The following is a 207,247-nucleotide window of genomic DNA, read 5'->3' on the forward strand; positions in this document are numbered from 1 at the left end:
CATTTTCTTTATTAAGCGGGCGAAGTTCAGCCAAAGGGCTGCTCTGCCACCTCTCTGAGATATTCAGAAAACTCTATGTATTCTAATGGTGAAATCCAGGAGCGTATATTCTAGGCTAGCTAGGCTATCTGCGAAGCCTGATTTCCTATGAGTTGGCAACCTGATTTCCTATGAGTTGGCAACCTGATTTCCTATGAGTTGGCAACCTGATTTCCCGTGAGTTGGCAACCTGATTTCCTATGAGTTGGCAACCTGATTTCCTATGAGTTGGCAACCTGATTTCCTGTGAGTTGGCAACCTGATTTCCTATGAGTTGGCAACCTGATTTTTTATGAGTTGGCAATCTGATTTCTTAGGAGTTGGTAAACTTATTTCTATTCATAGCCTAGGACCATGTAACATAGTGACGTAGCCCAGACCTTGGTCTCAGTATGCGCCACTGGTGAAATCGTAGCATGAAAACATGGCTGATGGGTACAATGAAGCAGCAGAGTAAGTGGTTTGGTTTCTGTTTGATACCTGTTCATCGTGAAAAAGTAACCACGCAACCATTTTGGCCATAGCAACTGCCTGTTTCACCCTGAACGAGGAAATGCCGACCTTCTACGTTTCCGATTTGATAAATGTCCACGCGAAGGCCATGATAATATGTATAGTTTGTTCTTATGTAACGCTAGTACAGTGGGATCCATTAGTATTACCGTGCAAATTGTCCATGACTATTTACATTAATTTTTCTCTTACATCCTATGTGTTTTTAAGCGATGGATTTTTATGTGTGCTGGTGCAGAAGTTGTCAACAGCTTGTTTTGAATTTTATTTTAATTCTTGATGTTCTTATTGGGTAAAATAAATTGCACGAACATGGTGATGGACAATTTGCACGGTAATACTCAAGGATCCCACTGTACCTTTACTTTTAAAAGGAAAGTTGATGGGGAAATGTGGTAAAAATTTACACTGAGTAGATTTTTTAAAAGGGAGCAAAATTCCAGCTTTACAAAATTCCTCGAATTCTCTCGCAAAGGTTGCAAAAGGGTGTGGATTGAATACTCTCGCATGATAACGACCCGATTGCCATCTGTATTTCCGTCGATTAAACGAACAGATGTCGTACGTGAACGCCTGATGATAGGGCCAAACATGTCCAGGTGCTGTGCTACGCTACATAGAGTACTCTGCACTGTCAGTTTAACGAACTTCAGTGCGATAGGTTATCGAACAGGCGATCAGCACGCACGAACGCATCACTTATAAGCACTTTATGGTTTGAGGTGAGGTCAACTTCGTTCTCGGTTTCGTCTCTGTCTCGAAATGTTAGTCTGTGACAGTGGAGCAAACTTTTGAAACACGTTGAATATGTTGAACTCGGAGATTTGGTTTATAATTTTATCTAATAATAGATGTAAAAAGTGTAAATATGGCTAAATATTCAATCAAGGCCAAATTTATCTTAGCAGTTTATATTCTGTGACTTTGTTGTGTGAAAATGAAGTGGATCAGTAGTGTATGTTACACAGTTGTATGAAATTATTATTTTATAAATGAAGTGTTTATTTAAGATATGTACGTAGAATTAAATTAAATATAACGATTAAAGTAATCATTTCGTACAACTGTAAAACATATACACTATTGACTCACTCCATTATCACACAACAAAGTCACAGAATATAAACTGCTAAGTTAAATCTGGCCTTGATTGAACATTTAGCCATCTTTATAGTCTTAACAATAAGTAGGCTGATCATTTAACCTAAACCTTTTTTGTTGTTGTTTTTGTTCCTTGGCCTCAAATGTAGGTCTTTACGTTCAAAAACTGTTCTGGGACGAATACATGAATTTTGTAGTGGTTGTTTTTGACTATTTTAATCACAAGTACCCAGGCACGTAGCCAGCGGGAGGGCTAAGGGGACAAAAGCGACACCGAAATCCTTCAAATATCTAATTTAAATGTTATTTTAATGTTAATAACAGAAATAAAGTTATGAAAACAGTTAAAACATCGAAAAAGGTTTGGTGTATAATAGAGGAAAAAGGTTATATTTTTATATTATGGCATTTAATCCAAAGAATAAATGGATTCACAGCTTTCAAAACTTATGGTTTTCTTTGTGAGAGGTCATAGAATATAAACCTTATGAGTAAAATTTAGCACTAACTGATAAAACCTTTTTCTGAACTATTGTGAAAAAGTTATTAACAAAATACAATAACTATGATTTTCAATACACTAACTGTACAATACATAAGAAAGAAAATAGACAACAATTGTGTTAGATATTCACTGATACGGTGGATCTAGTAGAAAAGTCTCTCAATTTATGTAATAACAACAATAACTTTGGATTGAAATTGGTATATTTTTAATAACTTATAATATGTTATTATTGTAATATAATAATTATTATTGCCATTATTATTTGTACTATTCAAGTTTTATCTATGGCCTGACCCCCTCTACAAATATTTATGGTGACGCCCGTGCTGATCAGGGATGAGCCCCCCCCCCCAAATAAAGTTCTGACTACTGGTCTGTAAGTATCTATTTCAAAGATAAGTGTTTCTTGAGTGCCTAAACCAATGAAAATGACGAAAAATCTGTCGTAAATTTAGTGTCCAAGATAAACCATCTACTCAAGTGGCGTGCCGAAGGGGGGATTGGGGGTCTTAAAACACCACCACCCTTTGGTCCAGGATTCCTAAAAAAAGAACATCAAAGGCGGAAAATATGGTAAAAAATGAGAGCTGACTTCTGCAAAAAAAAAAAAAAAAAGTATACGTACGGCAGCCCCCCCCCCTATCAAAAATCCTGGACATGCCGCTGTTGTACCCTTTAGATCGGTTCATTAATATCTCCCTAAACATTGTCACGTTCTTGTTCTATTTTTACATTGTACTACCTGATAGTAACGATGAATGATTATTTAATGGCACAACAAGTCAGGACACGAACCCAGACCCTTATACGTGCATGTAGACCACATGCGAGTGAAATTTCTTTCACTGTACCACTTTCTTGTTAATTCTCTGTATGTTGCTGAAGTAGCTAGATACACATAAATTATGTACTTACATTTTCTTAGAAGCGGTTTACATGGCTCATCTTCTGCGTGGTGTATCGCCTGAAAAAAAATGTGAATTAGAAATATTAGAATCGTCTCCTTTCCAGTAGCATCTGTAAAATACACGTAGCCGGTTCATATATGTAGTTTCTTTCTTTTATGTAGCCATTCCATTTCTCTATTTCCATTTTATTGTCTTTTCTTCTCAACTTCCAAACAATATTTTGGAATTTACTTGTTCGCTCTCTGTCTGTTTTTTGTTTTTTTCATTTCTCTTCGATTTTCTATCTCCTCTTCTCCCTCTCTCACTCTCTACATCGCTCTTTATCTCTCTGTTCGTCTTTTATTTCTCTTTCTCCTCTCTCTCCTTGTACGTGTTTGTTTTTCTAACCGTCTCTCCATTTTTTGTTTCTCTGTTTCTCTATCTCTTTGCTTGTATCTCTTTTACCCTGTTTCCCGAGCTTACCTTGGTTCTCTTTTATTCTCTGGTTCCTTTTATTTCACTCGAATTTTATTTATTTATATTTTTCTCCTTTCTTTTATATCTCTCTGTCCTCTTGACCTTATTTTATTTCTCTTTCCTAATTCTCCTCCCCCGCCTCTCTCTCTCTCTCGTTTTCTCGAGCTTCTCATACATCTATTTTAATTTCCTACCTTCTGTTTCTCTCTGCTCTTTTTATTCTCTCTTCTCTCTCTGTGTATGTGTATGGGCATACATGCGTGTCTCAACCTTAATTTGTTTCCTTTCATTAAGTGCCGTTGATCACAACATAATGAAAGAGAACCGCGGTGATCTAGTTGGTTGCCATGCGGGAGACGCGGGGTGTGTGATCTAAGGCGGGAATTCTTCTGTCCTTCTCCCTTCATAAAGCGGCTCCAGGGCTCACCCAGCCTCAAATCAAAGGGTACCTGGGGACAACCCAGGGAGGTAAAGGGGGCCGGAGCAGGGTGCAGATAGCATCACCTCAAAAATGGCCGAGATCGAGAATGTGTGTGCCCCTATCCCCACATCCCCTACTGGTGCCTTGATGGCACGGTGCTATATGCACGGCGAACTTTACCTAACTTTTACAACATAAAAGAATTATAATCTGATATACGCTAAAGACAACTGTATTTTCAGATGTTGACCGACTACTGTATAGTGCAAGGCCAACTCAGAAAGGTGTCGAATGACTTACACGGAAAAACATTATATTTTACGTAACCTTAAAGTGTAAAAATAAATAAGTTTTATGGAATTATTCAACTGCTCTCTTGCAATTTATGAGAAAAAATCAAGGTTTCATTTGAAGAAGGAAAATAATTTTTAGGTCATTTTTGTAAATTTTTAGTTTTTTTAAATAATTTTAAGGCCATTCAATAGGTAATTTTAAGGCATTTTAGGTCGTCAATTTCCGAGCCCAAATTATAAACCAACACAACGCAATGGTGATGCATAATTGTCACTGTAAGTAAGAATGCATAAGTTAATATCAAAAGTAATAAAGTGAATAATATTAATATTTGTGTATATATGAAGGAGACACAGAGACTGAACACCCACATGTGCTTTTCAATTTGCAAAATTCCTCTCCTCCCCAGCACGTTTTTGCCCCGAACCTACCGCTCTCTCGTTGTCATGGAGACGGGTTTCGGATAGTGGAGCAACGCCCGGGACTTAGGACAACGACCCCCAGCGGATCGATGTGAAACAAGTCAAGTACAGCCCGACCACCGCGGATTCTGCTCACACAATTATTCGATATGATCTCCATACATATTTGTGTTTTTTGAGTGAATCGTTTTCACATCCTTGTTGCCCCAAGGAAAATCCCCATTCACATTGTTTTATTTTGGAAAGTGGTGGACAAACCACGTGATACCGCACCGTTCTAGAATGGAGATACGTTCTCAAGACCGCCACAAGCCGGTCACCGTGCCGAAGTGGTTAGCACATGGCGCTACGGTGCCAGGGGTCAAGGGATGTTTGTGAATGTCCATTCATCAATTTAATCATATCATCACTCATCCCCATCTTCGCAAATTAGCCAAAAGTGGCACAAAAAGCGAAGTAAAATAAAGCAAATCAAGACCCCACGAAAAAGGGAGAGCATGGAACCCCAGAATATTTTTTTTAAAAAAATCCCCCCATAAAATAAAAAATGAACAATATTTTTTTTAGAGAGAAACGTACTACATGTCTCTATTATTAGTTTCTTGACTGGTAATGAGTTAATTTTAGTGAGCAATTTAATGGACGACAGTGCAAAATTTTAATTTTACAACAACTCGTTCGGGAATATAGGAAATACTTTTGATTATTGCAGAACTGGCTCAATTTACAAAAAATATTTATTTATTCTGCATTGTTATTGAAAACACAAATTTCTGTGGGTTTTCACAATAAATCTCAATTAAAATTATCAATAAAAGACGGCATCTTATTTCGCCTAATGGCTTATCAGCACCTGTCAATCAGATTTGACAGCTGTCCGCCATTTTAGGCGAAATGGGATATCCAGTATCGCCCAAACCGGTTTGAAGGGAAATATTGCAAGTGAGGAAATTTTGACGGTAATCGAAGTAAACACTAAACAATTCGGAACATGTGCCGCTATGGGCCAAAGAGTCAGGTGTTGCTTCTAAAAAGAAGCATTGTCGTACAATCCACACAGCCGGGGACGTACACAAAGTAACATATTTACAAAAGGAGACATAACAGCAATGTAACAGCCAATAGCCTTGGAGGTATGCTATCGAACCTAACCTAACCTAACGATACGGTAGATATAGTTATCATAGCACAGTAACTTTCCACCACGTTTAGAAGTAAGAAAAAGCACTAACATTGTATCAGCAAATTCTTGACCTTGCAAGCAAGTAACACATCTTATCAATATGTCATGATCATGACACCTATGGTCCTGACATGGCCTCTCCTTTTTCTATTGGTAGCACCTGGTGTGTGAGATCAAGGAGAGCTAAGAATGAATTAGCATGAAACAGCACGTAGTTTTAATACATCAAGCAACGGGTTTTATCGAATAATTCAACCGCTCTCTTTTGCGAATAAAATTCAAGATTTCATTTTAAGAGTGATAATTATTTTTAGGCTATATTATTTTTAAAAAATGCTTATTTTACAATAATTTTAAGGTCATTTTTAAGGTTTGTTATTAACTTCCGAGCCATAATTATAAATCAACACAACGCAGTGTTGATTCTTAACTGTCACTGTAAGTAAGAATGCATAAGTTAATATCAAATGTAATTACGAAAATAAATGTATTATTTGGATTTTGGATTTCCTGTTGAGAAACCATAAAATTTTCCTCACTTAGAAATATTTCCCTTTCAACCAGTTTAGGCGAAATGGGATTTGGCGAAAGGGAATATCTGGTTTAGCCTAAAATGATGGCCAGCTCATAAATCACATTATATTCGTTACGTTGTGCTGATTATGCGAAAAGTGGACTATATGCAATAAACACTTGGTGGACATTTTCAAATAAAAATGATAGCCTATTGTCTGCTAGTAAAGACTTTAACATGGAGAAGTTCCTATCTACTTCCACTGAAATCATTGGAGCATATTGAACGCAAGCGATGTCTCCTGGATTTAATTCACAGATAGCTAGAAAAAAAAATTGACAAAACTTGGAAAAGAGGGTAGGAGCTATTGCTATAGTAGATATGCTTTGTTTCTTGGAAATGTTGTTTGGTTATGTGTAGGCATAAATATTCGGTAATAAGCGAAATCTAAAAAATATATCTTAAATGTTCAAAATGACTTAAAATTTGCTGAAAAAAATATCTGTTCCACGAAAATGACCAAAAAAAGGCTAAAACGAATCGCCTTTTTTCACTAATCAATTCATAATACACGGTTACACGTACTCGAACTTTGTCAACCTATTAAAAAGCTGGCTCCCGTGGCGGAGTGGTTAGCACATCGCGCTACGACACCAGGGGTCCCGGGTTCGAATCCTGGCATGAGCATGGTTATTTGTGAATGTCCATTCATCAATTTCATCATATCATCTCTCATCCCCATCTTCGCAATTTAGCCAAAAGTGGCACAAAAAGCGAAGACAAATAAAGTAAATTAATCAATGAAATCACCCTATTAAAAAGAAAATATACAAAATCATCTTATGCTTGGCCTTATTATTATTATACTTGTTAACGTCCGTGCCCCTCTCTCCCCCGAGACGCGAATCCTTCACTGGCATAAAACGTTCCATTCATCACACTATGACCGTAGGAGCTAACATAAGACAACATATGGGCAAGCGGTCCCTGGAACAAGATGGCAAGGTAGAATAAGAAATCGATTGATTGATTGGTTTTATTTTACTTCGCGTTTTTGTCACTTTTGGTTGATCGCGAAGATGAGGAAGTATGGTGCTAAGATGAAAGACATGAAGCGATAATTGCAAATGCATATGAACAGGTCACAACACATGTCGCACAGAGAGGATTATAGTGGTCATGGGTCCAGACGCCAGAGCCTCGCTAGTTTGCAAATGGAGTCCAGGATGTAACACGTAGAAGGGAGGATAACATTTGGGTGTCATTGAAAAAGGGTCACCTTTTACACTCCTCCGGAAATGTAGAAAGGAAATCGAATGGGAAGGAGTCGCGACAAATGCAGACAGCGACATAAGCGGACAAGAGGAAATTCCGCGACAAAAGCGGACAATGCTTCGCTATAGGGCCGCAGAGGAAAGAGCGAAACGTCACTCAAATTTTAACATGCGACATAAGCGGACAACATCTGCATGTGCCAATGTTGCAAACATATATTTATGTCAAGTGATTCCCATCACACTTTTCCTGGCTTTTGGACAGACAAAATGATTACCATTATACTGACAAACATTTTGGCGTGTTTAAAATCAGCTTTTTGCCTCGTCATATTCAACACAATATTGTTTCGTCAATAAAATAATGAACTATTTACAAATTCATCATAAAATGTTTCGTCACTTCAAAGTTTGTTTTTCACACATCTAGTTTTTGAATATAAGAAATTGCTTTCAAACATGATCTGATGTCGCCTGTTTGCAACAATTCTTCCAATCCTGTCATCCAGCTTAACGTACTTTCTCTTCCTCTTCTTGCCGTCCATGGTCAATTCCATTCTCATGTACATATAATTTGTGGCCTCAGCTTCTGTCTTCAAACACGGAACGACGTATTTTACTTTAGGTTTTGAAGGATAAAAATGGTTAATTTTGTTGTGCCAACCCTCTACAGCATTGGTAGTTCTGTGTCTCCTTTCATAACATGTCCAAAGCGATATAGGTATATCTGCATTTTCTACCCATTGATCGACAAAATAGTCAAAAAAAAATCATGAGATTCTCATTACACGGAGCTGTGGAGCGAATCTCGACGAAACCTTCTTCTACGTGTATAGATCTGTTCAAATTGCTTGCTGCAGCTCTTGAACGTTCCATCCATGAAAAATACCTTCGATTGCTTCAGACTTTCTCTACCTTTCTCGCCACTGAAAATTAAAAGCCTTTCATCCGAGGAGTCATCACTCAAAAGAAAGCTGCTGCCATCAGTCATTCTCAAACATTCATCGTCAAGAACAACTTCGTCGCGCGTTGTCGGTTCCTTCTGGTTACCTCTAGCAGCGCACCTGTTCCTCTGCAAGGTTCTCCTAATGTGGAGAGGTGATGGAATTTCAGTAACGAAGTCGTAACCTCTATTATGCACATCAACAATTTCTTCAGCACAGATTTGCGAGATGGGGGTGGATTCCTCCCGTGCTCTCTTCTTTGCCTGCAAATATATAATATATTCATTCATTCATTCATTCATTGTTTTCTGCCTAATTGGCAGGTTTTTCACTGCAATCTCCAGCTTTCCCTGTTCTCTGCCTTACGCTTCGTAATAGCATACGACCCAGTTAATTTAATATCATCCATAAGCTGATATCTCTTTCTTCCACGGACTTTTCTTCCTTCAACCATTCCCTCCAAGGCATCTCTTAGCAGGCACTTCCTTCTTAGACAGTGTCCTAACCAGTTTCTTTTCCTCTTCTTGATGGTCTCCAGTATTGATCTTTTTTCACCAACTCTTTTCAGTACGGCTTCGTTTCTTACCTTGTCCGTCCATTTTACACGCTCCATTTTTCGCCATGTCCACATTTCAAAAGCTTCGAGTCGTTTCTCTTCATTTCTTCTCAATGTCCAGGTTTCTGCACCATATAGTCTACACTCCACACAAAACATTTCACTAATCTCTTCCTTAGACCTATGTCCATGGGTCCACAAAAAACATTTTTTCTTCTATTGAAAGCTTCTTTTGCTATTGCGATTCTCATTTTCACTTCTTGGTTGCAGCTCATGTCACTGCTTATAGTGCATCCGAGGTACTTGAAGCTATCCACTTGCTGGATTCTTTCACTGTTTGCTCTCACATTAATATTCCTTGGTTTCCGTCCTATAACCATTGCCTTTGTCTTCTTTACATTAATCTTCATTCCATACTGCTCACAGCTGCTGTTTAACTCTTCTAACATACTATTTATGGTTATTTCATCCTCAGCGAATAATGCCATGTCATCAGCAAATCTTATGCAGTTTATTCTTCTTCCTCCCAATTTGACACCTCCTGTACCCTGGAAACAAGTTTTCACTATATCTTCTAAATAGATATTAAACAAAGTAGGCGATAGGCAGCATCCTTGTCGTACTCCTCTTCCAATTTCACAGCCTTCTGTCATTTCGTCTCCTGTTCTCACTTTAACTCGTTGATTCATGTATAAGTTGCTTAGAAGTCTTCTCTCTTTCCAATCTACACCAATTTTCTTCAGAATTTCTAAAAGTTTAACCCAATTCACTCTATCAAAGGCTTTCTCCAGGTCTACAAATACTACAAACACCTCCTTTCCTTTCTCTAAATATCTTTCCCCAATGGTCCTCAGTAAACCAATTGCATCCCTTGTACCTCTTCCTTTCCTGAAACCAAACTGTTCTTCCTCTAACTCGCCACTGACCTTCGAGTATAGGCGTCTGTTCAGAATTCTTAGAAGAATTTTTGCCGAGTGAGATATCAAGCTGATTGTCCTGTACTCAGAACATTTTCTGGCATTGCTTTTCTTCTGCAGAGGTATCAAAACAGTCTCCGTGAAATCTTGTGGCCAATCCCCTTTCTCATAGATTTCATTGCATAAGTGCAGTATTTCTCTTTTTCCATCTCCCAGGCATTTGATAAGTTCAACAGGAATTTCATCAGTGCCCGTTGCTTTCCCATTCCTCATTTCTTTGAGTGCTTGCTCAAATTCTTCATTCAGGATATAGTATCCTTTCTCATCATCAGGCACGTCGTCTTCATTTTCTACATTCAGACTGTCTGGGCGATTCTCTTTCTGGTAGAGCTCTTCAACGTACTTTCCCCACACATTCGATATTCCTTTTTTGTCTGTGATTTCACATCCTTCCTCGTCTTCTATCATCCACATTGTTTTCCATTTCTTCTTTTGGAAGCCCAAGCAGTTTACTTCACGATACATCAAGTCATACCTTCCTCTTTTTTCCAGTTCTTCAATTTCTTCACATTTTTGTTTCATCCATTGTTCTTTTGCCCTGTCAGTTTCTCTTCTTAGCTGGTTATTCAGTATCTTGTAATTATGTCTTCCCTCTTCTGTATTTACATTCTTCCATTTTCTCCGTTCCTCCATTTTTTCCAGCATACTTTCAGTAATCCATGGTTTCTTTGCACTTTTCCTTTCCCTGTAGCCTATTGTTTCATCCACTGCCTTCTGTAAGCAGCTTTTTATTCCATCCCACATCTCATCCTTATTGTTACAACTAGCTTTAAACTTATTATAGTTTCCTTGGAAATGTTCTGCAAATTTTTGTCTTTCGTCTTCTTCCCTTAGCTTCTCTAAGTGGGGTTTCTTGCTCACCTGGTTTTGGGTTATCTTCTTCAATGTAAGATTGATTTCTCCTATTAGCAAGATGTGGTCTGAATTAATGTCAGCTCCTGGCAATGTCTTCGCATTTTTCAAACACTTTCGAAATCTTTCTTGTACTAGTATGTAATCTATCTGGTATCTTTTACAATCTCTTGGACATATCCAGGTGTACCTCCTTCTCTTATGTTGCTGGAACAGTGTGTTTCCAACAATTAGGGAGTTTCTTTTACAGAAATTTACCAGGCTTTCCCCTCTCTCATTTCTCTCGCCTAATCCATATCTTCCTACTGTACTTCCATCCTGCCTTTCTCCTACTACAGCATTCCAATCACCCATTACGATAATGCACGATCCCAATATTATATATTATAATATAATATTACAAGGTACAGTTTTAAAAAAACAACTTGTAATTGTCAGAACAGACCATGATAAAAAACACAAATGATCCCGTCCTGAACAACAATTAATCTACTCTTTGAAAACTTGAAAATAAATCGATAAATACTGATTGTACAACGTACCTTGAAAATTTGTTTCTTGACATCCAATTGACCTTCTTCCGGCGGTCCACACTGATGATCGGTGGTTTCCAAAACGATATTACCAGAACTTTTCATTCTTCCTTTACAGTTCCGAGACTTTTCTTTCAGGCATGCCCAGGAAATAACTCCTTTTGTATTTTCACGATGTTTCCTATAAGCATATCCCATGTAATGTGCTGATAGCTTCCCCTTGTTAGTGTTGATAACTTCCATTGCAATAGAAGCTGTGTCTACAACTGACTGATCCTCGCGAATACGCGAGCAAGTTGTTTGTGACCTTGACATGTGCAGGTGTTATCCGCTTATGTCTTAGGTGAAAATTTGAGTATCGTCTGCGCTCTTCCCTCTCCCCCCTCCTCTGTCCGCTTTTGAGGAAGAATTTCCTCTGTCCGCATATGTCACTGTTCGCATTTGTCGTGAATTCAATGGGAAGCAAGTGGTAGGAAAACTTTTCCTCTTTTGAAATTCATCATTTCTGAAACAGAAATATTGATCCTAGTCCAATTGAGATCTTCGTATCACTTTCGGAATAGTTTTCTACAGAAACAATGCCTTGGGAGATTATGGTAGTTCTAGCCATTATACCATGAACAGGATGCCAGATGTCCTGGGGAGTGATTTATACACACACCACCTTACACATCCCAAAATTTCCTCAACACCCTTTAATTTTTTTTTACGAAGACGCAATATATGGTGATTTGGCTCTAAATAAAAAACCCTGAGTACAACTTACCCATCCCGCAGGAGGAAAATTATGGAAAATAACCCTGGTGCTAGGGTTGGCAACCCTGATGTACTTACAAGCCCCACGCGGATATCGCAACTGCAGGAGTAGCTACCGCAACAGCCAATAATATTGCATCTCTTACATGACTTAACAGCCTATTATAGTTACATCGGTTTCTACCGCACTTTGTTTCAGCCATGTGGTATAGATCGACCGCAAGGAAAAAAGCCTTGGGACGAAAAGTCCCCGCGCAACTTTCCCTTCTTCCCTCCACCTCGAGCCATAAGGAAGCATGGTCAACTCTCCCCCTCCCCCTACTCGCGGAAGTACGGTGCACAGGACTCGCGGGTCTGCGCAGGTTGTTTTGCTCGTGGTTCCACTATAGTCGAGACAGCCCTCGCCGAAAGCGTAGTGGTAACATCGTCATCTTGTGATAAAAAAAAAGTCCTGGAGCGCGTCAAGTATCTGAGCGCTCAGCGAGCAACGTGATCGCTCAGTTACTTGAAGGCACTCTCATCTTCAGGGTTTTCTACCCTGAAGATGAGAGTAACGTTAGCTCTCGAAAGCTTGGAATATTTTCCACAACTAACCTGGTCGATAGCCCGACAGAATCTATTCATCATTCGTCGCCAGGAAAGCATCAAGTCTTACTACAAAATATATCGTTTTTGTGTTTCGATCTCGTGAGGCAAAGAGGAAGAAGAAGAAAAGTATGTGAAGATGGCGGCTAATGAAAACCTACTGTGATTAACGACTTGCGATATAGCTTTACTAGAGAGGGAGTTCAAGTAACAGAAAGTAATTTAACTTAGCTTTACTAGAGAGGGAGTTCAAGTAACAGAAAGTAATTTAACTTTCCACTTTCTTAACTCTATTAAAATGAAGGTGTTGTTCACTCCAAATGTACTCAGTAGTTTTGAAAATTTGTGCAAAGTGCGTGAAAAAGAGTTTCTTTCGACAGTTTTGTCCACATCAACCATTCAATAATTAACAGCATATCAAAATCATTGAAATAATGTCCACTCGATGCAGCCATATTGATCAATATTACTCAAAGGCACTGATGTTTTGATCAATTGATGTTTTGATCAATATTACTCAAAGACACTGATGGTTTGATCAATATTACTCAAAGGCACTGATGTCTTGATCAATATTACTCAAGGGCACTGATATTTTGATCAATTGATGTTTTGATCAATATTACTCAGACACTGATGGTTTGATCAATATTACTCAAAGGCACTGATGTCTTGATCAATATTATTCAAAGGCACTGATGTCTTGATCAATATTACTCAAAGACACTGATGTATTTATCAATATTACTCAAAGGCACTGATGTTTTGATCAATATTATTCAAAGGCACTGATGTCTTGATCAATATTACTCAAAGGCACTGATGTATTTATCAATATTACTCAAAGGCACTGATGTTTTGATCAATATTATTCAAAGGCACTGATGTCTTGATCAATATTATTCAAAGGCACTGATGTCTTGATCAATATTACTCAAAGACACTGATGTATTTATCAATATTACTCAAAGGCACTGATGTTTTGATCAATATTATTCAAAGGCACTGATGTCTTGATCAATATTACTCAAAGACACTGATGTATTTATCAATATTACTCAAAGGCACTGATGTTTTGATCAATATTATTCAAAGGCACTGATGTCTTGATCAATATTACTCAAAGGCACTGATGTATTTATCAATATTACTCAAGGGCACTGATATTTTGATCAATTGATGTTTTGATCAATATTACTCAGACACTGATGGTTTGATCAATATTACTCAAAGGCACTGATGTCTTGATCAATATTATTCAAAGGCACTGATGTCTTGATCAATATTACTCAAAGACACTGATGTATTTATCAATATTACTCAAAGGCACTGATGTTTTGATCAATATTATTCAAAGGCACTGATGTCTTGATCAATATTACTCAAAGGCACTGATGTATTTATCAATATTACTCAAAGGCACTGATGTTTTGATCAATATTATTCAAAGGCACTGATGTCTTGATCAATATTATTCAAAGGCACTGATGTCTTGATCAATATTACTCAAAGACACTGATGTATTTATCAATATTACTCAAAGGCACTGATGTTTTGATCAATATTATTCAAAGGCACTGATGTCTTGATCAATATTACTCAAAGACACTGATGTATTTATCAATATTACTCAAAGGCACTGATGTTTTGATCAATATTATTCAAAGGCACTGATGTCTTGATCAATATTACTCAAAGGCACTGATGTATTTATCAATATTACTCAAGGGCACTGATATTTTGATCAATTGATGTTTTGATCAATATTACTCAGACACTGATGGTTTGATCAATATTACTCAAAGGCACTGATGTTTTGATCAATATTATTCAAAGGCACTGATGTCTTGATCAATATTATTCAAAGGCACTGATGTCTTGATCAATATTACTCAAGGGCACTGATATTTTGATCAATTGATGTTTTGATCAATATTACTCAGACACTGATGGTTTGATCAATATTACTCAAAGGCACTGATGTTTTGATCAATATTACTCGAAGGCACTGATGTCTTGATCAATATTACTCAAAGGCACTGATGTATTTATCAATATTACTCAAAGGCACTGATGTATTTATCAATATTACTCAAAGGCACTGATATTTTGATCAATATTACTCAAAGGCACTGATGTTTTGATAAATATTACTCAAAGACACTGATGTTTTGATCAATATTACTCAAAGGCACTGATATTTTGATCAATATTACTCAAAGGCACAGATGTTTTGATCAATATTACTCAAAGGCACTGATGTATTTATCAATATTACTCAAAGGCACTCATGTTTTGATCAATTGATGTTTTGATCAATATTACTCAAAGGCACTGATGTATTTATCAATATTACTCAAAGGCACTGATATTTTGATCAATATTACTCAAAGGCACTGATGTTTCGATCAATATTACTCAAAGGCACTGATGTTTTGATCAATTGATGTTTTGATCAATATTACTCAAAGGCACTGATATTTTGATCAATATTACTCAAAGGCACTGAAGTTTTGATCAATTGATATTTTGATCAATATTACTCAAAGGCACTGATGTATTTATCAATATTACTCAAAGGCACTGATGGTTTGATCAATGAGCACTGAGTAGACAGCTCAACGAGCGAAAATCTTGCTCAGCGAGGATCGCTCGGATACTCGACTCGACTATGTCAAGCCTCGTCTCGTCTCGTCTCGGTACAATCTTTCCGAGCCCCCTCCCCCTTCCTACTTCTTCTCTAGCGTGTACATGAATTTAAAAGTGCCATCAGAAAGTTTATCAACAAAGGATGACAACGACCCCTCAACATATGCAGAGAACGTCCCCCCCCCCCTACAACATTCGATGCGTTGATAGCTTCAAAGACATGCAACACACCTTTCGGTGCGCCTTCACACAAGAGAACATGCACCGCTGCTACAAGAAATTTCACTTGAAGCTAGGCTATCACACGTGTACCACATCACGCACACATGCGCTGGGGGCCATTTCCAGCACCTGCTGCCTTGTTGTCAACCCCCATCTACGTAATTAACAATCTTCCGAATTGCATACTATGTATCAATTATGGTCTGATTTCTGTGGATGGAATTTAAAGACTTTATCCTCTGGACAAAAACTTCCCCAGGATAACATCCTGCACAGCTGCTGTGACTTTACTTAAAGGTCAATGCACACACAACAATACAGCCTGCTCGTGCGAATTAAGGTGAACACCTTGCCTTGAGGAGAAAGTGATCCTATAACCTGGTGAAAATTTGAGCCGTCAAGCCCATGTACGCTTACGGGGGTGTCTTGGTCACGATTTTCTCAAGAATCGATTGACAATATAAAATACAAATTTTACCCGGACAGTGAGAAAGGATGTTTCTAAAGATCCATTTTTTTATACTTTAATTTACTGCATTAATGTCCCAAAAATTAATGAATTCATTTTGCTCTTGAAATATTATTCTCTTTTCCTTTTCTTGACATGGCAACCCTGCAGCGATCCCAGTCGGCTATCTAGAGCCTTGTTCACGAGTAATGAGCAAGGAGGAGGGAGGAGCAGACCAGAGGATAAGATATTATACCAGGCTGCCATTGGATGGGCGAGGGTGGGCGCTAGCCCCCTTCTGTCCACACAAATTTCGTACTCAAGAAAAGTAGTGAGTCAGAGAGAAATAATGAAAGATTTTGAGAAGAAAGGGAAATATGGAGATTGATTCGTTTCTTTAACATCGCTTTTCTGCCACATTTGCTTAATCGCAACGATGATAAAATGTAGGGACGGCGGCAAGGGTGGGCCATAGCCCTCCCTGTCAAAAATGTAAACACATATTTTGTGATAAAATTAAAATAAAATTGTGTAGATAATGAATAACATAATGGAGTGCTTTCTTGTTTGGACGTGTCATAATAATGTCAATATCAAAATACATTGTTTTAGACCTACATCAAGTTGTGGTCTACTCAAATTTTAGACAGTGATCTAGTGATCTATACCAACACCACACATTCCTCCATATGATGACATTGTTATAATTTTAACTAGACGTCGGATTTTAAGTTTTTAACCTATTTTTTCCTTTGCAGGTAAATGAGAAATAAAAAGTAACATCAACGTTTCATTAAAAAACGCAACAACTGATGAAGTTTTATGGTGCCTAAAATAACCTATTTTGCTTGTTAGAACCTATTTTAGGTTTTTGTGCCTAAATCAAACCTCTTTTTAGGTGTTTATATATTTCTTAAGCTTTTAGTTTTACATTGTTTTTTTTTTACATCACACCAGTAGCGGCTTCTGCCTATTCGCACGTGCACACCCAAAGAAATCTGTAATGCAAATCATTATTATTATACTTATTTATTAAACTCTATCTCCTTCGAATCATCAAGTGTTCCCACGCCGCTCCACCAAGAGAGATGGTGGGGAAGCCTGCGATGCGTGATATCAACCCGCGTAGACCAGGCCGCGATCGGGGATGAACACAATGGTAGTTTCGTTCGCTATGACGCTGTTGCAGCAGTCGCGTGGAGGACGCTGATTGGGTGTTTTGGCTTGAGCGCCGTGTGAGGGGAGGTTGCATCATTTAGGAAGACTGTGAACGTAGCGATCTGTGTGCGAGCGAATGTAGTGTTGCAAATCCATTCCATTGGAGATCGTGTGACGGAGTCGATGCAAACCATACATCATCCCAAATTGAGGGATTTTTTTTTTTTTTTAATGAAAGGGAAATGTCGATGGTGTATTGTCCCGACCATAACAGGGGAAGAAAAGGAAGATAGGGCAACTGAAACCAAAACGAGTGTTTTAAGCATGCCTTTGCTTCGTGCATCTTGGTCAAAATAAACGGCCTCTGTGTCGCAGTACCCGAATTATCAACCTTCGGGGAGGGAGCGTGCATCAAATAGTCAGCTGTTTTGCATTGTGTGGCTGTTACTGCGTTACAAAATTATTTAACGCTGTCAAAAGATCGTTCCTGTTTCAGTGCAAAGTGTTTGATTACATGATGAATAGGGAAACTGCACATAGCGAAAGCAGACTTAACGTTATTAAATTTTTGGAGGGAAGTTAGCTACAAAGCCTGTATCAACTGCAGTAATATATGGATACGGCGGAAGAGAAGGAAAATTGTGAAGTACGATTACGGAGCAGGGCAGTTTGAACTTAGTGACTACTGTTATTTGCTTTAACATTTATTATTCTCTTGATTTGCTTGGTTTGATCAGCCTGTCATTAGTAATAAACAACAGTTAGATAGATTACAACTGATTTCCTCCATGTGGTAGTTGGATCGGCTTCTTTGGTGTACGCCAATGTTATTATTCTCCTTGTTCATTAATATCAGCAGAGCGGGGGAGAAAGTGTTTACGAAATATTTTGCAAATCGACAATAGTATTGATATTGTAGATCGGTATTTCTATGTTTTGAGTGATTTTGTTAGGTTACCGAATGCTGAATTACATACTGCACAATAACATCGCTCTTCTCGTGATTGGCTGAAAAATTTACGAAATATTTGAAATTTGTAAAAAAAATCGTGTTAAAGAAAATCATGAAATATGTATAACTCTGTCATAGCCCCATTTTCAGTGAAAGGTGATCAAAACTTGGGTTGCCAATATATTAAGCTTCATTATGTACGCAAAAAAGGGGTGGGTGTGAGTATTTCACAGGGGTGGTATAACACTTTTGGACGATAGACTGAAGTGCACACCCATAGAGCCAGACCACGGGCCGCCACTGCATCACACAGAGGTATTTGTTCTGTTTGGTAATGAAAAAAATTCAATGACTAACTTGTTTGAATCATATTCTCTGCCGATTTTCCTCCCTCTAAGTCCATAATGCTTTTTGAAACTATAAACAAAACAAAATGTCTGTCGCCACTGTTGACTGCACAGTCCAAAGTGCAAACTTCTGATCCGCTTACTTTTGGTGCTTTCTAGCATTGAAATTTGCACCATTAACTAATCATCTGTTTAATAAAATTTTGAGCACATAAGATGATCCTCACAGATAAAAGACGGGGTTTTGTCTGAGGATAATGTGAAAAATATTGTTATGTATTGTGCAGGAAATTATACATAATTTATTTATCATATCGATAAGTAACTTTTGTTAACAGTACAAGTATTAGTATTACAATAATCAGTGGATAATTTTGAAAATAATGCATAGAAATGAAAATTTGGTTGCTATTTGATGGTTACATATATCTATTAAAATTTCTCACGGTTCCTTTGAAATATTGTTTTAAACAATTGTACCTAGTTAGTATTTTTCAGGATCTTTGAACCATTTTAAGATTTTCGGAACCTACTTCAGGATTATTTAGTCTAATGTAATATATTTAGAACCTATTTAAGTTTTTTTAGAATCTATTTTAGCATTTTTAGAACCTATTTTAGGATTTTTAGGACTTATTTTAGGATTTTTAGAGTCAATTTTAGGAACCTAAAAGTAATTTTTTAGAACCTAATAATCCGAGGTCTAGTTATAACGTAATATGACACTATAAGAATTAAAAGTGTTTTCGATTGAACATAGGTTTTGAAAAGTGGGATGGAGGAAAATCAAAAGTACGGAAGCACCCTTTTGCACCCCACCCCTCGCACCGGGTGTTCTACGTGGAAGAGAGCTTAACATTTGAATGGCTTCTGAACTCACTCCCTTATACACCAAATCAAGATAGAGCCGAGAAAAGATTTCTACATCACATTTCCAATTACTTACTTCCTTTTAATGTAAACCAGAGTTCTTAAAGGTTAACGTTCCTGATTTCGGTGCTAGCTGTTCCGGGTTCGATCCCCGCTAACTTTCGTAATTCCGGTGTTGACTCAGCATCGTGAGGACAAATGGGGAGGAACTACATCAAAATGGGAATTAGCGGATTTAAGTCCGGAATGCTGGAAAACTGTGGCAATAGGATACATTTTCGTAGAAAGTGTTGAAATTAAAACGTAAAAGATCAAATTCACGTTATTTTTGAGACTTAAAATAAGCAGAAGTTGAGTTTAGCATTTCATTTTGTTCGCTTAGCATCAGTTTCTGGTAACAATCAATATTTTCCTATGTCATCACACATGGGCACTTGCCCCCCAACCCTCCGGGATTTCTGGAAAGAGTAATTCGATTGGTGAAATTGTAGCGATATTTTACAACAAAAAATATTGCTTTCTGTGACTTACAGCAACTTTTATTTTTATTATTATTATTATTATTTGAAGTAGGGTTACACTTAAGCTTACAGTCTATTTTACACTGAATATATAATTATAACAGACAGCTTTTTGTCAGTATACAGTTATGCAAATGTATATGGATATACATAATATGGAAATTACAAATGTATGTATAATTTTTTTTAAAAAAAAATAGTTTATGTGACCCTGCCCCCTGAGGAAAAAATCCTGCGGGGGAACTTGTTATCACACCAATTTTTAGTTTAAATTCAAGATTTCATGATAAAACTGAATTATACAGTGCATTTGAATGTGTAGCATACTTTAATGAGCGTTACCGGTATACCAGCAAAAAAAGTCTACCCAGTTTGAAATGCGCCAATACAACAATGTGCTGCAGCCCTGCGCCTGCGCAGAACGAAAAGCTCTGCGTGGGAGGAGCCTTGTGTACAACGTCATGTGGAAGATGTGCAGCGAAGTGCGCTGTAGATTTCTGCACATGCGCAGAAGAACCAACAGCTGTAAGTGCGTGGAGCTTTCGAAAGATAGACTCGAATTGAAGTTAGGTGTTCAATATGGCCAGCGATGTTGGGAAACTAAGCGAATTCCATGGCTAAGTCCAGAGGGAATTGATTTCTGTGAATTAAATCTATGGTGGAAAGGGGTTTGAGAAGAATTTGTGTTTTTCGTCATGCAAAAGCACTTGCTATGTTTGTACAGTGTCTCTCAAAAGTTTTAGGACAACGACATTTTAAACTAGGCAACCCAATTTACACAAGGCGTTGGTGGGTTGCGTGTAGAGTTAGGCTCAATTTCAGGGTTGCCACATGCACATTAGATATTTGTGAAATACGCGAAAGAAATGAAAATAAGTATTATTGTATAAAATTATTAAAAATATCAATATTATATAGCAAATGACGAAATTATTATTAAAAGAAAAGAAACTAGGTTTTCTAGTATTTCATCGCTGATGAGCCTAAGGAAAAGATAAGAGGTTAGAGGAAACGAAAGGCGACAAAGGACAGAAGAAAGAGAAAGCGAAAGGAGAAGAGGAAAAGTAGAGGAGAGAAGAAAGAGAGGATAGACAAGGAGAGGAGAAGTAGTGAGAAGAAAGGAAAAAATCGAGGAGAGATGAGGAAAATAAAGCAAAGAAGAGAGGAGGAAACCGAGAGGAGAGGAGAGGAAGGGAGGAGACGACAAGAGAGGAGTGGAGAGTAGAGTAAAAGAGAGTAAAAGTGAAGAATGAAAAGAGGAGGAGAAGAGTGCAGTGGAGTCGGAAATCTAAGACAGGAAAGGAGATAACAGGAGTGGAGAAGAGTGGGATGGGATGGGGACAAGATGCGAGAAAAATAGAGAAGGTGATATGAGATAAAAGCAGAGGAGAAGGATGGGAGAGAAGAATAAGAAGGAGAAGAGAAAATAGAAGAGAATGGAAACGTAAGGAGAGAAGAGGTAGTTGGAGAAAATATCGTCTCGGCGTCAAGAATTAATGCATTGATCAAATTATCGACATGAAACACTCAACGTTTTGAAATATATTGGAGAATGTATTAGATCGGTGCCATATGCCTTTTGGCTGAGTTCAGAGCAAGATGAAATCTTTCACGTAAGATCATTGATTTTACCTGCGATTATACCACTAAAAACATGAATGTAATTTTAATATTTATAAGAATTATCCAATTTTTCTCGACTTCTCAGTTCGTTGAAATGAAGATGTTGTAATTTAATATTTCCCCTCCCCCCATCGTTAATTTCAAACTGAATCATTCCGTTTCACACAGCGTGGACAATGAACACAATGGGATATGCCTAAAACTTACGAAAATTTTCTGCCACCGGAGGGGTTTTGAACCTACGACCATCAGTTTGACAATCCTTAACGATAACCACCACCCCACAAGCTTTCGCTCCCAAAAACAGGTAGAAGGAGCTGACCAATGTGAAATGTAGATGCAACTCTCCTCTTACATGTAATGTGCAAAGAATACTTGTTTGTAACAAAGAAAAGTAAGGTAGAACGAGTCGGCGAAAAGATTTAACGAAGAAATATAAAGAGTTATTTCATTAATATTTGTCAATGTCTTTAAAACGGTACAGAGTTATCGTTAGAGTATCAAAATGCATGATCTTATACATGAAAATATCCCTTTGAACGTGTGTCAATTCATTTATTTGTTTTTTTATATATAAATTCTAGATGCAGAACAATGTAGCCACTATACACTGCTATTACAAATAATGTTACCATGCTCTTGTTTAATAGAAGGGGAAATATGTTTTATTTTTTAAAAAGAAAGAACACTTAGTATGGAGGATAGAACCTGGGACTGCAATCAATGCTTTCAAGAACTCTAACCAATATACTACGCCCTTCGTTTCCCTTAAAGCAACAATTCTTAATCATTCTCTCGCTTCAATATTGTAAACGTTATCCTGCAAAAGAAAAGTTCAATACTCTGATATAGCTCTGTACTTCTAGAATTACTTTAGACACATACATTTGAAATTTAACTCTGAATATCTTTCTGCGTATTAGTATATCTAAGCTTGTAAATAATTTATTTGTAATTTTATAACGGTTACATGAACATCTACGAAATAGTTTCTTCAGTGGCGTGGCGTGACATTTTCAAAAGTGTTACCGGCCAGGCCATCATACGTTATCATCTCCACCTTACCCCCCACCCAAAAAAATATGCCTTTGATCTAGATTTTTGTTCATTTCGTTCTATTTTTTTCAATCCGCTCAGTGATTTAGCCACAATCACTCCTAGAAAGAGCTACCACTCATGAGAGAGTTACCGCGAAAATCCAGTGAATAGTAGTCGAGCCTTGTCAACCATCTCAGTTTCATTGCAAAGAAGTGGAAAGGGGAAGAAGAACCACACATTCGGGTCAGTTTGACGTTTGTGCGGTGAGCAGACGACCGAATTCACCTCCTCCAGCGGTGGAAGAGAAGTCCAGATGTACGTGCTACTGTTGCCAACTTAGATTTTTTGGAGCAAGGTTTGTCCAAACCACGAATTGCATCAAGTACTTATACTGCTTTTCCGGATTCTCTGGAGTAGCGACGCGCAGAGGAAAAAGCTTTTGGGCGGGGCCAGACTGGGTGCGGAAGGGTGAGGGATGAAAGCAACGAAGTGCTGCGCGGTGTAACGGCCGTAAAGCAAAACGCTTTCTGCTGCCAATTTCTTCTTTTATTCTTAACAATGGCCAGTGTATTGTTTTACACAAAGAACAAATAATATTGCACGTTTATTTGTCTTTTGATGCTACGAAGAACAGAAAAAAATAAAACAAATTTAAACATACATTTTCAAAAAACATGCAAATAACCACAAACTATGAAACATCATGTATCAAAATGTGTTTTAAACAAGTCTGAAAAACATGTTTCAAACACTTTGTTTTAAACATTTGTAAAAATCAAAAAGCCATGTGTTTTAAACTTTTCAAACAAGTTGTTCTCGAACACATTCAACACTATGAGGCTCTCTCCTGAATGCAGAGTTCCCCTAGACTTGCGAGCTGACATGTTTACTACGGAACTACTGGACCGCGAATGAGCTCTCTCCCGCGGATGCCCCTCCCCTCCGCGCGTTCATTGGGCGAGGCGCACACAATTCGACATGCGCACAGAACGCGTTCGCGTTCTCTTACTCCAGAGAATCCGGGAAAGGAATATATATTTTCGTCTATTACGTCAACGGTCTCAGTTGTAGTTAAATCCAGTTTTGGTTTTGCAGTTTAGCTCTAGTTGCTTCAGAGAAATAGTATCCCCGTTTTAGGCTTTTCTGGAAATCCAATGTGACAACACTTGCTGATCCGGTAGGCTGGACCGGCTACTGGGCCCCTAAACAGGCATATGAATAACCCCGTAGCACACTTGCCTCTCAGTATTTACCCGTTCCTCCCTTGCATTGGCGCCCTTTCTTCTTTTTCTTTACATTACATGCACGCCACGCCTCTGAGTTTCTTATAACTTTGAATCTAGTAAATAGATACTTTCAAGTCTTCAAATTAATTTTAGACTATTAAATTTTAACAAGGGAATTATATGTGATCCGTTTTCAGTCATTCATTGCTGAAGTACACGTTTTAATTCTCTCTGGAATTTTCATTCTGAGATAAGTTTCTTTACTTGCTACATGTATGTGAACTACACTCTGTCCCACTTATCTCTGGAGCAGGTGAACGAAAACAAGTATCTGAGCAGCGATGAACACGTGAGAGGAACGAGATTGCGTGGAGGGAGGAAAGCCACCGCCGTTACCAGCCTTCCCACCAGCGTGCACTGTTTCGCCCTGTCCACTCGATCCCCCCTTCCCTCCTCTCCCCTTCTCTTCCGCTATGCGTGGCTTTGCTCCAGAGATGCTTGGACAGGGCACAGTTAATTGTTTTCGCAAAAAGTATCTCTTTTTTCCACACATTTCATTCTTGCTCACATGAAAAAATGTCAATTTGCATTCAGGAGTAGTTTCACAGTTAGAAACTATTTTGTCCTCGATGAGAAGTTTAGTATAAATAGGCATTTTGTTTATAATTTTGAAATTGAGGTCTAAGGTTGAAATCCTCATATTTAGGGCTTGAACTCGTAATCTAAGAGGTTTGAAGATCCGTTCTCTTCTGTGTGCGTGACCTTCTTTATTTCTTTCTCTATTCATTATTCATCCTCGTCGTCGCGATTAGCCAAAAGTAAAATAAGAAAAGTCCCCCTGCTTGACTGTGCGGTCTAAGGCGCTGTGCTTTGGACTCCGACTGCGGGACGTCATGGGTTCGAGTCCGCCTGTGTTCAGTCTTTGGGTTGGCCTGGGTATAGGACCGGTAGCAACCCACCATCGTGAGGAAATTGGGGAGCTACGAGTGAGTAGCGTAATTGGGTCTGGGAAATCTCCTATAACGACTGGGGGTTCGACGTGCTGACCTCACGTCACCCCATTACCGGTTGAAGAACTCCACACCTCTAGGTAGTACTGTGGGAGGGAGACTGAGTGAGAAGATAGGCCAAGGCCCTTTGAGGACTGTCGAGCCATGGGTTATTATTATTATTATTAAAATAAGAAAAAACAAGGGAATGAAGAAAAATATGTTTTTAGAATATTTATCTATAATAAAGCAACCATTCAGTTTTATTTCGTTTTTCGTGGATCTCTTGCCACTACTACGCTGTAATCCCAATAGGTATCTTACATGTTACAGGATAAAGCACGTATTACTATTCGAATACGTATTTAATAAGCTTTTTTTGTCAGGAATTATGACTTAAACTATTGCATGTTGAGCTAGTGCCCACCTAGCCGCCTCTGATGAAATCTATCATTCTTCAGATTCTTTTTAAAATTCGACTCTGGTCACTTGTAACTTGCTGGATGCAGACGTTGGGCATCGACGCACAGTGTTTTGCGATAAGAAGCGGCCTTGAATATAGCGTGAGTCACTTTGAACGCGAGCAAGCTACGCTACCAAGCTTGTCTGCCTTTGAAAACAAAGTCATTTTTTTCACCGTTTCCGAACGCGATTGCTATTGTAGAAGTATATATTCTCTCAAAAGAGCAAGAAAGGAAATTCGACCAATGTTCTCCCGTCGTTTTCTAAACATAGAATTATAATGAATTTTCAATGGCGCTCGCACAATTTGAACTGTTTTGTAATCTCTCTCTCTCTCTCTCTCTCTCTCTCTCTCTCTCTCTCTCTCTATATATATATATATATATATATATATATATATATATATATATATAAAATTAATTTTGGGTTTGGCCCCTTCCTCAAAGAAATCCTGGATACGTGCCTGGTCTACGTGAATGACAGAAAGGCAAGCAATATTTTTATTTATTTTTAACCCAATTAAAGGAATGTGTAAGAATTTAAAATAAATTAGAAAGAGCGGAACTACTGCTGCTCTACCTTAAAAATTGTTGTTCTTCGATGAAGAAAAATAAGAAGCATATAGTCCAGCACCTTACCACAGTGTCCCACGAGTATCTCTTGACAAACACTGTCAAATGTGATGTGATTTCATGAATAAAATTTTCCGCCTGTCTACGTATAACGTTTCTCACATTTGGCAGTTCGCAAACATTTTTTGCAAACGGTGTAATTATTTCGTGTTACCTTGCACAACAGCAAATACATTTCATAAGACTGTTCTGAACACGAGACTTGCGTCAGTAAACAAGCATTTCGTCTGTTACAGTATCACAGGAAGAGAGCATTGTTCTGCAATGTTCAAGCCTCTAGATATTTTCCATTCCCATTCATAATATCTAATCACAATAATAAGTTAGAAGAAATAACTCGTATTTTCACAACTACTAATATTCTCGTTTTTCATCATCACATCAAATTATTTCTCGAAGATAGCTGCTATTGATTGATTGATTTAGTTTTTGAAGTCCATTTTATGCGCATTAAGGCTAATCGGGACTGGACCTAGAGTTTAAAGTGGGATCCGAACCACTATGTGACTCCACCGAGAATCGAACCCGAGACCCCTTGATTACAAGGCATGCGGAAAGAATTTACAATATCGGACCCTTCTGTAATTTCTATGCTACGTCTTATACTCACGAAATAATTAGTCGCGATGATTTATCTCAGGTCAACATGTTGGGGTGAGGTGAAGAAATTGTTCATTAACGTATAGAAGTTGTAAAATAGGCTTTTCAATTCTCGCAATGATTCTCCGTATACAAGTATGGGAGACATATTTCTTGATATGAACAATTGACGTTCGCAATTAGTTACGCTGTCTACAGCGTTGGCACACTGTTGATTTCATACTTGAAGAGCATGGAAATGCGTCGAGGATGACGAAAAAGACGACAGTGACAGTGACAATCATGATGTAGAAGAACATGTGGAATGTGGACTGATTTGATTACAGGTAAGTTTGGCAACAGTGCATCGATCGTAAAATTGCAGGATACGAAAATGGCGTCTTCGATGATGAACGTTTGCCGTTAAAGTGCTACGAAAAAAAAGATTTTTTTATCGGTTCGTTTTCACAATTAGCGCAAAACCATTCACGGTTAGCCCCACTGACCATTCTCGGTAAGGTTAGGTTAGGCAAACATAGTTACAATTTGTGGTCGTAAAACCATGCAAGTGTAGACCCACATACCATTGACGGATAGCCCCACGAACCATTCACGGTGGTTAGGTTAGATTAGGTTAGGCAAGGCAAGCATAATTATAATTTGGGGTCATAGTAATAACAGGAATATATATTTCTGTTTTTTTTTAGTATTGGAAACACAAAATTTTCCCGTAAGTAATGTGCAATCGTGTCGAACGCGCACCACTCAATGTCGCTTGTTTTGCAATTTCTACACGTGACCCCCAAATTTTTACTTCAAATTCGTGATTAGGAGGCCTCGATTAGTGAGAATGCGAAATATTACAAAAATCGGGGAGAGGTGCAGTATTGTAAATTCGCTCAAACGACGCTACCACTGCACCATCGGGGAAGCTGATAGCTGCTATACTACAAGAAAGCAATTCAAAATTAAAGTAAAAGTTTAACTACATGTATACCCAACGACATATACAATATTGGAAGGACAGAATACTTAAAAATTGATGTTTCAACAGAAGGTAAAAGTGTGGTGTAGTGGCTAGTTTTCTCGATTGGGCTGCTAGCGGTCCTAGGATCGATCCTCCTTACGAAGTGTTCTCTTTTTTTTTATTTATTCTCATTTTATTAAACAACAGCATGGTGGCATTATTTGTAATAGCAGTGTATAGTGGCTACATTGTTCTGCTTCTGGATAAAGAAATTAGTTGACAAACATTCAAAGGGATATTTTCATGTATAAGATCATGAATTATGATACTCTAACGATAATTCTGTACTGTTTTAAAGACATTGACAAATATTAATGAAATAACTCTTTATTTTGATTTGATTTGATTTAGTATATTTTACTTCGCGTTTTGTGCCTCTTGGCTAATTTGCGAAGATGGGGATGAGTGATGAAATGATGAAATTGATGAATGGACATTCACAAACAACCAAGCCCGACCGGGATTCGAACCCGGGACCCTTGGCGTCGCAGCGCGATGTGCTAACCACTCGGCCACAGAGTCGGGCAAATAACTCTTTATATTTCTTCGTTAAATCTTTTCGCCGACTCGTTCTACCTTACTTTTCTTTGTTACAAACAAGTATTCTTTGCACATTACATTTCACATTGGTCAGCTCCTTCTACCTGTTTTTGGGAGCGAAAGCTTGTGGGGTAGTGGTTATCGTTAAGGATTGTCAAACTGATGGTCGTAGGTTCAAACCCCTCCGGTGGCAGAAAATTTTCGTAAGTTTTAGGCATATCCCATTGCGTTCATTGTCCACACCGTGTGTAACGGAATGATTCAATTTGGAATTAACGATGGGGGGAGGGGAAATATTAAATTACAACATCTTCATTTCAACGAACCGAGAAGTCGAGAAAAATTGGATAATTCTTATAAATATTAAAATTACATTCATGTTTTTAGTGGTATAATCGCAGGTAAAATCAATGATCTTACGTGAAAGATTTCATCTTGCTCTGAACTCAGCCAAAAGGCATATGGCACCGATCTAATACATTCTCCAATATATTACTCTACTCTCCACTCCTCTCGGTTTCCTCCTCTCTTCTTTGCTTTATTTTCCTCATCTCTCCTCGATTTTTTTCCTTTCTTCTCACTACTTCTCCTCTCCTTGTCTATCCTCTCTTTCTTCTCTTCTCTACTTTTCCTCTTCTCCTTTCGCTTTCTCTTTCTTCTCTCCTTTCTCGTCTTTCGTTTCCTCTAACCTCTTATCCTTTCCTTAGGCTCATCAGCGATGAAATACTAGAAAACCTAGTTTCTTTTCTTTTAGAAATAATTTCGTCATTTGCTATATAATATTGATATTTTTAATAATTTTATACAATAATACTTATTTTCATTTCTTTCGCGTATTTCACAAATATCTAATGTGCATGTGGCAACCCTGAAATTGAGCCTAACTCTACACGCAACCCACCAACGCCTTGTGTAAATTGGGTTGCCTAGTTTAAAATGTCGTTGTCCTAAAACTTTTGAGAGACACTGTACATGCACTTTCGCCTACACAGCGGAGAGAAGAGATAGCTTTATGGTCCCATTTCTCCACTGCTATTCCTGGAAGCAGTTCTTCAATGTCATCCTCGGCGTATAAGGGTAATGATTAGCTGGGAACGCCACCACCCTCCGAAAAAAAAAAAAAGAAAACTCCTTCACATGTCCTGGTGACCTGGCGTACAAAAATAACCGTTTCAAGGGCACACATACTGAGAGGAGCACGTGCGACGAGGGGGACCACATCGTGTGGAGGTTTCCTTTCCTCTGGGAGGCAAACACAACACGCACGTAAGGGAGAAATCCGTAACGTTTCTGGGAGACGCTGAAGAGACGGAAACTAGACAGTCTTTTTTTAAAAACTTGTAGCAACCGATGTCGCTTTGTTTTTTTGGACGATTGCCATTGTTTGTCCTTGATCTCATACAGGTTGTTGGATAGTGGGTAGAAACGGGATGTTTGTGTTTCGACTTTATTTTGCCCTTTAAATTCCCCAAAGGAAAACACCGATTTCTTTGAATGACCTAAACACGTTTGCTTAAACTTTCTGTTGCCCATGAAAGGAAAAAAAAATGATAGCTTTTACCAAACTTAGTGACCAATTTTTTGGGTTGCTTTATAGAATTGTGCACTATTACTAAAACATTTGGTTGTGGTGAACAATAATTTTGTCATCCATTTGCTTGTCAGAAACTGTTTTTTGGTTATTCCAAATAAACTGTTTTCTCTCTGTAGTGCAGAAATTGTAAAACATGCTATTTTTTGATCCAATTCATTTTTTCAAGCTTCATACATTCTGAATATTATTATTATTGTTAATAATAATAAATTTAATATATTGTCATTGTCCCGCACCGTGGCCGTGCGGTATAAGGTGTCAGTCTTTGGGCTTGGGCAACGGTTTGCTGGTTCGAGTCTTCTGATGAACGTTTAACAACCTTTCTCTTGAGATTTTGGCCAGAGTACGGGGTCCGCAACCACCCACCATTGTGAGGAAATTGGGAATGAGTAGCGTAATCCGATCATTGAAACATACAACGGCTGAGGGGTTCGTCGTACTGACCACACGTCAACCCGTAACTGGTTGGATGATCGCCCACCTCTGCTGAGGCATGTGGGAGTGAGGCCGGCATTAATTGTGATTCGGAATAAACTGGTTTTATATTGTACAGAATATATTTTGAATAATAATATTTTAAGAGATGGCAACATTGTTTCAGGACTTGAGATAGTCCCAAATTACAGCATAAGATACCATGAGGAGATACGTCATGTATCTGTATATTCCGAATGATTTCAAAGTGTGTGTTCACTTAGTGAAAGCTCGCACACATACAAAAGTACAATAGTTATGTCAAAGAAAACAAGTAATGTTATATTTTCTTTGTAGAATGAAGACACACAAAAAAATTTATATGAATTAACACATAGGAAAGGAACTATTTCTACTCAGAAATCCTATTGGTTGTTGGAATGGCAGCTGTGCAGAAATCTTGCGCATAGAAAAATAGTGCATGTGTTAAAAGCCATATCACTAAACGTAGCTGCTGTATTGAAGTTGTGGGGCCTTATAAATATGAGGTGTACGACAATGATCAATGTTTTCATGGGCAAAATAACACTAGAGCAAATATAGCAATGGAACTATTTCTCAGAAGTCACGTGGTCTTGTTGGGTCATCGTCTACTGACGTCACGATAAATGTTCTCCTTGTTAGATTAGGCTTGCTACGTTTAGTTATTTTACCGTAAATAATACCTTTTAGGTCAAGTGCCAAAAATGCAGTGTAGTTATGCTGAGACCTAAACCTAACAACGAAAGTTATCCATGCTGACGTCAGGAGCTCAATCGGTGTGCGATAAGTGAGGGCCGCTTTTATTTACATTGATGTCATTCTTACAGGAATCCCTGTCTTCTTAGCGCGGTGAAAACATAATCACCGGAATGTCCGTGTCCTACCCTGCAGTGAAAGTGAAACGTAAACTGGGATAAGAACTGTGTTGAGGTCAAGGTCGCGTTGCCCAACGTCTTCTCCTCTCCCTCTGGCAACAGAAAACAATCTGAGACACGGCACGTCCGTCCAATTGTTGCTCTCGATCAGCTTGCGGAATGTCTATTGCCCGCTGAAAGTGCCCGAACGAAGATAAGCTGCTGTGACTCATGGTGTCGCAAAACCAGGGTTGCCACTGTTGTTTTTTTGTATTGTTTTACCCCTAAATGTAATTAATAGAACCCGGAATTTTATGTAATTACCGTCTTTACTTTCTCATTTAAAAATAGTCCTGAAAAACAGGCTGCGTTTTATTCGCCGACACTCATATTTTGATTACATCAATATCTGGAAATTTTCTCTGTTCTGAGACGATTTCTCTCTTGCTTCCTTGCGGTGTGTGACGAAAAAGATTAAATGCATTCCTTCCTAGTTAGTTTAGGCGAGTTATTATTTCTAAAAGTAGACTTACATATTACTTTATATCTTAAATACGGTACATTAAATAGAGGGGTGCGGTGTGTCTTATACACCGGCAAATACTGTACATATTTTATCCTTTGTAGCCAAGCAAAAACTACAATTGTCGGCGAATTACAATGTTAGCAACCATATATGCTAATTTCATGTTACATATCTTGAGGTACATTACATATTTTCAGTTTATATTACATATTTTTACATAAAATGCGGAATTTGGGTCATCTTTCTCATTTTTCATTGAGTAAAGAGACAAACATTGAAACTGTGATTTCTCCAGAAATTAAAAAAAAATAATAATCTCTCGAAATGTATTTAATGGTTTACTATGCATCACATTAACATGGTATCTACTGAAACAGAAGCATTTTTATTTCTTTAAGAAATAATGCATTGTTGCATTAAATGTACATTTTTTTTGCCTTATAAACCACTTTGTACATTCAGTGAGAATATTCTTCAGCATATTCTAAAGCCATATTTCACCACGCTAACATTAGTTCAAGAAGGACCCGAACAGATGGCAATTAAAATAACCTACCAAATGTATAGAAGCAGAAAATATGAAACGGTTCAAAAACAAATTGAAAATACTATTATTAAATAAGGAATATTATAGCATTAGTGAATACTTAAACTGTAAATTTAATACATTTTGTAATTATATTTTTTTTTGTCTGAACTGTACTGGAGTGGAGTAAAATTCAAATTCATAGATATCTGAATCTCTCTCTCGTCAAAAGTATCTGGCCACACCCACACTGTACTCAAAACTATCGTCACTGACGTTATCAGTTTAACACTACAAATTTTATAATGTAATTTAGCTCATTACAATATTATTATCTCAAAAACTTCTTAAAATACAATAATATTGAGAAATTAATTTAGTAGGCTATAAGCCTAATTATATTTTTTACAGTCAGGAACCAAAAACAGAACATAAATGAGAACGAATACGCATATTAGATACTTAAATATACTTCCAGTGGCGTAGGCTGAGTCCAAAACCTGGACTAGCTCACTATGACACGTGGTTCTAGGCTATGGAGGAAGAGATGACTATGCTCACATAATCCCCCGGTGTTAGACACACCCACTTTCCTAGTTCTTGACGTCTTCAAGGAAGCCACATTGCTAGGGAGACAAATTTATGGTAAATAAAAACTGAGGAGAGCGGTAAATAAAATGTTAGATCAGCGGTATGTACCAGCGGTGGAAAAAAAATTGCCACACACTTTTTTATTATGAGAGGAAACAACATACAAAAGAGCTATAAATTGATAAACTACTTCATTTTTATATAGCTGTCCAACCAAAAAGAAAACATCAACACAAAATCAGTTCATTTCTAAATTGCATATCTCAAGTGATTTATTCATTGTATGTATTTAAAGGATATCCTTGCTGTCCAACAAATAAAATAATCACTACTGCACATACACAACTACATGTCGAAAATCAGATGATGATAAACAAAATTCATTCATGACTGAACACAAATGACACCATTGTTTCCCTTGATGTGCGGGAACAGACTAATATTATCGCTGCTACAGCTATCAAGTTCAATGAAACTGGAAGTTGAGTAGACATTCGGGGGAAGAAAGGAATGCAGCTTGACAGGGAGCGAAGTTTTCGAACCGAGATTATGGGTATGGGAAATCCCAATTTGCAGCGTCTTCCTGATGTGATCGAAGATAAAACGCTCTTCAGCTGCAAGTGGTAGGAACTTTAAGCAAAAGTTTCGTTACAAATCGACAGTTTGCGCGCACAAACTCGATTGCCGGTTTTTGCGTGTTTTCTACTTAATTTGATGATATTTCACGGCTATTTCGCGAAAAAGCGTTCATTTCGTAGAAAAGCACACATTTCGCATTACTTCGCGAATGAAACTCATGCATATTTCATCATTGGGGGTGTAGTTACGTGCAGAATGTTCAAAATTGCATCTTTTTTTTCACATTTAGCGATTTCGCGCATCGCGAAAATTCAATGTCCCTACACATTGCCATCCCAACGGAAGACAGGTTGCCAACTCCTAAGAATTCAGATTTCCAACTCCTAAGAATTCAGGTTTCCAACTCCTAAGAATTCAGGTTTCCAACTCCTAAGAATTGAGGTTACCAACTCCTAACAATTCAGGTTGCCAACTCCTAACAATTCAGGTTGCCAACTTCAGAATCACCATTATTTTCTTATTAAAATAAGTACATTTATTCACAGTTTCTAATGTTCCTAGTATATTTTTCTACCGTATTTTACTCTTTAGGCTTAAGGTTTCGCAGAGCTAGCCTAGAATATACATTTGGGTGTCTTCGTAAAGGGTCGCCCCACCCCCTTACACCCCATATTTCATACATATATCACTTCAGTTGCAATAATTTACCTTAATTATTATAAGGGCATTGCAGGAACACGATAACTTCAAACTGAAGCAATGTTTTGGGAGGGGGATATGCCTAGTTTGCCCTCCTGTAAAAAAAATCTTCCTTGCCCCTCCCTGGGAAAAAAACCTTGCGGAAGCCAATGTTATCAAGTGCTCAGGTTTCAGGTTTCATGTGGGGGAGGACTGGTCGACCTAGAAAGTGGGGAGCCCCCGTCCCTCTCCCAACCCTCTTCGACGCCACTGATCTACGTAATAAGTTATTGGCGGAATGGATGACAAAGAACAGCGCGGTGGTACGAATAAAGACACAAATGGGGAAAATCAATTGTGCGAGACAATGGGAACGTCTCGAACGAAATCTACATTTTCTTTATATATTAGATCTACCTTTAAGAAAAGAAATCTTGCATTTCTGCAGGCCGATGAGGCTCTGGCATCTAGACCTACAGCCAATAAATCCCCTGAAGGATTGTGTTTTGCCTTCAGCTCCCTTTACCGCCCCGTCTTTTGACATAGGTAAAGACATTTTATTCCTCAGAGACATGTCTTGCTTTTAGTTATGGTAAGGGTTGTTAGCCCCGTGTAATATGAACAGTACAATAACCAAAGTATTGACGCACCAAAAAAAGCAAGATTTCTTTTTTCTTTTTGTAGCAGGTATAGAACAATTCTCTCTGTGTGCATGGTTTGTGGATTCTGATATAAAAAAAAACTAAAAGTTCCCAAGTTTTACACTTGGTAGTGATATGTCACCTGAAAATCTGACATCAGTGGTTCTTGAACAATGTCACAAACTTGGTCTTGACATGAAAATATCATAGGTCAAGGTTACGATATGAGTGGCAGATTTAATGGTGAACAATCATGAATAAATCAACAATACCCAAAGGGAATATGTCCGCACTGTGCTAGTCACACAGCAAATTTAGCTCTATCTTCAGCCATGTCGAACTCAGCTGAGAAACTGTTTTGGTACAGTAAGTAAAGTTGTTTTTTTTTGTCAGAATAATACATGCAGTGGTGAAATACTAAAAACAATATATTGCATCATTTACCATGGTCTGCAGACAGTAAAAAAACACAATTTGTCAGTGTGTGAAACACGATTTCTAGAAAAACATGATTCACTTCGTGTTCAGTAATTATTATTATTAATAATTGTAATATTTAATAGGATAGTAATAGACACACTGTTATAATTAAATACTTGATGTTGGTGGGGGTATGCCATTGGCATTGGGCACCCCTGGCTGGACTTCCAAATTTTATTTCTGGATACGCCCCTGGGATGGTGTGCTCTTGTTTGGGTCCATGTTTCAAGTCCACTTCATGCACTGATAAACACTAATCTAGATTAGACCTACAGTTATAAAATAGGATCGGAACCACTGCCTCTGCCGGGGATCGAACCTTCATTAGAAGGCGATGAACATATCTCCCGCCATCGCGGAGGCACTTTACATCGCTTTCGTCCTTCAAGTCATACAACATTCATTCTCACTGTCGCGACTAACCCAGAGTACTAGAAAAGTGACGCACAGAAATGTGTCACTACTTCGATCCGCCAGGTTAATGTTGAAATTTTGATGAAAACACATAGTGTCTGTACGTCTGGCAACCATGAAATCGTATAGTTTGGCTACCTATCAACAACACTTTTCGTTCAACGTGTCACGGGCTAAATAATTCAATAATAACTAATTAATTAACTCAACTGACTCAACTGAGCTGAGCTTAGCACCGCAACAACGAAGAATCTCTCGCCTCACCTGCTGGGCGAATTAAACATTACATGAAATATAATACGGTCAGGATAAGTGCCTAACAGTCGGTGTTACCAAGAATAAACCTAGGAGGATTTGATTTTAAATACCTGAAATGACGTTACATAATACTACGGTGTTTCTGAATATACATATATATTAAAGCACAGATAAATACACATTACATCTTGCCCTCTTTCACTCGATCTCACATTCATACTCTCATTCCATGGCATATGGCGACAATATGACAATTACAAAGGTTAGATTATTTACTACTTTGACCATACTCTTGCTATGTCTTGGCTACATTGCCTATTACAATTTATCGTTTAGGATTTTAAGTATAAAGTGAATAATTGTTCCTTGTGCGAACCCCTTCTATCTTTTCTGAAGGTATAAATATATTGAATGAACTATTCTTTGCTGTTAACATAAACTCTCATCTTTAACATTTGATTACTCCGCCGGAAAACAGATGTCTAGGGATGCCATAGCACTGATTTAAGTTACGCAATGATTTGATTCACGCAGATTCGCGGTAGATAGTCGTCATCTTTCTCACACACGCACATGGTTGGATCTTACCTTAGCTGCATTCCCTCTGACCTGGGTTGGGTGAAAGTGGTCCTACAGTTCTGGAAGGCCTCCACACTCCCGTGTTGCACTTCACGGTTATCCTGGTTTCACTCGTTCACTTCGCAGGGACGTCCAGGACGGTACACGTACACTGTCGACTCCATACGACAACTTGCGCAATAATAGGTCAGTTCTTCGCGGTCACTCGTAAGTACAGATACGCGACTTGGGCGATGAGACGAACGTACGCGATGAGCCATTCGCGGTTTCACATGAATATCAAATGTTATTAACTTTCCCTACTTAGGACGTTGTTTCGGACGATTGACACAGGTGGACGTGTCTGGCGTTATTCTCACATAACCACACGTATGTGCACGGATGCGTTGACGGCAAGGGGAGGAGGATCCCCTGGTTCTATTCTGCTCTACTCCATGGCTCTGAAACACTCACTCGAGGAAAAACAAATCCAGACCTCGAGTCTGCTTGCAACTCGCAGCTCGGTCGCGCGTAGCTCACCTTCGGTGGCGTTTGTAGGCAAAACTGTGCAAAACTGTTTCAAATCATCCCTTTTATTCCAGATTTGAACGTAGTGACGCGCTACCCTCTATGATCAGGTGCTTGTTTATTGTTTCTGGTGCTTTGACCGTTGTCCTCCTATCCTGGTCAATGCTCACTCCGGTCCTTAACCTTTGGTAGCAGCCCCTCGCGCAGAGATTAGGCTAACTCTTCCTCCATTGTAGTCAGTCACGAAAAGCAGAGGCATCTCAGTAGGGTAGCTTCTCCCTTTCAATTCAGCGATGAATCTTTAATAATTCATAACTCCCGTAGTTCTGTTCTGATTAGGCTCAAATCTTGGAATCAGTACTTTCATGATGTGTTCCTCCGCTGGTTGAAATCTCATCAAATTCGGTTCATTGGTTTAGAAGTTGCATTTTTCTTGTTATTCCCATAAGAATGCATGTAAATCCGAATTCGGGCGGAAAACTGTGGTCGAGCAAGCTAGTGCTGGCTAAGGCAGTTCGCTAGACACCTGTATTCGCGACGGATATTAATATTACCAATTGCAATTAATTCCTACTAACGGGCAATTAGATTAATTACTTGTCACTCAATATTTGACCGTTATAACATTCCCCTCCTTTTAATTATGAATTTTTTTCAGAATGAACTTGCGAATGACAGGAAAAAATTCATACCACATATTAATGATATTTGTTAGTGATCGCACACTTAGGCGTCTGAATAGGGACTCGAACCCTGGACTGTATAACGTTTAACTCAACATTAGAATGAAGTTATACTTTCTGCAATTGTACTATAATTATGATAATATAAACGAATATGATAACGTATACAAGAATACAATATAAAGTACCTTTTAACATGGAAATCTCAACGTATATTACCACCTATATACTAACTTTGGATACACCCTGTAGTTTTATACATAATAAGTGGATACTGAATAATAAGCTAAATAAGATATAAGTAAATATTTGATTTGCAATTTGTTCCCTCTCACACATATGTTTGCATACTTCTTGCATTAATTATAAGAAAGGTCTACATTTTTTGCCTTTTAATATATAAAAAATAATCTCTAATTTTCCTATTGTTTACTTTACAATCGGGGTGGCTCTAGTGCAATATTTTCTTCAGTGTCTCCTTTGACATGAGCCGGACTGACAAAGGAGTCTTCTAGTCTCCCGTCGGGCCTTGAATATCGGTTGTCTGCTCCAGACATCGCTGTTCTTGCCTCAGTCTACTTCGTCCAGGTTGGTAATCCGGGGAGAGTGAGTCCAAGTTACGGCTAGTAGACGGTCTATTCCAATCAAGTAAATTAGCACCAGTCTGTGGGGATACGACTGTTCTAACCGCATTCACAGCACGATTCCTCTCAACTTGACTCGGGTTGTTTTGACCCCGGCAGTGTTGCCATCTCGCGTTTTCTCCATCTCTATCATCTCTGAAGTGTTGTTGTTGTGGACGGTGATTGCTGTACTGGCCTCGCTGGGGATAAGCTTCTCTATTGTTCCTCCCAGAGTTCTGTCTCCGACTATTGTTTGTTGCCAAGTTTACTTTCGGGAATCCCCCTTGCCTTCCTTCATACTTTCTTCTGTGATTCTTGTTTTCCCAGGATGCTCGTTTCTCTTGCTCCAGCGCGTCCAAATCGCAAAGAATCATCGACATCGTGTCCAGGTTGGAAAGTGCGTCTCCGGTTAGCTGACGTTGCACATAATGCGGAAACATTGCGCGTATTGCGGCTAACATTTCAACTGGCTCAATTCCGGGCTTCAGGGCGTGGAAATCACTCACTCGCTGCCAAAAGAACTGTTTATAGGTGATTTTCTGGCTCTCATCAAACCTGCGATTTCTAAGCAAAGTGATTTTTCGTTCTACTAGCTGGCGACCTTGAAATTGTTGCAGAAATGCTTGTTCAAACTCTTCAAAGCTTTTAAATAGTGGATTCCGCTGCTCGAGCCAGATCCTTGCACTCCCTTTGAGTAATTTTTGCATTAGCCTCAAGCAGTCTGGGCTATCGACACCGTACAACAAACAATCTCTCTTGAAGTCCCCTATGAAGATTGACGGTAAAGCCTCGTCGTGATCGGGGTTGTACGTTTGAAAATTATCTATGCCGACTTTTGAGAAGATTCCGCGAGTATTCGACTCCGGGTTGGACACACTGCGTGTCTCCTGCTGGGCGAAAGCGTTCAAGCTCGGCGAGCTCCCGCTCCGGCCGATGACGTCACGCGCTGCTTGGCAATCTAAGGAAGTTGGTGCTGATTGACAGGTCAGCTGGTTGGTCACGTCTGCTGCGACGAGCAAAGGAGTTGGGTTCACATCCCTGGACGTTGCCTCCAATCGGCGAATCTCTTCGTCCTCATTTCTTCTCCGTTGCGTGATTTGGAAATCCTTCAATTCACGTGTCTCCGCTTCCAGTCGTTCTAATCGGCTGGTTATGCCCGTCTGATTCTCGGTCGTTCTTGCGTCCAGCGTTCCAATAGTTTCTTGAACCTGACGTAACTCTACACGCAGATCTTTCTCCATTGTGACTACATTAATGTTTGTCTCTTCATGTCTCCTTTCGCATTCCTTCTCCGACTGAAGTACTTTCTCCTTCATTCGGTCATTTTCGGATAGCAGTACTTGGAAACGGCGGTCCCATCTTTCTTCCCACTCTTTTCTTCTTCTTTCTTCCATTTCTTCCTTCTGTTCTCGGCGTTCTTCCTTCCTTTCTTCCTGCTCTCTCCTTTCGGCAGCCTCTATCTTCCGCCTTTCTTCTTCTTCTCTCTTCCTCTTCTGATCTCTTTCTTCATCTCTGGCTTGGATATAGCTGATTAGCTGAGAGAACATGGCCTGCACGTCCATCTTCTCTGGAACTGGCAACCCTGTTACCGACTGATCTTTCCCTAGATCCTTATCAACGTTGCCGGCTGACGAAGCGCCTGCATCTGTAGAATTCTCAGCCCCTGGGCGGTCCATGGTATTGTTCGTTAACCTCTGGCGGAGACGAGTAGTTCTTTGCATGCCAATCTTCTTCTTCTTCTTCTCGTGGCTGGCTATCGCCGAAGGAAAAAGATATCGAAATTCTTTTCCTGGTTTCTGGTTTCAGATCCCGGGGATCGCACCCCTCACCTGCTTCCGTGTCATAACGCGTGTCCTTTTGTCCTTTATCGTCCGAAGTTAATAACGCCCATTGTTAATAAAATAATAAAATCCTCTAATAATTCTGCTATGGATAAATGCTATAGTCGCGACAAAGTATTTCACTATTACACCATAAAAAACACACAAATGGTTCTAGCTACACATCGATTGCATATTCAGTTAATTAAAATCACCGTACAAATTACACATTCTTACTTTAAATGAAAACGTCTTGATAGATTCTTATCAGGATTTTCAGTTACAGGTTGCAATTATTTAACTTTCAACAAAAAATCTTAGTTCCCCCTTAGCGTTAAATTCTGGTACCCTGTCGTAGACATTCGTAGGCTGAAAACTCTCTTTAACAACAAGTATTAAATCCCCTTGGGTAATAGACATAACTGATTGTTAACCATTACAATCAAACTTCATAAAAATTCACATTGAGTAGATAAGCAACTAATTAGAATACTCGTGACCTCCAGGTTCCTTACTAGCCTGCCTGTAACATCGTTCTACGAGCCTAATTCCTATTTGCTTCCTATTTGCCTACTCTTCTATTTGCCTATTCGTCGATTATTTGGGCCTACTCTTTACACCCCTACTTGTCTATTCACATACTCGTCGATTATTCGGCGTACTTTTTTACTTGCCTACTTATTTTATTTGCCTACTCGTCGCTTGTTCGGGCAACATTTTATATGCCTACATATTTATTTGCCTACTCGTCGCTTGTTCGGGCAACATTTTACTTGTCTACTTTTTTGCCTACTCGTCCCTGTTCGGGCGCCATATTTTGTCACGGGCTAAATAATTCAATAATAACTAATTAATTAACTCAACTGACTCAACTGAGCTGAGCTTAGCACCGCAACAACGAAGAATCTCTCGCCTCACCTGCTGGGCGAATTAAACATTACATGAAATATAATACGGTCAGGATAAGTGCCTAACAGTCGGTGTTACCAAGAATAAACCTAGGAGGATTTGATTTTAAATACCTGAAATGACGTTACATAATACTACGGTGTTTCTGAATATACATATATATTAAAGCACAGATAAATACACATTACATCTTGCCCTCTTTCACTCGATCTCACATTCATACTCTCATTCCATGGCATATGGCGACAATATGACAATTACAAAGGTTAGATTATTTACTACTTTGACCATACTCTTGCTATGTCTTGGCTACATTGCCTATTACAATTTATCGTTTAGGATTTTAAGTATAAAGTGAATAATTGTTCCTTGTGCGAACCCCTTCTATCTTTTCTGAAGGTATAAATATATTGAATGAACTATTCTTTGCTGTTAACATAAACTCTCATCTTTAACATTTGATTACTCCGCCGGAAAACAGATGTCTAGGGATGCCATAGCACTGATTTAAGTTACGCAATGATTTGATTCACGCAGATTCGCGGTAGATAGTCGTCATCTTTCTCACACACGCACATGGTTGGATCTTACCTTAGCTGCATTCCCTCTGACCTGGGTTGGGTGAAAGTGGTCCTACAGTTCTGGAAGGCCTCCACACTCCCGTGTTGCACTTCACGGTTATCCTGGTTTCACTCGTTCACTTCGCAGGGACGTCCAGGACGGTACACGTACACTGTCGACTCCATACGACAACTTGCGCAATAATAGGTCAGTTCTTCGCGGTCACTCGTAAGTACAGATACGCGACTTGGGCGATGAGACGAACGTACGCGATGAGCCATTCGCGGTTTCACATGAATATCAAATGTTATTAACTTTCCCTACTTAGGACGTTGTTTCGGACGATTGACACAGGTGGACGTGTCTGGCGTTATTCTCACATAACCACACGTATGTGCACGGATGCGTTGACGGCAAGGGGAGGAGGATCCCCTGGTTCTATTCTGCTCTACTCCATGGCTCTGAAACACTCACTCGAGGAAAAACAAATCCAGACCTCGAGTCTGCTTGCAACTCGCAGCTCGGTCGCGCGTAGCTCACCTTCGGTGGCGTTTGTAGGCAAAACTGTGCAAAACTGTTTCAAATCATCCCTTTTATTCCAGATTTGAACGTAGTGACGCGCTACCCTCTATGATCAGGTGCTTGTTTATTGTTTCTGGTGCTTTGACCGTTGTCCTCCTATCCTGGTCAATGCTCACTCCGGTCCTTAACCTTTGGTAGCAGCCCCTCGCGCAGAGATTAGGCTAACTCTTCCTCCATTGTAGTCAGTCACGAAAAGCAGAGGCATCTCAGTAGGGTAGCTTCTCCCTTTCAATTCAGCGATGAATCTTTAATAATTCATAACTCCCGTAGTTCTGTTCTGATTAGGCTCAAATCTTGGAATCAGTACTTTCATGATGTGTTCCTCCGCTGGTTGAAATCTCATCAAATTCGGTTCATTGGTTTAGAAGTTGCATTTTTCTTGTTATTCCCATAAGAATGCATGTAAATCCGAATTCGGGCGGAAAACTGTGGTCGAGCAAGCTAGTGCTGGCTAAGGCAGTTCGCTAGACACCTGTATTCGCGACGGATATTAATATTACCAATTGCAATTAATTCCTACTAACGGGCAATTAGATTAATTACTTGTCACTCAATATTTGACCGTTATAAACGTGTTTATTGTTCTCCTCAAAGCACCAGGAAGCAACACTGTGCTAGTTCGTAAAAGACGCAGAAAACAGAATACGTATATTTTTTTTCCAGCACGATCTTTTACAGTTGACTATCGTATGTACTTTTAGCATGTCTCACCCGTCTATTTGACATCATGTTCCTCTATTAGCGTACTAGATAGAGGTTCTTTAACCACCCTGGCTGTACTAACACTTCTACGCTTTGTTTATGTTATTTCGCGTCGCTTTTATACCACTTTGGGTACTCGCGACGATGATGAGTTATGTTATGATGAAATTGATCAATGCTCAAGTCCGGGATTTGAAACGGGGACCCATAAGTGTGAGCTGTGTTAACCACTACGCTACGGAGTTCGGCTACACTTTCACGATTATCACATTGTAATAATAGGTACTGATAATAAGCTTTTAGGAATCCTTCCTTTGGTTCACTGTCGCTCACACCATTATTGCCTTAGATAAAGTGGGTCCAAAATCTCTATCATGTTATCGGTTTAGTAAAGACTTTGCATAACTGTTTAATCAAATATACAATTGTTACAGACAGATATTCTTCAACTTCAGTGATGTTATCTCCGTTTCAGAATTATTACAGGAAATATAAACTATGATTGGCAATATTTATTTAAAAGTTTCTAAATTTATAAAAACATACAATGAAAAATATGATAATTTGAAAAATTATACGTAAAAATATTGTTACTATTAGTGTACATCGATATTTACATTGAAATTGTTTGGAAAGAGATATTGCATTGGTTAATGGAAATCCGGTGTCACCTGGTTAATGTTAATGGCGAGAATAGTAAAATTATAACACTTAAAATATTAGAATTCATGGGCTTCTAAAAATAGAACTTCTCCCTTTATTTCTGTACATGTAAGGCTTTCACTTACACCCTCATCCGCTTTGTCCAACCGAATCTATATTTTTGCAACGGGCATATCGCCCATTTAGAAAATTCCTGGATACCTTACTGCTCTGGTGAATACTTAATTCGTTTTGTAAACATCATAAGTTTTTTCGAAAGCTGAGGCAAAATTTGGATAATGGCGTTGATTATAATTATATGAAGCCAAATTTTCATTTAAAAGTAACCACGTGTTCATGAAATTACTGTTAATATAGTTCTTACATCCAAAAGAAAAGAGAGTATATTGTCTCCTTTTTAACAAATTGTAAACTTTTTTGATTCGGAAATTACTTGGCAGCGTCGATTATTGTATTTAAACAGTTAATACACAATGTACTCGTAATTTAATTATGGTTGTGTGGTATTAATACTATCATTGAAATATAATTGCATTAATTAATTCTAAGTACGAATTTATAATTTTTACGATATCATTCCTAGTTAGTGACATCTATTATGTTTTTTTTTTGGAAGCGTAGGAGGGTTGATTGGTTGGTTTATTTCTTCCGTCAGTTTAATTGCAACGGAGGTGGGAGGGAACAGTGGAGGGGGGGGGGGACATAACATGAAAGCAAGTGCATCGTTCCCTTATTCGCTGGAGACATTTTGGGAAAATCACAAAAAATCTCATATTTAGCGTATCCCCCTTTATATACGTCACTACCAGTAAAACACATATATATATATATATTTTTTTAATTTAGTAAGATTGAGAAGATTAATACGTTTTTTTAAAAATGGTGCCCGACCCTGTGGCCGAATGGTTAGCACATCGCGCTGCGACGCCAAGGGTCCCGGGTTCGAATCCCGGTCGGGCTTGGTTGTTTGTGAATGTCCATTCATCAATTTCATCATTTCATCACCCATCCCCATATTCGCAAATTAGCCAAGAGGCACAAAACGCGAAGTAAAATAAACTAAATCAATCAATCAATCTTAAAAATGGTTTTAGGTCTAGTTTCACCAACGATCCATACAGCACAAATCTCCAAGGGATATCCATTGGATATCCACGATGTCCCGATCAGATCCATCGATGTTATGGATATCCATTTGGACATCCCTCTGAATATCCATTGAACGTCCATGGGATACGCAGAACTAAAACAACCAATTCTAAATAACAAATATGTAGCCCATAGAAATAAAATTAGTGAATTGAATTATTGAAGCATTGTATTTTGGTATTAAAACAATTTTTGTTCGTTGTGATATAACGATATAATCATTCTTCATAATACTTACTCATTTCTTTTGGGAAGGGAACGTGTCCCCGTGCCCCTCCCGCTAAATCCGCTAATGACCCCACCCCTTGAAAATAGATGGACACGCCTGTGCTTTTTTCAGTTGCAAAACCCGAAGACTTGTTTCCATGATAATCTCTGTGTTTGTTAACTTGAGGTAATTCCCAATCTTTCATTTGTTTTTGGATTTCAATCCATTCAAAATGTTGTCTAAGCATTGTTTTCAATTATTATCGATGTGTGACTGTAAGTGATGATTGAGTATACTTTCTGCCACTTCAATATCCAAAATACTTTGGTAGCGTGGGAGTAGATGCTTCAATAATCATTCTACGAGCTCTTGCCCCACCTGGGCGTGTCCATTCATACTACTGACAGAAAATAGAGCAAACGACAATTTCATTTCAAGTTGAGCAATAAATATTTCCCATACGGAGCGGGCTGAAAGGTGGGGTAGTAAATCATAATGCTAATAGCTCCTTTAGGAACTATCAATTCATACATTTGAGATTTATTTCTAATTGGTTTCGCTTTTTTAGCGATGTTTTCTCCAGCACGCTGCACAGCGCAAGTAAGTGGGAAGCAACTGTTTTCATTTTACGCTGGCAGATGGCAGTGCGTGCGGCGGTAGTGGTGTAAATCGATAAGCTGGTCGCTGGGACTGGGTTCAGGAGCCTCGTTCAAGGACAAGGTTACAGCGTTGAAAATTCCCCGCTTGCGACCGTGCCTGTGCCGAGCCGGGCATCGTTTTGTGCACGTGCCGCACGTCTTTGCGCCAAGTCGAACCGCACACTGCCACCATTGCGCCTAGGTCAGCGAGCATCGACTGTGGTTGTCGGGCGGTGCGAGTAAACGCTCTGCACCAAATCGGTGGTGTTTTTCACACGAGGAAAGGGACTCCTGTGCGCAAACAGAACCGGACATCGTCGCCGAAACGGTGACAACGAGAGATCGTCGGGTGTCACCGGAAAATTTTCAGTGTCAGTTACTGTGTTTACTGTTTTGGGCTGTCGCCTCACGTGAAAACACAAGTACCCCCTCCCCCTTTTCGCGAATTCAGCGACTGTCAACTGTTACAGTGTGTGTGCGGTGGACAACCAGGCTGTTTCAAATGTGACACAAACACGACAGATTTTTGCAATCACTGTGTTGAGTGACAAGTGTGAGGGGTGACTGGGGGTCTTCTGATGCCCCGGTCCACAAGGCGTGTTATTCTCTGTGGACTCGTGTGTCAGTGAGAGGAAGTTGATAGTTAATACTAATAGTAATAATAAGAGTGTTTATAACGCACCGTGCCGGTTCGGACTCTTTTGACTGACATGGCCACCAAAGACTTCAGGATGCCGTCAACACCTATCGTCTCGTCGACATCATCGTCACCATCGTCGACGATGCCTCCTCCCCCACCTAAACTGAAGATCGAGCAGAAGGATCGAGGTCAGGAAGAGCCGTCAAGTTCCATACCAGATCTGGGTGAGTTCCACTTTCACTTTTCACTTTCAACCGCCCCACGTGCTTTCACTTTCATTATTAGTGGAGGAGCAGTGCTTGTGTTTACAATTTGGTATTGTGTTGTTTCAGTGCATGTATCTGTTTTGTTGCAGCTATCGTTGGTCGTGTGTTGTAACTTGTGACGTACTAATGATCAAGGTTAACGTTACACGTTCGCCCTCACTTTAGTTGTAAATGTCATGACAGTAATGAAAATTTCCTTTATTCGTTAATTCAATTGAGGCTCCCAGTTCACTTATATGTACTTCTCAACGTATCTGCACAGAAATTAAATAAGAAAATGTTTGTGGTCCTACCGAGTTTAGTTCTGTATCTATTATGGTACCATGAACAAGGTCATGCCCCCCCCTCTTTTCTTAGTTCTTCCTTTACATTATTTACTTTTGCATGTGTTTGTTACGGACTGAAAAATAACTTTGCACCATATATTGCATCTCGATTTTGCAAATATTTGTACCAAAGAAAAAGGAATTATGAATTTGTAGGAGCTTTATTGCATGCTTTAATGATTTCACAACGTTATCAGTTGTCTACCAACTACAAAAAAGCGACAGTGCTCACAAGAGATTAATTGTCGTGGGTTTGTTATCATGAGCACACCTTTATCGACAATGAGTACAACATTGTTGCTTCGTATTGTTAGCTGATTGTTGAGGCGATCTTGGAGATAGGATGGTACTACTGAGTAACAACTTTTTTTAAGTGGCAAGACAGTCTGCCAATTTTCTTAGCGTCATTGTGTCCTTTTTATTATTAGGTTGTGGGTGGACAGACACGTTTTGCGTACAAGCCTCGTTTCCTCAGGCAACACGGAATTCGTTATTGATTTCGGTTCCATGTGCGTACGACTCTAGGCGTTGTGCGTTATTCACGCATTGCGTGTTCCCGTCTCTTCTTCCCCGGGACTCCCAACATGGACTCTTCCCGGTTTCTAATCTTGAGGAGTTTGGCTCCGTGTCGTGTCTGCACAGTCGCCCAGTTCGCAGTTGAGGAGGTCGGTGCCTCGACTCGGGGGAAATGACCTACTCCGCTCTAGGTCATTGCCACAGCGCGGCGCTGCAGACCCTTTTTGCAAGAAGCCCTGGAGCGCCCTTTCCCTCTCGTCCAGCCCCTCCTTCCCCCTCCCGCCAGCACTGCAGCAGTCCTCCAAAGAATTTTTCGGGGGAAAGGGCTGAAAGCAGATGTAACGCACGCATCTACTCACGCAACGACATAGGGGAGGTTGTTGTGACCACACCTGTGAGTGACGCGTGGAACAAAAAGGGTAGGCAGCTGCGTCGGGACCAGGGAGACACACCAAACCAGATTTCCGTGGCTGGGAGCCCAGACAGAGCCTTGTGAAAAGCGGGTGAATAAAATGCCACCATTTTTTGATGCTTTGTTACCGATTGCCATTCATGTCCGCTGCCTAGGAGACTGCTGTAGCATCCAGTTGTGGACTCGTTACGTATTTCTGGGGCAGACTGACCGGTCCGCTACCTCCCCCTGTTTTTTCTTTAGAGAACTAATCAGCACACACTGAGACTGCAGTGTGCCTCCATTTTTAACAAAGAAACTACTGAAGCCGCTAGAACAAATATAATGGACTGAACAGTCCAATAAATTCCGACTTGGCAAACCAAACGGTAGTCTGAAGGATCCAATCTATGTCTATCCAGTGTATTCCATTATAAAGATAGGGCAGTAGTGGAGGCGATGTGATCATCACCACGCTCCGACAGCCTTTATCCTCATGGTCTCTCCCAGGTGCTCCTGTATGAGAGGTTGGGCGAGCAGGGGCATTGTCTGAAAATTTTCGAACCCGATTCTCCCAGATGACAGTCGCACACCATACCGACCGCGACTCACACATAACACTTTACCAAAGATGAATGTAATATACAGGAAGTTCCAGTACAAACCAGTTCAGCAAAGATATAAGCGGTACTGACGCGAGGTCAGCACTTCGAGTCCCGTCGATGCTGTTTTTTTGGTTTTCGAGAACGAAGTCCGGAACTTGTTTTCAAGTAGCTCCCAAATTGTCCTCGCGATGCGGAGTCGCACCTGAGATTTTAGAGCTTCTACTGGGGATCGAACCCGGGACCTCTCGCACCAGAGGCGAAAGCACTAAACCGCCCACCAAGAAAAGATGGTGCTAAACAACAGTCTAACAACCGCCAATGGTGTAAAATACATTAATTATATTTCCAAACAACAGCCTATGCCGTAACAAGATACCAATGATTGATCGAACCCAGGACCACTTGCACCAGAGGTAAGAGCACTAACCGTTCGGCTATGCGAGAACTTTTTATACAAGAATACGAAGATTGCGCCTTCTTGTAGTAGCGATAGCAGTAGCATAGAACACTTTAGTTATGTCTCCCGTAACATGTAGTGGCGAAAATAATAACCAATCACGCTCGAGCACATGACATTTTACGTTGCGCGAGGCAGTCGTGGGGGTGACTATAAGGGTAGATGGAATGAATGAAAACGTGGGAGTAAAACGGAGTAACATCCGATGAAACTTGGTCCGCGCATGCGCAGTAGCAACTTGGATCCGTGCTTCGCAAGAGGCGGGTCAACAACACGGTGGAATGTACAGTGAGGTGCATAAGTATTACTAGACACATTATCCATCACTGCTTTCATTGGTTTTCCTGTTACAACCAATAAGCATATAGCGCTGCGGTTATAGACTGATTGATTGTGTTTTGGCGCAATTCTTGAACCTCTTTCACGATCATGGAGTCTTTACTTTACCGAAGGAATTACCAAGTACTAAAAATTATACCAGCAAACTACTTGATTACCGCTTGTTGGATGATATGAGTAGACCCTATTCATGTGTACAGTCGCGGACAGTTTTGGGTTGTAACGATCCCATTGGATGTCAATGGGACTGTTACAAGCAGAAGTGTCCGTGACTGTACAACATCGAGACAATAATGAGCCGACATCCAATGGGATCGTTACAACCCAAAACTATCCGCGACTGTACGAATGTATAGGGTCTACTCATATTATACAACGCTAAGGGGCCCGGGTTAGAATCCCGGCCTGGGCATGGATGTTCTCTGTGAGTGTCTCTTCATCAATTTCATCATACTCAGGTACGCTAATCGAGACTCGACATACTGTTTAAAAGTAGGATCCTAACCGCTATGCCTGCACCGGTTTCGAACACAGGTCTCCTTGATTACAAAGCTACAGCGTCACCAGTACACCATTGGGAAGGCCCGCAGCGTCCACAAACAATTCATGTAAAATAAATCTATGAATGTATCCGAAGTATATAATATACATATTCTTAAAATAACAAACCAAGAATCCTATAAACATTGCATTTTTCTATTTATTTTAATATGAAATTTCTTGATAGGGCAAATGGTGGAATATATAATGTTTTATATTATTACAGAATAATTATATCTGTCCCCTAAATAATAATGACAATAATAATTAGCCTTAAAATTTATTATTATTATTACATATGAAACACTTCTTATTATATGATGAACAACATGCAAGGTAATATTCATACACTCCAGAAATGCTTGCGTTCAATTCCCAGGCAATCTAGACCGTTTTCAATTTCTCTACTCTCTCCTCTATTCGATGCGCGGAGCAGCCAATCAGAAATGACCTTCAACCATATTGTTTACCCGCTCGTGTGAGTGTTATTTATACACCCAAATATCGATTCAGTTCGGTTTCATACCTTGTAAACTTGACGTGGAGAAACTTCATAAAAATAATGTAACGCCGATTGCCCGAAAGAAATGCAGAACTTGACTAGCTGAATTAAATCAAATATAGCATCAATTTTGACTTAACATTTCCAAGTGCGCTGTATGAAGAAGCCTTACCTGTGCAACGAACCAATCACAGGAAAACACTATATTTTGCCCAACCAACATTTAGTTGATAATTTGGTAACCGTAACGAAAAACAGATGTCACCCTTCAATAAAGCTGATACTTTTTGGCTAAATTATTTGGTAATTCTAAAGAATGGGTTCGATTTGGTCAGATTTAAGGGGAGGAATGGTTCTGGTGAACTCTAATTTATTTGTTGCATATTTGAACGTAAACATTTTATCACCAGTGTCCGTTTTATTTTTATTTCAAATATTTTTTTATGTATAACAGTATAACAGTCATATAACTATAGTTTGGCGATCGAAACGGTGTTCTAGTAGGATATATTGTAAGCCCTTTCTAGGCCAGTGCAGGTGTTTTGTCATCGATTGTGGGTGGTGCAACCCCTTTAAGGTTGTTTGTGAGGGCCAAGGCCTGCCTATACTTTTCGTTGATGTAGTTTTGAATACCTCGACAAAAAAAAAACAGACTAGAAATCTAATGGCTTTTCAGTGGGATTTCAACAATGACAACATGAACGATTCACAGCAAAATATTGCTCTTTCTTACATTACAAGATATGTTGTAGATTGTACAGGGTGTCCAAAAAGTCACGCAACCGAGACATTGAACGTGCGTAACTTTTGTACAAGAAACGATAGAGACGTGAATCTTACACTGGGTATTACTTTGTCTATATGGATATTTTTTAAACATTAAACAAGAATATCATACTCTACATGAACGTTCAGTATGCGTAGAAAGTTACTAATGTGTAAGAAAGTTTTGTAAGAAGCAAAAAGGAACATGGATAAAAGACAGCTATGGAGTCGCTTGCAATAATTTTCTATGTACAGTCACGGACACTGCAGGCTTGTAATGAATACATTGACTTCAATGGACTCGTAACAAGCCGGCAGTGTCCGTGACTGTACATGGATAGTCTGTGGATATTTATCGAATTAAAGAAAGAACGATAAAATTCTAAGCATTTTATGCATTACAGACAATTCATAGCACATTCATAAAAAAGTGTTGTTTTTTTTTCGAAAATGCGAGGTGTACTGGCAACATTGGTCGTGTCAGATGGCAGTTCCAGGTGCAGCTGGTATCTGACTATGTTATTCAATTAATGCCCAGATGAAATAAAATATTTGAAGTTTATCGCACCTAAGACTAACTTTTTATGGGTCGAAGGAGAAGGTTGCATCCCCAACAGCCCCCCCCCCCTTTGGCATGCCTCTGATTTCCACATAAAGCTTCAGCCATACTTAGAGGCTTGTCAACACAGTCACGTAAACGATAAGAACTAGCAAACATTTCCTCTTGCGCATGCCTCATCTTGACACTTTTCAGCATTCGTCTACTCTCTCTCTCTCTCTCTCTCTCTCTCTCTCCCTCCCTCCCTCCTTCTCTCTCTCTCTCTCTCCCTCCCTCCTTCTCTCTCTCTCCCTCCTTTTGGAGGATAAAGGAAGATAACACATCCGAGAAAAGAATTAAGGCCAAAGTGCAGAACTGGAGGCAGACTGTCACACACTTTTGTCGACCTTGAAAATAAGGTCACTTCTGATTTTCTACTTTGATAGGCCTTATCGCAATGATGGAATGTCGCTTCGGAAATAAACTATGATAGTCTGGTCAATGTCATATTACCCGATACATGTATTTGCAGTTCGGTCGTCACATACTTAATCTGATGCGCGTGTGGGTCATGACTCTCAAATTGCACGAAACATGTTCGTACCTGTCAACGAGATTGTAGTACAGCTGGACCAAGGAGAGAAAAACCCTTCGACCTAAGCGAGCAGAGAGATGCTTGCCATGTAAGCGTTGCCAAAATGTGAAAAGTTCGTCAACACATTGTCTCTTTTACACTTTTATTCGGTCCCAAGAGCTAGAGGAGAAAACAAATGACTGTACACCTCAGTTCGCGGTGTGTAAGGAATGATTCTTTCGAAAGGTATACCCAAATGTCATCTAGGGATGACCAAATCTGGATACAATTTTATACGGATATCGGATATACAGATATCCGAATTATCAGATTATCCGAATGTGTGTGTGCATTATCCAGGCTATCCACATATTATTTTATTCGTCATTTTCGTATTTCACGTTACGTATTTTCTACAAATTATTAATCGAATATCCAGATTATCCATAGCATCCGAAACGGATATCGGATAATTTCAAATCCGCATATCCGTTATCGTGATTTTGTGTCCATCCCGAATGTCAAGCTCCCTTCCACGTAGTACACCACGGACTGCAATTTGCAAACTAGCGAGGCTTTGGCGTCTGGACTCATAGCCAGGAAAATTATGTGTGGAGCTCGAGTTGTTTCGTGCATAATTGTTTGTCATTTTCCCTTCATCCATTTCATTTTATTACCATTCATCCTCATCTTCGCGATTAGCCAAAAGTGGCAAAAAAGAGAAGTAAAATCAAATCAAACAATCCACGTCAGTTCCTGAGTATGCCGGGGGATTTCTCATTGTCTTATTGCCGTCCCAGATTCGAAACCAAAACTGCACCGTGCTTCAACTAGATTACATACAACAGATTGTTTAGTATACTTCAGAGATAATCTCCATCGAAAAGCAATTTTAAGTTATAACTTATTTATGAACGTATAGAACTAGGAATGTTGGGTGTTTTAATTCTTCGCCCACTCTCCTATCTTGTCCTTTATATCTTTTTTTATGGCTGTCAGAGCCGTAAAGGCTTTTAACAAAATTCTTGGCATGGGCCAGAATACTGAGAATTTCGTCAAGGCCAGCATGTTGGCCCCCTACGCTTCCCAAGGTAGGCTTCCATGAACAAAAGAACCAGCGTAGAAGGGACAAGGACACTGCCAGAACGAAGTATTAAGTACTATGAAAACAAACATCATCTGGTCTACCTAGAGCACAATAAAAGTACAAAGTGTAATTAGTTTGCTTCACCCTTTCCGTAATCTTTTTGATGATTTTTCCTGGAGTTTTCCAAATTGGAAAAAATGCGACCTATGCGAGTCAGACATTAGATTCCAGGTCATAGACTGCAGTGTAATAACAATAGCCCAACTTTCTGCAATTTTCAAACAGAGGCTTACTTAACCTTCAAGCCTTTCTAGATTTTCGCATTCTTTTGTATGTCATCACAATATTTCTTCGTGCTTGTATTTTGTGTTGCTTTACGTCGCTTTTCTTCCACTTTTGGCTAATCGCGACGATGGTAATGATCAGATGAAATTGATGAATGGGAACTCAACAAGATCATCTATGCCCAGGCGGGGACTCGAACCCGGGAACTTTGGTGGCGAGATCGAATGTCGACTCTTATTGCTCACTCCCTTTTATTCTTTATTTATTTCATTGCATTTTCTTTCATGTTTCCTATGTCGTTTTCTCCTATTCTCTCCCGTCCTTGTCTAAGCCGACCTCCATGGCGGAGTGGTTAACACAACGCCCTACGATCGCAGAGGTCCAGGCCCGGGCTTGGGTGTTCTGTGTGGGTGTCCCTTCATTAATTTCACCATTTATTCTCATGTTCGCGAGTAGTCAAAAGTGTTAGATGCGAGTAATCGAGGTGAAATAGGGTGTGTCTCCAGACACATCCAGATGCTAACAGTCACGAAAATTGATTGTTGTAAGAGCTCTAAACCTGCCCCTCCTAACCTATGCATTAAAACTACGCGGAATTATAATTGCAATTAATGCATATATGGTGAGGTTAAGAGGGCCAGTTTTAGAGCTTTTACAGCAATCAATTTCGTGACTGCTAGCAGCTGGATGTGTCTGGAGACAGACCCAGTAAAACAAGCCAAATCAATCAATAACCCTTGTCTTAAAACAATTCTGTTTACAATCTCTTGTAATGAAGTCGCAATTTTTCTTTGCAATGCATATACCACTTCAGAATACGACCATGTTTCCTTGTTATCACTGCAGTATTTCGTACATCACAATCAAAGACCGACCGCCCTTCGGTTTCTTCAACATGTCTCTACGACGAAGCGTGTATTTAAATTGACTTGGGTGTGAACATTCGCTGGCAAACTCCAAGAGACTATTCATCTTCCGAGAACAGAATCCCGTTGGCGCTGTCAGTCGACAATGCGCATTCCTCCCAGTAGTGACGTGTGAGCACTTCTCACACCAGAACTCGACCCCCGTCACTTTCCATGCAGAAACCTTTCCTTTTCTTCTTTTTCAACCTCGACGCGGAACGCGCTAATGCACACTCTGGAGAAGTCAAGGTCGTTTCATTTGCACCGCACTGGGAAAAAGGAATTACGTTCTTTCCAGGTTATTGCACTGGTAGCTTGTCCTTCCTGTTCTTTGCAGGGCGGGTCTGAGGAGGTGTTTCAGGACTCTTTGATTGGTTAAAAATGTGCTGCCACAACTAGCAGGACTATCCTTGAGCTGATGAACTATTAGAGGTTTTACAGCCGCTTCATATTTTTCGGGTAAAAATTGCCTTTCAGGCTCCAATACCCAGAGATCCAAGCGCTTCCACCTTCTTTTGTTTCCAGTCAGTGCATTGCCCTTCCTTCTTCCATTCGCGGAGGTGCCTCGAGGACATGGAGGCTCTTGACCCTCGCTCTACCCCTTTTTCTTCCCTCTCCTTTCCCTTTCTTCATGTTTACCTCACTTCCTATCAGCCACCTGCATCTTTTTCGGGGTCGGCCGTCGAAAACAACCTGGTAAAAATGATGGTTTTTACAGCGACCGGCTGCCGCTGAAAGTAAGAGTGACAACAGGTATCTGGAATGATTATGGCTCGCTCCAGTAATTCCCGACTGTATAGTCCCCTCATCAATTTAGTCTTTTCAAGGTCTGTGAAAAATCGTAGCTTGTCGTTGAAGGACATTTCATCTGTTGTTATTGTTTGCAAAGCGGCAGGGGCCGTTGTGTTTGAAGGCCCAGACTGTGCCTTATTCTTTGGACATTTTGATTGCCTTTTGGGCTCCCCCTCAATGCGTAACCTTGAGCAAGTTCTTTTCAAATATATACCTATATAAAACAGAGCTCGCAACAGTTTCCGAAAAATGTACCTAATACACCAACAATCTAGTATGGCGTATGGCAAGAATGAGGGTCAGGAATTTACAAAACATAAAATGTGGGCTAAGAGGAGCAAACAGCGGGCAGGGATATTACTGGGAGGTTATCCCACCGTAATAAATGTGTCAATGGCTGCTCAAGAGTATGCTATACCTTTTCCATGTGTCCTTCATAAAATTGCGTTTTATTGCTAGTTCATGTAATATGTATGAGTGAGTGTGAGAGGTTGGTTAATGGTTATGATGATCCGACGTTTAAGGCAAAGAGATTTTCCTTGGTATTCACTTCCAATTGAACGAACCGCGACCGATCTACGGGTAAATTTCCATTACCACTGTCGGGTAGAAATTTGAACGATAGAGGGCTTATACGTTTCATATTTTACCTCATTTTTTTGCCCTACTAGCGATTGTGAGGATGAAATGGACATTGGATAAAATTCGTGGGGGAGGGGGGGGTGAGGATGGGTACAAGGAAGGAAAGAGGGAATCGAACCTGCAACCTTCGGCGGCGAGATTGTGAGTCGACCACTCAACACCTCTCGGCCACCGAGGCAGTGGCCTGGTGAGAGTTCACAGCTCTGCTCATTTAACCATAACAAGTGAGTTAATTATCTTGGCGTGCTTCACACAGGAAGGCACAAAATCCTGTCTTACGGGAGACTGAAGATTTTTAATGCAAGTTTCTCATTCAGTTTTTATTTTCGATTTTCCTTACAGACAAAAGGATTAGAATTAGTTATGATCCATCTAATCAGATGACGCTTAGGTTTATGTTTTGTGTTGCGCCATCTATTATCGGCCCAGGTAGTAATTCAAGGTTTAATGTGTGATATGTCTCCGTAACTTGAATCGTCGCGCAGAGATGGTGCCATTAAAGGTTCTAGTTCGAGTCAGCTTCAGCACAGATATTTTTTCCTTCAAGACTTCCGACTTCCAATGAAAACATTGTTCAACTCCTTTCAATTGCTGACTTTGTTGAACGCTCTGTTTCAATGACAATTGAATCGGTTACGAATAACTTAAGTAACCAGGACACAGATAATGTTAATATTTTACATCATAAGTCACATACAATATTAATTGGGATTTGTGTTCATACGAGGTCTAACCAATGTGTATTATGTCTCCATATCCTATTTTACATAACGAAACTAGCAGTTCCGCATAATCAATACACATCCATATGGATATTCAGAAGTGGAGACCTTCAAAAGTAATCTACAAGATTGAAAACGCTATTCACCACCAAGGTCAGTGATACACGAACTACAGCCTTCGGGGATAAAGAAGTCTTGAGGCCAATCTTCGTATCTCTATTATGCCTTCATCTTTTGATAACAAGATTCTACGCGGCTGTCAGGAAATAATAAAAAGGAAAAGGTTTCTGATTGTGCAACGGCATATTTGTGTACAGCTTGCACAACACTTTTGAGGGTATCCTTGAAACAACAGTCCGGGCATTTCCTTATGTAAGCTGCAGTTAAGAATTCGAGGAAGAGAGAAGGATGAGTCGAGGTTGTTCCTAGAACGATGTGTCTCCACGGGGTCAATCAATGAAGGATTCTTACTTGCTCACTTACTTTCTTCTTTCTGTTCCTATTTTACTTTATTTGATTCTCTCCCTCTCTTTCCTTCTCTTTCACTGATTCCTTTTCTTCTTTTTATGTCACTCAATCTTTCTCTCTTCCCTCTAAACGTTGTCTTTCTTTTCCCTTTCTTTATTCTATTTCTCTTTCTTTCTTTCATCTATTCCTCTTTTCCTCATTTCTATTTCACTCCATTCATTTCATTCTATCTCCCTCTTTCTACAGCTCTATTTCTTTTCTCTCTATCTCTATATCTTCTCTTTCTCTAGCTCTATTTCTTCAGTTTCTCTCTTTCTCCAGCTCTATTTCTTCTTTCTCATTCTCTAGTTCTATATCTTCTCTTTCTCTAGCTCAGTTTCTTCTCTTTTCTCTCTCTTTCTCTAGTTCTATTTCTTCTCTATATCTAGCTCTAATCCTTCTCTTTATCTAGCTCTATTTTTTCTCTTTCTCTCTTTCGCGCACTCTTTCTGTCTCTTCCCCTCATTTCTTTATTTTTCTTTCCTCCCTTTGCTCTATTTCCTCTCTTTCCAATTCCTTTTCTCCCCTTCGTTTCTCCGTATTTCACTGCTTTATTTCCTTGCCTCTATATTTCTGTTTTCGTTTCCTTTTTTTACCCCCTTTCTTTTATAGTATCTTTCTCTCGATCTATTTCCTCTTTCTTTCCTTTTCTTCTCCTCTCTTCCTCACCTCTGTATTTCATTCACTTTCTCCCTTTTCCTCTGTGTTTAAATTTTATTTTATCTATTTCACTCCCTTCCTTTCACTGTAACCTATTTTAGTCGCGACTGTGTTTGCGTATTTTACATTGACTCACGAAAACGTTTAAAAAGACGGATCAGTCAGCGCTTTCAGATATCGCATGGGAGACGTGCTTTTTTTCCCCCACCCTGCCCGTCGCCAACCAGCCACGCCGGTGGAATTGTGGGAAACGGATAAGTCATATCAATGAGTCAAGTCGAGGACCTTGAACCAGACCCAGTTCCAATAGACGCTGACTCATTGCTAAGTGTCAACGCCTCACGTGAGGAAAAAAAAAAGCATTCATTTTCATTGCTACCTGCGCGAACCCATAGACGCAGAGCTGTGGAATTATCGTGATGTGCAAAGCTCAAATTTACATCTTCCTGCAGCTAATGCGCATGAAATTTGCACTACAGGAAGATCGGGGGAAAGGGGGGGGGGGCTGGACTCACTATCTCGCCGCCAACGGCGCTACTTACAGGTTCTGACTTGTGCGTGGGTGTTCCGCTGTAAAATGTATGAATTTCCGCACGGAAGCACGTAAGAGTCTGTACATGCCACGGTGTTCAAGTCAGTGTGGCCAACTTTTAATCAATGTGTACCTAGGAGCTAAGGGCGGCTGGAGCGTGGTGCTGATCGCCTCCACATTGGCCGAGAACTTCATCGTACCTTCCAAACCCTAGAACAGCCACATGCAAATATATTGTTGGAAAATCCTCATCTGATATGATCTACCCCTTCAACCGAACCACAATCTCCCGAACTGTACCGACTTAAAACAAAATCGTATACTATTTTCATTTCCCTTGCTCTCTCTTAGTCAATTTATCTCTTAAATTTTGAACAGGACAGACATACACAAACATCCATGGCTTGCGTAGGAATCGAAGGCGAAACCCATGATAAAGAGAAGAAATAGAGCTAGAGAAAGAGAAGAAATAGAGCTAGAGAAAAAGAAGAAATAGAGCTAGAGAAAGAGAAGAAATAGAGCTAGAGAAAGAGAAGAAATAGAGCTAGAGAAAGAGAAGAAATAGAGCTAGAGAAAAAGAAGAAATAGAGAAAGAGAAGAAATAGAGCTAGAGAAAGAGAAGAAATAGAGCTAGAGAAAAAGAAGAAATAGAGCTAGAGAAAGAGAAGAAATAGAGCTAGAGAAAGAGAAGAAATAGAGCTAGAGAAAGAGAAGAAATAGAGCTAGAGAAAAAGAAGAAATAGAGCTAGAGAAAGAGAAGAAATAGAGCTAGAGAAAGAGAAGAAATAGAGCTAGAGAAAAAGAAGAAATAGAGCTAGAGAAAGAGAAGAAATAGAGCTAGAGAAAGAGAAGAAATAGAGCTAGAGAAAGAGAAGAAATAGAGCTAGAGAAAGAGAAGAAATAGAGCTAGAGAAAGAGAAGAAATAGAGCTAGAGAAAGAGAAGAAATAGAGCTAGAGAAAAAGAAGAAATAGAGCTGGAGAAAGAGAAGAAATAGAGCTGGAGAAAGAGAAGAAATAGAGCTAGGGAAGAAAGAGAATGAAGAAATAGAGCTAGAGAGAGAAGAAATAGAGCTGGAGAAAGAGAAGAAATAGAGCTAAGAAAGAAAGAGAATGAAGAAATAGAGCTAGAGAAAGAAGAAATAGAGCTAGGAAAGAAAGAGAATGAAGAAATAGAGCTAGAGAGAGAAGAAATAGAGCTGGAGATAGAGAAGAAATAGAGCTAGGATAGAAAGAGAATGAAGAAATAGAGCTAGAGAGAGAAGAAATAGAGCTGGAGAAAGAGAAGAAATAGAGCTAAGATAGAAAGAGAATGAAGAAATAGAGCTAGAGAGAGAATAAATAGAGCTGGAGAAAGAAGAAATAGAGCTAAGAAAGAAAGAGAATGAAGAAATGGAGCTAGAGAAAGAAGAAATAGAGCTAGGAAAGAAAGAGAATGAAAAAAATGGAGCTAGAGAAAGAAGAAATAGAGCTAGAGCAAGAGAGAGGCAGAGAGGAAATAGAGCTAGGGAAAGAGAGAGCGACAGAGAAGAAAGAGAGCTGGAGAAAAATAGAGAAAAATATAAAAATAAGGCTAGAGAAGGAGAAGAAATAGAGATAGGAAGGAGAGAGAGAAAGAAGAAGAGGGGATAGGAAAGAAAGAGAATGAAGAAATAGAGCTAGAGAGAGAAGAATTAGAGCTGGAGATAGAGAAGAAATAGAGCTAGGATAGAAAGAGAATGAAGAAAGATGGAGGGAAAAAGATAAATAAAGCTAGAGAAAGAGAGAGAAAAAGAGAAGAAATATGGCTAGAGGAAGAGAGAGAAGGAAGGAGAAGAAACAGAGCTAGAGAAAAAATATATACGTATATAAACTGAACTCCGTGGCTCAGCAGTCCTGCCAGGCGGCTTTTTCATTGAGTGACACGTGAGATGAACGCATCGAGTCCCATCGCCGCTGTTTTCTGGGTTTAGAGATCAGAGTCCGCAACTATTGCTTCCCAATAGCTCCGCAATTGTCCTCACGACACTGAGTCAACGTTGAAACTTTTGTAACTCCCATCAGGGATCAAACCCAGTAACGCTAAGCATTTTGCTAATCTATATGTGTGTGTTAAAATAACCTTGTTGACGTTCGTTTGTTTCTAGGGGGAGAGATGATCGCTGTTTACTCGTATATTGACGTAGTGTTATATATATATCAAGATGCGTCTGAGAGGGGGAGGGGTGGTAAGGGTGAACCCTAATCCACACATGGTTTCGTAAGCCTGTTACGAAGTTGCTTAATGCGACATCAGCGTAACATCAGCGCTACGCCACACAATTAAAGACAAAACAGGTTGGTTTCGATTGGTGCAAATCGAGGGATTGGGGAGGGACAATCATGAAAGTCGCCGCACTTATGACTCGACACTGACAAACGTTCAAGGCGCGAGAAGGTCCCTGCAATGATTATGATGGAATAGAAAGCAAGGAAGGCGAGGGAGGGCACGATCGATTTGTATTCCACGTGTATCGTTTTTTGCCCCCCTTCCCCAACAACACGTGAATAATGTAGGGTCGAACTAAATAATTCTCCCCCTCCCTTCCTTACAAGCAGTATCATAAGTGGGGCAAAATGTTTCTTCTCGCATGTGTATGGTGATTGCCCTCAAGCGGACGTGATGTTTGTCTTCGGCTATGGTTGTTCCTCTTCTCGCATCTCCATCCGATTATTTACCGTCTTGTAATGAAAGGTTCCCGGGTTTGTATTCTCAAAAGAGGGCAAAATAAAAGTAAAAAAGTCACACGCATGCGCTCAAGCCCTTCCACCTGTTTGTAAGTGTGCGAGCCTTCAGTATTACAGCACCCCTAACGTGTTTGCCACCTAGCAATACGCAAGAGTTTAGCGGGTTGCTGAACTTTTAGGATATATTGTTCTGTTTAGGGATATGGTTCGAGGCACAATATTTATTTCATCGGGAAAAGTATCTTCATTGTTGTGAAATGTTTTGTGAGGGACAGCTCTTGGTTCCTACAGAATATCAATAAATACTTAATATATTATTATTTGTTGTATATACTATTTCTTGCCCTTATTTCTCGCTTACCCTTTCTCTCTGTCTTGCTTGCTTACTCTTTCTCTCTTTTCGCTTCCTCTTTCTCTCCCTCTCCATCTTTTGCTCGTTTACTCTTTTTCTCTTTCTTGCTCGCTTATTCTTTCTTTGTTTCTTCTTCTCTCTCTTGTTCGCTTACTGTTTCTTCCTTTCTCTTTACCTTCTTAGCTTACTTTACTTTCTCTCTTTTGCTGGCTTATTCTTCCTGTCTGTCTTGCCTGTTCGCTTACTTACTCATAATCTTTCTCTTTCTCTTATTCGCTTACTCTTTCTCTCTCTCTCTCTCTTTTGCTTGCTTACTTTTATTTCATTCTCTCTTGTTCGCTTATCTTTCCCTGTCTTGCTTGCTTACTCTTTTTTCATTCTCCCTCTTTTTCACTTAGTCTTTCTGTCTCTCACTCTCTCTCTCTTGCTTGTTTATTCTCCCTTTCTTTCTCTCTTTCTTGTTCGCTTACTATTTCAATCTCTCTTTCTTGCTTTCTCTCCTTTCCTCTCTTTCTCTCTCGCTCGCATACTCTTCGTTCTGTTTTCGTCTCTTGTTCGCTTGCTCTTATATCTTACGTACTTCCCCACCTATTACAGCCTTCTTACACCCTTCCTCATATCATATCATTCTTCTCTTTATTTATATTAGTTGTTTTCTATTTTCTCTACTATCACAGGAGTAAAAGAAAAAAATCAGCAGCAAAGCAAAACACGACGAGACGTTATTTCACACCCAACGTACGCATAGCGTGATCGCACCGAAACCTGGAGAGATCACGCCTTCCTCGTTTCGACGTCGGCGCATGCGCAGACGCTGGCACGTGCCCTTCCTCGTGGAGTCCGACATGCGACCGGCAAAAACCTTCCCCACCGCGTCTACGGCCCGCTTATAGTCGGTCACTTCCAGCGTTTCTACGTTCGAGGATATCGATCCAGTGACCTCGGCAAAGGGCAAACTGCGTGCCTCCCTCACGCGAACACCCTTGTACCTGTACAACCAACCCTCTCCATCCCCCTTACCCCCCCCTCGGGCTGCCGGCGTTATTGATTTCTGTTTTCACCCCTCCGTAACAGGGGCGGTAGACATAGTGGTGTCGACCTATTCCAGCCCCCGTATCCATGACAACGGGAGAGTTGCTTTTCACCAACAAAAGCGCGCCCTTCTGCCTTTAAAATAAACGGGGGTATTTCTCAACTGCGGAGATTTCAGTGAATTTAAAATGACCTGCGTGCTAATTTTGTCAACTTGATTCTTATGCGCCTTAACGGCAGGTAAAAGTATGTTGATGCGCTTTTGTTAGGGCCTACGTGACGTATTGCTCTTTTAAAGTAATGATGAGTCAAATGTGTACGTTTTGGAACTGTTGTGGGTTGAATTTCAATTTTGTACTCTATAATGTTCCTTATTTAATAATAGTTCCTCAATTTGTTTTTATACCTTTTCATGTTATTTTCTGCGTTTATATGATTTGGTAGATTAATGAATATTTAGATCGCCATCTGATTTGGTGTTTTAAGTCCACTTTATGCGCAGTAAGGCTAATCGGGACTGGACCTACAGTTTAAAGTGGAATCCGAACCACTTGTGCCTCCACCGGGTATCGAACCCGGGACCCCTTGATTACAAGGCATTGCGCCATGGGGAGGCCCCTTAGATCGCCATCTGTTGGGTCCTTTTTGAACTAATGTAATTCTGGGGAAGAATGGTTTTAGAAGTGGTTTATTTCAGGTGTTATATGTGCGTTCTATTACGCTTCGTGTTGTAATATTTCTTCTCCCATATAATAACATTTCATAAATGTACAATGAAGAAAAGTTAAAATTTTGCATTTCCTAAACAACGTTCTTCACGATGCTCCATGGTTTATACCTGCTAAAATTCTAATGGCTCGATTTTGTTTTCTAAATGCCTCTAACTTGCCGGTGAGTCCTCTTCAAAATTATATTTCATAATTCATTAGCGAATGAAACATTGCATAATATATCTGAATTAGTAAATTTGTATTAAGAGTTTGTTTTAATATTCGCAGTGTATATATTTTGGAATTGTCTCACTACCTGTCCCTCTATGGTCATCTCTATAATTTTCTCCTTATATTACTTATCTGCCACACCCTCTGTTTCTATTTTACTATCCTTTTTCGTTATGCATCTCTTCATATTCCGCATTCGTTTTTTCAACTCTCCCAGTTTATCGATATATCATGTTACTGTTAGTATTTATCTGTATTTCTTCATCTCGCCCTTGCTCCTGCACTCTTCTCTCGCACTCCCTCTCTTGTTCGCTTACTTTCTTCATCTCTCTCTTTCTTTCTTTTTCGCTTTCTTTCTTTTGTGTCTTGTACTCGTTTACTATTTCTCTCCCTCTCTGTATTTCTTGCTTATTTTTTTATTTCTATCTCCGTTCTTTCTTCCCCCTTGCTTGTTCGCTTACTCTTTCTTTCTGTGCTTCTTATCTTTCTTGCTCGCTTACTATATCTTTCTGTCTTTCTTCTTCCTTTACTCTCTCCCTCTTATTTGCTTTCTATTTCTCTCTCTTTTGTTCTCTTACTATTTCTTTCTCTCTCTCGCTTATCCTTTCTTTCTTTCTCTCTCCCTTGTTCTTTCTCTCTCTCTCGATTATTCTTTTTCTTTCTCTCTCCCTTATTCTATCTTTCTTTCTCTCTTATTCTTTCTTTCTCTATTTTATTTATTTCTATATCCATTGTTTTCTTTCTCCCCTCCTTTCCGTCTCTTGCTCGCTTAACTCTATCTTTTTACTCTCTCTCGCGCGCGCTTATGCTTTCATTTCCATGTTCACTTTCGCTCTCTCTATCTCGTTTCCTATCTTGTTTGCTTCTCTCTGTCTCTTCCTCACTCACTCTTTCTTGCTCTCCCTCTCAATTGCTCGCCATTCTCTCTTACTTACTTCCCCACTACTTGTTCCCTCTTACACATTTTCCCCACACCATATCATTTCTCTGCTTACATTACCTCCCCATTTGTTTTCTCCATCTCTCGCATTCTCCAACTTATTTCATCACTCTACCTCCTCTTCTCCCTTGTTCCCTTGCTCGATTTATCTGCTCAGCGTTACGCCATCGCATGTAGAAAAACTAGCTAGAATAACTTTCCGAGCAAGAGGTCAAAACATAAGATTCCGAAAGCTACAATCGCGGTGTAGAAACTTGTAACTGTTTGCATATCATTCGTCGACTCAATATTCTGAGTTACATCACGTTTCTCGAGTCTTGCGTCACTGCAGTGAAGTTTCCTTCTGACTGATGACTGCCGTGGACTGGTCACCTTGTCCCGGACTTTCACCCTTCTTCTCTTTCAATACTCAGTCAAGGTCGGCCACAGTTCTCCAGCTCAGTGGTGCCAACTGCAAATATTTGTCACTAGAGCCGGATGCATAGAATTTGTACTTTGTTTGTTTTTTCTGATTTTTGCGTTATTTTTTGGTGCAGAATTACCAAATGTTTAGTCACCATCGCCTTGTTGTTCTAAACGAGTATTTATCCTGTACACGAAATATAAGAATTGTACTGGATTTGACGCTCCGTTTGTTATCTCTTTGTCAATTTCTACAGTGAAGTCGCGACGATGAGGATAAAGGGATGAAATCGATAATTGGGCAAACACACAACCTTCCTTAACCAAAGCTAGAACCTGAGACCCGGGTACCGAACCCAGGTCTCCCGCGTGGCAGACGCCTTGCCGATTGGACCACAGCAGCGATCGTTCTTGTCAAGTAGCTCCCCAATTGTCCTCCCACCATTTTAGGGGCTCACACTGTGGATCGAACCCGGGACCGTTCACACCTAACGTGGGAGCCCTAGCTGGTTTTGAAACGCGTAATATTTAACTGATTTGTAATATTTATTATTTAAAATAAGCCAATTGATAATAGTCGTGATTATCATTATTACATAAATATGTAAAGAGGTACTATAATAATCAAGGGGACAAGGGTTCGATACGCAGTTGGTCCATATGGTAGTCCGGATCTCACTTTAAGCTGTATGTCCAGTCCCGATTAGCCAATCTGTGAGAAAAAGTGAACTTAAAACTCAAATAGACATGTAACATCACTCATTCATTACCTAGCGTATATCTAGAAAAATTACCTGCTAAAGTCAAAACATTTTTAAATGGAGTACATACAGTAAAACCTCGTTAATGCGGACCCCGATAAGACGGACTTCGCTTGATCCGGACAGGCAAAAGGCAAAAAGAAGAAAGCAGAATCCGTCTAGAAGTCAACAAGAGAACTTCCCAAAGAAAGGGCAGTCAACCACTGATGAAATTCTATTTCCAGCAGACTTTGTACTGTACTGTATAGTGTATTTAGGCCTATGCCCTTTAAATACACCATAATAAACGTGTCTTGTTGCTATAAACAGAGTTTTCATGCACTTTCTACTGTTCTTTTAGGTTATCTCAGTTAATCCGGACTTTCGTTAAAACGGTCAATTTATCCCCTCATTAGTCCGGTTTAACGAGGTTTTACTGTATTTATGGAATAATATAGTTTGCTAGGTAAGTAGCAGCGTGCATTTATATTTGCAGACACTCTCAGTTCAAACTATATCATTCAGTTGTAATCCTTACCTTCATGCACGTTATGTAGAAATAAACTTCATATTACAGAATAAACGTAAACAAGTACATTGTTTATTTAATTATATTGCGTTATAAGGGTTTTTGGGGGTCAGGGTCACCTGTACCCCCCTATGTATGTCCTTGGTTCCTTTGTAGGAAGTGGGCCGAAAATGTGTGGAAGTTTTCAACCCTTGACATAACAAATGCAAGAAACTTTGCCAGCATCCTCAAGCACACTGAGACGAAAAAAAAAAGTACTGATTTTTAATACTCATTGGATGATCGAACAAAGGTTTATTGAAGGACCACCGTTTATATTAACCCCCTCTCCCTCCCACCAAAGCCACCTGCATCCAAAGTATTCATCTTTCCTCACATGGAATCAATTTGCATGTAATTGCATTTAATGATTCTGGAGTCAATGGCCCACGTGGGCTTGCTTGAAACATGTTCTCGCTGGGAGCGAAGAATCCATAAATATGCATTTTCTGGTGGATTCTCGATCTCCAGGAGTTGGAAACACTGCTTCATAGCTTAGGCAGTCGTTAAACCTTGAGCAACATCGTACAGCACAAAGAAGCATAAACAAGCTTCTTTGCAGTACACGCTTGGTTCTTCAGGGAGAACGCGTTGACACAGGAAACTGCTGCAATGTACTAGATGGCATGTTGGTTCAAGAATTCCTAGCATTCACGTCTTAGCGCTTTATTTTAGTAGCTGACGACAACAGTGAGGTCAAATTTTGGGGTCTTTGTTCGAAAGAAATCTGAATTGCGTATGTTCAACAACACAGTAAAAAAGTAAAGGATTCTCCTGAGATGTGAAAGTATGAGCTCTACACATTCACGATCTTACCCATTGTGGTGGTGTTGTGATTAGCACCACACTCCAGTCACCCTCATACCACAGGGTTGTTCCCAGTCATGAGAATGTTTGTCACAGAGACGCGGCGTGTAAGGACTTATGCTTTCTGAGGACACCCAAATGCCAACCTCTCTCTTCCACACCATGTAGTGGTGTACGAAAGGGAGGTTGCCGGGTTTAACCCCCCCTTGAGCTTTTGAAATATTATGGAAAAGCTGTAGGAAAAAATTAAAAATTGCTAATTTATCAGTCAAAGATCTGCGACAGTAATAATAATAATAATAATAATAATAATAATAATAATAATTTGAATTATTATTCCCATGCAGCATGGAGTAAGGAACAACATTCTAAACACATGCGTCTTTAATAGTGAATGCCTAGAAAATAAACACGAATTCTTGAAAATTAAATATGAGGGCAACTATGATTTAAGATAAAAAAAGGTTGTTTTGTACATCAGCTGCAACAATGTTCAACGAACATGTATTTTTCTGTGAACAATGAGCTTTAACTAAATAAAGTTATTGGTTCGTTGTAATCTGCTAATGTAAACAAATGAATACACAATACAAGAATACACAATCACCAGTCCACTTTCCCATTGTTTACGCGGTACGTTTGAATTTCTGAATTCGAACTAAAATAAGCTTAAGTTGGTAAGAACGGCGAAACAAACCAGATGTGAATTATCGTGCCCGTGCATATAGATTTTGAGTGCGGTATTGGCGCGTTTCTCAAAAATCTTTACAGTGTAGTTTGGGATCCGTCTAAACAATCTAAGCGGCCGCAAAGTTCAATTTTGCATTTTTTTGGGGGGGGGGGCCAAAATTCGCGTAGTGACTCTCGCGAGAATTGTGAAAATTCTTTGCTTCGTCGCAGTGTGCCGACGTTATCCCGAACGTTCTTCCCGGTGCTGATTTTGCTTTCCCTTGTGAACTCTCAAGTGATGCTGAGTCTACATCCACTGAAGAAGTGCTTTGTGAATCACCTAGAAGTGATAAATGTGTCGGAATGTCTACAAACTTACTTTTGAACGCAAACATAGACTCAGTGGAATTTAACATGTATTGGTGAGTTCCATAGGTAAAGGTAAGGTAAATTTCCCTATATAGCACAGTGCCATGAAGGCACATGTAGTGGTGTGGTGGGGCCCCACACATTCTCGATCTAGGACATTTCGCGGGTGGTGTGATCAGCACGATGCTCCGGCATCCTTTATCCCCCAGGGTTGCTCTCAGGTACCCACTGATATGAGGCTGGGTGCAGGGACAAGGCTGGATAAATTCCAACCAATTCCGGGAATCGAACCCGGATCTCCCGTGAGATTGTCAGACTAGATCACCCCGGCTTCTTGGATGAGTTTCATATTTTGATTATTTCAATTAATTTAATTTATTATATTTACTTGTTTTTATGGATTTTCTTCAAACTTAAAATGTCTCACAAATAACCGTTGACTAGACAATTGTTTCGTAACAAAGAAACAAAAAATGCTCCTAGAATTTGTTAACAATCGAATGACTAGAAAGTATTGCTTTCATAAATATATTTCTGTAGACCTCTACTACTTAATAATAGTAATGATATTAGTAGTAACAGCAGCTGCGATAGTAGTATTATTACTAGAGAATTCCCTGACATTCGCTACAAGAGACGGCGGCAAGCGGCCCGGCGTCAGCGATTATCTTTCCCGGTGAACGGGGTCCACGACAGTCGTACGCTACAGTCTGTTTTTTACGCTCTCCCTGCCTTCGCTCTCTTTGCCTTTCTGTTGACGTTGCAGACTGACGCCAGTATAATCCTCCCTCGGAAGTTGTGTTGTGTCGTGTCGTGTCCGTGTGTTGAAGATTGTGGCTTAATATGGCACCACAAAAGTTTACATTACAACAAAGAATTTATCTTGTCGAGTGTTACCTCGAGGAATTGTGGAGAAGTGCGTTTTGCAACAGGGTCAGTTCTGAATAAAAAATTAGTATACAAAGACAATCCGCACACCATCCGTGAGTTAAAAGAGAGAGAGTATTGTACGAGGAATCGGGAGAATTATCTTGCACGTGTAAATGCCAATTTCCTTCAGAGATGCCAGGAATGTGTTGCAGCAGAGGGATATCATTTTTAACACCTTCTGTAGTCAAGGTTAGTACACAATATGAAAACTAGAATTTTAATAGCCGACTCTAGCGACTGTCGCGGACCCCGTTCACCGGGAAAGACTAGCGCTGACGCCGGGCCGCTTGCCGCCGAATCTTGTAGCGAATGTCAGTGAATGCTCTAATTAAACAAATTGCTTAATTAAAGTATAATAAAACAATGGTAATATGAATTTGGAGAAATTCATGAGTTCTATTGGGTTCCGCCGCAGGTTTCCTGGACCGAATTGAAATACTTTACAGATAAAAAGGCTCCTTACGGTCCAGAGCCTATTTACGCTTCCTTATTTTCTCTCCTGGACCGGAATTGAATTTATATAAAATTCCTGGGCTTTTAACAGCACTGGTGCTAACCACTCCGCCACCGAGGCCGGCTTGTTGATATTGCACATACTATTAGTACTCATAGACAACGAACGTATCGCAGATCTAACTCTTCTGAATTTGCTTTCGCAATCAGCATAAAATAGGCGTGTTTTGGTTAGCCCTCCCTGCAAAATTTGTTAATTGCAGGTTGTCATGTGCGACTTGATTCTCAGAAGCGACAGGTTCGCCGGAACGACACCAGATGTGGCATCGGTTCCCGGCATTTTGATAAGAAGTTAAAACCAAAAAAGAAGATATCATGTGCCCGGAGTTTGCATACGTTCCGGGAAAGGTACCCGTCACCGCACATGACGCTTTCCTGGAAAGAAGCGAACTCGGCGCGAAATGCATTCTGGGTAAAAAGGGTGGGAGAGACCTTGACCCACGCCGGATCAATTGACGTGCGTACGGGGGTCGGTCAAGGTCCCGGAGAATCGATGCCGGCACATGGACCGAAAGGGGATGCTGCGGGATCTCTCCAGGCATGCCCGGATGAGAGAGAGAAGAGAAAGTTGCGGAGGGTTATACAGGGAGGGGTTGGCGTCAGTGGTGCCAACCCTAGCATAATGGTGCTAAACCTAGCACAATTTTGAACTTCGTTGGCACCTATACTCTGTCCCCGGAATCTGTGAAGCAAGGCCGCGCATTCGCTTTTCCCCCTAAACGCAATCCCGTTCCCTCTCATGTGTTCATTGGTGGAGCCGTCTCGCGTCACTTACGTAGAGGCTTCTTTTCGTTCACTTGCTCCAGGGATTACTGATACAGAGTATAGCATCCTGTGAAAATCATCTGCAAACGCGCGTCCGTGTGAAACAGATGAATTCCAAGGAATATATTATAGAAAAATAATTACTTGAACTTATTTGTGCGGACATGTTTCAAACATATGTTGTTGTTTTTTTCAGCCACACCCTCGTCCAATCCTCTTTTAATATTTTGTTTATCCTTTTTTACTTAGGTCGAGGAAATTTTATTGAAGGAAATCTGTAAAAAGTTAGGGTCACAAATAAAACAAGCCTTTCCTAATCGTCGAATTTTCTCGAATTTTTTCAATCGCTATTTTGAACTCATTTCGTTATTAATTTGATAGGGGAGATTTCCAATATTGTTTAACTATAGTAAATACATCAATAACGGACGTTCCCAACTCCCCCCAAAATAGATGCTAACTAACTCTCTGGCCTTCTTAAATACAAAGGTTTATGGCTGCAGGAACACAAGCCTTCCCTCTGTCCGTATCTTTGGCAAGATCAATCCAATCTTTTCCATCCTTACCGATTTCATTATAGTTTTTATTTAATAATAATATAGATAATACTAATAGTACTACTACTGAAAATAATAGATTCCAGCACAATTCATTCGCATTTAGCATAATTTAAAAGTTTAATCAGCACTTTTCCTGATCGAGAGGTTGGCAACGCTGCTTGGAGTACGCAAGCGCGTTCCTCTGCAGAGAGAGATGAGAGGGGGTTGATAATGGCGAAGGGGTTGGGAGAGGGTTAAAATGGCATGGAAGGGTGCGGCGGGCCGGGATCGATAGGGGAAGAGAGACAGGGAAGGGGTTGGGGAAACTGGAATTCCTGCTCTCTCGACGTAGGGGCGGCCCTGTTTGGGCACGCGACGCCGACACGTGTGCGGCTAGGGTGGAGAAGAGCCGGTCGTTCAACTCGACAAAGATGGCGAGAATAACACTGCATGGCGCCGACCGTTTTCACAAGCAGGAGGAGTTGCTCCAGGCCTCGGGCCAAGCCGTTGAGAAACACACACGTCTTCATGTGTGCTCCGTATGATGTATAAGCGGCGACGCAGTGAAGCAATATGTATACAAAATAAACCGCCATTCTGCATTCACGTAAACAGAACCACGTGACTTCTGGAAATAGTTCCTTTCCTATATATTGGCCGCACCAGTGTGCGAATTAACGCAGAGGGGAGCGGGGTGGTCGGGTATTTCCCCCCACACACATAAAATTGTATTCCCGGCAAAATAAAATTATTTCCATCCCTACCAGGAATGTTCCCCCCTCAAAGTAATCAAATTGAAAGCACGTAGTATACCTTATCTTAACTATGTAAGAACAAACATCATTGATTGGTTGGTTCTAACCGCGAGGCAATAGTTTAGTTAACTGACTGCATACCCAAAAAAGTCCTGATTAGCCTATGTGTGCATAAAGTGAACTAAAAAAAAACTTCGCATGCCCCAATACAAAACTACCTCCCTCACAAATACGCCACTGAGTCACACCGTGCCTTTCTTTCTCTCTCGCTCTCTTCATCATATTTCCCTCTCTCTCTTTTGCCCCTATATCTTTCCATCTCCCTCTTTCTCTCTCTCTCTCCATCTTTCCATCTCTCTCTTTTTCCTCTTTCCATTTCTCACTCTATATATATATATATCTTTCCATTTCTCTCCTTTCATCTTTCCATTTCTCTCTCTCTCTCTCTCTCTCTCTATCTCTCTCTATCTATCTATCTATCTTTCTTTCCATCTCTCATTTTCCCTCTTTCCATTTCTCACTCTCTCTCTATATATATAACTTTCCTTATCTCTTCTTTCATCTTTCCATTTCTCTCTCTCTCTCTCTCTCTATCTATCTATCTCTCTCTCTCTCTCTCTCTATATATATATATATATATATATATATATATATTTCCATCTCTCATTTTCCCTCTTTCCATCTCTCTTTTTCCCTTTTTCCATCTCTCTCTCTATCTATCTTTCCATTTCTCTTTTTCCTTCTTTTCATCTCTCTCTCACTCTCTCTCCATCTTTCCATCTCTGTCTTTTCCCTCTTTCCATCTCTCTCTGTAAGTGTTTCTCTTTCTCCCTCCCTCTTTATATGTCTCTGTAACTCATAAAGTGCCCCCGCTAACCGATAAAGTGTCCTTGTAATCGAGGGGTCTCGGTTTCGATGCCCGGTGGAGGCACGAACTGTTTCGGATTCCACTTTAAATTGTAGGTCCAGTCCCTATTAGTCTATCTGTGCATAAAGTGGTTTTGAAACAAAAAACCAAACTCGTAAAGGTTTTTGATGACGTGTTTGTCAATTATATACAGCTTCTCTCTCTTGCCATATGATCAAGAATATCAGGTGTGATTCAATGTGACAGCTGTTGTTTTTAACCAATGCCCTACAGAATACTGCGTGGATGCCTTCAGACAACTAAGACTGAAATTAATAAACAATGCAGCATGTGATGTGAAGTTGCTACGTCATTGCGACACGAGGCTGAGAATGGAGCCGTTTAAAATGTCAGATGGCACCACTGTAGTTTATTTCATGCCTAATTCGTTCTTCCTTTCATTGAAATATCTTACAATATAATGCCTAGTTTAGTTCGGTTTAATTGACTTTATTACTTGTCAACCACATAATTGCTCCCAAAAGTATAAAATTTGTAATAATGATAATGATCAAATTAAAGATCACATGATTTAGTTTTCATATTGTAATGGTCTATTTATTTTCCTCACAGAGACGTAGAACAAGCAATCAATCCTTGATCCTTCTTCCTACATACACTAACCTATACAAAGTGTATATACTTTTCTCATTGATTATATGTACTCAGTTTGGGTGTTGGACCGTTTTATTTAGTGTTAACAGAACTATCAACTTTTGAGAAACATTGTTTTGGCAAATCTCTGAGATTCGATATGACTTTATTCAATAAGATATGTCATCAGTACGCTGATGGTATACCCCAAAATGTATTTTTCTTTCTTGGCCAGAAAATGTAGGATTTTACGTTTAAAAACTTTTTCAGGCCATTTATGAGAGGAACACGCGAGTGTTATATCGGCTGTCTTGCCTATTTTAATCATACAAGTGCCTATTTCGAAGATAACTGCTTTTGAGTGCCTATTTTGTATTTTTCGTTGCTTTTTTGCCTGCCTGTTTTGAGACTTTTTAGTGCCTATCAGTGGCGTGCTCTAGGGTGGTGGTGGGGGTTATACCCCCCTTTGGCCGGGTATTTCTAAAAAAGAACCTCTGAGGCAGGAAAAGATGGTAAAATGAGGGGCCCCCTTTCTAAAATCCTGGGCACGCCACTGGTGACTATCCTGTTTCCAATCCCTTATTCTCCCTTTCTTTTCAAATAACGATGTGACCACGAATAGCGTAAATAATATAGGACAATATGTAACAAGTTATTCTGAAATATTTTGATAATACACAGTAATTGTGAGAATTATATCATAATTACTATAATGATGAAACTTTTTTTTTTAATAGCACGGGCATTTTATTTCTAAAATCAAGTATAATAGGCATATAAGTGGGTGCCACTGAGTACTAATATTCTTCAAAACGTACACACGGACATTCAGCCCAATGCTAATAAACCAGCACCTATAATCTGGGAATACAAAGATTTGACGCCATTTTGTTGATGGGACTCGCTTGTTTACTATCACTTTCCCCAAGGAAGGTAAGTCATTCATAAAAGCGTCCACGCATGTGCGTAAAACTTGAATATCCGTCAAAATAACTCAATAGCTCGTCTGCGAAGAGCGCCGAGCAGCGACCGGCGAGGGAATCTCCATAAAAATGTCTGCACGGTCCTGCCACCTATCGAGCACCTCGCGAACTACGTCGTGACTTGAAAGGTTTCGCGAGACGGGCTCGCGGTGGCGCGCGAAACGTCGAATAAGGGAAGTGGAGGGGAATGAACGACACAGTAAACACGTGGAAAATGAAAGAGTGGTTCTGTTTCCGCAATAAGAAAGAAGAAGAGTCAATTACCGTCAGAGGTGGTTGAACGGACGGTCAGGGACCTGAACCTACGTTCCGGAAGCACGGTGTCTCCCTCTGTTGCTCGAGTGTTTCCCTGGCTTTCATTGTTGCCAGATACTTGCCATACACTTATCGCTGTTTTATTGATACGTTGATATTTTCAACACTTGTACGTAATAATAATAATACGTAATAATTACAGAATATATTTATATGTATAATGAATTAATTCCCTTATATAGATTTAATGATACTATAAATATTTAGTAATTTACTTAATTTATGCTATTACATATGCTGTTATATATATATATATATATATATATATATACACACACACACACACACACACACACACACACACACACACACACACACACACACACACACACACATATATATATATATAACAAAACAAACAAACAAAACAATTATTACACACCGGTGTGTCGGTTTATGCATGCGAAATGCATAAAATAAAATTTATGCATCTTCTCTTCTATGCGTAGTCGTCCAATTGGAAATAAGCAGTGTTATCATCACTGAAAATAAGTCGCAGACCACTTTATTGCCTAACAAAGTAGTATAAAAAAGGTAAAAAAAAAAGGTAAAGTGCTCCCCTGTGCTTAGCACAACGCCATGAAGGCGTATAGGGGGTGTGGGGGTAACGCCCCACACTTTCTTGATCCGGTCGTGAGTGGGGGTGATGTGATCAGCATCACGCCCCTGACCGCCTTTACCCCCCAGGGTTTCCCCCAGGTACCCATGTTATTCGACGCTGGGTGGGCGCAGCTTCCATCGTTAGAAAAGTTCCCGGATTTGAACCGGCCGGGGATCGAACCCGGGACCTTGAGCATGGTAGTCAGACGCGTTACCGACTGAGCCACCGCGGCCACAACAAAGTAGTATTGGTTTTGAAATTAAGATAGAGGGTGCAAAAGCAACTCGGATTCGATAATATAATCCTTTACCACACCAAATTTTCTCCGAGGCACTCGTTCAGTTTCTCAAGGATAGTGCTCTTTCTGGCCAACAGATGTCAGGCCAGTGCGAGATACTTGTCTGGAAAGCCTGTGGTGTCCGAATGTTATTCGTCGTGCTTCTTTTGCATTGAATATGTACGAAGTTATATCCAGTGGTTGGTAGTAGCGAGCTACTTGTAGCGAAGCTACAAAATTCCTGTAGCTTGTAGCGAAAATTTCGCTACATCTACATTTCTTCTCGGTGTTTTCAGGTAAATCTTGTGTGTGGCAACAGTGACAAAAGATTGTCAATATTGATGATCACTTGTGCACGATGTTCATAATGATTAACGCTATTATAAGATAGTAGCAAAAATGAGACGTGCAAAGTATTTAGGCAATAGTTAAATATTTGGTTTGGTTCTTGAGAAATGTCCTCAAACATTGCTGAAATTCACATCTTACGTCACTGAATTACACTCGGAGAACTAAATGCATCATATCGATTGATGGACCAGAATGCATCGATTAAAGCAGTAAAGTGTGTTTTGTGGCTTCTTCAAAGGATCAGATTCACATTTGATGCATTTGGGTGCATTTTTGTATGTCGTGAAAGAAACACCAAAGTGCATCATTTGATTCAAGTGAGGATTCCTTTCAGTCGAGATGCACTTCAATGCATCAGTTGATGTTCCTTGATGCACCTTCCTGCATCATCAAAAGAGATGCATTCTGGTGCATCAAAACGCATCAAGGTGCATCAAAACGCATCAAGGTGCATCAAAACGCATCAAGGTGCATCAAAACGTATCAACTGATGCATTGAAGTGCATCTCGACTGAAAGGAATCGTCACTTGAATCAAATGATGCACTTTGGTGTTCCTTTCACGGCATACAAATGTGCACCCAAATGCATCAAATGTGAATCTGATTCTTTGAAGAAGCCACAAAACACACTTTACTGCTTTAATCGATGCATTCTGGTGCATCAATCGATATGATGCATTTAGTTTTCTGTGTGTAGAAACGTCCTATGACTGGCCTGGCGTTACCAGAGATGAAGAAGTCTTAGTAAGTATAATTGGTAAAGTTTTCTTTTGAATATGCATATGGATGTTTATTGTTTTTATGAAAACGTAGCGAGTAGCGAACAGGAGTAGCGTAGTGAGATGCTGTTTGGTAAATGTAGCTGTAGCGAAGCTACTTTTAAAATGTGGCGTTCGTATCTCTGGTTATATCATTCATAATATGTACTGGTGGAGACCAATGTGAGAAAACTTTTTCGGATCTTGAACAACAAATTATCAATAGCAACATTAATATGATAAACAGAAATTGCATGAAACCAGTCGTATAAAGTAATGGTGCAATAAGATGCATTAAATTTCAATTCAAGTAGAGAGAAACATTCCAGTATTTCCCTTGATTCATCCTAACGTTTCATTTTCTCCTGATGCATTCGGATCAGAAGTTTCAATCTACGATGAACGTAATAATCAACAATTACAGGCATGGTCGTATGAATTGATGAATTTTCTTTTAGGTATGTCACTGTGCTCGTTTCAGAGGATGTGAAGGTCAAGGAATTTCACCATTCAACCCAATACAAGTACCCCTACTAAATACAGCAATTCATCTAGAAATGATTTAAATTAATTAAAATTTGTTGGTGCATCAGCACATATGACCATTTTTCACCCGTCCAATGTATGAGGAGGAATATTCAAGTATCAAACATCATTACCTGAGAGTTAAGAAAGGGATATAAAAAGCCCCTTGAGGAAGGTTAGAAGTGTAAGACTGCATGGAACAAACACAACAGATTGGAAAGGTAAGGATACACTAAAACAATCGTAAGTAGGGACTTTGTGAAAGATATATTATTTTATTTGTAATATATTTTTCACAAAGTCCCTATCCTTACCTTTTCAATCTGTTGTGTTTGTCCTATGCAGCCCTATGCAAATAAAAACGAAGAAGATAAAGAAATACAAAGAAGACTGCAATCTGCAAACAAAGCATATTATAGTATACTGGATGTAATGAAAAACAAAGATGTGCACAAGAATGTAAAGTTGGGATTGTGCAAAGCAATGGTGAAGCCAGTATTGATGCAAAACGTGGACACTAACACAAAGTAATGAAAACATATTAAATGCATGTGAGAGAAAAATATTGAGAAGGATTTTTGGACCAGTAAGAGATGGAAATAAATGAAGAATAACATACAACACGGAACTCTTATGAAAAGTACAAAGACAAAGATGTAGCATCAGACATTAAAATTAGGAAACTACAATGGGCAGGACATGTAATCCGAATGGACAAAACAAGGATTCTAAGGAAAGTCGTAGAGGGGAAGATATTTAAAAGCAGACCCGTTGGAAGGCCACGGAACAGATGGGAAGAAAGCATAGTAGATGCTGCAAGCATGAGCGTATATTCTGGGCTAGCTAGGCTATCTGCGAAGCCTGAAGTCTAGAGAATAAAATACAGGAGAAAAATCGATCAGAAATTGTAATTATTATTATTCATATCAGTGAAATGGTGATGCTGATTCTGAAGTTGGCAACCTGATTTCTTATGAGTTGGCAACCTGATTTCTTAGGAGTTGGAAACCTGATTTCTTATGAGTTGGCAACCTGATTTCTTATGAGTTGGAAACCTCATATCTTATGAGTTGGCAACCTGATTTCTTATGAGTTGGCAACCTGATTTCTTTGGAGTTGGCAACCTGATTTCTTTGGAGTTGGCAACCTGATTTCTTATGAGTTGGCAACCTGATTTCTTATGAGTTGGCAACCTGATTTCTTATGAGTTGGCAACCTGATTTCTTATGAGTTGGAAACCTGATATCGTATGAGTTGGCAACCTGATTTCTTATGAGTTGGCAACCTGATATCTTATGAGTTGGCAACCTGATTTCTTATGAATTGGCAACCTGATATCTTATGAGTTGGAAACCTGATTTCTTATTAGTTGGCAAACTGATTTCTTAGGAGTTCTATTCATAGTTTAGGACCACGTGACATAGTGAGATATTCCAGATCTTGGATTCGGTATACGCCACTGACTGCAAGATAAATCCTAGCAAGGAAGAAGGAAGACTGAGATAGGCCAAGGCCCAAGGTGGGCTGTAGCGCCATGGATGATGATGATGATGATGATGAAAAATATATTAAGGTGCGTGTTAAACGCATGTGCATTATTCACTAGAAGAGGTTGCTTTACGTAAACGCTCGCAGCCCGGAGAGCATAGGGCACGTGTTTAATAACGACCAGACATAATACTTTTTCGCTTGAATTTGGAGCAATGACTTCAAATTAGAACGTCCCAAAGGAGACCAAAAAAGAGAATGACTCCGATTTGTGAGATAAAAGGGTGACGAGCCTCATTTGTACACACGACAAGTAATATGTGGAGGAGTTATTGATTGCGAGTCCGCGAAAAACAAAAGAATGCGCTGTGACGCAAGCGAATCTCTCCTTCTCTCTCTGGGAGTCAACGAACTTTATGTGGAATTACAGAACGACGACTTGCGTTCGCAAAACAGGCGGAAAGTAAAAGTTTAATATATATGTCATAATAATCAGTGTTACGGTGGTAGATAAGTTTTTTGTGCGCCATCACGTTGCATTATAGGTGGATGACCGAACTATCCAACATGCGTTTCTATGACCTCCCGCTATTAGCTCAGTGCGTATAATGTTATCGTCATACTTACGGATGGTTGCGAAGAATGAGACGTTTCGAGACTTGACGAGACCGAGACGTACAGTGGGATGCATAAATATTACCAAGCAAATATTTTATTTTTTGTCTTTGTTTTTAACAATGAGAGCATCAAGAATTGAAACAAAACGCCAAAGAAGCTGCGAATGACCTCTGCACCACGTAAAGAGCAAGTCCTTATAAAAACACCCAGGATACAAGAGAAAAATTAGTGAAAATAGTCGTGGACAGTTTGCTGAGTAATTCTTATGCATCCCAATGCATACTTTTGAAGATTAGATTGTACAATGTGTGTGAGCATGTCCACAAATCTAATTCAAACAGATTTGGGTCATTGGTGATGCAGTCTTCTGGTGCGAAACTCCAGTCCAAAAACAATTTGGATCTTCAGAGGACCTTATCATCTGTATTTGCATGTTAAAGCATGTTAAATGTCCACAAACGTAATCCAATCAGATTTTTGTCCTCGGAGAACTTATTATCTGTAATGAACCTTCATCATAACCTGTTTTGCTAACCGGCGAGCCAGTTTTCTGGTACAGAACTCCAATCCAAAATCAATTGGGGTTGTCAAAGGACATTCTGTAGTTGTATTATTTTACGTCGCATTTTACCATTTTGGCTAATCGCGACGATGAGGATGAGTAAATGAAACTGATGAACTGTCGCAACACGTTCTGCAACCGAGCCAGCAGCTTATTTTCTGATATAGATTTCTAAGCAAAACAGTTTTAGCATTCATGAGGTCTACACAGATAATAAAGTTTGTGTGGAATAACTGAAAAGAATAGTTTATTGCAACTAAACATTTGTTTAAATAGGCAACAAACAAATGATTATTCACCAGAACCAAATTCTCTTTAGTAATCGTGCACATTTGCTTAGAGTTACCAAAGAATTTGGTCAAATTAACGAAATTTAGTTGATTGAATTATGCTATTTTACGTCGATTTTCTGCCACTTTATGCTAATGGCGATGATGAGGATGAGTTGACTGATGATACGATGAAATTGCTGAAGGGGCACTAACAAAGAACACCCATGCCGAGACTGGATTCGAACCCGGGACCCCTAGCGTCGTTAATGTACATGATAGTGGACAATTTTCTTACTATTATCGTTGCCGTACAACCCACTCACCCAATCCAGGAAAAGAATAGGTAATGCGTTCACCCTGCATATGCTCTTTATCTTAGCAAACTCCAATTTGCGATAGAAGATAAACAAGCATTGGTGTGATAACGCACGATGATACACTTTCAATGAAACACCATATTATAAAAGAGAAAGACAAATGCAACTGGTCTTAATCTCGTTCATTGACCCCGGTCATACATGTTAGGCAACGCGGCGCCCCCTTTTAGAAGCTATATCAGCTGGTAAAGAATTGGAACCCCCGTCCCTTCCCCGCCCGCCTTTTCAGTTCCAAGACTCGGGTCTATGCTTTCGTAAATTCTAGATTCCACGTTTCTTTCCCTTCTTCACAGTACCCTATTTATCTCACCGTTCCTTACGTAAACAGATAAGTGCATCTTTACTTCCTGAATCCATGATCCCCTTTCTTTTTTTTCTTTCTTTTTTTTTCGCGTTCTCCCTTCTCCCTTTCTCTCTCTCTTCGATAAGAGACTATCAGCTGCCGAAATTGTCGGGGTGAAAGTGGGTCGTGTGTGCTTTCTCCCCGGCAATCCTTTGTTTATCGTAATAACCGACTGCATTAGTCAAAAATGGCACCATTCCTTTCTGTGGTTGGTGGGAATCCATGTCGACGATCATTCTGGTTCATTGCAAATACTGATTTCCCCTTCCCTTCCCTCCTCCCTGTGGCTATCTTTATTTCCGGTTTTACAGTTCTAGGTCTCTGGTGCATAGAGAGAACACGCGGTAGAGATTATTGACCACCTAGTAGCAGGGAAAATAAACCGACAATGAAATTACCCCCCAGAAAAAGTAGTTTTCTATTCATTTATGAATGAGAAAATTAATTGCATTGCCCTATTTTCTTCAAGAAAACTAAGTCCCAAAGACTTCTGACTAGGATCCGAAAGTGAAAATCTGGTACTCTGATCCGGAACCTAAAAGTGGGTACCTGAATCCGAAACCGAAGATCAGGTACCCGAATCCGAAACTAAAAACCCAATCCCCGGATCCATTATATTAGCTGGAACCTGGATATTGCAGGATCTGAATCTGGCCATACCCAGTTCAGACCACCCTCCTAACCACCACTTTAGTACGCCCCTGAGCGCGAAATTATCTTGAAGCAGGTGAGCAAATGAGAGTGAAAAATTCGCGATTTGATTGAAAAAATAATAACAAAAAAATAAATAAAATGCATATGAAATTGTATTTGCGAATAAAGATGAGCAATTACAGCAAGAAACTGTTATTTGATATATACTCCTGTTCCACACGCAGTGGCGTGCCCAGGATTTTCGAGGGAGGAGTTATGTGTACATTTTTTAAGTAGTCAGACCTCATTTTGCCCAATTTTCCTGCCTTTGACTTTTTTTTAGAAATGCTGGATGCTGGACCAAAGGGGGAGTTATAACCCCCACCAACCCTCCCTTGGGCACGCCACTGTCCACACGAATAATTCTACAATTATCAGAAAGGCAAGCAACAATGAATTGTTTTTAAAAAAGTATAAGCAGTACAGCAATGTGTGTCTCTATATGCTCTTAATTAGTACAAAACGTGGAGAACATAATCATTTAGTGCAGGAAGCATGTAATGTGCCACACATATAGACGCCTCTAGAGAAAATAATGTACTTAATGGGGGAAAATGCTCATGAAACCACGCTTTGATGCGAGCAGTCCCTGTTTGATCCACGCTAGCCCCCCCCCTCCCAAAATGTCGATGTTGATCCAGCATCCTGAGGACTATTGGTCGAGCGCAATAAGTTGTCGATCTTCGAGCTCGTTATCGCAGTTCTCGGGTTCGAATGTAGGTCTGGGCATGAGTGTCCCTTCATCAAATCAACACTCATCCCCCATCGTTGCGGTTAGCCATAAATACAAAGACAGATAACAGCGATCCCACGTCACGCAATGAAAATCCGGTAGGCATACGCCCTCAAAGGTGTGTTGTATCACAGAGTTTTGTTTAACTGGGGAATATACACTTACCAACACTAAACCCATTCTGCGGGAAGCCATCAACACCTGACAACCCGTTGGGTGGGAATGAGAGAGGAAGATAACTTATACTTTTCTTTATACTTTATAAGAAAGTATGAGAAGAAAAGATTGAGTTATCTCCCTCCCTCATTCTCACAAATCCTTTACTACTCCTTCTAAATTAGGAAATTTCTATGCTGGACAGTTCAAAGAACTAGGCGAATCTATACCATTGTCATAGCATAGGTGGGGTTAAATATTCAGCACACTGTAAGCTTTAGAAGCGAAAATACAGGCAACAATCTGCACAAAAGATAAACACATACACTAACTAATATGTGACATAGCTTATGAAGAAGTGATAACTCCAAACACTGCCATCTGGTGGGAACAAAGGAAAATAGGCCATAATATAAACTAGAAACTGCTCAATCGAAGAAAACCTGCAAAACAGTGTACCTTTCAAAGCCTAAAGCGCACCTTGCAACAGATATAAACTAGAGATAAGCATTTCGAAAGCCACGGAACTCGTGAATTCTTTTCTGGCTCGAGAGAGGGGGAAAGTGTCTGGCCGACTCTTCCTGGATTACACTCTCGGTTGTGTCGAAAGCTTTGTTGTTGGCCACTCAAAAATAACATTTCACTTCCGAAGTCTGTGTACAATTTATACCAGGAAGGTGAGCGCAACGATTATTTTTGGTCATAGTGGGCTATGTGATATATAAAATGTGTGCAATTGAGCAACATCAATTGTTATTATTTAAATATATACTATTGTCGTTGTTAAGGATTAGATTGTGAATTTACAGCTTTCCTTTGTCAGTACCTGCAAAGATTTATGATCAGGGACCATGGACGTCCGAAGGATTTTATTCAGGGAGGGGCAAGCATGGTATTTTTTCCAGGAGGGCAAATAAGATATATTTTCCCCATAATAGTGATGCTCCCCGGAAAAACATCGCTTCAATTTGAAATTATCATGATACTTTAACGTCTTTATGTATAATTAACATAAATAACTGTGACTGGAATGAAATTATATGTGAAATATATATATTTTTTGGAAGACATTTATTTCGAGGTGCCTTCCCTTCCGGACGTCCATGCCAGGAATCTACCAACCTTTTGGTATTCAAAAAATAGTCCGTTTAATTCTTACATGATTTCTTTTGTGGGGCAGCTGTTTTATACAAAATTCACGCCGACCACGGTGGCTGAGTGGTTACGAGTACCACAGCTCTGCGATGTAAGGGGTCCCGGTTTCAAAATGTGGGTTGGGCATGTGTTTTTTGTGAGTGTACCTGCATCAATTTCATATCATCATTCATCCACGTCGTCGCGGTTAGCCCAAATAGGCAGAAAAGCGGCGCTAAATAACAAAAATCAAATTTATACAAATTTTAATTATCTGAACCAGACATGAGATAATTAAGGAATAATATAACCTTTTCATGTAATAATAATAGCAATAATATGTTAACATGTAAAGTTAACAATTGTTATTATTATTAATTGGCCTATTTAACCATATTATTAATTGAAATATTATATCCATATTATTAACAGAAATATTAATCTTATAACTATATTAGTCATAAACTGTGTTATTATTATTGCATGAGAGACAGTTTGGACTTTCCCGGAATCAAGTTCTAGATACGTACCTAGTTTTGTAACTTTTTACAAATCTGACACATACTTCTGTTACTGCGTGACTACGGTACTATGAAAGTTTAGTGAACCGTGCTTCCCCTCCCCCCAAAAAAAAGCAGGACACAGATTGGAAGTGTTGACAATCTTAATCATCTAAAGGATTACGTGACAAAAAAAGTCTTCGCATGCCACAGCCAGCTCCTAATAGTAGCCACTTTTCGCTCAGTGTGTGTGCCACGTGGTTCCTTTATATGGACAGAAAAGCGAGTGGTCGGGCGTTGACCCCTCCGCCGAACGAAACCATTGTACGCACGCCCGTGAGTGGCGAAAAAGGGCATAATAACCGTGTTGCCCAAGTTGTTGTGTAAATAGCACTTAATGGACTGCCCGTAATGCTGCTGTAACGCTTCATTGAGCATTGTTGTGGACTGGAAAGTTGCAGGGCATTGTTGTTCTATTTTATATTTGTAATTTAGTTCAGTTTAGGTCGCTTTTCCTATCTTCTTAGTGAAGGAAAAGGGGGAAATGAATGTATGGGAAATGCAATGGCAGGCTGACTACTCATCGGGAATTTCGGGAATTCTGCGTGAATTATTAGCTCCGGGAATTTTGCGTGAATTCTGCTTGAATTTTTCTCCGTAAACGTGAAAAATTGCAACTTTTATTAATCCAAATCCTATTGAATTTATACATGTTGATAAGTGCCGTGAGGTGAGATTTTCACAGTTGAGTTTAAATGTTTATCCAGGAAGGAAAATAATGTCGTGTAAAAAATAAAACAGAATTCTCTCGATCTGTTTACATTGTTACTGTCCTTTGTAGAGCAATCTGACAGACGGAAGATTATTGCAAGATAAGATTTCTTGAAGATGATTAAGTAAATTTGAGTGAAATTCTTACACAATTAACACTTTTTACAGGTTAGAATATATACCATAACATTTGTGTGAATTGTGTTTGTAGATGTACGTATTTCGAGCCTGAGTATGTGAAATGGCAAATGCAAACTAAGGACCTCAAATTAAATGTTTTAAATATACCGTTTAACTAAATTAAATTAGAATTTTTGGATGCATTGGAATCACACAGAAACTTCATACTGTTACTATATTTGTGTGTGCATATCAGTGGCGCAACCACAGTGTGGCAGGGGGCCTTGCCCCCCCCCCACCTTGAATGGAAATCAAACCTAAGGAGGGCAAGGGGGCAAACATTGATGGCCAAGGGCACCTGCAGAGGGGCAATTATCCCCATCGATTTCAAATTTTATGCAAATTAAAATACATTTCATAAAATTTTCTGTCTCGCTTCGCTCGCTCAGAGCCGTAGCTAGCGAGCGGCGGAAGTCGGTCCTGGCCGCCGAACAATCTAAATGATAAAAGTTGTAAAAGAGAGAATACCATGGCGCCTCGTTAATTTATTTGCGCTCTATTAAATCAATATTGTTTTTAGTTTGCAAAAAACTGGATTACAAATTTTCTTGTTCGCGTCACTCGCAATATGATTGTTTTCTGTAATGCATTGTAAATTACCAGAGAGAGAAATAAGACCTCTCTTAATGGATTTTCTCTTAAATGCATGAACAATTATTGGGAAGAAAACGAGCGTGCACATTTGAGAGACAATTTATATAATTTTTGCTGTTGGTTTGTTATGAGGTGGATGAATTGATTATGTAATGGATATAAATAATATACCTATATGCTGTATATATATATATATATATATATATATATATATATATATATATATATATATACATGTATGTATGTATGTATGTATGTATGTATGTATTAAACTTTGAATACGTACACAATTTGGTGTTGGCATTTATTTTCATATTTTACATCACTTCATTTTGAATATGTGTAAAAGATATGTTGTACATGAAAGTTATACATGTTATATGTACAAAAAGAATAATATTCGGAATGCATTTATCATGCATTTTCTTCCATTCAAAAATACAGTTTATGTACTTGTTTTCCATTATTAATGAATGTGAAATTGAACGTTTTTTTTAAAAAAAAATGTTTAAAATCATTTGTTCCAACACAAATGCTTTAACCCGACATCTACCCACTTTTTGCGTAATTTACGAGGATGATGACGTCTTTGACACTACTGCTACTACTAGTAATAATAATAATAATAATAATAATAGTCATAATAATGTTATTATTATTGTTGTTGTTGTTGTTATTATTATTATTGATACTTTTATCCTGGTACTTGCCTCCCCCCCCCAGAAAAATAGTTCGTGGTTGCGCCTCTGGTGTGTGGGTGTTGAGAGGCGGTAATACGCAAGGTTGAAATAGAGAAAACATCTGCTTGTGGCCTTGAATGTTTTGAAAATTTTCCTTGAAAACCGTGAATTATACTTGAATTTAACATGAGTAGCCACCCTGAATGGATAAACTGTAAGAGTGAAAAGTGGAAATTTGTTTAGAAGTTCACTTTATGCACTCATAGGCTAATCTGGACTGGACCTACAGTTTAAAGTGCGATCAGAACCAACATGTGTCTCCACCGTGGAAGGCGGGAGTCTTTGATTAGAAGGCGACGGCGTTATCACTACGCTATCGGTGAGGTCCGAGAGGAGACTTGCTATTTAGAAAAGATGAAAATAATTATTAGGAATTGGACGGTGATTTTCTAATACTTATTCCTCAATTATACCTGTTAGCCCTCCCCCCTCTCTCTCTGTGTGTCTTTCTTTCTATCTAATATCCATCTTTTCTTAGAGAAGGAAAGAGAGAGAGAGAGATAGGAAAATGTGAAGAGGGAGGGAGAAAGAGAATAATTCTTTCTATCTCTCTCTCTCCCTCATTCTCTACCGTTCTCTAGCACAAAGAAAGAAACAGAGAAAGATGTACATGTAGATAAGGAGAGAGAGAGAGAATTGCCTATATGTGGATAAAATGACATGTTAAACATATTTTTCGAGCATAATAAATCACGAAATGTAACAGTTTTTCTAGTTGCAGTGTTACACGTAAATTTCTGTGAAAACAGTGCAATAGTCGTAAACTTCCAATTATATATATTCGATAACATTCTGTCAGAAGTAGTACAGTAGACACCATTCATATATTCAAAGAGATCAATACTGTATATTGCAAGCTGTTATTTGAATATTATCGTCCTACAATTTTCCAACATATTTGATTTTTAATCGAAGGTCTCAGCACCCTACACCCCCTCCCAAAATCTGGCTGGCTATTTGATTAATTTATAGAGATTTTATCTTTGTTAAATGTGACAACAATTTTGTTCCTACACTGAAAATATTGATTTGTGATGTTTATATACATATGTATTTAAGAAAAAGCCCTTACTATATTTAGAAATTGTGACCAAATTATTTGGTAAGTCTAAACAAATGTACACGATTACTAGAAGAATTTGGTTGTGGTGAACAATTATTTGTTCACATATTTAAACAAATATTTGGTACATATGGTAATGTTTACATATACACATACATACACACACACACACACACAAACAAATAGAATTTTATTATCTACAGGAGGGAAGAGAGAGACTGAAGTTTAGAGCGAGACCTAAACAGTGCGACATCAGTTGGACCTTCCCTAAACAATAGGTCACGGGTTCGATACCAGGTGGAGACACATTGTGCCACTACAAAACCAACTTCAAATCCGGGTCATTTGAAAGTGCTTAAGTTTCGATTTTTGCAGGTTGTTATGCAATTACGTTAAAAAAAAAGCGGAATGGCAATTTGCGTGACATACCGAAATAGAAATACACTGGTGTTGAACATATCTGATACTTCAGGGGTATATTATTATTAGTTATGACTTATGAGTTTAATTTAGAGGTAGGTAAGGGATATGAGCCAATGTTGGATGGTGGTATAACCGTATAACACGAGCCAATTCCTTCAGTATTGCGTTGCATAAGTCTTGTACACTCATAGAAAATATTCCAACTTGTCATCAAGGCGTCCCTCTGCTTGGTGTTGTTTGATGTCCAATGGTGCTGTGCAGACACCAGAGATGGCGCTGTTTCTGAATTAACACCGAAACCATTGTTCTGTTACACCAAAATATTTGTAAGGCTACACTGTAAAAAGCTGACTGCAGAAATTGACGACCATTAATGTCCTACAATTGTAAACAAGTTAACATCGCCGTTTTGAAAACATTACCGGTCATTACATAGCCTCCCCCTCCCCTTTCCTATGCTATTTTAAAACATATATAGTCAAATTGTCTGTCTTTTATGTAATACTACCATCTCAATTAGGTCTTCTGATTTCGTAGTGGAAACGTCGTCACCTTGTAATCAAGTAGTTTCGGATTCTACTTTAATTCAAGTCCCGATTAGCCAATATGTGCATATGGTGGACTTAAAAATAAAATCTCAATGTGTCATCTCAATCAGAGATTTGTCCATAACGTTCCATCTGGGGGAACGTAAGTCCATATTTTGGGGGAGTAAATTTAGAGTGATAATGATCATGACTTGAGCTTTTGTGAAAATTGTTAGGAGTGTGTGACCTCAATATTTAAAGCAAAAAAAAAGAAGGAAATGTACTTTTATATTTTTTTTCTTTCATGATTACTATTGTCATTACGTGAGCAATTGTTTTCTTTTCTTCTTGTTTTCTTGTATTGAAATGGGTGTATATACTTCTATACATTCAAATTAAAGTTACAAATCAACCTAAAAAATAACCATTATACAGTCAAACCTCGTTAATCCGGACTAATGGGGAGGGATAAGTTAACCGGTTTAACGAAAGTCCGGATTAACTGAAGTAACCTAAAAGAACAGTAGAAAGTGCATTAAAACTCCGTTTATAGCAACAAAACATGTTTATTATGGTGTATTTAAAGGGCATAGGCCTAAATACACTAAACAGTACAGTACAAAGTCTGCGGGGAACAGAATTTCATCAGTGGTTGACTGCCTTTTCTTTGGGAAGTTCACTTGTTGACTTCTAGCCACATTTAAAATCTTACATTCTGCTTTTCTTGTCCTTTTGCCTGTACGGATTAACGAAGTTTTACTGTATATTATTTCACAATAGTTCCGTGCTACGTAAACCTATTAATCTACTGCAAATATCTAGACAATAGCGAAAGCAAACCTTACGAAGATTCACGTGAATGCTCTAGAAGGAATACTAATATAAGCACATGCAATTTTTCAGATTTTGGAATGTCATGGCGGTTTTTCGAATGGAGAGGAAATTCTGAAAACAGCTTCCCTGGCGTTTCACAGGTTCAGCCGAGCCTTTTCCATCTCCCCTGTTTTCTGGCGAAAATTTCCCATTCATGGGAATATCGCTGCTTCTGCAGTGTCGGAGGTGGGAATTCTTAACTGGAGGATGCTTGTGTGGATTAGCATGGAGAGAATATTGTAGGTGGGGTTTTTTATGCAAATTATGTTAACCTGGGGAATGCTAACTAACTCTCTACCATTCTTAAACCCGAGGGTTTATGGCTGCAGCAACACAAGCCTTCCATGTGTTCCTATCCTGGGCAAGATCAATCTAATCTTTTCCATCCTTAATGATTTGCTCTCAAAGTTATCTGTTCATCTTCGTCTTGGCCTACAGATCTCTTACCATCAGGTTTCCCAGCAAGAATCCTGTAAACTCCTCTTTCCTCTCCCATTCTTTCCACATGGCCTGCCCACCTAAGTCTTCTTGATTTTTATTATTCTAATAATATCTGGAGATGAATACACTCAGTTCTAAATTATGCTGAGGAATGCTTTTTGAGAATTTTCTTAACGGGGGTATAGCATCCTCCGCATTTACCCCGCATCGAGCATAGAGGAATATCACTTTTGCATGTGAATATTAGGCCACACAAAATAAGAGCATAGCTCCCTCCCCTCGAACAGGATCAGTGGAAAGCGAAAATTAGACCAGTAGAGATATCTTGTAATCCCGTCGCCTGCAAAGTCATTTGGCTGCCTCCTCCAGAGAGACCGACGTTTATTTGTGTTGTCAAAATCCTTACTTCATCTAAGGCGAAATTGGAAGGGGAAGGAGCTCCTACCTCAGTGGAAGACTGGCACTACGTCGCCGTGGAAACGCTGGTCGTTAGGGAGTTCTTGCGCCGAACCCCGCCTCGGTTGTTACCTCCTTTGCGTTCGTCGACCCTAGGTCGCTAAGTGGGGCAGGGAGAAGACTTTCATGGACGCTTGCTCGGGTCTGTGGCATTGGATGGGCTTTACTCTCTCGATCTCAAAAGTGAAAGTGGATCCGTGCCTTATGAAAAGCGTTTCGTTTCGTTCGGTGGCCCTCTTCTCCCGAGGACATTGTTGCGAAGGAGCGTACGGTAGCCAGCAAAAGTGCGTTGCGACTGCATTGTCTTGAGGTTACACTGTTTCGCTCCATTGGACAGTCCTTTATTTTCTAATTCTTGTCCATGGCCGTATGAGAGGGGTTCAACTTTCAACAACCCAAGCACACTAAAATGATAATGGTTATAGACAGTTTACAGTAATAGTAATAAGTTGTTGCTTGATGTTAATGACTATATTTGTAAAATAGTTACTTATTATAAACAGTTTATAATTAATCAATTAAATATTTCCTTTTAACAATCTCAATTAATCAACAAAATATTTCCTTTTGAACAATCTCAATTAATCAACAAAATATTTCCTTTTGAACAATCTCAATTAATCAACAAAATATTTCCTTTTGAACAACCTCAATCAATTAGAATTTCCTTTTGAAAAATCTCAGTTAATCATTAAAATATTTCCTTTTGAACAATCTAAATCAATAAAATATTTCTTTTTGAACAATCTAAATCAATAAAATATTTCCTTTTGAACAATCTGAATTAATCATAAAATATTTACTTTTGAACAGTGTCAATCAATAAAATACTTCCTTTTGAACAATCTTAATTAATCATTAAAATATTTCCTTTCGAACAATCTTAATTAATCATTAAAATATTTCCTTTCGAACAATCCCAATTAATCATAAAATATTCCCTTTTGAACAATCTCAATTAGTCAATGTCATATTTCCTTTTGAACAATCTCAATTAATCAATAAAATATATATTTTTGAACAATCTCAATTAATCAATTAAATATTTCCTTTTGAACAATCTCAATTAATCAATAAAATATATATTTTTGAACAATCTCAATTAATCAATTAAATATTTCATTTTGAACAATCTCAATTAATTAATAAAATATTTCCTTTTGAACAATCTGAATTAATTATAAAATATTTACTTTTGTGCAGTGTCAATGAATAAAATACTTCCTTTTGTACAATCTTAATTAATCATTAAAATATTTCCTTTTGAACAATCCCAATTAATCAATAAAATATTTACTTTTGAACAATCTCAATTAATCAATAAAATATTTACTTTTGAACAATCTCAATTAATTAATAAAAATATTTCTTTTTGAACAATCTCATTGTGATTGAGGGATTGAATTAGGTTATTTTGCGTCGCTTTTCTGCCTCTTTTGGCAATATAATATAAAGATAAGTGATGAAAGTGATGACATTGATGAAGGGACACAGCACACATGCCCTGCCCAGTACTCGAACCCGGGGCACCTGAATCTCATTGTCTTTATCAATGTGCAGCTAATATATTAACAATAAGTGATGAGTGCATTCATATTTCCATTTCCAACTTTTAAAAAAAGTATCAAAATATGTCTGAATTTTCATTTTTTAAGACTACATACAATATATATTTTTTCCGCAATAAATTCTGAAAGATGCTTACTGCTTAGACGATGAGAAAGAATGCAAAATATTTACTCAACCAATGCGAAGGTTTTGGACTCGTTAAAACCTCCCCTTGTCTTTGTCCCTACATGTTTATTCCTTGACTTCAATACAGGCCTGACGCCTGGAATTATCCCGAGTTTTTTCACGGACGGTATGTGCGGCTACGACGCCAGGGGTCCCGGGTTCGAATCCTGGCCTGTGCATGCGTATTTGTGAGTGTCCATTCATCAATTTCATCATATCTTCGCAAATTAGCCAAAAATGGCACAAAAAGCGAAGTAAAATAAAGCGTCATTCATTCGTGATATATGTGTATATTTGTGTATGTGTGTGTAGGCAGTTAAGTCTTTCCTGGAAACTACGCAAGAATATACACATTTATACACAGGGAAACCAAACATTCTCTGGAAAACTTCTATTGGATCCGAGGGCGGAAAATTCATCCAAATACCAGGAGGAAGTTATGAAATATTAAGTATAATTTTTGAGTTGATTCTGGGAAGTTCCCCAAATGGTGGAAAATGTTCATGAGCAGTGTGTGAATTAGTTCCCACTAACACTACAGGCGGCAGCACCAATGTAGTGTGTAAGGCCCCATTATGAAATTCCAACATGTTCTGTAGATACATAGATCGGAAATAAGAGAGTCCCCGATGTAAAGTGACCTGTCAGGTTTCCAGATTTTAAAATCTCGCTAAGCATGGCGTGTGTGTGGTGCAGGGTGCGAAATTCTGGGGGGACAGGGGGATTCAAACCCACCAACAATCTTGGCTTCAAAAATCCTCACGGCCAAAAAATTCCGGAGGGAGAGATTTTGTTACAGAGGTGAACAATTAGTTTTGACTTCAAGTATTGCATGCTCTCTCATTCAAGAGACCATTAACACACGGACACCAATAACAATATAAGCATGATAAAGGAGAAAATAACAATGCAGGACAAATATAACTATGAAATCTAGCTAATTGTTTTATATTAATATAAAGCAAAAACTAAAAAAAATACTTAAACATAACAAAGGTTCTTCAACTATTTTGTAATTTATTAATATCTGATATATATATAAAAGTATATATTTAATAATAATGAGGTTCTGTTTAGTTCTCATGGAGCACATCACGCGCATTAAACGGAGATCCAACTTTGAGCAGAGAGCCTGCTGTGTCTTTAAAAACCAATTCAGAAGGTAAATATCAACTCTCTGACGTCATATTTAACTGAAAAAGAGAAAGCTGCGTCCGAGATTACATACTCTTCTCCTCAGGCGGTTTCTCCGAAAGGACTCGCATTCTGCTCCGTCGTGTTAGATATATTATAGCCGAAGGAACAAGAATGTAAGCGAAGCCAACAATGTGTTTTCACTTTCATTCGAGTGAAAGTTTATTCGTCCCTTTTCTCGCCTATAACAACAAAACAGTTTCAATATTGCTTTGTTCATTTGCTATGATTCCATTCGGTTGATTGTTTTTTTAGTGTATTAACGAGCAATAGCTGAATCTTTTATGTAACTATCGTGTCCGTCTGTCGACTAACTCAGGTTGATTCATTGATTTCCCTTATTTGATTGTCTGATTTAGTTTATTTGATTGATTGGTTGATTTCTTTTATTTGATTTATTGATTGATTGTTTAGTTTATTTTACTTCGCATTTCTGCCACTGTTGGCTAATCGCGACGTTGAGGATGAGGGATGGGGATTCGAACCTTGGACCCTTGGACTAACTCAGACTGTTACAAAGGGAAATTTGGTGTAGTGATAGGTCAGCCAAATAATGGCCGGGTAGACAACAATAGATGCAAATATATATGAAGGGTCATTTATTTAAAATACATTTGTACGGTATGCTAACAGTGTGTCAACTTTATTCACCATTATTTTTCACATCCTGCCAATAAAGAAAAAAACTTTTTATTCACTTAATAATTTACTAAACCTATGATGATAAAAATTACATACACAGAGTTATATACATTATACCAGCGCAGTAGGGGCGGTTGGGTGCCAAAACTGAGAGGGCAAGGACAGTTTACTTTCTGTATATCAGTGTTTGGAAGTAACATGTAATAGTTACTTCTAACTGTAACTAGTTACTTCTTAAAAGTAAGTAACTGTATAACATAGTTACTTTCTTGCAATGAAAGTAACGTTGTAACAGTTACTTTGCCACACTGAAATCGTTAACTTTGAAGATTTTTCAGTAAGTTACTCACTCAACTCTGCTCCTTCTCACGCATTGGGGTTTAAGTTGATCGATTCGTATGTTCAAATTATATTCACATGTATGTGAAATGAAAATAATGCTCTTTATGTAGAATTTAGTCCAATTGTAGAGTTAGATAACAGGGCGACTGTTACGACACACAGAAATGATGAGGAGTATGATGCAAAAATGTCCTAAATTAACCAGTTTTTAATTTTTTCAAAATTTTAGAGGAAAATTTTACTCTGAAAGTGTCCAAAAATACACTAAAATTGTGCTAAAATGTTCTAAATTTACCAGATTTTCATTGTTCAAACATATGGGTGAAAATTTTTCTCTCAAAGTGTCCAAAAGCGCACTAAAAATTGTGCGAAAATTTCCTAAATTTACCATTTTTTTTATGGAGGGGGGGAGTTACTCTGAAAGTGCCCAAAAGCGCACAAAAAATGTGGGAAAATGTCTGAGATTGCCCCTTTTTAGTCAGTTAACAGGAGAACTGTCAAATTTTGAAATGTTTTGCACAAGTTTTTGATAGCCAAAGGAGTGATACGATGACCCTTCAACAATCGCTCACGCGTAAATATGGGACGAGATACCCAAGCGTTCAAAATCGAAAGAATAAAAAAGAGTAACGGTAAAAACCAGAAAACAACAATGGGATACGAAATGAAGAGAAAGTGAAGATGTGGAGAAGAAAGCGGGGACCTGTGGAATAACGGTTAGCCCTACTTCGATAAGATGAAAGGGAAAACTCGAGGATGATATGTTTTCTCCCAGTGTTACACGTTGGCGCAGAAAGATTAACACTTTCACTGGCCGTGTCTTGTTTTTCTGATTACACACCGCATCCCCAAATGCGCAGCTAACGGTAATAGAGGATTCATGGGAGTTGGTGACGAAAACAGTTATTGTTTTGTTTTTTTCTCACTCTCTCTCTCTCTATCCCCACGTCACAGGTTAGAGTTTCTAAGTAACTGTAGGTCCATAAAGTTCTGAAGATGACTAAATTGCAGGTACAATGCGTTCGAATACGTAAACGTCGTCTCATCTACTATTTAGGCTTCAAAAGCAGTTTTTATCAGAGCACAGACCTACGCAGGGTGGACAAAACTCATGATTTTTATTTTAAAAAAACATTTTTGTTGTTGTTTTTTTATTTAAATCGATTTCTTGGTTTTTTTTTTAGAAAACACGTTTAAAATTGCTTGCATGGTTTTTGGCCCCATACATATAGATATATGTTTTTTTATTTTTTTATAGAAAGGCTTTTTTCTAGTAAACGGCCCTGTAAAATATTTCAACAGTTTGATTAAGGCAAATAAAAAGTATACGTAAACATGCATTTTTCTTGTTTCTGATACTGTACTTACTATGGAAATGCTTGTTGAGTGTGTAAATGAAACTAATAATAATTTCAGTAATTTTTCTTCCAGTGAAAATAAAACATTATGGATGTACTATATAATTGTAATTTAAAATACTAACTTAAATATTTTTATATTCTTTGTAGCTGAATTTTGGAGATTTTTTAATGATAGTTTGAAAAAATATCAGCTGCCATGTTTATTTACAGTTTATTGATATTAACATTATATTTGGTTTAACATGATTAATATATTATATATATATATATATATTTTTTTACTTGCTTTATTTAACTTCGCTTTTTGTGCCACTTTTGGCTAATTTGTGAAGATGGGGATGAGTGATGATATGATGAAATTGATGAATGAACACTCACAAACATCCGTGCCTAGGCCGGGATTCGAACCCGGGACCCGTGGCGTCGTAGCGCGATGTTTTGTATATTTTTCTACACAAAATGTTTGCTATGTTCGCCCATAAATTTATTGAATTTTAAATCAAGAGAAATCCTGTGTTTACGTTTCCTTTCGTATGAGCTTCACACCATCAGTACATATATTTGATTTCCTTTATTTTCCTATCTTAGAACTTAATAGTCACCATTAAATTATTACGAGAGTAATATATTTTCACCACAAGTGTTTCTGCTATCTACAAAATCCTTATGTACATTATTCTAAAAAATATTAATTTAGTGATTTTTTTTTTAAAAAAATCACCTGATTTAAATCTTGATAATCATGGGCGTCGCCAGAAATGTTTGTAGGGGACGGGGGATCCGGCCAGTGATAAAATTTGAATAGTAATTATTATTATCAAAGTTATGATCATTATACATTAACGGCCGCTATAAACTAATGAAAACGAACCAGTTTTATTTAAAATCTTTGTAAACTGTGTAAACATGTATTATTTTGTTCAAATGGTAGAATATGAAAGCATAACGTGCTTCCTGTATGTACACTCAATATTTTCGATGTGATGCAGTTCTTACTTTGATCGTCGGCCTGTAATCAATGATTCCCAGGTTCGACACCCGTTGGAGGCACATTCCACTTTAAACTATAGGTCCAGTCCTGATTAGCCTACCTATGCATACGATGGACTCAAAAACCAAACTGAATAAATAATTGTAATAATAGAACAAACAACTTTAAGTAAATTTGATTCAATATTCTAGTGTTAATTCCTGCGGTCCGCAGAAATAAAAATAGAAATATTGAAGGGGATTGATTCATGGTAATTGAAACATTAGGAAGCAGCGTCAAGCAGAGGCGGGTCAAGATAAAATTTTCACTGGGGTGAGGTGGATTTTTTGCGCCCTCGGTTTCCACCCTCGTCCCCCTATTTTCCACGGCCCCCAATATATTTACGGTTTTAATTACGAAAAATAATAGCCTTATTATTTTAAAACACAGTAAACGTTACGGCCCTAGTGTCAAAGTACGTATATAAAAGCCTGTAAATGATTGACAGGAAAGAAACAGTTCGCAAACTATATCAAATCTTCCACAATAATACACCTCTCCCTAGGGGATACCTATGAGGTTATATTTGAAACCATATGGGAGAAACCCCTCATCCCCCCTACAAATACCCCCCCCCCCGCCCCCGAGTCCTGTTAGGGTTTACTTTCGTTGTCTCCTTTTGAAAAATCACTGGTGTCGAGAACTTTCGTTTTCACGCGAAAGAACACAAGACTTCACTTGCTTCGGTATACACTTAGCTCTGACACATTTACTTTTTTTTTTCTTCACCCGTCTCACTTTTCATGCCCGCCCTCATATTGAGGTCGGCGAGGACAATGAACTCTCTCCCGTTCCTGGATTCTGATCTCGATTCGTGCGCCTACCATAACTCTCGCTTCGGCCCGTGCGATCTGCGCATGCGCGCGTGCCACCTGGTCAGACGTGTGCTCATGTTTACGTCACTGCATGACTCTACCCCCGTCGAGATCGAGGCCGCTGTCCCACTCGTAGGTCGTTCACCTGAAACGAAAATGGCCGAAGTTTCCCGAAGCTTGCCGGACTGTTGCAGGCTGTCGAAAATTCTCTCTCCGTGATGTTCCACCAGATTTGAGGACTCAGAAAGGCATTTCTTTAGTGCTCAGTGGGAAATTATTTGATTTGAAAGTTTCTCTACCAGTTCGTCAACAGTAACTAAGCTAAAACCTAGTTTGAACTTGTGAAATCCCCATGTATGAACGGGCTCCTGGAATAGCTATTGATATTTATAGTAGTACACACTTTTTATATGATTTATTTGGTTTATTTAACTTCGCTTTCCTTCCACTTTTGGCTAATCGCGAAGATGAGGATGAGTGATGATATGATGAAATTGATGAACGGATACTCACAAAGAACAACCATGCTCAGGCCAGGATTTGAACCCACGACTCCTGGTGTCGTATTGCGCTGTGCTAACCACTCCACCACGGAGGTTGTCTTCAATTAATTTACACCACATAGAAACTATTTTAATGATTTTTAGCTTTCGTTTTTATTTCAATGTGGATGGAAAGGCTTGTGCCTTAACTTCACTATCCAAAACAATAAATAAATACATAAGCTACATATATGTATGTATAATCAGTCAAGACAAAAGTAATGTAAAATTAGAAATATCAGATAGACATGAAACAAATGAATAATCATGTTTTCTGTTTACATGAATTAATATAAAACAAGGATTGCACTTTTGGCTAATTTGCGAAAATGGGAATGAGTGATGATATGATGAAATTGATGAATGGACACTCACAAACATCCATGCCCAGGCCAGTATTCGGATCCGGGACCCCTGGTGTCGTAGCGCGATGTACTAACCACTCTGCCACGGGGGACGGCTATAGTACGAAGAATTAGTTAGGCCTTTGCATCGCTTAGCAATATTTGGCTGTTTTCCTCTCTATAGGCGAATCGCGACGATGATGAATGAGATGAAACTGATGAAGGAGACTCATAAAGGATCATTGATACTCAGACCAGATCTCGAACCCGGGATTTTCGGAGGCAAGATTGTGCACGAGACTCTAATACACTGACATGAATTTATCTTAAGTTATTCTTATGACATCTGTAGCAATAAAGAATAGCCATTTTGCCCAACATGGAGTGTCTATTAATAACCGAAATAGGCGATTATAGACACTATAGAATTTACGTATAATGATTGCATTACCTACTTCGCTTTTCTGCCACTTTTGGCTAATCGCGAAGATGAGGATGAAGATATGGAAGAGACACTCAGAAAGAATTCCCATGCCAAGGCAGGGATTGGAACCCGTGACCCCTGGCGTCGTAGCGCATTGTGCTAACCACTCTGCCACGTAGGTCGGCTGAAAGCACACAAATCTGATCATAGGAACAACATAGGTATTTAGTGAAATATCCGGACTCTACTTTGAATCCATGACCACAGCTCCAACGTATTTCGTTTCAGAATACGTGGCCTGTATGTGGGTATATAGTGACGTGTAAGTACTAGGATAATACAATAGAATGCCTTAATCCTGTACTTCACCACTTGTGCAACGAGCCTTTCCTGTTAATCATATTATCTGTCGTTCACCTCTCCTTTTGATAAAACGGCACCTTTTCAGTAATCCTTTGTCATCTTCCCAGCCGGCGATGTTCTTGTTTTCTTCGATCAATCTGCTCTCTCGACGTGTCATTGCCCCCCCGGGAGGTGAATATTCCCTATCGATTCTCAGTGTGTGAACGAATGCGAACTTGGAAAATACATGGTGGAAACTGAAGCTTCCGGACAATATTTTATGGATTGATCTCGAATGGGGTATGCTACTGAAAAGATTAACATGTTTCCTTATCGGTATTATTAATATTAAATTACAAGAAAGCAATAAACTTACAGACCCTTCTGTATTATCTTTCCTTATTTCTAATTCATTTTCTTCTTAACCTTTCATTCCATTTCCTTTCTTCTTTTTCTCGCCAGTCTCTTTGTTGTATATTCTTTCTTCTCATTCTCTTTATCCGTTATTTCCTTCTCATCTTTTCTGTTTCTTCGTTCATCTCAAAACCAGGCTATTTCCTCTCTTCCCTTTCCTTATTTCTCATTAATTTTCTTCTTTTTGCTTCATTCTCTTTATTTTCTTCTTTCGTCATTCTTTCTTGTTTTCTTCCTTCTCATTCTCTTTCCTCTTCATCAGGCTATTCCTTCTCTTTCCTCTTCTCGTTTCTTTTTATCTTGACTTTCTTTCTTTCTATTCTTCCTCGTTCCCTTTCTTGCGTTTCTTCCTTACTTCACTCATCTACCTTTTTCACCTCAAAATCAAGTTATTCCTAATTCTCTTGCCTTATTTCTGATTCATTTTTCTTGCTTATTTTTCTTATCTTTATTTTTCCTTTATCAGTCTTTTCCTTCTCTTCCTTATTCTAGGCCTCCCTATGGTGTGGTGGTAACGTCGTCGCCTTTGAAACAAGGGATCCCGGGTATTCGAATCTCACTTTAAGCTGTATGTTCAGTCCCGATTAGTCAATCTATGGACTTCAAACGCCGAACTTCTTCATTCCTTTCTCTTTTCTTCTTCATCTTGTCTTCTTCACTCTTCTCTGTTCTATTTTAACTTTCAGAACTAGGAGAGGCCGCATAGATATTATGCACACAGAAAACTAAATGCATCATATCTATGGATTCATCAGAATGCATGGATTGATGCACTAAAGTGTGTTTTATGACTTTTTCAGAGAATCAGATTCACATTTGATGCATTTGGGTGCATTTTTGTATGTCGTGAAAGAAACACCAAAGTGCGTCATTTGATTCAAGTGAGGATTTCTTTCAGTCGAGATGCACTTCAATGCATCAGTTGATGCGTTTTGATGCACTAGAATGCATCTTTTTTGATGATGAACTTAAATGTTTTGTGTCAGCTACATAAACTCTGTAGCTCAGACGAAACGTTTAAGTGCATCATCCAAAAAGATTCAGGAAGGTGCATCAAGGAACACCAAATGCATTGAAGTGCATCTCGACTGAAAGAAATCCTCACTTTTTGGTGTTTCTTTCACGATTCTGGTGCATCAATCGATATGATGCATTTAGTTTTCTGTTATAACACTATATTAAGCCTTGTTTCCATGATATGAAAAACTCAATATGCTGACCAAGGCAGAAATTTTATTTTATTATAAAACATAAACTAAACGTAACGTTTCAACCTTCTAGCAAGGTCTTCTTCAGACTCTGCACCAAATACAAATGTAAGAAGGTACAAACAGGACGATAAATTTCTACCTTGGTCAGCGTATTGAGTTTTTCATAGTTTTCTGTGTGTGGAGGGTCTGCTCTAGGAGCAGTTCTCAACAGGTGTATTTTTACAGAATTCGGAATGGAATTTCTTTCAGAAGAAAAGGAATTTTTTAAGTTTTTGCTGGCACAGTCCAGCGCCATCTTAAATAGGGACTGAAATACTGAAATTTTGTCCCATCTGGGACATCAGTGTTTTTCTCTTCTGTAGGATGGCGCCATCCTACAGACCCCCCTTTTTTAAAGCCTTTTGAGTAAAGCAGATCATCTGACGAGGTACCTGCAGAGTTGAATTTGCTCTGTCGCGTATGAGTCCGTAACTCATATCCTTGTTGCCTTGTTTTGAAGGATGTTGTTTTCCACCCAACCCAACACACTGACACAGTTCGTCATTTGCTTTCGGCTCGCGCTGCTAATAAGCGAAAGGTCAGGAGGGGCCCTTTCACTTACTTTCTCTCGGGGGAAATTCCTGTCTCGAGAGCTTTGGGTTGGTCGTTTCTTCTCTTTTATCTTCGAGCCCAACTGTTATGTGCTTTGCAATATGTCTTGACGTTCACAGGTAAACGCACTTGTGTTCGGGGCATCCTTCACGTACGCGCATTTTAATGTCTATCGGAACTCCGAATTACGTAATTGTATCGATGGTGATTCAAATTACATAATTGTATCGATGGTGAATGCTGAGCTATAGAAGTTTCAAGATATATCGATGAAGGGACTTTCCGTTGTTTGGTTCTTCTTGGACAGACAGACATATCGACCGAGATTATTTCTATCGCCTTAAAATAGTTCAGTCACGGAAACTGCTGGGTTGTAACGATACCATTGAAAATCAATGAGGTAGAAGTGTACATGACTGTACCTTCTTCATAGAGACAGAGACAAGAAAATGAGGGAGAAGGAGATAGAGCAAAAAAGAGAGAGATGATGAGAAAGGACAGAGATAATAAAGCGAAGGAAATACTAAAGAGAGAGAGAGAGAGAAAATGAAAGAAGAGAAACCTTAAGAGAGAGGAAGAAAGAAAGCAAAGAGTGTGTGTATGTTTGTGTGTGTGTGTGTGTGTGAGAGAGAGAGAGAGAGAGAGAGTAGAGAGCAGAAGAAACAAAGAAGAGGTGAGATTGAGAGAGAGAGAGAGAGAGAGAGAGTAGAGAGCAGAAGAAACAAAGAAGAGGTGAGATTGAGAGAGAGAGAGAGAGAGAAGAAACAGGCAAAGAGATAATAGAGTGAAAGAGAGATAATAAAGAGAAAGAGTAGAAAGCGAAAGATAGGGAGAATATAGAAGGCAAGGAGAGAGAGAGAAGGGTAGTGAGCTGGAGAAGGAGAAAAAGAAAGAAAGGAGAGGGAGGGAGTGGGGTAGAGAGAGAGAGAGAGAGAGAGATGAAAAAGAGGAGAGAATATAGAGCTAGAGAGACAAAAAAAGGAAGTTATTTTCCTTCGATTGTGGAGGAGAAAATTTCAGTTAAGGAATTTCAAAATACAAAAATTACAAAAGTACTGAAAAATTACCAGTAATCCAAAAAACGGCCAACTATACGAAGATGAAAATCAAGAAAATATGTTTCATGTTCTAACTAAAGGATAACGGAGTAACACTCTAATAAATGTGCAACTAACTCGCCTGTTACACCAAATCTGAGTATTTACACCATTGCTTGATGTTACTATGTATATATGCATTACACTTTGTACAGTGCGTAAAAAACATAAAATAGCTTTCCATCAACCCCCGAGCATTGGTAAGAATACAATTTGAATATGTATATTGTAATTTTGCCTGTAGTGTTGTATGGATGCGAAACTTGGTCCCTTACAAGAAAAGAGGAAGATATATAAGACCATTTGAAAATGAAATCCTTTGGATCTAAAAGGGATGAGGAGATAGGTGAGTGGAGAAGGTTGCATAGGGTAGAACTACACAATTTGTATTCCTATCGAGATATTATTAAAATCATTAAATCAAGAAGTCTTAGGTGGGTAGACCATGTGGCACGAATGGGAGAGGAAAGAAGAGTTTACAGGATTCGTGTTGGGTAACCTGATGGTAAGAAACCTGTAGGAAGGCCAAGACAAAGATGGAGGGATAACGTTGAGATGGACCTAAAGGGTATGGGTAAGTATGGAAAAGATTCAGGATAGGAACAGTTGGAAGGCTTCTGTTGCTTGGCCATAAACATTCAAGCTTAAGAATGCTACAGAGTTAGTTATTGTCGAACGCAATGTAAGGAAAACTGAAGTCATCTCGTAACAAAAGCAGCACGTAGTAGGTAGGCATGTGTTGCTGATTCTGCAGTAAACTCGCAATGCATACTTCTGATCCTAACACCTTCACAAAGCTTCACATTTCGTAATTTGTCAATGTAGGTCGCTTAGAGTGGATGGTTGTGTGCGTAGTGCGGTTTCAATTATGCGTGTGATTGCCTCGCTTGCGTCAGTACCGGGAAACGAACTGTGGTTCTCGAGAAACTCGATTTGCAGCCATCGTGTAGGCACCTGTGATTTTACATGCGATAACGACGATGTTTGCTTCTACAAGGCTGGTAAGAGGAGATTGTAAGGTTCTGTCTCGCTTCTTTTGTTTCAGAACTGGAGTTGCCTTAAATGGTAGGGTTTTATTGTCACATAATTTATAGGGGACCAATATATATTTATCCCATATATGGGCGCTTATTTAATATGCGAGAAGTAATTACGTATTATAAAAACAAGTAATTTTTATATTACATATTTTTCAAGCTTTACGTCATTCTTCTGTCTATCTCTAAAATGAGAGATGGATTGATTTGGTTTATTTTACTTCGCTTTTCTGCCACTTTTGACTAATTGCGATTATGAGGATGAGTGATATGATGAAAGTGACACTCTGGCCTGGGTGTTACGAATAGGTGTCGGCGAATTACGATGATGCAATTTTTGTTTGCCTACATAGTACATGCAAAGGAGATTGATTGATTGATTGATTTAGTTTATTTTACTTCGCGTTTTGTGCCTCTTGGCTAATTTGCGAAGATGGGGATGAGTGATGAAATGATGAAAGGACATTCACAAACAACCAAGCCCGACCGGGATTCGAACCCGGGACCCTTCGCAGCGCGATGTGATAACCACTCGGCCACAGGGTCGGGCTCATACAAAGGAGAAAAATATGTAATTACATAAAAATCAGGGCCCTACTTATTTCTGTCAGTTCCCCTGTGCGTAAGCCAGTGAATGACACACCTGGACACGTGCACCCTTTGAACAGTGTAGAAATCGAAAAACAAGACGTAGTTGAGTTTCTAAACGGCTGTGCGAAGCACTGCATCATTTCCTTTTTGTACGCATCTCCCTCCCCACCACCCTTTGCTTAAATTGAATAATGAATAATGGTGTCGGAAAAATGCAAAACAGAGAACCTCAGTGCAAGGCAAGACGAATAGTGTTTGTCTTTTAATTAACGAGGTCGACTTTCAAGTAGCCATATGCAATGCAGAGGTAGTTAAGAGTGCGACCATGGTAGCTCTCTCATTTAGAGTATGCGTTTTATGTAAATAAGGATCTAAAACAATCGACGTGTGTGGTCGTTGCCATCTGCTGTCGTCTCATTGTTATTTTGATTCAGTATATCACTTTTTCAATTCTTCCAAGATTCATCGTTGAAAAAGCACTAAGAAATTTGAGAAATTGTGTTGATAAATCTGTTGTGGGTTATTTTGATTTATTTTCATTGATTTCATTACTAGCGACTACTAAGCCTTCGTCCGCATTATATCAAGTTTACGTATTTTTTATTCTTATATGTTAGTTGTGTCATTGTTCTATTTATGTAGATCTGCAAAACACAACCATATCCAAATGTATAATACACACAGCACCATCTGTTGAGCACTCTTCTTACCGTAATAAGTAATTTCAAGCTTCTATAACCAGTACAAAAAGTTTAACACCCCCTTTCCGCCCTCTGGAGTTGAATTTCGGAAAATCCCCTCTTAGTAGGTGCTTACGTCATAAGAGGAAGACTTTATTTTAAAATTTCAGGTTTCTAAGTTCATGGGTTTGGGATCACGGCTTTATCTATTCATCTATTCAATAACACACTCCCAATGCTTCTATTGGATAAATGGACCGTCCTTTGAATGTGAAGTGCTCTTTGGATACAAGGCGGTTGGTCGGAGCGTGGTGCTGATCACCTACCAGACAACCACTGCCCCCCCCCCCCCTATGTGCCTTCGTGGCAGGCCGGGGGAAATCCTTACTTCTTTCCCATGTCAGGCAAAACTCAACACTATTAGAGTAGTCTTGGGTAAAACTAGATGTTATTTCTGAAGAGGCAAACCCGCAAAGCAATGCCAGCCACCACGGTGGCCTAACCTATTGAGCGTTCTCGCAACCGAACGTTCTGGATTTGAGTCCCCACCTCGTTGCTCAGGGATCGCGATCAGAAAAAGGAGATCGAACCCGGAATCCCTTGACCACAAGGTAATAGCGTTACCACCACGCCATTGAGGTCGCCCTAGCTGTTCCTATACGAGTGTCTAATTTCACCCAATCACCATTCATCCTCATCGTCGCCATTAGTATCCAAAGGAAGAAAAGCGACGTAAAATTAGAAGCATAACTCCCAGCCTAGAGTTAAGTCGCGGTGATCTACTCAGTAGGACGTCTGGCTACCGCGCGGGAGACTCGTGTTCGATTCCCGGGGTGGTTGATCTAAGGTCGGTCCCATAAAGCGGCTCTGCAGCTCACCCATCCTCAAATCAATGGGTACCTGGGGGCAACACCGGGTGTAAAGACGGCCGTAGCGTGGTGCTGATCACATCACTTCAAAAATTGCCGAGATCGAGAATGTGTGGGGCCCTACTCCCATATCCCCCTAAATGTGCCTTACCAGGCTAGTGTTTTTCCTCATTGACTGCTCTGCCACTTTCGCGACAATGAGAATGAATGATGATGGAACTGATGAATGGACATACAGAAAGAAAGGACTCGAACCAGGAACCAGGGATTCAGAATTTTTCGTCTGGCGACGTGTAGATTCGTGTCAAGAGGGCTGTAAATATATATTTAGAATTAAAAATGTCCATAAATTAGACCTTTGTGGAAAATGTTAGGGGGTGTTGGGGGGTGGATAAAATCACTGCCCGAAACACCCTGTGGGAACGTCAGTTCACCTCATAATCAAGGGCCCACGGGTTCGGTTCCGTTGCGGTGGTAACATGTAAACAATATAGATCCAGACGATCCAATTGGTCATCAAGTTTTGTAACCAGGTGGTGTGAACGAACCCCCCTTATCCTTTTAGTTGCACGGCTCAGTAATAGTAGGGAACCATGTGTGAAACATCGATTTCCCCAAAAGACCTACTTGAAAAGCGACAATTGTTTACATGAGCGCAGGCAGGCGGGGAGCTTTTCACTTCGTACCTGGCAGGTTCTAGTGAAAGTTCTCCCCATGAACGCCCCCGACGGACGAGTAAAAGTGAAGTTGTTGACCCCAGCGGCCGGGAACTGAGTTAGTAGGTCACGAGGGAAGCCTTGCGCTGTTGCGAGTCCCTACACCACTCGCGCTCTGGCAACGGAACGTACGCGCCAAAGATACGACGCGGCTCGGCTTGCTTGTGTGTGCGGTTGTTTTGCAAAATAGTAAAAAAAAGAAAATCTGCCTGGATGGGTCTCTGTGCTCGCGTGGTGAACATTTTGGAGTATACTCTGTAGCACACAGACTATACTTTGATTCTTCTGTGATCACAAGAATGGTGACAAGTTCCATTGTGTCTTCCGTTCGGAAAGGAACAGGACGTTGTGTGTTCTTGTAGCGCGCGTGTTTGTTATTTTTTTAAGAAGAAGAGGAAGAAAGTTTTCTAGGAAGTTTTTTTGTATCCCACTTTATCGGACCGTGTTGTGCCTATACTGTGCTCAAATTGGAAGTCTGTATTTTTGCCTGTAGAAGAAGGAGGAAGCTGTGATTGGTTGCGAGGACACAAGTGAGGTGACGGAAGGTGCTTTTTTGTGAACTTTTGGTGCTATCTTTGTGAGGACGCAAACAATAAAAAAAAATGACTGTAAAAGACTATTTGAATAAAACCGAGGCTGCAGGTGGCCTTGATTTGGACCCGTTTTTGTCCCAGGATAGTGAAAATCTTTTGGGTAGAGTCCTTGCAGGTAAGGGTAATTTTCTTACATTCTCTAAATTAAACTACAACCTGTTATATTAACTGAAGATTAGAATTTCAGATACCTTATGTACTTTGCTTGCTTTAATTTTTTTAGCAGGAAACAGAAAGAAAGCTTGTTGCATGTGATTTTTATAGAGAAATATACAAATTGGAAGTGAACCTACACTGAAAGATATGTTTACCGGGAATTGAACTAGGGAAGACTTGCGCAAATGGCTATGAAAACGGATTTGGATTAAAATTCTAAACTTGTAATGTAAGTGCCATCTATTGTGCGACATCGTAAGCAGAAACTTGCTGTTTTAGGTGGCTGTGAATTTTCAACATTCAGTTTGTCTTTATGAGCATGTTAAGTTTAATAACCACTAAATTTTCGAATTTTAACTTAACATTACTGCTTTATATGTCCCTGCGTAGACTCTACGATGCATTTGGCTACAGATCTCTGTCAACAATTCAACAGAACAATAATAACACACTGAGGAAGTCGCTAAGCTGTAATTGGTCTCAGTTTCAGTGGCGTGAGTTGCAAAAGTTTAGCGACAGTGTGTGAATCACAACTTTGTTAGCTCATGCAAATTTCCGAAGTCTGTTTTCGCCACAAGGGGGGGGGGAGGGGAAAGGACTGGTACGTAGGCTGCATTCCATTTTACCTTGGCTGTATCGCTTGATGTAACCCGGGTTACTCTGGTGGAGTAGACACTGCACCGCGCATGCGCTAGAGTAGCTTGTAGCCAATGAAATGCGTTGAGGTGGAGTAACTAACCCAGCCTAAAGGAGTACGAATTGAGTAATTACGAAAACTTTTTTTTTGCTCTTATCGAGAGTTTACGAAATTATAATCAATTGCATGTTCGTTACTTTTTGTATTGTGTAAGATTCTATTTATTTGTATTGATATGTGTGTTCGTTTGCATGTTCGTAATTTCAAAAGAAGGTGGCAGAAGAGAAAGACAAAGACAATTTATTAACAAATAAAATAAATGTTTATTGACACCTTTTTTTGCAGAAAATTCCTCTATAATTCGGCCAGCACTAAGTATAAAGTTTTTCTTTGTGATTTTTCGTTCAACAGAGTCACGTGTACTCCTCTTTCACATAGGGGGCTGAGGATTTCAAACGTTGGTACAAAATAACGTGTTTTTTTCTGGCACAAAAATGGAAGTGTGTTTGTGTGTTTGTATTTTCAGTAGGGTGGCAGTGGCTTCATAAGGGGTTGATCGAGGTAGCTTTCCCCCCCTCTACATTATATTTAATTACTTACTTTTTCGCGTTTCGTGCTCCTCTTCCTTAATTTTATGAGCGCTCAGGAAAGGGGAAAAGCCACGTCAGTACGCCTGGGCAAAATGCCTATTATAGCTTTATAGTGGCCATTTTTTTTCCTGTGGCAGTCTCTTGGCCACAGGAATTCTGATATTATGCATAAATGTAGTTACGAAATCTGTAACTTCAGTGAAATAGCAGCATAAGTGCCTGAGTATAAAAGGGATTTATTGCTGAGTTTTGTTTTCTATCAGAAACAAGACACCCCTTAAATATGAACATGGCGGAAACTGAAAGTGGCCCAACAATTATGTGTAAGACATCTAATTGGTTGTGCTATTTCTGGATTTGCAAAAAAGTAGCCAGTGTTAACCCGAGCCCACATATATTCCTGACATTATTAGAGAATAAATGATTGGATGGGTGTTCCTAAATGGGAATCAAAGTTTGATCATATCCGCTTAGTTGTAAGCAAAGGCATAGAGTGATGTATAGCTTCATCTACGCAATAGTTGCCCAACATACTTGTAACAAGTAAGTTGCACTACCGATACGATTCTATCTATATCGTTCTCAATAATAGCATTCCTATTTCCACAAATATTTCTCTCCAGCTGGAAGTACCCTGTTCGATTCTTGTGTCAATTGACACAAAGTCTCTAGTAACACATTAGAATGCATACACGCGTAATGATGCAGATTAGATGCATTAAAATACACAGAGAAATGCATTAGTTGCCGTCTCGTGCGATGCGCTTAAAATGCTGGATCCGGGTTCGAATCCTAGCATGGACAAGAGCGTTCTTTCCGAGTGTCTTACCCGGTGGAGGCACAAGTAGTTCGGATCCCACTTTAAACTGTAGGTCCAGTCCCGATTAGCCTTGCTGTGCATAAAGTGGACTTAAAACACCAACTCAAACCAACTCTTTCCGAGTGTCCCTTCGTCAATTTCGTCATATCATTCTTCGTGATTAGTCAAAAGTGGCACAAAAGCGAAGTAACATAAATCAAATCCAGCACTTAAATGCATAAATTGGGAAGATCCGATAGATCATTTCAAAGAAACCAAAATTACATACTTAACTGTGGCAAATAGAACACCATAAGCACAAATTTCATGCACAGCGCGCCCCGAGAGGGTTGATCAATGTGCAATGAAACAGGAAGGCTCTAAAATGCATAAGGCCGAAGGAATATCCCTTCTCCACCTCTTATGAAAGAACATGGATATGCTATTGTAAAGTACGTCGGAACAAATGGGTTCTGGGTTCGAGTCCCGTGAAGTTTTGTTCCTTTATCCATACAAGTCTTCAATTCGCAAGTGTTCCTTGAAATGAGGTAAAAGCTTCCGTCCCGTAAAGGCACATTTACGGAATGTGCCTGGTAGAGACATTTTGGAGGTGCTGTGATCAGCACCACGCTCCGACAGCCTTTACCCACAGGTACCCACTTATTTGAGGCTGCAGAGCCGCGTTATGCTGGGAGAAGACTGGAAAATTACGACCTTACGTCACCCACCCCGCGAATCGAATCCAGGCTCCCCGCGTTGCAATCAGACGCCCCCACCGCTCCTTCCTAACCCTTTTCTCCCTAAGTATCACTGTAAACATTGCCCAATATTTCCAATCCTGCCCCCGCGTTTGCCTTCCAAGACATTATCTCTCCCCCAGTCCTCTATCTGGTCACGGTGTCGAAAGAAAGTAAATCAACAATGCAAACGATAAAGAAGAAGTCGAATTTAGGACACGCTCGAGAGAGGGCAATGCACGGGGGTCCTCGTTCCACACTTTTACTGCTCGCAGATGCCCATACTAGTAGCCTCACCCAGGGTGCAAGCGCTATTCCACATCGGTTTCACTTTCAAAGTCCCCGTTTACTAGCATGGTTAAAAAACTGGGTCAACATGGCACCCTGGTAGAGGCTAGGGCATTGCTCTTCGGCCTTCCTTGGTCGGTGAAGTACTTTTTTCTTTTTTCAGATCACATTCGTTTTAGCAGGAGGTGGGGGGTGTGGAATATACATGTCAAAGCACAAAGCCTCCACCAGGGTTCGGGTCTGATTGCGTCAAAGCTGCTCCGAGTTCCATTGTATCAATGCTAACCGAAAGGAGGTCAAACGGGGCCTGGGTAGAGGCTAGTTCATTCACCCTGTGACGCGATACACTCGAGTCAGAATCTCGCTGCAGCGAATTGGGGCAAGAATGAAGGCAGGCTCCGTGCAAGAAGAACGCAACGACGGTGGGAAACGTTATGGCGGTTGCGTGCTTCTTGCCACTGAGATGGTTGTTGCGGACGACCTCGGTTATTCGCGTGCCGAGTCGGGTTCAACGATCTCGGCTGCAGAAAGTGGGTTATCCTTATAGCTAGTATAACACGTACCCTGTTCACTTTCGACTACTTCGATTGGGCAAGAAACTCGCACAAAAGGGGGAAAAGTGTGGCAGAACGAAAGGCGAAGGTCGTTTATTGATTTCCTCGAATAAAAGGGGGGGGGCAATAAGACACCGATGTATGCATATTCATATACAAAACTGAGGTGATGTGGTCCGCACCAATTCACTTTCATTTGGAGCCGTTGACACCTTCTGAAGACTTATTGTTTTTCACCGCCTCTCCATGTTTCTACATTAGTCGTGGCGATGAGGACTAATTGATTGGATGCACGTTTACCTACCCAGTGCCTGCCTGGTTTAGCAACGGAGTTTAATCCATCAGGTGTAGTTTCTCTGTCTGCATTATTGCCTCCCCTTGTCTTGCTATCCATCTAATTCCCTCCTCCGCTCCATTTTTTCAGTTCTCTCTCTCTCTCTCTCTCTCTGGCGAAAGAGAGGAGAATAAAAAGTAAGAGAGTGTATAAAAGGAACAAAGGGAAATAGAGAGAGAGGGGAGGGTTAAGAAACAGAGTATAAGAAAGGAAAATAGAGAAGAGGATATAGAAAAGAAATCAAGTGTATAAAGAAAGAAAGACTAAAGATATAGAAGAGAGAGAGAGAGAGAGTACAAAGAAAGAAGGGAAGATAGAGAGAGAGAGAGTACAAAGAAAGAAGGGAAGATAGAGAGAGAGAGCACAAAGAAAGATGGAGAGAGAGATTACAAAGAAAGAAGGGAAGAGAGAGAGAGAGAGTACAAAGAAAGAAGGGAAGAGAGAGAAAGAGAGAGTACAAAGAAAAAAGGGAAGAGAGAGATAGAGTACAAAGAAAGAAGGGAAGAGAGAGAGAGAGAGTACAAAGAAAGAAGGGAAGAGAGAGAGAGAGTACAAAAAAGAAGGGGGGAGAGAGAGAGTACAAATAAAGAAGGAGAGAGAGAGAGAGAGTACAAAGAAAGAAGGGAAGAGAGGGAGAGAGGTGAGGATATAGGAAGGAAAGAGTTCAAAACAGAGAAAGGAAAATATAGAGAGATGAGGTGGAGGATGCAGAAAAGAGTGCGCTAAGTCCATTTTATGCTCAAATATGCTCTGGACGTACCGTTTTAAAGTATGATCCAAACCAACAATGTGCCTACACCGAGAATCGATCCCAGAACCCTTAAATTACAGAGGTTACAGTTTGAAGTTCACTTTATGCTCAGATGGGCTAATCGGGACTGGACCTGATTGAAAAATCTCGCGTGTGTGGGCTAAAGATGGATATCTATACATCGTTACTGACTACTGTTCAGTTGGAAAATACACAAAATTGAACACCCTCCCCCTTCAGGTATTCTGTGAAGTCCGGAGTATTATACACACATTAGCAATACAGGATAATGTCTTCACTACATTGGTCCCGCGGAGATATGTTTCGAAGCGTTGACTACGTTAGTACATATGTTTGTTGGCTCGATCTGCTTCTAAAAACTTTCCCCTATACGTGATTTCTCTCTCGGCTTTCCCTCCAAGGCGCTTCGTTCCATAACATAACGGTAGTGAAAGTGAGTATGTCCTTTCACCCAGAGCTGTGAGGACAAAGAGGCAAATAAAATCGTTATCTAGATCTCTTGGTCTTTTGTTTCATTGACGGGAGGAATTGAAGCATATGTAGTACAGATTAAACAGTAGAAGACATCTTTCATATTGGCCAGGGGTCCCGGGTTCGAATCCAGCTCGGACCTGGTTATTTGTGAATGTCCATTCATAAATTTCATCACTCATCTCCATCTTCGCAAATTAGCCAAGAGGCACAAAACGCGAAGTAAAATAAAATCAAACAATCCAACAAACATCTTTCATTTCGTTCTTGGAGAAATTTGCAAGGAATATGCATAATATTTCTTTCTATTCCAGCTTTGTCTCCATGCCCTATAGAAAGTAAGGGCTGGTAGAAGAAATATAGGGGGGTACGTGGTTGGCGCAGAATAAAGTTGCACGTACATGGATACGAGATAAGTAATAAGCAACTTTATACTCAGATAATAAGGTTTGCAACTCTGAATACGTAGAGAATAGACCCGTCTATAGATTGTAATTTCAAAACCGCTTATGGATCTTTATATTAGCTCCAGAAAATCCGGATATATAGTTTTTCTCAATTTCTCTCCTCTTTCTTCTATCTTTCTTTTCTGTTTCTCCTTCCCCAATCCATCTTCGTGTCTCACTGTCTGCCCGTCTCATTCTTTCCTTTCTGTTTCTTTGTTTCTTTCTCTCTCCCCTTCTCTGCCATTCTTCCTCTCCTCCTCTCTTTCTTCCTCTTCTTGCTCTTTCCCTCCATCTATTTCTTACATTTCCCACATTTCTCTCTCTTTCTCTTGCCCTTCCATCTTTTTCTTTCTTTCTTTCTTTCCTGGTTTCCCTCTTTTGTCTCTTACATATTTCTTCTCTAGGTGAGTTGAGGCCAGTTGTGACAGCATTTATCAAAACCAAAATCTCCATATAGCGAGGCCACTCTTAAGTGAGTAAGCATCTTGCGTAGGTGAGTAGATCATACGTAACCTAACGCTAAACCCGAGAGCTTTGTTTGTCCAGAACCTCGTCGATTTCGCCAACGCATTTTCTCTTTCGCCTTCCAGACAGGCGACTGAGTCTTCGGCTCTTGCCTTGCGTAATATCCATCAGGATCGTATTCCTTCATCTGTTGATCGAGTGGTTTAACCGTGGTTTCTCAATCTCTTACGCACTTGCGAAGGCATACTGTGAAGTTTGAATACTCTTTTCGGGATTTTAACAGTTGGTCAATATTGTTTAAACTCTCATCTTCCCGTGGCGCCATGTGCTCCATAGAATTGTACATAATGTGCAGAGTTCTGTGGAGGAGTGATTAGCACAGCGCGTTACGGCGCCAGAGATTCCCGTGTTCGAATCCTGACCTGGGCATGAGTGTTGCTTCATCCCGAAAAGTGGCAGAAAAGCGAAGTAAGATAAAGCAAAGGAATCAATAGAATTGAAATGTTTGTACTATATTGTCAATCATTTTCTAAAGGAACAGCAAAAGCTGAAAGAGACAAGACTAAGAAAGCAAATGTAAGCAAACCCCAAAAGGGGGAGAGGGGTCCTTGTGTTTAAATGTCGCGATTATTGTAATAAAACCCTTAACTTAACTTCCAATGTAGACACAAAATTCTAAGTGTAACTGTGGTTTCATCTCGATTAAAAGTGCATATTTTACGATTATGGTTTCATAATCTTTGGCGCATTTTCGCTGAAAGGAAAACAATGGAAAGCGCCAGTTGTGGTTTCCATTTGAGAAACTAGCAGAGCGGGCAAACCATCGTTCTCTTATGAAAGTTTCACTGCAGGCAAAAAAAAAGAAGGGGAAAAGTTAACTCGAGTGAGAAACGTTGCAACATCTCCCCCCTTGAGTGCTGCAGGAAATAAGAAAAGTATAATATGCTCGCCAGCTGCTTTTATGTACCTCTGGGGTTACTCGCGACCATGAGGATGAAATGGTACAGCCGAGCCATACCGAGGGTTCGAAACTGGTACTTCTGACTTCGAAGCACATTACGCTGACCGCTCGTCCTGAAGCTTGTACTCAAAAGTCCAATTAAATCGCTGCTCGATTTATCTTTACACCTTTAATCAGAATCTCGCTACTGAAGTTCCCGTGTTCGAGTCCAGGCCAGCATGGATGATCGCCTGATCAATTTAATGTAATCATCACCCAACTTCATCGTCGCGATTAACCAAAAGTGGAAGAATAATAAAAACAAGTCTGACCAGAAGAACAGAGCTTAGAGTGAACGTCAGTAAGGGAAATTTATAATAATAATAATAATACCAAGAAATCTGTAGAAACTAATGAACCATTTGTATTACTGGAATTCAAAAATACCTTGAGCGCGTTTAACCATCGACGCACTGAATCTGTGTGTATGTAGACCCAAGCCAGATTGCACCTAAAAAGTAAAAGTACTCCCCTGTGCATAGCACCACGCCATGAAGGCGTATAGGTGGTGTGGGGGTAACGCCCCACACTTTCTTGATCCGGTCGTGAGTGGGGGTGATGTGATCAGCGGGTGATGTGATCAGCATCACGCCCCTGACCGCCTTTACCCCCCAGGGTTTCCCCCAGGTACCCATGTTATTCGACGCTGGGTGGGCGCCGGGGCCGCTTCCAACATTAGAAAAGTTCCCGGGGATCAATACCCGGGACCTTTAGCATGGTAGTCAGACGCGTTACCGACTGAGCCACCGCGGCCACCTATAAAATTATATTCTTGGTGTTGAAGTTAGTGAATAAGAGACCTTGGATTCGAATCCCCTCCACCTTATCGTGTACGAACGCTCAGTTCCCCATTTAGCCTTTCCCCCTAATGGCACATGTTCGGACATTGTTCCCCTAACCTCGTTACCTCTAGATGCGAACTCCTATCCTTCTTTCGTGTTTCCACACCGTCAAGGAATTCCAGCTGCATTCGTGGAATTGAGAAAGTGGTTACAAGAATGGGGAGACTCTTTTTTTCTTACCTAATCGGCTCAGCTATGCTGTTGAACGGACGAATGTCGTTTTGTGTGGAAAAATAGTCGCTGACATCAGTTTTCAGTGCATTCGGCCACCGGCTGGGCCTCAGAAAGCCAACAAACAGCGGCGATGGGACAAGCTGTGGCTTATAAGTATATACAGATATATTTATATATATATGTAGATAACGTATATCCCCCCCTAATACATCAGCTAAGCTCCGTCCCTTCTTTAAAAATCACCACTAATGCGTTTTTTTTCTCGTACAAGGGGTATGGTAGATCAATGGAGTAATATGAATCATGTGTGTGTTCCGATGAGTCAGTCGTGAAGATCGGTTGACTCAGATTCAAGACGCAAGCTTTTCAGTCTCTGCTGTAGTACATTTCAGCACTTGTACTTTGGTAGGCCTACTTGTCTCTTATTCTCTATATCAAATGTCTAGACAGCGAAAGCAAACGAGATTCATTTGAATGCTCTAAAACAGCTATAATTTCTCACAATTTGGAATATCGTAAAGGTATTTACGAAATGAGAAATAAGGCCCAAATAATATTTGATTTCACAGCCTAAAGGAGCAGCATAATCTTGCAAACTCACTTCTCCAATTTCTCTAATAGAAATGCAAGTTACGTTGCCTGGTCAGTTGATTGTAGGAACTCAAGAATTCAAATGTATTGTCACCGGTAGTCAAAGCTGTGGGTGAACCCGTGAGCTCAAGGAGAAGCGCTACCCCTACGCTATGTGGATATCAGATAAAGGATAGGCAAATGGTGAGGTGATAGCTACCCAGTGTGGCAGGGCGGGAGGGGGGAGTTCCAGTTCCGATTTGCTTTAGTATACTTCACACTATTCTTCCGCTTTTAGTCAAAAGGATGAATATGAATAGTGATGAGATGATAATCATAAATACACACGGACAGAACACACCACCAGCCCGACAGAGGAGTATACAGACGCCAGAGCATCGTTAGGCTGCTAAATGAAGTACAGGGAGTGCCACGTGGAAGAAAGGTTGAAAATTGATTGGGTGTCTTCAAAAAAGATAATTTCTACACCCCCAGTACCAAAAATTAGCATCCAGGGGAGAGGGAGAAGTCCCTCTCATCCCCTTCAAATACCACCCGGGCATTTTCGAACCACTATGAGCTTTCGTTAATAACCAGGTGACAACGTTAACACTACGTCGTTCAGGAGGCCGTTGAGATATGATGAACCGCCACCTTCTACTTCTCGTAACATGATGTTTAAAAATCGCTAAGTGTATAGTAGACTGGTGTACACCTCCCCTTGGTTATGTATCATCATTCCACACATCTCACGCTGACCACTTTCCCCAGAAGACGTGGAAAGGAGTGTCGAGTGATAACTTTCACTGGATACTTTCGCTGATGATCCGAGAGAAACTGAATCCAAACGTTCCCATCAGGCTATCTTGTCTCCCCTTTTTTCCCTTCCAAACGAGACCGACTCATTCGCCGAAGAGTTGTGAAAATCCGTCTTACGTCATCCCTGTGTGGAGGACCGAATGGTAATAGCAGTTTATAATTACTCAAGATAATGCTGAGCACAGGGGCAACCTCAAAACGGACAGGAGCAATGAACTAGCCTCTGCGCGGCTCTCCGTGACCTGATTCGACCAGCTCGTCTTAGCATACGGCGAACTGCCCGAGGTGGGAATTTTCCGAAGCCTGCGCGCGAGGCTAGTTGTCCGTGGTATTGGTGGCCCACATCCCGGGTACTGACTCCGCGAAGCCGGCGACAGGAGGCAATGTCCTATCCTCCACCAGAGGGCGATTGGCCTAGTTCTACAGCCAGGACCCGAGCATTGCGCGACTGTTGCCGAGGTTGTAGTTTCGCGAGACCCCGCTAGAGGCTTACGTTGTTGTCCTACTTCGACGCCAAGGTGAATGCCCGTCATGTAGGTCCATTACTCTTTACGGAAGTTCTCTCCATGAGGCTCTGACGTAGCGATGTACGTCATTTCCCGTGTGATATGGTTCCCTCCCCCCATTTCCCTTTCGTGTGCGAATATGCCTCGCTGCTTTTGAAATTGCAAAGCGTGTCTTTTTCTTTCCTGCCGACCGTGGAAACAATTAGCAGCACTTTACTTGAAAGAATGCACTGATAGATGTTAACTTTCATTGTTGCTCTGATAGATGGTAACTTTCATTGTTGCTGAGTACCTGAACAGCATATTTGTCGCTGCAAGATGATCCCAAAATATGCTTTTATGTTGAATTACTGCCAATTAGTATTTTAACAACTATATCACAGGAATGCATTTCGCAACTTACAAACTTGACAACAGAGGGGGACACTGTTTCATCCTCTTAATATTCCGTTTTAAGTATTCTACCGCAAATATTTTCCATCAATTTTTATTTAAAATAAACAAAGAAAATTTGATCCAAAAAAGTACATAAGCTTTCCTCTTCTATGCTCTATTCGTTCAGTAGGTAATCTCTATAACGTTATGCTCTGCAACAGGTTGAGAGAATAGAATACTATAATAGACAGACGATATATAGCACAAAGCTGACCTCGGCAGAGTGGTCGCTGACGTTGGGGTCTTGAGTACGAATCCCGGCTTAGTCAGGGATTTATTTTGTAAGTGTGCCTTTATCATTTTCATCGTCATGATTAGCCAAAAATCAAGTCATAAAATAACCACTTATTCTTTCAGAGAAGGTTCACAATGTTTGCATTAGATTTTCGTCTGTCCACTATACTACCTAGGCTGACCGACCAAAACTAATAAACTGTCTATGTAAACAGAACCATCGACTTAAAATTTACATTTTGATAACCAGTAGGTTTCTCTTTTCATGATGACTTACTTGGAATAACTAAAATGGAACGTTGGGGAAAGTTTTGCTCAAGGTAAACGAAGAACGATTTAGCTGTTTCTTATGCAACCTAAAATACCTAAAGGACGTACTGGTTGCATAACCTGCAGGATGCATTGTTTCTGTGTCCACAAGGGCGCGTAATGAACTTGTTAAATTTCGCTTTTTCGTGAATTTTTTTAACGGAAATTACTGAATAAATTACATTAGCAACTCTTAATCACAGCGCATGGAAAAAATAGTTAAACAAACACTGTTGAGTACATTGAACAAACAAAAATTGTTGCAGCTGCTCCGATAACGAATGAGAAGTTTGCGTTTCGTCTCGTCATCGTGGAGATAAACAGATAACAGCAATTAACAATTCGTAAAAGGGTATAAGAGTCATTGACCCAGCTCCACGATCGCAGCACGTGCTTTTCTGTGACATACCAGAGTGTGAGTGCGTCTGGTGCTGTTTACGGCGACCGAGGGTTGAAGAACATTCCGTTTTGGGGACAAATGGGACAAGAGGGTCACCGGTACCTGCCAGGTAAACAGATAATTTGCATTTTTTCCTTTCTTCTCTCAGCAGATCGACAGGAGAGAACTTGCTGTGTTGTGGACCTTTGGTTTTCTTGCCAACAATAAATATCAGTAATTGCTTAATGTGAAACAGTATTTCTCATCATGAGATTATGATAGCAGTGCTCGAAGTGATTAGGAACCCCGGGAGGATGATACCCCCCTTCTCCCTGGTAACCCCAGGCTCGACCAACCACCACCCAGCTAGCAACTGCCACTTCGAGCGCTACGATTTAGTGGCGAATCCGTACTTATTAAAAAGAAGAAAGACCATATTTTCAACAAGGAGTGCCTCAAGTGCTATTAGCTGTATATTGTAACATTACCTTCATATTTTCACTCTTTATATTCAGAATTGTTCGTATTTTACACCGCTTTTTCGCTTCTCTGGGTTAATCGCAAGGAAAATAATGAATTCAAAGTATGGAAGGGAAACACGCAATGAAACACTAGTGCCCTCTCTTTTTCACCAAAAAAGCTCGAGCAACCACATTCTAAATTGTATAAAATATCGCATTTTTCGGAATTCGAAATGCGGAACATAGAAAATTCCCTCGAGAGTGAAGTGATGAAACGTAGGATGGAACCATCATAATGCCTTTGGCAAGGGTTCGATCCGGGATCGTTGGCTTCGTAGCCCATACCACTGACCACCCCGCCACGGAAAGCGACTAACCTATATCCGGAGTGCAACAGCCCTTTGTCGGGCCAAGGCCTGTTGAGCGGCTTTTTAGATTGGCGGTCAGGGCATCGATCCCAACCTGTGCATTCGCGACGACTCTTGTGTTCAAGACGCTAATAAAACCCCTCAATTTCGATGATGCTATAGTATGAATTTCTTTCACCGTGAAAAATACTGTACTCTTGTATCATGCGATAGTCTAATAGTTTCACGCTACGTTCTCGTAATGTAGCTTCATGAGTAGGTGTTGGCTCTCTCGTTGACTTCATCGTTCATCCTAGTCATCGGGATTGTGCACAAAATAATCAAGTCCAGTATCTCCAAGATACAAACTATGCGCAAAAATCAAGCCAGTTCCTCAAAATACAAAAGTCTGCATGTCAGTTTCTCCAAAATACAAACTGTGCACAATTCCGTTTCTCCAAACTACAATCTGTGCGCAAATAATTTTCTCCAAAATACAAACTTTGCGCAAAAATGTTGCCAGTTCCTCCAAAATATAAATTATTAACAAAAATCAACCCCGTTTCTTCAAAATTGAAACTATGCTAAAAAATCTGGCCAGTTCCTCCAAAATATAAATTATTAACAGAAATCAACTCGTTTCTTCAAAATTGAAACTATGCTAAAAAATCTGGCCAGTTCCTCCAAAATATAAATTATTAACAGAAATCAACTCGTTTCTTCAAAATTGAAACTGTGCTAAAAAAAATCTGACCAGTTTCTCCAAAATACAAATTGTGTACAGAAACCAAATCAAGTTTCTCCAAAATACAAACCGTGAGCAAAAACTTGAGTTAGTTTCACCAAAGTACTAAATACGCACGAAAATTAAGTCAACTTCCCCAAAATTCAAACTGTGATCAAAAACAAGTTAGCTTCCTCCAAAATACAAATTTTGAACACAAATCCAGATCGGTCTCGCGGTTTGTGCTCGAAGGAAAAAAGCCCCCAGTGTATTGAATACGCGAGATGTGTTTTGGTACAAGGTCTACCCCTCCTTGCGTTCCACGGAAAATGTAATTTCGTCATAATGGCCATAGCTGTTCTCTCTATCTCTCTCTCTGTCCCAGAGACGTCAGTTAACTCGGAGCCTTTTTTCCCCTTTACGCAATCCCGAAAGTGGGCGTTTGGAGACGCGGGTCAACAAACTTCAAGTCGGTCAAGTCCCCAGTTCGATCCTGTCTCCATCTCTCGGCGGCTGCCTCAACTACGTCCTCCGCGAAAGTTACCTTCTCGCAGCATTCTGCCTTGACTTTTTCGCTTTCAAACTTTTTTTTTTACTGTACCCGTGATGCAACGCGACAACGCGCGTATGTATTTGCCAAGGTGTAGGCTGACGAGAGTTCACGCAATATGCCCCATTGAAGGTTTCCATGTCCTCGATTCGCTACGGTCAATGACCAAGAGTTTCCTTTCACTGCCACTAGAGGCCAGGCATGTCCTCTTTACTGTCCAGATTCTTGTTCCTATTGCATAGTTATGGAAACATGAACTTCGTAACGATGACTTTTCGTCATCGGATAAACAAGGCTTTTCGATATCTTATAAACAATGCACTTTCATTATTTCTGCTTATTTTGCGTTACTTTTTGGAATTCATTGCAACTTTTATCTTTAATGAACTGTAGATAAATTAATACTTCGACATTGATAATTTGGCAAGTGAATAATAGATGGCTCTGTATGTATGTGTAGTAATTTCCTTGAATTATTTTATATTGTATTGTAATAGTGAAGAGCAAATCACAAATTTTAGAGCATGTTAACGTATTTGTCGACATCTGTTCTTCTTTCCTTGCATTTTTTATATCTTTTCATGTTTTATTTTGTCTTTTTCTATCTTCTCTGGGTAGTTCTTTTACACTTTCTTCTTTTTATATATTCCCCTATCTTGCATTCTTTAGTTTTCCACCTCTCCTCATCATTTTGCATTACATATCGTAGTCTAGTAGTGATATAGTCTAGAATTGTTCTCTTTTCTGCTATCGTTCCTTTCTTTCTGGGTATTCTTGACCTCCCCCATGTATGTCGACCTCCGTGGCGGAGTGGTTAGCACAGCGCGCTACAACGTTAGGGGTCCCGTATAAGACGTGGGTGTTTGTCCTGAACAATATATGGAGAACAGATTAAAACTAATATGAGAAAGAATTGAACGAGAATGAAATGGGAAGACTACTGCTTAGGGGTTTAAAGTGTACCCGATAGTAGCACATAGTGGTTCAGATCCCATGTCAAACTATAGGTCCAGTCCCGATTAGCCTATCTGAGCATAAAGTGGACTAAAAAACAAACTCGTGTATTCTTTCTTCACCTCTCTGCTCCATACTGCATAAGGATATCTTATTCCGCCTCCATGCCCTATATGATGTAAGAAACCTTAGCAGTTAACTGAAATAACTGTGGTAAAAATTACCGATCAGCATTGGAAGTTTGAACTATTTCTTAATTTCTTGATTCTTTCTTACTGTTGCTGTGTTTTCATTACATTGCCATTGATTTTTATTGTTTCCCGTCTCCATTTCCGTTGTTGGCGACACGTGATAAGTTCCAAACAACCCCCCCTTCGGTGCTACGTCAGCTGTGAATGATCTTGACTGGAGAACAAACAGTTTCGATTTTCTTCCCCCCTTGGCAGACACACGAGACTCGTAAACCCAAGCGACAACGTGCCTCACGTTTTGCGCAGGTGGAATGTCACGTGTTTTCAAGGTTTTCGGAGTACTCGGAAATACAAGAGAGAAGTGCGTGGGCCAAGTAGAAGAAAGTTTCATACGCATGATTCGAAAAAAAAAAATATTACCTGTTCGTTCCGGTTCGGGTAAGCTCGATCTCTATCCCGAAAACATGTTTATTAGGTTTTTTTTCACTTTCGTTTCGGTCCAGACGGTATTGTAATGTAATGTATAGACTTATCAGGGAGTTGGATTATTTATTCAATGATATTCTGTCGGTTTGGTGTACGTGAGTGTGAAGACGTTGAGTGCGTATTTGATTTTCCAAGGAAAAATTCGTCCAGAAGAAGATTATATGTAAACACACACACACACACCCTTCGAAGTAGCACCAGTACCGATTTCCACCTTTTCCAATGTTTTGGTCATTTTGAAAACTCACTCTAGAGCTAGACCATGGGTTTTCGCAGAATTTTTCCGGTGCCGAGGGTCAAGTAAGGAAATATTCCCCAAAGCGTTGCTTCAGGTTTAAGTTTCCATGCTTCTGCAACCATTTATACCAGCCGCAGTTGTAATTGTAATAATGCAAATTAATATGAATGAAATAAAATTTTATGTGTGAAATACTTTTTTTTTGCCGAAATTCAAATTTTAAGGTGGAAAATGCCCCTTTGCCCCACCTCTGGATTGCCACCCTGTAGAGAGTATGAGACTTGCATGCGTTTTGAGTGCAATGCCTGGGACACAATTTGGCGAGAAAGTATTTACAATACATTCCTTGATTAGGTGATTTGCTTTATTTTACTTCGCTTCTTGTGCCACTCTTGGCTAATTTGCGAAGATTGGGATGAGGGATGACATGATGATATTGATGAATGGACACTAACAAACATCCAAGCCCAGGTCGGGATTCGAACCCGGGATCCCTGACGTCGTAGACATCGCTTGATTTACAAGTCGTCAGGTGGCCAATGGGTGGTGAGATAACCATGCTGTCTTAAATTTATAAATTTTGAGCTGAAATGGTGCGTAAACATTAGACACCTTTGAGAACTGACATGATGTTGTATTTCAGGGTAATCGGTCAACACGTTTCAAAGATGGAAAAAAATACAGATTTTTCCTACGTAGCGCGCGTTTCAAAGTTTGTAAATTGAAACGATTTAGCTTTTATATCGCAATTCGATCAGTTCTCACATTGTTCATCTGTATAATATTTTTTAAAAGAAACTGTTATTGTAATGTGTATGCAACTTCCGCGCTCTTAACAGTAACAGAAACTAGATTATTTTTATTATTATTATTATTATTATATGAAAGGCTTGAAGTTCATCGTCACAATTATCAAAATATAGTGTAAATGAAAATTTAGCATGTCAATGTACTCTGGAGTGTAGTAGTCTCGAATCGATTCGGCCGTTCCTGTTGCTGCTAGTGACATCTATCGGCGGACCCGTTGAACCAACCAAATGAAAATTTAGCACGTCGATAGAGGGCACCACAACAGATTGATTATTCTATTGAAACATGATCAAAGAAATCTTTTTGATAACATACTAATTTTTTCAGTGGGAATTGAATATTAAACTCCGCCCATTTTGGATGTCAGCCGTTAGTCTAAACTGTGATATTAACAACTTCATTTGTCTTCTATTGTCCATGTTTATCACATGAAGTTGATTGAGACTCGGGTACATAAGAGAACCTATGAATATGTATTGCAATCGACCTCTGTGGCTGAGTGGTAAGCACAGAGCGTTATGACGTCATGGAGTCCCGGGTTCGAATCCAGGCATGGTTGTTCTTTATGAATGTCTTCTTCATCAATTTCATATCATCACTCATCCTCATCTTCTCGATTAGCAAAGAGTGGTGGAAAAGCAAAATAAAATAAACAAAACGAATCAATGAAAGCATATGCGCTGCATTCTTGTTAGTGACATAATTTCTGGCAAAGCAAGGGACGTTGACGCTTGACTTATTTACGTGCTCTTGCTCTAATTTCTTTGCCATTTACCTCTATACTGTTACACCCTTAAGGAAACTTACTTCCTCGATTGTGCAATTAATTTCCGTTCTTGTGTCAGGATTCTCCCCCTCTCATTCTCGTCACGTGCATCCTCCCTTAAAACACAGCTTAATCCTCTTCTTCGAAAAAACAATAGCCGACTGCCATGTTTTCTAACCGAGAACATTCGGTCATGTGCAGAGGTTGGTGACATTGCTGTCGGGGACACGTGTTACACGTGAGTCCAGAACGAATCCGCACGAGTGGATGCCTCGTCTCCAACTGCTCAGTCCGTCCCCGCGTCTTCGAGTAGTCGGCATTAAGTGTGCTTTATCCTGGATGTCTGGCAACATGCCTTACGAAGATGCTACGTGGTTTGCAGGTATGTTAGGATACTCAGTGTTAGAAATCTGCAGGCCTGTCCTGAAATTCTCGCCATCGATTTGAAGGCACGGATACTTTTGACTGGTAACAGTCCCATGTACAGTCAAGGAAACCGTAAGTGTGAAAGGAAATCAAGTTTTGATCTGCATCCTTAATCAGTAGGCAACCTGCATTTTATTTCATAATAGCCTATTGCATATCCTCTAAGGATACAATTGCCGATGAAGTGTGTGTTGTAGGACAAGATACATGAAACCTTGCCAAACGGTTGAAGAATATGTTTTACATTACAGCAATTTCGTGTAATTGAACCAGATTAGTTTACACTTCATTTAGAGTGTAGTGTTTCAGTCAGACGTGCCACTCCTCCAGGTGGTTTATATTCCCTGTGCTCCCTTTTTTTTCTGTTTTCTAATGGCCGACTTCCGCTCTACAACGCCAGCGGTTCTGGGTTTGAATCGTGACGTGGGCATTCGTGTTTTTTGTGAGTGTTCCTTCATCAATTTCATCATAATTCATCTTGATCTTCGCGATTAGCAAAAAAAAGTGCCGGAAAAGCAAAGTAAAATAAACCAAATTATTGATTGAGTTGGTGTTGTAAGTCCACTTTATGCACAGTAAGGCTAATCTGGACTGGACCTACAGTTTAAAGTGGGATCCGATCGATCAAATCTGTTTCCTAATGAATAAGTATTCAGGAAATTATGACTAAAGTGTGGTAGAGTTATGAACCACTTCTCTCTGCAACGTGGAAGTGAAGGATTAGGCCCATATTTAAGTTACTATCCGGCATTCTTTGGGATGGTTGAGGATAGACAACTGTCGAGAACCACGCAAAATGTACAAATCAGGTTTTGAGTCTGAGACCTTCCGACGTGCGAAATCAGAGGTCTAAGGTTTAGGAAGTAAATTATCGATTTTCTGTGCTACATTTTGATCGTCACGATTTAACTAGACAAACGTATAATCGGCGTAAATTAGGAGTAAGTCCAATCCTATTTTATTATCTCACAAGAATTACCACGCGAAACTTGGGTTTCGGACACAAACGATGGGTTATTCTGACAAAAATGTATTTAGATTCATTCCTGTACCCTACATAAAAAAGGGTCTTGCATAAATCGCTTTTTTCTCTTGCAAATCCCCGCAACCGTACATACACACAGCGGGACCGAGGTCGTTGTCTCTAGGTTCTCCTGCCACCTGGCGGCCACATCGTGAACTCGTACGTGTTGGTTCAACGGGTCCGCCGATAGATGTCACTAGCAGCAACAGGCACGGCCGAATCGATTCGAGACTGCTACACTCCAGAGTACATTGACTTTGTTCATTGTAGTTATTCTGAAGGGAAGAGGAGGCGTGATGGATTTAAATATGAACTATCAAGAGTGCCAATTAGGGTTATCGGACAGAGGCAATCTCCATTAATGTAGTGCTGTGACCTTGTGTTCTAATCGAGTGTTGGGTGAACGCACCTCGCCGCCTTCTGTATTCGTGCTGTTTACCTTGCAACCTACCGAGTTTATAGCTGATATAAATAAGCAAATATGCGCGTAAAGTAATGGACGATTTATTTATTTTTGCTTTGCTTTTCTGCCACTTTTGGCTAATCGCGAAGATGAGGATGGGTGATAATATGGCAAAATTGATGAAGGGATTGAATATTCACAAATAACATCAATGCACAGGCAGTAATGGACGATAGAGAGCAAAATGAAAGCAGAGATTTTCAAACATGTGAGTTTATAACAAAGGCCTTTTTAACAGTCGAGAACGCCCCAAAATCATAATTTTCAATGTTATGATTTCTGATTCATTTATCGATTTTAAAAATGTGACACTGGAGGCAAATTACCAAGCCATGAAAAAAGAGAAAACTAAAAATGACGCAAAAGCACAAGAAATATATATTTTGACGCTAGGCTTATATTTTATACGATAACCGCATTCTAGTTGAATTTGTATTTCGTTAACGAATTTGAACATTTTCTGAATCGGTCGGCACATTTCATTTCAAGTCTCGCAATTTGCAATAGCTCTTTGAGTGGTCTTACGTTATTATATGAAACGTAAATAGAATTTTTGAAAGCGAGTGTGACGAATCTGTTGCATTGCTTAGTAATATGTGAAACAAAAAGTTATGTCTTTTCAATCGCAATCTTGATGCTCAAAGCATTATAGGGTATTCATGTTCATTGTTGGGATATTTTGTAGCCGTACATAACAAATACAATGAGCACACACACACATTCTTCTCAGTAGCGATTATACCAGTAGATTTTCAAACCCTAGAAAATCAACTTATTCTCAGGAACGTGTGGCATTTTCGAGAAAATACACGCAGACCTCGAAATGAAGGTACATGAATTGATAGTGAAATATATAATTTTCGTTTCTTTCAAATGATTGCGTCCGAACTTCTCAATTGAAGCATTTTAGTGCACAACAGGGAGCAGCGGCTGGAAAAAGTGACGCTTAATGCGACACAATACGACACGAAATACACAACTACACGACTCGACACTCTATGAAACTTCATCTGGAAAAAAGATTCAAAATCTTATATTCCTGTCATTTTTCAAAGCTGCTTCTGCATACTGTTGGAATGTGCTACCACCAGATGCTACATACAACAGCTTTAAAAGGGCAGTAACAAGAGTACTTCTTAATGAGCTTCAGTACACATGGCCGGATTCAGCATGCTTGCCTTGACATCGAAACCAAATAATGAGCAGATTTGAACCAGAGAATGAGTAAAATCGTTTTTATCTGTTCTGTATTGCTGGTTACTAAAATATTTAGTAGGGATAAATGTAACTATGTGTTATAGTATTATTCTGTTTTTGTATTTTTGTTTGTTTGATTGTCAAGTTTTGCGGGTTAAGTGGTAGAGTAGCAATTTCTAATTATAATCGTTAGCTCTGTATGTTGGCTCGACAAAATTACTTGTCATCATTTTTCATGAATTCCAACAGGACAAGTTATTTCTAACACCCACTTAACCAATGAAAAATGTGTATTTCGTCAACAATAATGTACAAGCAGAGATTGGATTTTGAGCCGAGTACGCCCTTGATATGAAACACTCGAACGACTACATTACCGAGTTCGGTTCTTGTGTCTCCGACCTATGTAATTAATCGCCATTAGACAAGTTTTTATCTCACGTGTTACCTTTATTTACCTAGGTGTCAATGACGCTGTATAAAATACACATAATTACCATTGTAATATCTCCGCGCCGCCTGATGAAAGTGATTGGGGACACAATCGCTTTTTCCTCGAGTGCGATGCCTTGGCGGCAAGTGGAGCATGTGACGTCACGGCTGTTTGCTAATTTTTGCATCTTACGATGTGTTTGCGGGGAGTTACAACACGGCGCATGGAGTCAACGACCAGGATTTAGGTCACATCCGCGGACTTTTCTCGAGTTCACCTACAGAGTGCAGCACCGTCGGCCGCAACAGCGAAAGTGGCGATGGCCTTGGAACGCTCGAGAGGTAAACGACCCGAAATGAGGTTGCGGGGGTTGCAGAACCTTCCAGGATATGTTGGGTGCGTCAGGTCGGTCGGCGTGTTGCAACCACGCGGGCGGCCTGTGGCAATGCAAGCGAGCGAAGCCTCCACCACGAGGTGAGATGAAAGAGATTTCCTCATGGATGCAGTGACGTTACGAAGTTATGTTTTCCTAAACCCCATGAAACCACGTAAAAACTCCTTCATTGAAAATTGTCCAAGAGAATATGCAAAATTGAAAATGTGACCGTAAGATGTCAGGAGAATCTAGGAAATGTATACTCGGTAAAGATACCTGCGGTTGCAAAGATATAAAGTTAAAATTAATTTATGTGTTACACCTTTTTACAAAAGCTAACATGAAAAAACTAAATATACACCTTCTTCAAAACGTTTCCGTCCGAAAGTCGAATTTACTATGATAATTCGATCAAGATGGGTAGATTATATTCTAAAAGTTGTTTTTTAAAAAAGCGTATGCGTTAAATTATACAGAGTAGTTCAAAAGTCGCGCAACCAAAACTTTGAAAATTTATATCATGAAAACTGTAAGAGATATTTACATTTTTTTTTCATTATAAAGCCTCATCCATTGAGATATTTTTCAATGCTTAACATTATCAATGTATTCCATACAGAAAATTTAATAACTGGCGGAAGGCAGCGTTAAAATTTTTCCAGAAATGCACTTTTGAGTGAGAAAACTATGTAAGAAATTGTCGGAGGGTCATAATTAGACGTCTGATGAGTGACGCCATGCCAATCTGTCATTTGCAACCAAAAATGATCATGTACAGCATTTGATGGATTTATGACTGGCGATTTTATGGGTTGAGTGAAAAACTGCCATTTTTGGCACATATCTCCGTAGCTGGCTCCATATTCTGCACTAAACCAGTGATAACTGAAAATGGAAAGAGTAAATAATGAGTTTTCTTATTTGGAAAAACTTTGAATATGAATATGTTGAACACATTTTCATTCGTCGTACTAGTAGCAGTATTTATAGCAAGTTGGGCAGAATTTTTTTCTTAAAATTTTTTTTTTTTAAATTATAGTTAATGAAATGAACAAGGAAAGCAACAATGAAGTTTAACATATCATATACAAAGAATAATAGTCAAACTAAAACTTTGTTTTTACGTCCAGTTTATGCACAGATACGCTAATCGGGACTGGACCCACAGTTTAAAGTGGAATTCGATTCACTAAGTGCGTTACTGGGGATTGAACCCGTGATCCATTGATTAAAAGGCGATGGCGTTATCCCTACATCATCGTGGGGGCCACTTACAAAGAATAAATCCAGGGACTTTATAATGTGTAAAACTGCTCATGAACCCTCAGTTGATGTTCATAAGTGCAACAATTGAAAAAAGTGTTCTACTGGCAATAATAGCAGAAATAGTAACAACAAATTGATTTGCCACTTGGCTAATTTCCGAAGATGGGGATGAGTGATGATGGTATGATGAAATTGATGAATGGACACTCACAAATATCCATGCCCAGGCCAGGATTCGAACGCAGGATGTGCAAGTGCTAACCACTCCGCCACGGGGCCGGCAATAACAACAAATTGGAACAAGGTTTATAGAAAAGTAATATGCAAAGTGAACGACACTTTTTTTTATTATTATTATTATTAATGGCCTGCCTTACTTTTGGACTAGAAATAAAGTAATTTTCGTACTTGAAATACCAAAGGCGTAGGTTTAACAGTGTTTTCGAAGCCAAAAGTATTTGAAGACCCTGTTTCGGTTATATTTGGTAACGTATTTTTTAAGAATGAAACACGATTCAAAACCTGATATATGTGGCTTCGGAACGAACTACGCTAACCACTAAGCCACGGACAAAATATAACTCCTTCTCGCTAGAAATCCTTTTTTAATTTCCATAGAAGCGAGAGCGCTTTTCTGGGTCGGGGGAATTCAAGTCATACGCCGTAACGGGAGAAAGGAGTCGCGACTGCAGAGCCGCTCTGAGGTCAACGACCGAAGCGCGTGTTACATAAGTACATCTTTTGTTTTTCAGCACTTGCTCCCATTCTATACGTCACTCGAAGAAATGAGCACGGGACTTCTTTTCCTCGCCTAATCTGCCTTAAGACAACAACGCGGAAGTGCAGCAAGAGAGAGGGAAGGGATGTTTTCAAGAAAAAGTACACACACACAATATAGAAGTTATCTGGTAACAATGAACTCTTGCTCGTGCCACGATCTGGCAACACCGGTTCAAAGGAGGCCAGTGATCTCGTATCGCAAAGTCCACAAATGCGGTCGCAGACTCGTTCTACAGAAAGAGTGTGGGTGCACAGAAAAGATAAGAGTTATCTCGATCGCTTGTTTATACATGTGAATACAGGAACTAACTAATGCATGTCCCGTTGCAACTAAATTGCGGTACAGTAGGTTTCGAACTGAAACTTTAGCCAATTCCTTTTCTTATTGATATTTTACGTCACTTTTCCTCACCTTTTACGTTATGAAGATGTCATGAATAGAAGAAGACACAATGAAACGCTATCGGGTTGCAATCAAAGGATCCCGTGTTCGATTCCCGCTGAAGACACAGTATGCAGTTTCATCTCCCACTTAAAATCTGAAGGTCCTGTCCTGATAATCCTATGTGAGCATAAAGTGAGCTTAAATTTCTTGGAACGTCCACAACGTAATCTACGATTCGCACCAAGAGCCTCTGACTTCCAGTTTTCCAATCTTACTGAACTCATACCAATTTTAAGCTTCTCTTGACCCCTTTTCCTTTCCTGCTCACAATTATTATCCCTTGCTTCTTCTCTGTCGTCATTTTCTTCAATTGTTATTTACTGTTAATTTTTGTTATTATGTCTTATCACTCGCTCAATCATCCCTAACAACTTCATTAAGTGCATCTTAGTATTATCATTCCTTGTTTGTCTTAGTTTTCCCACAGGTGTCGTTGCATTAATATTATGTCATATTTAGAAATATATATATATATATATATATATATATATATATATATATATATATATATATATATATATATATTTGTTGTTCTCTTTTCAATATCTGTAGAATTTAAATTGAAAAAATTGGGTGTCAGTACGTGGAACTAATTCGAATGTATATTATCTGTTGGGCCAGTTGCCCCTTCCCTCAACTTCTAAAACTAAATTATGATTATCCACACTGATGTGTCTAAAACGAATGTTTGAAAACGAGTTGAAAGATAAATAGCATTACTTTTTTCGTTGTTTCACGTTTCTTTCATATACCGGGTGGGCCATATGTCAGTTGTCACTAGCAATCGTTAGACTGTTTTGCCTAGCGTAGTGGAAGTCAGTTGTGAACATCACTAGTGCAAGAATGTTGCATTCTTATATTGGGTAATACGCACTAGTCAAGTTCACAACTGACTTCCACTACGCTAGGCAAAACAATGTCTAACGATTGCTAGTGACAACTGACTTATGGCCCACCCGGTATTTTGGTATATGAACTAACTGGGTGATGAAACCTTCGACTAGGATTCGGACCTAGGACCTCAGGCTCATCACAAAAAAGACGGGAGGGGTCCATGCCCAATATAGCCCGGATGAAAGTAAGGGGAGCGAGCGATGATTGCGTCCTTGCCAAAAGTCATAACGCACCAGCGCGAGTGAAATGCGAATGCCTCGTGAATACGGAATAAACTTACGCACAAGAGTGCGCGCCATCTATGAGTCATCGGACGAAATGCAGCACTGCATTTTTGCTTCCATTTCGCACTTATCTTCGTGCATGCGAGTTGAAAAAAAAAAAGGCTTCTCGTTTTGCTTACAGTGAACCAGATTCGTTGAGGTCAGGTCAGGCAGCGCGTTGCCCGGTGACCGAGTTCAACGCACTGAGAATCAGTGTTGCCAACGCAGGGAGGCAGAAAAAATGTCGACTTGCTTGTCAGCGCTCAAGGTGTGGTCGCAGCAAGCTTCCGAGACGAGAAACATAGGTTTGAACACGGGCGTCGTTAGTTAGGGGACATGAGGGATGCGTCCCCATTAATAGTCCGGAAAATGTGTTATATATATTTGAGATACTGGTGACGGCGTATGGATTCGATTATCAATCTGCGAGTTTATATTTTCTAGCACGTATACAGAAACGTACACCGACGTCACGTGTTGCTCTTAATTCTATTCATAAGCGAGATTTTAGTATTTTTATTAGGAAAGGTGCATAATATTTGTGTTAGATTTGAACTTTGGTATACTTTCCTTACTTTGCGTCGGTTTTCTGCCACTGTTGACTAATCGCGATCATGCGAGTGAATAGTTAGATTAAATAAGCGGAGATACATTAGCAGTGCGACATTCGTGCCTAGGTCGGGACTCGAACCCGGAAACTTGGATGGCCAGATCTCTAGTCGACCCCTCAACACGCATCTAAACTCTTATCGGCATATTTAAAGTTAATTCTGAGTTATCGGCATATTTAAAGTTAATTCTGAGTTATCCCGTGCTAGAAAGTTACCTTACCACACACATACTAAGTCCAAATTAGGAATTTGTTGGTAGAAGCGTGCAACATAAGTATTATACGAAGAGTGAAGGTGAAATACAAAACCATGACCTGTAGCTAGGCAACCGTGCTGTTTGCCGGAGGCTGTCCCGTTATTTGGGGGAGGCACTGTAATAAACGCGTGCCTCTCAAACCCTCTGTGACCCCTAAAAAGTCCAATTTTTTGGGCACTTTTGTTCCCTCGGCTCAGTATTACCCTAAATCTGGTTCCAAGCGATCCACGTTGGCAACACTTGCACGAAAACCCAGCAACGTTGCCAAATGGTATCCTAGGTAACGGTGCAGCTGACGCATGCGCTACTGGGGTGCACTGAACTCCGAAGAATAGCGCCGGTCTGGAAGATTCTCAAAGTCCACGGGACAAGCGGGTATTCAATGGGGGGCCGGGGAGGGGGGGGTACAAGGAAAAGGAGGAAACTGGTGAAAAAAAAAAGGTTAGGTGGGTGTTGTTGACTTCACGGTGAATCTTTAGGGGTCTTTGTCCTAAATGTGCCACTGTTGTGGGAGGGAGACCATTGACTTGGTTTAACCTTGGTGCGTGAACCAGATTACGTGGTGCTGGTACTACCTCAACCTGTTTAGCACGTCTGCGTCAATTTTCCCCCAAAATGTTAACTGTAAGAAACAAAAACTATACGATTTAGCACCACACTTTGGTTGCTGATAAATTGGGGGGAAATATATTCATTCACAAATCAGTTGTTGAAGTCAATGCCCTGTATTTAAAATATGGATGTAATTTTGGGACCTTTTCCCGTGCTGTTTTTACATTCGACAATTGCATAAGGTCTGGCCATCGAATATTCCATACGTGTCCCCCTCTCTGGGTGCTTCTTTCTATTTATATATTCAATAATAAATATTTAAGCACAATCTTTTCAATACCCACTTCTGGTTCTCACTATGTTTTCGTCTGCTCTCCTTTCGTTTATTTTTGGCCCTGTTTCTTCCTGCATCATGTTTAGATAAAAACGAAAGTCATTATTCACCGTTTTTGGCAGTGTTAAACGTTGTTACCTTTGAATTATTGGGTGCCGACCTCCGTGGCGTAGTGGTTAGCACAGCGTGCTTCGGCGGATTCGAATCCAGGCCTGGCCTTCTTTGTGAGTGTCCCTTCATCAGTTTCATCATGTCTTCATCGCCGCGATTAGCCAGAAGTGGCAGAAAAGCAGCGCTAAATAACAAGCAATCAAATCAAACCATGAGAATCCTAACGTGTTACTTTCTTTAATATATTTCATTGTTCATTTCAACAAGATGGTCTGCAAACTTTTCTAACTAACTAGGTTAATGATAACATGGAGATAGAGGTATAAATACAATGAAACTTTCTACACCTTACTATTGACTCGAAGCTGAAACTCCCGCGCTAACCACTACACCACAGAGGCTGGCGTACGCAGGATTTTCTTTCGGCAGGAGCTGAAAATGGTGGATAGTATAGTTGCTTTCTAAGGGGACTAAATGCACAATAAGATATTTCGAATTTTCTATTCTCAAAAATGACAATGGGGGCCATTTTAAGGGGATTTGCATTCCCAAACTTTTCACTGCTTTATTTGAAAATTTTATTTTTTTCAAAATTTCGGGGGTATAGCCTCATCAGCCCCTCTCCCCTCTGCGAACGCCAGTGTTTTGTTGGGCGGCAATTGTTGTAAGAGAGGGGTCGTTGCACTCGCGTCAATGTCTTTACAATGAGATCCTCCTTTCGTATTTAAATTCGCAAAGGTCGCCGGAATGTTCCTGTGTTCGCAGAACGACATGCACGCCCTCTACCTGGCCCTAGGAAGAAGGCAACTTTGAGGAATTCCCCAGATGGGAAGACAACAGAGAAATTTTAAAGAGAATAGACCCGTTACTTTCGGATCGTGATCCAAACAAGATGGTTACGACGGAAGGTACGCGTGTGGCGTATGACGTCAAAACATTTTGCAGCACAGGTGACGTAGAAGAGTGCGTCATACATGCTGGTTAAATGAGTCACCCACCTGCTACCTTCTTTCCTCCAACGGTTCGTCCTGGCCTCTTCTCGGTTATCAGTCCGGTGAATGGGAAATTTCCTGTGGCCCCCTACGCGAGCTGGAATTCGGAACATCTCTTCACTGGAAGAAAAAAACAAGAAAGAAGACTGTGAACAGGTCGTTGATCCCAAACTTTGGATTGTGTCATCAGCTACAATGCTTTAGTAACCTCTCAACGCTAAGGTAACTACGCAACACTACTATTCACCATCCACCGAAGAACGATAGAAAAAACTGAATAAGAAATAGTCCCTTTCCTGTTTGTTGCCCCCAGCGTCACCTTGCCCATGAATAGATAGTTTGCAGCAGTACATCTCATAATATGAGATCGTACATCAATACAGAATCTACGTTGAGTGATATGTGCACTATTTTTCTGCGCTCAAAATTCCTGTGCATCTACTCTGAGAAATAGTTCCTTTCCTGTGTAGTTCTGTTGTTATTGTACCCATAATAAGGTCCCACAACTTCAAAACAAAACTCCGTGAAATGCGTCTATTACATGCACCATATTCCTACGCGCAGTATTCCTGCGCAGCTACTCAGAGAAATAGTTCCTTTCCTATGTATAGTTGTGGTATTATTTTGCGTGTAAATATACTTGTCATAGATTTACAGCTGGTAATATAAGATTCTACAACTTCAACGTTGATTGTTATGATTTTATCACATGCACTATTTTCCTACGCGCATGATCCCTGCACAACTGCCATTCCAGCAATCAATAGGGTTTCTCAGAAGAAATAGTTCCATTCCTCAGTGTTAGTAAATGCATTATATATGTCCAGCAATGATATAATATAAATATATGTCTAATATCCCAAGAAAAGAAACCGGATAAGACGTAGACATGTATTGGAAAATGAAAGTGAATTTATAAGAAAACCCAGAGAATGATTTCTTAATTAAATGTGAAGCTGTTTAGTGAGCACATACATCAGATTACTGTTAATAAATAATAATTTATAGCAGTAGAAAAATACCACATTTAAAACAAACATATGTGTAGACCACACGAATAGCAGTTACATATATCGAATTAGACAGCTCAGTTGGCCGAGCGCGGAGTCAACTTTCGATCTCGTCACTGAAGATCCCGGGGTCGAATCTCGGCATGAGCATGTGATCAATTTAAAGCACTCATCCTCATCGTCGCGATTATCCAAAAATGGCACAAACGCGACACTAAATAACAAAAATGCAAATACAGTGCGGAACTAAGTTGTCACTGTTCAGTTGCATTAAGCAGCGCAATGAAAAACTGCAAACAATGGGCGGGGAGGGGGCAGAATCGAAAAGGTTTCCATCCCATAAAAATAGTGTCCAGGACTATTTAGCCATATAACTGTTACGTTACAAGAATCACTCCATATTTCTTTGTTCCTCATGTCATAGGAGTTTAACAAGAATATTCTTGTAAATTTTAACACTGCCCCCGATCCTCTTGGCCCGTTACGCCTATGTCCTGGCACCATTCCAGTGAAGCTTCCCCACTTTCGCCCCCCGTCGAAAAAGCATGGAGGAACGAGCAATAAACACTGGAATACCTGGAATAGACCCTCCAGCATTTCCAAGAAGGCCCACTAATTGACGTGTTCCAGAAAGAAGTCCTTCGCATTTCATGCCTGTCCAGGGGAGATGTATGGACCCCCCATAACACCCTCCATTGTAGGTGACTGCGGTTTGTAGGTCGTTGCCTTGGAGTGAATCGGGGTCCTTGCCCTCGAAATTCTTCCTTCTTCTCAACGCCACTTCCCGTTTACCACCTTCCTTGATTTTTCCATGAAAGCATTCCGTAGCAGACGATGTGATATTTAGCGATAGATGTAGTAAAATGCATTGGGCCATATTCGTGAAGTTCTTGCATGCCCATCAAGTGTCTCACTCTACATCAATTACAATTTAAATAGTTTATTACTAGCAACATTATTGCTATTATTATTAATAATAGCATTACTTTTACTATTAATAATACGAATACATTTTGTTATGACGTAGGAAATTATTATTATTACATGACAATACTGTAAAGCACAATGCCATATATCCATTTTCTAGCTTATTTATAGAAAATACCACTAACAAAATGTGTAAGGAAGATAATGTTAAAATAAATATGTTTTTATGTTGAGAACTTTTTTTAAAAAAAAGAGAAAAGTCGAATCTCTACTTAGTACGTAGGCACAGCTTTACGTGAAATTTTGTTACTATTAAGGTACCTATTGTCTTGCGACAGAATAAAAATAGTGAGGAAAACGCATTGAATTTTCTGTGTATGAGAATTTTATATTTTGAAAAATGTACTAAATTTTGTTAGTAAATAATGATATTAAACTCCTTCTTCTGTTAAGTTTTGTAACGACAGATAATGAGATCGTGCAACTACCGCTGTCGCAGTGCCATCTATTGATGGGTTTCGTTTATGACGAAATTGAGGCCGAGGAATCACCACAGTGGGTTGAGAATCGTTTGCTAATGGTTTCCGAAGCTGCTGTGTCGCCCGCGGCCGTACAGACATTCCATAATCCAATCCAGGTTGCCACCGGAGGCTTCTGGGAAACGGAAAGGCCACTTCCTTTCGTTACAAACCTTCCCCCCCTTCTCCTTCTAGCCGTTCATCAACCGAGGAACGAAATTTTCTGTGACACTCCGCAGGGGTCGCCGCACGCAACGCCCTCTTCCAGGGAGGTTGGGCTAGTACCCCGACATTGAACCAGGTAGTGAAAGTTCGAAGTGGGGTCAATGCACTCCCGAGCCTCGTAACGGATTCCAGTTTGTTGACCTCCGAGCGCACTACATAAATCCAACGGTACCGCCGTGGAGAATCCACACACCGCACCACCCAGGAAATACCAGGCTCCTTAGCGTGGAGGCGCTCGCGTCGCGGCTGCAGATACCCATCGTTACATTTACACTGTTTCCTTTACCTGGTTCACCCACGCGTTTCTTCTTTTTTTCCTCTTTGCTTCCTTCGCCATCCAGTCATAATTTCTCGTCCGTGGGTTCGTTTTACTTGGTGTTAAATACTATATTTCATATACAATACATAAGTAGTTTCTTGGCCAATTTTGGCCTTCTTTATATTGTTGCAAACTTGTATGTCTCATTTCTGTATTTGCCGGGCCCCAGTGGCGCAGTGGTTAGCACATCGCGCTACGACGCCAGGGGTCCGGGTTCGAATCCTGGCCTGGGCATGGTTGTTTGTGAGTGTCCATTCATCAATTTCATCACATCATCGCTCATTAGCCAAAAGTGGCACAAAGAATGAAGTAAAATAAAGCAAATCAATCATTTTTGCATTTGTACTGTTATATAGCGTCGTCGCCTTTGTACCACTTTGACCAATTGCGACCATAAGGATGAGTGATGATTAGATGATATTGAAAAGGCGACACAGCCATGCTGCAAATGATAATATTTTGCGAGAATATACGCCATGGCGTAATAGTAACACTGTCGCCTGGTAATCATGTATCCCACGTTCGATCCCCAGTGAAGGCAGATTAGTGGTTCGAATCTCACTTTAAACTGTCCCGATTAACCTATATAAGCGTGAAGTGGACTTACATGCCGATAGATGGCATGATTACTCAGGTTATATGTTTTTATAGTTTTTGTAATAAGAAAAAGCAGGCAGAAGAGCATTTCCAACCCAGAAAGGTCCAGAACGTCCTAATACCCCAACCTTATTAGAAAATACTTTTAAGAAATACGCAGCCTCAACTACAGTCAAATAATTTTGCCAATGCATTGCATAAAAAGATCGTACGTAAAGCAATTGCATTAGACTTCCACGTTCTACGGAACGATGTTGTTTCTATATAGAGGTAATGAACGACTTAGAATAAAGGCAATTATTATAGTTCCACAGATTTTCCGTTTTTGACCTAGGTGGACGTGTGATCTGCGTACATATAGTTTGCACCACGCTCCGAGGGCCCTCAACACGTTTTGGAACCTGTAACCCAGGAAGTTGACCACCCCCTTTGTAACGTTTTTTGGAGCCTGTACCCCACGAAATTGACCATCACTGTGGCCTATTTTGGAGTCTGTAACCTAGAAAGTTGAATATCACTCAAATAGCGGGAGTGATAGAGCTATAATCCGTAATTTCGAAACGTCTCTTACTGTTTCAGGCTTTCAAGACTTTCCCTTTGAACGGTATACTAATGTGGGCTAAAGTGGGCCTTCGGAGACCAAAATGGAGACCTGATTTTTCGGTGTCCGCGTGGAGAATATGAATGAAGGCCAGAGAGAGAAGACACGTGATCGCTGTGTACCTCACCTGTAGAAGTGAGGTTCAGGGTTGCCATAACAAGAAATTACAAAATTCCCTTTTAAAGGGACTTTTCGTCCAAAGTTTCCCTTTAGTTAAGAATATTAAAATCATTCTCACAAACTTTATGAACTATTATTAACTGTGGTAGTAGAAATTATTACTGTTGTTTTTACTGATTCATAGAAGTATTGAATAGATTAATTTAATTGGATTATTCAGCGCCACTTTTCTACCTCTTTTTTTGTCTAATCGCGACGAAGAGGATGATAGGATGAAATTGATGAAGGTTTATTGATTTGGTTTAATTTACTTCGCTTTTCTGTCACTTTTGGCTAATCGCGAAGTGAAGAATGAGTGATGATATGATGAATGGACACACTCAAAGAATATCCATGCCCAGGCTGAGATTCAACCCTGAATTTTACATCTGGGAGGGTGTAAGGCTAAATTTAGAGCCAAAATGGCCTATATTTGGCCTTTGCGAAAAATTCTAGCGGTGTTTAGGTAAGTTGAAAGTGGGCGTGGGGTGTACATAAATTTATGACTGGAACCCCTGGCCTCACAGCAGGCTGTACTAACCACTCAACTACGGAGGTCTGAATGGATAAAGATCAGCAAATTGTACACTTGGCGAAAAATATACTAAACATCAAATTTTCGCTGAGATTAGGCCTAAAAGTACTGAATTATTACACTAAACTCAAAATTGAAAGTATTTAATTGGGATGTAAGGAAAATATCCTTCCATGTGGCAACTCTGGTGAGGATTGGTGTGGGAATTCCAGCACTGGCGAGAAAGATCCATTGAAGCACAGACAGGCTGTGCTCGGTGCGGAAGAGAACCCTCCCCCTCGCTACCCTGACGGAAATAATAGCGTAACGGAGCGCGCGGTCATTTTGCTTCCGGAATATGCCGATGCATGGATTCCCCCGTACCTCCCGCACCGCTCTAGACGCCTGGTAGGTCAGTGACCCTGCATTCGCTCTTTTACGCGGTCGGTCATCTACCTACACATCGCGGAGGGGGCGAGGCCCCCCCTCCCACTCGGAAGTGACGGGGGATCTGCAGTATCGGGTCGCCACAGAGCAATGAACCAAAGGGACGTCCATTATTATTAAGTAACTATTGCAACTTGCGGACATTGGCTCTTGCGTGTACGTATCGGCTCTATTGTGAACAACCTCTGATGTGCGATGGAAGAACTTCCATTTTTTTTTTCGGTTCGAAATCGGGATCCTTACTTATACATGCCATAGAATATTTATCACGCCCCTTTTTTGGCATTTTTTGTTGTGTAAGCGTAATCTAATTACGCCGGGCTCCGTGGGGGAGTTGTTAGCGTCATGCGAGCCGTGGAGAGATGTACAGTCACGGACACTTCTGGGTTGCAATGACCCCTATTTACTTTGCAATTGTTACAACCCAGAAGTGTTGTGACTGTACCAGGCACGTAGCTAGTAGGGTGGGCTCTGGGGGCTAACCCCCCTGATATCCTACAAATAGTAAATTTAAATAATGTATACTGGTAATTAATTTTTCCTCCTTAACAGAATTGAACATCTTGTATAATAAGTTGTAATATACTGAGAAATTCTTCTTCAAGGCTACTTTTTTTGTGTCCTACTTTTTCGCCTTTAGCTGCTGGTACGGAATGACCCACCCCCGAAATAAAAATCTGGCGACGGGCCTGGACTGTACCATTCGGAGTCGCGGTACGGCGTCTAATTGCCAATCGGAAGACCAGGGTTCGATCTCCGGGCTGGCTGATCTAAGATTGGATTTTCTGACCTTGTCCCTACATAAAGCGGCTCTGGGCTTCACCCAGCTGATAATAATAAAATAAGGATACTTGAGGGAGTGAGGCGGTCGGAACGTGGTGATAACATCACCCTACCTTACCAATTCATCCTCATCGTCGCTATTAACCCAAGAGGTAGAAGAGCGACGTAAGATAATCGAAATAGAAAGTTGGTTACAATCAAGGCAAACGCCTGTTTCTTCCAGTCATGGTTGACGGTTCGAATCCCGTCGTCTCCAGCCATCTTCATCGTTGCGATGGTGCAAATGAAAAGAAACGTACTAACATTTATCTCCAAGTAATAGGAATGTACTAGCTTGGTTGTATATGTTCGAGTATTCGCCTCCCTTCAGTCAAGGAGTCCTAGGTTCGAATCACACTGCCGACCAAAGTTTAGCATATTGCGCTGGGTAGCCTTTGGAAAGGTATCACACAGAGGCCACGTAAAGCTTGCCAATAACTTTGACACTGTGCAGCATATCTATCATATTATTTTAACGTCATAAATTCACAGTAGATTGTATTGTGGATACAGTAGATTGTATTGTTGATATGTGAAACCAAATTTGAGAGATTCCTAGCAGAAACTGATAAATATATAGCTTTAGAACTTGTTTATGATTCACAGAACGAACTAGAGTTCGGCCTACTATTTTTATGTAGACTTTTAATCGTGGAAATTATTTCGCGTTCGAATCGAACCTACAAGCTTTATTACAAGGCGAGTTACTTACAAAGAATAAGAATGGTGGAAGAATAAGACTAAATAAGAGGCGCCAATTTCACAAGAATATTGGGCGGGGGTAAAATTGACATTTTTTAATGTATTATTGTACAGACTTCTTGAGGAATTTGAGGGCGCAGAATGTACCTTACCCCACTAAAGTGTGCGCCAATGGTAGCACACATCAGGTCCCGGGTTCGAATCCCGGCCTGGGCATTGGTGTTTTTGCGAGTCAATTCCATTGTCATCATTCATCATCATCGTCGCGATTAGCTAAAAGTGGCAGATAAGAGTTGAATTATTTTGTTTCCCCTATTGACAGTGTTGCAAACCATGGGTTGCAGGTTCAAAATCTCATTGTTCTCCCTATTTCGAAACTCATCCACATTGCCTCGATTAGCCCTGGAGATAGAGATGCAAGTGCGCCTTTGTCGTGAATCATACGTAAGTTTTATTGACTGGTATTGGCGTGTTACTTCTCACTGCACACTTGCAACAAATATATCTCTGTACCAGCCCCGTCTCCTCATATTGTCGCCAGATTGGCGAAAGTTCAATGTCACTTTTTGATTTTTTTTTCTTTCTTCCGAACTGACCCCCTCCACTTTATGGAGCATGACGATTTTTCATGCAGCCTCTTTTTGCGCTACCAATTCCTTATCTCTCTCTCTCTCTCTCTCTATCTATCTCTCTCTGTCTCTCTCTTTCCCTCTTGCCTTTCGGAGTTTCTGTATAACTACTCGGGTAACTGACTCTTTCTGACCTCGTCATTAAAAGAGGCACGAAATGTGCCGAAGCCGTGCGGAAACGACCGATCGAAACGGGTCAGTGTCCCGTCTATATGGAGGAAGGGGAACGGCTGTGAAAAGAGAGCGAGCGATAAATTTAGCTCTTTCATGTGACCGTCGCAAGGAAAAGGATTTGTCCTTAGTTTAACCTTACCGTTTCCACCCCTTTCTATGGATACCTATTTTTGCTCCCACCCTACAATGCGGACCTTTCTCCCCTCGGCGCTGTTGCGAGGGCTCCTGAACCCACCCTTTGAAGGGTTGTCCTTCACACGATGAATGTTTTCCGAGAACATGTCACCGTCTTTTGTTGCAGGGATGGACATTCGCTACCGATAATAGTTATTTTTCGAGGTCGTGCAGAAATGTTTTCAAGTTAAGTTCGGTTTTATTGCATAGTAGGTCGTTCAACCCATAAGTTGGATGGGAATACGTGATCAAACCAACATACACGGGTTTGTTCAAGACCAAACGTTCTCGAATAGCTGAAATAAGCCTCCGTGGCGCAGTGGTTAGCGGCAGGGGTCCCGGATTCGAATTTCCCGTCATTATATCATCATCTTCGCGATGAACCAAACGTGCCAAAAAATGCGAAGCAAAATTAATCAAATCGAATCGAATCAAAGTGCACTTGATTACAATACATTTGGTTTAAACCAGTGCAACATGCCCCCGAAACAGAGGTTCCAGGTTCGAACCTTGTTATCATTTATCATCACCGTCACTACCAAAGAAAAGCGACGTAAAATAACTGAAAATCGAAAAGTTATAATTTTAATGGCTTTTCACCGTTACTCATAGTATGACTCATTAAGGCATAAAGTAAAGAATATAGAATTTTTTGGTATTTTCTAGTTTCATTCACCATGAAAATACATTTTAAATACATCAAAGTCTTTAATGATCGGTTAGGCTAATCGGGACCCCTCGATTGCAATACTGCAATACGATAACCATTACTTTTACACAATTGGGGAAAACCTTTACTGTACAGTCATGGTCAGTTCTGGGTTGTGACGATCAAATTGAAAGATAATGGGATTGTTACAACCCAGAAGTGTCCGTGACTGTACCTTAAATTGTTCACATACCCTTCGGACCCGACCAGCCTACTGCAACATAGAGTGATCCCATACTTTATCAGGGTTCACAATATATAATGTATGCACGCTACGCATTGTTATGTAAAAGTTTGCTAAACCATAGTAATGCGGTGGTTCAGGATTAGAATCCCTGGAAAGATCTCATTATTTTCATCATTCATTCACAATGACACGATTAACCGTGGATAATGATCACGGGATGTACAATAAACGCAGAAGTGTGTAGAAAGGCATCGTAAACAACAATGCATTTCGATGATCAAATATGTATTCGTATGGTGATTATGCCTAACCTACTGTCCGATTGTCATAGAGCATGAACTAACCCAACAGAGAACATCACTCTTCAAGCCATGATCCAGTAACATTGATTCAGATTGGTTGGTGCATAAACACGTAGAAATTATATGGATGTGATACTTGTATGTATGGTTTAATAACCAAGCACTTTCCATAATGCAGGGAATTCGTGCTCTGATGGGCGAAATTGAAAGCCATACGTCACGCGAGACAAACAGTGCATCGAGTTCATAGGAAAAGTACTTTTATGATTACTAAGCGTGAGTTTTAATTCCATCATTCTTGGAACAACACGCTCTAGTTATAAATTCAATTACAAATCCTCACCCTTATTTCAAACATGAAAATGGCTTTTTTATGTGTTTTTCACTGGACTGTGGGAATATGGGTGACTGCTTTGATTGGAAGCACCAATAATAGATTGGGTGCGACGCACCGCGGCTATTTCTTACCTTATTAGCGTTCCCATGTCTTTCCAACTTTCGCTTACACCAGTATCATCATACAATTTCGTGTCGTTGTATAACATCGACAAGAGGAAGTGTAGGATGCACCCAATTCAGATTTTCATTTAAATTGATCTTTCATCTCATGTGTGAGCTATCGGCTGCTCACTACTTTATTATATCACTATTAATCTCCTCACTTTCCCACTAATAATTCGCTATAGGTGTAAGGTTCGTACACTCCTGTTTTAACAACAAATTAATTTTTTAACTTATAAAGGCAGTTTTCGATAATCGATGTATTATTTATTGTACGTTAATTATTAGAGTGATATATTTAAAGCTGTGATGGCAGAGTTCAGTTCTTGGAAAATGTATGAAAATTTCTTTTCGTTGTTGTCGTGTCCATTAGAACGCTAAGAGAAAAAATTAAACAAGATGTAAATTCTTTCAGTTGGTAACATGCAAAGCGCCCTCTTTGTTTTGCGTGGACATTCTTCGTTTACATCATCAATTCTCGTCACGGTTATCGAAAAGGTATAAAAGCGACGTAAACAACCAGAATGCAATAGAAAACTTGAAAAGAGGGTTCATATAGTTTTTTCTGGTAGCCTAATCGTACGGAGTTCATTTGTCGCACGACGCGAAATCACACGTTCTTCTCGTCACAGACTATCTCTCGATTAACAGGTTCGAATCAGCAAAATATTTCGCATATCCACATTCTTTAGATGAATCAGTACACCTCGCAATTTCGTATCTTATGCAAGCATATTTACAATTGAGTTTCATCACCTCGTGAAACAAGATTTACAGACTATCGAACCTCAAGCTTCAAACATTGACCCCTTTTATTTGTGGAGTTGCGAATATATATCGCCGCGCTCTCTGTGATAAAATAAAGGCATTGCACTTGCTCTGTGTGTGAGTGTGTGTGTGTGTGTGCGCGCGCTAGTTGTCCTTGGCTTGGGTGTATGTCTGGGTAAATCAGTCAAGGTTCGCGGATACGGGCACTGAACTCTCGAGGGGCGAGCAGACAAGGGGAAAACTCGGCGGCCAATCACGGAGCACGTACTATAACCGGCGCTCGAGCCATCCTGCGCTCTGATTGGCCGCGGCGAACTTGACGTGTTCTATTGTTCATAGCGAGTGTTTCCCACCAATAAACAGTCCAAACTAGCCAAGTACTCAATTCCTGTGCGATAAGGTTGAGAATCCTTTATTTTTCTTACCAGGTGGGGTGTACCTGTGTGCACTGGAGACAGTATACGAATAGACTTTCACTCTCTGTAGAAGGTGACGGTTCGGCAAATCGTGTTCCGGAATATTTGCCCTGCTTCGTTTGATGACAGACAACATCGGTGAACGTTTTTCGTTGTGCGTTTTCGGATATCAGTGCCGGATGTGCAAAAGTGTTTCCGAAACTTCACTTCTGCTGTTGTGGATGTGAAACAGCTTGTGGAATTTTCACTTCGGTGTTTTATGTGTGTGCTTACTGCATACATGCAGTGTTAATATTATTGTGCTATTTATTTTTTAAACAAATATGTGCAACATGACTCTTTCCGATAAAGACCTACAGTTTTTTCACACGGATCATACAATCCACATGTTGGATACTCCAAGGGAACCTGAACTCAAAATAGGTAAACATCTACTTTCTTTTTTGAAGCTTTCTCCTCGTGCGACCTTGATGCCAATACACGCTTGGATTAAACTTGTCTCAAAGTGAAAGTACGGTGATTGTAGAGGAATGTGTGTGTCATCACTAGTACCTTTTCCACTTTCACTCACGTTATGTAATTCTGATCTCAGTCTGGAAGTGTTAATTTCACTTTTGGTTCATTTTTTTCAATCATCGCTTTGATGTAACTGCTGAGACATTCGGTGTATTAACCTAATGTTTGTCTTGGTACATGTGGACAGTTTCAGGGCTTCGCTCGCAACAAACCAAGCGAGATATGACATGTAGAATGTAGCGAAATGTAATTGATAACAATGTGTTTTAATTTTGCAATACTATTGGTCTTTAACAATGGGAGGTGATAATGCAATTAGCTAACAGAGTTTTTCTTTTTCTTTCAGAATTCGACGGCACAACAGTTCTATGTCGAGTATGTGGGGACAAAGCTTCAGGGTTCCATTATGGGGTACATTCCTGTGAAGGATGCAAGGTAAGAAATGCGTTTGCTTCTTTTTGTCTGTAGTGTAGCCTGTGTAAAGCATGAGTTTGAAAGCGAGTGTGCGTAAGATAAAGGGAACAGTGCGTACGAATTCTTGCGTCCGCACGACGCAGTTCTGAACATGAGTTCAAGGTCGGTTGTGGAGTGTCAATGGCCCTTGCGGGGAAGTGGGGGGGGGGGGGATCGGAAAGGATGTCTGAGAAGGGATATCTGGATGTAGGCTCCTGTGGGAACACTTAGTGAAGGGGTTGCACTGTTTCGTAGCGTATATGTTGAACGTGCACTATACGTCACTACAACTTAGCTAGATTTTTTGTTTGTGTTCGTTGTTTGCTATGATTCTTGTTGAGGTTCATCATTCAGTTCCGAAGCTGTTATCTATAGGGTTGATTGTACTTTCTATCTTTGTAAACAAGTGTATGCCACTCCTTGTTATCAGGGAGAGGTTATTGACACACGTCACATGCAGACAACACCCCACCTGTCTTGCAAAAATGATGCGATAAGGTTCTTGTTTACCGGAAAGGACCCGCCCCATTTCGCTAAACCTCTGACTGTGAAGAATCATTCCGAGACATGCATTTGGCAAGTCAAGTGATTGCATCATCAGATTTGCATTCTCATTTCACTTATTAGAACAATCTACAACTGCAACAGTGTATTTCATGTCTCGTTAGATATTTCATATTTTTGTTGTAAAATGTGATTGAGGGTACCAATATGCATCAGGGTTAATTCTGGGAGAATTCTTATCTCTACAGGGTGTCCAATAAGTCCTCAGTCCTGGGAATTATTTAAATATGGTCTCCTTCATGGTCAAGTCATGCGCTCAGACACAATCTCATATTTCTATAGGTGCAAAGAAACCGTAATAAATAACTTTATAACTGTACAATCATGTTTCCACGGAGTCTTCCTAAGCAGTGAATGGATGATTAATTAATGAATGTGCAGTGTTTAATATTCAACACCCAACCCCCTTCAATTTTTACCATGCTAATGAAAGTTTTCTTTGATACATGGAGAAAGATGTCATTTTGAAATGTTGATATTTGTATTGCACAAAGGTCTCGCTAGATGTCACTAGAGATAAAGTTTGTTTTATCACTTTAGTGCAGATATGCTAATCGGATCTGGAACTATAGTTTAATCAATAAATAATTTAAATATTTCTCCCTCCCACCCGTTATAATAAATCAATATAATCTAAACGCTCATTTACATTATTTTTAAACATATGAGACAAATATCACGTAGGTTTGTAAGTTCTTGTGCATTAATTTGAATGTAAGACAGAATACATACTTCAACTCTACATTTAAATTTTTTAAACTTGATTCTAAAAGCAAATAATATAGTGATCCTAAAGTAAAAATTGACTGAAATGATAAGTAGAATTTTGCGTTGTAAGTAGCATAGTTCTGTATTACGGCAGAGTTCCGAGGTTTAAATTCAGGTATAACACCATTAAGCCTTGTTTCCATGAAAAACTCAATATGCTGAACAAGGCAGTAATTTATTTTATTATAAAACATGCTTGGTCAGCATATTGAGTTTTTTTTTTTTTTTGTAATTCTGGGTAAGCCATAGATATTCCACTTATTTCATCACTTGTTCTCCTTGCTGTACATCTCGAGGAGTCCGAAACGACGTACAAGGAAAAAGATACGAAAAGTATATTGTTCTAGAATATCAGGGATTTTGGGGAGACAGTAGATGTTCAAGCAAATTCCGGTGTGATGTTATTTACTTAAAGTTTCAGATACAGTATTGAAAGATCATTTTATACTGAAACTTGTTTAACAACAGGAAAACAACAACAAAATAAAATACAAGATGACATAGAAAAAAAATCCAAAATTACACATGCATTTTTAATAATTGTCGGAAACGGTGCACTGGCAAGGAAATGCACATTTATATAAGCGAGAAGCTTATAGAAAAGGCTGCTGTAAAAGGAAGAGTCTTGTTGTGGGTTGGCTATGTGGGTACTCATGGATTAAATTGATTGATTAGGAATTCGGTTTTAATTTTAACATTGATGATTTCATGCAAAAATGTCATGTCTGCTTGTTCGCGGCGAATGTGTGGTGGCTGGTTATAAAACAGACTATATCTGTTATATGGAGGTGTCTGAGAGATGGTTTCTATGGCGAGGAAAAATGTACTGAAAATGGTTCCTTCTGGTGTAGCAAAAGAGGACTATATTTCCAAACGTGGTGTGTGTTTGTGCGACGTACGAAAAATATCACCCTGGGTCAATTCTGCAATGCGAAAAACGACAACTTTTTGGCAGCAGAACTTGAACCGCGCGCGCTGCTTTTTATTTTGAGGCCACCGAAGCGAAAGTGGCGCTCCGAGAAATGGGAGGCCTACCCCACTCCTCCGCCGAGCGTGGCCTTGACGTCTGCCGCTGCCCTCCATCGGTCATTCACCTCCTGCCTCATGCGACTCTCGCTTTCGGAGTAAAGTGCGCTATGATTGGCTGCTGCGATTTTTGTCTTGAGCACCCTGGTTGGTCGGTACACCGGCGAGGAGGCCGATGCCACGAAAGGAGAAGGGGGGAGGCAACGGCCTGTCTTGTCCTGTATCCTCTCGCGTTTGGAATGCAAGGAGAACAGTAAATTGTGCCTCAGAAGTAATGGGGTTTACACGTGTTCCTTGAAAATTTAGCAATGAGTTTCGTATAATACACTTCTTATTTTTAAAAAAAAAAACAACAACATGATCTGACTTTTTAATTCAGTATTGTTTCATATGATAATAAAATAAACGAAGTGACCAAACTTCTGTCTCTTATGTTTTAATACCTACATATAAATGTCACAGTTACTAGAATCTGTCATAGCAAAATTTAAGTTAAAAATCTAAGGTTTAGGCGTTCATAACCGTGTAGCAGCATATATATATATATATTCGTGTTTTGGAACCGAACAGACGGGACTGGAGCTATAGTGTTAAGTGGGATCTGAATCACTATGGTACTCGGCAATGTATCGAACCCGGTACCCATTCGTTACAATGCCACTAGGGAGACCCTATTATCTCTAGTGAATGTTTCTCTACCAATTACATCCCTTCGTACACACCCACACACGGAATTTGTTGTTGATTTTTTGGTGTCGCGACCGAAGCTCCTGGGTTCGAATCTGGGCTTGGGTGTTGTTTGTTAGTGTTCCTCACATTCATTACTAAACCTCGTCGTCGCGAGTAGACAGAAGTGGCAGAAAAGCGTTTCTCTTCTCTGACATACCACAACTTCTAATTATTTATCTTGCCTCTTGTCTCAACCTAGGTTATTGAAAATATGGCGCATCTCTACTTTATTTCTCTTACCACCATTTCGAAGTTCACTTTATGAATTACTCAAAGCTAATCGAGAAATGTCCTACTGCCGTTGTTCGTGTGCCGGCTTAGAATTCGTAATTTCTTGAATGCCAATGTGCAGAGAAAGGGTTAGAAGGAACTTTTCCTTAGAATTCAGTACTCATAATTTGTTTCTTGCGAATTGAAACATTCTGTCAGACGAAGCCCTGGTACTTCGGACTCGTCCGAAAGGGGTTGGGTATTATGATACGTGTTTTTCTCCAGAATTGATCGAGACTTGTGTAACTTTTGGAAAGACCAAACTATGCCAAATGTTTTTCTCACACGCTCATCCCAGTAGTCATTTTGTTGTTTCTTTAAAGAAGTTTACTAGAGCGCCTTTGATTCCATAGCAACAAATCTGAAGTACAGTAGTTTTCTCCTCTCTCCCTCTTTTATCTTTCTCTCTCTCATCTCATTTTTCCTGTAGCTTTTTCATTCTCTCATTCGGTTGTTTGTGAATGTCCATTCATCAATTTCATCACTCATCCCCATCTTCGCAAATTAGCCAAGAGGCACAAAACGCGAAGTAAAATAAACTAAATCAATCAATCAATCATTCTCTCATTCTTTCACTAGCTGTTTGTTTCTTTGTCTGTCACTCTTTCTTTAGCTCTCACATTTTCTTCAAGCTCTCTCATTCTCTTTCTGTCATTCTTTCTCTAGCTCTTTGATTCTCATTCTTTCTCTAGTTCTTTTATTCTCTCTCTAGCTCTTTTATTCTTTCTCTAGCTTTTTCATTCTTTCTCTAGCTCTTTCATTCTTTCTCTAGCGCTTTCATTCTCTCTCTCTCTCTTTTTCTCTTTCTCTAGTCCTTGTCTCTCAGAGGCTTATCCAGAATTTTCCACGTGGGGTGTAAGTTCGTTTTTAGGCGAGTGTAAGGGCAAATTAACCATTCACCAAAATTACCATAAATTGGGCCTTTTAAAATTTTGGATATTGTTGAGGAACTTTTGGGATATGAAGTTAAATCAATGCTGTCTGTTTTACTCTCATTCTTGCTTCTTCTTCCTCTCTCTTCTCCTGTCTTCCGTATTACGCCCCAGAGAAACTTCCCCTGTACTTTTCCACTGCGCATCTTTTCAACTTCCAATTATGTTGGTTCCTTGACCTCCCCTACTACATCAGCAACTCTTCCGGTCGTAACAGTATTCTCCCAAATTGTGACGCAGTGGATCGTCATGTTTTGACATATACGTCACATCTCACCTGCTAAAAAAGTGCGTAGTGACCCTTTGGCTGACGCGTAATATGCGTACCGTGAACAGACAACGCTGTTCCGAGAATTTTTCTCCCACGTGGGAATTTCCGATGATGTAATTCCGCGGTTCCTTGTCTTCATTGGTTCCGTGGCTGACGGGAGGTCGACCTGAACCGTGGATATATACGAGAGGGTCTCTCTTGAAGGGTTTCTTCGTCTCCTCGGCGTCATTATGGTGGTGTCCGTAAGTAAAGAGGGAAAATAATTTGAGATTTGTTTTGTTTATTTTTTCTTTTTATCTTTATCTTTCGGGAACCTTTACTCATGACGCTTTCCGTTAGCTACGATTGCTCTTTTATTGTTTCGTCTTTTTTCCTTTCTTCCCTTTGTTTATCTTGTCTGAGGTCAGTTTTGTTTTGGTCTTCCCGATGGCGCAGTGGTAGCGTCGTCGCCTTGTAATCAAGGAGTCCCGGGTTCGATACCCGGTGGAGGCACATTGTGGTTCGGATCCCACTTTAATCCAGTCCTGATTAGCGTTACTGTGCATAAAGTGGACTTATAATGCCAAATCAAGCAACCAACTTTTGCCTATCACTGAGTTGCTTTCTGCTGGTCTAAGCTACTCTCGACATTGTGGATGCTCTCTTTCTCTCCCTCTCTCTCTGTTTCCCTCTCCTTCTCTTTCCCTCTCCCTCTCTCTCTCTCTCTCTCTCTCTCGAGAAAAAGAGAGAAGAGGAAGAAGAACTTCTTCTTTCTTCTCCTTCTCTCTCTCTCCCTTCTCCCCTCCTTTCCCTCTCTCTCTCCCTCCCTCCAGAGAGAGAGAGAGAGAGAAGAGAAAGAGGAGAGAAGAAGGAAGCGACAATGAGGATGAAGGATGAACATGGTTAAACGAAATTGATGAGTCGACACTCACACAGGAGACCAGGAGGTCTCGGTGTGGACAGTTTCGTCATCGTCACACATTCTTATTGTCGCATTAGCCAAAATTGGCATAAAAGCAACGATAAATAACAAAAGTGAGATGACAGGAACTGCTATGCCTAGGTTGGGAAATCTGCGACTGCGAAATCGTGAATGGAACAAAGTCCCGTTCTTTCCACAAGTTCTTTTCACAATCTCGTGAATTAATTTTCTTTGGATTTTTTTTTCTGATGGAAGTGTAATTCATTTATTCGAATCGTACGATAAACTCATGGTCTAGTCGTTATTAGCCTTTCACGTGCATAAATTATACTTCGGATTGCTAAGCGATCTCTCATACTACGCTTTTCTTATCCTTTTACTAAAGTCAAAGGGTAAATGTATATGACCCGCATTACACGACCGTTGGGCAGGTTGTATAGCCATTAGGATGTATAAATATGCTTTCTGAGAAAATTTATTTTCGTGACGAAGGAAGGGAGTTAGGAATAAGGAATTTCGAGGGATGAATCCATGCCCTTCGTTGAAGAAAACTATCCCTTCTATCGCTGCGAATAACAGGAAAGTCACAGCCTCCTTGTTTTCAATCCCAATCAGCGAATCGTTGACTCGTTTATGTTGCCTTTTTAAAAATATATTTTAGGTTATTCGCGAGATGAGCATTTTGACTAACTTAAAAAACGAACCTTGAAAGTTTCACTACCTGAAACGCATCGAAACAAAACCTCGAGTTTTGGCAATCCTTGATGCGAGTTGGAAACTTTGTTGTTGGAAATTGGCAACACTTTATTGACGGTGGAAATTTTATGTAGCAGGTTGGCAACACTGGATGCGCGTTTTGTGAGTGTAGAACACGGAAGGGGCCACGCTGCTTCGCCGAAGTATGTCGGTCGCAAGGAGATTATTGTCGGGGCTGACCACCAGAGCGAGCTTTGCTGGCGAGAAAGTTCTTTTGTAAAATCAGGTTAACCGTGGCGATGGGCCCACAAGTGGCGCCGCCGAGCGACTACAGATGACGTCACCTGCGTCCCCTGTTCTCTTTGGCTGATTCAGAGTGGAAGTGTTACCTGATGACCTGACCTACAAGACAAGATTCCCCTCTCTCTTGCCTCCCCTTAACAGCAGTAAAAGTTGCACTAATTTATAATTATGCATCGCCTAGCTGCCTCGTTCTCGAAATACCTGCAATTAGGTTGCTGACGATTCTCATATATAGTGGCGAGACGGCTGCGTTTCCGTAGAAAGCCATTTTCTCAACAGTTTTGCCAACTCTGTTCCCGAGGGTCTTATTGCAGCAGCAATTCTTGTCTTGTCAATGTCCCTGATCTGCAGCAGTCAGGTCTAGGCATTATCCTCAGCTTCAGTATTCGCATTTCGGTGTAATAAAGTCTTACGTAGGAAAGAAAGGGATAGAAAAGAATACGGAAAAGAGATGTGATGAAAGAGGGCGGAGACAGAGAAAGAAAGAGATTGAGAGAAAAAAGGAAGAAAGAAAAAGAGAGTCGTGGAGAAATGGAAGTGAAGAAGTGGAGAAAAGGGACAGAGAAAGGAAGAGACAGAAAGAAATAGTGCAAGAGAAGGAGAGATAGAAGAGACTTGGAGAAAATGGGAGAAAAAAAGAGGATAAGAAAGGAAGAGACAAAAAGAAATAGAGAAAGAGACTGAGAGAAAGAAAGAATGAAAGAGAAACAAAGAGAGAGTACGGGAAGGGAGGGAAGAGGCAGAGATAAAAAAGAGAGAGATAGAAAGAAATAAAAACTTCGAGAAAAATAAAGAAAAATACAGTAATAAATCGAGTAAAGAGAGGCGAAGAGGCAGAAAACTTAAACTTTTCGATGAGTGAATCTTACACCACAAACTGAGGGTTTTGTGAAAATTATTTAAAGGAGGATGTTTCAGACAAATGATTGGGTATTAGGTGATGGACCAGAGAAGCTAAACGTCATCAGAGTTCGATTCCCGGCTTGTGCAAGGGTGAGTGTCCCTTCATTAGTTCCAACAGAGCGATTGTTCCGACAAAACTCTAATTTACCCCCGCCCCAAAGGGAAGAACCAGTAACCCTGTTCGGATAAGATACGTGCGAGAACGAAGAAGGTTCAGTCACCTCGAGGCAAAGCTAAATTTGTCCACGAGTGCAGTCAGGTGCCTCTAGCATGTGGCGTGCATTATAGGGGGCACTGGCTGCGATAGATATCCCGTTACGAGCTCGCTGCACTCACATCCTGACAGTGTTTCCCTTCCGGCTGACAGAGGTCGTTCACCTCGCGCCGGCCACTTAACTTTCTTCCCGAAAAGAATACCTCTGTTATCAATAGTCTTCTCTTCCAAGGTGGACTCTGTCCTCTCCCCCCTCTCTGCGTTTCGTGATTAGCAGTACATCGGCAAACGAAGTGCACGTTTTTTCCTCCTTCCTCAATCCTTTGTGCAATCACCCCCTCGCCCCCTTTCTCCCGCACCAAAGAATGAAAGACTCATCTTTCTAAAGTGGGACAAGGGAGGGGGGAGGATTTGCGGAAGACCGTTATGGGTAGATTATCGAGAACTGAACTTGCATGTTGGGGAATTACAGGGAGGTTAAATGCAGCAATGAAACTAAACTGTTATTTAGTGAGGCTTCTCTACCGCTCTAGGCTAATCGCGACGATGAGGATGATATGATGGAATTTGTGAAGAACATCGTGGACTGCGTTGTTGCAGACTAACGATGCTCTGGCGTCGGGACTCGCATCCAGTATAATCCTCTGTGGTGTTTATAGTGTGAACTGTCCATGTGTGCTTGTGATTGTCTTTCATCCTCATCTTCGCGATTATCCAAAAGTGACAGAAAAGCAAAGTAAATTAAGCCCAGTCAATGATAAATATGGAAAAATTAAAGACTGTGGGACAGTGGGGCATCTCTACGTTTGAATGTTGAATTTATTCCATGTTTCGTGGGATTCAAGTGATGTATTTTTTTTTTTTAAACTTGTCTCTGGTGGCCTCGAGTAAAGTAGTATAGGAGTAGAGACAGGAAAAATAGTAATAGAATGAGAGAGAAGGATGAAGAAGAGAATAGAAGTAGAGGGATGAAAAATAGAAAGAGGAGAGCTGGAGGAATAGGAAGAGGCAAAGAGAACCGAGAGAGAGTGCTTTGGGAGATATGATCTGCAATATACCTATAAAAACGACATACTTTTTTAATAAAAATATTTAAAATGGTAGTGTTGCCATCTCAGTTGGGAAAGCGACTTGAAAGTACCAAAATGCAGTAACACTGGCATTATTTTTTCAGATCTATTGAGCGGGACTTGGGGTGAGTTCGGAAATCGAATTAGCAACCATTTGATACCATCGTGGCAGTAAGTCACACACCTAGGGTTCGAATCCTGGTAATGCCCGTCATCTCTAGCGGGGCATGATGGGAAAGCGCAGGTCAACGCATCTGGCAAAGGCCATTATCCTGACGTTTTGGATTTAGCTCGATAAGCTAAAGGAAAAGGGAGTTATTTATCGTGCGTTGACCTATCCCCAGGAGGCGCGCTGGATGCAAGAGCAACGGGCGAAAGGGGGGCGGCTCGATCGATTAGAGCGGTCCCGATAAAGGCAAAGCGCACACAGAGTGGTTGACCCCTGACGACACGGCGCATGCCTCGCTTTTGACCAATTAGCGAAAATTTCGCTTGTGCCTGGAGGTAATGAACTTCTCGTTGGGACGTTACCTCCTGTGGGGCACGTGGGGGGGTTACTGCGGTGCGTATTGGATGGGACAGGCGCACACGTGGCCGACAACGTGGGTATCCCATCTCGCGCTACCGTAATAAGGGAAAGACATTTGAGTTGCATAACGGGTAAGCACAAATCAAATATTTATTGCACGCATAAGGACTACTGCTCCTCCTTGGTACAGTGGTTAGCGTGTGAAACAACTGTTTCACCACAAAAAAGTAAGTTTTTCTTCATTGTAATCGGGACTGCAGTCTACGTCCACCGATCGAACCCCGGACCTCTTGATTACAAGGCTACTCTGTTACCAATAATCTATAACCTTCGGAGTTTAGTTATTCGAAACTTACAGTAAAAAACTGTGTGATTATCCCAGCTGTGGCAGTCGCCAGATTTTCTTCAACCTATAGCCATCGGTAGGGTGTCTGAACTCTAATACACTGGTGCCTGAGTGCGGAGCGGGTGCTGTTCATGTCACCTCCACAAATGTCCGAGATCGTGAATATGTGGAGCCCTACCTTCTAATCCGCCTATATGCCCTCATGGTACGGTGTGATGACCTAACCTTACCTAACCTATTGCTGTCGTACCCTTCTTGTACTCATTTACATGTGTTATAGTCTCATTGTCTTTCATATACTGGTTGACAAACCACGAATACATGAATCATATTTTGCGCATCGCGTTGGTAATGTAAGAGGTCCCGAGTTTGTCTATTTCGCCATTGAAAAGAGTGTACTGGAATACTAAAATAAAGAAGGAAGGAAATGGGAGAAACAGGACGGACAGATAAGCTAAAGGAAAAGGAGTTATTTATCGTGCGTTGCGTTGGTTCGAAATTGCTTATTCTTTCCCCTCTATACGCATTGCAACTTGTTGTTCCGTCCCCTGGTGCGGAGAGAATATAAATGAAACATCAAACTGTGCATTGTGATGCATTTCTCGTAAATGTTTAATGTTTGAAACATAAACGCCTGCTGCGTTCTCGTGAGCCATCACTTTCGACTTCTCGCACTCATAACGAGCACCTCTTATCATGCAAGGAAAGTGAGTAGTTCAGGGTTTATATTGTTGACATTTTATAACCTGCTGTTGCAACAACATTACGTACTCAGTTGAGAACATGTCAGTCTTAAATATGCACGTTTCTGTTAGGCTGGATGCCCTCTGATGGTTAAGTGGAACAGTCGTGACCCGAATGCATACAAAAGGCGACGAGTTTCGGAGGACGACAAAAAGAAAAAGCGTTTGACATGTTCGTGTCTTCCCGGCTACTGGTGTGTTCTTCTCGTAACATTTCTTCGCCTTACCTCACACGAATTCTCTTACGGAGGTATTGTGTTGTGGCTAGTAGAAGGAAATTTCTTGAGAAGGGTAGTTAGCGCCATCTGTTTTCAAACTTGGCATAAATCGAAGATTAGGGTTAAATCCACGTGGCCCATAGAAAACTCCACGAGAAGAAGTAATCCTCACGTGTACCCTCCCTCCTCCGCTCCATTACTCTTTAAGAGATCAGCTTACTCATACTGAAACAATATTGTCAGTAATACAGTAGATACCGCCATCGCCTTGCAATCAAAGGGTCCCGGGTTCGATACCCGGTGGAGGCACATAATGGTTCGGATCCCATTTTAAACTGTAGGTGCTGTCCCGATTAGCTTCAGTGTACATAAAGTGGACTTAGAATACCAAATGAATCAATCAGTAATACAATATTGATTAAATACATGCAAACAGTCGACTAAAAAAGTTCCTTGTTGGCCAAATGTTTCTATCAATGAGAAAATAGGTGTTCAGAATTGATTTGATTCGATTTCTGTTGTTTAGCGTAGCTTTTCTGACACTTTTGGCTAATCGCGACGATGAGGATGAGTGATAATATAACGACGTTGGTGTAGGGACACTCACAAAGAACACCCCATGTCCAGTCTAGGATTCCAACCCGAGCGTCGCAGCGCACTATGATAACCACAGCGTACACAGTGGGGAACTGATGGGGCAAAATTATCATTTTTGAGAGTGGAACGTTTTAAATGTACAAAATATGTTATCGTGTATCTCGCCTCCCTAGAACGCTGCTATGTAGCCTATTATCCACTAATGCAAGCCCAGCGCTCACCGAACAAAAAAATCCTTCGTACGCACGTTGTGCTAACCACTCCTGCATGGAGTCCGCATGGGTTCAATCTTATTCGTAAGCACATTATGTAGTTTTGAATATAAAAACCCGCTCCAGTTTTCGTAATCATAAACTGTCATTTAATGTGAAGCTAAATTTATTAGACTTTCGTTGAACATTACGTCATGCATTCAGTTTCTAAACCCCCTCCACGTCATGGGCAAGTTCTGCCAAATAAGATGGCGCTAAAGTACTTGTACTAATGATCAGTCAGAAGTGCTGAAAAAATTCGCACCACAGAAACTGGTACGGTTAAAATATTCTCATTGGCTATTCTCGTAGCGCAATTCGGTCATTGACCTCTCAGAAAAGAAGAGGGGAGTAGTGAAATCGCTGTCCTCATTTCTAGCGGTTAAGTTTATGTAAGACTAGTAATCGTAATATAAGACAATCCAGGAATTATGAGACAACACTGTCTTCGTATTTTAACATTCTTTTCGCGTTCCAAACAACTATAAATATTGTTATTGTTTGCAGTACTTATAATGTGTTTACTAGATGGCGCCACTCGGTGTAATCTTAACCAGTGGCCATAGCTACGTTTAAATCTCGCTTGGAACAAGATTGAAAAAATAAGGTGGTGTTCCTTTGTGTGAGCTATCGTGGCTCCGCTGTTGTGCGAGTAAAGGAGCCAACCGCGTGAGGCATGCTGGGAGAACAGTTGAAAGGCGGTCGTGTTTGTCGGTCGCGGAGAAAAGAAAAGTGGACTGCGAGAGGTGAACGAACTCCGATGACCTGCTCACGGCCTCCGCTAGTAGTTCAAGCGAGGGTGGCGCTTTACGTCACAGGAAGAGTGGAAAAGTGAATTATATTTTTCCATTTGCTTCAGAGAAGGCAAGCGCATTGTTCTTAGCAATGGAGTATTTGGGTTTGGGATTTACTCTGTCGTTATTTAATCCTTTACATCGGACAGGCAGCTGAGGTACTTACAATTCACTCCTTGTCTAAACACCCAAAGCCCTTTTTGTTACAATTTTTTAATCCCTCTTTATTCACTTTGTTGGCAACAAAGGATTGGCTAGCTTGTTACATGCGAGCGACCCTATTCACCAGTCGATTAATTTCGTAACATCATCATGATTTACCCGTCATTAAGTTGCTTCGTACATCCCTGAAAGTGTTGACTGGTTAAGACTACATGCTAGATATTTTAAATTGGTATTTACAATCATGAAATCACTGAATTTGTGGGTTTTGTGTACTTGCTAATTTATGCACACCAACTATTTTCATAACGCTCAAATTTGTCACTATACATCCCATTGGAAATTTCTAGGCTGAAAAATCTTGCTGGCTCGTATGAATGCAATATTGGTAAAGAGTATTTCTGTTGCGGACATAGTAGAAATGTAAGGTTTATCATTATTGTTGTTGTTGTTAATGTTGTTCTGCCACACTATGCGTCCACACCAATTCCTGCACAAGAGCGGTGAAGTTATATCTGTAACAAGAAACAATCTAATTAGCGAGCTGGTGACTTTTCTGCTTATCGGGTTGAAACGGGCGAAATCGTTATTTCGCTTTTTCCAACACAAAGGAAAGGCATTTTTGTGGTATTATTACAACCATTATCAGCTTGGAATACCTCAGGGTGATCCTTCGTGTGTAACAACCAAAGCAATGCATCAGTGTTGCCATCTTGCGAGAGGCCTTTCACCTCCGGTGCGTTCTCCACAGCGCACGCGTGGCAACACTGTTGTTTTGCTTCCTGGGGCCTGGTGGGGAATCTGGGTCAGGCGCCGAGTTGATAACTTCGCCGCTGCAAATGATGAAATCGGACCAAGCCAAATTCACTTTCACATGAACTGGCCTCGCCGTACTCTGGCGGGGTGAACGACCGACAAGTAGGTCGGCCGCCGTGTTGGTGCAGGCAGATTGGTGTGGAGCGTTGCGTGTGGTGGACGTGTTCTGTGTTGTGTGCTATGTGTCGTGGTTCATCTGTGGTTCGTTTCTCCTCACAGGGATTCTTCAGACGCAGTATTCAACAGAAAATCCAGTATCGGCCTTGCACGAAAAACCAGCAGTGTTCCATCCTTAGGATCAACAGAAATCGTTGTCAGTACTGCCGCCTCAAGAAGTGTATTGCAGTGGGCATGAGCCGAGATGGTAAGTGTACAACCCTTTATTTTTCTAAATTATAACAACATCCTATCTTACCCCTCTATGATACAACCATTGCCTTTGTTTTATACTGATCCGTAAGCTATCAAAATCTATATTGTAAACGTTTAGCCTCATCTTTACTTCATACGTGACCTACCACAAAACTTCATACCCCTTTCTTTTACCACAGATCCCTATTAAAAGCCTCGTTGATGCAGACCCTTACAATTTAATTCAGTATTTTAACTACATCCAACATTTATATAAAGGTGCACCTCAAAGGTGTTTTTTTTTTACAATACTTATTTTTATTGTAATAATAATATCATTGAATATTACTTTAATGAGAATGCTGGTCCTTCATTTCACTTATTCTAAATGGTCCAGGTTCAATCCAATTTAACGATCTGAGGATATAAGGGACTTGAAAGAAATAATAAATTTTGCTAAAATGTTCCCCCACCACGAACCAAGAACCAAGAACTGTTCGGACACCAAAGTCGTTGAATTACCAACCTACCATACCGTTAGGAAACGAATAGTATGTGATAATTGTCCATTTATATATTTAAAAAAAAGGAAATAATCCCCTCTCACTTTCATATAATTACAAAATACTTTCAATAATTATCTGATTGTGAACACTACTAAGGACCTTTCTCTTTAGTACTAGTATAGAAATATGGTTATTTTCAGAGTTTTCTTACAATTCCATATGAAAGAGTAGTCTTTATAGTTTGAATATAATTACATTTTTTTTCCAAATTGCTCTCCTTCGTATGGCAACACAATTCTGAAAGTATATCCATATCTTCCAAATTTATTGTTGTTACACTTTTTAAGCTGCCAGTGTTAATATGTTATGTGCCTGAGTCAATTTGTGTGATCCTTCCTTTGTTCTAGTGCTCCTGGCTTTGGGATTTACTTTGCTCTTTGCCAAATTATTTGTTATTTCCGATAGGTGTCGTTAGGGGTGCTATAAACCTCAATCGAGCACATTATAATGAACCACAGCTTAAAATTTAATTAACAGGGAGTTTACACATACCATATATCTATATGTTTGTTGTACAGTACTGAAAGACCAACCAAAGTATAAATACAGAGAAGTATGAGAAGCTTGGAGTATTCTTCCTACAAATTAACTATGTTCAGACCTTATGTTTATACATCCTGCTTTTCTACAAGTGCAACATTCCCTGGTAAAATAGACCATACCGGAATTTAATTTAATCCTGTCCAGATTAGCCTAGGCGAGCATAAAGTGAGATTACAAGTGTGTCATTGTGTTATTTTTTCACGGAACATCACAGCTATCGCAAGTAGACCCTGCTGTTAGGTTACTGAAATCTACGTAGAGGCGTTTGTCATCTTTCTACTTGTACAAGACGGGTGGGCGGTCCTAGTTTTTGTCTCGTCTACACTCTGAATTTTGTATTTCTATATTATGTAGTTTCTGAAAATAAACTCTCAAGCTATCCACTTTACTGGGATTTATCATAGGATGTTCTAACCACCCAGTGGCGTATTTAAGGGGTATTTCGGTAGTTATTAGCTTGTACGCAGTGCGTGCAACATCCTAGTTCTATCCTTATTATATGCAGCCCATCAGACAATACATATTTCGTAGTTTTGGTGAAGAATTTACAGTACAGAAATGGCATCTATAATGATTAAGTTTTGCTGTGAGAACATTCCAGATAGAAATCAATCCTCACCACCCTCCCCGGCTTTACATACGCATTAGAATCTGACGAGACTCACTGTTGCCATAGTGCCGTCTGGCTTCTTTTTCCATATGGGCAAAAGAAACTTAAGTCTGAAGTGACTTTTATGGGAGGAATCCAACAGAAATACCACTTCTTTTGGTACAGCATTTTTATTACTGTTGACGCCGTACGGTTTATGACTAGCTTATAGCGGGTGATAAACGAATAGTGAGATTGCTACCATCTTTTATCTTGTTCACTTCTATGCGCCATGCTCTCTTGGCAGGGGTCATTACTATACATCTTTCCAACTTAAAGTATTCAGTTCGAATATAAAGTACAATGTATTCAGTTCGAATAAGGGCAGAGCATGAGACTATTGTGCCTATGAGACTATGGGGCACGAGGCTTCTTTAAAATTGCATGGTGTGAATGTAAACAAAGCATTCTTATCGCACATATATCCATGAACAGGCTCCTCTGTTTTATGGGAATATGGATTTCATAATTTCACTTTTCTGTGTAAACTCATTTTGTAACGAATAGAATAAAACTGTCTTATTTTCTTCATCCTGTTCAGGACTTATTACTGATGACAAATGCGTGGCCCCCTCCCAACATGACCTACGGGTTCAACTACGCAGTGTGTGGCATTTTATCGGTGTCATGAGGAGTACTTAGTTTATTGGATGGGTAATGACGTATATGGAGCTTGTATACAAAAGAGAAAACACAAAAATACGTTCAAATCGTATCGTCCCCAGAAATATCATAAAGGATGATTTAATTTGTCAGTACATTGTTTTCTCATCTGTCCGTACATCAATCTTTACACCAAGGAGGCCCCGGTAGCCCCTTCATGGATACGCCACTGATGTAACTTCTGCAATATGTAAACAAGCGCTGTTAGAATGCACGCACAACAAATGTATGCTGGAATGTCACGCGTAAGGATTTTATGTAACATTCATAGGCCACAGCTCGTGATTGCTATGTAAAGAAGCATTTCTTGTTATAAATGTAAAACGTATGCACTTTCGCAGAAAGCAAGTTTTATGTCGATGCATTTATCATCTTTTATCCACGATGAACTTTCGAGTGTTTACTAATGCGTGGGCGTGTTCATGCGCGCGAGAAGATTTCCGGGGTAAAGCGAACCCTATTGTTGAGAATAAAAATCAGGAAGTTGAAAGAAAGCAAGTAGAGGGGGACCCCAGTCATGACTTGCAGCCGAATTTGGACCGTTCTTCGTTTTCCGTTTCAAGTTTAAAAGGTCAGGCGGCGTGACGTATGCCCCAGTTGGTTGTGGTCACGTGACGGAGAGTCCCGCTATTTGGCCTGGTCGGGCCACGAGCCCACATTCCCAGTAGCAGTTACACACAACCCGCTGAACACGAAGGATGGTGACGTCCGATATACAGGCAGAGCGTGCAGTACCATGTCACCCTCTAGCGAGCGTTTCAGGTACTACATGCAACCAAGGTAGCGGACTTGCTGGTGGATGCGTGCGTAATAGCAGCGTGACTTTGCTTGCGTTCGGAGTTTGCGCAGTGAGCGTTTTCGCTTTTTGAACTGGAGATGTTTAATTTTTTTCGCGCGTTTAACCCACGCTTATGCACAAGGAAAGACGAATAAAAGACATGCCACATGAGGTTGTAATTGTGGCGCGCTGTCGATCCTTTTTCTCTGCGTTCATTGGTGGAATATCACGACGCATTTTCCCCTGTCGTTAGAACGTCACATGACCTCCCCCTCGCATTACGAAACACTTATTTTACCCACGTCGTAAGACTGCTCAAGGGCAAACTTTAATTAAACACACATTGTTCGAAATCGATAAAGCTCGACTTTTTTTAATGTTCCAATAAAACACCAGAGAAAATGCATGCATGCGATACGTACTTCAAGGGTGATAGATTGAAAGCTCAGTGTGTGGCCCAACGGAGATCACGCAGCATTGCCGGGCGACCGTGAGGCCCCCGAGAGAGGATAGTAACTGTCTCTTTCTGCTACTACTGGGCGTTGTGAAGGTCACTGAGGGGGAAGTAGGTCGTCGTAGCGAAGCGCTGTTGAAAGCAAGTTCAAGGGCGGGTGGAGGGGGAAATTCACACTGGAGGGGAGGAAGGTTAGCTTGGGGCAACCGTGTGGCGAGAGAGATCCAAGAGCTAGTAGTGGGGAATGCAACCAACAGAGTACACGTGTGTTATAGTGTGGAGGAGAAAAAATTGTTCCATATTGTTCTCGGAATTTTGTTCACATAATTACCATACGGATAGTTCCAAACATTGTTGTGATATCAAACTGAACTGGTGGAGTGGTTGTGACCCAAAGTGCATATTGTGTGATTAGTGTGCTTGTGTGTGATAAAAGAAAGGGAAAGTGAAAACAATAAGTGATCACAAAAGACTATGGATGACAAAAGGAGCATTTTGAAACGGATTCTGAAAGGGGAGGTTGACTATCATAATGCACGTATGTATCATTCTTCATCATGTTTATTATTTACACGTGTGTGTTTGTAAATGGCGTTTCCTGTATGCCGTACGAGTTGCTAATATTATTAGTTTTTCTTCACGCTGAGACGTTTATGTCTTGCGATGAACTCGTCCGTATCAGGAAGTGCAAGGTGCATACGTAGGTCCAGCACCGTAATGCATTTTGCATTGAACGCAGCTTGTGCAACCTACGCAGGGCAATGGTAATTTACCTTTTCCCCGGCAGGAAATGCACCTTCTTACACATGCGGGAGGGCATATGTCTAAATCGTGTCTTGAAAATTGGTTTATCAATCCTCGCCACGTGATTGAGCTTTGGTTTAGGTGGGTCAACATGAATTATATTTGCACCAGTTGTTTTTTTGTGACATGTCTACCCCCTATCGGTACTGTAAAACTGGAACTCTGGCACAGGACACTAAAACCTGTTCATTGGGCGCCAAATGTGTGTGTACGGGCGTCGACCCTTGTTTGTTGCGATGAGTTGTTCAGACTCTCGAAGTAAATCTATCTTTGTAATCGTACCTTTACTTCACCAAGATCATGGGGATTCACCATTAGAAATTCATTCACACAATACAGTGTGTAAACATTTGTGATAATTTTTGCTTCATTCTCATTCTGCTATAATGAAGATACAAATTTACAGGTTTTGTAAAAAATAACAATTTGCTGAATTCGCGTGGGGTCTGTCCAGTAACCATGAGCCGTCGTTTTTCGTTTCCGGCATGTGATATTTTATTTGTTTATATACTTTTGTGATATGAACATCGTTTGAAGTCTGGTGTTTTTCCTCTTGACAGTCCTATAGTCTACATAACTGCAGTTATTGTAGTTTTATTGGTCCTGGTCTTTGTAGAGAATTAGCGAAACAGTATCCGTAAATACTTTCTCGATTAGAATGCCGTTTTTTATTATGTTATTGCTGACGTTTCCCGTTACACTACTCCCTTTTACTGGTTTTATGTTGAAGTTTTTTTGGTACCATTAGGAAGTCAATAGTGTCGCCGTTTAGCGCACATTTGTAGTTCAATGCTTTATTTTCTCCCAAACAAACTTGAAATCAATTTCACACGGACGATTTTTTTTATTTATAGTAATTAATAACAATGCGTGTGTGCAATGATTTTGTAGTATTAAAGATGGAAAAGTTACGCGTGTAATGTCATGATGGTTGACATGAATACTATACTGCAATTTCATTAGTACTTCTTTTTTTTTATTGTACATATTTTCGGTAATAAAGCATTTGAAGGTTTCATTTGGTGTTGTCGCCTTTCAGGCAAACATCTAATCTTAGCTGCCTAGTTGATTGATGGTTCAGCGCAAGGTTTATACATCTAGGGCAGTTGCTCTTTTGTCATCGCTGTGATATTCTCTTAATTTTACGCAATGAGCGCTTCAAATGTAACAAAATGTCAAACAAGGTTCTGAAAATGTAAAACTTTACTCCTTAAAAACACGTAGGACAATTTGCCGTGCAACACTTCCGCATCCCACTGCATGTACCAAAAGTATTGAGCCCTTGAGCTCAATATATACTGTGTCAGGCTTAGTTATAGATTGGTCCTTATTTCTGATTGTTTTCTGACCTGTTCTGTGTCTTTCTATTGCAGCTGTTCGCTTTGGTCGTGTCCCGAAAAGGGAGAAGGCGAGGATTTTGGCTGCCATGCAACAGAGCTCCTGCTCCAAATCCCAAGAGAAGGCGTTGGCAGAACTGGAGGATGACCAGCGGCTGGCGAGCACAGTTATTCGTGCCCACCTGGAAACATGCGACTTCACGCGTGCAAAAGTGGAGCCGATGCTTGCCATCGCGAGAGAGATGCCGAGCTACACGTCCTCGCCACAGACTCTGGTAAGTGTCCGATTTTTGCTTTTACATTTTCAAATCACCAAGGCCGTCAACACTGAAGCATACTTCGGTTACAAATGTTATGGGTGAAAAAAAAATGTAACCTAATTTTTCACGTTCGTCAACGTATGTTCTTTAATTGTTACATTCTTGCAATGTAGAAGCAGAAACCAGCACCAGATCGAAATTTTGGGGGAAACAAAACCAATCGTACTGAAATTAAATGTTCCATGAAACCATGTGCAATGAACAGTGTAGGTTCTGTACCAGACAGAAGAAAGAAGGTTTCAGTTTTGATGTCTTGGTGGTACGTTACACCGTTGTAGTTGTAAGTTTGTCGATTGTAGTTTTAAGTATTTATCCTCCAATTAAAGTTTATACTTGCCCATTCTCGTTGACTTAATTTAACGAGGTCGGCTTGTGACCAAGGGTTCCAGAGTTCAACCCCTGGCGGGGACAAATTGCACTTTAAACTATATATCCAGCCCATTCGAGCATAAAGTGTTAACTCTTTTCAAGTTGTGGTTACCGTTATATCTTCGGTGTGCTTATTTTAAAGACGGTGTGTGTATATATATATATATATAATTGATATAATACACAAGGTAATTCAAAATGAATGGTGCAACTTTACGCAGATATTATGACGTTACTATTTATGATAGAAAATCAGACAAGGCAGAACTCTGGAAGTTTTATTCCCACTTGGCGGGCTTATTCTGCTTAGCCAATGCTCCATCAGGATCACCAGTGTTGCAAAATGGCTAATGACCAGTAGAAGGAGTATGGTGTGTGTTGGAGCTATCGAGAAACTGATTCAATCACAGTGGTGCAAAGACATTTCCGCATGCTTTTCGGCAGTAATGCATATGTTTTTCACCCTTCCGAAAGATTTGCCAGTTACAACTGCGAATTGTTAGTACCTTCGAAACTGTTGACGTCATGATAACTGTGTAAAGTTGCACCATTTGTATTGCCCTATATTAAAGACTGTATGGTTTGATTAGCAATACGCTTTCCTTTTGGAACTATCTTAATTGTAAGGAAATAATCGCCTGTCAAGTCCAGCGGCTTTTATTGCTGAATTAACTTCAGGGACTTTGACGTTATTATTGGGGAAAATTAACTTTGGGTTAAATATATTTGTTCATTTTTGTAGTGTTCTAAGACGATGCTTTTGAGTGTTGTGTGGGCTCTGCTCTTGCACGCTAACCTTCCATGAATATTTCTGAATAGAAATACGTGCAGTGTTTTAAGATCAAAAGTGTTCGATTTTTATCTGTAAGAAATAACAGCTTGGAACTTCACGTATGTGTAGACCTCCAATTGCGAAAGCTTGTACGAAGTCCAAGGCTGATTAGTTACTTCCTACTTTTCAAACTAAGAGATCCCTGCAACCGCCGTTGCATTAATGTGGCTCGTAAATAGACATTTTTATTGTAACGTTCATAAAGGCAGGAAGTATGACGGTTGGGTTCGAGAGTAAAAGAACTCCCCGACAAGGGCCAGCTTATAGATGGCGCTGCACCTTCCTGGTCGCACAGTTCATCACGACCTTGTGCAGCGGTGGGGGAATAGGCGGAAACATTCAAGGTTGGTCTTTTATCGGTCCCAAGGTTAAAGAGGCATTCTTCCTGCGCCACCGTTTTTACGTGGCCTTTGCAGCTCGGAAAGAAGGCGTGGAGAGGCCGAATTCACAACGTGGAAGTTGACGCGCCAAAAGTTGGGCCAGACGGAGGGGATACATGCAACGGGTTATTCAGGACGAATTTGAACGGAGAAGTCGCGTTGTTGCCACATGCCGGTGTATTGATCGAAGCCCCGCCTGACCTTGAGACCCACGCGCCTGCCAGCGCCCGGGACAGGCAAAGGTCAGCTGCATCCCCCTTTCCCTTCCCTCCATAGATTCTAGGAAAAGGGGGGGGGAGTTTCAAGGGTGCGTTTCAGGAACTTGGCCAGTATATCAGCCGTGCACGGACTCCATAATTAGTGGCTCTCATGCGCACATGTTCCGCTTTAAAGCTGTTATTCGTGTGCCCGTTACGAATCATATTGTTACAGATAGGGTAGGCATTTTTAACGTGTAACAACGGTTCTATAAATAGACGAACTTGTTGGGCTCTTGCTGCTTCTATGCGCATGTCAGCGTAAGAATTGTGGGTATTGGTCAATGTAAACGCTCAAGGTTCGTAATGATCCCTACAGCCGATCTCCGTGCCGGAATGGTTAGCACAACGCGCTACGACGCTAGGGGTCAGAGCCTGTATATGGGTATTCTTTGTGAGTGTCCCATCAGTTTTCATTATATCGCTCATCCTCATCGTCGCGATTGGTGAAAAGAGGCACAAAAGCGACGTTAAATGACGAAAATCTAATAAACTATTCACAAATTTGTTTATGCTAAGTATGGAAAGTATATTCCCACACAGTAAACCAAATAGCCTATTACGTACTTTGTCTCCAATTCAGAAAATGTGCAAACTTATGAAATCCCCTTCCCTTTTCTTTCACTGCACTTCGCACTAGTGGCCTTGCCATCTCTATTGGCAGATTGTTAATTTGAATCACCATAAATTGTAGACTGCTTACACATAGGACACTCAAGCCACAAGTTTAAAGTCATAACTACAGATATATTGATGTACTTATAAGAGTGTTTGCTAAAAATCTTCGTGCTTTGTGAATTTGTCTTATAAGTTGTTTTTTCTCGTTTCCTTTTAGGCTTGTCCACTCAATCCAAACCCACAACCCATGATAGGGCATCAGGAATTGCTCCAGAACTTCTCCAAAAGGTTTTCTCCTGCAATTCGTGGAGTTGTTGAATTTGCCAAACGCATCCCAGGATTTGGTCTCCTCGCTCAAGATGACCAAGTTACCCTCCTGAAGGCCGGCGTCTTTGAGGTTCTCCTAGTCCGATTAGCCTGCATGTTTGATTCTCAGGTGAGTTTTGTTTCATGGTTTTCATTTTGTTATGTTTAATTTCAAGTTTGAGTTTGATGTCAAGTTTTGTTACGTGCATGAGAATAAAACCACAGAATTTGCACTCTGTGAATAATAGATATTGCTGTATTTGAGAATATCATAGGGTTGATTATATCTTTGATGGGCATTCAACTCTATGGAAAATAATTCTCTTCAAGACCTCTCAGAATTAAAAGTGATGATATTTTATGAAAATAAGACTGATGATGTGTACCTGGTTACTAACGATATTTTTCATCTTCTTTCACAGACAAACAGCATGATTTGCCTCAACGGCCAGGTGTTGAAGAGAGAGGCAATCCATAATAATTCAAACGCCCGTTTTCTTATGGACTCCATGTTCGACTTTGCGGAGCGATTGAATGGTTTGAGGTTGACCGATGCTGAAGTTGGCCTGTTTTGCTCCATTGTAGTAATAGCTCCTGGTGAGTGTCATATTTTAATTTTCTGGTTTTCATAAACTGAACTTGGAAGTAATATTATAATTTGAGCAGTAACGATCTTTGAATCTGCACCATTAATTGTGCCTTCTGCGTGAGAACAGTTTTAGTCTTTCATTTAAAATTTTCATTTTTGTACTTACTCAGAATTCTGGCTTGAATTGAACTTGTTTGCCTATAAGTCTCTTTATTTCCATTGCTGGAATTCAAATATCGCAAGTATAATCTGTAATCTCTCATTTTCTTTAAATCACATTTGCGTGTACAGCATTTTGATGGTTTCTTTTTATTTGTGTCATTGCAGATCGTCCTGGTCTACGCAATACGGAGCTTGTCGAAAAGATGCATTTTAAACTGAAGACTGCTTTACAAATGGTCGTTAGTCAAAACCACCCAGAGAATCCAAACATCTGCCAGGACCTGATAAAGAAGATACCCGATCTTCGTACACTCAACACCCTGCACTCAGAGAAGTTGCTGGCCTGCAAGATGACCGAGCAACAGCAGCAAGAACAGCAGATGCAGCAGCAGTTGTACAGTTCTGTTGGCTGGGATGAAGAGTGCAACAGAAGTCCTGCGTGGTCCGAGGGTGGTAAGGATGACCTCCTCGGCAGCCCCCGTTCTTCTAGTACCATGGATGAAGCCGTCAAGAGTCCGTTGGGTTCGGTATCCAGCTCAGAATCTGTGTGCTCTGGTGAAGTGGCCGCGCTCAGTGAGTTCAGACCACACCCTACTCCCTTGTTGGCGGCCACCCTATCCTGCCCACGTCGCCGTCACAGAGACAACTCTCACTCTGAAGGTGGATCCACATCGGGCGATGAATGTTCCAGTTTAGGTGACTCTCCGAATAACAAACCATTCCGGTTCCGCAAGCTGGACTCGCCAAATGACTCAGGAATAGAATCTGGTACTGAGAAGGTGGAGAAACTAAGTGCAAGTGCTCCTACATCTGTGTGCTCGAGTCCGCGATCCTCCTTGGAGGATAAAGTGAAAGACATTGACGAGGATAAACAGCACATTGAGGACATGCCTGTTCTTAAGAGGGCCCTGCAGGCGCCCCCGTTGTACGATACAAATTCATTAATGGATGAAGCGTATAAGCCTCATAAAAAGTTCCGTGCCCTGCGAAAGGATTCTGCTGAGGCAGAACCGATGGTGGTTTCAAACACGCCACCTGAAAGTGCATACACGGCTCAGCTTCCCCAATTGCACCATCATCTCACTCACCCCAATCCACTACAGCATAACAAGCCTTCATCATCCCCCTCCGAATGCAGCTCATTGTCAAGTACGCATTCCACATTAGCTAAGTCACTAATGGAAGGTCCCAGGATGACTGCCGAACAAATGAAACGAACTGACATTATTCACAACTACATAATGCAGGAGGGATATTCTTCTGTAGACCAAATACAGCCATCGCAGCCTCTTGCATCCTTCTCCCCAGCCCCATCCTCTTCATCGTCATCATCTTCATCGAGTATGCCATCAACTTCTTCGGGGTATGTTGTTTTGCAGCAGTCAAAAAATTTGTTAGTCTGTGGCTCTAGTTTCTACATTCCTAACCAGCAACAGCAGCATCAACAGAGAGCTCCTGGTTGGCCGTACTCCGCAGCAAATAGTGTCATCACAACATCAACGGTTCAAGTGCGACCCACATACGTACAGAGCGTTCCAAGTCAACCTGTGCAACAGTCCCAGCAAGCTCAGAAAATGACCGTTGCACAACCCACGGTGGCTCTTACTCCCCCAGCAGAAATAGTTCCGCCACCAAACAACAACCAGTTGTATTCGAGGCTGTACTTCGAGCCTTCTCAAACATCTCCACAGCCAATCCAAGCAAAGAGTCCAGTTCCTTCGCAGCCCCATCCAACACCCCTTACGTGTCATCAGCAAACTGCTCCTGCAGTTTCACCGAAGATGGTCGAACTGCAGGTTGACATTGCGGACACTCAGCCACTCAATCTGTCAAAGAAGACGCCACCTCCACCTCAGAAAATCCCTCTGGAAGCTTAAGGTGGAGGCTACGTAACTAAAAGAGGAATCAGAGACTGCTGTGTGAATAGTACAAAGCCACCTGTGTGGCACATACAAAAAACGAGGGAGGATGATGTCAATAGACATTTGCTTGTTTTGCGAGTGGTGTATGCATGTGGTATAGTGTGTGTGGGAATGACTCAAATGTCACAATTGTGTATTGATGTGAGTGAGCGTGAGCGTTTTGTCCTAAAACAATGGGGTGAGTGAGTGATAATTGTAGTAGCTTTAAGCTACACTATACCATACAGTGTTCCATCCACTGTATGGTGTATCTAGGTCTCAACTGTGGCACAATGTCAAAATACAAAAGATATGTTAGTGAGTGTATGGCGAGCCACATTAATTGTATTACAAACCAAATAATTTATTATTTAATAATTATTCAATCAGTGTGTGTCATCGTGTGACTTTTTTCTTATTTGTCTGTGTATAGAAAAAGTACAGAAATAGTAGTCATGTTCACGTATAGTAGAGTTACAGTGTACAATTTCATGTTCACATTTTTTCATACAAAAAAAAAAACTTCATGAGGCGATTCCCCCCATGGTTCTCAGGGATGAATGGATGTTTCTGGGATGGTCACGGTTACGGTAGGTCTCTCCCGGGGCCGAGAGGGCATGGTTAAGGTTGGGTGGAAAGTGGCATATTTTAGGGAGTCTAGATAATGAGGAGTGTTCTTGAGCTTTGTAAATATTGGACCAAAGGTAGATTCCTGCTTATAAATGTTTTTTTTTCTTCTATTCGTGATCACATTTGGCTTTTTTGCAAAGTGTAGACATCTCTCTTAGTGTGTCTGGTTAATATTAACAAATGATGTACTTTTCCCAGAAAAATCCAAGATCCCACAATTTTTTTTGTTTTTGCCAATACGAAAAATGGAAACAATCATTCATGATAGTTGATATATAGCAAAGACTATGACGTCATGCACCAATCCTATATTAAATGTGATATATTTCTTTTTAGGGCCGTGCGTTTTTGTGTAAAGAAAAACTATTATTTCTAATGTATATCTTTCCATTTGTAAAAAAAATATTTCTTATTTTCATTCATAATTCTTTATTATATAACTGAGTAGTGAGGTGTATGGACCTTGATTGATCCTCAAATTAATTGAGGAAAGAAATTAAGACTGAAGGAAGAACATGCCATCTGAGTAAAAAAAAAATTATATATATACATATATCTATATATACATAATGTCTTTAAAGAGACATTTTTTTATTGGTGTCCTCCTATTATTTTGGGGGATTTACTTGTGACAAATGGCACTATAGATGGCCAGTAAATGCCCACCCTTTCACATTGTACCTTGTACCTTTTTGTGTAGAATATTGTAAACAATTATTACAATGAAAAGAAACTTTTATATAAAGTAAAAAGCAGATGGACATGACTTCCTATCTTTTTTTTTCACTCCTCTCTCGCTCTTAAGACTTCGTTGTTCTACACCCTCAAATAATGTTGATAGCGCAGACTGTGGTACAGTTGTTAAAACAAAAATGGTTGGTTGCCTATGTATTAAATACAATGGAAACATGATAATGTTTGTTTATTCTTTTTTTTTTTTTTTGTCTGAGGGAATGAGTGGGGCCGAGGGGACCCTAGGACTTCAGTATTCCCCGTGTTCCCACCTGCTCAGGTTGTTATGTACAGTAGAAGGTAGATGTTTCTTTCTGTTTAATTAGCATCCCAGTGAGGTTGGGTTTTGTCTTGAACCTACCCCAACAAGTGTGCTTGTATGTACTTTTGTAAGCTTGGGAGTTTGTTGAGGTTGTCAGAATAAACTCTGTCTGGTGAAATTTACAAGTTGACTTTTTAATTTTTCATACCCTTTACAGTATCCGCTTGTACTTATGGTTTGGATTTAAAAAGAGCACATACAGCACAAATAGAGGTAAGTACCACTGTGTATAAACCGGTGGTACTATTCAACGTACTTCAAAGGAAATTGTATTTGTATCTTTATTATTAAAATCACTTCCACTTTTGGCTAATTGCAATGATAAGAATTGATGATATAATGGAATTTATGAAGGGAGACACCAGGCTGGGGATTTGAAGTCTGGACCCCTAACATCACAGCAAACTGTGATAACCACCCCATCACTGAGGTCGACTACTTATAACTTTGTGCTGTCTGTAGTGCTCTATCCAAAGGTTAATATCGTACCTTTTTCGAAAATCATCTATGATAATCCAAATTCGTAAAAATTACATCCATTTGGAATTCCTTCCTGAGCATACAAGTGATTTGCTTTTTTATGTTGCCTAGATGTCTGTGATAGTAAATAGACTTATGACACCACAGAGATATCTGAAAAACCGCAAAAGCAAACCACATGATTCATGTTTGAGAAGGAATTGGAATGGGGTGTATTTTTAATTGAAAAAAGAAGTCCTACGTCTCGCCAACGTGAGACCTTTATAAAAACTGTAAATCAATATTCTAATTTCTTAAACTGTAGATTGCTTAGCATATGTCAATACTTATAGGCCAGAATTTCCATCTGATTCTGCTCCCGCCAAAAACTTCCGTCGACAAAGAACACCGTGCAGACAATGGAGAGAACTTTTGGAAGGGATCCAAACCTATAGATATGGACACAAGTCCAAGGTTCACCTAACAGATTGTGTGCCTTTTGCAATATTTTTTTGTTTGACGAGATCGTGGTGATCTCTGTAAGTATGGTTGGAAGCAAGGAAAAATACATTATACAGAGCAATAAAGGTTCAAATATTGCCAAATATTAAAAAATTCATAGTTCCTTAATACAAAGGCAAAGCACATGTTTATGTTATTGAAAATTATCCCGTTAACTCTGGGGCATGAAAAAGTACTTCCTCGTAAACTGCTATTGCTCACAACCGTACATGCTCATGAAGAAGAAAATAAGACATTTTCGACATTACGAGTTTTTATCTCGTAATACGGCAACAACCAAGTTCTAAACATAGTGGCTAGTTTTGCCACATGGTGTAACTTATAAAGAAGGTGTGTCCATTCACAATATTCAAATAGCACTCGCAGAAAAATTCAACGGCCTCGCATTGAATTTGACTTTCTGGATGCAAATCACGATTTCCTCTTGTACATTGTGATTTGTTTAATTTTTCACAGGATGAGAGTGTCTTTCTTATTTGTCCACTGTTTTAAGTTTAATTAGTAACTAACATTTATTCTTAAAACTACAAATATCAACATGCTGAGAGAATATTCTATCGATCGTTTTAAAAGAAATTTCTAATTTATGCACAGTCTAATTGTGCCTTACTATTTATTTTGCGATTGGGTGAGAGACAACAAAGATTTCACAAATATAATTCCTGAAACGCCTAAATAATGTTATTTGTCATAGAACGAGCCATTTTCAGCGTTTCTAGTCATTCCATTGCAGAGAAAATGTGGACTGAAAGTCTATTTTGGCCCCAAAACGTCTGGTCTGCAATTAGTACCAGCAAAACTAGTTTTACCTGATTAGTAAAATCAGCAAACTGTAACCTCATGACATGTTACATATTAAAATATTAATGAACTATTACTTAGGAGAGATTAGTTAATCTTTCTCGCAGAAAAAAAAGTTTACCCTTGAAGATAATATGTATAATTTCACGTTAACATGAAGGGCCACGCTAGTGATATTAATCTATTCGTGACATCGACAAGCGCAATTGTAGGAGTGGAATGATAAATTATGCAAGGAATCGTATTCTCATGTGAAATGTATTGATGCCCTCCTACTCTGTTCCAGTAATGCTGATAGGAGTATGTAGCCATTTGGAAATAACAAATTTCGAGCTGCAAAGTTTCAGCTTCCTAGGCATCATAGTTCTTGAGATTCTGGATTCGATAGGCTGTGATACAAATGGAACAGGCTTTCCATATGCACACACATTGGCGCTCACAGAAAACCTTATAGGAAGATCGAGTTTGTGTCCTGAATTTTTTAAATTTCTCGTGATGTCATATTCTAAAAAAAAAAACACCGACATACATGTTTTTTACTTTTGCTTACTAAAGTAGTTGAATATGTCGACAAATCATATATTGAAATCGAAAGTTTTAAAAAATGGCATTAAATACCAAGGCTTTACAATACAAGTTCCGAAATGGAAGAAACATTCTTTCTTAGGTTAATTGCGACGATGAAGATGATGGGACAAGAGTAATGATCATCCAGGCCTTTACCAGGGTTCGAACCTAGAACCTCTGGGTTCGTAGTGCGTCACGTTACCCACTTCGCCACGTAGGTCGGCGGGGACATAAAATCTAGGAGAAAGAAGGTGAACGTGGAGAAAGAAGATAACAGTAATGGGAGAGAAAGAATGACAAAGAAAGTAGATAATACGGAATACGTGCAGCACCACTTAACCATTCTTTAGTGATAAACTAGCAATGACTGTATTCAAGTAACCTTTTTCTTTTATCAACAGCTGAACGAATGTCTGCAAGTTAAATTATGTACGCACCTTAGAGTACACGTTTTAACTGCAAAGCAAATAGTACTGATACGATGTCAAGAATTAAAAGACTTATTATATATCCCCTTTTTCTTTAAATCAAGCTCGGTACTATTTCTGAACGTGGTGTTACCTGAACACACCCTTGTTCTTTCACGTGCTTTTCTTCTCTATCAGAAATCTGACCTAGTAACCGGCGAGAAAAAAAATGAAGGGGGGGAGAGAATTGTAACATTTCGCCTCGACTCGCAGGACGGAACGGTAGGGCAAGGAGAGTCGGTTAGGGTTGCTGCAGAGAGGGGAGCAAGAGGGTTGAAGGGTACTGAGGTCGCACACGTGTACCCCAGAGCCGGGAGGAGGGGATAGACGATCGATAGTGCTGTGGATGAAATCGGAAATCTCCAGGCGCCTGCTGAACTCGACTGAAATTCACAGCAACGCGTTGTTAATGAGGGAGATACGCTGATGATATTGCGTTCGAGAAAGGGCGGAATTGGGAACAGTGGCGACGTTCTTGTGTTGAGGCAGTTCATGAAACTGAACTAGACTTTTCTGAACTTGGAATTTTTATAGGAAAACTTTAAAGGCGACCCTCGTCACTTGGAAAGAAGTTAGGTCTTAGCTTGAAAATGTCTTACAAACGGTCTAAAGCTAAACAAAAAATTACAAAATTTTGTGAGATATAAATAAGATATTGCAATTTTCTAATTTATTATAGTTTGGTTATCATAAAACAGCAGACACTATAACTTGTGTACGTTATTTAATTGGTGTTGTAATCAATAAAAATGGAAACCCCCGTTGCTTTTGCACCGATGGTGAAAAAGAAATGTGATTTTTTTAAATTTTAAAATTATTTGTAATTGTATCCACTGCATTACACATCAGTTTGTTTACACGGAATAGGCGTCTTGAAAGAAAACATAGATTTGTAGTGACGTAAGGTTATGGAGACAATACCCCAAAAGAAAACTATCAATGAATGGATAATATAAATGTTTGTACTGTTGAAGCCACATTCTCTTGTTATGTTAGTTCTGGTTCTTTAGGTTAATCGTGTCGATGAAAATGAATGGTTAAAATGGTCTTTCATATAAATAGGCTTCATGTAAATCCGATTTAATGTTTCAACCTTCAATGGGAAGAATAAAAGCATGCACAAAAGAATTGTACGTACAGTGGGATACATAAGCATCGGTAAGTAAATTGTCTACCGCCATGTTTATTCTCATTGTTTTATGCAATGAGAGCTCCAAGAACTGAAACAAAACACCAAACAAGCTGCTGAAATCTGCACCAACAGACGTAAAAATCTAATCGTTAAATGACACGTAGAATGTAAGAGAAAAATTAATGAATATGATATTTGCCGAGCAATACTTGTGCATTTCACTGTACTGTCAGTAGAAAGTTGCCACTGGTTCACGAGACTCCGAACAAGAGGTTCGCTATATACCTGGATTCGAACGGAAGTAGAATTTGACTAGGCTACTTAAGGGAGAAAGCGCAACAGAAAGAAGGAATGTTGCAGAAGAACTATCTTACACGAAAAGTGCCAAATCACTGCTACGATTATTGAAAACTTTATGTACTTTCACTAATTTTAGTGGAAATTCATGTAACTTCTCGACTCAATGAAATATTTTATTGCCTATCTTCGCTACATTTGACACATACAAATTTCATTACAGTCACATTAATTTGTGTTAATAAGGAACTGATAATTACAAGTAGATTTGTAAACAGTCGTCGTCGCTGACACACAATAACTTAGACTGAAGCAGTGTTTTTTTAGGGGGCACAGCTGTTTTGGGGAGGAAATGCCTTGCTTGCCCCCCCCCCCCCACTTCCTCCCCGGCTTGAAAAACTACCATACTTTATCCTCGCCTCTGTTCGCATGTTGTAGACCTACACCTCGTGCTAAATTCACTCCGTAGTGTTCCACTCGCACTTGCATTCACAACTTTAACTTTGTAACACGAACTTCAGAAACTTTGTAAGAACTGAAACTTGCAAGAACTGAATCGCGTGGCTCGTTATGTACGGTTTTCTTTCTGTCAGCGTTTGTAGCTTAGCTTATGAACTCCTTGGACGGGGGCGTCATCCTGAAGTGTTGATTCACCCCTTGTTCACGGAAACGTTATTCACGATATTCTTTTTACGAATCTCATGCTTGGATTAAATTAATCATTCAGCATTCGAAAAGTTTCAGCAAGTTTTATACTTGTTTAGAATACGATACTAACGTTGAAGTAAAAACGTATATACCAGGCGCGGTTGGCCCTATAGCGCACAGGATCAGTGAACCCCCAGTAATATACGATAATCACCTCGAGAATGAACAATAAACAATGTCTTTACATTTTCACATTATTTCGCTAAAAATTCTACACAATAAGTCATGTATTTGTGCCCGTAATACGGTGAACTCTTTTGCTGAGAAGAAGAAACCGCGATTCGGCCGCCCTGATACAGACCCTCAGTTGAACCCCCACAGGACAGCTCTTGCCATTGTGAAAGCTTCGTGCGAGAGCAGAAGCTCGAGGAGGGTATAGGACAAAATACATGGAAGATGAGATTTGCAGAACCTATGTTCAACCCAACGGTCATGCGCAGTTCGTTCTCTCGCAGAAGGCGCGGGACAAGGCTCCGATCTCGCTGCTTCCTCCCTTCCAGTGTTGCTGTGTGCGGTTCAAGTTTGAAGCGCACACATTACATATTCAATATTCTCTTTGTATCATTTTTGTACTGAACTTCTTGGAAAAAATGCAAAATTGTGGCAGAGATGGATGAGTGGAATCAAATAAAAGCTGGAATTAGATGCGATGAATTAAAATAAAGGAGATACATTACCAAAATAGCTCGTGCATGCATTCAGAGGTTTTTCCTTAAAGGTGGAAACACTTCGGGTTCGCGAAAGAGAAAGAATGGCGCGAAGACGTGACTCGCTGTCGCTCGGTGTCAATCGTCTCAAGTTTGTTAGTTTTTGAAGTGCTTGGATACTTGTTGGAAAGAATTAAGTGATGCTGCGAGGGATGGACTTTACCTAGGTTATGTCACATGATGCAGTGTAGGCGTTGCTGTCCGCGCAGGTAAGAAATGACCGATAGAAATGCACGTAATTAACGTAAACGAACTTCCTTGTCCACTGAAAAAAAGCGTGTGCTGGTCGACCAGCCCCAAATTTGAACAAAGCTATCTTGTATCAATGAAAGGGTCTCAGGTTCGATTTCTAGTATGCGCATGCCATTAGTTGCCATTTCCCTTTAATAAATGTAGGACCAGTTCTGATTAGTCAGCATGGACGTCCGGAAGGGGAAAAGGGGGCCGCCCCCCCATGGAAATTGAATGTAAACCAAAAATTATATATTACACGCATATAATTTAATTTCAGTCACAGTAATTTTTGGTAATTATTATAAAAGCGTTGCAGTAACTTCAGACTGAAGGAGTGTTTTTTGCTCCTCCTGAGGAAAAAATATATTACTTGCCCCTACTTGAGGACGTCCATTCCAACAAAACTCAACTTTTTTCATAAAGGCACAATTTATTGTAGTTTCAGCCCTAAATTTATTCGCACACCCCTAATACAAAACCTTATACTCCCATATAAAAAAAATTCTGGACAAATCTTTTAAGCCCGCCCCCCATCCTTTTGTTAGGCGAAGGAAGTTTATTTTGCGGAAACTGAATATATGTCACATGACTTCAGTGAACCCCCGGGTAAATAATGCACGAGCCGCGCCTGGTATATACATTTCTGATAGGTAAAAGGAATATGGAACTGAACGAATTGCTGTTGACGGGCAAGATTCTAAGAGAACACATCTGAACTTGATAATATAGGCCAATATTGAAAATTTGTTCTATACACATGAATACGAACCTAGTGTAAGTTCCACTAACGGTAGTCAACTATTTGAATTAGGCTTACAATGTTTCTAAACGCCAGTAATAGCTTGGTAAAGCAGCCTGGTAGATTATTTTTAACTTTTGTACTCTTTGTAACAAATATTTTCGATGGAAAGATTTTGTACAACGGTAGACATTTCAATCGACATTTTCAGTGTTTACAGTTAACGATCGCGTTACAGAATCTTATTTCCTCGAATGCACTTATTTTGACATTTATCGATATCTTGTTTATATTCTACAAATATCACATGTGAAACAGAACATAAAACTGAAATAAATATCTACTTGCCTGCTAGCTATATTTTACGGCGGCCAGTCGCAATGCCTTCCACACCACCTAATCCTACAAAAATTATATTTTTTTACGTTTTCCTTTATTCTTTGAGTCACAATTCAAAGACAGTGATAACCACGATATTTCACAATTATTTTGAGAATCTTGCAATAAAACTTCAATTAATGATGCACCCGATATTTTCAGATTTAAAATCAAGTTTCTTTGAAACATCACAAACACATCAACAACACGGTAATTCCGTTCATTTCCACCAGGTGCTCAGAGGGCGCTTTTGTCAGCATGATAATTTCTTACAGGGTCTCACAGAACAATGCAATTTATTGTGACAGTGTTTGATATTGTTGCAGACAGGGTTGTGCGATTACGCGTAAAGAAAGGTTTTTCTACGTGACACGTAAATTACGTGTAAAAACACGTAAATACGTATTAAACGTAAAATACGTTAAAAAATCAGAAATAAACATAAAAATTAAAAGCAAACATAGTTTTTTCGATGGTTAGTGTTATGTATGGCAGTTGTTAGCATGAACGTCCGCAGGATTTTTTCCAGGGATGGGCAAGGAAGGCATTTTTTTCCAGGGGGCAAACAAGGCACATTTTCCCGAAAATGAGTATTGTTCCCTAAAAAAGACATTGCTTAAATTTGAATTTATGGTGTTCATGCACTAATTAACACATATTATTGTGGGAAAAATGAAATATGTGTGAAATACATAATTTTTGGTTCACTTTCATTTTCCAGGGGGGGCCACGCCCCTCCCTTGCCCCCTCTTCCGGACGCCCATGGTTGTTAGTAGTAGAAAACCAAAAAATCTTCAAAAACTTTCTTTCTGAATTTATGTGCTCTTGTGTTGGAATTTTACAAACTGCCATATTCACATTCACATCATAATTGGCCTATGCAAGTGTATATACGATTCTCCCTCGTAATACGCATGAAAAGGAATTTAAAGATGTTACTAAAACTTTGAAATCCAATCCAAATAAATTGTCCTTAATCGTTATGTTATATAACGATGTATGTACTAGTGCAAAACGTATATATCAACAGGTTTCTCATTTTTTAAAAATATGTCAAAGAACAGTTCTATTTTTGATAAATCTGTTAGTGGGGGTGAGGGCGTGAGGTGGCTGTATAAACAATCTTCAGGAAATAACGATTTTGTGCTGAAATATGCAAGATAATTAAAGTTTAACATGTAATGTAATTAAAGTAGTGTTTATATTACTAATTTCCAGAAGAAAATTAGCTTTTTACATCTGCGTAAAAAAACTAGTTTTCTACGCGAAGTAAATTACGTAAATTACGCGTAATTTACGTAAAGAAACGTAACGAGTAAATTACCTTGTCAATACTGGTTGCAGAGCATACAGTTCCAACGTACAAATTTGTTGCTTTAGACGAGGCAAGAATACGAAAACTGCAATGTGATTCAGTATTAGTAATAATATCGTGTAGAAAAAAATGCACATCACATTCGATAGTCTGTAAACCATGGATTACTATATTTTTATTGTTATTGTGCATTAGAGTACTTCAACCACTTTCGCTCGCTCAAGCTCCATCGAATCTCCCACGCTCGAGCGAAATTCGCTCGAATATATAGAACATCAAATATCATTTCAACAATAATCCTACAAATATATGTGTACAATTCGTGCTGGTAGTTTCAGCCCATAATCAATTTATTCATTTTCATATATTGTTATATTGGTAAGATAGGCTAAATTGCATTTTAACATGGAGATGATGACTATGTTCACTTTAGTTTCAATTTCACTGCGTCTTTCACTTCACGAAGCATATTTGAAGGCCCACAGACAAATTACGGTTGTACGTGAACTACTGGGCTTCGAGAGCGTCATTCGTGCGAACTATTAGACGATCGAGCAAAGAAACCTCGATGCAGCACACTATTGTGCATATTTATGTGGAGCCTAAAGCGATTAATTTAATGAGAAATATCACCTCTAAATAATGTATTTGTTATTTCTTCTTCAATTAACCAAAAACTATTTGTTTCAATTCTAATGCTTGTTATTATAAAATTATTATTGGGGTGTAAGGGTGACCTTCGTTGAAGGCAACGAAAAGTCAACTTCACTATCACGTAGTATACACCCATCTGATCTCCGTGGCGGAGTGATTATCACTGCAGGCTGCGACGTCAGGGGGTCTCAGGTTCGAATCCCGACCAGGGCAAGTTTTTTTTTATATATTCCTTCATCAATTTCATCATATCATCACTCATCTCCGCGATTAGCCAAAGTGGCAGACAAGTGAAGTAAAATAAGCGAAATCAATAAATGGAGTAGAGGAGGATTACTTTCGTAACATCTTTGGCTCTTAAGCATCGGAACGAGTCACAACTCTCGAAGCAGCCAATTAACCAAGCGAGCCGCTGACGTCATGTCAACCCAGAACCTATCGCTAAGCCCGTTGCTCAAGTTCTACACGCCCACTAGGCTCGCTAGAGAGATTCGCGCAGTTCGCTGGAGCTGTTCCGAAAGTAATTCGACTCTACACAGCGGTAATTTTAGCATTGCAGGGCAACAAGGCTCTGGCTCCTGAATTGTCCCTTCATCCATTTAATCTTACCATTCATCATCATCATCATCATTATTATTATTATTATTACTATTGAATTGATCACTGCACCCGATACACAAGTGATGAATGAATACTGGTGTAACTCTTTATGCTGATACAAGTTATTAAATTTTTATCCATTTCAACACACCCGTTGAACAGTCGACCCTGACATGGGCATCCTCATAAAAAAATAAAAATTAATCATATTCCATCGATTATCAAAATTCAAACTTCTATTTCTTTCTATGTGCTACATAGTGTGGAGTAGAATAGCACCTCCCTTAACTTAACCCTCGTTGTCAACAGGGAAACTCCAACAAGCTTACTCGGGTAAACATGGCAGTCTAGACGCCTGCATGCTGTGACTTGAAAAGCCTTCACAGAATGTCTACTCTCTTTTTTAATGATCCTTTCGCTTCATTGAACGCGTGAAGTAACGACGTCACAGTCCACTTGACACACAGGTACGAAAATGTCAGGGAGGCAATTTCGTTCCATGTGCGTTTCATTTATTGAGAGAATGTAGTGTGGGGAAAATATATAGTGCAAATGTAATTGATACGTAGAACTGGAACTGAGGAACTAACCTTTTTCTTATTTTAAACTTAGTTAAGTCTTTTTTCTACATCGACTGTTAGTTTTACGATGAGCATGAACAGCCCAGTAGCTAGATATTTTGGATCCCTATAGGCAGGATTGTACTTTGCCCCCCTCCCCCCCTTTCCTGAGCTACTAAGCAAACACCGACATTTTATGGGTGTCATTCGATATTTTCTTCTCTTATGTTTGTCACATCTGCAAATTTTGAAGTAAGGAAACAAAGAAAAACTCATTTAAAAATAATATAGGTTATATTTAAAGGTTCGTAATTTGCATTTGTGATTTAAAAAAAAACTAAACATATTTACGAATATTTCAGTTATGTCAGTGTCTGTAAAACATCTTTAAAAGCGTACTATTACTTTGGGAAACAAAATTCCAGCACTGAGTTGTTGCCAGAATGTAAACCTACAAGTAAAAGAAGAAGAGAAGATTAAGAATACTTACTAAAAAAAAATAACACAGTGTGCAGCATGTTCTTAGTAGATTCAACTGTATTTGAAAAACATAAACTATGTGTTACACATTATTCTAAACAAAATTAACAAAATATACACTCGTACAAAACCCGACTGATATCTCAGAAATAAAATAATTAGATTTTAACAAACCCTATAGCGCTACAGCCCAATATTGGGCCCTGGCTTATCTACCGACTGCTGGCCTCCCTCCCACGCGGGCCACCAGGCTGGCGTGGAGATCTGCAGCCAGACTAAGGGGACGAGTGGTCGGCCCGACCAACCCCCCAGCCGTTGTAGGACTTCGCGACCGGATTACGCTCACTCACTCAGAGCTCCCCAATTTCCTCACGATGGTGGGTATATCACATATATAGGGTCTGCCAATTTGAACGTCAGACCTTTAAAATTAGATAGAATGAAAACTACAAGTGATAATGACATATATATATATATATATATATATATATATATATATATATATATATATATATATTATTTTGAAGAGCAAACAATGGCATTATGTTTTTGGACATTATGTCATTCAAATGTCCTCCTCTGCTTAGGTGGGTGGAATGGATTTTGAATCTCCAATTTTCCAGCACGTCTGCACACATATTGAGCGGTATAACCTCAATGGTCACGAACTGTGCGTGGCTTAGTCTCATAGACCTGAGATTTGACATAACCCCATAGAAAATTATTCAGGGGGGTTAGGTCACATGATCTTGGTGACCAGTCCACGTCACCCTTTCTGGACAGAACTCGTCCGGGGAACTTTTCCTGCAATAATTCCATGCTTTGGCGAGCTGTGTGGCAAGTTGCACCGTCCTGTTGGAAAAAGACATTGCTGATGTCAAGATTTGCCAGTTTAGGCCACAAAAGCTGCACCACAATATTCCTGTATCGCTCCCCATTGACAGTCACGTGATTTCCATGTTGGTCCTCATAAAAATAAGGCCCGATCACCCCATTGGCCCAAAAACCACACCACACAGTCACTTTCTTAAGATGAAGGGGTACGTCCAGAATCACTTGTGGATTTTCATCTGCCCAAATCCTACAGTTTTGTTTGTTAACGTACCATGAAGAAAAAAATGTGCTTCATCGCAAATGCACGAAATGTCTGTCGAACTGAACACGAATTTTGATAAATTCGAATAATTGATGACTAAAAGTGGTAAACGTTGTAAGTGCCAAAAGCGAAAGTGTTGGGAAATCGCATAGTTCCGCATATCAGCCCGTAAGAACGTTCACACTAGTGACCACTTTACACGCCCTTTGAACTACTTAGAGGGCTACCATCAACTTTTCACGTTTACCACATTATAAAGCATGGCACATTTCACAGTTTAACGTGGAAAACGGTGTTTGAATTATTGTGGCACTTACAGCGTTTACCAATTTTAGTCTTCAATTTCTATGCGTTGTTGCATTGTGTATCTCTCCATGATAACTTGCCACAGACTACTGCACAAAGATGTCACAGTTCCATCAGTGTTGCCATAACACTCTTTCAAAGTTCTGACGTTCAAATTGGTAGACCCTTATATTCCTTTTCCCCTAACCTCTGCCAAGTGTAAAAAAAAATCCAAATGTTATGTAGTGCGTACAGCTTATGGCTTGCACATGAAATAATAAATATAAATCTAAATTTCTCTGGGGGACTTTTTCTCCTATATCCGCTTCCTTTCGCTACTGTGGTCCTCTCGACGGCACACTGTTGGTAGTATTCAATTTTGGTTGTTTCTGTTTATTAGTAAGGTGAAAAATTTTAATTTATGTGTGTTTCTTTTGTATTTATTAATTCTATGAAGATACTATATTAAACTAGGATTAGATACTAGGGTGTATCGAAAAAAACTTTTTTTCGAAATGTTAAGGTGGCTAGTGCGGAAAAGTGGCCGTTTGTGACGAAAAACACGTCTGATTTTTTTCAGATTTTTTGGAGGTCGTTTAGGTGGCGCGCATCGACCTTGAAGTTTTGATAGTGATTTGGTTATGCAACACGCACAACAATTTCACAAAAATGTCATTATTTGGCTATTTCATGTGTTTGTTTCTGCATTATGGTCGTTTATTGTTTTGTTTATGGCAAATATGTTACATTCGTGCCTTAGGGGTGGTTTCCTATGCTGTTTAGTTGCAATGTATGTAAAGTGACGATATCAAAGGTGAATAAATATTGTCCTGGTTAAATACAAAATCAAAAGTTGAATAAATATTGATTTTGTTAAACACGGCATCAATATTTTTCTTCTTACAATTTACATATGCTTTTGGTTTCTGTTTGTGATTTATACTTTTGCCATTTCTTCCGTTTGCCATTTTTATTTAGCCATTTTTTTCGTTGTCATTTTTACCTTTGCCATTTTTACCTTCTTGGGACACACTAAAAGAAAGGATTGTGGGAAACAATATTATACCGAAGCAAACAGTTTAATCCATAAAAAGTTATAAGAATCGTAAAAATTTATTTAGTTAGAACACATTCAAAACAAGGAAATGTGCTTCTTTTTTACAATGAGTGTCACTTCATCACTTTTATTTAACCATCATTCACCATCATCGCTACGATTTAACCAGAGTAACAGAAAAAGCGACGAAAACAAGAAAAATAAATAGGAAATAAAAGATTCAAGTCAATAAGTGTGCAAAAAAATGATAATTAATAACTAGTTCGTCTTCACTGCCATTTTTTGGGTGCGTTTTTAATTTTATGGTGACTTTTTCATTTTTGATGCTTGCAAATTTTTATAAGTTTTTAGTGCCTGGGGATTAATGACGTCCTACAAAAGTTTTATATAATGCTAACCAGTCTATTTTTATTCATATGAGAAGACCGAAATGCCACCACCCTGGTATTATAGGTATTATTAAACATATTTATTATGTTTTGTATTTTGTCACTTTCACGTATATTTATAAGTAGCAAACTAATTCCGTTACTAACCGGTTAAAAAGGCATTACAAAATGGTTGAAATGCTTTTATTATGTTTAAGTTTGTGTTTACTTAGTTTTTCTTATGTAAATCAATTATATTTCATGCAAATGGTCATCTTGCATTCTTGTTTTATTTTTATTGCGCATATGTTGTTACTGTTATACATCTGTTAATGATCTCTTGAAAGAGAGAGAAAGAGAGATTATCCTTAGTAAAGTATATTTGAAGTCAAAACTAATTGCTTATCCTTATTGTTAAAACAAAAGCTCCCCCCGGAAATTTTTGATGAGAGGATTTACGTATTTGGGCAAGATTGTTGGGGGGATCCCCCTTGTCTCACCCCAGGATTTCGAGCCCTGAGATGGAGGGAGGTGACGAAAGAGAGAGAATGAATGAGAGACAGAATTCAAAGTGAGAGAAAGTGGTAAAAAGGAAGAGAAATATAACAAGGGATGGACACAAATAAGATAAGAAAGAGGGAATAGATAGAGAGAGAGAGAGAGAGAGAGAGAGAGAGAGAGAGAGAGAGAGAGAGAGAGAGAGAGAGAGGAAGGGGAGGAGCAATTTGACACCTACACATTTCGACTTTTATTCACTTCATTACGAGCATTTGCTTCTGATGCAACGAACAAAGCTGTTCTTATAACGAAGGTTGGGAGTTAATTTTAAACTCTTGGCCTTACGAGATTAGAAACAGGAGACTTGCGAATATTAGCCCCCTTTGTCTCTCAGACTGAATGACATCTCGCCCCTGATAGTACGCCCCTTAAGAATTTGGGTCAAAGTCTTTAACTTAAAATATTCCCCCCGAGCACCTCGCTAATAGGCACAGTAACCTTTTTGTCGTCCTCGTGTGATTTCTTTGTTACAGGACCTGGCTCTCCTGCCGGGAGAAAGTATGTGTCCATCGCTTACCTGTGTCTTATTTTAAACATAGTTCTTGGAAGTAAGTGATTCTTGGAAATTAAGATATAGAGATTGGAGGAGCGATGTGGTATCCCACCAGGTGCAATTTTAAAATGAATATGTGCAACATAAATAAACATGAAATCTATTACTCGCGATAGAAATAAACACACTATGCACGCAAACAATGGAATAAAAGCGAAATCAAAAGTTAACACTAAGTAGGCCTACTATAAAAAATATTGATAACATTATTTTACAACGAAAGGAAATGTTCGAGCAATAACTTTCCACATTATTGGAAATTAATAATTCAAAGTTTAGCACAAATACAGTACATTAATCGGGACTAGATTTACTGTACACTTAAATAAATCCCACCGGAATTCGAATCCGGGACAAAGATTTCCCATGTTTGTGTCAGTTTCGCCTAATAAAATTAATTCTCAAGCTTACCTCTTTCTGCAATACAAGTAAGTTAGAACTAACTATTTCTACGTTACACTAAGACAAACGCACACACACGCACGCACCCCCCCCCCACACACACATACCATCACACACACATATACACACACAAAATCATGAAAATCTAGTGATGGAATATTTTCCGAGAGATTATTTTAGAAAATATGTTATTATTATTATTATTATTATCATCATCATCACCTTCTATTCGTTCTACCTTCCATCTCGCTATCAAAGAGTCACCATGGTGAACAGTATGTCACCGCCCTTACAATTATAGCATATAACTTAGATTTGGACGACTAATGCAGTAGTTATGTGTGAACATGGTTACAAGCAGTAAAATCATCTCATGAAACGTCGCACAAAATAACGAAAGACTTGGTACACTTTCTAAATAAGAAATAAATTCCGCAACTCCAGATTGCAAACTCAACCGAACAATTCAAACTTGAAGAAACAGCAGCCCTTGATGTTGCTGACCACACCTTTGTTCCAGCCATGCCCAAGATATTGAAGGGGCAATGGCCTTTGCGAACAATCAATCAGCAATTAAGCACAAGCGCATTCCGTTCTATGCTTACAAGTGGAAAATGATCAAATACCCGCTGCAGTTTCTGCACTTTGATCATGGCACTACCAAGCTCTTTGGCTATTTATGCAAAGGTTGTAAGGAGTGACGACGTATTGCAATATTAGGAACTGTAATTGCGTAAGAGCTCTAGCGTGTGCGTGTTTCCAAGGGGAATGGTGACGATAACAATTAATTTCAGGGTTAAGAGCCATTCTTACTATGGAATTTGTATGAACAAACATGTGGGCGTGTACAAAAATTTCGCAAGTGTTCTTGTGCATTATGAAAACCTCATGTTTGAAAAGAAATTCCAGGCAAGAAATATTTTAGGAGCTGAAATATGAGTGCTCCTAGAAGCAGAAAATTTGTGTGAGGAATAAAGAAATGTTTTTAGAAATAGGATTTGTGTGAGCAAAAGAAATATGTTTCTAGAAGCAGAGGATTTGTATGATTGATTGATTGATTTGGTGTTTTAAAGTCCACTTTATGCACAGTAAGACTAATTGGGACTGGACCTACAGTTTATAGTGGAATCCGAATCAGTATGTGCTTATACCGGTTATCGAACCCGGGACCCCTTGATTACAAGGCGACGACGCTACCACTCCGCCATCGGGGAGGCCCTAAGATTCGTATGAGCTGAAGTAAAAATGTTTCTAGATGTATGGGATGTATGGGTTGAAAAATATTTTTAGAAACATAAGTTTTTAAGAGCTGAAACAAACACACGTGTGCTTATGCAGATCTCGAAGCAAAATTTTGTAGCGGAAGTAGCGCCTTTTGGTTCACATTATCTTCTCCAATAACTTTGTCAGTTTATTAGGAAAAATGTATTTTTATGCAGTGCATGGGTTAAATTCTTGTTCTGGATAGGAGGCTGTCATACATTTCTGCATGCTAAGAACATATACAGGGTGGCCCAAAAAGGTAACCGAAACATAATAAAATGGTTCTAAATTTCCTTATGTCTCGTATCTCCATGACGTCTACATCGCATAGCAGAGACTTCCTGAGACGCCTTCAACATTGGAATTCTACACGCCTGTGGCCTTCAGAGAGCAACTCCATTTACCATCGCCTCTCAGTTCGTGGAGTCAACAATTTCAGTTTTCACCCGGCATACATAAACCCGGCGAGTGCGTCGCATTACCTCCTCGAACTCAGGACTGCACTGTGACAGTTGGCCGATGGGATTTGTGCTAGCCACCAGAGCACACCTTCAGTTTTCTCCCATTTCTACATTCCAGCTCAAAGTGATGCACTTTTCCCGTCATGTGTCCCAGCCTACAAGTTTCAAGTGGCCAGAAGAAAACATGACACCTTACCCCATCTTCAGTATCCTTCGATTTGTTTATCATTCAGACGCCCGTACGCAGCAAGACCAGCTTTACTTTCATGTACGGTCCCCACCACAAGTGTGTACAATAGATTTGGTGGTTTATTAATGGTTTGTTCCAGGATTCGGCCAGGGAAGCTAGGGGAATTTATGAGCCAAGAGCTCGATTTAATATTATTTGGTTTTGTTTACCCGTTGCAGTTACTAATGATTAGATATTAATTTTTAAACTCTGCAGATAAGGGAAACAAACATAGATTTTAATATGTTTAATTAATAAAGATATAAATTTAATATATTTACACAAGAAAAAGGATACATTTGTTATATATGATTGGCATTTATCGCCACACACGATTGTACATTTATAACACAATATTGTCCCGGGTTCGAACTTTTATGCACACACTCTACTGTGTAAGTTACTCTATTCCAAGTCTCGTCACGCATTTTGGAGGATAATGTTTTTTTTCGAGCCTAGTCGCACACTGTTTTTTTTTTTCAAACTATTTCACCAAAACTGTAGCTTTTTGTTGATCATGTGTCCCCCTGGCCCAATGAAATTGTTTGGCGTTGTTTTTACCAAACTGTGAGAACAGCATCTTTTGGTTATTCCCTGGATTCTATAGTTTCTGCCATATGTTATATAAATTAGTTCGGCGACGATGGACTGTGTCCAGTCGAAGGGATACAGGGCTGGCTCATTTGTCACTTCTCCCATTCCTTCGTCCTGGTCCCTTCTTGGCTGGGGAAGGAAGGAACGTAGCCCACACAGGAAGAAACATAGTCCCCAACTTTCCGAAGGAAAGTATTCTCAATTTGCAGCAACATAGAATTGCCATATATTTCCGTTCCCCCGGGGAAAAATTTCTGAACTTGTGAAGAAATTTTTTATTATTTGTTTTTTATTAGTGAAATATTTTGTATATGATGAGTTGAAATTGTTTTTTATTTGTGGAATATTTTGTATATAATTATATTAAATTTTGTTTATTTATTTGGTGACTATTTTGTATATAGTTTAGCTGGATTTTTGGTTAATTAAGTTTTGTAATATTATGATATATTTTTTTTTATTAGGTTAGGTAAATTTAATTTAATAAGGTTGAAGGGTATATTTGTTTTTTTGGTTAACAAGGATTAATAACTGCTGATGTTTTTGCACGTTGTTGGGATGGGAAGGAAAGAAGGATGGGTTATTTTTTTTTATATTTGGAATGCGAAACGACACTGGGTTTGGATTTTATAAAGTTTTGGTGTTTTTAGGTGTTTATAGAGGAAACTATTTTTTTGTTATTTTGAGTTTATGGGGAATTTTTGGAAGTTTTTTTACAAATTACACTACGGTATGTTGATTAATTGGATGTGTGGGTAAGGGATATGTGATTTTTTTTGCACTATTGATGAGAGTTTATTTTTTTGGCGAAATGTTTAGATTGTTTTTGATGAAATGTTTTATTATTATTATTTTATTTAATATTTGTTTAGTGTTTAATTATATTGTTATTTAATGTTAATAATTGTTTATTTTAAATATTTTATTATTATGTATTACGAATATATTTGTTTTTATTTATTTTATTTTTTCAAAAATTGCAGGATATATATATTTTATTTTTACTATTTATATATAGAGAGATAATGTTATTATATGTATTATGATTATATTTAGTAGAGAATTATCTATTTGAATATATTTATTGAAAATTAAAATATGAATGATATGACTATATCAAGTATATTAATAATATGATAATGGTGAATTTTATTAGCAATATATTATATTTTTTTTATTTTATAAATGGTTATTTTGGAATTTGAAAAGTATATGAATAAATGTTGAATAAAAGAAGTAATTATTTGACTATAATGATGATAAATTAGATAGATTTTTATAATTTATTTTTATGATATTTTATATAGGTAAATATAAAAAAAAGATTAATAAAATACACTAATAAGCAAATGAAATTTCAATTTTATTTAATATTAGTAAATTTTAAGTATAATATATGGGATATTTGAATATTATTAAAATGAAATTAAAATATTTTGAATTTGATTATTTTATGAATATAAGAATATAGACAGCTGTTGATTTTTATATATATTTATTTATAATTGAAAATAAACAAATTTTTATTTAGGTTTTATTTTTGAAACTATTAGATAATATATTTATTTTGAAATTGATTAGAATTATGATATTGAATATAATAAATAGACAAGAGTTTAAGATGTTATTTTTTATGAGTTAAAAGTTGATATAATATTTATATTTTTAAGATATAATTTATTAATAGATTTTTTTATTTGTTAATTAGATTTTTATATGATTTTGCACGAAAATAGAATGAAATACCAAACTATGATAGTATGTAAATATTTTATGTTTTTTAAAAATATCAATGTAAAATAAATTGACAAAAAAATAAATATATTACAATAGTATAATTTTATATTGGTTTATCAATATATTAATATAATTAGTTTATTTTTATTTAATATATTTGCAATTATTATATTTATATATATATTTTTTTATAATAAACAAATAATATATATAAAAAAAATTTGGTTTTTGTAAATTATTGTAACTATTAATATTTTTTTTAAATTAATTTATTTTAGTATATATTTAATTTTTTATTTTTATTGTTAATTTAAAATTATTAAACTATTATTAAAAAATGCTAATAGAATAAATATATATTACTATATATATAAAATATTTTAAATATTATAATTGTTGTTTAATATTTGTATTAAAACAATTGTAATTTTTTTTAAACAACAATCCAAAATTCAAATCCCTGTTCGGGCGCCATATACAATAAATTTAATAATTTATTAACAGTTTGTTCCAAAATTCGGCCAAAAAAACTAAAAAAATTTATAAGCCAAAAGCTCAATTTAATATTATTTGGTTTTGTTTACCCGTTGCAATTACTAATAATTAAATATTAATTTTTAAACTCTGCAAATTTAAAAAACAAACAGATTTTAATATACATATTTAATTAATAAAAATATAAATTTAATATATTTACACAAAAAAATACATTTGTTATATATAATTGGCATTTATCGCCACACACAATTGTACATTTATAACACAAAATTGTCCCAAATTCAAACTTTTATACACACACTCTACTATATAAATTACTCTATTCCAAATCTCGTCACACATTTTAAAAAATAATGTTTTTTTTCGAGCCTAGTCGCACACTGTTTTTTTTTTTCAAACTATTTCACCAAAACTGTAGCTTTTTGTTGATCATATATCCCCCTGGCCTAATAAAATTGTTTGGCGTTGTTTTTACCAATCTGTAAAAACAGCATCTTTTGGTTATTCCCTAAATTCTATAGTTTCTGCCATATATTATATAAATTAATTCGGCGACAATGGACTGTGTCCAGTCGAAAAAATACAAAACTGGCTCATTTCTCACTTCTCCCATTCCTTCGTCCTAGTCCCTTCTTGGCTAAAAAAACAAAAAAACATAGCCCACACAAAAAAAAAACATAGTACCCAACTTTCCAAAAAAAAATATTCTCAATTTGCAGCAACATAAAATTGCCATATGTGTTACCATCTTCGAGTGCAGGCATATGCAACCCGCCAAGCACACCTACTTTAGCTGTTATATCTACAGCATTGCAGACTTTACGAGACTAGGTTCCCTAGTCCGGTGAACAGCATTCTCCCCTGGATGAAATTCTACAGTACAGTTAGCAGCACAAATTAATCCAACTGTTTCTTCCTTCTGTTCACCCACCGATCTTCAAGATTTACACCCCCCACCCATCATCAAACGTCCCTCACCCAGAATTTTACATCCAGTGGTACAATCATGAACACTTCTTGTTCCTTAAGCTACAAAAGGACCGATATTCTCAAGTTATGATTGGGATGTAAATTCTGACACCCTCGTTCCGGTTTTCGCAGTTGCAAACACTTTTGCACGGTCCATGGAATGCAGTGGATACTACACGCAAGTGCTTTCGCGTGTCTTCAGAACATTCTGGACCTTACATAGGAACTTTTACGCCGTACAGCAAGGACTGTAGGATTTTATTGTTTTACTAACCAAGATATATACACATATAATGGACATTTGATTTTAATATTCCGCTCATTATGTATTTGTAGTGGACTAAGTTTTTTTTTTTTTACTTATCACGTGTGTATTCAAATATCTACTCATATTTAATGGACGGTGTTGGACAATTTGGTATTTTAATACGTAATGCAGTATAGCATTATTCACTATAATATGATATATTTTCAACAATCTTCTTTTCTCTCATTTTTATTGGAAGATGGTACTTATATCTATACATATATTATTCTCTCAGAGAGATTCAATGGACGGAGAAACTTGCGTATGCTTCGATACAATATATATTCACCAGGATCCTCTTATATTAGTGCAAATTGCCTTGCAATTTATTGTGTCGTGAGCTGTTGCTACCTTTTTTGGCCCTCCTTGTATATTGAAAGCAATTCAACCAACGTCCGTGGTGAAATGGTTGACGCGACCCGCTACTAAGCCAATTATTTCACGTTCGAACCCTGGCAAAGGCATCAATTTCATCTTATCTTCCTTCAGCAGCCACAGAGACCGTGGTTATTGAATGTCCGACTCATAATTTTGCTCCCTAGTACGAATATCAGCTAGAGCAGTGTTTCTCAAACACCGGTACGCTGACCGACCCGGTCCAGTGCCCTGACATCAGTCATGCAGGGCCACGAGAGGTTCCCCTGAAATTTATCATTTTAGTTTGAGCAGCAATTTTCACAAACAATTTTTTTTTGTGGAAATATCCTGATTAATTGGATTTTTTTTGGTGTTCAAAAATAAACATGATAATGAAAATCAGTAGGCTACGTATCAAATTAATTTAATGACGCTGGTCTGGGGAAAACTTCAAGATTTCTTTAGATTCAGTAGTTTTTTTCAACTAATTTAAATCTAATTTCATATTTGTTAACAAGCCAAGACACAATAAAACAATTACTCCTCATAATTATGGCATTATTTATTTAATTTCAAAGATACATATTAATGTATAAAGTTAAACAATAGATTTTTTTCCAATAAAATTGTTGATATCGAGACATTGGCTTTAAAAATAATAATTTACTGGGCTGCAGTCACAGGAAGGTTTTGGTTTGAGTTGGTGTTTTAAGTCCACTTTATGCACAGTAAGGCTAATCGGGACTGGACCTACGGTTTAAAGTGGGATCCGAACCACTGTGCCATGTGCCTCCACCGGGTATCGAACCCGGGACCCCTTGACTACAAGGCGACGACGCTACCACTGCGCCATCGGGGAGGCCCGTCACAGGAAGGTTGAGAAGCACTGGACCAGAGCGTTTTCTTTGTATTTAAGTCCATTGTATCCTATAATAACAGTATTTCCTAATTGTATCAAAAAGTAACTTAAAAATAACCAAAATACAATGTGTAACAATACGAGAGCATTACTTGAGTGAGCCTCGCCGATGGCGCAGTGGTAGCGTCGTCGCCTTGTAAACAAGGGGTCCCGGGTTCGATACCCGGTGGAGGCACATAGTGGCTCGGATCCCACTTTAAACTGTAGTGTAGTCCCGATTGACCTTACTGTGCATAAAGTGGACTTAAAACAGCAACTCAAGAACTCATTACTTGAGTGTTGAGTATCGATTCATGATATTATAGCATATTCATAGTAATGATAATAATAATAAACTTAAAAGTGGTCAAATTAAATAAATGCTTCAAACGTAGTACTAAATCAGTTTTACTATTGCGTTCAAAGAAAAACGACAACGCTGAAAGCGATTGCGTAACTTCCGGTATATAATTCACAGAAACCATAATTGCGCATTGGCTATACATATAAGTGCAAGTCAAGAAGAAGTGTGCGAAGAATTTTGCACACATAAATTGAGGAGTTTCCAGACACCAAAATGCGTATCCATTCCTTTTAATTTTGAGGAGACAGAAAACAAATGAATCACGGAAAAGAGTCACTAGCGACCAGTAGCGTACGCAGGATTTCATCAAGGGGGGTGTTATTTCGAAAACTTTCTACAAATTCACATTACCATTGTTTTATTATACTTTAATTAATTAATTAATAATATTTATAATTAATTAATTATTTTAATTACTACTAATGCAGCTGCTGTTACTACTTATATCACTACTATTATTAAGTAGTAGAGATGTACATAAATATATTTATGAAAGCAATAGAACAAAATTACTTTTTTTTTTGTTTCTATGTTACGAAATAATTGTCTAGTCAACGGTTATTTGTATATAATAGGTGAGACATTTTAAGTGTGAAGAAAATCCATAAAAACAAGCAAATATATTAAATTTACTGAAATAATCTAAATATGAAACTCATCCAAGGAGCCGCGGTGGTCTAGTCTGACAGGAGATCCGGGTTCGATTCCCGGAATTGGTTAGAATTTATCCAGCTTTGTATCCGCACCCAGCCTCATATCAATAGCAACCCTGGGGGATAAAGGCTGCCGGAGCATGGTGCTGATCACATCACGTGCAAAATGGCCGAGATCGAGAATGTGTAGGGCCCACCGCACCACTACGTGTGCCTTCATGGCACGGTGCTATATGCACGGGGAAATTTACATTTATGGATCTAGCCCAGGATGATGATGAGGCGCGAGAATACATGTTGCTAAATTCCACTGAGTCTATGTTTTCGTTCAAAAGTAATTTTATAGACATTCCAACACATTTATCACTTCTAGGTGATTCACAAAGCACTTCTTCAACAGTATTTAATGATGTGGATGTAGACTCAGCATCACTTGAGAGTTCACAAGGGGATGTGAAATCAGTACCGGGAAGAAAGTTTTACAATAAGGTCGGCACACTGCGACGAAGCAAGGAATTTTCACAATTCTCGCGAGAGTCACTGCGCGACTTTTTGCAAGAAAATTCCAAATTGAACTTTGCGCCCCCTTACATTGTGTTTGGAATGTTGTGTTTTTATTCATGCTGCATGGGAATAATAATTCAAATTATTATTATTATTATTATTATTATTATTATTATTATTATTATTATTATTATTATTATTATTATTACTGTCGCAGATCTTTGACTGTAATAAATTAGCCATTTTTAATTTTTATCTACAGCATTTTCCATAATTTTTCAAAAGCTCAAGGGGGGGGGTTAAACCCGGCAAACCCCCCCCCCTTGCGTACGCCACTGCTAGCGACCTTTCTAACCTCTGGCTGTAAGCTCCGTCGGCTGTGGAATTTTCTTGGAAACGCAGCCAGCATCGTTCTAACCTTGCCATTTCGCCGTCGCATGATAACCAAGTGAAATAGAGTATGTGCGTGCATGGAGAATGGTCACTACAGTAAACCGAGACATTGAAAATTAGTTACGTAAAGCTGAAGTGCTGCCGCCATGCCAGGTATGACACGTCAGACATTCCAACTATGTGAAACTGGTATTTCAGTTGAATTCAGCGTTGTTTTGTGAGGATGGTAATGAGATTAGACACTGAAGAAGATACTGAACTTAATAGTAGTTTTTTTCTCTTTTCTTACAACCAGAGAACATTTTTCGGGGATAGTTGGTCACTTTTTGAAGATTTTTAATACATTTTAATGTTTTTTGAAGGTTCTTAACTGCCTTTTGTTCCTCCATGGTCGTTTATTATATTTGTCGTGTAAGGCTCTTCCGAAATAGTTCATATGAAAACATTGCCGTATATAAGGGGAGGGTTTAACAGTCCCAAATCCCTCCCTTTGTTTGAGTACACATTTTGCATTAATTGAATCATCAAAACGGTTAATTATTTCGTTACATTGCTTGGAAGGATTTTGTAAAAATATTTATGGCGTATATAGAACGAAAAGTCACACATTATTTAAATAATGTTACTTTCTTCACAACCCAAGCATGTTTCAGAATTTGTCACGGAAAATATACACTGCAATTGCCAGTAAATACATGTAGTCTCAAAAAGTGAAATTTCAGACATATTTTCAAAATTTCAAAATGGAAATATGAATGTGCTCCATTCCTCAAAATTGTCTTGAAGTTTTCAAATACTTTCACAAGTGCGTGACTCGTTTGATTTTTATGAAAAGATTGAAGCTTACACTCTAATATCTAAAGTGACTTTATAGGTATCTTTTTGGAAATTTAGTCACTTTATAGGTCTTATACGTACAGTCTTAGAAAAAAATACCTGGGCCACGGGACGTAGAATTTCGTAACGTCTTAAAGCCTGTTGTTTATGCAACCCAAATAACAAAATATTCGCTTAAGTTTGCCTGGTGATTCTGAGTTCTCGGGAAGGATTGAGCTTTGATAGCATGAGTCACATGACTCGTGCCCCAGCCACAGCAAACAGCTGGGTGCTACGATGCCTCCAGAAGAAAATTTCAGGAACTGGTTTCTTGACAAGACCTACTCGTAAAGAAATACTATTCTTTCAAGTGATATTAGAGTCATTGTCAAGAGGTTCGCTGAAATGATGGTTCTCATCACAGACCACACGCCACACGTTAATTGTTTAAGTCCAGTTCATGCACTGGACCTACAGATTAAAATGGGATCCGAACCAAATGCCTCTCTATTTGGTATTGAATTCGGAAGCCTTTCATTACATGGCGAAGACGTTACCACTACGACATCAGAGAGGCAATGGAACCCCTTGAGAAAGAGATAAGCGAAAATTGCTACGTGACAAACCATATTTGCCCGTAAATTTTAAAAATAAGACAATATTTTGTACTGACAGTTTCGAACCGTGGGAGAGGCATATATTTTTTTGTACCATCGTCCATTTCACGAGTTTATAACTCTTCCTCACCGACACGAGTAACGCGAGTGGTAGAAGAAAAGCGAAGTAAAATTACTGAAACAGAAATAAAAGAAAAAGGGAAATAAATTTTATTCATAATATTCTGCAGTCACTTGAGTTGCATTCACGGGATGCTATCTTTAAAGAAAGCCGTGGTCTCTTCCTTGTCTTTTTTGCTTTCTTTGTGCTCTTGCTTCCCCCGTCACCATTGGTCTAAAACTAATTAATGCGACGTCAATTAAACAATCCCAACAACGAAACAATGCACAATCAACTGCACAAAACAACATTCCAAATGTTTTCGAATCGGAAAACAATTGAGATGCTGTAAAATGACTTAAGATGCAGTAATAAAGTGGGAATTCGGTACCGTATAGAATTAAATCGGTAGAGATGTTCGATTTGATTGGATGTTTGTTATTTAGATTTGCTATTCTTTCACTTTTGGCAAATAGCGACGATGAAGATGAGTGATGCTATGATGAAATTGATGAAGGGACACTTACCAAGGACACCCACGCCCAAGTCGAGATTCTAACCAGGGACCCATCGTAGCGCACTGTGCTAACCACTCCTCCATGGAGTGGACATTATAGCATATTTTGTGTGCTCAATTGGGATCAATCAATGGAATGAATAGGCATATTATATGATTAATAAATTCATATCATAATACCACGTCATATTATTCGGCACGAAGTAACATCAGAGACATTCAATCTTGCATTTTTGCCTTTCAACTAATTCTTTGAATTCAGGTTAATCACATCAATAAGATAAATTATGAAGAAAATGATAGTGAATGTGGGATATTGACAGTTATTACGAATTACCTGACAGAAACAACATTAAGCAGGCTCGGTGGTCAAGCTCATTAAGTGATTGACATTCGATATCGTCGCCAAAGTTCCCGGGTTTGAGTACCGTCCTTGTCGGGGGTGTTTGACTATTTCGTCATCAATTTCATGTAATGGTCACTCGTCCTTATCGTCGCGATCATCGAACAGGGAATAAAAATTATAAAAATAAATACGATGGAAGAGTACTTATTTCATCTCTCACGAAATCTCCTAAAAAACCGGAATATATAAAATACATGTATATTCATTCACATACATTTTCGATTTCTATATTTAACTAATCGAGACCGAGAACGGAAGAGCAATTTTCAGTTCGACAAACCGAGAGACGGAGAAACTGTCAAGTCTCGTTTCTTCTTGGCATCTCCGTAATCGAGTTGTTCTGTTTGTCATTGGCTTTGTATTGGCAATTATTGTCATAATTCTTCCCCTGCAGGTAAACCATAACGATGAATTATGATGAAATGAAGCAGATAAAAGGGCAATAACAAGAAAGTCATGCCTGTTCGGGACTCCAACCCAGAACCTTATGTAACGAGATTTGAAATTCTGGAGAAGGCGTCCGTGTTTCGCTTGGTTTTCTCTTTCCTCTACTTCTCTTATATTATCATACATGTATAATAAAAATGGATCTGATACGATATGTTGCGATTCATAATTGTGCTGGTTAGATGCTACAGATGTGAACTCCAAACTGCAATATATTATTCCCTTGTTTCGTATGTGGTTGAACATGAAATTTTCTTACACTGTGACAATTTCTTTCTTAGTTTTGGTTTGGTGCACAGATATGCTAATCTGGACTCGACCTTCAGTTTAAAGTGGGATACTAACCACTATGTGCATCCACCGTGTATCAAACCCGAGATCCACTGATTACAAGGCGACGACGTTATCACTACGCCATCGAGGAGGCCCCATGACAAAATGTTATTCACTCGATCTCTACCATAATTTATTTCAGCATTTACATTTTCGATTTCTTCTTCTTTTTCCTTTTGTTAACTACTCTTATACAACTCTTTTTGCGTCTTCGAATTTCTTCTTGTTTCAGGAAAAAATAATACATGCAGGCTGTATAAAAATCCCCCGTTCAAATAGATAAAACGTTCACTCTCGAGAACTAATTTACATGTTTATCACTAACGTAACCATTAGGAAGGAAACTATTGAAATGTTAACTGATATAACTGCAGATGAAACAATACTTACAGCCACTAACGAAATATCTATTCTTGTGTAGCCTCACAGACAACAAGTATATGGTGAGTCATTCACTCTTGCTGACTACGGGCGAAGGTCACTGAACTAAAGGGTGGTGGCAAGCAAGCAGGCTTCTGCTCTACCAAAGACGAGGTCACGTGTTCCAGTTATCAATGGCGTACGAAATAAGGAGGAACACAGCTATCTGCCGTATGTTTTGGTCCCGTCATTGCACTTTATCGTCGTGGCCTTGAAGTTCCCTCAGGGCACTCCTACGTAAAGGCTTCTCAGCTAGAAGGATATCTTCCCCATTGAGTGGAGGAAAAGTGGGTGCGTATAGAGGTCCTTCAACTTTCGTATTCTTTTTCATTTCAGAACCCGTGCTGTATCGTCGACTTAATCCAATCTATCCGATGTAGGTTTTAGGTTCTGTTTCTGTTCGGTTATTTCACGTTGTCTTCCTGCTTATGTTATTCGCGACGAAGGTTCTGGATTCGATAATCTGGACAATAACGGGATTGTGTTAGTTGCTTGATTTGGTGTCTTAAGTCCACTTTATGTCCTGTTAGGCTAATCGTGAATGGACCTATAATTTAAAGGGGGATCCGAACCACTATGTTCCTCCACCGAGTATCGAACCCGGGATCCCTTAATTACAAGGCGCCCACGATCCCACTGCGCCATCGGGGATTGTGTTCGAAACGAATGAATCAAATTTGAGTGATATGATATGCAACCATTGGAAGACTATTGAAAGAAAAGCTATGGGAACCTGCCAGTTTTTCTACTGCAGACAGGAAACCATAAACATGGAAGAGAAGCTTATATTCTATGAAACCTGACGCTATGTGCTCGAATACTGGCTAAATATAATCCATAGAGGCATAGCAACGTTAAACAACCTCTTATATGATACATATAGGTTTAAAAAGGTCAAAATACAAAGATTGTGTGCGCCTCACTGATGGCGTAGTGGTAAGGCCTTGTAATCAAGGGGTCTGGGGTACGATACCAGGTGATCGCACATAGTGGTTCGGATCCCACTTTAAACTGTATGCACTTCAGATTAGTCTATCTGTGCCGGTGACTCAGTCGGTAACGCATCTGACTACCATGCTATAGGTCCCGGGTTCGATTCCCGGCCGGTTCAAGCCCGGGAACTTTTCTAACGTTGGAAGCGGCCCCAGCGCCCACCCAGCATCGAATGACATGGGTACCTGGGGGGAAACCCTGGTGGTAAAGGCGGTCAGGAGCGTGATGCTGATCACATCACCCCCACTCACGAACGAATCAAGAAAGTGTGGGGCGGCGTGATGCTGATCACATCACCCCCACTCACGAACGAATCAAGAAAGTGTGGGGCGTTACCCCCACACCCCCTATACGCCTTCATGGCGTAGCGCCAAGCACAGGTGAGAACTTTACCTTTTTTTTTTTTTTTTTTGCATACAGTGGACTTACAACAAAATTTCAACTTGCGATAAAGATTATGATAAGGTATTAAAGAATTGGGTCTAACACATTTTTTTATTGTTTACCAATGACATTATTAACTAATATTCTTAATTTCAGTTTCAAGATGAAATCGGCTACGAAATAAAAGGAGTGGGTTCATATTTCTGTTACGAAATTCCACTTTTGTAGTAGACCTGTGCCACACTAAGTTGTGACAATAAACAAATCTGAGACACTTTCAAAGTATTAAATTTCTATCTACGTATTTGGGAAAAATCTTTCAATATAATACTTTTTTTGGACGCATCAAATCATAGTATTTAATTCCTGTTTTAGCAGCTTTAAGAAACCTGATTTTTTTTGGGGGGGGGGGTTATAAATGCCCTTTCTGCTCCCGTCAAGTTACGCCTATGACAAACAGGAATTCAAAGTAAAAGACTGTCCCGACTAAATCGGGAGACACGTCTGATAGATTTACAATTGGGAAAATCATAATTAAGCGTGTAGTTGAAAACAACCTATTTTCATATATTGCATGCAGCTCTACTTTTTCTGCAATGTGGATCAAGAACTGGGGACGTGGAGAAGCACAACACTCCACGTAACCAATAGTCACGTGACCCTCTTTGCTTTCCTGTCATGTTGACCTTCGCGTGGAACACATTTCTCGGTGTTAAGACAGGCAAAATCACCCGATCATCGAAGGGTGCAATATGTGTTGCCTACCCTCCTGCATTACTTGCTCCTATTAAAGCCTTATGGGGAAGAACTTTTTTCCATGACTGTACACCCACCCACATATAATATATACATCAACATCCTGTAGTGGTAAAGTCGCCGCCTTGTAATCAAGGGGTCTCTGGTTTGATGTACAGGGTGGTCACAAAGTGGGCGTGCCCCCCCTTTATTTTCGACGCTATGATGGTTATGGTTGAATGCTTGATATGAACACATACCTGTGTCATTGATTAACCACCTCTGGGACTTCTTGGAGGCCCTTCAAAACGTATTGAGTAGAACATCACCGCCCGGCAAAATGTCTTATTCACACTTGCATCGTTAAGTGTGCCAAAATATGGCGTTCATATGAAGCATTCAACCATAACCATCGTAGTGTCGAAAATACAGGGGGGGGGTACGCCCACTTTGTGACCTCCCTGTACTTTGATCTCACTTTAAACTGTAGATCCAGTCCCGGTTGGAATATGTGTGCATAAAGTGGACTTAAAAGTTTTTTTTTCTTTTAATCATCTTCCGAGCACTGCAAATTAGGGATGGCCAAACGGATCCGGATCCGGATCCGGATCCAAAAGTTACGGATCTGGATCCGGATCCGAAAATTCCGGATCCGGATCCGGGTCTGAAAGTTCCGGATCCGGATCCGGGTCTGAAAGTTTCGGATCTGGATCCGGATCCGAAAGTTCCGGATCTGGATCCGGATCCGAGAGTTCCAGATCTGGATCCGGATCCGAGAGTTACGGATCTGGATCCGGATCCGAAAATTCCGGATCCGGATCCGGGTCTGAAAGTTTCGGATCCGGAACCGGGTCCGAAAATTCCGGATTTTTTGGATCCGGATCCGAGAGTTTCGTATCTCAATCCCATTATATTACCACACCTTAAACGGTATTATGATCTTCGATTACACAGAAATTTTTCATTAGTTAGTCCTACAAGAATTTTTTTCAAGTGTTGTTCCTAAAATACTTTGCTACGCATCGGCTGACACACACGTGCACAAAAATAATCTTACTTGTTTAACATAAAATGTCAGAGGTGATTTTGTAAATGCCATTGAAACGAATATGTATTCATTCGAATGTATTGGAAATGGAAACACGCATAAATGTGAGACATTCCATTCCAGAATGAAACCTTTAACACATATAACAAAATAGAAATGTTATACAAAAATTATGCAATTGTTCTACACTTACAGTTTTACAAATTAAAATAAAACATTATAATATATACAGTGTTATATAATTACAAAGTGTAAGACTAACAAGGGAGGTTATCTAAGTGTCCCCCTCCGATTTCCATGAAACTTGGAAGGCGTATAGTGGGGCCCAAAGGAAGAAATACGTGTTTTTTTTTTGTTTCAGCTAAAAAACGGTTTTAGGGGACAAAACCCCCTCAAATGTCAAGATGAGGACAAATTGAAGTGAGGATCTGACCCCTGTGTCCCCCTCCGATTTCCATGATACTTGGCAGGTGTGTGTATAAACGGGCCCAAATGAAGAAATACGTGTTTTTTTTGTTTCGGCTAAAAAACTGTTTTAGGGGACAACCCCCCCCCCTCAAATGTCAATATGAGGACAAATTTAAGTGTGCATTTGACCTATGTGTCCCCCTCCGATTTCCATGATACTTGGCAGGTGTGTGTATAAACGGGCCCAAATGAAGAAATACGTGTTTTTTTTTTGTTTCGGCTAAGAAACTGTTTTAGGGAGCAACCCCCCCCCCTCAGATGTCAATATGAGGACAAATTTAAGTGTGCATTTGACCTATGTGTCCCCCTCCGATTGTAAGCAGATGAAACAATACTTACAGCCACTAACGAAATATCTATTCTTGTGTAGCCTCACAGACAACAAGTATATGGTGAGTCATTCACTCTTGCTGACTACGGGCGAAGGTCACTGAACTAAAGGGTGGTGGCAAGCAAGCAGGCTTCTGCTCTACCAAAGACGAGAATACGTGTTTTTTTTTGTTTGGGCTAAAAATCTGTTCTAGGGGGCAACCTCCCCTGAAATGTCAAGATGAGGACAAATTGAAGTGGGGATCTGACCCCTGTGTGTTCCCTTCCGATTTCCATGAAACGTGTTAGGTGTATAGAGGGGCCCAAAGGAAGAAATACGTGTTTTTTTTGTTTCGGCTAAAAAAACTGTTTTAGGGGGCAAAACCAGCCTCAAATATCAAGATGAGTACAAATTGACGTGTGGATCATCTGACCCCTGTGTCCCCCTCCGATTTCCATGGAATTTGACAGGTGTATAGAGAGGTCCTATGCCCCCTGTTTCTTCCTATGCCATATTTTCGTGGTTTCGGGGTCAGATCCCCACTTTAATTTCTCCTCATCTTGACATTTGAAAGGGGGGGCTATATACACCTGCCAAGTTTCATGGAAATCGGAGGGGGAGACTTAGACCTCCCTTGTAAGTTAATTAATTACAAATCGCGCACATGCGTACACACACTATATATATATATGTGTGTATGTATGTATATTATATATATATACACAGTGCGTCCATTTCGATCTTCAGCCGAGAGATCGGGAGAAGCGTGGCGGGCGGCGCTGGCGGAGATGCCGACATTTGCGGCCTGTAATGCCCGCTTATGTTTATGGACATATGCAGACATGTATATAAATATTGCAAAACGAGCACTAACCTGTGTTATAATTTATCATCTGTAATTCATCCAAGTTCTGCCCTGATTTACACAAAAAATACGCTTTAGAAACGATGTTAAGAGCCACAGATAATAAAACATTTTAATCATAGTTTTGACCAGTAACGTCCTGCTTAAGTTCATATCCTTGAAAGAGTTTTGTGCCGATGGGGATCGTTTGGAGGTTTCGAATGTGCAACACTGTATCAAGATTACGCTGTAGACGAAACCGTTAAAAGTCAATGGTGTTCGTAAGCTTCCTTGCAAGGATCCGGAACCAACCGGATCCGGATTTCGGATCCGCAAATGCACTGTGGATGGGAAAAGGATTGAACTTAAAATCTAATACATGTATAGAAACTGTATTTAAAAAAAAAAATGCAATCGAAAGTACGTCACTGGCTGCAACAGTTGCATAATACGTTCGCTTCTGCAAATGAGGGACTTCCGCTGCAATCTATGCACCCATGTGCCCTACGGTAGGACGATTCACTTTCAGACCCGCCACCAGTTGCTACGTGGCGTTTCCTCGCCCAGCTAAAACGAGACTCGTCTATGGCCTTGGCAGAGGTGCAGAGCAATGAAGCAACGGAAAGCTATATTTTCGTGTGACCTTCATTACCAGTCTCTAACAGGGATATTTACTTCGAGCGTATTGCGAAAAGAATAAACTTCGTTTACGCTGAACATAAGGGCCAGCCCAAACGGAAATAAGGCATAGAATAAAGAGGAAAAGGTTAGCGAAATGGGTGATGAAAGTATAAACTTTACCTCGAAATGAACATACGTAATTCATTACAAGAACGATGAAATCAGATGAGTATGGCGGGTGGAAGGGGGCATGAGCTTCGGGGCTAGCTACAAGATCCTCCTATGATTGATTTGTTTCTTTTTAAGTCGTTTTTTTTGTGCCAGTTTTCATAAACAGAGGATTGTACTGGCTGTGAGTCTAGACGCCACACCCTCGTTGGCTTGTATTAATGCACTTACTGAAGTGTACTATGTGTAGGGTTACCAGATCGCTATAAGGGGAAAGTAGGACATAATGTCCCAAAATGTAGGACGTTAAGTCGAAATGTAGGACACAAAACATTCACAATAAATAATACACATTTATAGAACACGTTAGAAGTTAATGTAAAGTTTATACTTTTCACCTTAAAAAAATATAATTTCTTAATGAATTCTTAAATACAAATTTCCCAAATTTGTAATCAATACTAAACAATACACTTCTCACTACACATGTTTTAACTTGTACTTCTCAGGGGAGTTTCTTAATACAATATTGTTGATCGGGTTAATCTCCCATGTCCCCTGTTAGGATTTCGCACCACTGCAGGAAACGGGATGAAATTTGCTAGAAACTCTCGTTTCTTTGACGTCTGCATACCGCAGGCCATACCAACTCCGTCTTGAAGTGTGGTTGTTGGCAGGCTTTCTGTCGCCCCTTTGCCCTCCACCCGACACACGAGGCGAGTGCACGGATTATAATCGCCTTACCAAGGTTAGCCAATTTGGCAAACGCCTCTCCTGGCATTTCCCGTCCGTCTAAATCCGAAAAGGTTGCCCAGTCAAGGTAGCCAATCCCACAATGACCCAATGACAAATTGGGGGCTTGCTTCTTTGTTGTCACTGGATTTTGTTTGTTTTCTTGTCTGCAGGGGTTATTTTACGTGGCTCGTGTCTTCTCACTAACCTCAGTGGCGGAGAGGTTAGCACAGCGCGCCTACAACGTCAGGGGTCACCGGTTTGAACCCCGACCTGGGCAAGGAAGTTCCTTGTGAGTGTCCCTTCATTAATATCATGATGTCTTCACTCGTCGCGATTAGCCAAAAGTGGCAGAAAAGCGACGTAAAAAACTAAATCTGAAATCAATCTTCTCATTGGGTAAAGCGGGACGTATAAGTAAAACCGTAAGGGTAACAATGCAAACGCAGTGGTAGCGTCATCGCCTTGTAATCAAGGGGTCCCGGTTTCGATACCCGGTGGAGGCTTATAGTGGTTCGGATCCCACTTTAAACTGTAGGTCCAGTCCTCATTAGCCTTACTGTGCATAAAGTGGACTTAAAACACCAACTCAATCAGTCAAGATAGACATGAAGCATCTCTTGAATGGTCTACGAGGAATTCTATAGAGATCTCAGACTCTGCCTTACCTCCACCCCCAATGGCACGGTGCCAATGCACAGCGAATAACTTTACCTTTTACCTACTAATTCGAAACTTTTTATCTTCGTAATGATGTTCGAATAGCATATTTGGTATTTGCCGACGTATGTAATTGATTGATTGATTGATTGAATTGTTTTATTTTACTTCGCTTCTTGGATAATTTGCGAAGATGGGAATGAGTGATGATGTGATGAAATTGATGAATGGACACTCACAAACATCCATGCCCAGGCCAGGATTCGAACCTGGCGTCGTAGAGCGATGTGCTAACCACTCCGCCACGGAGGCCGGCCCGGCGTATATAAGATGTACCCCCTTTTTGAATATATTTTTGAGAAAAAATCTTTAACACAGTATTCATATTTAATTTACAGTATTTCTAATATAAGGTAACATATAGATATATTTTCAACAAATAATTTACCTAATCTAACTTCGAGAGGAAACATTTTAATCTTCTTCGTAACACACCCCCAAGGAAGCTAGAAAGAAATCGTCTAACTCAGAACATAGTAATCAAAAACAGTATCGGTTGAGATGCATCCTATTTTTCAGGCCTATTTTTAAAGGCAAAAAGTGCGTCTTATAAGCCGGAAAATACGGTAATTATTTATGAATTTGTTTTCCTCTCCTATTTGGAAGAGAGAGAGAGAGAGAGAGAGAGAGAGAGAGAGAGAGAGAGGGGGGGAAGAGGAGACGGAAAAAGAGAGGATACAGAAATGAAAAGAGAGAGAGAAGCGCAGACGGAGAGCGAGAGAATAGGGAGAGAGAGAGAGAGAAAGAGAAGAGAAGGGAAATGGTGAGAAGAATAGGGAAAGGGTGAGAAGAGAAGCGAAGAGAGAGAAAGAGAGAG

At 39.6% G+C, this 207,247-nt stretch overlaps 1 protein-coding gene across 5 annotated transcripts; it reads left to right on the forward strand.

Annotated features, from left to right (window-relative positions):
- Positions 1 to 45,539: 45,539 nt before the first annotated feature.
- Positions 45,540 to 171,710, forward strand: Eip75B (Ecdysone-induced protein 75B). Of its 5 annotated transcripts, none has more exons than XM_083129746.1 (7): positions 45,540 to 46,204; positions 144,813 to 144,901; positions 158,242 to 158,386; positions 164,204 to 164,442; positions 167,161 to 167,379; positions 167,672 to 167,846; positions 168,166 to 171,710. In XM_083129746.1, exons 1-7 carry the CDS (start codon positions 46,051 to 46,053, stop codon positions 169,875 to 169,877), a joined length of 2,733 nt encoding a protein of 910 aa, XP_082985872.1. In that variant the 5' UTR covers positions 45,540 to 46,050; the 3' UTR covers positions 169,878 to 171,710. The 5 variants fall into 5 exon arrangements, with proteins under 5 accessions (XP_082985872.1, XP_082985881.1, XP_082985900.1 ...); XM_083129755.1 differs by lacking the exon at positions 45,540 to 46,204 and adding an exon at positions 105,294 to 105,897; XM_083129774.1 differs by lacking the exon at positions 45,540 to 46,204 and adding an exon at positions 117,326 to 117,429.
- Positions 171,711 to 207,247: the final 35,537 nt, after the last annotated feature.

This window comes from Lepisma saccharinum, chromosome 1, assembly GCF_977018435.1.
Source record: "Lepisma saccharinum chromosome 1, izLepSacc3.1, whole genome shotgun sequence".
Lineage (NCBI taxonomy): Eukaryota > Metazoa > Arthropoda > Insecta > Zygentoma > Lepismatidae > Lepisma > Lepisma saccharinum.

Bases quoted from the DNA above. Each gene is read 5' to 3' on its own strand.
- Eip75B (XM_083129746.1), top strand. From the start codon at position 46,051: ATGGCCACCAAAGACTTCAGGATGCCGTCAACACCTATCGTCTCGTCG. The intron at 46,205-144,812 runs GTGAGTTCCACT...TTTTTCTTTCAG, and splicing joins AAGTTCCATACCAGATCTGG to AATTCGACGGCACAACAGTT. The intron at 158,387-164,203 runs GTAAGTGTACAA...TTTCTATTGCAG, and splicing joins AGTGGGCATGAGCCGAGATG to CTGTTCGCTTTGGTCGTGTC.